This window comes from Crocodylus siamensis, chromosome 5 (genome assembly GCF_052110815.1).
Source record: "Crocodylus siamensis isolate JL-2025a chromosome 5, ASM5211081v1, whole genome shotgun sequence".
Taxonomy (NCBI): domain Eukaryota; kingdom Metazoa; phylum Chordata; order Crocodylia; family Crocodylidae; genus Crocodylus; species Crocodylus siamensis.
The window spans coordinates 5,819,992-6,108,349 of NC_143399.1; the positions used below are offsets into that span (position 1 = coordinate 5,819,992).

Here is a 288,358-nt window from a genome sequence, read left to right on the forward strand (position 1 = left end):
CTGATTTCAACAACGCCTGAAGGGAGACGTTTTTCACTAAACTTGGAGGAACAACAAAGGCAAAATCACCGCAGGCCAGGCGTTAGCATCAATAGGAAACGCTGCTGAAACCAACCTGTTGCAAGAGATCACAGTAGCTGGAATCTCGGAGTCGGAGGGGACCATGCGAGACTGTGCTTACTGAGCAAGATTTAAATACATTGGTTATTCCCTTGCTCACCACACAAAATGCCTTGCTTGTACAGTAATCCCAAAGCATACCATAGACCAACACGATAGCAGCTAGAGAATAACATGAGCATTTTTCTGGGAAATGATGAAAGCAAGAGTTTAACGCCTATAAAACAATAACATGCAGTGCTGTTTGCTTTAAAATAACACATGCATTGCAAAGAAAAGCATTAATAAGCCAAAGCCCTAAGTTAATTACTCAGTCACCGTCTTCTCATTCTTGCTGTCTTAGGCAAGTGTGGCTTCTCTTAAAACCCTTTTATTTTTTGCTGTGAATTTTTAATTTGTTCTGTTGGGAGTTTGGCTCCAAAGACTAACCCCAAAATTGGAGAGATTTCCTCCACTTCCTGCCAACATTTGGAGTTTCAATCTGGGGTTTTTTGAGGTCAGTTCTTTAAATTCAGGCCTGGATCTGAACTTGTTGGTGGTGAAGAGGTATTGGATATAGGGGAGGGGTCTGGAGTCATTGGCTGTGTCCAGACAAGCATGGATGTCAGGTATGTAGCATTGCCGACCCGTCTGCAGTGCCACACGCTGCATGTGCAGGCATTTCCTGTACTGCTACTTTTCAGTGCAGGTTTTGTTTTGTGTGGACCCTGGGAGATGCTGGGGTCAAAAAAATCTATGCCGAAAAAAAGTGGACCAGTGCATGTTGCCTAAAACCAGAGCCAGGCCTGCTGGAGCCATACTCTGGCTGCGGGCCAGGCTCCCGGCTGCAGGAACACTGTGGCTGCAGCTCCCCAAGACCCCCCAGGACCCCAGGTAAGGCCAGTTGCTGGCCCCAGCCTCCCCTACCCCACCCGAAGTAACCTGCCGCGTGCCAGAGGGTGCATGGCACGGGTGTGCCCCAGGTGTGCCACTGCTTCTTGTCCTTGGGGAAGCAAACGTCCACACTTGTGTGGTTGCAGCCATCTCGTGTTAGCCTAGAGGATGATAATTTCACCAAGTTAAAAAGGGATGAGGGAAAAATATATCGGCGGATATGGAACATGGTAATTAAGACTGTAATCTCAAAATGAGGACTCTGAATGCTGGAAACTGTAGGCAGGAGGGAGGCATGGGAGAAATCAGTCTGGGTAGGCCCTGTACAAACACTCTTCCTTTGGCACCTACTCTCTGCCCTTGTGAAAGACAGGCTATCGGGCTTGACTGACTTATTGTCTGACCAAACTTGCCATTTCTTTTGTTCATATATTCTTCTGTTCTTAGACTGAGATACTAAGCAGACAAGAGGTGATTGTCACTTCCAGGGCTGAGCCCAGGACAGGTGCACGGCTGCCAGGACAAGTGGCTCTGTCAGAGCTTTGGCCCTAGGTCCACAACCGTGTGGTATGAATTGTGTGTAAACCACCGTGGATGGTTTACACACTACTTGCTGCAAGGGAAGTTTAGGTTAGATATTAAGAAAAACTTTCTCACGAGGAGGGTAGTAAAACACTGGAACAAGCTAAACAGGAAGGTTGTGAAATCTCCATCCTTGGAGGTTTTTAAGAGACAGGTATTCAAAGCCTTGGCTGGGATGATGTACTTGGGAATGGTGCTGCTTGGAGAAGGGGATTGAACTAGATGTGACCTCTGAAGTCCCTTCCAACCCTCATTTTCTGTGATTTTATGGGCCCAAGTTGGCTCTCTGTGTTCAGCTAAGGGACAGAAATTACACATAAACTGGTTTAAGTCATCTGCTTCTGATCCCTGGTTTTCAACTCTCTGCCCTTCACTCAATATGACTTAATGACAGCCTGCAGCCATGGTGGGAAGCAGGGAAGGAAACATAAAGCATTAAGGCTGACACTGAAAAAATCTCACAGTGGTCAGCCCCCACAGGTTATGGAAATGCACGTCCTAATACAAAGCAGAGAAAAATAACCCAGCAGTGGGGCATTTCATAATGGACTATAATATACAACCTGAACCAGAGCTCTTGAGAGCTTGCATTAATAGCCTTTCATTATACCCCACAGTCTTTCTATCACAGGAGCTATCCTAGCTGCTTCTCCCATGACATCTAGATATCACTTAGCACCTGAAACATGCTTGGCTTTTTCAGCAGGTAATAAACTCCTGGATGGCGTGTGGCAAGCAGTTGCAGAGAAGCACATTTCCTCTAAATACCCATCATGGACATTTCTTCCCCAACAACCGACAATGCCTGGTTTAGATTAAACTACAGCGGAGGAGTTGCCACAGAAGGGCCAGGCTGAAAGCTGATTTTTTTCCAAGGGACTAAAAGAGACAAATGCAAGTTGAGTTGGACTAAATGCATCAGGAAGAGGGTCTCCTCTGTGCTGCCCGAGGGCAGGGGTGACTGCAGCTCCCCAGCTGGGATATTCCAAAGCACAGCAGATATTTAGTGGGTATAAAGGCGCAGTCAGTGACTACTTCCTCCTACAGCCTTCACGGGTGTACTGGGCTTGGGGACAAGGGTGATAACTAGAATGCACCAGGGTCCAGCAACCTCCGTCTTCTGGGATGTCCAGAGTGACGCTGCTTAGAGCCATTGCAAGGGTCAGGGACCATCTTTCACTGCCTATTCTGCACCCAGCAAAATGACTGTCCCATTAGATGGAGGGGAATTTGGCTTCATTTGGACCAAGGCAATGACGTTCAACTACGCTGAAGTTAAGAGGGAAAGACTGCATGAGACCTAGGCCTGGAGCCATCATTCAGCAAAGCTGAGGCACGCAAGGCCACCTGTTCTTATGTGCATTGACTTGGTAAGTCTAAAGCATGGCTGACATGAGATTAACATGCTGAATGGAAAGGAGGATGAAGAGAAGATGGAAACAGCCCTGGCAAGAGGAACAAAGTGGTGCTCGGATAGCAAGACGATGAGGCTGATGGATGGATAGTTCTGACACAAGACAAGACTCGGGCAGGGAGGACAGAAGTGTGGCTTCCCTTCCTTGCTCTGTTTGTGCTTGTGCCTCCGTGGGACTGCCTCCTTTTCATTCATGCGGGAAGTTGCGACATCAGAGCCCTTTAGATTAGCTGAAAGCTTCGACCACTTTAAAGCCGGCAAGGCCACTATAAGGTTTTAAAGTGGTTCCGGCTGTTTTAAACCACTGCAGGCCTTCAAAGCAGGTTTAATTGCTCTAAGTCTGCGGCGCATAAACTGAAACCATTGCTTGGCACATGGTGTTCTGCGTCCCATCTATCAGTCACTGAGCTCTTTTCTGAAGCAATCACAGTATTGCTGGTGGAGACAGCAGTTGCTTGCTACAGAGCCGAAGCCAACAGCATCCACTGTCTCATCATCTATGAAGCCACAGATCTTCTTGTCCATTAAAGAAAACTGCTACTAGTCACCAATGTCGACATGTAAGGGGTGCACGGGGGTGCACATGCATCCCCTGAGAGTGCCAGTATACCCGCCGACGGGCAGGGTGGGCAGGCAGAAGTGCTGGTGCTACTCTGCGAACACCAGCTGGGGAGTGGGAGTGCCATGGCCACTTCATGATCAGCCACGGGGGGGGGGCCCCCCTCCGGTCAGTGAGATTGGCTGTGGGTGGACCCCCCACCTGGTCACTGACTGGTTGCTGGGGGGGCACATGCCCCCCTGAATAAGGTGGCACCAGTCGCCCATGCTAGTGACAACCACTTTCTACTTAGATTGAGTTCCAGTTTCCTCTCTCTCGTTTAGCAAGGATCCTGTCTCCAGATAGCACACTGGGGTATCTAGAGGCAGAATCATATATGCGACAAGTTAACATGTCAGGCTCTGTCTCGCAGTCCTGTGAGCCACCTTCTCCTCAATGAATTCTTTAATAAGTTGGTTTTAGAGGAACAGAGCAGACAAGAAAAGCATGTTCCAGAAAGCTGGTCTGCCAGGCAAGTGGAAACACAGGGAGTGGCCTGCTCCACCATCTGAGTCCTGGAGAAGCATATACAATCAACGCAATTCAGTCCAGCAGGGTAACACTTGCATAAACACATTTTGACACTAGGCAAGGGCATCTCTTTCTGTGACAGATTGGGATCAAACTATAGAGAACGCTTGTGTGAGCTGAAAAGTTGCCCTTCTGGAGACCAGAGCTGGGGCTTGAGCAAACACCCTCCACCCCCAACAAAAGCAATGGGAATTTCTGATGACAGCTGCACAAACACAACTTATTTTGGCAGATCTCTCAATTAAAATCAGGCTGCCCCAATTTTAGGAGAAAATAAACACAGGCCTGATGCTATGTTCCTTGCTTTCAAAAGGAATCAGGCTGAAGAGAGACAGCAGCCGTCCTTTCACTCCATGGTGCCTGGCCTCGTGAGGCACACATCTCATTGCATCAGTGAATAGCTGCTGCCCCCTGATGCCAAGATGAGGCAGAGGCTTGTTCTGACAGCAGCATAGGAATGGCCTTCATCCCAAAGGGGCTCTGTTTGGCAAGGGGAACAGATTGGTCTAAAATAGATCTGCCAATCCAGAGCAGATCTGAAATTCAAAATTTGAGAGTGAGCCTCTCTGGTGTGCCTCACCTGGACTGGGTCTGCATCAGCTGAAGGATGTCTTCATTTGCTGGTGTCATGGCCCTGTGATAAAGAAGAGATGGAGGATGGTCACATAGTTTCATAGCTGGTAGAGTCGGAAGGGACCTAAGCAGATCTTCAACATGATGACAAGCAGGTGTCTGCATTGAGGTTGGTTTCGCTGGGAGTTTGGCAAAGTGCAATCTGTATTGCCTGTAATGTCCAGAAGGGTCAGAACTGGTCCCAAATTGAAGTGGAAAAGGCAGGTGCTAAAGTAACTACACTATCCTGACATCCAAATTTCTCAGTAAAAAAGTTTCCCCCAGGACTGAAAAGAATCTGTTATTGATTGCATTTCTTTCCACCACACCTAGCAGAGTGACCTCATTAGGAAATACTGAGTCACTGTCCACCCTTAATGGGAAGCATTTAATAAAGAAAACAGCTACAAGAAAGCAAAAGCTAGGCTTACTCATAGGTACTCAGTGTTTTGATTTTGGGTGAAGGAACGCATCACACTTCGACCACAGTAAGGACACTACACATGTGAGCATCTACATGTTAAACCTCATTAATTTATGCTAAGTGCCTGCAGAGCATTTCAAAGTTGCACCACTTCAGGGGAGGGTTAACTCAGGGCCGTGCTACCTAGCTCATGTTAGGGCAACTTCAATCTGCTCCATGGAAATCAAGCAAACAAGTTGCAGCTCTCCAACACCCCAGGATGCACCACTTCCAGCATCTCCCCTCCTCCCAGAGAAGGATAAAGCTCAGGTATCCTGACTCCTGGTCCCCAGAGCCCTAGTGGCAATTCAGAGCTGTGCAGGCAAGATATGGTATTAACCCTTATGGCATGACTGTTCACAGTGCTGTCAAATGTTAACACAGCTTAATGTTCCCCAGATTTAGTGTGGGCTGGGAAAGGTGTCACTTCACCCTTTGGCTGCCTCGCTTATTCAGGGATCACCCTGGGTGCCTGTACACGAGCCAGGAGGCTGCTCCAACATGCTGTCGTTGCAACACATCAGAGCACACTTGATTAATCAGATGTCCTTGCCTAGTGTCAAAAGGCATTTATGCAAGTGTGACCTCACTGGACTGAATTGCATGGATTGTATACTGTTCTACAGGACTCAGCTGGTTTCCATTAATTGAGTCTGCTGGAACGTAAAAATTACCACGCTCCAGCCAGCCTCTGCGTCTCGTGTACCAGCATCCCTGCACTTCAAAATCCTGGCAGGGGAGCTTTAACTACAGTTCGTTCAATAAGTTTTCGATAAAACGCCCCGGCTGCCATTTTGAAGCGCAGGGCTGCTGATGCATGAGATGCTCTGGGTGCTTTAATTAGAGCAGCTCTTAATTAAAGCACCCCCAGCCCCCAGAGCATGTGTAAAAGCACCCATAGAGTCTGGGATGCCAGGCAACACACAGCAGCATATAGTGGATGGAAAATATACAGCAAGTAAATGTGTCATTACAGTCATGAAATGCCTACGGCCATTGGGCCATACGTTGGGAACTTCTACCTTGAGACGTTGGAAGCGGGTAGGAAGCATTACAGAGATATCCATATGAGTATCACAGGACCGCAAGGCTCTGCAGCAAGCTAAAGGGGGATAATGTGTAAACATGCTGTTGCTCCATACAAGGAGTGTATCTGAATTATCAAAGAGCCCTGGCAAAAATAGCTGTTATTTTTTTCCCCCTTAAATTCCAGTGGCAAAAACTTGCAAACCTCCACAACACAAGTTTCCAAGGTCTCAGCTGTAGATTACAGAGCTCTGAAACTTCAAAGCAGTAATCACTATAAGGGGCAATTTTGAGCCAGGCTGCAGATAAGAGTAGAGATGAAAGCTGATGGAAAGCCTGGCTGGACAGCTGACACTGGAAATGTAAGAACCTGGGCTGAACTTAACGGGGACTGCTGTCTCATCCCTTCTCCGGCTCCATCACCTTGTCAGAACTGAAGCTTCTGTTTTATTTAAATGTTTCTTGTAGCCCTTGTTTTTGCCAAGAAAACTGTCTGTTGGTGCATCCTCTCCAGGCTGGCTGCATGCGCTTGCAAGGAGATAACACGGAAAGTACAGCCTTGAAGTTAAAGCACGGTGCTTGGGCTCAACAGAGCTGAGTCCAGCTCTGCAACAGATTCCCTCTGGGACCTTGGGCAACCCACTTCCCCTCTCTCCACCTCAGTACCCACTCTATAAAACTTGGAGAATTAGAATGACACCTCCTTTTTTCCCCACTTTTGTTTGTCTCCTCTACTTATATTGCAGTGTCTTCAGGTCTGGAAGGATCCCTTACTGTCTGCACAGCATCTAGCGTAGCAGGTCTCTGGTCTGGGCGATGGCTTCCCAGAATCAATTCTGATAACAGCCCCACTCCTGGACTCTATAAAACAAATGGATGGTTCAAATATCAGTGTGAAGAGACGTACGAACTGCCTCTGCATTTTGCAATGTGGTTTAATGCTGAAAGCCAATGGTGGCAACTCCCTGTTGGCATGTCAGTGAGGCTTGTGAACCTGGAGGTAAAACTTTGGGCTGTGAATAGATGCTGGCAGCAGTGGTCTTCAAGGGTTGCATACAGTAAGTAAGGAGTGGCTACGACATCCCACCATGGGGATGGGGCAGAGGGGATGCTACTCCAGCTGGCTGCTGCCAGAGGGTGCCTCTACATTGTAGGGCATAAATATTCATGCTGGTGTTAGGGTTGGCTCCCTCAGTAACTGTTTGGCATGTCTATAAAGGCTGCAGTGAATGTTGTGCACTGTTTTGGTAGTGTGAGAATGATGGTGTGGCCATGATCATCCAGAAACTATGCAAGAAGCAAGGGTTTCTTGGGATGATCTCTCTTATTGGGCCAACTATGTAGTTAGGGCAGAGTTAGGCAAACTTTCAAATGCAAGACATCACATGCAACCCTTTATACATGCCACTGAAACCAAGAGCAGGTCATGTGAGTCAAACACTTTGTGGATGACTTTTTCAGGATGTGCAGTCCTGCCCCTCCGTACCCTTGCACCTCCTCCGCAGCAGCCCTGGCACTCAGGATATCCCTGCTCCAAACAGGGACACGCTTGGGGAGGGGGAAATCTGAATCCACACTGCGTGTGCAGTCCTGCTGGAATCGGTGCAGCAGTAATGATGCATATAGCCCCCAGGGGCTGGACACATGCCACATCTACCTTGATATAGGGCATGTTGGTTTTGTACACCAGAGTGGACAGGCATGGAGCTTATTCCAGTGCAGCATACTCTAAACTGCTATTCCTCTGCCTTAGCACTGGGTAAGGAAAGGCTGTGATAAGTTTTTTGCTTTGAGCTCCAGAGTAAGCTGCAGACACATGACACCTGCTCTGGTTTACCCTATACCAGTGTAGTTTCTAGACTGTTTTGGGCAAAGAGTATGATCCACTCCTTGTTTACCCCAGTATCAAGATCAATTTTATGCTGATATGACCATGTTTTGCAGCCTCCTTTTTACAGCACCCATTTAGGGGCACGTCCCCTCTTTTCAGACTGTATATGCCATATGTTCCCATTATCCTTCCAACCTTATGGTGTTTTTCCAATGGTTAATGCCACCCATTGCTGCCACCCCCTGCTTCTGTAGCCCTGAAGGTCCTGGGCTAAGAAAAAAATGAGATGGGTGTGATGATGAGATAATAGCTTCCACTAGATCAGCTTTTTTTTCTGGAGATCTAGGAGATGAGATCTTGGGCTTCAGGTGCTTTTATCAGGGCTGAGAAAGCAGCAGTGCTGCTCAAACTCAGTACCAGCTAGAACAATGGCTGCAGTTTAACCTAATTAATGTCAATGGATTTGACCCCATGAAAAGGAAGGAAGCAATTAGCACCTAATAAGAAGTGAGCAAAAGAAGAGGAAAGTTAGAATGAAACATCAAACCAGGGTTTCCCTTGGGTTTTGGTGTCTAGTAATATTATGAGCATTCCCCGACCTGTTTTCTGAAAGTATTGTGAAAGTTTGCTGTCGTGAAGCCAGAGATGGAGCAGTTTGAAAAGAGCATTCTTCCACCGGTGATAAGATCTGGTAGGGATCCTCCTCACAGAGTTAATGGCTCTGCTGATGGACAATCAGCTTTAAGGGAAGTTTTTGTGTATCACTAAAAACAGACCTCCTGAAGTTTGATCGGGTGAGCCTTTGCACAAATTGGATGGCAATGTGGGAAGCATTCAGCGATTATGAGGTTAATGCTAGCATAAGTGTAGGGTTCTGGGGGGGCTTTTTTTTTTGTTCTGGCGGGGGGGGCAAATACAACCCATCAATCTGTCCTTTAAGGGCTGGACCTCTGGAGCTAGGACAGAAGTTCATAAACTGATTTAGCCTAAATCAGTTAATTCTGATACTACATCCATCCAAGTTTATCTTAAATGGTTTTGGCCATTGTGAAAGTTGTTTATGTGCACTGAAGGTCTGTTGTGTTACAGCAGGGGTTGTCAGCTGGGCGTACGCGGAAAGGTGGTAGGGGGCACATGCGGGTGGGTGCCACCCACCCCCCCACCTCCCAGGAGCAGGCCCGGGGGGGCGAAGGCAGTGGCTCTCCTCTGCACACTGCCTGGCCTGCCAGTGATGGGAGCCGGGGAGCTCGCATGCGAAGGCCACCACCATCCACCACCCCACGCCCCCCACCGCTGCCACGCATGCAGCTCCGTGGGCTGTTCATGAGCAGACTTGATTGGCCAGGTGCAAGGCCCGCCAGCAGCCCATGGAGCCGCACATGTGACTGGCCTTGCAACATGCAACCACCGCCGCCATCCACCACCCCGTGCCACCGTGTGCAAGCCCCACTTCCTCCATGTCTGGCCAACACTGCCATTCCTCCCTCACCCCTTCTGTCTGGCCAAAAGGGGTGCAATCCTTAAAAAAAAGCTTGAAAACTTCTGCGTTACAGATTTGAACCCATTTCCAATCACTTATACTGCTTTATCTGTAATTTGTGTCCCTAGCCCTGCAGGGGAAGTCAAAGAAGCTGAGCTCATGATAGACTCTAGCAATAAGGCTTTTGTTTTCTAGGTATGTTTGCATGTCCCGGGGTCTTATAAAAGATTGAATACAATGCTCTAATTTAGAAGAGTGCCATGACTTAACTGCGCAATACTCGGTGCCTGGTCATGACTGTCTTGGGCTCTTGAAAGCAGGGGAATGGCTCAGATCTGCCAGCTCTCTGATTTGCTTCATTTTAGGATTCACCAAAGCAACATGCAGCTGCCTTTACTGCAGATGCCACCGTTATTTGGCTGCACCTGCGCTGATTGTGCCGGGATTTGCATTTCTCCCTTCTCACCTGGTGTCATGAGCCTCATGCAAGCAGCAGGAGAAGAGGGGCCAGATCAAGTCTGCAGGTTGAACGAGAAGCTCCCATGGGAGGTAGCCACAGAGAGGTGGTGCAGAAATGGCTGAATAGAAGAGGGAGGCCTGGGAACACAAGGGCAGGGTGCAGGGCGACAGCAAAATGTTTCAGGTGCAGATGGGCAAGGGGACGGGAGAGAAGTTTTTAGGGCATGGCTGGAGGACCGAGGATAATAACTTCTAGCAAGCATTGTGCAGTGGTGCCCTTGATGGAGGGATGGTCTGCCTTGTGCAGTGCTATAGCCATGAAGCCAAGAGCCTCCCCAGTGAGCACAGCCTTTAACCCAACCAGAAAAGGGGCCTGAGCATCAGGGCTTTTGTCTGGCTGAGCTTTGAGATGCAACCTGGCATTTGCTGGGCATGGACAAGGTGTGGGAGGGGGACTCAGCTGGGGGAAATGTCCCTGTCCCCAGCTCTTGCCATTTCTTCACAACCGATATTATTGGGCTGGGGTGACAGCCAGGCTGAGGGACCCCTTCCCAGATCATCCCTCGCTAACTGGTGGTTTTCCACATACCCTCAGCCCCAGTGGCAGAGCAGCCGGCCAGGGCGGCTGCAGAAAGGAGCCTGAACTCCAGAAGCCAAGGGGAATTTGGGGGACGGAGCAGCAACACCCGGGCAGATGAATTTGCTCCGTTACACCCATTCCTGTGCACAGTGCCCTGTGCGTCTCCCCTCTTCTTCCCTGCCTTGGTAGAGGAAGGGCGGGTGGTAAAGACACCCTGGAGCTCACCCTGGCCTGGGAAAATGGGGCGCACAGCTGCAGGTGGAACAAGAGGTGAGGGCCACGCTGACGTGGGCACCTAACTGTGGAGCCAGATGAGGTGCAGATGTGGGGCTGGGGAGGGGCATTATTTGGGGCATCTGAATCTTGACTTTTTTTTAACCTTTTCATGGCTGGCTATACTGAAAGCGTTATCAGGACTCCCTCTCCGCCGCCCCCACAGGTCGGCATGCAGGGTGTGACATGATGCAGAGCCGTGGTGATATGGCCCAGGGCTGATGGATCTCCACGGAGACTGAAGAGGACTTACAGTGCACCTACCTCCCCACCAAGCCATCCCCTACCCCCTGCTCCAGGCATACAGACCCCAGGCCAAGTGTGCCGGAGGGAAAGCCCCAGACTGATGGACCCCCTTCCTAGTCCGGGCTGGGAGTGGCAGGGTCAGGGTCAGTGTTTATCCAGAAAGGAAAAAAGAGGCGGATGGATCAGTGTACAGGGCTTTTCTTCCTCCTTAAATGTACTGACAAGCAGCTGAGTGAGCCAGTACTGCCATCTCCTGGCAGATGCAAAGCCCAGGATTATTTAACGTTGTGGAGCAGGCTGCATCCCCCCACCCCCAGTCATTTCTTTACTGCTGAATTCATTCTTGGACATGAAAACCTGCAGCAGGAATCCCAATCACTCCACAGCCCATCTCTGTGGAAAACACGTGTTAAAAATGGCAACGGGACAGGCCTTCAGAAAGAAAACCGTTCCCGGTCCAGCAGAGGACTTAGGCTTGTGCTTATCTTTAAGCACCCGAGAGAGCTCATTGATTTAAAGGGGCTTAATCTCCTGCTTAAAGTTGGGCATGTGCTTAACTGCTTTGTGGACCGCAGCCAGAGAGCGAAAGGCTAGAACCCAAGAGATCCTATTAAAACCTTTCCTTTCCAGACAGCTGAGGCCTGCAGAAAAAGTTAGCATCAAGGAAAAATGGTATTACTATCACAGGACTTTCTCTAGCGTGCTCAGCTTACAGGCTACCTTGCTCTGTTCCTCCGAAAGGAGACGCTTATAAAAACGAATCCTAAAATATGCCACACAACGAGCAGCACGGTTTGCAATAGTCTTAGTCATTATGACGTCCCTATTTACTTGAAGGCTGTCATCCACGTAGGCAAGGACTGCCACCCACAAGGACTGTCCTGGTGCTCTGCTGGGTCCCAGTTTGCTCATTGGGTTTCACAAGCTGTCTGGGGTGGGAAAAGATGGCAAGGGGTTATGCTTTTCGGCACCTTGATGTGATCATCGAGAACTGCCAGGAGGGAATGAACACGGGGTCTGCAGCTCGGCGCCGTGGCCAGCAGAGGGAGGGAACGTTACACGCTCGGAGCAGGGAGCAACACTAGCACAGGGTTTCTGAAGGGAACGTGGCAAGAAGTGCCATCACCCAGACCAAACATGAAACAAAGCGCCAGCATAGCTGGCTCTCGCAGCTGTATGGCCTTATCTCAGGGGATTTGGGATTTTTTGTAATGCTCCAGCTCCTGGAGTCACGTGATTGCCTGAATGTATCAGTTCTCATTTCAAAGGAAAGCCCTTTTCTGACCTCCCTTGCTGTGAAGAAATACCCCAGTGGAAACCTAAAGGCACAAAACCTAGAAGGCAACTAAAAATGAATAAAAATAGGTTCTATGATTCTACAATCTGACCCGGAAATGTGTTGTGAGAGAAGGAAAATGTTGCAGTTTCTAAGCCATTCTCAGGCCATGACTCAAGGTTTGGGAGTGCTTAGGGATGGCAAGCTCCTCCGATACTGTTGCCAGGAGGAGGGTAGCATCCTGACCAAATCCAATGCCCAAAGCATCCATGGTGCCTTTGTGTCTCTCTTTCTGTCTTCCTGCGTCACGCCTTCAGATTTTGTGTTTCTTCTGGGGGATTGAGGCATGCAAGAAGAGCCAGAATGGATGCTTTTGTAAGCCCTTATACCATGTAACATACCATACCATACCATAATACAACATATCGTACCATACCATACCATACCATACCATACCATAATATAATATAATACAATATACCATACCATACCATAATATAATATAATATAATGTAATATAATATAATATATCATATCATATCATACCATAATATAATATAATATATCATACCATACCGTATCATATCGTATTACATTATCATTGTCTGCAATCACAAGAAACTGGATTCAGTGGCCCAGCAGATCCCTTCCAGTCCTTCATTCATCCATCCCAATTTGGATTCTCTCGTTTCTCTGCAAAACCCCCACTAAAACTTCAGCTGCATGGAGAATCCTCAATCACGTCCCGTCCTAAACTTCCTTAGGCCACTGTGAAATAGCTGCCACATCCTACCCCAGATATAGCCAGTAGCAGATGATGGATGTTCATCCAGTTTGAAAAGCTGTTTGATGGACTTCTCAAGATAAAAGGCGCCGTGCCAAGGTACAGGGTCATTATTTATTATTATTGCTATCACGGAGATGATAAGTGTTTGGGGTTATTACCAGACAGTGCCACAGCATTTCGTTTCTCAGGGTAGATAGGATTCAAGCTCCAGCGTGGAGACATTTTTCTGAAGGAATCTCACCCTGGAGGGAGGCTGTCATTTCTGGATGCTGATTAGCTCTTGCAAGTTTGCAGTGAGTAAGACTGATTACCCTGTAGCCAGCCCAACTTCTTTCTCCTAATCACGGCAGCGCAGCAGGCTCCGTGCGGGGAGCGGTGTAACCCTGTCTCCCAGGCCAACCGCTCGGTCCCTTCCTGAGTTTGCTTTCTCAGCCCCGCAAACTATAGCCAGGACAAAAATCAAACTTAATGATTTGTTGCAATCTTGGCTGCTCTTCCGTTTGCTGTTTGCTCGACTCGCATCCTCACGATAACTGCCCGCTCTTGGCTTCTGCAAGGGTCTGGCCCACTTCAAGATAGGTGGGCACCCATTTTGTGGGTTGATCCAAAAAAATGAGGCTCCCCACAAGGTTCCCACATTAGGTGCATTCAGGAGTATATAGATATATGGAGCTCCCTGCAGGGAGCTGGCTATTTCACTTAAAGCAATAGTTCCCAATCTGTGGTGTGGGTACCACCAGTGGTACACAGGCAGCCTGCCAGCGGTATGCGTTAACAGATTTATTACAATTACTTTATATGACAAAACTTTGCTGGTGGCACTGAACATTGAACTGAAAACTGTGCTGGTGGTAATTAAGGTTGTATCGTTTTAAAATGGGCGGTGCGCAAGAGTTTGGGAACCGCTGACCTAAGCATGATTTGTCACTATGGTTTAATTCAACATTGTCCTTCACACATGTCCCATCAGTGTCTTTCTCCCAGTAATCAACTCCTGATAGATGGTTACCAGTATCTAATTCAACATGATGTGTACCGCTGTTGGAGGCATGACTTAACCAGAGTTTGCTGTAATTCACTACAGTCTCTTTATTTAGATACCCACTTGAAAAGTAGGTGTTTGAGATCTTGTGCTCTAACAGAGAGAGAGAAGCTGGTCCCAGGGACCGTGCATGCTCTGTTGCAAATGTATCACCAGAAGGCATTGAAGGGTCCTGCAGAACAGGCTGTGTTTTGTGGGCCTCATCAGCAGGGAAATGTACTTTTTGACCTGCATGTATGTGCTGTGCTGAGGAAAGCTCCCTTAGCGTTCAGATCCCTCCTGCAATTCTTGCTCCCTTCTTCAGGGGCAATGCATGAAATGAAAGCAGAGCAGTCCTTCAGTAGTCCAGAGTGGTATTCCTCATGCAGGCCTAGGGCAACATGACAGGAGAGGAGATCTGGGGCCCTGAGATGCCAAGATCCCTGCTCCTGGCTATGCAGAGGGCCATCGATGAAGACTGATCAAAGGGAATGAGCCCCCAGCTCTGTTGGGATGACAGTAGTGCATGCATCCCTTCCCATTACTCAGGGGTGATCATCCTACCCCATCCAGTGAAGCCCTTTCCCTTCTCCCATTTAAATTCACATGGGTTTCTAGGTCCAAGGAGCCTCTGTTCAACTCCATGTCTGCTACAACGATATATTATGTGATGATGGGGTATTGCACCCCATGGTCCAGTTCCTTTGACTCTACAAAAGCCATCAGCAAGAAGCACCGTATGAGCTATATCACTGCCATGTGAACTATACCACGGGGACCACATGAGCTATACCACTGCCATGTGAACTATACCAGCACCATGTGAGCTATACCATGGGGACCACATGAGCTATACCAGGGGGACCATGTGAACTATACCAGCACCATGTGAGCTATACCATGGGGACCACATGAGCTATACCACTGCCATGTGAACTATACCAGCACCATGTGAACTATACCACAGCCATGTTCCTAGATAAGCGCATCCTTGACTGCATCCTTGGGCAGCATAGGGAAAGGCGGGTACCATAACCCAGCCTCCATCCCATCCCTTGAGAGAGCTCCCCCAGGGAGCAGGAGCCCTCGTGGCTACTTCTTACACAGGGAACTACGTGGATGCTTGCTTCTCCCCCATGTACCCAGCAGGGACTAGCCTTACGTGTGTAAACACCCAGGTCCTCATCTGGTATTGTTCTGTGAAGCTCTAGGGACTCCAGTAGGGAGAAACCCAGCTGGTCGAGCTGAAGATCTAGCTCTGGAGGTGGAAATAGATTCAAGCCACAAAATGTGGCTCTGGGTTTCAACCAGCTCAGGGATTGGGGTGGGGGTTGGCTCTGGGCTGCTGCTCCATGCCCACTTCCCATGCTATGAGACGACTTTAAAGTGGCCCTTTTGTTTGATCTGTGGTTGGCATTCAGAGGGTGTCATGGGCTATTTCCCATTCTCCCCGCAAGGACAAATTAATCAGATGAACTCTCCTTTCTGTCTTGTCAGGAACTCCAACTTTTTGAACAAAGAGATTTTTCTTCCTAGCTGTTTGCTGAGTGTTTCAGTTCGACTGAACACAAGAGTCCAAAAATGGGAGGGGCGGGGAGGATAAAAGTGCAGAGAAGGCATGTGCCCTTCCCAGTAGCATAACTGGTTGGGGGGGGGGGCACATAGGACACACTCCCCAGGTGCTTCCTAAGTCAGGGGATACTAGGATGCAGCCAGGAGTGCTCCACACCTTCCTGTGCCCCCGCTCCCCCATACACCCTGTACCGTCCATGCAGTGGCTCCAGATGGGCACAAGAACACGTGCAGGGAGGCAAAACTGCAGACCTGAAGTTTACTCCTTGGAAAGACACCTCTGCAAGGGGAGGTATCAGTTTTCAGCCTGGGGTTTCAGATGCTCCCAAATCCATGGCAGGCATCCTACATGCAAGTCCCAAGCCTGGAGGCCTTGAGGTTCAAATGTCCCTTGGTCTCACTTGTCCATAGCCAAAAGGTGTAAGGAGCAAGCTAGAGGGAGAGCCCAGGACCAATCCCAATTACCGTAAAACATGTAGCTGAGATGCTTCCTTTGGGAGGCTATAGTAGACTGCAGGCCAGGGGACGGGTCTCCACCCTCAGCTACCCAAAGTCTTTCAAGTTCAGGAAGAAGGGTTGGTCTCCCCTGCCAGGTACAGTAAAACCACCTGGCTCAACACTATCATCATGGGGTCTCCCTGAGCCCTTTATAATTTAATTTGAGCCTTTTATTATTCCTTTGTGATTTAAAGCTATCATAAATGAAATCCAGGTGTCCCCATGCATTGCAGCAGCCTCTGGTTTGCTGGGAGCCCCTGGCAGCGAGGAAGATTTGAATAGGTGGAGAACATTAAGGGAGGATGGTTGTTGCTATAATATCCACCTGGTTATAACTTCTCCATTAGCTGGTTTGCTGGGACTGCCCCTCCCACCCCTGACAAACTATAAGAAACCAGACCTGTTTTACTGCTTCTCTTTAGCTGCTGTACTGATACTGGCTTAGCATATAGCCAGCAGGGAGTATTGCATTGTATCACCTCCTTTTCTTATTTGTGTCTCACCTGTCCCTATCATGTTGAATCCCGCCTTTTGTTTGCTTATTATCATGTAATATTTACCCTGCTGTAGTGTCTACAAAGGCCGTGACAAGAAGACGCTGTGTTGTGGTAGGTGCTGTACAAACACATCGCAGACAACGGTCCATGTCTCAAAGAGCTCGTGCTCTGTAGTGGATGGGGGTTGATGCAAACAAGTGGGAGTCAGGCCAGATTTGCACCTTATACACTAACCAAGCTGTGGGCGTGTCTGTGTGTGTGTGTGTACACACACACGTATCTATGTATATATAGATATAGATATATAGAGAGATATCTGTATACGTATATATAGAGATATCTATATATGTATATATAGAGATATCAATAGATAGCTAGATAGATCATAAGTTTTCATGACCTGAAGCTCATCTCAGCAATATTCCTGCCCAGAGCAGGGGCGGTTGGACTCGATGATTTTTCGAGGTCCCTTCCAGCCCTCACTTTCTGTGACTTCTATGACTTCAGGTGGTCCATGGTAAGAGCAGTAGGATGTGCACAATGTCTGCCTGGTGTCTATTACTTGGATCCATATCCTGCCCTCCCCAGAAAGGCTCAGGCCATCTTATAATAAAAGACAAACAACCCACAAGATTAGAAATAACAAGACTCCTGGAACGACACCCCAGAACTTTACAACTGCATTTGCTCCTGCTTCCCCGCCTGGCACCTTTCGGGCCACCCTGGCCATGCAGGCCAAGCCCTATACATCCAGGTATATGGACACAGTCAGTACCAGTGATCAGGTCACCAACTCATGACATCCAGCTTGTCTGGACCCAGCCCTGGCTCTGCCCTGGGCTCTACTTGTGCCATGTGGAGGTCCCGGGGGGTACGGCCAAGCCAGGGCCATAGCAAGCTGCTCAGGGCAGGGACAGTCCTGCCGGTGTTTGCACAGCACCTGGGACAACGATACAGATTGAAACACCTGGCCATGACTTGAAGGCAAATAATAATGTGTCAACAAATCATAACCACTCAGACTAAAATGCTTCTCCTCCCAGCCTCTCCGTTGCTGCTCCTTTCTTGGCGTTTATGATTTCAACATCTTCATGGTTTTCTGGTCCCCCTGTAGACCCCTTCAGGAAGGGCTGATCCAAAGAGAAGTGGAAGGTTTCTTTTTTCTTTTTTAAATTGAGATCTTGTCCATAAATCCTAAAGTATCAAACTGCCAGCCCATTGTTTTTCTTTCTGAGGCGTCCCCACCCTGCCGGGTGTTGCTGCAAGGAAATTGTGAAACAGCCAGCTCTTCATCTGTCACCCACATTTGTTTTGTGACTCTTTGACAGTGCCTGATGAAGGCTATAAATAAATATATTGTCCCATCTCAGGAGCTCAGCCACTACATTATTGTATCTTCCAGGAACAACACTTGTTCTTATTGAGGTCCTTGCAGTGCTTAAACACAAGGGAATAAATTAAAAGAAAAGCAGCATCCTTCTTTTCGCAGCGTCCTTGCTTTGTCACTTAAAGTTGTCCCTTTGCTGATACTGCCTTTCAAAGTCTAGTCTGCAGTTGGAAAAGTTGCTCTGCAAATATGATGTGATGGGTCCCTATTTCCATTTTGGTTTTATCCAGACGAATACACTCAGCCCTGAAATGATTTTTTTTTTTCTAGTCAACCCCTGTTGCAGATTCAAGCTGAAATGCTCATTAGGTCCTTTCTGCCTAATTTTATCATTAGGCTTCCTCAGTGAGGGGCATGAGACAGGACAGACACTTTTCCCACCCATAGCTGTGTTTGGCTTGTAGGGTTAAGGGGCTTTCTAGGTCACACATGAGGGCATCTTTCATTTGCGGTTGCAGCACGCTCCATCTGGAGTGAATCCACAAATGGCAAGTCTTGTTTATAGAGCTCATCCCAAGTGTCTCCAATGAAGTACACTTATTTTAGCTAGGATATGTACTTGGGCTGTCCCACGCCCTGCTGCTGTAGCCCGAACGTGCCAGTCACCCGTATTAAAGCTCCCTTAGCTTCTTCCTTTCAACGCTCTCCCGAGTGTCCGCTTCCAAATCTAGCTTCCCTTTGACCCCCTCTCCCACCCCTTCATTGCCCAGGGAGTGAGCCAGCAGCTCTCTCCCAACCTCCTGGCCCTGGCTTCTGTCTCTTCCATGTCCCACTTGCCGTCACTCCTCAACACCCATCATTGCAGCTCAACACAAGAGACGACCCGTGGGCAGACAGGTCCCCAGAAGGGCTCCACTTAAAGCCTCTCCAAGCTTTCAAGGCTCAGTCTGCTTACTACTTGTCTCTCCTACTCAGCATCATGCTTGAAGCCACCATAAGGACACAGGGAGGAGGGGGGGCTTGTGCAACTCAGGTTATTCAAAAGCCAAGTTTTAGAGTTGCCGCAGAGTAAATCCCTGAAGTCAGCAGGGCCTGGTTGCGGTCTCAACCTGGGCTTGCACCTACATAAGCCCCCCGGCGTTGTTGCTCCTTGACACTGGGGTGCAAGGAAAAGCAGCAGTCAGTCTTTTGGGCATAGTCAAGATGTAGCCGGTATCCAGGGACTGAGGTTAGGATGTGGCTGACAGGCGGAAAAAGGAGATGTTCATGTGCCAGTGGCGTGATGGGCGATAACACCAGCTAAAAGTCTCATCCACAAGATCTAGACTGAGATCTATGCTGGGCTCGGGGGCCCTGGGCGCGAGCTTGCCAGTGACCACAGATGCCCCAAAAGAAACCTGCACTGGCCTGCTATGTCCTCAGACAGGGATGCTGAACTCAGTTGTGTGGCCTAACTTCGGCTGAATCGTTGCTGATTTTAACAAGCGGCAAGAATTTCTCTGGGTGATACCGTTTATGGGAGCAGCTGCATAGTGGGGACTCAGCTTGTGAAGGCAAGACCTTCTTCTTCACCTCACATCCAGGGCAGGGCAAGATTTGGCCTCCAGTTTCCACTTGAGACAACTTCTCAGGAAGTAATGGCTGAGCAGAAACTGAGGGTCAGAGCAACCTGTTTCCCTCTCGCTACCCAAAAAAATCCCCAGGAAAAGGCTAGGTAGGCGGCAAAGTCCATTGCTCTTGTAGCACTCGGCTGTTTGTGCTGCTATCGGTATATACGCCAGCCCTCAATCCATTTAGAGTTTCACTAATTATCACCGGAGCTATTTGCTGACGCTCGTGAAGCATCTCCCTAATATAGAGGAAGTCCATTTATTCGTTCCCGTTTGAAAAATAATTGCCTGTCACTTAACCGAGCATCCTTTGCCCCAGAAACACTTGCTCTTCAGCACTTTTTTGAGCTGTGCTCTTTGAAATGCCACTTCTAATTTCCAATCCCTCAAGGGTTCATTCCCCACCGCAGCGACACGAGCGGAAAGCCTTCCTTCATAAATGTCCCGGCGGCTTTGTGGCAGCTAGAGGAGAGGAAATAATACACAAGTGCAGGGGGGGGATTGGGTTAGGCAGGCAAAAATAGCTAATAGGGACAGATCTTCAGTTGGAATAAATGAGCATATATCTCTGCGGAGGTCAGCAGAGCTCTGTTGGTTTATAGGGCTTCGGTTTCGTTTCTATAGTGTTTGTATTCATTCCTTCCTAAACAATAGAGGTTACATTGCCTGGTTACATTTTTACCGCTTCCCCTCTCTGCGAGCTTCAGCCTGGCCGCCACCCCGGGAAAGGCAGAGAGTGCACATTTGCTCAGCTAATTGCCCGAGGTGTTGACTTAATGGCAAGGCGAGCCAGGGAGTAGGAGCTGAACTGCTGGCACTCTGCAGCCAGCCGGTCTGAATCTCAGGTGGAAGTTCGCTGCTGGATGCTCTCGCACAATACACTGTTTTACCGGGTAGGTGGCTTGGGAGGGGTCGGCAAGATGGACATAAGCACTCAGAGCCAAAGCAAGTGGCACAACGCTCGAGCTCAGGTCATACAGTCCACGGGGGAGGAAAAGCAGAGGAAACGGGTTGTTTCATGGGCGGGTTCGTCTTCAGGGAGGAGTGACCTGGCTGTCCCGCCTCCACATCAGGAATCAAAAGGAAGGGAGGGAGGCCATGGGAACACACAGAGTCCCAGTAAGAAAGGCACAAAGGGACAGGCTCGAGGTATTGTATGCTTGTGGGGCAAATTTACCCAGGCCCAAAGTTCATCCCTGGCGGGCACCACTTGCAGGACGACGACTGGCACCTTGCTGGCAGGGTGACATGGAGGTCCTGGGGTGTGCAGTGGATGGAGGTAGGGTCTCCTAGTCAGCATCATGCTGGATGGGGACTGGGCTGAAATGGGTGTGAACTGTTGAAGAAGAAATAACCAGAGCAGTTATCCTTCAGTGCATCTTGGAGCAAATGAACGTTACTCCACTGAACGCAGTGGATGGTGATTTGCCCCTGCTGGGGCTCTGGCACATTTATATTTACTTCCTTCATGGTGAGGGGATGGGGTGAGCGGGGTCATGGGTGTTAAGTGTGTAAATGCAAAGTGCTTGGAAGTCCTTAAAGCTGGTTGTATATTTGTTGGCATAGCTGGGGACCGTTTGGCTTTCTGGTGGACTGGTCCATGCTGCCTCCTAGTTTCGTTCTGCATTTAATGCTTTGCAATTCTGCACTTGATGCATTGCAATACTGCACTCTGGTCTGCATACCTTCATGTGCTAGGCTGTTAATAGTGAAGTTCTGTAGTGGGCAGCATGAATCAATGTAGTGCCACTGATGGTGACTGAGATATGCCAGCCGAGATAACAGAGATATGCCAGCTGGGGTCTAGCCCTATATCTTTCCTTTACAGGGATTATACTTTGGTGAGTTGGACTCTTTGGGAATAGCAAAGCTTCTCTGGGGATCTGGGGAGAGGTTTCTCCTCTCACTAAGCCTTAGACAAACAGGATTTATTTTGGAAGTGCAATTCAATAGCAAAAAATAGCAGCCTGTGTTTCCCAGAGTGCTAACCTCAGCGATCTCGGTGGTGCGGACGCTTCATGGGCTCAGCAGAAGCAGGGTGTCTGGGAGTCAGCGTGGGAGGATGGCAACCCAGATCCACAGGGCTGGAGTCCTGCAAACCCTGCTGTTTGTAGGGAAAGGGATAAGACGAGGCAATCGCAGCTTAGCTCCCCACGGCTTTAAATGCCTCCTTCAAAGGAGTGACGAATCCGTTTTTAATCAGCTTATGCTGGCTTGAAATAGCAACCTGACATTTAAAGGGATGAGTGCAGGGCCTGTGGGCGAGCGCACCCCTGGGAGAAGGGTGCTCCCCATACATAGCACAGCCTGCCCAAAACAGGCTCACCTGGCCTGGGAGCCAGCAAGCACCCACCTGCAATGCCCCGGCTTTACCGGCCTGCTGTTTCCAGCAGTTGGGTTAATGGGCTTTACAGAGGCAATAGGTAGAAGCAATGGATCAGCCTGGGCTTTAGGCCTCACTCTGACCAGTGGAGGGGGATCTATACTGGGGGATGTACTAAACCTATACTGGGCTCGATCCTGAAACCCAGAGCTGGGCTTTGCTTGAGGCAGAGCTGCAGGGTTCTGGTCAGTAGGACCTGGGCATGCTCAGCACCTTTCCAGATCAGCTCTCCTCCGGTCAGGTAATGTTATGACACCTGATGTTATTTTATCTGCCCAGCAAAAGATAAGGGAAAGGAGCTTTCATGGCCAAGAATGTAAAATAGGCGCCTGCAGGGGTCAAGAGGAGATCGTGTCCTGCTGCCCCCTTGGTGCTGGAGCAGGTCACCCAGAGAGGTGATGGACTCTCTCTCCATCCTTGGAGGTTTTTAAGACCTGGCTAGACAAAGCCTTGGCTGGGATGATTTAACTGGGGCTGGTCCCGCTTGGAGCAGGGGGTTGGACTAGATGTGACCTCCTGAGGTCCCTTCCAGCTCTCATAGCTTTGCCATCACTGGAAAGCTTTGCAATCCACAGGTCCTGGGGTGCTAGGGATGTAGGCTTTCCAGTTTTCAAAGTTTCATAGTTGTTAGGGGCTTGATGGAGCACTGCAATGTGCTTAGCTCTGCAGGCCATCCCAGCCCGGATACACTCAGGCACAACTCTGCCGAAGCCCCCCCAGTGGTGCCCACCTGTGCCTGGTCAGACTGGTACACCAATACATTATATGCTTTGCAGTTCAGCGTTGTCACGACTGGATATGGGTATTTCAGGGCCAGCGTCCATGCTGGCATGTATCAGTGCCCCCACATGTGGGCTTGAGTGGGAGCAGGCATGTGCAAAAGTGTATGTGTGCTAGTGAAAATGCAGGGCTCTTGCAATAATCCTGCTCAGGTCAAGAGCAGAGCATGGAGCAGGGCCCTTCGGCATGAACCTCTGGTGCTCTGCTGTAGCACGCTTGCAAACCCCAAGTGGCAGATGGTTTGAAATGGGGCTGGTGCCTGAGCTCACGGAAAGCGGCAGCTCGGGACCTTTGGGGTCAGGCCAGGCATGAGAGTGTGAGCTCTGGCCAGGAGCCTCCAAGCCACACCAGGTCTTACCGTCGCCTGGAAACTCTCACAAGGTAAGTTAAAAATGCTGTCCGGCCTGCCTGGCTGGAGTGGGGGAGCAATGGTCAGAGAGACAACAGCGCTTCCAGAGATCTCCCACTGCTCCCCAGCTGCCAGGGGAATTTCAAACCGCCGGCTTTAAAAAGCCTGCGGTTGACCCCTCTGCCAATCAGGCCTTCTGGCTAGGCCAGAACTGCGTGCCAGCGGCCCTGCCCCTACCGACCCTCCCACTGGGATCCCAGGGTGGCAGCAATACCACTCCAAGGGACTAGCCGGAGCTGCCCCCCTGCTTGGGGGAAAGGCTCCTGCTAGATCCCACCCCGGTATGCCTGCCCGCACGCCGCTCGGGAGCGCGGCTCCCTGTCGGGCGAGCTGAGGGCTCCGAAGGGCTTCCCTTCCAGATCCGCCTCAGCTGCGCTGTACTCCCTGCCCCGCTTACTTAGGGGGAATCAGCTGTTGCTGCCCCTGCCGCTGGATCCTCCGCAGCTGCTGCCTTTGCTGCTGAGGTAAGGGGGTACACGTGTGGCACACGTGCACCCTGCTCCCTCTGCTCCCCAACAGTGGCCTTGTCAAGGGCAAGGCCACTCTCAGCATGTTAGATGGGTCCACATCTGCTCTGTTCCCCCACATCTGTCCTCCCTGAGTTGCTGGGGGGTGGGGGTGTTGCAGGAGACATTTCAAAGCAGAGCAACTGGCTGCTCTTGGACTTTTGCTAACTTTTAGTGCCTTTCCCCCACCTCCCTGCAGAGCCCCAAGACAATGGTATCAGGGTTGTCTGACGATTTGCAGGACAGAGAGTATGGCATGCTCCTGAGCGCCAGGCTGTCCTGCAGCTGGGCAATGGCCCAGATCCTGCCACGTGGCCTGCAACACTGACAGGAGGAAGAGGTGGAACTGGAGTTTCAGGCTGGCCACACCTGAGAGCAATTACCCAGGTCCCAGATGAACCCAGAGTGGCTTCCTCCCTCTCCCGCCCATGCTAATGGCCTGAGACAGCTGCCACCCTCACTGCCACCTCATCCTCCCATCCTCCCGGGCCTACCAGTGCCTGTAATTGGGGTACCAGCAACTCAACTCCTTCAGTGCCAGCTAGTTACATGATAAAAGCAACGCACCTGTCGCTTTATCTGCCTGTGCTATCCCCTTGCTGTATTTCCTGCTGATAGGACTGGAATTTATCAGCTTCGGTTGAGGAGAGGTCACCAGGAAGGTCAGAGTTCACGGGTCCTCACCCTCTATGCAAATGAAAAGCAATTGCAAGAAGGCAATAATAATAAGGAGGTGGACTTTGCCCCCTGCATGCACTCGCGCATGCCAGGCTTCGTCCTGAAACACTTCGTCCCGCACGCTGCTCAGGCCTCACTTCAAGCATCCCGCTCCCTTCCCCGCTGCTGAGATGCAGCCAGGTCTGCAGCAGGGTTTTTTTTAATTTTTGCAGCCCACAGGAATCCCACCCAGCTGCCAGGCAGGGATGAAAGCCGTTCCCCAAACCCAGCTGGATCTGCGGCCGGGAATCAAAGAGACAGGACGTGATCATGCAAACTGCAATTTGGCCAGAACAGGGAGCTCCTCCTGCAGCGAGGGCTGCAGGATCTTTAATGCCTGCAAGCAGCCAGGCCCTTGGGCTTGCAGCTCGTGCGCTCGGGTGATTCAGCCGAGGCAGCTCTTTGCTTCCAAAGGGAGGAAGGCAAGCCATCCAGGTGCCGGGCACGTTCAGGCCCGTGTTTTCTTCCCTGATTCACCCACCAGGTGTCACTGCGCCCTGTCGGAAAAGGCGCCGCCTGAACTCCCTGCTAAGTTTTCATTCTCCCCACTTACAGTGCAAAGAAACACCACGCAAAGTTGTCCTCTTCTTTTCATTTAATCCTTCCCGCCCCCAAATCTAGGCCTGGATCCTGGGTGGCTGCTTCAAATGTGCCCTCAGGACCTGCACGGCAAAAGCTCAGAGCGATGCCAGCAGGGTTATATCAGCCCCAGGCATGCAAAAAATTGTGAGTCGTGAGGACGCGGGGCTGGAAAGGAGTTGCTCTAAATCAGGAGATTGGTTCACAGCTCAGGAGATGGCACGCTACCTCCTTGATTCGTGGCTGCAGATTCAGCTGGGTTGGGGAGATAACTGTACATGCTGAGCTCCTTTTCTTTGCCTGCTGGTTTTGCTCAGGGGGTGGCACCTGATTCAGACCTTTCCCAGTTATAAAATTCACCTTTGCTTTCACGTTATTACCACCTCAATGCAATCCACCATAGGTGACCAGATGCCTTAGGCGAAGAGGTGGGAAGGTGTCCTTCCTCTTCCTTCATGCCCATGCACAGTAGACCCTTTCTCCTCTACAGACCAGTTTAGATGATGTTGCTCAGGAAGGACTTCACATCTCCACAAGAAATTTCAGCACGGAGCAGAGAAGCTGTTTCATTTTCTTTCTCCTGGACTGAGCACGCATCTCAGCTGTTCTCATGCATGCAGCTCATACAGCTGGCTTCATAAAACAGCAGTAAAACTATATTGGGATACAGTGACGATAAACCTGGCCTTTCCCTCCATGTGCGTCATCCTTCCAGCCACATATAAGTCCCCCTTTAATCTCTTCACTACTATTAGCCACATCATTCTCTGAATTTGGCAGCAGGATTCAGCCAGGTGGGCTTAACTGCTTGTGTGCCAGATGTTTGATAGCCCATCCTAGGGACCTGAAGGATGTTGAGCATGCACTTGATTTACATGCAATCAGGGCTCTCATCCAGCTCTTCCCTAGGAGGTAACATCTTTTCTTTTAAGGTTTAAGGAACTTCAGACCACTTTTCCCCACCAATACCTTTAATTATTAAGCCTTTCCGTACTTCTTGGTTCCATCTCAGATTGAAAGTGAACCTGCTGCGGTGCTAGGAGAGAGGTCCTTTTCAAGGATATTCCCGGTCAGTTTGGGAGGGGACAGGTAGCACTGGCAATTTCAGACCAAATCCCAAGCATCCTTCATAGTTGCTGAAGCCTCCTTAAATCCTTTGGGAAGAGGCCTGTTCCCATCAGGTACCTAGGCCAAGTTTGCTAGACTCCGGGGGTCTCTTTCCCCCCCTCCCCATCAAGTACAGAGGTCTCAAGAGATGCCCCTACTGCCCCAGGGCACATTCATGAGCTTATTTCTGAGTTTGGCATGCACAAGCAGGTAGGTGGGGTGCCTGTAAGACAGCCCCCATTGTATTTGCAGTGTAGATGCCTTCTTAGCTTGTATGCAACACAGATGTTTCCTTAAACTTTGAATAGGGTAAATATCTAAGGGTCATGGCTGAGGGTCCATTAGCACCACTGGGTGCGACTGCAGGTGACGGAGATGTCCCTGAGCTGGCTTTAAAGTAAATGGTCCAAGCGCCGACGGAAATAGAGCTGCAGCAGCCCACAGCTCGGCATATTGGCTGACTGCCCACGTACTGATGCAGCTCTTCTGGCGTGCTTTTCAGCCCACGCTGCCGTCAGCCGGCATGAAGCGAGCTTGGGGCTATCTACGCAAGCTGCAGTCAGCGCAGGGACTGGGGTGCGTGCCTGCTCTAAACCCTGAGCTTCTCAGCCTCTTACTCCTCAGGTCTCACCCAGGCAAAACCTTTATTCAAGCTAAAGGCATGCTCTAGGGACCAGCCCCTAGGCTGTTCCTGTGCACAGCTGTCCAAAACAGATTTAGCAAGGGACAGCTGCTGGCTCCGGTGCTTCCAAGATTTGACACTGAGGTGGTGGCAGGGAGGAGAAATGCTTTTCTCAGCTCCTTTTATCACACCCCTGGCTGTAGTATCTTCTGGCCCTCAATCTTGGACTTGCATTTGCCCTCACAACACCCCTGTGTGCTAGCAGGAGGCACGAGTCAGACTGAATCCGAGATTCGGAGATGGATCGTGGGAGTTAGGTCCAAAATGCCCATTCACGCTCCGCTCGGGGACCCCCTGCAGCTGTTAGCTCGTCCCAAACTTTAGTATTGACCGAGCACATTGCTCCATCCCAGCTGACGCCTTCTCCAACCTGTTAATTATTAAAGGGAAGTAATGAAGGAAAACGTGCCCCAAAGTCCAGCGTGAGAGAGAGGTAATCAGCAGTGCGTTCACAGCCATGAGCCAGCCCACCCCGATTGCCACGGAGCTGCCCAGCCATCCCGAGAAGACCTTGACCATCGGGGCTATAGACATCGTGGTCGTCGTCATTTACTTCGTCTTTGTCCTTGCCGTCGGGATATGGGTGAGTTCAGGAGCTGAACGGTTGCTTCAGTCTATAAACAAAAAAAGAGAGCGAGCGAGCGCATTTAATCAGCTCTATGCCTCTCTTGTGTACAAAGGTACTTGCTTAGAAATGCCTTGTCTCTATTTGTGCATGCTGTGTATGTCAGGCCAGAAGGAGTGGGCCTTCCCCAGATCTGTGGGGGGTCGAGATGTTTCCAGGAGCTTTCCCCCACCCCATGCACCTTTCAAGGGGGTAATCCGGCTGCCATCCTTGCCAATCTCTGCACGCTAGATTTATTCAGTGGGTGGTTTGCACCCACCCGTAGGTTCATTATCACTGCCAGCCTTGATAAGGAACCTATAATGGAGTGGAGACAAGAGGCCTGACGCCGTATGGGAAATCTGGGTTACTTGGAGGGAGCGAGAAGAGAAATGGGCTGAATGGGAACTCTCTTATTTCCCTTCCCATGGCCTAGTTGGCGGAGGGGCACGGCGATCTTGCTGGGGAAGCCCCAACACGCACACTCGTCGGAAGGTCATTGCACACATGCAGAAGCCTCTTTAATCCATCCAGTGGTAGCAACTACCCAGCCGGGCCACCTGGTTATGTGTGGGGAGAAGCAGTCTGTAAAAGCCTGGGTCAAACCTTTAGGCTTCTCCATGCACGGGTGGCTGCCCTGCTGCGCATACAGCCTCGGAGCAGTGCTGGCTTTTTGAGGACTTCAGGGTCTGGTATTGTGCCAACCTGTGAGAGCGTCTGCCAGGGTTGGGTGAGACTTGAGGAGCCCTTAGCTTGTATTGACAGGAAGCACTTCTACACCCACTGCCCAGCAACGCTGGCTGAACATATGTAGGAGACACCCTGCAGCTTTCGTGGGGGTGGTGAAGAAATCATCTCACCTATGATGGGAAACCTTGAAAGAATCAACCCTCCCAAGGCCCAAACCCTGCCCTCATCCACCCTTAGGGTGGGGAGGCTCCAGTTTACCCCACTACAATCCTGTGCCCCAACCGGGGTTTTCCGAGATGGTGAGATCCCTGACATCACAGAAATGGATGCAATAGCACGTGGAGTTTCATTACGCCAGACTGGTACATCAATACATTAACTCCCCCTTTTTTTGAATCATCATCGTCGTCACCTGTGAATGGCATCTCAAAGCCACTTATTAAACCTTCCCAAAGCAGAGTCACGGCGATGTCCCGGATGGGGAGCGTCTGTCAACTCCAGCAGCACCTGGGAAGGGTAGAAGGGGGATGACTGGCACGCTGCTGGCAGGATGACTTGAAGGTCCCGGGGTCGACTAGATGGAGGTGGGGTCTATGTTTTGAATAGGGACAGGGCGGAAAGCATTTAACGCCCTTCTGTATTTCAGTCGTCTGTACGGGCAAGTCGGGGGACTGTCGGAGGCTATTTCCTGGCTGGCCGGTCCATGACGTGGGGGCCGGTGAGTCTGATGCATTATTTGTTGCTGTTGTTCTCAAAAGGTGTTTTAACTGAACCTAATCACTAGACAGAGAGGTTTGGAGACAGACCTAGCAAGGGCAGTCCCTCCACCATAGATCTGCGTAGTTGAGCTACAGCCATGTTTTGAAAAAGCTTCTTGTATATTGTACAAGTCTTGCAGATTGCATGTCTGCGCCAAACGGTCCGCAGCCCTGAGCTACTAGGTATAAAAGGACAGTTCAGTCTCCTGCCCCTTTCTTGGCTGGAGGGCTCATAGCGACGCCTGAGGAAGACCCACCTGCTCACTAGCAGCGAGATTGAAAACCTCTGCTTGCTCAGTTCACGTATGGTTGCAGCCCCGCCAGGAGAGCCGTCAAAGAGGCAGGAGCGTGCAGCACAGTCAAAAGCGCTTAGAGACTCAACCGAAAAGGATCCCACAGTACGGCCCTTCATCTCTGCGCTCTCTGTACAGGGTAAAAGTCTCCATTATGGACTAACTGGCTGAGGATTAAAACTCAGCTCCAAACCACAGAAATATAAATCTCTGGAATGATTCACTAGGAAGGAATAAACTTACTGAAGGGCACATTTTCTTGGGAAAGAAAGGCACATATAAAAATAATTTAAAGTTTTAAAGGAATAAAAGTGTCACAGGAATAAATACCCTTTTCACCCTATCACAAAATATACAGCTGTATATCTCTCCGGTGAGTCATTGGGAACGGCATACAGTTTTCAACCAAAACTTTTTTTTCTCTGGGTGTACACTGCTTATAAATCCTCTAGGCTAAAATTTCAGCCTCTTCCATCAGAGACTCATACATATATATAAAACCTGTTATTCCGTTAATGTGCTTTGTGCTCCTGTTTCTCCCGAGTGACGTTTAGGGAAGAGCTTGGGCCAATGTTTCTCTAACTAGAAGGTGGAAGATTTAAAAGAAGTTAAAAGGAAACAGGCTTTTTTTCCCCCAGCATCCTCAGTGTCTTTATTTCTCCTTGCATCTGGAGACCACATCACGCCAGGAGGTCACACAGTCAGAAAGCAGGCAAGGGGGCTAGCGAGGTTCTCCTGATTCACTGCCTGGCTTTGAGCAAGGGCCTTAAATCAAAAGCCTCTGCTTTCTCCTGCTCCTGCTTTTGGGTCCTCAGCCTGAGATGCCATGGGTGCAACCCTGCCATGGGTTTCAGTCTCAGAAGTGTTGAGCACCCATTGATTTCAGTAGTGGCATGCTCCCGTCTAAGTCAGCCCTGCAACAATCATAGACTCGTAGAAAAAGAGGGTCACATCTAGTCCAACCCCCTGATCAAAGCCAGACCATCTCCAGCTACATCATCCCAACTGTTGTTGCATCCAGCGGTGGTACAATACAGTCCTGTCCCCTCTCATGGAGCTCCTTATGAGGCTAAACAGTCCCATCTAGCTACCAGCACGGGCTGGAGGCAACGGGGCAGTTATGTTCTCTCTCCTTCAAGGTATCAATGGGCATGTCTACACATGCATTTAAGCGTGCCTAGATTGAATGTGCCTTAGCTTAAGGAGCATTAAGCAGGTTTAGGCACACGTCTACATGTGCAGGCATTAAAGTGCATTAACGCTGTGTGTGTACCAACTCGGGACTAAAGCTGGTACACACATGCACAGTTAGTCCCAAGTCAGTCTTCACACACGGTGTTAGCGTGCTGTAACGCGTCTACATTCGCTAATGCACTTTAACTATGTAAGCCTAAATTTGATACCTGTATTTTCAGGTGTCAAATTTTGGCGTGAATAGCTTAAATTCTCCATTTTTAAAGCACAGTAAGGGTGCGCATATGTAGACACGCGTCCTTAATGCACATTATTTAGGCTAATGCACATTCAGTCAGCACGTGTAAACGCGCCCAGTGTTGAGTTACAAAACTCTAACTGGTTTGGGTCTGGAGTGCCAAAGTGGGTTTTCACATCCTACCAGAGCTGCTGAGATCAGACAAAATCTTAATACCTCACCAGTTTAACGAAGGGGTAGCCCAAGCAACATTTCCAGCTGGTGACAGGTTTGGGTTTTTTTCTTCTTCAACCCAATATGAGAAACTCGAGTGCCCATTCCCAAAATTCCCATCCCACAGCCAGGTGCCTTTGACATTGGAAATGTAGCAGAGAGTTTACAGTCAGGCTCTGAAGCCTTATTCAGGACATAACTTACATGTGGCCCAAATTTTCCAGAGGCACTGAGCTTACTATCTCCCTGACTAAGGTGAGGGTTACAGGTGTCCTAAAAGTAGATGGATACCCATACCTCATTATAGATTTAGGTGCCTGACTCCAGGCAGCCAAAGTTCAAGATTTTGGCCAAAGCCTTTTGCTTTTTTATACTACTTGCAGTCCAAAGTTAAGTCCACTGAAGCCACTGGATGAATTTAGGGTGGAATCAATCTTAGTGCTTGTCTTATATGAAGCAGAGAAGTAGTCTGGGGATTTATAGCCTACTAACTACTCTATACTAACTCCCCATGGGGAGTCACTCCACTTTGAAAGCAGAGTAAGATACCTTGCTCTGAAAGTGTCCATAGGAGGAGTGAGTGTAGAGATGCCAGCATGCTGTGAATTCACACTGCTGTACAAGAATAACTTAGGTGGCCATACTGTAAGTGAAGTCAGAGTCAGGCCTATACACCGAGCCTCTCACTGACCATTTGGGTGCATCTTCCTTGAGTCTGATAATGTTGCTCCTGATTTCCATGGGTGTAATCAAGAGTATAATGCAGAAAACTCATCTTTGCTTTTACCGGGGACTGGAATAGGGTCTGAGCAGGTCTCCAACTTGCGGGGTCAAATGGACACCATGCCTTGAGCCTACTGACAAGCTGTGGCACCCACAGACCACCCTTTCCATGACTCACAGATGCTTTTTTGTAGGGAGGTAGTGTTGCTTGCAGGTTGGACATAAATGCAGTGAGAATAAATGCAAATAATAACGGGGCTGTGTCAGTGCTATGCATCTCCTGTATACATCTGATCCAGCTGGATGTACATATTAGAGAAGGCATTTGCATTTCTTGGGAGGCACTGTGTTTACCCAAGATATGAGCTCCCATTACAGCTGCCAGATTTTTAATCAGCAGTTTACTTAGAGGGAAAAGCAAAGCTTCTGGCAGTGTTCATCCGGCCAAGGCTGCTGGCTTCATGCAATATTCATATTTTAACTAGCTTGGAAGGTGAGAAGTGGGTCAAACTCCATTACTCTTTGCTCACAGCTCAGCACCACCGTATTGTCGAGATCTGCTGCTCTGGCAATCTGTGGCTGGAAAGCAAACTTTCCCTCGGAGGGAAGCCAAGGCTTTGGAGACCCAGGGCCAGAGTCCTCATTTGGGTAAATCCATGGAAGTCAACCAAAGCCCAGGTTGGATTTCAGCCTTGCTGAAGTTTTGTCCCAAATGGAAGTGGTGGTTAGCCACCTTAGTCTCAGGTCAGGCGGAAAGCAGAGCAGGGTTCACCTTGGGGACTAACTTGTTTGAAGAGGCATGAGCTTTTGTAAGCTCCAGCCTACTTCAGATGCTATGAATGGACTTCTGTTGTATCTGACAAAGCAGGCTGGAGACCAGAGAAGTGCATGGATGAGTTAGTCTACAAGGTGCTACCCTGCCTGGCCTTCTGCCAAATGACAGTGGTCATTAAAGCTGAAGGTGGTCTGTCCTGGGTGAAGAGCCCTGGACCTTGCTTTCATCCAGTTAAGAGAGCATCACGCCCTGATTTGCGTGGTGTTAAAATTAACCGGGACATTAGCATTTCCCAGACAACCACAGTTTTCTTTCCGTGGGTTTCTGGACCGGCACGTACCAAGGGTCACCTGTTTCTTTAAGCCCTGCTCCACATTCCTTGCAAATAGTCATTTCTTGAGCAGGCGAGGGGCTCACGTGGGTGACCAGGAATGTAAATATTTGCCTATAGACAAGCACTGGGTTTCTTTCAGGTTATAAATGCACCCCCAGTGGCTCTCATGGAAATTGCTGACTCTTAAACACAGCCCCTTTTGCTTTTGAGCAAAACCAAAGGTTAATGCTCTACATCATGGTTTCTCAACCTGTGGTACGTGTACCCCTGGGGGTACGCGAGACACAGGCAGGGGGTACACAGGTACCCCAACGCTCTCTCTCTCTCGCCCTCTTTTCCTCTCAAAACTATCGCAAAACATTTGGTGCAATTAAAAAATTGAATTCCCCAGTAATAATTTGGTGTTCATCCATCCTAGCTTTGGCCAGCATCACCTCAAGTTGTGCACCCCTGGTATACTAGGTTGCAACCCTACCCACACCGGAGCAGACATCTGTCATAGCACGGCCTTATATGCACAGCCCTTCTTCCAACATATGGCACCCATTAGTCTGGAAATATAAAATCTCCTGGAAAATTGAATGTTGGGGCACTTATTAACATTTTCAGAAGTTAGGGGGTACTTGCTACTTCAGAGGCTGAGAAACACGACTCTACATGGTACTTCCAGAACCAGGCAGGGAAATGGCATGTTTTGGTCCCGGTCAAGACTGAGGCTGCAAATGGCCTGGGAGGCCTGTTTGGTTTGTGCAACAGCTGCAAAATGACTCTTTGTACTCGTGCCCCTTGGGTTATCTGTCCGGAAACATGAAGGCCCGCCACTTCTCTGATGCCAGGAGATAAGGACCCCAATGAAGACGTAAGGCCACTGCCCCGTGGATGTGACGTTGGCTCATCCTAGTGCTGACCGCAGGTGCTTTGGCCCCAATTAGGGCCTGATTCTATGACTATGGTGCCTCCTGATTAGCATGGAGGTGGTGCAGAATCAGGCCCCTGGTCCCGAACGCGATGGCAATAATGATAAACAGCGCATTTGAGCCAAGTCGTGGAGCCCAAGCACTTCAGCGGCTGTCAAGCCTCCTTTCGTCTAGGCCAGACCAGACCTACCGTGTACAAAGAGACTGGATGCTTCTTTCCCGGATCCGGTAATTTGGCAGGAGTGTCAAATCTGAGTGCTCAGAGCTCAAAGAGCCAGGCCCTTGAGAGTCACAAGATTTTCTTTAAAATAACAAGATTAAAGATACAGGGCTTCTTTTCTTTTGGTCTTTGTTTCAAGGCTGAGCTTTTAGGGACCTCCTGAGCTGTTCTGCTTCCCCTTCTTCTGGCTGAGACTTTGTCCTCTCTCACAGTAGGGTGGCTCAAACACCCACGGCACCGTCCCCCAGCTATGGGGTTTCCATGGGACAGAGGAGCACGCACAGATTGGACTGGCAATGGGGTAGGGAGGGAGGGTTTAAAGGTGCAGTTTGCTCCCTCTTCCCTTCCCAAACACTGCAGAGCTGATGCTGGAACGGGAGTCGCAGGCGGGGACTATGGGATCCTTGCTGGGGCTGGAGGAATCTTAGTTTTTGCTAAATTAATTGCATCAGAGCCTCCCAAACAAGGACCCATTTGGAGGTGATAAATGGGAAAGGATTTCAAGGAGCAGAAGCAAGAGCCCACAGGATGGGTGGTGTTAGAGGTGGGCACGACAGCCTGCATCGGTACTTAGGGAGGGGGATATTCAATGCCAAAGGAGATTCATTGCTTCCCTATTAATGGAGCGCCGGCAGAGCTGAGTTAGCCATAAGCAGGGCCCACTGTGATGTATGTGCATACCTTGTGTAAAGGAAGCAGTGCTTGTTTCACATGGCCCCGATCCTGAGTTGTTCTCAGTCCTGATCACCAGGGATCCCGTTTTTCTCTGATAAAAGAAAAAAAAAAATTAAAAAACCTTCAAATTTTGGATTTTAAAAAGTAACCCTCAAACTCAGTTTTCCATGATTAAAGTGAAACCCTGCTGTGCATATATCTAGCTATTAGTGGAGTTTCATTTTAATCACCAAAAAATAAATGGATTTGGGGTTACTTGTTTTCATCTGAAAATGGGATTTTTTTTTTTGATTTTTTTTTAAATGGAGAAAACTAGGATCCCTGCACTCATCACTCTGCCTGCCTATGGAAATGCTGCTGCATCTCTCACTGTCACATCTAAGCCCCTGGTTCAGTCTCCAGGATTTCCAGAGGAATCTCCCCAGTAGCCCCCTTGCCCCGGGAAGGGCTTGGGTGTCTGCTTCTTTGAAGCTGCTTGAAGTGCCTCTTTTCTGTGCCACCCCTTGCGTTTCAGATCGGAGCATCTCTGATGTCAAGCAACGTGGGCAGCGGGCTGTTCATCGGCCTGGCAGGCACGGGGGCGGCCGGGGGTCTTGCTGTCGGGGGCTTCGAGTGGAACGTAAGTACTGAGACTGGGAAGACGTCACCGTTTACAGACACCATGCATATTTGGTTCATGAATCCGTTATTAGCCGGCACATCCATTCCCAGTGCGTAAACTCATGATTCAGGCCTGTAGCACTTCAGAGGTCACCTGAAATGCAGCCAGGCTTTGAAAAGATGACAACATTTGGATTTTCTTTTTACCTTCTGCTTGCTGAGCCTCTAAGGGACGCTTGAGTCATGCAGTTCTTTTTTTCTCCGCCACCATAAAGACAAGAGACTTTACAAATAATAATAATAAAAAAAAAAGGGGGCCCTGAGAAGCTCACATAAATCACAGGCTTCCTGGACTTGGGGCTTTATGGAAAGGAACAAATGTCATGACAAGCTTTGTAGTACAATTTCTGAGCTGTTTGCCACCCTGGTGTCAGCCTGGGCCTATTCCTCTCCAAGTAAAGCCAGCTCGAATAGTGCCATTGCACCAGCACTTGGCATTTTTAGCACAGTGCAAGGGGCTAGACATGAGTCTGCAGCAGATCCCTATAGGGTATATCAGTCTTATAATGCAAACTCTGCTATTCCATTATAGGGCCGTCCGTGAGCCGAGACGACGCGTGCTGCCCCGGGGGCGGGCACACAGTCAAGCAGCGTCTATTTTCAAGGCATCCCTTTGTTTTAAAGGAACTGAAATCACCCATAAGCCCACTCTGTGGGGCCCACGTTCAGACAGGACCCATTGATGCAGCTATATTTTAAGTGGGTCCTTTTTGGGGTGGTTATATAGGGATGTGAAGAGTGTAGTCTGAGATCCAGAGCAAATATGACTCCATGTCCACGTTGTCATGTCGGATTCAGATTAGCAACGTCATGGTCTGGGTCAGGGTGTGTTTGCTCAGCTCAGGTGGGCATATCTCACCTAATCCCGTCCCGTCCATGCCAGGAGCCTCAGGCACTGGGTCCACTTTGGTCAGGCCTGTTCTTTGTCTGTGACACATTTCAGTTTTGGGGAATGACGTTTCGTCTAAGTAGTCTTTTAGGTGGTCTTCGAATGAAGTGGGATAGGTGAGACTAGACGATCTAACAGTCACATCTGGCCTTAACATCTCCAGGTGTGAAATGATGACGTTGGCCACACTGGCTGGATTTTAAAGAAGCAGGCTGTGGGGGACCACAAGTTCTGGATTCATAGAGGTTAGGGGCTGCAAGGGACCGGGTCCAGCCCCCCTGCACTTGGGCAAAGAAGACTGCTGGGGTTAGATGACTTAGACCTCCCAAAAGACATTACAAATAATCCCTTGCATGCTGGAGCTTCGCTTCTCCTTGCTCTGCCGCAAACAGGGCAAAAAACCAGTTACCCCCGGTCTGCTGTCCTGAAAGTGAGGGTTTTGCTGTCACTTCTATTTCTGTTCCTCAGAAAGATCCTGTAGCTTCAGCATCCTTGTCTCCTAATCGGGCTGTACGGTGTGGCAAAGCAATGAGATGCTCAAAGGCACCTGTAGGTCAGTCGGCTCTATGCCACCAGCATCGGTGCCACAGGTACCAAAGCTCACCAAATGCTCCTTGTACAGAGCTGGGGCAGCGACGTGGGACTCTGCCAGGGAGGCAGGGGAGAGACACAGGAGCCGACGTGCTAGAAAACGAGAAATGTGGGGATTAGGAGAGATCTCCGAAGGCTTGTAGTTCTGCTGAGAGCGGTATTCACCATGCTGTCATTCATCTGTCCCCACTTTGTCGTCCAAGGGTAACCCTCCAAAAATGCTAGTGCATCCCAGAGCCTTCATTCCCTTTCTGCCTGAGAGAGGCTGTCTCTCCATGCTTTCTGCTGCTGTGTGTTGCAGGCAAAGGGGGTTTTCCCTTGAGTTTAATCATAAGCCTTTATTTTCTTCCCTATTGCCAGGCTACCTGGGCACTGCTGGCCCTTGGCTGGATTTTTGTGCCCGTCTACATTGCTGCCGGTGTCGTCACCATGCCCGAATACTTGAGGAAGAGATTTGGAGGACAGAGGATTCAAATCTACATGTCCGTGTTGTCCCTCATTCTCTATATATTCACCAAGATATCAGTATGTATCCCATGGGGGAGCAGCTCTTGCTGTAGCTGCTGCAGTGGGAACCGTGCAAGGATCCTGCGCTTAAATATCGTGCAAAGCTAATCTTCAGATATGGTCATTTCCATGAACTTTTTTCTCAGCTGAAATTTTTCATTGCAAAATGTAATGTTAAGGACACAGCTAGTTGCCTTTCTCTTCCCCTCTGAGATGGTTTCCACTGTTGGCACCTGTAAGAGGGACAGGAAATATCTTCTACCTTGGGGGTGAGTTGAGGAGCAGTGCTAGTTGCATGCTGTTAGCATTATAGGACCTGCAGGGAAACATCAGCTCTGAGCATTTGCTGTCATTTTACTTTGCAAAGAGAGGAGCAGATTCTCTGCCCAGGGTCTGAGTAGTTATTATCGATGCACTTGGAGGGAAGACAGTCTCAGACAACTCTCATGCACAGGAAGAGCTCATTATTCAGGGGACTAGAGAGCCCAATGCCCATCTTTTGTTCCCAAGTCACTGTTGTACTTGTAGCCCAGGGCAGTAGTAATTAAGGACCTGCTCCTCTTGAAATTTGGGGTCTGTGGGTATTTGACCACCTAGTCCCCATGGCAGCACTGGTGAAGTGGGTGAGGGTGGATCATTAGTGGGAGAAGGCGGTACAGCCAGGGTTCAAATGACACTTTCGCTCTGGGAGGGTCTGCAAAAATTAAAAAATTGAGCTGTGCACCACAATGCCTTAATAAAATCAGAGACCCCCTGCCCCAAGGTTATGATTTTCAAATCTTACAGAGGGGTTTTCATCTCAAAATCCAGCCCTGAGCTCCTCCATAATTCAAGCCCTGGGTACAGCTTCTGCCTGCACCACAAGTAGAGAAAGAGCTTCGGTCTCGCGGGCCGTTGTTCTCTAAAATCCAAAGTTTTGCTTTGTGGGATTCGGCTGGGTCGCTCCTTAGAGCCAGGAGGAGCTCACAGTCACCTCCCCCAGCAGACCTAGCACTAATAGGCTCAAAGCCACCATTATCCCCTTGTTTGACCTGTGGCAGGTTAGGGCATTATGTCCTGTAGTTAAGTCAGGGTTGACTTGGCTAATAGGTTAGATAATGGATGTGTATGGGATGGTTTGAATAGGCATGAGCCTACCATAGGCAAGGGGTCAGACTCTGGCATGACCACAGGTCATCTAGATGACCACAGTTGGCCTCGATGACTGCTGGAGGTCCCTCCAGCCCTGCTTTTCTATGAAATCCAGGTTGAGAAGGACACAAGGAACATCTGAGTTGCTGTGCGGCCTCGAGGGAAGCCAGGTTTTCAGTCCTCAGATCGGTTGTTCGGCCTTAGTCTATTTGGTTGCCTTCCCCTGCTGAAGGTAGCTCACCCGTGTCTGATGGGAGAGCCTGGTTTACTTTATAGGCCTCCGAGGTGCTCTCTGTAAAAGAAGCACCTTTGTTTGCAGAGCGCTTATGTAGCGGCTGGCCAGCCAGCGGGAGGCTCGGTTATGAGGGGAATTTTTCTCTCCGTGCTTCCTGCCCAAACATTGTTTAATAACTTTGCTGCTCAGCTCCACGCTCCTTGTGCTTGCCAAGAAGAGTGCAGATCAGGGTGATGGATGATGTCAAAGGACTGGCAGGGCACAGATACACTTATCGTTGCATTTCCTGCCGGGAAGTCAAAGCTCACAATACATTATGTAAAGGTAGTGCCGTACCACCTGGCCAGAACCACTTAGCATGACGCAGGGTGTGCAGCCCCGGAGGTCGAAAGGATGCTTGATATGAAGATGATTATTTGGGATGTAGAAAGCCCTGGGTCTTTATCATCCCGTTTGGTCTCTGCTGCATGGCAAGAGGTGAACGGTGTTCCCTGCAAAATGACTTACTGCTTTCTTTCAGATTTACTTTCTCTCGCACGTAAAACCCTTTCCCACTTGTTATGTGTCGCCTTCTGCCTTCGCGATGGCCGTGTCTGAATTAGAGCTGTATTGTTCTCCCTCTGTCCTTGTTCGCCGTCTCCTGTGATAGACCTAAATAAATCAGGTGCCGCGAGGTTGCTACGAGCAGAGGTCAGATCCTCAGCAGGCATCCTTTTTTGCAATCGGTGCAGCTGCCCTTATTTATACCCGTGTGCAGACTGAAAAGTCAAGAGCAGTAAGTCAGCCTGGGTCTTTCAGGCTGCGTCCATTGCTCTGACCTGCGAAGTCTCCCACGTGCCGATGCAAATGACCCCTTCTCCTTCCAAACTCGCCGTCTAGCAGCATGAACTCAGTCACAACCCTCAAGTCTCCAGCTCTGGAAACTGTCCCCTCTTCTCCAGGGCATCTTGCTGTTGCCTTTGCATCCTTTTGTTGCCCTTCCCAAGGCCATGAGTCTTCTCCCACTGATGCCTGCCCTATGTAGTGTTCCTGGTGGCCCCCCTAGACTTGGTAAGGGACAAGCCTGCCCTGCCCTTAGACATTTTCAATGCTTTCTCCTATTGCAGAGGGGAGAGGATTTCTTCCTGTTCCTGGGCTGGGTACAAAGAGATTCTTCAAGACTGATGCTTTTTACTGCTCCGGTCACCATTTCTGTTTCCCCCATTTCCTGTCCTTATTCCCTTCTCTTCTACCTTTCAGTCTCCCATACTCTGCTCCCTTCTCGTGGCCCATCTGGAGGATTTTTGAGCCATCAAGATGATATCAGAAGTACTAATGAGAGCAAGTAGCCCCAAGGTCAAACTCTTTTTGCTTTTACTTCCAGACAGATATTTTCTCTGGGGCATTATTCATCCAAATATCCCTGGGCTGGAACCTTTACCTGTCAACGGTGGTCTTGCTGGCAGTGACGGCTGTCTACACGATTGCTGGTAATGATGATATTTTAAAAGAAATGTCCCAATCTGAAGAATAATGGATTCCCTACGCCCAGGTGCTTGGGTCCTGTCTAGGTACTTGCTTTTGACTTGGAAGCCCACTGAAGTCAATGAAAAGACTTCATTTGACTTAACTAATGGAGCAAGCCCCTGTTGATCAGCTGAATGTTTCCAGCTTCTTAGCAAGGCAGTGTTAGGGCTCAAATATGCCTCCATGTGGCAGGACTGAAGAGAGGAGGGGTTGTGTTTCCTGGGCAGCAGCCTATGAACAAAGCAAACCCTAATGATATCTGCCTGACTTTTGCCCAGATGGCTGAGAAACCCTTTTCTTGCACAAGCTTTGAGGATGGGTTGCTTGTCAGGATCCTGGACTGTGACTCAGGAGGTGTAGGTACAACCTCCTAGGTGTTGTATCCACTCATGGTGTGTAAGTGGACAAGTGACTTAATTTGTGCATTGGTCCCACCTCTATACAACAGGGATAATACCCTGGTACTTCACAAGGGACCGGCGATTGTGAAGTGCTCAAGGGCAATACAGGCATGGAAATCACCGGTGTTGCCTTCTCCTGGCAGCTCCTTTCTGGAGTCGCAGGACTGAGGCCAAGCTCTGCGAAGCAAGGAACCCACCAGCTGGCTGGTTTTGCAAATAAAAGTGACCAGTGGACACTGTCATTTGTGATTCTCCCAACAGGCGGTTTAACAGCTGTTATGTACACGGACACCCTGCAGACTGTGATCATGGTGATAGGAGCGCTGGTGCTCACGTTCATAGGTACGAAGAACAAGAGATGGTGTTACCTGCCATCCAACTCTTAATATGAGCCTAACAGGGCACTTGTCCCACCTCTTTCACCCAGAAATGGGCCTTAAATAATAATATCAAGAAGCCCTGGTTCCTGGCTCCTTGCCGATCCACTTCCAGCCAGTTGAGTCTCATCCCTGATTTATGCCCAAATCCAGATTTTAATTGAATGAGGCACTAAGCACCTTCTACTCCTTTGGCACCCATGGTGAGCTGATGGTTTGGCACAATTTCACTCATGCCCCCTGTAGCTCCAGGATACCCCGGACATTTGCCAGCCTCCCTTGCTTTCCTTCATTGACTTTGGGGGAGTTACTGTGCATTTACATGGGCATATCGGAGAACAATCCTGAACCGCGGCACTTTGAGCGCTTTGCTCTATGCCTCTCCGGCCAACAGGAACCCAAGTGCCGTCGTCTTTGGTTTCATGTCTTTCTGCCTCGGGTATTCATGAACTTTATGATCAGAGATTTGGGTTCTCACAGCATGTTATTGCCAAGCTGGGTGCAGGTGACCACCATGAGGGAGGTCAGTAGCAATGGTGTAGCCTCTCCCCAAATGCACGGCCGGCTGCAGAAACCCAAATTCTCCGGCTGGAGGCTTACGCCCTTCCGCACAGCCCCAGGGGTGAGAGGAAGGAGGGAGGGAAGAGGTAGGAAGAGAGGAGAAAACAGAAGCAAAGTAAGGCAGAGCTAATGAAAATGCCCACAGATATAAATGACTGGCCCCTTCTTCCACAGGGTTTGAAAAAATTGGCTGGTATGAAGGACTCAAAGAGAAATACAGCACAGCGATCCCCAGTGTCACCGTCCCAAACACGACGTGCCACCTCCCGCGCCCGGATGCCTTCCACATGCTCAGGGACCCTATCACTGGGGACATCCCTTGGCCTGGCCTGATATTCGGCCTCTCGGTGCTGGCCCTTTGGTGTTGGTGCACCGACCAGGTAAAGTCCATCCCACGCACTCGCTCCTTCCCCCGGTGCTTCACTGCGATGTCATTTCCATGCCACATCATGGGTTACAGAGGCAGTGAAATGATGCTTGATGGGGTGGGGTGGCATCTTTGGGGCGGGGGGGGTCTTTAATAGGCCACCACAACACGTGCCTCAGTTTCCCCATCTGTAGCCCAGAAGTAAAAACGCCCCTTTTTGTCAAATGCTTTGAAAGCCACACATGGAAAGCACTGTAAGACATGCCGAGCTTTATGGGGCCACAAATCAGATTAACTTTGCAGTGCCTCTGCAGCTGACCTGGTCATGAGCTAGGAATCTAGCGTGACATTTATTAAGCAAATAAGCCGCCCAGGTGATGCGAAAAAGCCAGGCAAACTGGGTTCGTTCCTTCGCAGCCCCTTCTCAGTGGTAAAGGTAGGGAACGCCGCACTGTGTGCTGTATCACGCCTGACCCTAAGCTCTTGTCCAGTGCCGGTGGGTGCATGGTTAAACACCCGATGTCTTTCACCCAAGAGCTGGCTGCATTTCAGGGGATGAGGAAATGATTCCTGTGAGGGTAAAAGAGTAATTTCCCCAGCTTCGTAGTCAGTCCGCGCACCATTCAGGGATGGCAGCAATAGTAAACTGAACGACAGATCTGCTGTTCAGGAGAGCCTTGCTGTGGGGTTGCAAAGTGCCCTGGGGCTCTCCAGGACACACGACCTCTCACAATGCAAGGGGTTTTCCTCTCCTTTTTCTCTCCACAGGGTTTTCTTTTAATGCTTTCCCTTTTCCCACTGATTCAGGTGATCGTCCAAAGGTCCCTCTCCGCCAAGAGCATCTCTCATGCGAAGGGTGGATCGGTGCTGGCAGGCTATTTGAAAATACTCCCTATGTTTTTCATTGTCATGCCGGGTATGATCAGCAGAGCCCTCTACCCAGGTAAGGCTGCTTTCCCCACTTGCATACTCCACCCATGGGTTATGAATATGATTTCCTTGTGCGGGAGCCTCCGATGGATGCAAAACCATTCGACGTTAGAAGCCCAGACTCAGGGGCACCGTGCACAAAACACCCCCTGCCAACTAGCATTTCCATACATAGATGGAAACCCCCAGACCCTACCTCCCCCTCGGAGTTTGGGCCACTTCTCCTACAGCTGTGGCCCCAGCACTAAGTGCATGGGCCACAGTGCCATCTCGTGGGCACTGCTTTTACCTACCAGGAGGTAGCCGGAAATGTGTTTCGAACCACTGGTCAGAGGCTCTCTTGCTATGTGACGTCCTGGTTTTGGGTCCGTTCTGTGCAAAGTTTGCAAAAGGCTACTGTGAGGTGGAGATCTGAAATAACCCTTGCCCACCCCTCCAGCTATTGTCCTGATTTATTTGAAACACCCAAGGGATCAAGAATTAGCTCTTCCCTGTGTATGTCTTCTAGAGGAAATGGACGTGTTACAATTGGCTTGGGGTTTTTTCCCCCCTCCTGTCTGCTACAGATGACGTGGGATGTGTGGACCCGAAAATCTGTGAAAAGGTCTGCGGAGCAAAAGTGGGTTGTTCTAACATCGCCTACCCAAAGCTGGTGATGGAGCTCATGCCCATAGGTGAGGAAGCTTTGCTGCTCTGGCTGTGGCCAAATGTGCACACTCAAGTACTGTGCAACGGTAGTCTTTTCTGTTATAAATACAAGGAACGAATTTGCTACCAATATAAGCTGGGTTGTAGAAACAAATTAAAAGATAGCAATGCTTTCATTACACAGCAAAAGTATCTGTGTGGGTTTATAATATAGATATCCATTTATATCCATGTGGGTTTGATTATACAGGTATCCATTTATATGCATGTGGGTTTGATTATACAGATAGCTGGATAAATAAAACTAGATGGGTTGGTATTGAGATGGTAAGTGTTCACTGTAACCGCTCAAAAGGCACAAAATACCATCAGAGTTTAAAAAAAAAGCCACAAACATTTTTTGCAGCGAATCTTTTCAGTTTTTATATAGTAATGACATATTAAAATATCATAGAATTATTAAATGGCATTGATAACACATTAGTGCTAATAGTAATTAATAACAGAGCATTATGGAAGTCCTCTAATGTGTTTTATGAACTATTTTAATAGAATGTCAATGCATGGTTGGCATATTTGACCTATATGTGATGTGTATTGATGGGTATAATATGGTAGATCAAGTAGTGCAGGTAAAAGGAGTAGATGGAGTGAAGCAGGGATTTCTGTTAAGATTTAGGTCTCCGATTTTAAATGCAGAATCCGCAGTTATTGTTCGCCCTTCTAATTAACTCTGCTTTGTGAAGGGGATGCGCAGTATTTGCAGGTTGCCAAATTCTGAGTTTGCTATCACCAGGTGACTTAGCATTATGAGTTATTTGAAGCAGGTCTTACGAGCCGGCCTTTAAAAATGAGTGTTGCTGCTCCGCAGTCTTTCAGGGTCCCACAATGACAAGCGTTCATCTGAGCCCATTTCAGCTGGACCTGGTGGGAGAACAGCAGTGTAAAAAACACTGAATTAGAATAAATAAATGCATGGGCAGCACTGCAAACTCTGCAGTAGGAGCGTGAAGGCCGAAACTCTGTACCCGACTGTCATTCCCGGTTTTCCAGGACTCCGGGGTCTGATGATCGCTGTGATGATGGCAGCCCTCATGAGCTCCCTCACCTCCATCTTCAACAGCAGCAGCACGCTCTTCGCCATCGATATCTGGCAGAGGGTCCGCAAGAAGGCTTCAGAGCAGGAGCTCATGATTGTTGGCAGGTCCTCGCCCTTCCACGTGGCTTTGCTGAGCGCTGTTCTGGCCGAGCACATTTGTCTTGTCCTTGTCTGTTTTGATTAGCGTTTAAACTCTCTAGACCATCCTGAGCCGGACTCTCGGAGAAAGCTGAGAAACCCAGAGCATGTCAGTAAGGAGAGTAGGCTCCGAAAGAGATGGTTTTGTTTCCCAGCCTGTACCCGGTGGGGATTTGACTGCAGAGCAGGTTGAACCCATCACGGATGCAGATCATGTATTACTGTCTGGTCTCTAAGCATGACATAAAGACCTGCCTTAACTCTTGGGGGGGTTGTGGCTCTCTATAGGCAGCCTTTCACTATACAGCAGGTTGAACCCATCACGGATGCAGATCGTTTATTGTTACCTGGTCTCTAAACTTGACCTAAGGGCCTGTCTTAACTCTTGAGGGGGTCGTGGCTCTCTCTCTAGGCAGACTTTGGCATTGCGTTACGTCAGGGTAGGAGGGCAGTGCTCCAGCTAACAGCTGGAAACGGCAGCCTGTCCTCCAGTGATCAGCCTTTCATTGGAAACCACCAATATTAAGAAAGCCCCGTGGGCTAAGTGAAGGATATGGAGTGAGCATTCGCATATCCCATCCCTGCAGTGCATCGAGGTGGAAGGTATCAACTGCTTTAGAGTACTTGGCAGCACAGCCTAACAAAAAGGACAAAACGAAGGCGGATCTTGGATGCCGCTGAAGCTGCTGGAGTGATTTTAATAAGCAGACGGGAGTGACCTTAGCTGGAAATTGGCTAAGCCTCCAGGGTTACCGCCCCTGCTCTTATGCAAGCTGCATTTAATGACCACGAGTTGTCAGGTCTTCAATCTTCATCTCATCCAAGAGACAGTGTCTTTGCCAAGTACCGTGCCTGCTAAAAACACGTCCAGCTGTTGGGCCAACCAGGGCTCACCTACACACCACGTACAGACTTACCAACTCCTTGCAATTCCTGCTGTTGTCTTGGGACTGGGATTGCGACAAGACTCAGCTAGTCAGGGCGCTGCGGCGCTTCCTCTAGGGGTGGGTCATTTCTTTCCTGCCTGATGTCAGGAGGAGATTCCCCTCCGGGATTTCAGCCCCAACGAGACCCCCCTCTCTAGGTGCAATTCATTTCCTTCTCTGGTCAGACTCCAGCACTGCATTACATGAGGGGCATCTTTTCCCCTAGGGATTTCATTTTCAGGTGCATGAAAAATGAATATTTTCTGTTCCTCTCTCCAGAGTCTTCGTTCTCATCCTTGTCGTCATCAGCATCCTCTGGATTCCTCTCATTCAGACGGCCAACAGCGGCCAGCTCTTTGACTACATCCAGTCCATAACCAGTTACCTGGCCCCACCCATCACTGCCCTCTTCCTCCTGGCCATCTTCTGCAAGAGGATCAATGAGCCTGTAAGTGAGGAGCCAGGTTGATGGTGAAAAAAATGCATCCTTTTTTGCAGGAGCACATTGCTCCTACCAGGCTTTCCCTGATCAGGACCCCCAGGAGTAAAGGGAGACGTGGTTGTTTGGGCTGCAGAGTCCGAGTCAGCTAGGGCAGGGTCAAGGTGGGATGTCGGCCACTATTGAATCGTGGGGAGCATCATTTCACTCACTTCCCCAGCCCCAAGGGTCACTGCTGGGCACGGGTCTGCGCCGATACCAGGGACCAGCTTGATCTATGTATTCTCCCACCTCCAGGTCAGCCATCGCAGCTAGCTGGTGACAGTCAGACAGCCGCGGGATGGGGCGAGTTAGCGGGTTGCAGTCTGGTGTCTCGTGGTTTTACAGGCTTTGAGCACAAATACGGGCTTTGACATGAACTGCTTTCCCCTTCCTTGCTATCTGGCACCGTTATAGCCTCTGCACAGATGCCCATAACCTCATATTTCCTTTTCCCCACGTGTCCTTGGCAGGGGGCTTTCTGGGGCCTCATGTTTGGCCTGGCGGTCGGCCTCATTCGGATGATCATGGAGTTCTGCTATCAGACGCCGTCCTGCGGCGAGGAGGACCCCAGACCGGGCGTGCTGAAGGATTTGCACTACCTCTACTTCGCGCTCATCCTCTGCGGGCTCACGGCCATCGTCATCGTCTTTGTGAGTCTCCTCACCCCGCCGATCCCAGAGGAGAAGGTAAGCAGCTCCCAGCGCTCTGGAGACCGCCGGGACAAAAGCAAGTCCAGACCCACCAACCCAGAAATGAAGGGGTGAAACCACAGGGAGAGCATCCCTGCTGCTCTCTGTAGCCAGGAGGCAGCTTCACTCCCTCGTATCCAGGCTTGGCAGACGTGGGACACTTATGATAGCCGGGTTGGTGCTTCTTAGGGCTGTCTCAAGAGCAGCGTGTACCCCTTTAAATTCACACCTTATTAAAGCCCACTCTGCCCTTTGCTTTATTCCCCAAACGACTCTACAGTCGGTTCAGATCCCTCTCGCCTATAGCTGAGACATCAGCTTGTCGTGCTCATGCTCCAAAAGCAGCACCCGCTCCAAACCCTTTGGTTTCCCAGGGCTCATCGTGTTAATGCTTCTGGAGACACGCTTGCAATTGAGTGCCAGTTCCCCTGCTGTGCTCAGACACCGCCACACATCATCTCTGGGAGGGAAGGAAAAAGAAGGGGATAACAACAATCATATTATAGGGGAAGCTGAGGAGGAATTAAAGGGATCTAACTGAAGCTGCTACCATATTTCAGCAGAGCCCACATCAATCTTGCAGGCAAACAAGATTAATATCTTTGCAATGCTGGCACTTAGAAAAATAACGTTTCGTCCCAACGTGATCTCAATTACATTTAACAACTTGGAGTCACCGCGCAGAAGGGAGCAACTTGCTTTTACTTGCTGCATTCAAAGAGACCACTAAATGAAGTTTACGGTGTTATTTAGCGTTGCCTTAAAGAGACCCTGCTGAGTAGACGAGGGATGACGGTAGACAGGAGGTAGATGTGTATGCAGCAGCTGAGAATAGCAGCAGGGCAGGTTTTCTGGGTAGACCTTTTAAACAGGGTTTATTATAACACCAACCCGTTGGAGTTCAGCACTGATACAATGCCACGCAGGAGACGGTTCGTTCTTCTGGAGAGCAAAGGGATTGATATCAAGATGTTAGTGTGTGAAGAGGATGATGATGATGACAGGCCAGGAAGTAGCAAGCCAGCAGTGGAGTTCCTTTGAGAGCAATCGTGAGCGTAAGGCTATTAGTAGTTTCATTAAAGACATGGTGCCATCGGCAAATATCATCACAAGTGCCTGCTTTTGGGGCCAATGTTGTGAGGCATCGTCCTAGAAGAGTATATCACCTAGGACAAACTGGATGACCTTGAGGCCTGCCACAATGAGACTGGAATAACATGTAATAGTGGAAAATGCAAAGCTGGACACTGGATTGCCATAGTTTCTTGCAGAACACATACCCCTGCAAATAAGACATGTACCTTGTTTCGGGGAAATCAGAATGAAGAACACATTGATTTTTTTTTTTTTAACCTGGAGTTATAGCTGCACCGAGTAGGGACGGACCCAATCGTCAGCCCACTTGCCCTCCTTTTCCTGCTCAGCCAAAAGCTGAAACTGTAGGTGAAAACTGGTCAGATCTACAATTCTGAAAAGAGCTAAAAACAGTTATGTAGGACTGTGAAATAGGAGGAGAGAGACCCAGGTGTAGCTAATAGGCACCAGCATCACTGAAAGAAAGCTTAGCTTGCTTAGTGGAGTATCAAGCCCATTAAAAAAGGACATCCTCACACATATCTTTACTCCAAAAATTAGATATGTATACCTACTGTATGTATACCTACTGTGCAAGGCACTGGTGAATGCCTTTCAAGGCATCTGGCATGTTGGGTGCCATTCTTGTCACCCAGGTTTGAGAAAGATGAATTCAAGCAGGGATGGGTGCAGAGAAAAGGCTATGAATAGGACGGGGAGAGTGGAGAAACTGCGAGGAGGGAAGCCTATACGAGCCGGGCACAGTTCGCTTAGCAAACCAAACTGGGGACTCTTCAACCTTTTCATGAGTCAGTGGTGGCATCGCCAGGGCTGTGATCAAAGTGGTCCATTGGGGTGAATGGCCAGGCAAACGGTGCTCTGTGGCACTGCGTGGGCTGCCCGCGTGATCCTACTGCAGTTCCCTAGTGGAGTTTTCTCCATTGTGGAGTCAGGCCCAGGACTATGGCAAGGTGGTGACCTGAGGTGGGAAAGCAAGGGCTAAATCCTGGCTGACTTGCACATGACTTGCTTATACAGGTGGTAACTGCCCTTCCTGGTCTGGGCAGTGCTTAATTTGGGACGTGGTGGGGATACAAAGTCAAACCACACCTCGGGGTGAGGAGCTGCTAGCACCTGGGTCTCTTGCTTCCTGGGTCAGTGCCCGGCTGTTGGGCTAAAAGGGGGCAAGTGTTCCCCCCATCCTCCCTTTTCCTTCTGCCATGTGTGGACATACCTGGCAACACTTCTGCCACAGGTTGGAATAGCCTCTAAATTGTGTGAAAGTGCCAAAAATGGCCCTTTTTGTCTCTGGGAGTGTCTCCTGGGCTTGCAGAAGTGGCAGAGGATTCACCTTAAGTGCCTGTCTGTGACTCACGTACCCAGATGCCCTTGACATTGAGTCGTTCACCTGGCATGACTGAGCAGCTGAACTTGTTCTGGAAAGAAACCTGATGTCTTCTACCAAGGGCCCACTCAGGCAGTCTCGCAGGAAGGCGGGATGGATCGAGCACTGACAGGGGAGTCAGGATGCCTAAACTTGCTGCTTCCCTGCTGTGCGATTCAAGGCAGAATTTCCCACTTATGAGTCAAAATAAGGATTTCCACCCTCTACATGCTTTGAGATTTGCTCATTAAAGACATGATATAGGGGCAAGGCTTTATTATAACCATTCTGCCCAGTGAGAGGATCTGTGCCATGCTACAGGAAGGTCTACGGACCGCGCCAGCAGGTCAGATGCTTCGCCGACCCCGGGGCCCTGCGTACCTGCCGGGACCGTACCGGGCTCCTGGAGCGGGGCAGCTCTACCAAGTGCAGCTACCGAGCTCAGCTGTTCAGCCCACTTCTGCTGCTTTGCACCAGTTGAGGCTCCAGAACCTGCATCTTTAAATATTGAATCTGTGCTTTGCAGATAGCAAATGGGTAGCAGGGAAAAGAGCGATTTGTATCTGATGTTGGAGTGGTACGGTTAATGTGCTGAGCTCTGAAATGAATTACACTCCAAGAACTGCAAGCAGTAGCATTTTTTCCTGCTGTTTTGGACACTCTCACATCCCCGCGGTGATTGATGCTGTGTTGGAAAACAAATATGCAAGGAATTTGTTTGGTATGCTCCAGAGTTCATATGTCTTCATTGTAGGTAGTCCATATTGTGTCACGCTGTCCTTGAAAACCCTGCAAAAGAGCTTACAATTAAATTTGAGACTGTGAAGCTGAAACACAACTGTCAGGTGCCAGATGGCATTTTGGAACGGAAGGATTTATTTCTAGTTTGCAAAAGGGAAACTTTGCCGAGTTCTCGCAAACTCTCTTGTCCAAGGAGAAGGCAGACGGGGAAAGGGAAGGCGGCTGCGCCTCGTTGCAGCGTGTTGCCCCATCGCCCTAACGCCATGTGGTGAGGGCACCTGCCACATTGCCAGGGTCTCGTGATGGAGTAGGAGAGCGGGCTTCAGAGCATGAGACTGATGCATGAGGAGGTCTGGTCCCCACGGTGCTGAATTCCTGTATGATTGAGTCAGTGGAAGCTGGAAGCTCCTGTGAAAATCAAGCCCTAGGGAAGATACAAGGCAAGGATGAACCCACGCCGGAGCCAGGCACTCTGGGCCCGTGAAGTTGTGCAAAGTAGGTCCAGGAGCTGACTCCTTTCCTCCCCATCCTCTGCCTGCAGCTGTCTCCCAAGCAAGAGGCTGGAGGGAGGAGGGGGTGTGCCAACTCAATGTGACAACGATGCAGGGTAGATCCACCCAGAGAAATACCTGCCTCTTCCCCCCCGTCCCAGAGTGCCTTTGGTGCACACGCCTTTAGGATGGAAGGAGGGATTCATAGGGCTCCACTGCCTCCTATGAAGGGGCATGTATGCACCAGAAAGCATGCTCCTCTCCCTGAAATTGGACTTACAGCATTAGTGGGGCTGGCTGAAATGCTGGCTTCTACTCGTTGTCCCCTGGCAGGTCACTCTGTCATAGGGGGAAACATTTTCAGGCCATGTAGTTTCCTGCTGAGTTTAATCGAGCTCAGATCACGGTTTTCCCACCTCCCTGTTGAGCACGGGATTGATCTCAAAGCACTTTTCAAGGGCTGGCAACTCTTATTCTCGTTCTGGTGCTGATGGAGAAACAAAGGGGCAGAAAAAGGCCAGGCCTGGCCAGAGTCTGCTATTCTCTCTCCAGCTGAACAGTCCTTGGCAGTCATCAGCATTTAGCCCAAATGCTTCAGAGGCAGGATTCCCGCAGAGCTGGTCCTACCTAACCCCACCCCAAACTCTTCTAGCTGACAATAAACATGACCCATCAGCTTGGGCACCCGCCATCATCACCTCCCCAAACTCCTCCTGAACATCCACCTGCATGTGGGTGCTCAGCCCGCGAGTGATGGGGCTCCCCCTGCACTTGTGGCTATAACAAAAAGACGGTGTAGCAATCCTCAGTCCTTTGCTCTTGAACTGCTTCTATCCAGAGATCTTGCCTGTCTTCAGGACTGAAGCTAATTCGTTATGCAGTCCAGCTCACCCTGTTCCTCCGACCTTGTGTGTTTCTGTGTCAAATACTTTCCCGAGGTCCAAGCAAATTAAGTTAATAGTATCCCCCCTCCCCACAACCCCAGTCAGCATTTTTGTTTTTTTGCTTACTCCAAAATCTCAGCCCTGTTAGACACAATCTCCCTTTTGCAACGCCACATCGACGGCACTTAATGAGATCGCAGCCTCCTCCGTGTGCCATGGACTTGTCCTTGGCTTTCAGCGTCTGTGTCAAGCTTCAGCGCTTGTCATTTTGAGGACATTTCAGGGAGCAGATAGGGCACGCTGTGAAAGTTTTACTGGAAGGAACGTGCCAGTTCCTTAATGCAAAGGCATGAGAGGGTGCAAGAGGGAAGTGGGCACTCATGCCAGCCTGGGAAAGGTATTTCATGACACAGGGACTAAAGCTGGAAGGAAAGGTTTGTTTTTTCCTGTGGCAGTTTGGTGGGAGTTAGGTGTCCCCGCTACTATATGTGACCTTGAACATCTTTCCTCTTTGGGCCTTTAAAACTCCCTTCCCACTAGAATTGCGTTTCTGGAAATAAAGGTGGAAAGTCATTGTGGGGTGTTTTTTTTTCATGAGAGCCAGGACTTGATCCTCAGGGTGCTTTTACATGTGCTCTTGAATGTGCATTAGCCTATTTTAATGTGCATTAAAGAATCACTGAAAAAACATGCTATTTAGTGAATGCACATTAAAATAGGCTAATGCACATTAACTAACGAGCATGGTTTTTAAATGACGCTTAATGTGCATGAGACAGGCTAATGCATATTCTCCTAGTACTTCACAATGGAGGGCACTTTTACACGTGCTCCAGGGGTTGGGGGGCGGGAACAGCACTTTAATTAGAGCAGCTCCAAGAGCTAGTCTAATTAAAATGCCACTGTGTCACTTGTATCAGTATCCCTGCACTTAAAAATGGTGGCCGGGTTGCTTGAACTAAAGCTCGTTTGACAAGCTTTGGTCCAAGCACCCCTGCCACCATTTTTAAGTGCAGGGATGAGACCCGGGAACCTGCTGGAGTGCAGCAATTGCATGGTTAATAGCTTGTGTATAGGCGCCCGGAGGCACTCCATTTAATGTGCATTAACTAGTGCATGTTAATGCGCATGTAGATATGCCCAATAAGCATTTAACAGCCAAAATGCCTTGGAACATCTGGCCCCCACAGCATGCAAAACATTCAGATTTCCCCCAGTTTTGATGCCTAAAATTAGACCTGGCCTCTTCCAAATATTGATCTAAGATCAGATCTCATAGCAAAATTCTGGTCTGAATCCCATGCTTTGGGGACCCTGACCTAGAAGACAACCATTTATGTCAGGGTTAAGGAGGAAAGAGAAAGTTTTGCACCTCCTTCTCTGCCCTGAAACTTTACAGTGACATTTCCTAAATGATGAAAAAAAAAAAAAATTGAATCCTCAAGAAAGATGAGGATCATCAAATCAAAGTAATTTAGCACAACGTGACAAGAAAGATTAGCCCTGCCCGATGCTCATCTTGGTTGAAAATGATTTAAATAAAGCTATAAATCTTCTGGAGATTATGCAACATTTCGTGTCAGCTGAAAACTGCTACCGAGATGTACGTGTGTGTGTGTGTGTGTGTGTGTGTGTGTGTGTGTGTGTAAAATTCAAAAATTAAACTCACGTTCCTTTTAAGTGACCCATTTGAGAGCTGAATTTCCATTCAGGGAGGGGGAGGAATCTGCTCCATTGACTTTGCCAGATGCATACACTCCTCTGTGGCTCCAGTTCCTCCTGGTCCCAGTTGTCTGCAGAGAGGTAGGAGAGGGATGGGATGAAAAAACATTGTCCCCACTGCTGTGCTGTGTAGGAGCATGGAGCAGCAGGGTCATTGCTAAGACTTGCATCCTCACGCGGCGTCAGCGGCTCCAGTGCCCTGGAAATCAGTGACAGTGAATCCCCTTTAGCTTCAAGGGGCCTGGCCATGGAGGTTTGTTAGTGATGACCCACAAACCAGTGAGCCCCATGGTGTTAAGTCCTTAAGTGCTTTCTTGGATGTATCTCCATGGGCAGAGAAGCTGGAAGGCAGTGCTCCCTTGCATGCAAGTGGCTGGGGCCTGGCACTTTTCTTAGTTAACTGCTCACAACCTAGTGATTAGGTTTTCAGACTCTTTAGCCTGGAAAAGCACAGGCTCAGGGGTGATCTGATGGCCACCTATAAGTTTATCAGGGGTGACCACCAGGATCTGGGGGAACGTCTGTTCACCAGAGCGCCCCAAGGGATGACGAGGTCGAACGGTCACAAACTCCTGCAAGACCGTTTCAGGCTGGACATAAGGAAGAATTTCTTTACTGTCCGAGCCCCCAAGGTCTGGAGCAGTCTGCCAGCGGAGGTGGTTCAAGCGCCTACATTGAACACCTTCAAGAGTAAATTGGATGCTTATCTTGCTGGGATCCTATGACCCCAGCTGACTTCCTGCCCTTTGGGCAGGGGGCTGGACTCGATGAGCTCCCGAGGTCCCTTCCAGCCCTAATGTCTATGAAATCTATTAGGGCTCTTTCCTGGGAATCAAGTGATGCAAAGTAAACCACCACCACTCCCCACAGCCCACAGGGCTCCTGCTCCCTGAAAAAGTGTTAGGGTAGGCTCTTAGGGTAAAAGATAGGTAGGTCTTCTCAACTTTCATCTCCTCCCACCACCCTTGTCCTGCTTGCTCCGTGACTAATGCATCAATACTTACCGAGGCCCAAGGAGGCAATGGGTAGGGTAGGAAGGGGACCCTCATCCCTAAAACGGTTTACGTATTTGGCCCTTTAATGCCAGATGCATCCTGGGCACGGCTGTGTGTGTGGCATCCTGGCACCACTGAAGAGACCGCAGTGAACCAAGCACTGCCTTTGTGGACATGGGGGGGCACCAAAGCAGCCAGGACCATCACAATGCCTGATTGCAGTGCTGTAGTCAGAGCCGGCACTCCCCATAGACATGCTATTGTGGGGGACACTTGCTTCCTTCAGCTTGCTCAGGTCTGTGCTGAAGCTAGGGATTTGGCAGATGAAAGACAAACAATCAGTTAATTATCCCCTCCTTGTGTCTTCTACTTGCTTTGGACAATAACCTTCCAGATTAGGGGAACATCACCCTTTCATCCCACCCAAACCCACAACTGACCCCTGGTTTCAGCCCCAAACCAGATCAACATGAGCACAGAGGGTGTACTTTCCAAAAAAAAAAGTAGCCTTGCTCCATGCCAGGAAGGTCATTTCCAAAGCGTTAAAATGCTAGAAGCCAGGGACAAGGGCGAATGGCCTAAATGCGAACCACACAGCTGGGTCACACTTTAAGGCTACCCCGTGCTCCTGCTCCCAGCCAAAGTGCATGCTCTGCTCTTACCCTGGGAACTGTCAGGTGATAAACACCTTTGCTCTTGTGCTCGCCCTCCATCCAGCTCGTGCGGCTGACCTGGTGGACTAGATACCACAATGCGACCGTGGTTGACCTGGAGACCCACAAACACGAGTCCACGGAGATCAATCCTTCCACAGCCGAGAATGATTTGGGGGCCATGGACCCAGAGCGTGGACATAAACCAGGAGGTAGGTCAACCGGCTCTGCCGGCTGTGTGCGCTCCCCGCGTGGAGCCCCGCATTGGGGCTGTACCCCTGGGTGGTGCCATGGTAGTTATGAATGGCGGTCTAGCTCATAATTGGAAATGGGGCCCTGGGTCTGGAGTTGAGGTCCCCATTGAGAGGCGCTGGGTCAGATGGCTCAGTGGTTTCCAAATCCAATGGATATCCTCCCCTTGATGTCTAGGGGCTCAGGAAGGGACATTAGAAAGAACCATGCAGTCAGTGATGGGGTTTTTTTTGCATTTTGTCCATTAAGCTTGGGCTTACCCTCATGTGCCAACCCTCTGAATGGAGCCAAAGAGCATCTATTTCTTTTTTAACTCCTTCCAAAGGCTGGCAAGCCAGCTAGGCAGAAACCTCCCTGTCTGGTGTGACAGAACAGCGGTCGGGGTCCCTTCGAGCCTGGACCAACCCAGCGCCTGCTGTAAATGCCAAAGCAAGTGGCCCTCTGGGTATACCCCTTCACAGACACCTCCCCTAAGAGTAGAGCTATCATGGACTTCAGTGGTGCCTTTGCTTCCAGCTGTACACATTAGGGCAGTGTGGGTAGGGCCTGAATGCACTGCACAGCTTCTCTCTGCTGCTTGCTGGGACCTCTCATGAGGCTAGGGGTGAGCTGAACCCCCCACCATTGTGATGGCAGAGGGGTAGATCCAGGCTTCTTTAGGCCCCGGAAAAAAATATCCATAAAAATATGGGCTACAAACCTGAGGGGTAAATAGCAACCTCAGCACCTAGACAGAGATGCTGGGGAGTGCCAGAGTGGGCTGAGGGGTGCTTCTGGTGCCCCCTCTTAAATCAGCACCCAGGACCCTTGCCTTGCTTGCTTGCCCCACTTCTTTCCTCTTTAGCTCAACTTGTTGAGTTTTTTGATCTCTATGCAAGAGAAAGTTCCCGCTGCCGAGCACTGCTCCATTCCAGCAACAACACTATAATCTAGCAAACCAGAAGCTACCAAGATGGTACTATGAGCCAATGAGTAGATGACTGGATCCTCCACCTGGCTCCATGCCTCAGTTTCCCCAATATATGACATGGCCATGCTTCCCGCCTCCCTGTAGATTGGACTTTAACCTTTAAGGATAAAAAGCGCTGCCCAAAATGTAGAGAGGAAATGCCTGGGAAGGGGATAGCAAATATTTGGTAATGCAGACGATGGAAAGTTGAGCTAAAGAGGAAAGAAGGAGATGATGAAAGCTGAAGCATTTCCATATTCAGAGGTTTCCTTTAGAAAAGTATCTGGCATTTGGGGTGCATATTTTGAATTTAATCTACTCAAGTCCACAAAAGAGTTATCTGTCTCTGAATAAATAAATACAAGAAGTGCCCTTTTGCATTGCTGGCTAGGCCAAGACCAGCCTTTTCTATGCACATTGGTCCTGTTCACATTACAGAGAGGCAAGAGATTAAAAAGTTATTTGCCAGTTTTTGGAGGAAGTTTGGGTGGCAGTTTAGCATAGCTGTTGAAGCGCATGATGTTATTTGTTTCTTATCAAGTCTTACTTTACCGGAACCAGCTCATCTGTTTGTAGACGGACGTCTTGGTAATTTGGTAATTAGCACTGATGGGAAAGGAAATACAGAACACACTAGACGACAGTTTAATGAGGTTTTTGGTAACACGTTTTTCAAGTTTTTATGACATTGTGCCTTTCACAGGAGGCTATATTTGGAAAGTGGAATATATACAATGCAAAGATGACAATTAAAAGGCATAATGCAGGCAGCGCTTTATTCATGATAAACAGGATATGAGCCCCATGACTGAGACCGTGACAGACTAGAGCTGTCATGGAGGCTGGTGAAGACCGATATGAGGAGAAATAAGAACAATATTTTTTTTCCCCTTTTTAACTTTTGCATTTAATGAGTTCCCCCCCCTTTATTAAGGTTAAATCTCGCAGGGCACCCTCTGCCTGAGCCTAGATGGGCAGATGAAAGCTGAGAGCTGATAGGAGCATCTCCTGAAAAATGCGAGCCAGGTTGTTGTTTCATGCCAGCTTTTTGCCAACATGGCCATCGACTTGGGTCACTCACCTGGAGATACTCAATGTCTGACAAAGAGGCTGAGCCCTCTCTTCAAGCGCTGGGCACGCAGAAGTTCAACAATGCAGTCTTTCCTGCCCAAGTGCAGGGGGGCTGGACCTGATGAGCTGTAAGGTCCCTTCCAGCCCCAACAACCATGAAACATGAAGTTCAACAACTTACATAGCCTTTCTGCCTCTGTTTCTATATTGCTGTTTCTATAGCCAAGCAGGGGGCAAAAGCAACACGAAGAACAGACCAAGCACTATTGAAAGGTCCTCACAGCCAGGGTCAATTATTCCCTGCGTGTAAAATGGCCATTGCTGTTTCAAAAGAGCTTGCCCGGTACACCAAATCCCATTCTTAGAAGAACTAGCAGGGAGGCTTATTCATAGCAATATGCTCTTTAAGGAAGAAAATGTTTGAGCCACACAGCCACCATGGTGCTCAGACTGTCCATTTTGCTTGTAAAGGCGTTATAGAAAAAGCCTTTCCTGAGCTTCAAGCCAGAGCAATCAGAGGAGAGGGGGAATAACTCTTGGCCATGGAGAATGTGGTGGAGTATGATGGCAGACCCTCTCCAGCGGCCGTGTTTGCACCTGGGTTGCATGGTCTATGTGTTGGGTATCAGGCCATGGGGAGGAGAGCAGGATAATCCATGGTATGGATGCCCTCTCTCTGCATTTCTTCCCTGCAGCAGCAGAGATGCCATGTTGGAAGAAGACGTACTTTTGGTTCTGTGGGATGTCTACCAACTCAACGGCCACCTTGACCAAGGAAGAGAGAGCAGCCCAAGAGCAGAAACTCACCAGCATCGTAGAGAAGCCCCTGTGGAAGACAGTTTGTAATGTAAATGCTTTGCTCTTGCTGGTTATCAATGTGTTTCTCTGGGGATATTTCGGTTGAGGTGGGAGCCAGGGCTTCAGGCAGTCCTCAACCTACTTGGCTTTGATTCAGAACCACTACAGATGCTAATTGAAAAGAACAAATTAATCTCCTCCTCCTCCTTTTCACCCCAGCCTGGAGCCAGCAGGTGATGGAGACAACCGACTGGCCTTTAGGCTCCAGCACGCTTCTTGTGCAACTTCCAGGAATACACTGGTGGCAGGAAAAGGTTTTAGCCCGATGGATTTCCCATGGGGAACAATAAAGCCCGGTGTGACCCGGATTCAGAACCAAACCAGCCTCAGCATTCGCGGGTTTTCAGGGCAGGGTTTGACTCGACTCAAAAAGCAGGAGTCAACAATGAGTCTTAGAGCCAAGCTCGGGTCTAAGGAAAGATCGGGGGTTATTCAATTCTGGAGGCGTTGGCTCAGGCCAATATCTGGTGCCTTGGCCTGTTCTCTTCTTTGTGCTGGTTTTACCTTTGACCTTAGTGAATTTATTTCTGATTTCCAGTGATAGGCAGGGCAAGAGGCTCGGACCAGGGTCATTACTATAGCAGACAAACAAATTCCCATTACAACCTCCATGACCACTTTGCTGCCCCAGATCAGCGTTATGGGCCATCCCCATATGGACCAACAAAAAGACCTACGTCTGCCCATCAAGCCACCAGCACAGTCCCTATAAGCAAGCCCTGAATGGTGGCCCAGACGTGGATTTCACCCCTTGTCTTCAGACTGCTCCGATGCGCATTGTAGCTATCGGACCCTTCCACAACTGAACATCCAGGCTAAGCCTTAGCTCAGCGTTGTGAGCGGGACAGCCTTTTAACCAACCAGAGACACCTCCAGGTTAGCCTACCAAAACAACAATAGATTATGTGTTAGCCTATCAAAAACAACCCTAAGGTATGCGTCAGCCAACCACAAAGAATAGCTGGATCAGCCAAGCAGAGAGAACCCAAAGGTCCAAGTGTTGCCTGCAAATATCATTTTCAAAATCTATAGGGTACAACTGAGTCATATCTTTCCACTCCTGAGGGACCATACCGCCTCGATAGTTGAGCCTGGACCACTATTTATGCATTGAACCGATGTTGCCTTTTAACAGTGTTACCAGCAATAAAAGACCTTTAAAAATAGTGAAGTATGATTTATGGTTATTTTTATAAGGGGTCATTTATGTCTCAGTAACGCCTGAAGACCCCCCCCACAGCCCAGGTCCCCACTGTGCACTATGCTCGACAGTAAATGACAAGCTTTGACCCTACCCTCCATAGAGCATGTCCAGATGTTCTCCAGTCTTGACAGGGATGAATTGAGCACCATGTATCACAGGTCTGAGCCTGATCATGCTCTACCAACAAGGTGTTGCTCTGCTCAGATGCCTTAACATGCTCAATCCCGTAGGCTCTCTCAGCCCATGTCTACTTTGTGCCAGCAGGATGAGGCTACCATGCTCCTTGCTAATACCGCCATAGCTTCCTCTGGGACTGTTTCCTTTCAAACCACAGCCTTGTGATTGCGGCACTTGCTTGTGGAAGTGAGAGACTTTGACTTTTCTCCCTTCTGTGCCTATAGGGATTTGTGACTATGGCTTCCTAGACATTGCTTTAACCACCAGCCTGTAGGCTGTTTTGTTTTTTTGGGTTTGTTTTTGTTTTGTTTTTTTGGGGGGGGGGGGGGGCATTGGCCAGATGAGTACCCTAACCATGAGGTTTTAGTCGAGCTCACTTTCCGTCCCTCCTTCTCTTTGACCTAGTGTATGCTTTGCTGCACAATGGGCCCAACGTCAACCAAAGAAGGCCTACAGTAACCTCTAACATGGTGGTCAGGGTCCTCTCTTGAGATGTGAGCGGCTTGGATTTAAACCCTATCAGGCAGAGGAAGGGAAAAACACCCAACAAACATGAGTCTCTCACTTGGGAGGAGGGTTGGGTAGGCACCTCGCTTCAGGTCTTTTATTGGATCTAGAACTTGTAGACTTAAGCATCTTGGTGATGAGAGCTGAGAGATGGATGAAACTTGGCCAGCTGGGGGGAGGTGGGCAGAAAGGGTGAGAAATAACAACAGAGGGTGAAATTTTGGCCGCAGCAAAGTCAGCAGCAAAACTTCCCTTGTCTTCCACGGGGTCCGGGTTGCAACAGGACGGCTAAGAACTGGGCACATGCCCGATTAGGAACAGCACCAGCTGCTTCTCACCTGGCTGGCCACTACCAGACAGCCTATCCCACCTACAAGCCCATCCTCTCCTCTGAGCCTGGGCCATTCCTCCTCGGTACCAAGACCCTGAGGTGGAAAGCATACGGTCCCTGGCTTTTTAAAAACTTGCGGGTTTTTAAGGCTTCCCTCCCAAAAGAGGAGGCTTACCCTGCCTTTCCTTAAAGCATCCTGTGCAACTGTGGCCACTTCTACAGCCAGGTGGCCTCCTGGGCTGCCCTGCTTTGTGCAGGAAGGAAGGCTTGGGCTTTTGCCTTTCATTTTGAAATGAGCCGGGGGGGTGGCTTCATCTGGCCATGCCGTGCAGGCCGCCCAGCCTGCCTTCCCCACCCCATGGAGCCGAGTGCAGTGCTCTGTATTTTCCTTTGCACAGACAAGCGTGCAATGCTTGCTCTATGGAATTGGCCAGCTTTAATAAGCAGCTGCGTGGCCAGCTGTCTCCCGCTAGGGAATCTGGAACATCAGCCCTGGGCTTCATCTAGCATTGTGATGGCCTCTTGCTGAGTGCCAGTGCCTCATCCGATCCAAATCACTTTACATTGCAGTAGCACAGGGAGGGGGAGTCTGTTGTTGCTGCCATGAAATAATACTATCCTTTACCTTCTGAAGAGGAGAATGATGCAAAAGTACTTTCCAAGTACTTTTGGTGTTGGTATGCGACCAGCACATGCATATATGCGCTATGCCTAAGGCAATGAAGATCGTGGATACAGCATGTCTATCTATAGCTTCCCAGTTTATCCGTCCACCTAATGGACCAGGCTACTTTCAGCTTCATGGTCCTGCCAAGACATACTACATAATTTGGAGGAAAGTACTTTTGCAAGTGATAAAAGAGCTTGGTCTTACTAAAAACTGGATGGAAGACTGCACCCTCCCCTTGTAGTAGAACTGAGTGCCACGTTTCCTACTATAACTGTGTTACACTGGCTGGTGTGTGCTGTGCAGTGCCTGGTACTTAGCATAAACTGAGATGAAGGCAAGTTAAGCAAAGCTGTCATTCAGATGTCGCCACATAAAGAGAGAAACGTAAGAGTGGGGAAAAGCCAAGGGATTCTCTGAGGCTACGCTGGCCAAGGTGGCGTGCACGTGCTTATAAGACATCACACACTGCCCAGAATTTGCACAGGATAATTAGGGCTATACCTCCCAAGACATCATCTGCACCTCAGTTCAGGGCCAGCACCTCTGGGGAAGGGAAGGAGTGATTAGGCAACTTCTTTGGACAGGGTCAGGAATTTGCCACACATGTGAACATGTACACAGGAAAATTTCTGATTCTCCAGAAGGGACTCAGAAAATTTCTCTTTGCCCCTGACACTTCTTTCAGGTCCAATTGATCCAAATTGGACTGTTTCACTTGGATGAATGGACCCAAGGGTTTGATTGGGTTGACCTGATCTGAGACCAGCTGCATTTCTCTATCTACGCATTGAAGCTAGGAACTGCTGCTCTCACGTGACATGGTCTCTTCTGCAGACCAGATTTCATTTCCCATAAGGAAATGTGGTTTCCCTTCTGGCTACACTGTGTGATGCATCATGGGATATGAGTATGGCCCCACACCCATCAGGCTCCCAGATGACACCAGGTCATTTACCCCAAAGGGAAGTGCCATCTTAAGACCACATGTGCTGAGTCGGTTCAAACCACTTCATTTTTGGACGTCACCAGGAACTGACGTGAGTCTACTTTTGGAAAGCACCGTGTTAAATATGTCCCTCCTACGTGAATGCTGTTTTTGATCATTCTGCTTCCTCTCCTTCTTCCACTTACATTATTCTCCTTCTCACCTTCCCTCTTTCCATCTCAACCTTTCCCCCATCACTCAACTGTCTCTCTCTTTCCATCATTGTTTGTCTCCACGTTTTTGGCTCCAGTAATCCCCAGTGCTGGTCTGTCCTGGTTGCTCCCTTGAAGCCTGCTCTTACACTCTCCAGCTCCTCCTCTCTGTGATTTGCGATCCTCAACAATTCAGTATGCAACCAACACATGCATCTATGCATTATGCCTAATGCAATGAGGTTCTTGCTTACATCGTGTCTATCCATAGTTTCCCACAGTTTATCCATCCACCCAACGGACCAGGATACCTTCAGCTTCATGGTCCTGCCAAAACGTAGTAAATAATTTGGAGGAAAGTACTTTTGCAAACACCAATACTGCTATGCAAGTCCAGAGCCCTCCTCATAGATTTGAGAAAGGCAAGACTCCCAAGAGCACCTTAAAGGTGGCACAACAGTTAAGACTGGAAAATGCTATTTAGCAAAGTGAGAGAATTGAATTTACCATGAGCACTAGTGACCTTCGTACACCGTAACTGTGCAGAGATTGGTCTGCCAAGGTGCCATCCATCCGACAACGCCAAGATGCTTTCACATTGTGACAAACGAAGCAGATACTAGCAGGTAAAACTCTGGCAGACTTTGGAGGAGACTTCTGGGGATACAGGCTCTCACATGGGCTCACTAAAAAGGAGATCATGTAGTGTGATGGCAAATACTAAAGTTGGGACTATTTTTTTACACCTGAGGCCAGAATTTCAGCTGATGTGAGTGTATTACCAAAGGAGCAATGTGGATTTAAACCAGCTCCAGCTCAGGCCCATGCAGTTATGGTCTCGTAGACTGGCCTTGTGAAGGTGTATTTAGATGTTTCAAAAAAAACACCTTCCTTGGTATCCCAGGAAAATGCAACAGCAAGGTAAGGGAATGGGGTCTTCAAAATACAGCAGGCTCAAGTAAGATTTAAGCAGAAAAAAGGGATGAATAAAGGAGGAGAGGCATGAAACCACACAGGGATCCACCCTGCATTAAGTTTTTATCTTCTGCGCCAGCATTTCTCAGGGAATAGTTTGTCAGCACTGCAGGACTCATACATCCTCGCTCTTCACAGCTTGTGATAAATAGCAATATCCTAACAAGAACACATCGCTTTCAGAATTGTAATTGATATACAAGTCCATTGGCAGCAGGCATTATTAATGATGCCAATACATATTTTCTTATTAATCTTCCATACTAGGCTTGTGTCTATCTGCAAATGATTATCATTCATTTTCCTGACAAATCTATCAAGATCATTCATTATTGTTCAGCAAAGGATCTTCTTTTAAACAAAGATTAATAACTTTGTGTTTTATCGGGATGGCTGAGCAAAAGGAAATGAAATTAACAATGAACCCAACAAACATGTCACCACTTTAATTTACCGGAAAATATTTTAAAATGTTATTTAAAAATATATGCAATGGTAGGCACATTTTATTACTAAAAAAGAAAAGAAACTCCATATATTTTAGTGTGACAGATAGCAAGCTAGCAAACAAGGCGCCATTTTTTCCCCTTATAGCTCTCGGCTTAGCTTTCCTAAAGAGGAAGAAAGATATGATTATACAGGTTGCTTATTGTTTTGATTCTCATAGGATCATAAGAAAGTGCAACTCTATGGGAAGCACAATGAATTAAGGAAAATAAATGTCTTCCCGTCCACTAGGACTTCAACAATGCCCCTCACCATCATCCAAAGTCATGCAAGGCCTTCTGGATCCACACCCTTAACTTTCAAAAATGTGACTTCCACCCTGATGAAGCTTGGAAAACCAAATGGAGTTCACAAGAAGTCCCAAATAAACAACTTGTGATAGATCCAATGCAGAAGGGTCCCTGGCTTTGATCTCCCGTGATGTTCATGGGCAACTCTAAATTGCATCCTCACAAACAAATTGCAGATACTTGATGCACAAATGGAAAATTAAAAACTCTCCAGTGTGAGATGTGGTCACCCAGAACAGAACAGATAACGACTCAATGTCCGATCCACAAATAGGAAGATTTCACAGAGATGCACTCTGATGTTCCTCATGCAATTGTCTGGCTCGACCATCTAAATACAAAATTAAAGTTGCTGTTCTATATCAGCCATATGAAAGAAGAAAATAGGGAAGGACAGCCAGAAAAAGACCTCACGAGGTCATCTAGTCCAGCCCTCTGCTCAAAGCAGGATCAATCCTGATTGAATCATCCCAGCCAAAGCTGGAAGGCGCACATCTCTAAGTCCACATCGTCCATCCAAGGCCGGAAGGTCCTCGTCCCTATTCCACTCTTAGCACACGCATAATCAGAAAGTGCCTCCTAATCTGCAACTGAAATCTCCCCTGCTGCAGCTTGAGGCCATTTCTCCTAGCCCTGTCCCACATGGCCATAGAGAAAAGCCCATCTCCATCCTCTCTGCAATCACCTGTCAGGTATTTGAAGACTGGGATCAAATCCCTCACCAGTCTTCTCTTCTCCAGACTAAACAACCCTAGTTCAGAAATGCTGATGTTCAGCAGCTGACTTGGTCACAAACGCTGGTCGGGTACTGTGGCAGAGGGCTGCCCCCAGCAGTGGTGGTGCCAGCTAGTGGAACAGGGCAGCTACCACCAAGGTGCCTCGGCCCCTCTCTTATTCCCATACCCAGCATTTCCCTCCTGGTTGGCCCCAGTAGATCCTGAAATCCCTCCTTCAGGTGCCAGCCTCCCCCTTCACACCTTTTGCAGGGAGCATGGGCACTTAAAGTGGCTGGAAACCCCAGGTAGCTGCAAGTCACCTCTCTGTTTGGCATCATGATGCTGCAGAGAACGTGCCTTGAGGTCTTCAATGGTCTGGGCCCAAGTGCAAACACAAAGGCAGGGCTCAAATGCCGTTCCCCTGGGGTTTGGGCTACAACTCTAACCTCCTGACCATCCTCACACACTAGCCATTAGTTTTCATTGCAGCAAAACTGCCTCCACTTCCAGGAGGGCTGTCTGGTTGGCGGAAAGACTCCGCACGGGAGGTGGCTTGTCCAACATCACCCAGAAGGTCAATGCGAGAACTGGGAGCAAGACCTGGGCTTCCCCAACTCCAAACCAAGCATCCCTGGTACTAGACCATGCTTCAGCCTCTGCAAACCTGCCTGCAAGAGGAAGGCAAAGGCAAAACTCCAGCAGCCCCAGAGCCAGTGGGCATATATGGTGCAGGAGATGCTCCTCGTGCATGGCAATATGCTGATCGTGAGGCCAGCAGAACTCTCCCCTTGGGGGCTGCTGAAGTGAACAGGAAAACAACCATGGACGTTAGTGCAGGAAGGATGGGCGTGCTGCCTCCTTTTTGCAAGGCCCTTCCTGTCTTTCTCATGTCTATTCCTTTTATTTTTTTGGATATGGTTGGGGAAGGAAGTTGATGGGATCTGGTTGACTTTGGAAGAAAGGGATGATTTTGACAGTGGGTTGGTAGCAGGCTCTTAACTGGCAGGGTTAGAGGAGTACCGAATGCCTCTGCTCTTCCCACCTTCCCTGGATGCGATGAGCAGGGCATTCCCAGCAGAACAGGGCGTGAAAACATGGTGGCCGCAGAGCTTATAGGCTGGTCCAAAGACGGTCTTTGAAGGAGACCTGTGGAGCATTGAAGTTGACAAGCCGAACATCCTCTATCTTCAAGGGACATGGTGATGCTGGGTGCAATTGGCCCATGGCCCTGTCAGTGCAATTGGTCCGGTACCATCAGTGCAGAATCGTGCCCATATGCATTCCCATTTCTTTTGATCTTCCCATCCTCTAGCAGATCTCCAAGTCCGGAGGCTTTCCCCGACATCAGAGCTCCGACCTCCCTTCTCATGGTGTCTTGACCTGTTGGGATCATTAGATCCAGAAACGGTTACTGTTTTCAAGTGGGACCATGAACCCCACGGGAATTCAATTATAGTCAGACCAGAAGTAGGGAGACTAACTCTGTCCATAAGGAAAACATGGGATTTTTTTTTTTTCAGTAGCATGATTGGGGGGGGGGGGGGGCGGGCAACTAGGGCAGCAGCCTCAGGTGCCTTTTGGGGTGGGAGAGAAGGTGCAAAAATACCGGCTGTAGCTGCTAGTGCACCAGTCACGCTGCCCAGGATGAAAAGCTGCCCATTATGTCTCTGGATTTTGTGTGTGTGTGCTCTCGGTAGAAATCAAAGCACTTGCCACCAGTCCAGTGTTTTCCCTTCCCTTCTTCCTGGGAGGGGAGGGGCAGTTAAAACAGTTCTGAATTATGTATTCAAAGAGTTTCTCCTACAGATAATAAGATTGCTTTTTACCTTCTGTGTATTCACCGTATTGCACCAAGATGCCACATGGCAACTGCAGCAGGTAAAGGTTAGAAGGGTTATTTTTTGTCTTGGGTTTAGATCATTGCTTTAAAGTGCTGACATATTAGCAAGAGACTTTCAGAGTGTGTTTCTGCCCATCTCAGAGGAACAACAAAACACACACCACTTAAATTGGCTGATGTTTAACTATACACTTCATTTCTACATAACTAAGCCTACACTTTCATCTTTAGGAGATTTTTAAAAAGTATGGGGGGGGGAGCTACAAAACTGCTCACGCCGAAAGAGCTTGGCCCTTTTCAATCTATAAAACAAACAAGAGAAGTGGAACAGGAGTGGATGCAGAGTCGAATTCAGGTAGCTGGGAGGGGAAAAGAAAAAGACAAAGGAAAAAAAAAAAGCAAGCACCTACTTTTGTTAATTGGGGCAATATTTTAATTCGGTCGATGAAAACTATGCAGCATGGCCCAGGAATCAGAGTTCAAATGAGTTGTCTCCATTGACTGTTGTGTGAGATTCTTGAATGATTAGTCTTAATTAGCATGGATCGTTAATAACCGCTTTGGTTGTTAGGATTGCAATGATCTCGTGGCTTCCTTGAGTTGCTTATGTGGTTTCCCAGCCTTAACTCCAATGTCTGAAGCTGTTTCTAGGAAGACTATACAGCTATTGCACAGGGCTTTTTACTCGTGCATGCCCAGATTTTAAGTTAATAGGCCATTATGACGAGCTACTCTCATCTCTTGTCTAACACAGGTCATAGCACCTCTTCCAGTAATACATCCACAGAGCCTGTACCGTCAGCCCATATCGTCTTCTAGTCTTGGAATAAAGCAGGTGATGAGACGAACAACCCACAAAGTGCCTGGGCAAGCTGTTCCTTGCTTTTAACAATTTGGGTCCAATCTCTGGTCTGAATTTGTCCAGCTTCAGCTGCCAAGAACTGGGTTTCATGCTCCCTTCCTGCTATGTGAAAAGGCTATAAAAATACCCCAAATAATTACATAAGGATGCCATACAACGGGAACGTACAGATGCAAAATGAAGTGAGGTTGCTTAGCACCAAGTGAGTCAGTAGCAGAACCACACAAAAACGTAGTCTCTCTGCCCTGGTTACTCTCCATTTTGGACCACATTGAGGAAAGTGTCATGCAGCACCGGGTAACCAACAGATTAGCCAGGTCAGAATGAGTTTTAGTGAATCCTCATAAAATATTTTATGAGGCTAAGATACCAGACTTCTGCCCTTTGATTCTTACATATCACTCGGAAACGTAATAGGTGAAATAGGATCTGGACTACTGCTAAAATAAAAGCTATATAAGAGAGCTGTGCAATGAAACAAAGTGACAGAGCAAGGATTAATTTTTAAAGTGGCAGTTTTTTCTTTCAGCATCTTCGCGGGTGAAAGGTGATGTCTTGCTGATCTGGGATTTCAGATAATCAGCTTTGAAATGTCTATACCCAAGGGAAGAGGTTAGCCTGACAAGTTGTGTAACTAATAAGAGAGGATGACAATTCACTGCCCCCCAAAAAACTTTTCTTCGTGCAAAGTTCAGGCTGAGGGGCAGTGACTCAAGATCGTGAAACGCAACACATACGTTTCTGAAAACCGGGACATGCGGAGGTCAGGTCCGAGTCAGCCCTATTAGACAACCTTGACTTTCTCCACCTGAAGCTGGCAAAAGCCATTGGGAATGGTTCGGTGCGGATGGCATCATCTTAAGGAGCAGTGAGGAATGACTAAGAACGTGCTGTCCTTTGTGTTGGGTTGCACAGCTTGGAATTGCAGCTTTTACCACTTTGCACTCCCGATGCGTTTGGGAAAATCACGTCAGAGGCCGCACGAAAGTCAGGATCCAAAGAGGAAATACAAACCACGGTAGACAGTGACTCGAGGCAAAATTCACCCTCGCCTAGCGAAGCAGAGAACATCTCTACGCGGTGCTGAGAAGTTGAACCCACTTAACTCAAGTCACACTAAGCAATATCCAGACGGTTTGTGTCAGCTGTCAGGCCCGGATGTCTTCTGCCAGAGGGGAGACGAAGCATATGCTGGTGGTACCATTCATGGGTCCTTGATCACAGTGATGCAGAGACATTATCCAACCTAAGCAAGGGAAAATAATTAAAGTTGTGTTCCCTGGCGAATCAACACTAAGCATGGCTTGAAAGCTCCCTCGAACCAAACCCTCCATTTACACAACGAGTTCTTTCATCCGTGCACAGGTTGACTGGTGCAGGTCGAGTAAACCCATCTTTTCCGCAGCTCACAACCACCTGAGGAGTGGACACAAACGCCAAGGTCCTGCGTTCCTCTAGCTGCCTTCCCACATCTCCAAAATGCCTCACTCTGTCGCCTTCTTCTGCCTTTGATGCGTTTCCCACCTCTCGACCAGAAATTTTCTACTACTGCATATAAGTCAGCAAGGCACTCCTATCGCATACTTGCAACTGCGTTCATCCATCGCTTGTAGAAACTGCCGCATTTTGGACACGGACAAAATGATGTCCTCTCTTAGCAGGCTGCCAGTTAGCCACAATATGACATCAAGGTACAGGAGGCTCCCAAGCGAAACACGACCAGGGCCCAACATGTCTGGAGCAAGAACCAAAATGCCAAGCAACATGATGTTGCCAGTCAAGGTGTCCAAGCATGGGACACAACAAATGGGACCCTCAATGCCAGAAAAGAGCAGAGGGGGGAGGGAGGGGGGTAGCAGATGGATTAAGATGGCAGGAGGTCAAAAATCTGGAACTCTTTTTACTTAAGAGATGCTGGGTTTGTGCCATTCCTGCCCAATATCCCCAGAAGGGACAGACGCGTTCTCCCACAATACACTGTGAAAGCATTTGTAGAACAGCAAAGTTTACGAGAGTGTTTTGAACTATTTGATCTGTCCCCAGAAGTCATAACGCAACAGTGAGTGAGCGAGCAGAGCACCAGAGCTGACAGAGGGCATTGGAGTGATTCCCCTTCTAGCACAGTCTGCTATTACTCTGGCCATCCTCCCTTGTGACAGACCAACACACGGGACATAATACGAGGCAACATAGGCTAAGTGCAGATGTCTTCTTGCTCTCAGAGGAAGATTCTTCTGGCCATCCTCTGGATTAGGGACAAGGGAAGCTGGTTTTTACTTGCCTTGTAAGCATTTTAGGAAAAGTCATTTTTCTTGCATCCATTAAAAAAAAAAAAAAAAAAAGGGTTGCTCAAAATGTTCGTATGTGGTTTGCAATTGGAACTTCAACAACAGCTGCATTCAATTTAATATGTGAGACTCATAAATGTCTCATGCAGTGCGATAGTTCACATCGGTTTGAAGGAGAAAATTCTGCTCGAAGCACCGGCAAGTAACAGTGTCAATTTTTCATTAACCTACTGCCACTGTCTCTGTAGAGTTACAGCCATAAGTAAGATTACTGTTATAATTTCTTCTGATCCCCAAGGCAGAAAGTTTTGAGAACTTTTTAAGGTTATTAAAAAGAAAAGAGAGAGAGAAAGAGACTTAAATGGGAGGTAGTTTCAGTTTACTCTCATATTTCAAAAATCAAATCTTTGCTTTAGACACATCAAAGCAGAAGCATCAGTTGCTTTGTTCCTGGCTAGTAGAAATCCTACATCCTCTGTGAAGGAGACTTCTTCATATACAACAGCTGAATACCAAGTAAATATCTATCTATCTATCTATAGTGTGTGTGTGGGTACATACGTGTGTACACCCCCCCCAATATTTATATTTACATATACATACATACACACACATTTATACATACACACATATATACACACACATACATATATAGATATTTATATACACACATACACACACATACAGATATTTATACACACATATATACACACCTATACACATACACATGCATATCTATATGTAGATATCTATATCAATATAGGTATGTCTAGATAGATAGAGTATCTATATATACCTATACACACACATATATACATATATGTACACATATATAGCAAACACATTCTTAGAAGCCAATTCTCCTGTGCCATAGATTTTAAATTGGTGTAAGTCCACGGACTCACACTGTTGTGATCAGCGCAGTGTGCTTCCCAGCCTCTCCTCCAAATAAATGCCCTGGAGAGCTGCTGTCAACCATCTGAAATGAAGGAAATAGTGTAAAAGCTATTCCTGCCCCTGCTGCTGGCTTTTCCCCTTTTCTGGTCACTGACACCAAAGAATACAGGGGATAGGGGGGTTGATATTGGCTCTTCTTGGTAGACAGTGGTTATAAGGGACTGAACAGCCACAAGACCTGACAAGAGAAAAAAAAAAAAGAAAGATGCTGGCTCAGTTTTTAGGAACCAGGATTAAATACAATAGTGGATATAACCTGAGGGTCCACAGCCTTTGAGAGCAGAACGGCAATCTTAAATCGCGGGCGTGGATTAATGTGGAAGACGGATGTCTTTTTACAGGAGAAGACAATCGAGTTCACAGTGAGGAAGGACCTGTCTTCCATGGGGGGCATTTAACAAAAGAAATTTAGCTTTTGTGAAGATGGAACATACCAATCCAAATCCCACTCCTTTACCCGTGCTCCCCATGATGCCAATCTTGTGCTTTTAAATCGCTTATCAATGCAAATGCAAGACCTGTATAATATATGGTTTCCAAACGGTACAAGTTGTGTCTTAATCTCCAGCATTAATTTCTAGCTCAATGCTGGGTAGCGGCGCACTACTCATTCATTTTGTGCGCTGTGCCCAAGCCACAATTAAGAAAAATCCTCATGCTCCCAAGAAGGCGCTGTTTTGATTGGCCAGGTTACCATACATTATTCATAATTCAAGTCACTAGAGGATTATTCAGTGTTTTCTTCCCCCTGCCTTTTTTTTATCTTCTGACAAGTTTTACAAAGGAGAAGAATGGGGTATAGCTTAGTTGCATTACATCCAAGATGCTGCCTACACAAATGCCGGAGAGAGAAGCTAAATGAACCCCAGAACATATGGCACTCTGCTGACAGAGCTCGGAAACCGGTTCTGCATGAGCAACAAGGAACATCTTGAAACGTACAAGACATATGTGTTTTAGGAAGAAGATTGAAGTGTTTCGTAATAAAACAGGACAAAGTGAAATACAAGTGCTGTATAAAATTTTAATTAAAAACTGGTTTTACCCGTCAACGTGAATATACAATATGTTTCACAGATGGATTTCATATTTAAGTATTATCCAAACCAAAAACGTAAATGAGACAAATAAAACCTTCAAAAATGGCACGGAGGCTAAAATGTATGTAAACACTAGATGATTGTGGTGGAAACAAGACAGGCAGGGAAGGAACCTCCTATGGAGTCCTTACTACCAGAGTGCTCAGTGAATCCGTGTATACAAACTATAGTCTTGGTAAAGACACACATAGTCCAAAGCTCAAAAGAAAAGGCCAAGTCAGTATTATTCGATAAACATATGCATCAAGTTATCAAAATGGATACAGCCCATATTATCTTTTTAAATGTTTAAACTGGTTTTTACGCAGCCATCGTCCACAGAATCTGGGTGTAGGACACACAGAAAGCAACACATTAAATTACCTGCAACAGATGGAACAGATGATTTATATTCTCCCAACCCACTGTAAAAAATAAAAATAATAACAATAATAAAAAAAAAAAAAGCCTTCCCATCAATTTTACAGTATTAAATGCATGTCTGACCCAAGCATAGTATTTAACCGCATGCTCTGGAGGACCAGAAGGAACGAGTCCTATCACGTTAAAGGCTCTTCACCAAATCCTCTCGGCCTCCAGTCCTCAAAGCTTTCAAAGCTAAGGGCTCTCAGCAAAAATAGCTTACCTGACAGCAATCATCAGGCAGTATTAAGGCGAGAACTTGCCTCAGATCATCCAGGCTTCTCTATCTGATCGAATATTCCCTGAAGTTGACACAGGAAAGTTGAAGATTAAAGATTTCCACCAGGTTATCTGGGAGAATTACCCTGGATTTCACAGAAATTTTCCCTTTCAAAGCAAGCGAATCTATGAATCCCAATCAGTCTATGAATCTAAGTACAAGAAACTCAGAAATACAAAAAAAGGCATGTCTTTTTTTCCCCCCAAATGAGTGGTATCAACAGTCAATACACTGTTAACAGTAACTCTGACACTCTCTCCCCTTTTAAAAGACTGATGTCAAGATAATTAAACCCCAATGGAAGCACAGCTATTGACTAGTGTGAGAGATTTTACATTTGACATCTCTCACGTAATAGGAACAGGACTTATTGGAAGTTCATAACGATCATCTCCTCGGAAAGTGGTTCAATTGTCACGATATATAATACTCGATCTTCCGACTTGCTCTTTATTGGCTAGTATGTACCACCACATGCTTCTGCCACAAGACTGGGCATCAACCCCATCAATGAGGTAGTTAATGAAGATCCGCTGCCGAAGGCCGGTTTCCATCAATTCTGTCACTGGAGAACAGCTTGGAGTATCGATCGCTTAAGTTCAAGGGCCAAAACGTCATGGAGAAAGAACTCTTCAAAAGTCCCTGTGCCTCTGTGCAAATAATTTCCATTTGAAAAAAATCAACATTTTGACACTTTTTGTCATTCTATAGATTAAGTAGTGTATCTCATTTCCCATCATTATGACGTTAGATTTCACATTATCCAAAGACACCGTCATGTGATTGTTCTTATACATTGAGCGGCTCCTGGGAAAAACATTCGCCTTGCACAGTTCAGTGTTTCTGAAAACACCATAAAGTTCAGGTATCAGGATTACACCGTAACAGATTGTGGCCTGCACGTAGAGCAAAAGGGGGCAAGTCACCCTGATCACTGCTATCGCACAACACAGCATGCATATACAGTTAACACCAATATGCAGCAACACCTAAGTAAGAGCAACACTGCTTACCATTCTGCATGCATTCAGCAGCCCCCACCCCCTCCAAAATAGCACAAGCTGCTTAAGAACCACATAGCACCAAGGTACTGCTGCCAACATGTTGCTACTATAAGGCATCAACTGTAATATTTTTTTGAATTGTCAAAATAAGCCACTGTATGGCGTGAACAATTACCCACACAAGAAAAGGCCGAAAGGAAGAATAAGCCATGTGTGACAGAGAGGTCTGTTGCATTGGTTAATGCGCCAGTAGAAGGAACTGAAGTGGAGGAGCTTGTGGGAGCAAATAGTATATAGGATAAGGAAGACCAGGACCCACATGAGCTCATTTAAATGAAGATTAGGCCAACAGCAATTGTAAAAGCAACGTATTATTCTTTGTTTCCAGTGAAGTCTGCCAGCTCTAACAGACTCTCTTCTCAGCAAGACCAGGGCTTGGTATAAGAATTGCAAACTTTGTGCCTGAACAGGGGATTGAGGCTCCTTCCAAACTATGATTCTGTGATTTCTGACCGTGACATGATAAAAAAAAAACAACTCAGTAGCGCGCTGGGAAAAATCTATATCAAAGTTGTGTTAATGATTGGAGATGGAATCAAAAAAAATAAAAATCTGGGACAAAAATGAAAATCATTTTATAATTGCATCCATCCCAGACTGCAAAGCATTTTGTAAACATTCAATGAAGCCTCGCCTCATTTCCCCCATTTTATAGAAGGATACAGGCAAAGAGGTGCAATGATTTGCTAAGGTCTTCTGTGAGACTATGAGCACAGCCAGAAGTAAATCTTTGGATTCTCAGGTTTGTTATTTACTTGAAAAGTCATCTCCCTATACCATGTGTCTTTTTTTTTTTTTCCTGCTGCCCCACTGAAAACTTACAGGCAGCTAGTATTAAGACTCTAGTGATTTGCCCTCATTACATTTTAAGCTGCTCAAAATGTTTAGCCTAAAAGTTTCGAGTTGCTCCAAAGAGTTTTCTCTCCATTGGCCTTTCCATTCCTACACCTTCAACGGACCAGATTCCCTTAGCTTGAAAATTAGACAAAGCTGATGCTTAAAAAGCTTGACATTTCAACCCCTTAATTCACCATAGGGCAATGCTGAACAGTTTTTAAATGCTACTACCGTTAAGCAAAGAACCCAGATTTCCACTGAGGACCACTGTTTTGTTTTTGCAAAAAAGAAAAAAACAATCATATGAAATTGCTGCAGTACTGGGAATGAGGACAAAAATAGCTTCAGTTTGACTTATTAAAATGGAAGTGATTAAAAAATATTATACCAATTACACTTTTGTGTCATCAACAATACCAGAAGGCAAATAATGGCTTGTTAGAAATACTCCTGAGCTGTGACAGTATGGAGGGAGGAAAAAAAAAGAAAAGAAAAGAAAAGACTTACCCGATAAAGTCTAATTCTCTCCTAATCTAGCCCATTATTTCTAGATTTGAGTAGGCAGTTTTCCTTTAGGAGGTAAAATGATGGTAGTGGAATTATGCCTTCTTACTGTCACTAACACACCACTTTGTGGATGGCAAAAGATAAGGAAGGAGCACAGAAAATGCTATTTAAAGCTCTACTCAGAAACCTAGAAATTTGCATTTGATAGAAGGGATTTAAATTGTATTAAAAGGCAAGGTGCACTAAACAATTACAGTTTATTACTATGTTGGTTCACTGCCTGAGACTACACTTATCACTCGCTGCAGTCGCTGAGAAGCAGCAGTCTTCTCTGCACTTGAGCTGTATGCATATTAATGGAAGGTTACCTAAGCACACAAATGGCAGAGAGGCCAAGAAGCTTTTAAAACAAGTGGTTTGCAGACTTTGCTTGGCAGACCTGAGCAATTTGGGCCTGGAGTCGCATTCTGGGTACAAATTTTCCATTAACTCGTAAGAAAGGGATTCCAGCGTGCTGCTTGGAAGGGAACTTTTGGCTGTGCTCAGTGTACATGGTGTAGGTTGCTCCCCGACTTGAACAAAATGGGCGTGCCCTCTAGTGCAAGGTAATTGTTCCACTAACATGACTCATTGGCTCTTTCCTTAAAAATCGGTGATGTTACAGTAGCACTGAAGGATGAGCCAAGAGTCAGCCAACCTTTGATTTATTCCAGGGGTGGCCAACGCACGTGTCCCGCAAGTACCATGAGCAGCCTCTGTGTGACAGACCAGGGAAGGGACAGGCAACACAGCAGCAGAGGATAGGGCACGGAGCAGTATACAGAGCAGCAGATGAGGCAGGGAGCAGAAAGGAGAACGGTCCATCGGGAAGGGGATCAGCGTGGCACTTGGGATGGTGGGGGGAAGTATTACTTTGTGGCATGCCTGCCAAAAAGGATGCTCCCCACTGGTTTATTCCATGCGTATTGGCAGATTATAGTCATATATTTTGCTGCCTGTATTGCTGGTTTTATCTGTCTAAATAAGCAGACAAAATGATGCTAGTGTAACCAAATCTGCTCCCCCCCACCTACTTATTCAGTGAACGAACCAGGACGCACATTTGTTTCCCTCCTCTGTTTTAAACAAAGCGGGAGAAGGACACTCTTGCCCTTTTCAGTCATTCAGCTTATTCAATAGATGGGCAATTTGCCCTGGCCTGTTTATGTGAGATCTGTTCAATTGGAGGCTGAGAAGGTTACCTCTCCGGGGAAAGCATCGAACTGCTGAAGAACATTTGGTGGCCTTTAACAAAAAAATGACATTCCTGCCAATAGAGCCCCAGCAGGCTTGTAAGGACAGACTCCAAATTTGGTGGGATTGTGATGCAGGGACTTCGAAATGTTTGCACTGGGCATACAAGCTCATTGCCTAGCTCTGGGCATCTGCGACCCCCTTCCCACCTCTTAAGCATGTCAGCAAAAGCAACTGTTGCTTTCAACAAGGAATCTGGACCCTGTTCAAGGCAGTGAACTGAGCTGCGGGAAGAAGGGAGATCCTTCCACTCCAAGGATGGTGGTTTTGTTTCATTTTTGTTTTTAAAAGAGTCTGACATTAATAGTAACGTCATGCTTAGAAATGTTAGGAAGCGTTTGTTTTGGGGTGGGGGCAGGAAATCCTTCTCCATTTCCACACCCTGTATAACCAGGCATTTACCTTCAAGATGCAGCTTTTGACCAGACAAGGATATATTCTGACTTGTTCTTTCTCCCTCCTGCTGCCATCACCCATTACCAAACTTGGAAACAAATTTTGTGCCAGTTTTAATAATTTAAGTAAAACGGGGCTCACTGAAAGCCTGCCTGATGATGAACTAGAGCAGTGGGGCCAACCTTTTTAACAGGAGTGCCACAAATAAGCCCCACACCCTCTTTAAGTGCCACTCTGGTCTCCTTCCTCTGCCTGATTTCCTGCTTTGCTTTCTACTCTGTACTCTCTGCCCAATCCTCTGCTCTTTCTTCTGCCCTGTGCTCCCTGCCTGATCTCCTGCTCTGCCTTCTGCTTCCTTCCCTATCTGCTGCTGTGTTGCCTATCCCCTTCCTGCTGTTGTGTGCTGCACGCAGGGGCTAACCATGCCCCTTGTGGCACTCATGCCACAGATTGGCCACCCCTGATCCAAAGACTTAGTACTGGCTTCAGATTTGAGCAGTCAGAAAAGAGAAGTGGTGGTGAAAAAGCACCACATTGGCTTTCTAAGAGGATAATGCACCGCATTCAAGTGTTCAATAGCTTGGGAATCTGTTTTCAATCTCAATGCTTTTCCTTTAGGGGTTCCTGTTCAAAGGCCCCACTAGCCCATAACAGGTCTTCCCAGTGAACATTACACAGTAAAAAATGGGAGTACAAATATTTGTTATGCAAAAATAATTTTCATTAAAAATATTAATCTTCTGTACTATGCACTTCCAGTAGGATTGCTATCAGGAGTGTAATTTTCTTTCCAAAATAGTGCTGGAAGCTTTTTTGTACATGTTTCTGTATATTTTCTCCAGGCTGTCTTCAAAGATAGCTCTGTGAGGTTTTCCTTTATAGTCAGCTGCTCGACTGGACCAATATTCACCATCATCTAACTGAACGGTGGTGTTCTGCTGCACAGATGAACTGTCGACATAAGCAAAGCCACAACGATCAAATCAAGGAAAGTAAGAGGAAACATAAGCCTACAAATACAGTGTAAATCCAGATATACTGCTGATAGAGATAATTTTCCGAGATAGAAATAAAGTTATACTACAATTACTCCTGTGAAATGGAAGCTCATGTTATTAATCCACAAAAGTCCTACTTAAAGGTAACCAAGGGTTCTTTAGGAAAGCCTCCTTAATAGAGAGAGGATTCACTTTGGAACAGCATGCAGTCATTTTGCTGTGTTTTGACTGGCAGAGTGAATAGGTATTGAGCTGCTTGCAACAGCAACCTAGTAGGATTTGTATGTCCTTTGAAGGTCAAAATGTAACTACAAGCCGCTATTGCAATAAGAAGGCAACCTATTCAAGTTATATTAAATGGCTTTGGTGACAGCTGTAAACTGTTCTACCCTAGCATCTTACATTACAAAAATATTTTCCCAAACACATCATGATATAATGGCAATAGGCTGTTACTTGTGCTCCCCAGCAGGTGCCCCTGTTTTAAGAACTGTTTCTCACATAACTATAGCTTCCAAAAGTCATTCTTGCCTAAAACCATCCGGTGGAAATTATTTCTTGAAAGCCATTATCAAACAGTGACAGATTTTAATATATTCATATCTAAATTTCATGGACTGTTTGCCTTCTCTTAGAAGCCTGAAAGAAAGGTTTAAATATATTATAAACATAATGGAATGAGCCAGAACCATTTTGTGTTATATGCAGGACATGAACAGATCATCCCAAATTTTAAAAAGCCAGCGTGGCTATAGTAAAATTTTCAAATATATGCAAGCATTGCAGGAGTCTCAGTCACTTCAGAAATGAGATTTTGGTACTTTTGAGATGCTTACCTATTTTCTCAAGACTCAGATTCCTATTCGAGAGCCTTCAGAGTGGCCTATACTGCAACCTTTACAGTGGGAAACTAAATGGGACATATGAGATTGGTGAGGATTATTTTCTTCTCTAGGAAATAAAAGATTTGATTCCAGAGGTACATTGTCAATGTTTTGTTTTTGCAATACCTGGCTGGGTCAACAAAGTCTTAACATTTTTTCCTGAAGCTAGTACTTGTAATATGGTAGGATAAAATGAGAGAAGCCACATAAGTAAAATTATTCACAAGGGTTTACTTTGCTGGCCATAGCAAAATAAACACAACAACATGACCAGACTCCTCAGGTGAATAAACTATATCAATTGTGCTTACATGCAATGTGGGCACAAGGCTGAAATATGCTAAAAGGCCATATGGCTCTAAAACTTAATCTTCAAAATTTGAACCTTATTGGACTACCTGGAAATTAAAAATTGCTTTTCCTGACCGACAAACCAAACTGCACTTTATGGATGCAATACAAAGGAAATAAACCTGCAGATAATTTCAAACCAACAAAAAAGGCCTAACAACTGCATATTAAATTTTGAGAGGCCTGTGTAATTGGACGGACCTTGCATGGGCTGAGCTAGGTATAAATATTAGATTTGTTTTTTCTCCTTTTCACAGCTGATAATATAACCCATCTTCCACAAAAGAAGCCACAGTCTAGCCGACGGGTTGGCAATGTTTTTAGGAAGAGTGCCAAAACCCCCCCTATCCTCAACTTGTAAGATGCTGGCATGCCAAGGGTGGATGACAAGGGAGCCACAAGGGGCCCAATTCTTGTAGTGACAGAGCAGCCCCAGCCCCTTTCCCCCCATCCACCGAGGCATGCATGCCAAGCAAAATGCCTCTGCCTGCCATGCTCTGGCACCTGCACCCCAGGTTGCCTACCAGTGGTTTAGCCCATATATTACTTGAATATTCATCCTTTATTTTCCTGGATTACATTTCTAGCAGTTCTACTTCCTTATTTACAGAGTCCAGTTCCAGCAGTTCCAGCTACCAAGAAAAGCCTGGGCCAAAGAAACCCCAGCTCCTTATGCACCCACATCAAAAGATTGTTACGGACATGTTGCTGCATTATGCGATGATTATGCATACATCCGCTGAGCTGCTAATTTGCAGCACAGAGGGGTTTTTTTACAAAAAACCGCAGTAGAAAGAAAGCCGGGTGGTGCATGTAGCTGCAATATGTGCTGCCCAAATCTGGAGCCTGACCATGCTCCACATGCCCAGATTGCTGCTGCTGCTGGAGCCACGGGAGGCCCCCCCAGGACCCCGGGTAAAGCTGCTGGGGTTAACCGAGGTCCGGGCCCCGGCCTCCCCTACCCCACCCAGGGTAACTTGCCTCGTATCAGAGAGCATGTGCAGGTTTGTTCCCCAGGGACAAGCAGCAGTGGCAAAACTACGTGCTGCTGCTGCCATTTGTCCCGAGGGAAACTCACGTGCACGCTCGTCTACACGTGCCCTAGGAGAGGACGCAGAGAGACTCCGAAAGAACAACAGTAATGCCTGCAAACTCCACATTACAGTGAAGATAAAGGATGTAAACCTTGATCAGTTTACTATTTCTGGTGTGTTTCCATTAGTCATTCCTTGCTCATGAGATATTCAGCACTGGTCTGGACAAAAAGACAGTCATGTTAGAGAAAAGTCAGTTGCTTGTCTTAACTGGAAACCATCCTGACAATCTGAGCTAAGTGATCTGGGAATTACACACACAAATCATATTAACAGCAGAATTTTTGCACGCAACTCCCCACTCTGAAATACCTGTCATATGCCTTTGTTCCCTCATACATCTCCTTTAGGAGTCCCAGACGTTCTTCTTAGAGTGAGTCATATGCTAAATATTTCACAAAACACGGACCTTTTCCATACTCCCAGTGGTTTTCAATCATCTACTTTACTGCCAACATTTGGTCGACAGGACTATGTCCCTCCTTGAACTCTGTCTCTGTCCTTGTACCCTGCTTTTGTACACTGTGGCAAAAACTGAGCAGTCAGGCTGGCCCTGACGTCTTACGCATCTCACCAATTTGCGGAGTGGGATTAGCGCTGCCAACATCTAACCCTGAGGTACAGTACTTTCCCCAACCCAGTGCCACATTTCATATCCCATCATTTCTTGCTGCTGTAGTATTAGGATATGTTGCTTCTTTTATTCATGTTCTGAAGGTTCAGCATCAATCTCAAAGTCCCAAAGCTCCCTCAAAACAAACTCATACACAACACACTTTGTTTGCTGCAGCTATAAGGACAAAAAGTGAAGGAGCAAACAGGACACTCACAGAATAAAGGAGAGGACAATAGGTATAGGGGTATTACCAGCAACTTAACTAGCTCTGAAACCCGGACAAATCAGTGCTTTGTGTCACAAGAAGGTAAGATTTTTTACTGGCTTCCTTGGATATAGCTGTACCTCAATTTCCAGGACTAAAAATGGCTTTTAAAATTATACTCATAGTTTTAAAGCCAGTAAACTACACAATATGAGGAACTTCCTTTTTAGCGTATGCAAAGGTTATTCTTGTCATTATGAAAGCTTCTGCTGCATTTCGCTACGTTTTGACAATTCTTTTAGGTCAAATCCAGCTAAGGGTCACAATGCATTTCCAGTATACTTCCAAACAAAAAGGAAAAGCATATACGCTTAATGTTTTACATGTATGCAATGCCTTTCATTCTTTTTAGAGAATGTTTTATGAACTGCTAAATATAGACACACAGAGTGCCACTGAAATGTAATCACCTCTACAATTTTGCAGTTGCAATCAGCCAGTGCACTTAGAGTAAGAATACGGGAGCCTGATTCTATGTACATGAACAGAGCTAGAGAATACTTGGACAGCCAGAAGAGACCTAAAGTTCAGGGCATCATCTGTAACACAAACTAAACAGTGGGCTACTCTGTTTATCTACACTACCATCAATGAATGAAACATGGAATACAACACTTGATCATTAAGGAAAAAGGTTTTTCAGGAACGTGCCTGAAAAAAAATTCCAAGCTACTAAGTAAACCACAATTCATTTTTATATTTCTACAATCTATCATAGACACATATTACTTAAAAATAAAAAATTACACTTACTCTCTGAGATTACAAAATTTAAGGTAGTGCCCCAGGTTTATTTTTTTTTATGACCAATAAAAATCCTGAAATTGGGGATTTACGAAAGCTGCATTGACACTGTCTCAATCACAGCGGTATGAAAGACACAATGATAATTAGCTGTATTTTGCTTTTAGGTGCAAAGCTTTGTAGAACTAACTTGCACAGAAGCATGGCCATTTTACAAAGTATCGCACAGTTTAATATAGAAGGTGAATTTAGGTAGGCATAAATTTTGCAGGTAGATTTCATGGTAGTGAGATACGTATACTAGTTCCATGCCTTTCATCAGACAGATTTCATACCTGCTCTGGAGACTGCTGCCCAATGAGGAGTCTTTACATGAGTCCCTAGATGAGCTTCCTTTCATCTTATCCAAGCCTTCTTTTGATGAGTTACTCTCATCCTAAAGAAAAAATTAAACCAAACAAGACAGAAATCAAACTCCCATTACCCTGATTAAAGATCTCATTACATATGGCACATGTGTGAATGCGTGCACACACACACCCACACTCACTCAACTCTTTCCATTTAGCAGACTGTTAAAATACTTGCATTTCTTGGGGGAGGAAAAGGTGTAATGTACCAAATACCACTCATAATCACTTTAATTAAATCCACTAGAACTCATCTAATTATTTTCAGATAATACACTCATCTAATCATTTTTAGATAATACACTGAAACTAATTTCGAGACGTTGGACATGCAACGGCCTGTGCAGACAATACCAGCCACTAATGCTTGCTTACATAGGTGCATGGGGTGAGTGTTACAAAACACCGATAGCAGCATTATATCCATATCTTGCATAAGAGAAACACCAATTAATATTCATGATCTCATTATAATATGCCTGTGTTATTCATGGAATACATTTTATCAGTAAGTCGTATTTTTAGAGGTCAAAGGTTTTTCATTCTGGTACGCAAGGTAAGGAAAAAGGGTACATGGTTAGTTCACCTGACTTTATGGCAAAGAGGATGGACACAGTCACTTCAGTGATGATTTTAAGAATAATTATATAGGTGTCTTCACTCCTAAGTACCTTACAGATATCAACCACTGTTCAGCTCCCCCCTGTCATAGGTACATAGCCATTTTGAATAAGTCAGTGGCACAACAAGGACAAGTATGTAGGAATCCCATCCCTTATTTAACCATGCATACTCTATGGGTATGGTGTAGACACAGTGTTAAAAGAAGAAGATAGAAGACTGCTTGGAATCAAAGCCAATTGCTGCAATGACTGGTAAACAAAAACCCTTCTATTATCTCCAAAAAAAATCAGGCAGTAAAAATAACCAAGTTTGTTGATGATACAAAACTAGGAGATAGGACAATGAATATACACATTAAAAAAGAAGGCAATAAAAAAAATGGAACAAGTTGAGCCTAAGACTCTAGCTAGAATAAAAACGCAATTTATAGTGGTGAATTATAAGGTAATAAGGGTGCGTTTGTAAACAGGAAAGCAAACTCTGCAAAGAGCAGTCACATACTATAAAGCACAAAGCAGGCGAAAAGGGGCACAGTAGTAAATAAATGCTGAAATGATTGTTGGAGGCAAATTAAATTCTGAAAAGCAGAAGAACGTGACTCAGATGCACACAGGAAAACACTGATGCACATTACAAGGAAGAGCTTGAGTGACTACCTTTGGCACACTCTTCACAGTGCTGGTTGCTGCAGAGAAGAAACAGCAAACGTGCAATGGAGCTATTCTGCATATGGTCTCAGAGGTGATGGCTATTCAGGAAGGCAGATAGGTGCATGCTCTCTAGAATAAAAGGCATTACTGTAGACAAAAAGCCATCATCTGCTTCCTTAAATGAAGCAAACTTTGAAAGGGAATGCCAACTTGAGCAATGGCATCTTTTTTACAGCATACTGATTAGGGCTGTGCGAAATGGCACCTTTCTATTTCGTCTTGAGTTTCAACAGAACAGCATTCCATTCTGAATTTCATTTTGATCCAAAACAGCTGTTCTGTTCCGTGAAAACAGAAAGGTAGTTTCAACATTGTTTTGATGTTTTGCTGGGGACAGGGAGTCAGCTGGATTGACTCTCCATTCCCAGTGCTAGATCGTGCTGCGGCGGGAGTCAGCCCAGCTGGGTTGACTTTCATCCCTGGTGCTAGATCAAGCCAAGGGTGGGAAGTCAGCTCAGCTGGGCTGACTCTCTTTCCCCAGCACAAACTAGCGCAGGGGATACGGAGTCAACCCAACTGGGCCGACTTCCCGCCCTCTGCCGGATCTTGTGCAGGGGATGGGAAGTCACGCCAGCTGGACTGCCTCCCCATCCCCAATGCTATGGTCGAAACATTCAACTAGCCTTGTTTTGGTTTGAGGCTATTTGGACAGCATTTTTTTCGCTTCCATTTTGCTGTTTCAACCTCGAAATAAGTCGAAACAGTGTTGAAACGAAACAGCTGGCAAAATTTCGCACAGCCCTAATACTGATCAGTCACTTTACTATTTCCTTCTCTCTGCTCTTCTCTACCCTGTTCACTTTATATACCTGTTGTATCATATCATATCCTGGATTCTGAGCCACCTGGGGAAATATGAATAATTCCTGTGCCTTTTACCGCACCAAATACAACAGGGGTCCTGATGCTTGACTGGTGCTTCAGATGCTAATCAAATACTTGCTACCTACTACAAACCTTCTTTATTTCAAAGTTGATTAAAGGTACTGGGTCTACAAACAAAAGAGGATACAAACCCAAATATTTTATCTGAAAGCCAGTCAGTAAATTATGCTACAACATCTGGACATCATGCCCTGCTTGATATCCAGCTGCTTGTTTCCAGTGGATCCCATGATCATCTTGACGGAAGTCTTTTTCAGAAGGAGAGGAGTCAGACAAATAAGTCTTTCAATAGCTAACCCTGTCCTGTACTAGCCCATCCATTCAACAGAACTGGTCACATTTGCTCCAGCCAATACAGTACAAATCTGGATGAGTTTGTAAGTAGAGATTGTTCCAGCTGATAGTAAGAGACAGTATCCAGTTTGAGAGGCATATGGCTTTGGTTTTAAGTGACAACTTTTATAGGAAATGCAGGTGGAAAACCCGAGCATGCAGGATCTGCACATCCCCAATTCCATCTTTAACAGTTAAAAGCCATTTATGGCTGTACGGGATGACAATATAGCCAACCATCAGGCTCTCTTAATGAACTAGTAAATCCTTTTATCTTAGAGTTGTGGTCTGGTGTTCAGGTGAAGTAGACAGGGACCATTGAAGCTTATTCAGGCTGTGCAAACTTTCATTACATGCAGGTGCTGAACCATCATCAAATTCAATTTGCCATCCCAAGTTCATTGAAACATCAAAGGAGTCTCTGATAGGAGTTGAACCTACTTTGGAGCATTTACAACACAGAAAAAACATGATGAGTGCCTTGTATTTAACAGGCTGCAGTTCAGATAAGGTCATAAAGTTTGTGTACCAATCTGGGGAAGGAACAGTATGTACAGATCCAATCATCTTAACAGGCACAAGAGCACTGATAATTAAAACAATATAACCAAGGATGGAAAAAATAAAATAATATTTCACATGTGAATAGATTGGAACAAACGTGAGTATAACCTGTAACACACAGATTTGAACTAAAAATGTATAAATCTGATGAGGTTCCAGACTGTACATCTTTTATTTGGAAAGAAACAAACACTTACTTCTGTGAATTAGCTTTTAAATTAGTAATTTTATAAGTCAATCTTTTTGTTCTCGTTCCACAAGTCACAGGACTTCAGAGATATGGTAGAAAGCTGATCAGTGACAATTTCATCTCATCCCTTTGTGTACACAAGTTATATACAGCACTAATAATTCTTTACAGTAAGGCACAACACACATAACAATCCAGGAGACTAAAGTCATAGCGGGTGCTATACAGTGCAACATACAAAAGAGCGGGTAGAGGGCACCAAGACAAAATACTTCACATAGCAGACACTGATTTCGGGTGGACTGTAGAGGGCTTGAAATACCAGATGTAAAGCACATGGACAGCAGGAAAGGAGGTACAAATTTAGACTTGGCAACAGGAAACAAAATTAGATAGAAGTTGCAGTAGAACATAGTGAGAGGGTATGTTCAAAGACAGGAGATCTCCAAAACAAAAATATCTGCATCCTCAGCATCAAGTCATGCAAGTGTGGATAATAAAAAGGGGAATTACCAGAATAAATAGATTATAGTGAAAATATTTAGTGATTGTAGCACATTAACTTTGTTTTGTATAAGTACAGTAGTCCCTAGTCATGGTTAAGGACATGACTATGCTAGAAACTGCATAACTACAGAACAAAAAGATTAGTCCTTCCCATAAAGGATGTAATATCTAAATAAAGACAAGATATAAGGCACAAAATTTGCTGTGCTCTGGGTAACTTATTTTGGCTTTTAGAAGGTATCAAATTGAGCTGAGATGAAAAGTGCTTTAAAAAGACCAGTTGGCTGATAAAGTGTGGTTCTCCAAAAAGTGCTAAGCAGAAATGGCCCTTTCCTGTCTTTGAATAAGGCAGCTGTATGAGTCAGGAGACTGTTTCTATCCTTATCTCTCCCACTGACCTACTGGATGACCCAAAGAAACTCAGTTCGCTACCGCGTGCCTCAATTTCTCCATCTCTAATAGGGCTAAACATCATTTTATCATAAGCTCTTTTGTTAAGTCCTTTGAGTTCTATGGATTTAAACAGTATGCACATGTACACGCACACACGCGCGCGTGCGCACACACACACACACTTACTATAGGCAAATAAGCATCATCACAATTCATGAATATACTCATTTCTCCAATTAAAGTGTTTGACTACATTTTACTCCTAATCGTTCTAAAAAGATAACATAACCATGGACTCTAATTTGATTTAACTGATTTGTTAATCGAATTTCAACAACAGAATTTGTGTTGAGGAAGCACATTCCAGGTGAGCCCAGACTGACGCTCAGATTCTGGGTTGAGTTAGAATAAATTTGTTACTTGTAAATGTACCAACTCCTGGAGACAGTGACACACAAGTATGGAACCTCTTGATGCCAATTTTACAAAGTCACTCTCCAGAGCAGAATCACTTTAATGGACTTGGAAGCTTAACTTTTAAAAAAGAATTATTGGCCTACATTTCAAGGACTCGGACACACAGGAAGAGAATGAGTCATTTATCTGACTGCAAACACTCTGAAGTTCAAACAGGCAGAAGGATGTAACAGTCTGATCCAGGGCATGATTTAATTTGATAGAGTTCTTTCTTCTGCCACTATTCACAGAAGCCAGGTAATTAACAAAAAAGTGTGCATTTGAGAAATAATATTAGCAGCTGGACAGAACCAGCTGCTGAGATAAAGCTACTCAGAAGTTAAGCCTTTAACTTTCTGTAGCCACATAACACTTTTCTGTGAGGCTTTTTTTTCTTAAATTGGAGACAGGAGACAAATGTAAAGATTAACCACCCCTTGATGCTCCACGAGAATACTACCCATACCACCTGTCCACCAAAGATGCATACAGCACTTAATTCATTACAGGTGACATTGCTCAACTGTGTGCAGAATCAAGTTTCAGAGTCCACATAAAAGAAATAGATACGTTTTGTGGGACATGGGGAAAGGGGAGGTTTTTAGTTTGGGATATTAACAAACTTACAAAAGTCAGCTTTTGCCTAGCACTGTGTGTTCTTAAAATATTTTTCACTCTTTTATGGATCTCTTCTCCATTTGCAGGTGTAGACCAATCAGAGTTAAATCTGTAGAGGAAGGGAAAAGAAAGAAACAAACAAAAATATTTCTTTATTAAAAAGGAGCAGACTTTTTGTTCTGAAGTTTTTTAAGACAGGAAATCCACTTTATTTCCCTTTTATTTAGGGCCCATAAAAGGTCAAGATATCTAGGTCTCTTTTTCCTTTGTGACTTGGCCAAGGAAACTTTTCAAAGGGGCATATGATGAACAGATATGCATAACTGAAATGGTGCACACACAAGTTATCAGTGTTTGCTCTGTGTTGCTCTGTTACTGTACCATTTTATACGCAATGCTTGTATTACCCCTGTGGAATATGAATCCTGTGCAATTATTCCATTCTCAAAAATGGCATTTCATTTTGTCTTTTTAAATGAGGCACTGCACACATGAAATCTTCTCCACAGGAAGGGCTCAACAGGTGAATAAACCCCAATTTATGCAAATTAAAATAATCTATGGAGGTTACAAAATAGTTTATGAAACTGCAAGATCACATACTCCACTGTACAGCAGTGTTTATTCTCCGATTTGTTTTTTAAGTTGCCCATTTGTTAACACAAATGCAACTGTTGGGATTGCATTCTTTCATGACATGCAGCACATTTGCTCCAGTTTACTCAAAAAGGTAATTAAAAATGAGACTACAATTTTATCTTTTCGCCATGCATTCAGAAGTTGGCAGTTAACTCTTCATATTAATAGTTATGCTCAGATCATGAAGGGAGGCAAATAAGATTTTGAGATTTTACTCATTTATTCTCTGTTGCTTACCTACTCATTTTACCATGTTCAAAATTGCATTAAAGAATGTATTAAAGTTGCAGGCAGCAATAGTATTGTAGGACAAGGGGCCACGTTAAGATTACACAGATAACCTTCCTTCTCCCATAGCCTGGCTTTGATACTTATCTTGCAAAACGTAATGTGTTTGTAATATAGTTCTAACACCCCCTGTTTGAGAGAGGTAGCCATGTTAATTTGAAGTCACTAGGGCAGGATGATACCTTAGGGCCTTGTTACACCTTACGCTGTGAGCCACACAAATACTGGTGTTAGTGTTAGCTTGGAGTCTGGAGCAGTCACACCCAGAGTCTAGAAACCTTTTGACTGTCCCCCATTTACACAGATGAGTTGGCACTAGAGGCCTGGTGAGCTGGGGAAGGACTAGGAGGCGTAGTTATGAGTTGCCGCTAGGGTGTTGGCGAGCCAGAACGGTCTTCTATCCCTGCTCTACAGGTGGTGGCATAAGAGATCCTGGGATACCGGAGGACTTCAGTTTGGGTGGCACATCTGGGGAGTGGCCATATCTTAAATGAACAGGAACTGGCTTGTGCGCAAGATAAATCTGCCCTGGAGTGGCGTAACTTTAAGCCGCATAATAAGTGCTTAAAACTATTTTAAGGTGGTAATGTGCAGACAATCCAGGGGTTAAGAGGTCCACGAGCCACCCAAAATTACCATGCAACTAGGCCCTTTGAGACTAACCAGTTCAGAGAGGCATAAGCCATTTGAGAGTGGTAACTCAGGCTTTTAAAAAAGCATCCAACGCTGACACCTCATCCAATCTGTCTCCATCATTCTTGATCCTTTGTCCCAGTCTCTCTGCCTAGCCACTCTCAGTTCTCTCCCTGTAACCCTCACTCTTGTCAGAAATGAAGCTTCTCCACCCTGCAAACACCAATTCCTAGTCCCAATCCGTTTACCAGGCCCTTCTCAATCCACCTTCCCCTGGGACATCATTTAATCTCAATGATCCTTACCTATGGCCACCTGGTTCTCAGCTCCAACTACATTTCCAGCCACAGTCTTCCCGCCCACTCAGCCCTAGTCTCTTCTCTCACCTCCAGCCCCAGTCTCACTCATCTTAACCTACTTCTTTCCTTCTCCTAGCTTTTGTCCTCTGCATTTCAATCGGACAGTTTTTTCTTCTAGGCTCCATGGCTCCCAGAGGATGGATTAGGAGGAAGAGTGTCACAGAGGATCGGCTCCCTGCTCTCAGATCCTATGCATGGTTTTACCTCCAGCCTAGAGAAACTGGGGGACTACCATGATGGGGAGTCTGGAAGTGTTGTTTTTCTCCCCATAAATGGTAAATGAGTGGTCTGATCAGCACTAAAATCTGTGAGGGAAAGGTGCATTCTCACTGGGGATATACATCTTCAGATTTTAGCTGCTGCAAATATTAGACATTGCTGAGCATGTGCAGTGTCATTAAAAAAAAAAAAAAGATTAAATATGGCCAAATTTGGCAGGTGATCTTAGGGACAGCACATGTCACACTCCTGATATGCCCTGCCAAAATTCAAAACCCTGCTCCAAAGAATGGAGGCACTGGAGCTTTTCAAGGAAAACAAAACTTGCCATCATTTTTTATAGGGGCAGGAAACAAACAACTGTTACCACCCCATATTTTTCATTTTTTCTAAAGAGCTGAATTAGCTGGGCTGAAATTTCAGTCAGTCGGAAGCAGACATTCATCATGAAAAATTTCATCCCAAAATGAGTAGCTTGTGAAATTACAAGCAACTAAAAAAAAAAACGAATGTTATAAAGGAAAGTATCAGATACCCCTGATAATTGTAGGCACAGCTGGTAGAACCGCCTATTATTTTGGATTGACTAGTCTTAGTTGCAAGACAGTTAAAAGGAAAAATGACTACTCTTTTGTTCCTCGCAAAGCTTTTGCAAGTAGGTGAACTAGAATTGATGATGGGTAGATAGGATTTTTGGAATACGTAAAGCCTCAGGCATGAAATACATTCATGTCTCAGGGAACAACAAACTTCTAATTAAGAAACTTCAACAACAGGTATGGTTATCCCGTTATTTCTCCAGGCAGGGTTACTGTCCTTTCCTCCTATCCCTGAATGTAATTTACCTGTTCTAAAATTATTTGCTTTGTTATATCATCATAAACTTTCTTTTCTGAACTGTCCCAATCCTTTCAGTCTATCCTTCTACAGAATATTTTGGCCTATCTAATCACTGATTTTGTTATCCAGTTCTGACACCCTCCACCTACCTTTGCATTGCAAGAGGGGGGCTCAAGACTCACAGTATTTCAACTGAAGATCATTACTGATTTTTTTTTTATAGTGGCATATTTTCAGTAGCTCAACTTTCACATAGTTTAACTTTTTTTTTTTTTTTTTGCTTTTGCTTTTTGACCATCCTGACGCGTCCAACTGTGGTTTTCATTATGCTGGATACAACAGCACCAGTGTCACTTTCCTGAATTGTTATAGTTAATTTAGAACCCAGCAGTGGGTAGTAGCAGCTCATTTTATTCCATTCTTCTGCAGGTTTGAACATAGAAAACTTAGGTAGCAAAATAGTTTACTCTTTCTTACAAGAAAAGTCAGCAAACCATTGTAATAATGGATAGAGGTCTACAAAAATTGAGTGAGCCAGTGGAGGCTCTATTTCCTTTATAGAGTAAGTGATGTACTGTGCTACAATTTATTGTTATCAAACAAATTGCTAGACACCTGTAGCTCCACTGAAATGGTCAATGTAAAGTGAACCAGATGAGGCAGAAGTGAAACAATACAGAAGGGCAGTGTGGGTATGGTGATCTTTAAGCTTCCTCTTATCATTTACAAAGCCTTGCATTAAGGGAACAACTGCTGAATTGTGTGCATGTAAATTGTGTATTTTGCTAGCAATTCAAGTGTGCCATTTCCCATTTGCACAAATGAAATGTAAACTCTCAGAAGAGTAGCCCTTTGTCTCATTTATACAGCTCCTGCAATTCTTCGTATTTGCATGTTATTGATGCTAGAAAGAGGTTGGAACACGTTGCCATCATCTACAATGTCTGCTTTTTTGAAACAGGAAATAGCTTCTGAAAAGCATGTGTTGGCTTTCAAAGCCCTATTGCTGATCTTATGTTTATAAATACACTTTGGGATTCAGCTGCTCTGTCATGGAAAAAGATGTAATCAAACTTGCTATTGTACTCATTCATCTGAGATGTGCCTGTGTATCGCAGCAGAAAATTTAAGTACTTAGTTCAAAAATTATATACATTTCTTCAGTGATTTTACTGAAGGAACCACTAGTGTGCACTGTGGTATAAGAAATATTTGCCAATCACATAAGCTGTGAACTTAATTTACAAAAATCAAAACCTTAAATATGATTAAAAACAGCATCAGCTCCTTTTTAATTAGTTTTGCTTGTATCTTTACTAATTTTAATAATAACTATAAAGTCTAATCCACATTTTAAGTCATAATGTTAATATTTACACCCACCAAAATTCATCCTAAAATAAAACGATGCCTGAAATGCAACACTCATCATCTAAATTGAAACCATTTTATGATGTGCTAAGTCCTATTAAAGATTTTGTTTAATAAAATAGGTTTTAGAGCACAGTTGCTTAAACTATAAATAAAAGGAACTGCATTTGCCTAAACCCACTAATAATGCACTTTAAAGCCACCGGCTACTTATTTATGCGATTAAGGTGTCAGTATTTTATTACACCATCGGAGGAAAAAGTCATTTCATTTCAGTGACTGTTTGCCCTAGTAAATGAAATAAACTTCTGCCGCTGTATTCTTTGTCATACTTCCAATTTTCCTTGGGACTTGCAAACGTTCTGCAGTTACATCAGTTTAAATTGTTTATTGATTCCAATAGATTGTATAAACACTTTGGAAGTATAGCTCAGTGACCTAGAAAAAGCCAGATCAATCAGAGAACTTCTTGTGATTAATTTTACAGAGACGATGCCAAGTACCATCAACAAAAACAAAACTGTTTTCCCTTGTAATGTGACTAAAGGCATTCATTCCCCTTTATGAGATACAGATTTTTTTTAAGTCATGTAAACAGATGACATCTACCTTTGTGCGAAATAGGAATCAAGTGCAGTCTTGATCTTATACTACAAATGAATGTAATTTTCATATACCCATCAGGATAAAACAGTCCATTAGAAATTCAAAGAGAAGCAAGCGCTCTCTCTCTCTCTCCATGTACTCTATTTAAGCAGCAGCTTACAGAGTTTGAGAGTTGTAATAAATAGATATTTTCAAATGTCAGACAACCCAATCACTCACTTGCACGTAGCAAAAAATGCTAATATAACATATCAGCATGAAATCCTAATACATCTTCTATCAGCAGAGCTAACGCAAAAGCTTACTGCTGAACGTTTGCAACTACTCGTATGACCACTTCCCCTCCCATCACGCCTCACACAACTGTGGGCATCTGTGTGCATGTAGCGTCCACGAAGAATTTATCAGCTTCAAAAGACAGAGCCTTCATGCTGAGCAAAAACTACATACAAGGACAGACTATCACAGGACAAAAATCAATAGAGTCCTGTAGTACCAGATTCACAATTGGAAAGCATGCTACTGTTGCAAGACAAGAAGAAGGAAAAAAAAAAAGAAATGTATTTTTAGATGAATATAGCCAGAGAAGCAGCTAAAAGAATCTTTGAGAACTTTCCCACATAACAGGAGAGATCTTCAAGAAAACACGGATTCTAAAACGGAAAGAACTTGGAGGCTTTGCAGGCATCTGTGCAGGCATCTGTGCAAGGCTTATGATAGTTAAGGGAAGTAATGTTATTCCCATTTAAAGGATGTGAAGTGATGACTTGCCAAGAATAAGTTGTCGTCATTCTCTATTGCCTACAAAGAAGCATGTTGGAAAGGCTAGTCTATTCTTAAGAGTTTCACTAAACAGCACGCAAGTGGCATGGATTTTTTTGACAACAGTGATGCTAATGGAAGCCTTATTGTTCATACGGCCATGCCACCATAAGGGTGCTTTATAAGATATAGTAGTATTTCAGTCCCGTATTCAAATCAAGCATGTTTGTATAAACCCAGTTTAACTGGTATAATTACATCCATACCTGGTATGGTGACCTTTTAATTATGTTTGAATGGTTTAAAGCAGCAAAACTAAAGTAGAGACAGGGCCTAAGGGTTATAGCATGATAGTCAAAAAAATAAAGCAGAATTGGGCCAGTAGGAGCGCCCCAAATTCCCACACTCCCAAATGCCTAATTCCATAATTAAAAGATAACGATTCTTTGTTCTTTCTAAACACCCTCGGTTCCTCTCCGTCACCAGTAACGACTTCTAGAGCAGGGCTATGGAGCACGGGCTGGTTCCAAAGCAGCACCTGTTCAGAGAGACTGAACTCCAGATTACAAGTAGGGGTTCACCGTACATGTATACGGTAGAAAATAGATAATGAGGACAGCTTATTCTTGGCAAGTCATTACTTCCCATCCCCCTGCTTAAATGAACCCCGAATATGCTGGCACAGAAACATCCCGTTGTTTATAACCTACCCTATCCATTTTGACAGCCTCTGAGCTAAGGCAGCTGATGTTGGGGCATTTCTCTCCAAAGGGCGCACGCTGTCTGAACTCAGCAGATTTCGTTTAATTTGAGTGGAAACCAATGGCTTCAGACATCCAACATGTTCATGTTCACCTTCCCAGCGCACATGTGGCGCTTTCAGAAAAGGGTGATTAGAGATAGCAGCTTACTGAGATGAAGAATCATATATACATTTATTATGAATTTGGGGAGAGGCTTATGTACCCGCTGGTCTGTGTGAAATGCAGTAAAAGATGGCTGATGATCAAACCCAGTGACTCTCTTGGCCAAAGGATATGATGCAAAAAAGTGTGAAATTCACTGGGAAGTGATGCAGACAGCACAATCTCAAACATCCTTCTACCACAACCAGCTCAAGTCCCCAAAATCAGGAAGATCCTAAATGGGAGGACACAAGTTTGCAAAGCCTTTTACAAATGATTTCACCTGGGAACAGACAAAGACAGAACTCCTTTTTACAGGGACACAGTAAGAAGACACAGCAGAAAGGTAAACCTCTGCAGTTGCCAAGGACAATTTTGATAAAATCAGAGACAGGAAAATGCCCTTCCCCAAAGCATAAAAGACACTTATCTATATAAAGCAGATGCTTTTGCTTCACAAAACTAGCATTTCAAAGTCATAGTCTAAAATTGGTCCATCTTCTTGGACAAAGTCCAAAGTGTTCTAAACTACTGAAAATAACTGGAATTGCACATGAAACTGCCTCCCACGGGAAAAAAAATAAATACAAAACAAACAAAAAAATCAGAGCAAAGCCCACACAGCTTCATGTATTGGCATTTCACTTCTGAGTGGAAGTCTCTCTGCGTTTCACCTTTTTTAGATTACAGGACTACCAAACTGCAAGTTTTACCATATGATTGGAAAATAGCAAATGCAATGCCACAATTTAAGAAATAAGAGGGGTGCGGGGGATGGAGAAAAGAGATCCAGACACCTAGCCTGGTCTCAATGGTATGTAAGGCTTTCAAAAATATTTCTAATGGAAGTATAACTAAAGAGATGGAGGTATTGTATATGCAGAACAGGATAAAATGCAACATGGGAGTTACCAAGGGTAGATGATTGTGCCAGACTCACACGATAGCTGATTTTCTACACAAATGAAATGCAATCTCTCTCAGCCACCTGCACTTCAGCAAATCAGCTGATACAAGCTGATACTAATATAGGAAGTTATTAGTTAAACTGGAAAAAGTTGGGAACCAGTAGAGAAAGTGTAAGGCAGGTAAGAAAGTGACTAAAGGAGAGATAGCATCAGATGGTTTTGAAAAGGGAAGTATTGAGATGGAGGGAACTTCACTAGTAGACTTCTACAGGGGCCAGTCTTGGAGCCAATCTTAAATAAGTTTGTTAATCACCCTGGTACAAGTAGTAGGAATTAATGACATTTGATGGTGATAAAAAAGTTATGTAGAAGACTAGGACAGCAGACAGAAAATGCAAGATGATCTTGGGAACTGGAGAAATGCAACTGGCATGAAATTCAATTATACAACATAACAGACCACACACCTTGTGTCCTAAGAAGCTTCTGCTACAAGGTAGGAGGTTACCAGTTGGAAACTACTGAAGGAGAAGAGTTGGGTTCACCAGCAGATTGAAAGAAGGGCTATGACACCAATAGGATACAGCAAAGAAAAAGGCAAATGTAATCTTAGGATACATCAAACAAGGTGTTTTGAATAGCAATTAGGAAGTATTAACACCACTGTAAAAACCACTGATGAGACCTTATCTGAGCACTGTATACAGTTCTGATTCCCCCATGTTCAAGGGAGATGAACTCAACCTGGAACAGGTGCACAAAAGGTCTACTAGCTAGGGTGCTCAAAGGAATGGGGGGCGTCTCAAGAAGGAGTTGGTTTGGTTAGTGCTAGGGAGCTGCATTTGTTTAATCTAGAAAATGGAAAGTTGAGAGAGGATATGATTCCTGCCATCAACTACAGGGAATACAACTAAAATATAACTAAGGGGAAAAAAACAAACAAACTATTCAAGCTAAGAGAAGGCTGGCACCAGGACCAATGGGTATAAACTGGCAATGAGTAAGTTTAGGCTGGGAATATGAAGCAGGTTCCTAACAATTAGAGCAGTGAGGTTCTGGAAGAGCCTTCTGATAAATATTTAGGAGAAACTACACACCTGGCTACTTTTAAAGATGGAGTGCAAAGAGTTTATGAAAGGGATAACATGACACGAGGCTTGCCACAGGAGGCAACCGGACTCCGTTACCCAGGAGGATCCCTGCAGCTCTGTATTCCCCAAAACTCTTGCCCTAGAAACCTAGCAGCATCAAATGAAAGGCCATAAGATCCCAATGTATTCTTCTACTGGGACAAGATATCTCAACTCAAGCAGAACCAGACTAGCTTTCAACAACCTCGAAATCTAAAACCTGGGGAAAATACATGAAGCCAAGAGTAAAACTTGCATTAATACAAGTGGGACCAGGATTGGACCCTCACCTGACAGTGGTGAACCAGGTTTAACTGAACACCCAGCTCTAGGCAGACAAACTTCTCATAGTTTGAGGATGAGAGCCAACAGAAGGAAGGAGAAAGACCAATCTAAATCTCCCCTACACTCTTAGACTTGAATAATCAACTAATCTGTTAAGTGCAGAAGAGAAACATCTACCTGATCTCTTGGTTACACTCCTCCTCATCCCCAAAGACAGATTAGTCTTCCTATACAGGTTTCCCTCACTTTATGCGAGTTCTGTATGTATTAATTTGCTTTTATGCCATGACCTTTTTCATACCAAAAATTCGTTATATGCAAGGTAAATTCACACTTATGCGATCGGTGTGGTGGAAACTCAGTCAGCTGCTTTGTGCAGTACGTTGTGGGAGTGACAGGCACTGAAATACAGTCTCCTGTGTGGATCTGTTCTCCTTGCTCGTTTTCTGCAACACGTGTTTCTGTAGTTGCCATCCCCATTATGATAGTGCCCTGTGCTTGTGTGTACTGTCTGCTGTTGGAGAGTACCAAAATTGCCTTGTAAAAGTGGTAGAAATGGGTCTGGGGGTCAGTACAGTGGTGGTCTTGGAACATATCCCTGCTTGTTACATTGTAAAGTGGATTTCCTTTATGCAAATTTGAGTTATGTGCCATTTTTCAGGCACATATGTACGCATGTACAGCATAAAGCAAGGGAAACCTATACAACAGAAGAGGCCAGTATTTATCAGCTTTGCAGACTTTTGAACCTGCAGAGAAAGTAGTTTCCTGGGTTCCACCCAGAGAACTTTTTTCTTTAGATGGTGGAACCCATTTCAGTGTTTTAGTATTGGGTGCCTTTAAAAGATGGTGATTTCAGCTTGATATTTTGCATCAAGGTTGATTTATATGATGCCCTTCCTAACACAGGCTCAGGGAAGCTTTATAGCAAGAAAAACAAAACAATTTTAAAGGGCAACTATAATAAATAAAACTGAATAAAGCAGAGAACTCAGCCTAATTTTGGTTGCTAGATGCCTGTCTAAACAGAAAGGGCCTGCAGTGCTTCTGAAAGATGCCCAGACTTGGGCCCTGGCAGGCATTAAGAAGGATCTGAGAAAGGCTTAAGATGGCAAATAACTCACGATTCAGGATAGCTTTTTAGGAGATCATCCACGTTTGTGTGCTGTGGGAGACTCCTGCAGAAGCAAATTCTAACAAAGCACTTTGACCTTTTAGAGAGTGCTCTGTAGGCAAACAACCTTCCCCTAAAACAGAAAAGGAAATTAGCTACAAACACTGACAACTTTTGAAACTGGGTCTTGTCCAGGAAAGCAGACCAGTCTGTGTCTTGGAGATTCCCCTAAGTGAATTAAGTGCTAAAAACACACACACACCAAAAGTAAAACACTTAATAAAAATAATGAAGCAAACTCTTTTATTGGGCTTAATGACACGACTCACTTATGCCAACACAATAGTAAAAGGCTGTAAACACAACAGTAAATGGGTTGGTCTATGACCTCTCTGGTGAGCAGGCAGAGAAGACCAGAGACTATTAAAAAGGGCCAAGAAGGTCACAAAGGGAATTCTGCAACAACCCATAACTTCCATATAATGTTGAACAGCCCTGCAGTTGAAGAGCTAAGCATGCAACTCCTATGGTATGGCTCTGGGGAAACAAAACTGTGAAGATAGACACTCACTTCACAACTATAAAGAAAAAAAATTCTTGTTGCTCTAAGTCGATGAGCACTGGGAGAGTCTGGAAACTCCTTACAGTTGATGTGATGCAAAACAGACTGGAGACCAGGACAATCAAACCCCCATGATTAAGCCCTACTTACTCATCTATACATACAAATGTCTTGATGTGCTTTCAGCAGTACCGACTTCAGATCAAACAGAAAGCCCCTCTGCTTTCTTTTTTGAGACTTATGCTTTTTGCAAAAGGTTGCGTTTTTAAAATGTGAACATTAAAAAAAAAACCTTGATTCTCAAAATAGAACAATTGGGTTTAATGACAGCATTATGGATACCCTTTTCGATGAGGAGAAAACACACCATTTGACAAGACTGCAAAAAACTGCTTGGATTATGGCTTGGTAAAATGAAACACAAATTTTACAAAGAACAGGTAGAGATGAGTAATACATCACTCCATATCACTTGTTGACATGGCATATGAAACCCTAGCAGCAGCACTATTCTACACTCCACACAGTTAAAATATACTTAAAAAATGCCAGTTTCTTGTGTTTATTGTTTTTCTCTGTCCCAGTAAGAAGACCAGCACAAAAGAAAGAGGGTTAAATAGTAGTTCTCCTTAAATCACATGCATGATTTAATCTAATACACAAACAAGGTGCAAAGATAGAGAAAAATCCTTTCCCTCTGCAACACATGCTAATCTTTGTTAGTTAAATCGTAAATATTATATGTCCAAAAAGTGAGTAAAAAATTTTCCAGGACAGGGTGATCATATAGGAATATTAACTTGAATATTCACAGGTATTGAAAATTCAGTACTTATTTGATCCACCTCAAAAAAATTTTTTAAAAGAAAACTAAAAAAAATACAATTTCTGATGCTAAAAAAAGTTCTAATTTGCATCAGTTCATGTCTACAGTGCAAATGGAAGTTCATTTACAGCACAAATACCAGTAGATATATCTGTGCCAGTTTTTACCTACCTCACTTGGGTATGACTAGCTTTCAAGATGTAGTAGATTCATAGATGTTAGGGTCAGAAGGGACCTCAATAGATCATCGAGTCCGACCCCCTGCATAGGCAGGAAAGAGCGCTGGGTTCAGGTGACCCCAGCCAGATGCCTATCTAACCTCCTCTTGAAGACCCCCAGGGCAGGGGAGAGCACCACCTCCCTTGGGAGCCCATTTCAGATTTTGGCCACTCTAACTGTGCAGAAGTTCTTCCTAATGTCCAGTCTAAATCTGCTCTCTGCTAGCTTATGCCATTATTTCTAGTAACCCCCAGGGGCACCTTGGTGAGTAGAGCCTCACCAATTCCCTTCTGCACCCCCATGATGAATTTATAGGCAGCCACAAGGTCGCCTCTCAACCTTCTCTTCCAGAGGCTGAAGAGGTCCAGATGCCTTAGTATCTCCTCGTAGGTCTTGGCTTGCAAGCCCTTAATCATACGAGTGGCCCTACTCTGGACCCGCTCCAGGTTATCCACATCCGTCTTGAAGTGTGGTGCCCAAAACTGGACACAGTACTCCAACTGCAGTCTGACCAGTGCCCGATAGAGGGAAAGTATCACCTCCTTGGTTCTTTTTGTCATGCTGATACACGATAAAGTGGCATTAGCTTTACTGACGAGTAAAGTGGTGTTAGCGGTATAACTTTTTTTATAGGCAAGGCACCTGAAGAAATACATAGTATTATTTGTGGGCGTGAACAGTCCATGCTGAAGTCTGGGACATACCATCACTTTTCTTACTGGTGCCCAAGCTACTTGGATGAAAGGCCATATGCACTGCAATTACACCTCTAGCTGCACCGCAGGCATAGTTAAATTGACAGATATTTTAGTCTTTAGTGGATGACCATATCCCAAGACACTAGCCAACTCACTGAAGTATTGTCACAGGTATTCAGCACCAAAACCATTGGACTAAATAATGTCAATTATCTGAAATATTCACATCACTAGAAGTTTTGTATTGCAATGAGCTGGAACTCCAATCACTTGGGTTGCTACTCATGAACTCAAAAGGAGATGGACAGCACAAGTTTAAAAACTGTAGCCCTCCATGACAGTTTAAATGGCCATGCAACATGACAGGGAATCCATTTCAGGCTCCAACCAATCAACCTTTACTGCTATTTTTAACGATCAGTTATTCTAAAATATTCTAAATTCTAAAGCAAGAGTGAAAGTGAACCATTACCTTTCCGTAAGAGAAGACCGATTTAGCACAGAACTTAAGGAATGTTTCTGCAATGAGGAGGGTGCGGAACGGATTAAGGAACTACTAAAACGAAATTGCCTAGCTGTACCCGATGTCAGGTGCTCATCACAGCTGTCAGAAAAGCCATCAAGGTCTTTCCCATGAGAAGACCTTACCTGTCAATGAGGAAAAAAAAGGAGAATTATTCTGAATGGTATATAGGAAGCCAACTATTTTGGCTACATCTTTACATAAACTACTAGGGGACTATTTCTACTTTTTCTGAATGCAGAAAAAATTAAAGGCTGTTATTTTTTGGAAGAATACAAAGTTGCTGGTTCTGTCACCCATATGCAATATACAAGACACTTAGAACCAGATGTTTCTGTATCATATTTACCTGAATCCAAGACCACTTCAAATTTAAGGGGCTCCCCAATAATTACATTCTAGACATGGAATATTTATGATTTTCCAAGCACAAAATCTAATTTTTGGAGGGTTGTCTTATATTCATCCTCTCTACCACTGCAACAGGACAAGCAGCAGCAGGGGGCAGGCAGTGTGGGAGTCAAATGGCCTGATTTTGCTCTTGCCATCTGTGCCTACCCCCCAACCCACCTCTTGCCCCCTTTGCTGCCTGCCCTTCTCTACCCAATGCCTGCACACCCTCTACCTACCCCCCATGGTACCCTGCACCAGGCCCCACTACCACTTGCTCCACTATGTACCCACACCCTGCTCCACTTGCCCCACTACCATGTGTCCCCTGCATGTGTGCACCTGTTCCACCACCTGCCCCTTCCCATTTCCTCTCTTCCTGTTCCTCTCCCCTCACCACCTCTGACTTGGCTATGGCTGCAGCCTTGCTCCAGGCCAGGGTATGGAGCACAAGCTGCCTCTGGCTCTACGTGACCATGTGGCAGCAGCTGCAGTGGCAACAACTCCAGCTCCAGCCCTGGTCCCGGTCCCGGTCCCACCCTATAGACAGGGCGAGAGCTGCAACTGCAGCTGGACAAGGCTGGAAGGCAGCATGTGCTCTGTGCCCAAAAGTGGAGTGGGGCTCCAGCTGGAGCCAGAGGTGAGATAGAAAGGTAAGAGGCGGCAGCTGGGGTGCACGCAGAGGGAGTAGAGGCTGCCAAATTTTGGGGTAACAGCTGCAGTTCTAACTTCAATCCTAAGCCTGGGGTTGGAGCCACAGCTGTAACAACCCCCCTCAACTTTTGCTCAAGTCCAAGAGAAGGGAGGGGTTTCTTCCCTTCCCATATTGGACTGGGGGGCTAGGAGAGAGAACCTAATTTTGGATTCAAGTAAATATGCTACGTGACAATGGAAGCAGCAGCATCCATCATGACTAAAGGTTGCCAGGTATTTTCCACGCTAACCCCAGTCTTCAGTCACAACTTCAACATTTTCACCTTTCCTAGAGTTGGTGTCTGAAGGCGATGCTTTACCTTTTAGTCTCAACAAACAAACCCCAGCCAAAACACGAGGATGTGTGGGAGGTGACAAGCAAGTGACAATCTTCCCAATGTTACAAACATTTCCATGCATTTTTTGGAACAGCTGTGGGGCTTAAACTAATTAAAGGCAGATATATGAAACAGTTCTCGCAGAAAGACATGACTTGGAGGTTTCTGATGAAAACGCAACCTTGGAGATTTCTGGGAAGACAGTGTTCTTTAGTTGAGCTGTGACCCTTCAAGATAAAAAATCCTGAACACATGCAGAGTATTTTGCATGTGGTCCCTTCCCCTGACCGGGCCTGCCTCTCAGCTTCTAAGGAAATCTACACCTGCATAGCTGAGTGACCAGCTACGCTGCCAACTGAAAAAAACCCACACATACATCTACATCTACATTTCCAAAAGGGGTTAGGAAAGTGGCTGTGTCCATTAAGGCTCTGGAAGGGAACCCCTTTTGATGAACTGTTGGTGTTCCTCTATCTCTAACCAGCATCAGACAACTTCTTTTCTCATTAGACCAAATTTTAGACCGCACTATGATGTCTACATACTTCTCTGGTGCTGTGTGGGGAAACCTCCAGCTAAGCAAACCTTTCAGAACAGGTCTAGGCCAAATATGCAGAGAAAGATAACGATAGGCAATTTCTAACTTAGCTTCTTTGCTCAGGAAATGGGTCTCAGCATCATCTTACATTTGGTATATCCGCTTCTACCATCACAGATCAAGACTGGATCTGTTTTTACACATTCCAGCAAAGCAAACAAAACCAGGATAGCCTTACTCATGTATAACCCTCATTAAAACATCACACAGCTGGTCTTTTAAGACTGTATCTAACCTTTAGCAGCAACATGTTTGTTTTTCATTTACCAGTACCCACATACAGGAACTATTTCAAAGAATTCCCCAAGCTAGACAAGAAATTCCCTAGGATTACCTTTTATCCCATCACGTAGGAGAATGGTTTTAGATCAACTGCTGCTTAAGTGGAATGTTCCTATCATACTACACAGGGTGGGATCCTAAGGAGCTGAGCAGCGAACTGCCTGGAGTTAGCCAGTAGAAAACACTAAGGAGAGGGCTGTGTCTTAAATCCCACCCCACTCTGGGACTTGGGCACCTCACTCAAGGTTGCATGATGGAGCTGCTATCCACTGAGACCCACGGTTATCTCCGGAGGTCAGGCACCCACTCGTTCTTTCAAAGAACTGAGTAAGGCCCACTTTTCATGGAGGAAGAACCTACCTTTTATGCAGTAGCCCAGTGATGAGAGCACATACTTAGGAGGTGAAAGAATTTTTCCAGCTATTTGAGCTGGTTTAATAAAAGATATCAGACTTGCCCAAAGAACCTTGCCTATACCCAGGAATTGAGTGACTATAGTTCAATGGCCTCCTCAGCCTGACCCCATCTCTCACTACCCAGAAGAGAGCCCTCCCTACCAACCTATATGCCAGGTGTTCTCTTCCTTTCCCAGTAACACCGAGCCACTGTAAAAAATAATTTAACATTTACTGGATTGAAAAGGAAAATGACTCTATTGCTTTGTGACTAATGCACTCCAGCCCCTAGGTTCCCAACTGTGCTTCAAGGATTGCACCTGGCACCATGAGCTAATCCAAATACAATTTTGAAGGGCTCCAGCAATGTGCCTGGTACCCCTTTATGACTGAGTCTAAAAAAGCAGTCCTTACGTTCCCCATAACATTTTCTATCTGCATAACTCAGAGACTCACCCATCTTAAGGGTAGCAAAGTTCCAACTCATACTCCAAAGCCCAGAGATTCATGTGCCCACTCTTGGCCCTCTGCCCAGTGCAGACCTCCATAGCCCAAGTCTCTTTACCTCTAGGATTGTTCCTACTTCTTCTACAAGGCCAGCCCTCACTTCTACATTCCAGCCTAGGGATCCTGTGCTGGGCCGTGCGTAGATGAAACGAGGGGTGGGTGTGCCCAATACTTTGAAGTGGGCTAAATACTTTTCCACCACTTTAATGGTGTCAGTGTTTGCACACCCCGGCGGCGTATTGCACATTAATTCCAGCCACTGTAGGAAATTCTTCGATGTAACACGCCTTAAATGACTGTATAAAACTCCAGGAAGTTTTAGTTTGCTGCCCCTACAGCCATAGAGCAAAGTACCAGGCTCCGTGCAGCTCCACAGCTTTGCAGAAGGCAGACTGCCTAAGAAAAGCAGCGAGCCTGATCCCTGCCTCCCCATACCTGGAGCCTGCCTGCATGCATGAGCTGCATGGGGGCCCAGTGCTTCCCTCTACACCTGCAGTGCCCCCCGGGACTGCCCGAGCTGGGTGCCTGTGGACTGCTGCTGCCAAGGGGGGACCCATTGGTGCCACAGAAGGAAGTACCAACCTGTCCCCTCCCTCCCCTGCAGCTCAGGGACTGATCCACCTGCTGGCAGCGCACCACCCACTCCCTACTGCCGGAGAGGCAGGTAAGTGCAGGGTGTGTGCACGATAAGGGGGTTTTAAAAACGCCCTTATTGATTTAAAAACCCACTGCTTCAATTTAGGGCCCCCATTTTGTCTACACACCCTTAACCAGCAGAGGACTATTCCCTCAATGTCCATCCCTTGCTACTTCTGCCTTACCTGCTTCACTGTCTTTCTCCCTACATTAGCCTTTCCACAGCTTCTCTCAACCTGTATCTAAGTCTCTCCAAGGCAGCCTCCTCACCTGCTGCCCCTTGCTGCCTGAGCTGCAGTCTTTTATAGCAGCTATTTATAATTGGCTGCTTGGTCAAAGCTGGGGGAGGTAATTAGGCTCTTCAGTATCTCTTTCTGGTCTGCTGCTGCGTGGGGTGTAAATATCCCATCACAACAAATCTAAAAGATGTATTTGATGTTTGTTACAAAATTAGAGTCTTAGTCAGTAGAGTCTGCTGATTAAACACACTTGGACAAAACAGCATCTTATTAAATTCAGTACCAATTTCCACATAACAGCTACATTTCACCATTAATAATTCTCAGGTTCTCTTAGTCCACACAATACTAATTACATCTAGTTTAAAGCTGTACAATATTTTTGGCAACAGAGAGGGTATATTCCCTTCTGCCTTTATTTTGTTGGAACCAGAAATGCTTTGGGGCATCAGGAGAGTGATGAATTAATCTGTAGCTGTGTTATCTGTGTGCTCCAAACAATGACTGCTGCTAATATCTTCTTCCTCATTTGAGGAAAATGGTTTTTAATTAAAATGTCCATTATAAAAACATATTTAGTAGAAGTTCTCTTTCCAGTTTTTCATTTATGACTATGAAGTAATCCAGAGGCAGCACAATATATTATATTAGCCTTACATGGTACCTAACACTGCAATCCTACACAGTAAAAGTTGAAAAACAGACACAAGTGTGTGTTTAGCCTATATCAAAAGATTATCCTTTTAATTCACTTTACTTCCTCCTTTCTACATCATTACTCTTGACAACCATTACGGAACCTAACAGGGCGCGCACACACACAAATTAATGACTGCCTACAGCTGCTGGCAAAGTTTCCAGAGTGCTTCAGGAAAGAGAAAAACTTACAAAGTGTAGAGAAAATAAGTGTTATAGTTAGAAATGTGAAAGGAGAACTGTCAGGTAGGTGTGATAGAGAAGCTTTTCCACCCCAATTAAGAACACAGGACAAGCAGCTAACTGAAGGGTGGGGGGGAAGAACCCAAGAACCCTCTTCTGTATACAGAGCAGCTAGGATTTTAAAAGAACATGTGAAGTAACTAGCAGTAACTTTAAAAAAAAAATAAAGCATTGCTGGCTTATCTGTGCGTTACACCAGTGTCACTTTACAGTGCTCTGAGGCTGCAAGGAGTTCTCTCAAAGTGATTGTAAATGTAATTTTATACCCATTTTAAGGTGCCTTTCCACAGCTCTGTTGTTGTAAAGCAGCCTTAATATAAATGAAAAGTAGTCCTTCTAACTGCAGATCATGAATACTCAGCAACAGTTTATTTTCATAGTCTCACCAGTCTTGTACAGAACGTTGAGAACACTTTTCATAGTAAAAAAAAATGCAAAAGACCTTAACCGTGCAAAACAATGTCCTATATAGCATCAAAACCCTAGACACAAGCTATATTTTCGATTTCATCACCTTCAAAACAGGATAATACGCAATCTTTCTGTTCTCAGCTCCCCTAAAGCACAAGGCAATTTACATGCAATATTATTTGCAGTACTTACTTTAGTTTTCTTAGGTCTGTAGCTGCCAAGAAGAGAAGGATCTGGGAAAAAAAAAGTGCAGAGACAGAAATTGAACAATTTCTCAGACCACCAAGAGAGTATTTTTTTAATTTAGGGAAATTAAAAAAGGTCTTTAGCAAAACCTTTCAAATAGTATCCAAACCAATTTATTCTTGTCATATATTGTGCAATTCAAGACAGTAGCAAAGCCATTAACACCTTAAGGTTTAGCTTTCTTCAGCTGAATTTTTTTACAACTGTTTCCAGCTTTTTGCTTTACAGCAGTGCTATGTTATTGACACATAGCATCCTAGAAAATTAGGGTTGGAAGGGACCTCAGTAGGTCACATCTAATCCAACCTCCTGCTCAAAGCAGGACCAGCCCCAAGTAGATCATCCTGCCCCATGATCTTAGTGGAAATGCTGACAGCACACAGCCTTATCTTGAGGGGCTGATTTTAGAAGGAAAGGTATGTGTGGTATGTACGTTAATTGTGTGCGCTGTACACACTGCCTGAGCTAGAATGCTTCCAGGACCCAAGCTGACAAGGTTAAAACTAGTTCAGGTGTCTCTGTGCTACACAGAACTTGGCAAAGTAGATTCATCATCCCTGCACTAAGTGAGACCCAGCAAGCAGGAGATGGGAAGCTCAACAAGCAAGGAGGCAGCTATACCCTCTTCTGGAAGGGTAAACAGGAAGGAGAATGCCAACTTCATGGAGTTGGCGTTGCCATTCAGAATGCACTCAAACCAACTCAATGAGTTCCCTATCCAAATTAATGAGCACCTCATGACTCTCCATCTTAAATTGGCAGAGAGCCAATATGCTGTCATCAGCAAGTACGCCCCAACTTTTGACACCCCTGACAAAACCAAGGAGGGATTTTATATCAACCTTGACCGAGTCCCTTCTGACATTCCAGAGGGAGACAGACTTATTGTGCTCAGTGATTTCAATGCCAGAGTTGGAAGGGACTTGAACCTCTGAAACAGACCCACGGGCAAGGAAGGAGTGGGAAAGGTCAACTCCAATGACATCCTCTTCTTGGCCAAATGAATGGAACATGAACTCACCATCACCAATGCCCTGCTCCACCAGAAAAACAGCAGGCACGAGACATCAACACCCACAATCTAAGCATTGGCACTGGATTGGCACTACGCCCTTGTTCGTGCCCAGGATTGCAAAGATGTCCACATCATCCAAGCTATGCTAGGAGCTGATGATTGCTGGACCAAACACTGACTCATCTTTTGGTTATGTCACTCAAACAGGCTCCCAAACGAATGCTGCAGCAGAAGCAATGCCAATGAAATATCCATGTCGAAGGACTCAAGTGACCAATCAAGCAAGACCTCTTTCACCAGTGCCTCAATGAAAGACTGGCAAATTCCAGTCAACAGCAATGGGAGAATGCTGGCAGTGCTTGGGGTGCTTTCAGATACACCCTCATCAGCGCTTGTGGAAAGATGCTTGGATTCTCTACAAGGAACCATCAAGACTGGTTTGATGAGAATGACTGGGAGATCCAAGGAGTTGATTGACTGCAACTGCAAGATCTTTTGTGCTTGGCAGAGTGACATCAACTCCAAAAGAAACTGAAGCACCAAGCCAAAGCAGAGGCCCTGCAATATGAAGAAGAGATGGTGGGAAGCCTAGATGAAGATGATTCAACATCTTGCTAGAGCCGGCTCCAGTACCTGGGGCTTCCCTCCTTTGCCCGATGTGTGCAGGGACTAAATGTGAGTGGCAGGGAGCGCTGGCAACATAGACTGCCCGGGGGAGGCTTCGCCCCTCACTGCGATGTGCAGTGCTGGGCAGAGCCACGTCCTGATGGCACCTGTACCAGGCATGAGTGCCCTAAACGTCCCCACCTGCTGCTACTGCCACCGTCTGCCAGGGCTGTGCACTATGGGGGGGGGGGGTCCCCACACCCATACGCTGCCCACCCAAGATCCACACTGTCACCACCCCCAAGGTGCAGGCTTTGCACTGCTGCCAGCCCCAGCCCCACGCTCTGGCCCAGCTGCAGCCCCACCCCCCTGCTTTCCTACCTGCTGCCTGGAGCCAGCAGCAGAGCAGGGAAATGAAGCAGGTCCCAGGGGCCTGCTGCAGCAGCAACAGCAGCAGCAGCAACACTGCCCGGAAGCTGCATACTAGCCAAGTCAAGCCCTTCCACCCACAAGGGTGGGAGCGAGGTGCAACTGGGTATGTTTGGGGTGTATGTACACATAGGTACCTTGCTCCCGCCCTCATAGGTGGAAGGGCTGGGTGGGGTACAATTTGTTGGTAGGTGCTGAGGGCTGAATGAAAGCGATTGTTGGACTGGATTTGGCCCACAGGCCGTATTTTGCTTGCCCCTGGTTTAGGGCATCAAGAGGCACGACTGACATAACCTTCACAGCTTGCCAGCTGCAGGAAAAATGCCAGGAACAACACAAACCTCTCTACATGGCCTTCTTTGACCCCACAAAAGCCTTCAACTCTGTCAACCAAGAAGCACTGAGGAGGATCCTTCTGAAGCACGGATGTCCGCTATACGGACTTCCCGAATGGTGGAAATTCATCTTCATTCTTTGCCTGTGCCATGACAGTATGCAAGCGGTGGTTCTCAGTAACAGCTCTATCATAGATCCCTTTGAGGTCAGATAGGGTTAAGCAAGGCTGAGTCATCACTCCAACACTTTTCTCAGTATTCCTGGCTGCTGTGCTACATCTGACCACCACCAAGCTTTCAGTCGGACTGGAGCTAAATTACCAAAGGGATGGTAAGCTGTTTAATCTCAGCTGACTCTGAGCCAAAATCAAGACTACCCTGACTTCAATCATCAATCACCAATACACCGATGATGCTGCAGTGTGCGCTTACTTGGAAGCAAACCTTCAGGCAATCGCTGACATCTTTACCGAGGCATACAAGAAAATGGGACTGACGCTTAAAATTTAGAAGATCAAGGTCCTCCATGAACAAGCTCTTGATGTACAGTCCCCAGGTCCGGTAATTCAGATTTATGGTGTGACTTTGGAGAATGTTGAGTATTTCCCGTACCTTAGAAAGCTGGCATCCAGAATCCAGGAAATTCAACACTGTCTTAAAAGTGCAAGTGCAGCCTTTGGATGCCTGAGGAAATGGATGCTCAAATATCACACCATGAGATCTGAAACCAAGTTCATGGTTTATGAAGCAGCTGTGATCCCTACCTTACAGTACAAGCAAACACTACAAGCATCAAGGTGACAATCATCCAACATCAACTTTGCATGTCATCTGGACATCCAACTCCAGACTCCAGAAGTAAGTTTTATTCTCCCAGCTCAATTAAGGTGTACACGCAAGAGGAGGGCAGAGAAAGTGCTTCAAGGACGTCCTCAAGACCGACTTGAAAAAAATGTAACATCAACATCAACTCATGGAGAAGTATTGCCCAGAACCATTTCCATTCCTCCATTCGCTAAATGGAGGAAGAGTCTGCTGCAAGGATCTCAGTACTTTGAAACCTTATGATGACAACAGGGGACCGAAAAGCGGGAGTGACAGAAAAAGCATGTTGCAGACCGAATCAAAATCCAGAGCCCAGAAACATGTGCCTGAGTTGCAAAAGTCTGTTGATCCTTGATCAACCTCATCAGTCATCTTTGGATGCATAGATAAAACAGTCAAAGGGGACAATCATCCTCGACTGCAAGGGACTGCTGCCGATGATAGACATACCGTCAGTTAGCTTACTTTAGAAATAAAAGAGGGCCGAGCTATCTTTGCCAAGATTAGACTTTCTGATTCTAGAAATCTGAAGGTTACAACTGCTAAGCCCCAGGCCATGGACAGGAGAATGGCTTTCTACTAGGAAATCCTCTGATCTGTTGCAAGTGAAGTATATTTTAGACACGTAGCTACTGGCCTGAGACCACCAACTCGTTTCATGTAAGTGCTTAATGGTCATTAGGTGATATGTCTTTGACATTACCCATCTGCGACAGTCAAGTTTATGGCCCTGAAAGGAATGTGAGACCTTTAAATATACTTATATCCTAAGCCATCCAGTCCCATCACTTTGGGTAAATTTTGAACTAATTCATGGTAAACTGCACTTTATTTCTTTAAAGTGAGGAGTCACAACAAGGCTCAACAGAAGGACACCTGCTGTATATAAATACTAATTAGTGCTCGTTATACTACCATATTTTCTGAATAATACTACAAAGAAATAAAAAAATATCACCACAAAGATCGTTGCCCCTTGCAGAAGGATAGCTAAGCATTTAAAACCAGTGCCTTCCCTAATTTTAACAAAGGCAGACAGTGACTCTTCAGGTCTGTGAAAATACAGTATATTAAAGTAGGGCTGTTTCAAACAAAGCTCTCCACTAAGAGATTCTAACTTTAATCCATGGATTACTGGAAGCAATGGAGCAGATAATCCTGGCATAAATGGGAAATAAAAGACGATAAGATACATGAAGTATCTAAAACACCAACCTACATTATAGGTAGGCATAACAGGACTAGATTCTGTATTTTTCAGCTCAAATAAAGACATCAACAACCAATTTCTAGATCACAAGACACTGGATGGAGGCAGTTAAGGAAAACGCCTCTAAACTCTGGTTACAGAAGTAAATGGGTATATTTTAGTATTGAGCATAAAAGGTATGACAGCAGTACTGGGAGTTCTCTTGCAGAAACTGTGAAACAAGGAGAATGACTATGTTGCCATAAATAGCAGTTATGCTCATCCTGGCTACTTACCCATCGAGTCATTCTATCATTAAATGGTGCTTATAAGTATTAGTTCATCATTTCAGGTGAAATTCTTAGTTTTGTATATTTAAGCATGATGTTTTGTGATTTGAACCAATGTATGATGTAGCTATGCTAACAGCTTTGGTTAAGTGCTAAATTTGGACCATCTTCCATGTAAGCATTATTTACATGAAAAGCGTCAGCCACAGTTATTAAGAACCATGTGAATTTATGGACACTGGTTCAAAACCAGCTGCAACACTCTCTACCTGTGCTGCAAGTCTTGCTGTCACCATTTTTTATTGTAGTAAAACTGTGTTGGGTGCCAGAGCAATTAGACCGTCCTCTGCTGTTTATGCCAATGCACATGATTGAGGAGATATACGAGCACATGTTTCTTGGTGAGCAAACATCCAGAATAATGATATTCGCCCATCAACTACTCACTCATATGGCTGTAGGAGAGCTACTATCAGTTTCTGCAGCACTGGAATCTGGAAGGGGACTCAGAGTATTTCATCTCCACCTCCCACAAACACTCTACCCTCATTGTCCAAGTCCGGAAAACATATGTGCACTGTCCCAAACCAACGTAATAGCTTAGCAATCGTACTACTTTGCTGCTTTGAGATGATAAGCAACTAAATAACCAAACATCTAGAGAAGCAAAAGAACTCAAACTATTCTTTGGAGTGTCTTGGCTAAATCCTCAGAAGAAAGAATAGTGTTTCCACATTAAGGGGTTAAAAATATGAACCTCCTATATGGAATATCTATATGGAAGGCAGTACTCACCACAGGTTACTCGGGACCAGGCTTCTCTTGCACTCTCTCTGGGGGTACACCAGGTAGGAAGATCGCCAGAGGGACTTGGATGTTCAACCTGGAGCCAAAACACTGTTAAAATGCTTAGTATATAATAGCTTGTCTGTCTACACCCCCCCCCATTATTTACAATTACATACATTCACTCAAAATGTATTAAAAGCTGTAAATTAGGCATTATGAAGCAAATAAGGGACACAAGACATGCGGGAGAAAGGGTGCAACTTACTGTCTTTTGCATTTAAGCAGTACCACTATAGCCTTCTTAACAGAACTCAAAGTAATCAAGTTTAGCTCCTTATTTTTAACTTCCCCAACACATGCAACCTTTTTTTAGTTGGCTTGTACAATTTATTTTTTGGCAGATTTTGATAAGTAGTATTCGCCAGAAATAGTTCTGATCTCACCACGATACTTAGAAGTGCTGATCTTTTCCCCGAGTAAAATATTACCTTCCAACAAAAAGGTAATTTTGATCTTAATGATACAGAGAAAATTTCCACATCTGTACAAATCTCAGCATTAAGTATACACATAAGGTGTGTTATCAAAACAGGAAGGCAATCATAGTCTATATATGGCATATTAAAATAATGCAGCAGAGCTACAAAAAGAAAGTGCATGAGAGGCACAAATGTAATCAGAATCAGCAACTGGGACCAAAAAAATGCAGCAATTACACTATAAAACAGAAAAAAATAATTAAGCTAAAAAGGAAAATTATCCATATGAGTGATAAACAGTAGGGTGAAGAGCAAGTAATGGTCAGTTAAGACTGATTTGAATTTCTAAAAGATATCTAGGAATAAAAAAACTTTTTAAGTGAATTCTAGAATTAGACAATATATGGAAAGGAAAATCAATTATTAATAACTAGAAAATGATATGGATAAGCAAGTTAATCACATATTGTGGCAGACACGTGAAACTGTATGTACTTATAGCACAAAGTGAAAAACAAAACAGTCTTATTTGCATCTCCAGTCTGTCTCTCCAGTCTTTCAAGGTTGGGTTCTTAAAATAGGTACTTATAGTTACCATGGAAAATACATAAAGAAAAATAAAGCAAATCAGATTATGATCTTCCAAGATCCTAAAATGTTGTCCCAAACTAGGAAAGTACTTAAAATACGAGTAGTTTTAAATAGCCCTACTGAAGGCAGGGACTCAACATGGATATACATGCATGCATGACTGCCTTCTTGGGCCAAGGTCAGTGTGACCAGGAACCTGAATGATCAAACTCTTGAAGATTTAGATGTTAGTAAAAAGATTGTTTCAAAAGAGTATGGGAGAAGATAAAGAAAGTTAAGAAAGCAGCCTGGTTTTTTAAAGTTACTATGTGCCCTGTTTTAAATCCTAGTGTCCCACTTTTATTATTAATACCTATTACTTCCCAGTTGAATTTACACACACATTATCCTGCCCAGTGTGTTAGAAAAAAAAGGATAGAGGTGCTCAAAGCATTTAACCATGGTATTCATGAAAGAACTTGATTTTTGTCTATTAGCAGTGCTGACAAAAGAACTTTTATTCTAGTTAATTTTACATTTAAATCACTAAGTGGCAGGCTATTTTGGAGAGAAAAATTATTCATATACACTGGGAACTGAATGATTTTTTTTGCAGTAGCGTTCAGAGAAAGAACAATATTTGATCTGAGCTTAAATTGGAAACATTTTGTAGAGAACACATACACGTCTAACTACAAATGGTGGTTTATCAGTTTCTCTTCTGAATTCAAAAGGCCCGAGGTTTAAATGGGCCAGGCGTTGTCTGGCTTCTTCTGATAGCTCACACATTCGTCTTTTTGTGTATGGAGATGGAGATCGTGATTTAGAAGCTATTGTGGGTTGCTCGTAGTTCTTTGTTGCTGGGCTATGCCTGCCTTTCTCAGGTGAAAGGGTGTTTTTCTTTGGTAACCTTGTTTGCAATTTTCCATTTGGTGTTGAATGATGCACCCGATCCAAATGATCCTAAAGTGAAAAGAGAAATTATCTGCTTTGACAGCACGTAGAGCAAAGATCACTGGTGATAATGCAACATTCAAAACATGTCCAAAAGGGAACAAATACCTTTGACAGAAATGGATGCGTGTCAGTTTAAGTTAACCTACCAAAACTATAATCAAACAGCAATTTAAACAAAAATGCATTTTTAGATTTGTTTAAAACCAGAAGGAGGTTAAAATGCACATTGTTAAATGTCAGACTTTAAGGTTAAGTGCCTGTTACTTATCTAATTAGCTTGCTCACACAGTTGGTGGGAAAAATGTTCTGTAAAATTAAGTTGAATTATGTCACTTTAGTTCATTTAATGACTCTATCTAAAACATGACTGGAAGTTTACAGAGTTAAAATATTTGTTCACCTTCCTATAAATGTTTTGTAAATCTTTCAGCTTACCTTACACTTAGGTAACACTAAATCTATTAAAAACCTTTTTATGGTATATAGAAAATGGCAGTATGCTTGTTTAATTCTTAAATTATGTGCAGTTTACAAGCTGCCTAAAATTAGCTCATTTAAAAGCTGCATTTAATTGAAAGATAGAATTATTAATTCTTTAAGAAGAAAAAGCTTCTACTAAAACAGCTTCTCTAATATATGTGCCCATGTATGCTATACTAACAACGCAATTCTTTTTCAAGATCCAAAACCTATCTAAGAGTTAGTTGAGGGAACAGTCAGCCTTAATTATTAGCATCTTCAATTACCAGTTTAAGATGCAATCGTAAGATTAATATTTTTGGCACTAAAGTTTCATTTACAAAGGAGTTCCAATGTATCCAGTTTCCATTTGCTCTCTGGGCTTTATGGATTGTAGCACTAGATGTCTTTGAACACTTGCTCAAGACACATTTGAGTTTGAATTTCACAGCATGGTGACCCAGAATTCCCAAACTCTGCCCAAACTTTATATTTTGCAAAAGCTTAATGTCAAAAATTATTTTCTTTTAAAAAAATAAAAGAAACGAGGCAATGCTCTAAAACCTATTCAGTGCCTGAAATGCTAAAATGGTGCTGTAGTAAAGAACCTGGGAATGTGACTGACTAGAAGCTGCTCTTTGGCTTTCCATGTGCACACACAATGATGAATAGACGTTTAAGACTATACATCCTTACAAACCTGTAATGCTGTTTTGTAACTTGTTAGGTACATTTGAGAGACTGCAACGCTATGGTCTCTCTTTAAAAGGACACAACCTGATTTTTTATTGGTTTCAGAGAACTCTTTTCAGCATCACATGCCAATCTTTACTTTTTTCTTTAATAATCTGGATAAGCATGGGAATAAAAACAGCCTTAAGTTTAGAGGGGACTTTTAGGCAATCCAACAGCAGCTATCCTTAGACATATCCAGGACTCCAACTTCTTCCCCTGTGCATGTTCCTGCCTATCGCCCATCCGCTTTCCAAGGTGCATTTTGCTATTAGTAGTAAGCACCATTTTGGACAGGCTGGGGAAAAAAAGGCATAAAACTGATGTCCTCACATGAGTGCATATGACAGGTCAAACTGATGTTCAAGGCAGTGAAATGCTAAATAAAGCACTATCAACTGTGCAAAAAGAAATTGAAGAAAAAGATGTTTTTCAAGGCTCTTCAGTAAGCTCATCTAATAAGTCAACTGTAATAGGTATATGATTTCCACACTGATATTTGATCAGCAAGTTTATGATAACTTTTTTAATTAAAATCTTCTTAATTACAATTAAGACTTTCTTTTTTTTTCCTCCTAGCTATTTATCATCTTATTTTTAAAATACATCTTCTTCTGGTTCATTGAATAACCTTGATTTTAGCAGTATCAGTAGAAATGATGAGAAGGTATCTTTCCAGGCACTGACAGGTCAGCTGATTATACGACATGGCAGCTGCTAATTGTTTTGGAATCAAGGAACTCTCAGCATTTCCTGTCATGCACCAAGTCTACTCTTTACTCACTCTTGAGTAAAAATGTAATCAAGTTGTCAAGCATCCATGACAACTGCTTTACCCCCAACAAAAGAATGAGAAGTCTGAAGTGAGCAGTACACAGAAAAAAATGGGCATCACAGCTATCAATGTTAAATCAAGAAATGAAATTGCAAGCAATTAAATTATGCTAACCTGCGTGTGAATCCTTCCTGAACTTAACACACTTTCTGTAATAAGGGAGCTTGTAGAAAATCTCAATTTTGGTGCAATTCCCTAGAAGAGAGACAATAATTGAACATCAAGCTCCAGTTGGAGATAAAGGGTATCAAAGAAGTAAATGTCACCTAATGTAACAAACCATTCCTAATTTTAAACCATTTCCTTTGTTAATTTCAGCCTTTAATACAGATAATTAGAAAAGACAGAACAGCAATGGTAAATGTCAAGAAGATAACATTTGCATTTCTGACAATTCAATTACAGATGATTATATTGCTTTTGTACAACAATTAAGGTCTGACTTTTATTTCAGTACATTTCTTTGTCAAAAGCAGCTTCAAAGATTTTGATGCCATATTAAACAGCATCCATAAAAATTCAAGCTATGCTTTACAGGCTTTGTTCACACTTGACTTTGCAAACTTATTTATAAATGCTATATGGACTTTGCTATCTTTATTTATAACAGAGAAAGTCATAGAATTATAGAAAAGTAGGGTCAGAGGGGCCTTCAGGAGGAGAGCCAATACAGCCCCTGCTCAAGGCAACATTATCCTTGTCTGACGCACTCTACAACAACTTTTAAAAATCTATTCATGTAAAACTTTTGTATTTTGCCACTTGTGCATAATTTTCACATGGAAAAAATGTATACAGAATTAAGGGCCACATGTTCCATCGCTCAATGGATAGAGGTCATCGTATCTACACATGCATCTTACCCAGATAGACTGATGGAAAGAACCTCATATGCTCTGCCATTGGGACAAACGTTAGAGAGGATTCTCTGAGCACAGAAATCTGCACATGGAAGAGTGGGGCACCCCACAAGGCAGCATGGGTCAACCACACAAAACACAGTAAAGGTAAAAGGAACCAGACCAGGGACAGCTACAGAGTCTTCGAATTCAGTGTGGAAACACAAGACGGGGTTAAAAAGTTACCATGGTTGTGATATATTTGTGCTTCTATAGGAGCATACTGATGTGACTATCATATCTATATACCAGGGCCCCTGGTACAACCACTATAGCTGTCTACACTCTTAGATGAAAGGCATAAAAGAACGCCCCCCTGTGAACCCTAATGCCCTCTTAAGAAATTGGGGGAAATGTCACAGGGTGGTAAGATCACTCTCTAACCCACCTCGCTTCCCCTCCTCACACAACCCACACACATTTTCCCCATAAGAAGTAATGATTTGGCCCCAATTTAGAATATTGAAGTCAAAAGCACAAGCAACAAAAATGCCAAATGTGTTTCGCTGTGACAATTAACAGAGCCCTGAAAGATGGCATATTCAACCTAGTGGTTAATTTTACTGAAAAAGTCAAACCATGGGGTATAAACACATCTTAAAGCTGACCTTCTTTAATCAGCACTCATTTTTATTATCAAATGAATTATCAACTGTCATCTGCAGTTTAAAAAGGAACAAATTAGAACTACTATATCCACTATGAAAAGGAACAGCAGAGCACCTACTGTTCATACGAGACCAACAATTATGACAGAACCTTTAGAAGTTTGTAGATAATATGATATAAAACTGTTCCTCAATTAACAGGGAAACAGTTACTGGGGAGGAACTAGAATGTACATGCTTCAGAAACATTTGAGAGAGACAAAAATCCACAACTCCATTGCTCTACTTGCACTACTCCATCACTGATTTGATGGTGCTAGTTATTACGCCTCTCTGTGCCAATCAATAACCCAGCTGTAAAACATTAACCACGCTACAGAGCGCAGGAACAAATATACGCTTGGACCAGCTTCAAAAGGGGAGGGGGAGCTGGTTCTTGGGAGTATGCAGCAACTTGTCATACTTTAATTGCTAGATGTGTACTAGCCTGTAGGAACAAATGAACTTAATCGCCTCAGTTTTAACCCTGGATGGAGCAGAGTTAAAGCTGCAGAGAATATGCTACATTTATATAGCTACAAGCTCCTGCCCACCTGACTGTTCTTGCGCTGCTTATGCTGATGTATGGTCTGGAGCATCAGCTCCCCATCCCCTTTTAAAACCTCTCTAACCATAGGTTTGTCCATGCCCAAATGTGATTAAAGCTCGTGAATACTGTGAAAGATGAAAGATGGACAAAGCATCAAGTAGTATATACAGAAACTGTCAGCAGAAAATTAAAAATTAAAGATAAGAATTTTTTTTAAAAAAGGAGAAGGAAATCAGGGGGAGCAAAAGGTCCCAAGATCCCATAATGATGCTCTCATGAAAGATATTGGAACTGGGGCAGGAAGAGGAGATACGATGCGCACAACCTATTAATGTCACACAAGTACTGCACAACCAGGGAGGAAAGCAAGGTACACAGCAAGTCACCACCAGCCTAGATTAAACATACTATGAGGGAGAAGAATTGCACAGAAATATTTTGAAGAGCCAGCAAAAGCCTCAGCAGGGAAACACTAGACCAGCAGAGTTAACTCTAGGAAGGCCTTGTAGGCTTACTGGGTCTGTAAGCTGCATCAAATAGCCAGGAACAGTGCCCGGTTTCTGGAGGAGTTCTGATCCTCTCGATTTCGGATGCTTTCCAACTGGCAGATAGCAGTGCTAATCAGACACTGCCTGTCACTGCCAATCTGAACCCCAGAACTGCAGCCTTACTTCTCCTACTTTTAGTTTTAATGAAAAGAAAAAAAAATTGGAAATCAAAATGCTGTCATAGCACAGCTGTCAGTCACCTTAGCTGGCTGTAGAAATTGCTTTTTTATGGGAAAGACAATTGACTAAAATGGAAACAACATGGGTGGCTTGGGTTCTTAAGGCTTTGTTTTACATTTTATCTCTTGTGATAGTATTTGTGTGCAGTGCTTGCTGTCCATTATATAATCTGTGCATTGAATTGTTACTTAAACACACTCTTGGTCCAGTTGTGGGTTGGTTACAGAGAGACTTCCACAACAGCACCGAGTGATGTTCTTTGGTACAAGAGAAACATGAGAAAGAGACGTACTTTCTTGGATTTTAACTAACCCAAATAAAAGGCTCATTTAAACCAAGCTCATTCAAATACAACTAATTATCTAACTAACCCCATCTCTGCAACTCAGTTCATTCAAAAGAAGGTACTGAATTAAGACCTCTAATTGCAACTGACAGGACAATTTCCAGGTTGCCCTTATGTGAGGCCTAGTGTACCAGCTGCAAGCCATGCATGACCTTTAATCATCATTTAATGACAAAATCCAGTGGTGACTGACAGGGAACAACTGAGCCCACATCATTTTGACCCCAGCGTTCTGTCCACCCATCCTGGAAAAAACACAAGTCCCTAAGACTTTGTTTTTTGAAGCTGCTTCCAGGATTTTCCAACTCCCTTCTGAAAATCATTTCCCTCAAACATTTACCAAGATATAAGCCAAGACCAAATTCATTTTAATTTAGCGTACATTTAAGCTCACATTTCCAAAAGATCAATGCTAATTCATTCTGTTAATGTTATCAGTTAACCCTCAATTGCTTTTGTGAAAGCTCAAACAAGGCAAAGTTTCTAAGACAGCGTGCCCAGGTGATGGGAGAACCAAATCTATAACAAAGCGCACGGAAAAGTACGGTAAGTGGGGAGGAGAGCTATGGACTGAGATCGGACAGTTACTTAGTTTACCAGGAGTAATGCTGAGTGATGTAGCTGTGATGCTTCCAGGAAATATGCAAGAGGCAAAGACTCTTGTGGGTAATATCTTTTAGACCAACTGCATGGTTAGGATAGACAGGTTTTTCAATGCAATGCATTCTTCTTCAGGTCCAAGGAAGCAGCATCTTGTCTAAGTTTATCCCAGCCATGCAGTTAGTTCAATAAAAGGCACTACCAAGAAAAATCTTTAGTTCACTTGTACACCTTTTTGGTACCAAATCTATCCCTCCCCTCAGTGAGTGGGGGAGACAGATACATGGGTTATAGTAACCTAACATGAAACCAACCTAGATACTATCTTGTTTGCATTATACAAGTATAGTTTGCATGTTCAGTTAAAAATAACACTCCCAGCAGATAGGGTACATCTTCACCAAAGTTCAGCCTGGGATTACAACTTGCCATTTCAGGGGTGAATGATTTGTCAAAAGCAATCATTTTTGGTTTGATGCTGTTCCTGTGTAGCACAGTGTATTGTAAATACAATATACAGATGCACTCACTGTAAAGCTAAAGGACCTCTTCATTAAAATCTCACGATCTGAACCATGGTGTCCACGAGTAACCTTAGGATCAGGAAACAGGAAATCTCTTGTATTTTCTTCATAAGTTGCTAGAATTTCTCCAACTAAAAAAAGGAAAATATACATATATTTAATTGGAAAGCAGAGCAGGTTGTGCTAAACAGACACACATGATTTACCAACATCAGTGAATTTCATACATAAACATAAGTAGCTATATATTACAGAAGATTTGTGCCTATGGATCAGAAATGTGTGCAGCTGCTAGAAAAGAATTTAGGTAGGATCTAAAGCTGTACTTAAAGATGCTCAAAAGATCCTCTCCTGTAACTTTTTTTTTTTGAAGGAAGAAAAATTCCACAAGGAATATCATGAGAACTTTCACAATGTTGTGGATGGATGAAAGCTTTTAGGTGAAGTGATTTCATTCCAGGGGTTCTGAGATACTTTGCCAGAGGTTATACATCTCAGCACAAACTGACTGCAGTAAAACAAAAATCCACACTCAGTTTATTTCTTTGTGTAAATATCCTGGTGAATCATTCGAGAGAAGCAAATATTTCCTTGGAACTACTAAGGACCTGTAACTGTGGGTACTTTTAATACCAGAGTTCCCAAATGAGTCCTCCTTCAAACTTGACTTTATTTCCAATAAAATGCAGATTTACATTATTCATGGGAACACTTGAATTTCATTAAGATAGATTTTTTATAATCGCACAAACCAATAACAGAAGTATGACAAATCACTATTTATTATCTTCACATCTCCCTAGAGACCTGTAATATTTATAGCGAGCATAAGAGTTTTCCCAGTGGTCACCATTAAAATAAAAGAAGAAAGTGTCATTCTGAGAACAGGATTATGCACTTTGAAACTTCACAGGCAGACACTTTGCAAGTGAATGTTGATGCCTTTAATAAGTGCACATTGATGGTTTAAAGTTTATTTTCAATTTCTAAAGTATTATCACTTTTGTAAGCCTGAGTACAGTACATTTCAATATTCAGCTTTAATTCTCTTCCAGAGATGAGATCCTCTTGATCTATTAACATTTTATTTTCAGAGGACTATTTATTGAAGAGCTTTTTACATTGTTTGTATGCTGAAAAAAATGATTCTGCTGTAATGGGCTACATCCTCATGGAAATTCACCTATTAAACTGCATAATTTATGAAGGGACTAATACAATACCTGGAGGAACAAGCTGTATTAGTTCAAGTACTGCAGTGTCAACTGGAAAAGAGGGAAAACAGTTTTTTCATAAGTTAAAAAAATAAATGATAATTAGAGGTCACTTTCATATGCAAAATACAAGAGACGTCATCCCCTGATTTAACTACCTCAACACTGTACATACTTACAAAGAAAAGAGCAGTTTTGATGTACCTATAATAACAACAGCAGGATTATAACCACTCTGTACAAATATATAAATCTAGATTAACATAGTTGTATGACCAAAGTACAAGTTATTATTAGGCCAGGCTTACAATAAACAAACTAGAATTGCATAAAAAAGATCATTAAATCTGCTAGAAGTTTTTCCTAGGCTCACATGTGAATTATCATTTTGAATAAGTACTAACTTAATAATCACACATGTAGGTAGTGAGAACATTTTTCCTCTTCTCTGTCTAGCACAACTTTAGATCTTTAGGCTCCATATGACTGGTATTGGCCACTAAAAGCTGAAATACAGCATAAAAAACAAAGCAAAACTTACGTTCAAGTAGCTCAACAAGGTCTCCAGGATCAACAACATCAGTAAATACCTGAAACAGACATGGAAAGAGAAAAAAAAAAAATTCTCATCAAACACTTTCATTACCAAATGAACACCTCTTTCCCAACAAAAAAACCTGTTTAGTTTACTTTCCCCTGGATTGTTGCACAGTTCTGTTCCCCACGGGAAGGTAGGGAGGGGAAGGAAATGAAATTATAACCTGCCACCAAGGCAAATAATTCATTTCTTGGAAAGACAGCGCCTGGATCATCTGATATTTAGCCATTTCAGCTAGGGACAGCCATTACATATAAACCGGTTTAAGAGATCAGAAACTGGTTTCAACCAGTAACAGACGTAAGTTCGGTGTATATCAACCAGCTTCAGAATGACTGAAACTGGTTTAAGATAAACCTGACTGAATGTAGTACCAGACTTAACTGATTTGGGTCAAACCGGTTTATGCAATGTCTGTCCCAGACCTCTTCCTGGTTAAAGTTAAACACAGTCACCCAGCATCCTAGATGCTTTGCAGCTCTGAGCTGAGCTCTCTGTTAAAGAGCAGGGCTGGCCCTGCCCTCTGCTCCCTAGCCCAAGCTCCAGCATAGACTGAAGGCTGAGCAGGGTCTGCCTGGATTCCCCCTACCCCACCCTTCCCATGCTGCTTGCTGCTCAAGCAGGGAATCCCAGCTGCCTCCCTCCCATCTCCTACAGCATGGACCCCAACCCCACCTACCCTAGGCATGTGGTATGCTAATTTTGTGTGTGTGTGTGTGTGTGTGTGCGTGTGTGTGTGTCCGTCCAATTTCTCTGGAACAGGACAAAGGCAGACAGGACAGTGTCAACTTAGGGCTTTTTGGAACTAATCAACTGGTAATGTCCCTAGTCAGCTGGTAATGTTCCTCCATCCTTCCTTGGAAAAAGCTGTTTAAAAGGAATTTGAATTTATGAAAGAGGCTTTTGTTTTGTCGATGGGCTGATAAATGCTGCATTATCAGCTCTCTGCTGGCTCCCTCGCCTGTCAGGTTTGCAGACAGTATGAAAAAAGCAGGGAGAGGGAGATTGAAAAGCTCAGTATCATCAACAAATGCATGCATTGAACACGCTCCACCTTTGCCTCAGCGTGCTAGTTGGGGGCTGGGGGCTGGCAACACTCTACCAATCAGCAGTGGGGGCTGAAGCAGTAGTGATGTAGATGAAGTAAAGGCACCCTCCACCAATCAGCGGTGAGGGGCGGAGCCACCATGAAATGCCTGAGAAATGGGCTCTGAGCACTGTAAGTGGACTGCAAAAAACCTGTTATCGTGCCACAACTCAGGCAGGTCCCTATAAACCTGCCCTGAGTTGGTCTAACTTTAAGCCACCTAACATGTGCTTAAAACTAGTTTCAGGTAATGGACAATCTAGGGGTTAACAGCTCCAGAAGCTGCCTAAAATGAATGCGTTACAAGGCCATTAGATGCTTGAAAATTATGTTCTCTATTGTCGTTTTCTTCTTTCCATTTGGATAATGTTGATATTTTTCTGGCACTGAACTGAAAATAACAAGGCACGTTTCCATTACATTCATGTTTGTGCACAATTATTACTGATCTGGTTAGCACTGCTCTGAGAACAGTAGTCATTTATCATCTACCACTGCAAAGCCAAAAAAGAGAGGTTCTTTACATCATGTTCATAGGTCCTGCAAAAAACAATGATTTTGGGATTATCACAGGGAGATCCAGAGGGGAGGAAGTGGTACAGTGGCATCCTCAGCTTCTGGACCACCTTGCAGGAAGAGTAGCCAGGGACCATTTTTTTAAGTCCCCAAAGGTAAGAATCTCCCTCCCACTTCCCTCCACCTTCATGCTTAATGGCATGTCCCCTCCCCAGCTGTCCCTGTCTGAGTCAGAAGCAGTGGGAGCTCCAGAGCCACTCCTGCCCCATTCCAGCTGGGCTGGACTGGAAGCTAAGTTCAGGCTGGAACAAGGGCAGCAGCAGGTGTCCAGTCCCCCAAGCACTCCTTGCCAGCCTAGGAGCAGGCTCAGGCTGGGGGAAACACACCCATTGCTACTGCTGTTATTCGCTGAGCCTGGCTCCCTGCACAGCTGATCTGGAATGGGACAGGACTGGCTCAAGAGCTCCCACAGCCTCGGGCTCAGCCAGGGAACGTGGCAACAGGTGGGCACTGGGGGAGTGTGGGAGATGCTGCTGAGTACAGTCGAGTGGTGGGAGGTGCTGGGATACTTACACAATTCACCTGATTCAGGAACTTAAAAATAGTCTCTGGCTGCTGCTCCAACAGTGTGGCTGCCCACCCCAGTGAGGGAAGGGATAGCTGAGAATAGGAGTGATGCCACAGCCACCGCTGAAGCATCAATTGCTACTCCCACATCCGCATTTACAAAATCCTGGATCCCAGGGAGATTGTAGAGGACAGATTCCAAAGGAACAACTCCACTAAAGTGTGACCATTGTCAAATGTGTCACACTTAAACTACAGACAGTGCTCAGTTTCAGAATCCTGAGCACAAAAGGTACAAAATCTTGCAGTGAGATTTTTTTTTAAACCCACACCACGTAATCAGAGAGAAAACCATTTTTTTCCCCCCACAAAAAGTGGCATTAGAGACACAACAGGTACCACTCTTTCCTCTGATTCAGTAGAGAATCAAGGGCCTCTGTATGATGTTAAGTGCGTTATACTGCTGGTAGTACCAAACTTTTGACAAATAGAGTATTCAGCACTTCCTGCCCTAAATTGTCTTGTTGTGTGTTTGTGCACTGTTAAGTAGCTGCTCTGTTGCACTCAGCTATTCATTGGTGGGTGAAATTATCCTTCTAGATGCCTTACCTACATCACAAGGGTGTTGTTGAGGCTTAGTCAGTCAGTCTTTGAAAGTGCTTTGGGATACTTGGATGAAAAGCACTACAGAGTGCAAAGTATTGTTATTCATAAGTAGTCAAGAAACTGAATCATATTTGTAAAACACAGCATTTCATTATTCCTCTGGTACTAACAATGAAGCTAGTTGGGACACAGAATAAGTAATAGGCAACTGTAAATTACAAGGTTATAGTGCCATCAAAAGGACTCTAGGTACAAACCATGAAAAACCAGCTCAAATGGAGAAAGATGTCACTGCAAAGCCTGAGCTGAACAATATGTTGTCGCTGAAGATTATTTTAAAACTCAACCCACGCTATTTTTTTAATGTAATTCTCCCTATTTCTTACTATTCTTTTCTATCCTTGACCTAATTTTTAGAAAAAGTCACAGTTCTTTCCAAATAATGTGAAAGGCTATTCATAAAAGGACAAAAACCTCCAAAAAAAAAAAAAAATCACATGTTCTAACTGGGTGCTCACAAATTTATTTTTAAATGACTGCATTTAAAATGCAGACATGAATGCCTATTATGTTGAAAAGAGACAGGAATTAGAGATGGACCCGGTCATTTTCAGTGTGATCATCTGCGCTTGGGGATACTGTGGGTTTTTTTGTTTTGTTTTTTTTTGTTTTTGTTTTTTTACACACACACACATGCACGCGCGCACACATGTGCCTATAATGGTATCATCTCACCTTTTCGAATTCTAGTTTCTCTTCAAAGAAGAGCGGAAATGCTGCAGGGACACATTGAGTCTTTTTGTACTGGCCAAATACACAGATACTGAGATAGAGTCGTCCTTTGTCTTTCAGCAACACTCCAGGGCAAGTTATCTGAAAGAACATATTCATTAAACAAACTGAGCTTCCGCAATAGAATTAATGGTTACACATCAGACAAAAATGGAACGGACTAAAGTGAATGTAACTGTTTGCCAGAAACCAAATGTTAACAAATTTAAGTGAAAAAAGCACTCCTTTTCTAAAGCTTTTCTAGTTGTACTTAATAGTGAGAGGCAGATATTTACAAGTTTAAGTATTCAGGGCGACAGTCCCCCCTGGGTTTAGCAGATAGCACCATTAACATCAGCGGGAGTGGAATATGACATCTCAGTACCTGGGACTCATTTTAGAATGTCTATTTGTGTTCACAGTCCACATCATTTAACCACTATAAGGTCACAATGGGGGCGGACGGTGGGAAGAAACAGACTATTCCAACTTTTCTCTGAGCCTAATCTGCATAAAATGAACTGTTCCAAACAGGAGATTTTACCACACTTTCGACTCCCCTATGAAATAAGAACTTTCATTTCTACCTAGGAGAACTTTTACAATCTTTTCTCCTATGCCTGAAGAAGGGTGTCTGTGCCCAAAAGCTTGCAAATAAAGAAGTTATTTTGCAGATATCTAGTTGGTCTAATAAAAATATCACCTCTACCACAAATTCTGATTCCTCCAGACTACATGCAAGGCCACTGAAGCTTATATCAAGAGCCAAAAGCTGCCCAAGGACTCCTAAAATGTGGCTTCTCTGCAGAGGGGATGGAGCTGATGAACTGGATGTGTTTATTGCTTATGAGCATTTATTCTGCACAACAAGAAAGCTGCATTTTAGCATGGGTGTACATCTATGTAAAAGTATACAGAAATAAGGTGTAACTTTAGAACTCCTGGTCAGCTGCCAATACATTTCCCGGTGTTGCAAAGTTTGGATATTGAAGGGGGACTGGACTTCTCGGTATGGCGCTGTCCTTGGATGTTCCCGATAAGTGAGCCCGCAGCCCGGCATTCTCACATTTTCTCTCTAGGGTTAGTTCTCTGCTTTGCAGCTACCTGGTAACTTTTTCAGGCTTTACTATACCCCTCTAACCTCAGCCGTTCTTTTGCCGCAAGGACGCATGCAGACCTCCCCACTGCCATATGCTATTTTAGCAAGTTGCATGGTCCTGCTCTGTGACCAGCTGGAGAATTCCCAGTCACCTTTCACTTAGGTTTATGCTGCTCTTATATTATCACAGTATTATAAATATAAGGTTCCCTCTTCTAACATATGCTTGCAAGAGGAGCAGTGTTCAGGCTGTCAATTGGCAGTTACAGGGGAGTAGGAGCACAATGATGGGAATTGAGAGAGGTCGGTTTGCTAAATTCCTGTTCTCAGCTGAACATTTTGCATGAGAAATCCCTGCTGAACCTGAGGCAAGAGCCCATACATATCACAGAAATAACGTTTTTCACTGGAGCTGTCTGTTTCTTTATGGAAGCGAAATCTGAAAGCTTTGTGGAATCTACTGGGGACAAATGACCTAACCAAGGTCCATTCGCAAACATTATACACAGAAAAGGTTTCCTTCACCAAATGAACTGCGGCTTCAGTTCCGGATTAAAGGCATCAGATTAGCAGCTCCCTGAATTAAAGCAGACCAACCGAATGCTAAACATCCCTCATGATATTAATTTCTGAGCCTAAATATGAGCACTAGAGAGAATTCACCCTTTATAACTGCTTGGAACCTGAGGCTGCGTCCAGACAAGTGTGGACATGCATTTTCCCAGGGACAAGTAGCAGCAGCACGCTTTGTACTGCTGCTATGTCTCCCACGGGAATGCCCATGCCACGCACTCTGGCACCCAGCACCTTGCCCCAGGTGGGATAGGGAAGGTGCCCCAGGTGGGGTAGGGAAGCAGCCTTACCTGGGGCCCTGGAAGCATCAAGGAGCTGCAGCCACAGCACTCTTGCAGCTGGGAGCCTGGCTTTGGGTGGCATGCACTGCTGCCGCATGCACCACTCTGCTTTTTTCTCACATGGGATTTTTTTAACGTTGGGATCTTCTGGGATCAAGAAAATCCCCCATGCTGCAAGGTAGCAGCGTGGAAAACACCTGCGTGTGCAATGTGTGGCACCACCCCATACTACACATCGGCACTCATCTAGACATAACCTAATGGTACATTATCTGAACTACAAGCCAAAAACCCATGATGTCTACTCTCAAAGCTTTGATGGGCTATTCTTTACATTTTGGGGCACTTCACAAATGCTATTAAATAAGGTCTTTATCTCAAGGGGAAGCAACTAACACTTACACAATTTATGGATAAATAAATGAGAGGTCAGACTAATATTGCTGAGGGCAAAACTGGGAATAGGATCCAAGCCTCACCTACTTTACCTGACTCCTTGCAGAAGAAGCAACGTTCTCCTGAAAGGAGGGTTCTGGTTTGGCAGCAGGCAGCATATGGTGTAAGTTTGTGCTGTTGCTGCCTTGGAGATGAACTGAGAGCTTTGTTTACCAGCACTGCATGGATCTTAAAGCCACATCTTTATGCCAATTTGGTTACATTCAAGAAAGCTTCAATTATGCCTATCATCTTATTTAATAATTTCCATAGAGTATCAAGCATAGAATTTAGCAGCTACATTCAAGCCCCTCTTTGATGGCAAACAGTTCAGGCCGGGGAATTAGTTACTCTTAAATTTTAAATGCAATGTACATGACTGTTAATGCTGCCTGAAAACACATAAAGTAAGGGTGGTGACTGTACTCTCCTTACACTGATCTGACAACTGACCTGAAAGGTACTGCAGTTAAGGTATTAAGCTAGTTCACTCTCGGGAGCCACTCTTAATCTTTACAGACATTACTAAAAAGGTAGAAATTTATGGTAGCGCTGGACTTGTGATGCAACTAAAGTTCAATCAAAAATTGCGGCCTACCAACTTTGCTTCATTTAAGGAAACAATTTTTAGATGAATACTTCCATCATCAAGGGGCTTCAATCCTTAAGGATAACACCTTTAAGGTTGCAGCAGGTTTACTCAAATAATTCCACATGTGAGAGTCTGAAAATGTCAAGTACCTACTCACCACTAAAACTGGAAGATAGCTGTGTCAAGAATGACCAATACTATTCCCTGCACAGAAACTGAATATTCATTTCCGATATGGTCCAGTCCTTATAGCTGCAAAACTAGGCTCCCAAGTTTGGATGGAATACAGACACATGCAGTGTTACTTTCCCTAACCAGTAGTTACCACTGCTCCAGCAATTCAAATGTGCTGCTCTTGCTTCACTGCTACCTAGAGCAATGGTGTCCAGTCTTTTCATCCCATGGACCAGATCCAACTGCACAGGGCGAGCCAAGTCCAGGCCCAATTTGGCCACATGGGGCTTAGAAATTTGGCAATGGGGCAGATGCATCAGTGTTAACAGCCACTGCTCCCCCACTACCAAGTTTCCTGACCTGTCGGGAGACTTGTGGGCCAGATGACATGGCTCTGCAGGCTGGATTTGGCCTACAGGCCAGGGGGTTGAATTGTCAGCTGCAGCAGTGAAATGCAGACTAGTGTGAACTGCAGTCTGATGCATGTTGAGAAAGCTAAAAGCAGAAGCAGTAAAGACAAGCACTAAAAATACACAGAAAACAGCCTTGAATTAAATGCTCAGAGTTCATTCAGTTTAAATTAAAAAGAAGGATAAACAAAAAATAGATCTGCAATTAAGGACAAGGACAAAGGAACAAATCACAGCAAGTTAAAACAGGGTGGGGACTTAAGCCTGGTCTGTACTTAAGCCAGGAGCGTCAAACTCACCTTGTGCTGAGCTAAATCCAGATCTGGATCTGGCATGGGGTGGCAACAAGGGGTCACAGGTCAGGCAGGTGCTCACCATGGTGGAAGTGGTGGTAAGCAAAGTGGCCACATAGCAATTGAGGGCTGCCCTTACTCACCCCCAACCCTGATGATGGCCGTGTTCACTAGTGCACCCCAGATTCAATGGCAGGCTAGGTCCATCACTAGCCATGTCCTCCAAATTCCCTGGTCCACCAGTAGCCCAGTAGTGGCACAACAACAAGATACAAACTGGTCATGAATACATTAAGGTTGGACCTTTACAGATCTCTGAACTCAGAGGAATGAAGTCCTAAAACAACCTTCCAAAAGAAATAACAGAGGGAAGAAACCAAACTGCTCTCAAGAGGGAGATAGATACAATTATGAAAGGGATCATACAGGCATACAGCTGGAGGGGGCATCCTAGGCCAGCATATCCAGGTCTTTGCATGCACAGGCAACCATAAATCCAAGAGTTCCCCCAAGTCACCACTCTAAATGCTCTCACACAACTACAGGGCAATACCAGGAACACCAAGAACCCTTCAGCATGCCATAGGTAAAAGGAGGGAGTGTAAAGGCCACTGCAAAGACAGAGAAGCAATTGGTTAATATACTTGCAGAAGATGCGAGTATGATGACCATCCTCCATACTACAGAGAAAGTCAAAAACACCTCAGTGGTCTTTTCCAACCTGACCGAAGGGAGGAAATTCCTTCCTGCACCACATTTGGCCACTGACAAATGACCTGGCTGCCTCCATTAGCTGGGGATGGGACGCAACGACGCAAGTCCCACATTCTTAGAAGGTGCATTCAGAGCTGAAACCAAGGAAGAAAATAAAATAATTCCTCTGCACTGTGATATGAACAGCGGGTAGAGTAGTAAATGCCCCACATTTTTAGCAATTCAAGATCAGTTGAGTGCACAAGACCTTCCTCTTGCAGCAGCAGCCAAGAAAACCTGGCATAGGAACAGGAACAGAGAATACTTTCCATCAGCTGAAGAGGACGGGGGGGGGGGAGGTGGGGCTCCATATTTGTCAGACGTACTAGGTGGCCAGGTGGCTGTCCTTGGACAGAAAAGAGACACTGATAGACCTGCCAGTACTTTCCCTGTCCTTCAAATCATACCAGGTGCATGCTCACAGGATGGCTTCAGAGCAAACATGCAAACTTTGGCTTTACGAATAACGGGGAATACCAGCTTAGTTTCACAAGTTCAAGCTGTCATATAACTGCATCTTCTCCTCTTACGAGGCACCTGCGGTTCTGATTTGTGCAAGGAACATTTTGGCCCCGTTTGCTCAATATAACCTAAAGTTCAAAAGGGTTACAGAGTCAGGTAACAGCTCCATGGCCACTTTGCCACCAGGCACAGCATCTGAAAAGAACTAAACATTAAGGGTGTGGGCAGCAGAAAGACTGCTCCTAAAATAAACCTGAATGCTATCCTTGGTCTTTACAGGTGGGATCCTATGATTCCTCCATAATATCTCAGTTAATTCAGAGTAGTCACTGGGAAAATAATGTTAAATCTAATCTCATGTACCCCTCCATCCTTGCAGCTTAAAAACACAAAGCCTCACGTTGCACATAATCATCTGTGTCATGGCCCCTTCAGTTGATTAAGTAGGAACATTTCTACTCGCAGGGCAGCTGAGAGCCATCCCTACCGGACCTAGGGTATAGAAAAGGTGGTGCCATCTCAGCTCCTTCAACCTGCTTAAAACCCATCCTCTAACCCCCAGAAAAATGTCCCTGCAAAGGGGAGGATAAGAAACATGGTGCAAAAGTTACCATGCTGGAGGAACATAAGAATTGCCACCGACTGGGTCAGACCATAGGTCCGCACTGCCCAGTCTCCGGTCGCACAAGGGCAGGCAGGAAGGGCCAGGATCTGCGCACCATGTTGCGCCTCTTGCACCTGCAGCCTCCGGCACTTCACGGCCAGAACTGCAGCACCCACATTTTTCACTCCATGTGCCTGACGGGTGCTGCCAGGTCCCTGCAGGGACAGCATCCAGCCAATGGGCCCGATCCGGCTGCGGGAGGTTGCGCGGCCCAATCCTGCGGCATCTGCTGGGGGCCGGGGCAGGGCAGAGGGGCCCCAAGCTGGACGGGCGCAGCACCATCCTGGTCCCAGGGCAGATACCCAAGGCGGGGCAGGGCAGCCACAATCTGGACGTGGGAACAGCTGTTCCCCAATCCCAATTCCGGGGGGGGGGGGGGGGAGGAGCAAAGCATCATGGAAGAGGTAGAGCATCCCAATGGGGGGGGTGAGGGGAGGGGCAGAGCACCCCGCCCTTGGGGCCTCCCGCTTCCCGCCTCGCCGCAGGGGCCCGGGGAGGATGCAGCGAGTGGCGGCGGGGGCCGAGCCGCGCCCGCACACACGCACCTTGCGCGGCTCCACTCGCACGCCGCAGCTCAGCGCCTTCCGCGGCATCGGGCCCGGCCCGGCCTCAGGCCTCGGCGCGTTGCCGCGGCAACCGGGACGCTTCCGGGCGCGGGGGCGGGCCTACGGGAGGCCGTGCATGCGCAGTGCCCAGAGCCCACCCCGGAGACGGTGGGGCGCATGCGCAGTACCCAGCCCCGCGCTGGAGACCGTGGGGGCGCGTGCGCTGTGTCCAGTTCCGCCACGCTGGAAACCGTGGGGCGCGTGCGCAGAGGGGAGGGCTGGGTTGTAGCGGACTAAACTCCGGTCCCCAGCACAGCCTCAAAGGGCGGGTTGTGTCTGCAGTGCAAAGCTGAGCCGAGCCATGCTAGGCTGGGGATGCTGCACCACACGCGTGTGGGCTAAATCCAGACCAGGGAGCCATGCCACCTGCCCCATGGGTCAGGACATTTGGTAGTGGGTGGTTCACAAGGACGCCTCGGCCCCATCGCTAAATTTCCACGCCACAGGTGGCCGAATCGGGGCAGGGAGCATACCCGGCAGGTCCCAGGGCCTTCGACGCCTTCCTGACCCTGTCTGCGCCCGCCTGCCTCTTGCCGGCGATCACGGCCACCCCCCAAGCAGCCCTCACTCAGGTTCCTGCCCGGCTCTGCCACCGATGGCCGTCACCCGCATTGACTTCCCCGGGCGTCTTGTTCAACAAATTCCTCGGGAAAGGTCGAGGCGATATCATCTTGCTGCAAACTAGCGTCAGGGTGCGGCCTCGTCGTGTTTCAGCAGTTGTTTCAGGCAGACATCCTTTGGGTGAATGTGATGTCTTTTATTAGCCTACATCCTTAGACCAACACGGCTGCAAACAATACCCTTAGTCACACTGCAGCAATTATTTAAGCCAGACAAGGTTCTTCGGTTCAGTCTGGTATCTTTTATTAGCCTATATCCTTCGACTAACACAGCTACAAACTAAACCCCTGGAGCAGTTGTTTAAAGCATTTCTTTTTGTTACTTTCTGCTGAAGCAACCAGGGATTTTCCCTGTTGTCATCGTCCTGCTACAGCACGCGGTAACTTCCAAGCATCAGACAGTGGCGTCCATCTCCAAACTCACTCGCTATAAATCTATGAATTACATATTCATGGGTGACTGGTGCCTCGCAAGTCTGGGGGCACACCAGATCACTGATTGCAGGGGGCCCTCAACTGCTAATTGCCAACCAGGGGGGTCCCCCCATGGCCAATCACTGACAGGGGGAGGGAGTCGTCCAGTGGCAAAACCAGAAGTGCATTTTCATCGGCACTTCCAATTTTGCGGCTGGCGCTTCCAGGAGGTGCAAGGCCGATCTCGGGGTGCATGTGCATGCGTCGCCAATGTCCGTAGTATTAGAGCAAAATAGGGATCTCAATTAAATTTCAGATGGATAGCATCTAGGGTGACCATCACAGAAGACATTCTGGTTTTCTGCTACTCCGTCCTCTATTGAGAAACTCGACGCCTTTATGTCCTCTGTTTTTCTCTTCAAGAGGGAGAGGGGCTGCTTGAAGAGAAAAATAGAGGACATAAAGGTGCTGGGTTTCATATGAATAGAGAACGGAGGACAACTGGACTGTCCTGTATGATGGCCACTCTAAGAGCACCTAAGGCACCACTGAGCAGTTTTGACTCAATCGGACAGAGTGCATTGGGTGCCTCTACAAACCACTTAATTACTTTAACTTAACAGTTCTGAACACTGAATGTCTCTATTATTTTTTAACTCTGGGAAGCTGCAAGTGGGTGCAATGGATTCTCAAGTGTTGTGGGTCTGCAATCCAAAATTAATGTAATCATTTTTTAAGACACCAGAATGTTGAACATTACTTGCCAATATATTTTTAAAAAACATAAAGATATTCAGCCAGTTCTTGCTATCTTTCATGCTTTATGATTAAGAAATTACTGAAAACATAATAAAATGGTCAGTATCATTTTTAGTAAAGTGACATAAAGGCTGCTTTCACTGGTTTTCTCCACTACAGACACTGTATTATTGTGCCTAGGTATAAACACAGACAAGAGAGGGGTTTTTTTTTTCAGTTGGTAGAGTTGCATCATCTTCCTGAACAATATATGCTACGTTAGCAGAATCCTTATTTCATCTGTATCTCTGTGTTCACGCCAGGGTTTTTTTTTCCAGTATAGTTATATTGCCTATGGGGTATAATGTTTGCACCACTGGATGATATACCTATCCCAGCAAAACGTTATAGCGTAGTTCTGGCCTTAGCCAACAAACCAGAGAGTGAATGAGGCACCTGCATCCCTGTAAAGCAAAATCCCTAATATCTGAGCTGAAGAGCTAAGTGCTGTAACAGATGTTAATCCCCTAAATCATAGACAAACCAAGAGCTTACATTTGGATAACCATTCATTAATATGCTTGCAATGTCTAGGGTTCAGATTCAGAAAGAAAGAATCTTCTCAAGATACACAGATTCACATGGCACCAGTACCTGTAATAATTAGTTGCCTATATGCAGGTACCCTTCAAAAACACACCTGTTTCATAGTTTCTAGGGTCGGAAGCGACCTGAGTAGATTATCTAGTCCAACCCCCTGCCATGGCAGGAAAGATTAGTGGGGTCAAACAACCCCAGCAAGATGTTCATCCAACCTCCTCTTAAACACCCCCAAGGTAGGAGCCTGCACCACTTCTCTTGGAAGTTGGTTCCAGATCCTAGCCACCCTGACTGTGAAGTCGCACCTCCTGATATCCAACCTAAACCTACCCTCTGCCAGCTTGTGACCGTTATTCCTGGTCACTCCTGGCAGTGCTCGGGGGAACAGGGACTTCCCCAGTGCCTGCTGGTCCGCCCTGACTAGTTTATAACAGGCCACAAGATCCCCCCTCGGCCTTCTCTTTTGGAGGCTGAACAGGTTCAGGTCCCATAGCCTCTCCTCATAGGGCCTGCCCTGTTGTCCCCTGATCATATGAGTGGCCTCCTCAGGACCCTCTCCATGTTGTCCACATCCCTCCTGAAGTGCGGCACCCAGAACTGGACGCAGTACTCCCTCTGCGGCCTGACCAGTGCCGGATAGAGGGGGAGGATCACCTCCCTGGACCTGCTTGAGATGCATCTGTGGATGCACGACAAGGTGCGGTTGGCCTTCCTGACCGCGTCCCCACACTGCCGGCCCATGTTCATCTTGGAGTCAGTGATGACCCCCAGATCCTTTTCCACCTCCGTGCTGACAAGAGGGGAGTTCCCCAACCTGTAGGTATGGTGCCAGTAGTTCCTCCCCAGGTGCAGCACCTTGCACTTGTCTGGGTTCAAACCCATCCTATTCTTGTCTGCCCACCTTTGTAACCTGCCTGGGTCTGATTGTAGCCTGTTGCATCCGTCCAACGTGCCCACGTCCCCCCACATCTTAGTGTCATCAGCAAATTTGAACAGGGTGCTTTGTACCCCCTCGTCCAAATCACTGATGAAGATGTTGAACAGTGCGGGCCCGAGGACCGAGCCCTGGGGGACCCCACTGCCCACGTCCTTCCAGGTTGAGAAGGACCCATCCACTACCACCCTCTGGGTGCGGCCCTCCAGCCAGTTGGCGACCCGTTTGACTCTGTGGGTGTCTACACCACAGCCCCCCAGTTTCTTAATGAGAACAGGGTGAGAGACTGTGTCAAAAGCCTTCCGGAAGTCCAGGAAGACGATGTCCACTGCTCCCCCTGCGTCTAATGATCTGGTGATCTGATCGTAAAAAGCCACCAGGTTGGTCTGACAGGACCTGCCACTGATGAACCCGTGTTGGCTGCCCCTAAGCATGCAGTCCCCTGCTGGCCCCTCCTGGGTGTGTGCCAGCATAATTTTCTCGAACAGCTTGCCTAGGATCGAGGTAAGACTAACCGGCCTATAGTTTCCCCGGTCCTCCTTCCTGCCTTTTTTGAAGATGGGGACCACGTTGGCCCTCTGCCAGTCCTCCGGTACCTCTCCAGAGCACCACGAGTGCTTGTACAGCCGTGCCAGGGGACTTGCAATGACCTCGGCCAGTTCCTCTAGAACTCTAGGGTGGAGATCATCCGGGCCGGCTGACTTGAATACGTCCAACCCCTCCAGAAGCTCCCTAACTAAATCCTCGCTAACCCGTGGCCCAGGTGTGCCTGCCCCGGGGCCCGAGGGGGGCCCAGCAGGGAGGTGGCTGTTCTGGTCCCTACTTAGGAAGACGGAGGCAAAGAAATCATTAAACATGTTAGCTTTGCCGTCTGGTGTGACGACCAAGTTTCCCATCATGTCCTGCAAGGGCCCCAAATTACCTGGGACCTTCTTTTTACCCCCCTATGTATTTAAAAAAGGACTTCTTATTGTCCTTAATCTGGGAAGCCAGTCCCAGTTCCATCTCTGCCTTGGCCTTCCTGACTACCCCCCTACATCCCCGAGCAACTACAGAATCGTCCTCCCTGGTGATGACCCCTTCTTTCCATTGGGTGTAAGCCTCCTTTTTAGCAAGGAGGCTTGTTGTCTTAGGTGGACTAAATACATGAAGGCAAGTAAGAGACTCAGATCCCATGATAGTTACAGTTGTATAAACACCCAAGAGTAAGAAATGCCACGCAATGACGTCACAGAAATGGCATTATATTTGTGATGAAAATGTGATTTCCATGTGTAGTGCTCTGAAACAGAAGAACTTAACCCTTAAAAAGGGTTTAAGCTGCAGGGTAGATCGATAACCAGATATTATAGCTATGGGCTTAATTTATTTAACCCAGGGAGGGCCTGTGGGCTAAGGAAGGGTTATGCACTAACCCATAATCACTCAGTAGAAGACCAGCCAGTCCCAGACCCACTGGAAAGTCCACCCTCGAGCAAATCTGAACTTCACAGGACCCTGTGAGGCAATGCTTCTGCAGAAGCAATTTTCTTTTTCATTCACCTAGGCTGGAGAGGTGACAGCCCTTTGGATCTTGTCATGATCTAGATCATAATTTAGTCCTGGACCCTTATGCAAACTCAAGCAACTATGATAGATGGATTTTAAGCAAGAGAGGAGAAATTCCCAATTTCAGCACTAATACAGGAGCAATTTGCAAAACTGGTGACCAAAGCTTTGAGAAATACAATGTATTTTAATGCATTCAGATTATAACATGATATAAAGTTTCCCTGCTGTGAAAGTGCCCCTTCAGTTCTGAATTCCTTTGCTTCTGCAGACGTAAATCTTTCCTTGGCATTACTTACATGCTGTTTTATGTAGCTGAATAAAAATGTATGGGTGGTTGCCTTGCATAATATTAATTATTTGCAATCGGCTCCATCTAAAAGACCAAAAAAGTCAATATACCTCCTCGTACCATTTTCCATATACATAAAATGTAAAGAGAAAGGGAAAGTCCTACTAGCCATGAAGTAAGTGGAAGAACTCCAGTTCCCACTGGTGTACGTCAGAAGTTACGACGAAAAGGAGAGACGTTGCATGAGTGTGAGAAAACCTGAGGAGACTCATGACCACCATATTCTCTTCAAGAGAAGCAGAGTCAGGTCCCAAGCCTCTGATGTGCTCACATTTGCTACAGGATGCTCACTTGGACTCGCTGTCAAGAGTTTAGAGGCTCCAGAAACAGCAGATGAGAAGAGCAGGGGACCAGAAAAATCACATACATAAAGGAGCAAATGATCATATGATCAGATTTGTGTGAATACCCCAGATTAGAAAGAAGCAGAGTAGATGGCATCAAAAACCAAAGCTCCCTTCATCCAGTTATTTTGCATTTCCTTTGTAGATTCTTCACTTTGATAAGAAGAAGCAAAGGAACAGACTCAATTCTCCATTAGTTGCCAACCGCTGGAGTTACGTACTCCTGAGCACAGTGATTGCAAAGCTGGTATAGAAACCCATGTTGGTAGTATGTTATATGCACTTGGGGTAATAACAGCATTTAAGGGAATGGAGAAACCAGCTCATTTTTTTCTGTTTCTCCACGATAGGGTTTATGCGGGGGAGGAGGGAGGAGAGGGGTGTATATAGGGAGAGGCAGGGATGAAGAATCTCAGAAGCCATTTCTACCCATGTTAGGGCTTTTTCAAATGACAAAGTAGAACAGAAGTACCAGTGCCCCTTAAACTACTTAAGCTACAGCTTAAGGCATTACAATATAAGGGGCCTCTAAATAAGAAAAAAACCCAACCTGACTCAATATCAAGCTTTATAATAATTAGTTGGTAAATAAAGGAGATATGGGAAAATGACTCTCTAAATATGGACATTTTCATTTTAATATGATAAAAATATATATGACTCGACAGTTATTATTCATATTGAGTTCATAAATTTGTTTTATGTTAGATTGTATTTTTTCTTTGTGCCTTCGCCTTTGTATATATGCAAATGTAAAGCTTTCATTTTTATATTTTCAGTGTCCTTTCTGTGAAAATAATAAAGTATTATTTTTATCGTATGGGGCCTCTTAAGCTGGACATGGTTCAGGGCCTCAGCATATCATAATCCGGCACTGAGAAGCACCTCAGCAACACTGCAAACCAGACCTCTTGCCTGTGGATATTATCACTGAGAGTAGTTGTTTTAGCTAATAATCATGAAGAATTCATTGAAGGCTTCCAGCGAGATAAGGACCACAAAAATTATTAGGTGTGGAAACGCGTCCACCTGACGACAAAACGAAAAAAATGTTGTACTGTTTTACTTGCGAGAGGGAAAGAAGATGAGGTCATATAAATCAGGTATAAAAGATACTCAGTGCAATATCGATAATCAGATGCTTCTATTGATGGGTTCAACAGATGCCTCCGATGAAATTCAAAAGGCAACACATTTAGAACTGATGGAAGAAAGCACTTTATGTAGACAGAGCTTGTGAAATTTACTGCCACAAGTTGTTATTAAGGCAGAGGATTAAGGTCTAAATGCATATGCAAGAATACATGTACTTACTATAAAAAAGTGTTCCCAGGCTGCAAGATGAGTCCTTGAGCTAGTAAGAAAATTCTCCATAATCATCTTAATGCATGATTGCTAAGGATTAGCATCAGACGTTTCTGGAACTGGCAACAGTAAGAAGAGTTAATTCAGCTGTTCTGACTATCTATGCCCATGACAGACTTCTTCTATCTCCTAATTCATCTTCATATCAGCTATCTATCTATCAATACTCCATATCCCATATGTACAAGATTGTTTAGTTCAGGAGAGCACTGAGGGGAAAAAAGCTAAAACTAAACTATTCCAGCATTTTTTTGGAACAAAGCAGAGAGAAACACGAGAGAGTCTAAGTAAGAGCAAGTGAACTGCATTATCCAAGACAGCAGTATAACCAGAAAGGTAGAACAACAGATTATTGATGAGGTTCGAGGACAGAGATTACCTAGCAATGTTAGAGGAAGCTTCACAAAATGTATTTTCATATAATCTTTCTCCTTTAAAGCAGGTGGAAAAAGCTGTTCACAAGTTAGTGTTCATTAATATCCATTGCTTCCCATGGAGGCCACAGTCATTTTATCAATTCCATCTCCATGCTGTATATTACATTTATCTTGCACCTCCTCTACGTACAGAGATGCAGCTGGGCAAAGCTATTAGGTTTCAAAATTGACTTACTGTACCTTATAATTGTTGTGGGCAAAAGTCTGCATGGACCTTATCTCTCAATTCTACATAAGCACTATCCTCATCTCTCATTCCCTTCAACGGTCATGCTATCGCTAGGTAGAGAGCCTTCTCCTGGGCACCTGCTGCCTCCTGGAGCAATCTAGCTTTTTTAGGTCATAGCTGCTAGGGAGTATAGATAATATTTAATTATTCCTCTCACATTATCTTATGCTTATTTCCTTCACCTGAAAAGGCATGTAAACCTGGCAAGGTGAGACAATAAGCCCCAGATGTTTGGAAAAGCACGTAAGATTTAAAAACATTTTTTTTTGGTTATTTTGCTAGTTCTACATCACCAGTCCATTAATAAACATTATTCTCAATGGTGCTGATCCTACAAATACTGATAGCAATGTTTACTACTGACTGCCACGGTTGGTGTTTGCCAAAATAGAGTTTAGTAGGATAAACAGGTTACAGTTGTGATTTTAAAAAAGAAAAAAAGTCACTTCCCGGGTCTCTCGGTTTTTTTTTCTTGGTTTGGTCCTATTAAGCTATTGTTCAGATCAGAAAGGAAAAACAACACTGCCGGCAGAACGCTGGAGGAAAAGGTCTGGTGCTGAGCGGTTTTACTAATCAGTATTGTGACGTGCAATTGCAGTCATACTAATCAATCCACATTCATCCTGCATGTAATTTTGGTGAAGTCAACCATAAACATTTGCAAACAGGACATATATTACATTGTCATAAAAATGAACATATGCATGATTAGTTTTATTCCTCTGAAAAGTTGCATCAGTGTCCTTTAATCAATTTAAAACAGGTGACACTTTTCTGTATGCGTTCCCTTAAAAAATTTCTCCTAGGCATTGAAGTGACACAAGCAAAGTTTAAGGCTGAAACAATTCTTGAAACCAAGTTTTAAACCCCTGAAAATAGGGGTTTATAATGGAAATGCTGATAGACCCTCAACAATAGCGTTGTGAATGGTGCTGCTATAATTAATGATACTTCAGAAAGATTTATGGTCCTTAGACAGAGATAAAACAGAAATATCATTGCTTCTTTGCCTCCCATCATTTTATCCTCTATGAAATTTTATGTGAAATAAGTCAAATGAAAAATGTAAGCTCTTAATCTTTTCCCAGAGTCCTGTCTCTCACTTGATGAACACTTCTGTAGAATAAATTAGACCGTTTTATTTCTTATGTATGTACCACTTGAAAAGCAAAGAAAAGAACATTGTCGGGCCTGCAAAGTAACTCCAGATGATGGTGGTGGAAGAACTAGAAAGTAACATCCTCTGTTGTCAAGTAGAATTTCATTTTTATTTCATCCCAAAGCCAATGATCCTGACGGTGCAATAATTCAATGCAATTGTCTGCAGAGAGTATAAAAGGGTGTTATTCTTTTAGCACGTAAAGTGCTGGACTGTGAAGTACAGTATTTAAGAGTCTTAACTAAAGAAAAGTTTGCAGTGATATCTCTGGCCATACAAAACAGTAGCTCAGTGGCCAGACAGGCAAACTAGGAGAAGTGACTTGATTATGATGTGCAAGCACCTTCATGGAGAGAAAAATACTAGGTACTAATGCTTTCCTTAATCTAACACTGAAAGGTACAATAATAATCAGTGGTTGGAAACTGAAGCCAGACGAATTTAACTTAGAAACTCGGAGCAAAATTTTAACAGTCAGGGTGTTTAACCAATGGAGGAAACAACCAAGGGTAAGAGTGGATCCTCCAACTGTTAAATACTTTAGATCAAGACTGGATTGTTTTCTAGGATTATGCTTTAGCCGACCACAAACTATTTTTTAGTCCAACACAAGTTACTAGGTTTGCTACAAAGGTGGCCATGTAAAATCTAATGACTTGTGATATCCAAACAGTCAGAGTACCCTAGTTACAGGGGAGTCCACAGTCCTGAGTTAGATTCCCTACATGCCCTGTAGGATGCAAGGGGAAATTAGGTGCCTAAGAAAAAAAGCTAATACCCTAAACCGCCTGTACTGGCCAGCAGAAAAATGCTGAAGATAAGCTTATATCTCCAGGATGCCACCTGTCTCCAGAACCTGAATACTTCACAGCCCAGAATAGCCCCTTCTACTTACAGTGCTTTCTTTAAATAACTGAAGAGAGCACATTTGAATGATACTATTTCCTACTGAATATCCCATGGGGTAAGGACTGTAATCAGGTGTCCCCACTCCCAGGTGAGTGCTCATACCACTAGGTTATATTGCTATGCTCAATTTCTCTCTCTGGACCAACACAGATGTAATTAGTCCATGCAAAGTAAAACTGCTTCAGGAGCATAGAATAAAAGCACACCTTATCATCAGCACAAAATATAGCCAATAGCTTGGTCATTAGGGCCCTTTTCTGGGAGGTGATGTGGTTTCAGGTCTCTATAGGTGGAGAAAGGAGGGGATGGATAAACAAGAGCACTCCCACCTCCTCAGGTGCTTTGTGTGGAGCCCGGTATATGTGATGTGCTCTAAAAATGCCTAGCAGATTGAACCCCATCAGCATGATGGAGGAACACCTGGTTTGTGAACCCCAGTGGGAATAGGTGTGAAAAATACCAAGATGCATAACACTGCCAGGACTGACTGGAATTTAGGCAAATCCAGAAATAGAAACGTAGTGGCAAAAACATAAGCCACAATAGATTGTCAAGTTTAGGCAACACCTGCCTAAGGCTTTGAGGGTCTACATTTTGGAGGTAGGCACCTAAAGTGGCAGTTCAGTACTTAAATACAAACTCAGCCCGCGACACGTGTGTATATACTCCGCAGTAACTGAAATTACTGTGCAGGACGGATGCAGGTCTACACATGCATGCCTGTACTGCACAGCAAATGTGGTGACTTACCTTGACCTGCATTATGCAGGTATCAAATTTATGCCTGATTAGTTACTGTGCAGTAATGCATGTGTGGATGCCTTACTGCACAGCAGCACTGTGTATGTGGACTGACTTGGGACTAACTTTAGTCCCAAGTCTGTCCACACACAGCATTAATGTGCTTTGACTCTTGCACATGTAGATGCCAGCCTATTCCCACTTACTACGCAGTAAATTTAAGCCAGTATAAATGTATGTGTAGGCGTGCCCCTAATTTGAAGTGACATTCGCTTATTTTAAAAATGCGGGCGTTCCTCTGCCCTTTTAGAGCGTTTTCGATGTCGATTTAAATGGATTAGCAAAGTCACTAGCAAACTGCATGAAATTGCTGGTTCTTTTTTCATATTGTATGCTGCAGTGTGTTGGACTATTACTGCAACTTACATAGTAGTATGTATCGTACAAAATAGTATAATATTCTCTTTAAGGAAGGGTGAAGCTACGTCACCTAATGCTGAATTATGAAAACTGTGCTTGAAAACCCTTAGATAAAAGAAAGTTACAATTGCATCCTGCTCCTTTAAACTTCCTCCTCTGCAGCAGAAATATACATTCTTTTTTTCCCCAGGAATTCATGGTTTCCAGTGGAATTCACTGAGCAGGGCAGGACATTCCCTTATAGAAAGGAAGATGTTTAAAGGGCCATGACTGTCCTGTGAGTATGATTAGGTTTCTTCCCAGTGGGTACATCTACGCGAGACGCTAACTGCACAATAGCCTGATAATACTGTATATTAACGAAGTAGTAGCAAAACCTGCGCTACTACACTACTGTGCAGTGGTATTAGGCTACTGTGCAGTTTGTGTCTGTATGTAGCGTGTCACGATGTCACCACAGGTCGATGTGTAGACACGCCCAGTATCTATCTAATGATAGTGTGCCAAACCACTGAAGTGAGTGACTTTTAGACACAAAGGTCCAAGTTAATCCCCACCAATATTAAGAGACTCAGACCAGAGAAGAGTCTGACCCAGTATTGTGCAATGTTTGTATACACTGGTTGCATTGAGCCAATATCCAGTGATTAGGGACCAGTTCCAATGTCCAATGACAAGACTCCCATTGATCTCAATAGTCGTTTGGACAAGAGTGAAGATCTGTGGTCTCTTCTCAGCTTTAGTGCGGAGTCTCTGTAGAACAATTTGGAAAGTCACTTAACAGCTCAGTGCTCCCAATTAGGCCACATATAAAATGGGGATAATAATGTTTACCCACCTTTAAAAAAAATTGCATAATACCTACTCATCCTTGCAACTCTGCACATGAAAGGTGTTATTTAAGTGCAAAGTATTATTATGCTCACTAATAAAACCTGTTTCTAGTTCCTGACATAATTACAGCATAAGAAGGAATGTTCCTAGCACAGTGCTTGACATTCTTATGGGGACTGCTTATTAAATGTTTAAATACCAAAAAAACAAAAATCTTAATGAGAAGTATTTACTTTCCCCTGTTTAATATCTCACCAACTGAACATTTTGTTTAATATGAAAATGCTTAATTCTTGCTAGAATAAATTCTGAACTAATCACTCGCCAAATATATCTTTAATCAACTCTTTCCCCCTCCACCCTGCCCTATTTATATGAAATTATTTTAGCCCAATAAAAATCTTCTGAACCAAGTTCTGCTTTCAGTTACAGCAGAATAAATAAGGAATACTCCAAAAATATAAATGGCATTAATTCTGGACTCATATTGGTATCGTTGGGTATGTGCAGGGCTTAAATGGAACTTAAATGATGCCTCGTCTTGTCTCTTTGAAATGGAGTGAATTTTGACCCTCAAAAGCTGAGTGTGACTCAGTATGTCTTGCCTTCTTATAATTTGACTTGAAGCCAGAGCAAACAAACTGACCTGTTTTGTTGGGGGAGAACGAGTTAGCAAGGAAGATGGAAAGTCTGATAATTGACATGCTCTACGCTGAGTTCCCCCATGCCAACTTTCAGTCTGACGTGAATATTTTTTAATGACCAAAGTTACATAAAACCTCCTGAACACGGGGCTTTATGATGGAAACGCCTACACAGCTGTAACAGCTACTTCACAAATGGGCTGCTGCTTATGAACCACAAGAATAATATGGCTAAATGTGCCGACTTTTGCAGTTTTCCCCTCTTTTGTTGAAACTAATGAGTCACGATTAGAGTAATGCTTTTCTGTGACTCCAAAACCATTTTGCTTAATGAGGTACTAAGTCTTTATAATTAGGCCCAGAAGGAAACTGGGACGTGGCCCCTTAAGAGCAATAATTATTTAGGTTATTTATGGTAATAAAAAATTGAAAATAGGAATTCTTCCTTAGAATGTGACTATTTATTCTTTTACATATTGCCTAACAGGCAATTACCCTATTAAGGCAACGTTTTGTTGCTAAAGACATTAATTGAAATGTAAATTAAATGTAAATCGGCTAATTAAATTGATATGTAATGAACTTGTCATGCAGGCCTTTGAGATCAGATGCATTCTGCTAATAAACAAGTGTTACAGAAGCACAATTGCCCACTAGAGTTAAGGTTGTTTAAGCACTGCCTTTATAAACCCCACTATATCCGGGGGTTTGGAAAGTGTTATTATGTCTGCAGTGATACAAATGGCATTATGAGCTCCCAGATTTATTCTCGCTCAATTACATCCAGACCAAGTTCATCCCATTGCAAGGTAGTGTTTTTTTTCTAATTGATGGTGTCACAAATTCAAACTGGGCTCTGATACTCTCCTGTCCTGCGTTGTTTCCTTTTTCTCCACGTTCACCAGCGGTCACAGAGCTTCCCATAAAAATTCTCCCAGCCACCACCTATCATCCTTCAAGTCCTACTGAACATCTCTGCTGTGATCCTAACCAAACACATGCCAAAGTGTAGGCACCGAGTTCACTGTGGCTCCTGCTTTGTGTACTATGAAGGTTGCATTATTACCTTCCCCAGCCCATCTACTGTACCCATTTGTTGTCTCTCATAATGAAGCTCCTTGGGGTAGGAAATGACTTCTTGCAATGTATGAAGTGCCTCATCCAAGGGGCCTTTGATCCCTGACTGGGTATCGGTACATTCCTGCAATACAAAAAAATAATAAAAAGAATAATTTAGCTGGCAATGATGTTGGTGATCCACCAGGAAGAGCAGATTCCTGTTAGCATCGCTGAGTGAATATGATATTGGGAAAATTAACTGGAATAACTTCTTGCTCTTCTCCTTATAGGAAGCAGACCAGACTTAAAGACACATAGGTGAACTGATACAATCAACCTTTTTTTTTCCCTAGGAGGGCAAAATGATACCATTCCATGAATAAAGGAGAAAATATATGCAATGAGGAAGCTCAGCTTGCATTTGATTACATTTTTATTTCGTGACCTACGTACTAATGTGTCTATCCTTGTAAGGAACATACTTCCAAGGATAGAAGCTGTCCCCCTAATACTTACGGAGCCCAAACCCACTCATGCTGATGTGTGCAGAAAAGCAAATAAAAAGGGATGTGGATGCGGCATAAAGCACAACGGGGCTTAGCATTTGGGATACGTTGGCAAATATGTTTTCCCAGTATGCACAGCTCATCGCATCAGGCCTGGAAATTCAAAGAATTATTTTGTATTGAATAAATCTGATGATCCATGTACAACTTACTCTATACGTAGAACCTTCTACCTCGGTGTCCGTTGAGGGATTAAAGGTATTTAATAAATGCGTCAACTACAGTTTCTTTTTAACTTTCATACAGCATCTTGACTCTTCCTATTGAAGAATACACCAGTTTGAAGTTTACAGAGCAATTAAAGACCCTCCCGGGGCCCCCCGATATGTAGAGATTGTCAGGGTATGTAGATGAGTAATTGTGAAGTTTCTCCCTCAGGCCAAAAAGCTCCTAGTCAAATTCCAGAGATCATCAAGTATTCATATTTCAGTGGGCTTTGTGTCATACACAACATAGCAGTGTAATTAAACTACAACGCTCTTTGCCTAATAAACTTTTGGATCTAGCTATGTTCTATTAATTTCTTTTAATTAGCTACTATCAAGAAATAAAATGAACATCAGTCTGAAGCTGTAACGTTGCTGATTCAAAACAATTGCTCTGGGAGGAGATTTCTAGTCTAATCTATCTAGGTTTGTGCATCACAGTCATCACCGCAGTATGAAAAGACTTTGTCTGAGTAAAACAAAAAACAAAAAAAACTGGCAACAGGAAGAAGCCCCATCTCATTTCTCTCCCAGTAGCTTGCAGGCCAGGGGACAGAGATGGATTCATATCATTGTCTTGCTCACCCATATGGAAGAGACAACTAAAGTGGTGGAGTGCACTGTTGTTTAACTAAAGGCAAAGGATTAATAGTAGAGATGATATCTTTTATTAGACCAACAAGATTTTTGGTGAAAAAAAGTCTTTAATTGTAATTTTTGTGCAAAAATCTTGTTGGTCTAATAAAAGATATCATCTCTACTACGAGTCCTGATTTCCTTTCCCCCTAGACCAGTAGAGCTACACCCTGAATACAGGCAGTCCTTGGACTTACGACACAACTGGTTCCCGAAAACCGCTTCTTAAGTCGAAACGTTGCAACTCAGAACCAATTTTCTCACAAGAAACACTGTTATAAATGGGGGATTGGTTCCTGAACCAAGGCCCGATACCCTATTTTCACCAAAAAAACCCCAGAATTTTGTACTTGATCAATTATAGATTAGTAATATAGCTACATTAATGTATTCATATTGTAAATAGCAATCATTAATTTGGAAGCACTTCTTTGAGGTGACTTTCCTGGACTTTTTGAAGGGCTCTTGGTTGGACTTTTTGAAGGGTTCTTGGCTGGAGTCTTCTCAGCAGTTTTGGCTGCAGGTTTTTCTGGAGTCTTGTCTGCTTTCTTAAAGAAAGCATCCAAGGAAATTTGGACACATGTTCTCCAGGGAGATGAGCAATGCAGGAAACCTGTTCGCTGGCGTGGTGTCACATCAGATCAAGCGTTGTAAAGTCAAAACTGACGTCATAAAGTTGAAACAGGGTGTCAATTGAGAAACGTTGTTAGTGTAAAACACTGTAACTCGAAACGTTGAAAGTTGAGGACTGCCTATATTTGTTATTTAACTTGAGCTTTTATTCAGACATTCACAAAAACTCTCTAGCATCCAAACAAGAGAATCTCCAACCTCTTCTGGAGATGCGGGAAGCCGGGCTTAGCTGAAGCTGGAGATGTGGGTTAGACCTCTAGCTAAAGCCACTTTAACTTGGACTGGAAAATGCCTTCTTTACAGTGAAGATGGAAGCCAAATCACTGAAATACTGTTCATCCTCCAATGCCCTGCTCATGGTCCCACTTAGAAGACAACTGAGCTCTCCCCTATGGACACAGCTGACTCAGGAAAGACTCCTAAGGCATCTCAGTGAAATGAATCAATTTGTGTGCCCCCAGACACATGTGGGCTGAAGCAGAAAGTCAAGACAGAGTAATGCAGGTAAGGTGAAGCCAATCTGCGTGCTCAGACCTAATCACCCAGGTTAACCTTTAAATCCGAAGGGAGGGGTTGATCCCCTTTCTGGGAAAGCTGGTGAAAGATCTGTGACCTGTTTTCTGTCCCCAGCTCTTACTTTGCATGCCCTGTAACACATGAGCAACACATAGTAATTTAACCTAGAGCAGCTGATTTAACCTGGGATAGCACAACACAGGCTTGAGTTATACCAAAAGAGGGCTATATGCTGTATATCTTGCCCCTTTTCTTCACTGATATACATTAAGGTAAAGATGTCATGTGTCCAGGGCCTCAAGCACCTTCAGAAGTAGACAGATCTGGTAGGATTTTCAAGAACTCATAGTACTTAATTACCATTGATTTCATGGAGAGTTAGCTGAATTGGGAAAATGCTGATAAGGGCCGATGTGTATCTTTAGGTACATAAATACCATTACTAATCTGACTCAGAGCAGCTTGTCCAGTCTCATACAGTGCAGGATAGACACCAGATTTCCCCAGACCCAAGCTTGTGTCTTAACCTTTGACCTATCTATCCATCATTACCAAGTCCAGTCTAGCAAAACACTTACACACATAACTTACATAGGCTGCTCATAAGCTTAAATGCTTTGCTGAACCAAATTAGATCACTCAGCACCTTGCTTGATTAAATCCTTGAAGATCACAAAGGCAATGACCTTGATTCAATATGCTGGGGACACCAGTATAATGACAACAACACGGGGACAACGTACTCACATCATCTGAGATTGCCCAGCAGATGGGCTGTGGCATGTGGTGCCAGATGGATCTTTTTTCTGCACACTTGCTGCTGCTGTATGTTGTATTACAATCATCAAACCTACAACACAGGAAGCATAGACAGATGACTGTGTTTAAATCCATATCCAGCCTTTGGTTTCTTTGCATCTCACATTCCTTATCTACTTTACTGGAGACAAGGTCCATTACGAGAAATATGTAGTAATGGTTTACAGGATGCTTCTAATGCCTAAGCTGAGATTTTCAAAGCCAAACAGGCCCTAAATGCTCAATTCTTAATAAAATTCTTGAGGACAGAAAATCCAAATCACCAGGCAGTTTGAGAAGCAAATCTTTCAGGTGCTACCTAAACGCTAAGAGCTAATAACACAAACCCTGTTCTTCACTTCAGATATATAGCAGTCATTTAGTAGAGGAAAGATCATTAGCATTCTTGGATACTGACCAAATAGACCCTTGATTTTGGTTATGCAGCTTACACATGTGTACGTATTTATGTACACACTCATACAAACCAAGTAACTCTATTTTTCATTCTTCTAATACAAATCCATTACAAAGAACATTGCTTCTCGAACTGAGGTGGACCTATATACTCCCTGTTGTTCTTCTGGAAGCAGAATCCTTACCGTCTCTTAACTGCACCTTATAACCACCATTCTGCTTACCTGGCCATTTTTATATCCCCCCTCTCTTTCTTGCATCATACCTGTTTTCTAATCTACTAACCCTCTGGGTGGCGAAGCTCATATATCAACCAAAGCCTTTAGTGCTGGATGCGGACAGCTCAAAAAATGAAAGTCTTCGCTTAATCACCAGATAAGGCAATGCAAGCTTTTCTATGTTGGTCCAGTCCCCATGCAAAAGGAAGGCCTCTCCATTGTCAAGATGCTTTGACTCTTCTGGGAGCAGATCTGTGTGATACGTCTTCATCCACTGGGAAACAAAGCAGGAAAAACACATGGCAGGGACTAGATCTTGAATTTTAGACCACGTTTTAGACAGCTAATGAACTATTACCAGTGGTGATGCCCTCAAATATGCTTCACTGCAAGCTGAAGGTTTCTGACCTGGAAATAGTATAGTTACGTTTATGAAATATTTTGGGTGGCCAAAGCAGCATGACTAAAAGACAGTGTCAATTGGTCTGCTGTATGTTAATTAGCTTGCCTGAATGAATGCAGATATACTGCTCCCCATTCAGCAGGGAGTCCACACAGAGCAAAGCCGTGGGCTGAGGGTCCTCCAGCAAGATAGATAAAATCTGCATTATAGACATGCCAAGGTTGGATTGCAAGCCAAGATCTAAAAGAGCAGCTTATAATTTAAATTGCCTGACTCTGAGACCTCCAGACCCCAACATCTCTGTCAGGGTCAAGTCTTGGTTCCCCTAAAGTCACTGGAAGTTTTGTCATTAATGTTAACTGCCTGCAGATTTAGCTGGGTCCACTCTGTTCAATATATGGTGTTAGAAGAACATGGGACTTTAGTCTTTGCTATGGACTAGTTCAGGGCTCTCCAACCATGCTGTGGCTGGGAGTCACATGTGGTACCTGGAGCAGCCCCCCTGGGCCACACACTGACTGGACTGCATGTTGCTTGGGCAGCACCCCCAGGACCTTCCCTGCCCACTGCATGGGCTATGTCAGCTGCATGCAACCCCACTGACCATCACCCTGCAGTGGCCTGCAGCAACCCCCAACTCCCTGCAAAGGAGAAACACAGACCCCTGGGTCCTTGCCTGCCACGCGGCAGTAGGACAGCCTGATGCCAGGGCCCACAAGCCATGTGCAGACCTCCAGTTGGACCCACAGACTTCCAGTTGGACAGCCCTGGATGAGTTTATTCCTCATGCAGACTTTAAGCCCTGGATCTGAACAGAAGACTACATTCTATTTTAAAATAGTAGCCCCAGAAGAGTATCTCAAAGTAAAAGAGCCATAATAAAAAATTTAAAAAAATCCATCTGACTGCACCTCTGATGATAGGCCTAAAAATTATTCATCCTAGTAATTTTGCTTGTCCTATATCATATCTTAGGGCAAGCTACTTTTCCTGACTGAATTGCGATGCAGAGTTTGCTTCAGCGGGTTTAACTGAAGCGTGGCTATCTGGAAATGGCAGCATTATCTGTAATAAAGTAACTCCTTCCATTTACTTTCTTGATCTTGTCCTTTAGGTTGGTCTGTCAGAGCCTTAATGCTTGGAAAAGTACCCATCACCCAGGGGCCCAAGTTTTAAAGGACTCCAGGTCATGAGGTGCTGGGTAGCGTCACCTCCCTGCATCAATTTTGTAAATGTATTTCTGAGAGAAAACCACCCTGAGGGTTTTGTTAATTTAACATCTCTTCTTACAGTGATGATCAGTCCCAGCCCCGAAATACGTCAGGTGTGGGAGGCAGATTCTCCACTCCCTGTCGCTTGAGCAAAGGGCACAAGCTACTTTCTGGAGGCACCGATTTTTGCAAGTAAAGATGAAATTCACCAATTAAGGGGCAAAGATGTTTTACCTGTTTCTGTTCTTCCCAACACTCACTGGATTCAATGGGAGTTAGGTACCTAAATAGCTTTAAAAATCTGGCCCACAGACAAGTCCCAAATAATGATGGTAAAAGGTTAATTAGCTTTTCCAAACTGTTTCAAGTTTTAATACCTTAAAGTGTTGTTAGCAACAGAAGTAACCATTACTTCTGTTAGTAAATAGTAACAGAAGTTGTTAGTAACAAATAACAATTCTTGTGAGGCATGCAAGTGTATAGACACACAGATACCGATTTAAGCTGGTGTAATTGTCACTACCTCCAATCTGATGCTATCAGAGATCAGTTAGATCTGTCAGTCCAGATTCATTCTAATGACTTCAAAGGAGTGAATTCACTTTGTTGTTTACAGCAGCTGAGGTCAGAATCTAGCCCAGGAATCTCTTATTTTATTCATGCCTTTATTTATTTATTTATTTTTAGTGTTGTAGGGATCAAATTGAACAGAAGGGCTGTGTGTAGATAAAACAAGAGCTGAGTCTGCATGACACTTTAAAGTGGGCTAAATGCTTTTGCACTGCTTTAATGGTGTCCGTGTTTGTACACCCCAGCGGCATGTTGCACATTCATTCCAGCCACTGTAGGAAATTCGGCAGCGTAATGCACCTTAAATGACCCTGAGGAGTTTTAGTTTGCTGCCCCTACAACCATGGAGCGAAGCACCAGGCTCTGTACATCTCTGCAGGAAGCCCTGCAGGCAGCCTGGCAGCAGCCTGGGAAGGCAAACTCTTCCCAAGAAAAGTGGCAAGCCTGATCTTTTATTTTTTTTCCTCTGGAGCCTGCTTGCATGCGCAAAGACCCAGTGCTTCCCTCCTTGGCTGTGGTGCCCATCGGGACCACCTGTGCCAGGTGCCTGCGGGCAGGTGCCACCGGGGGGGCGGGAGGGAGGGAGCCACTGCCGTGGAGGGAAGCACCAGCCACCTCCTCAGCTCAGGGACTGCTCCACCCACCAGCAGCTCGCCCTCCCCTCCCCGCTGGAGAGGCAGGTAAGTGCAGGGTGTGTGTACAACACGGGGGTTTAATCAGCCCTAAATTGAGGCAGTGTTTTTTAAAACCTGCTGGTTCAATTTAGCGCCCCCGTTTTGTCTACACACACCCAACACATAATTGCTGTATGAATTGTTCATCTTCCCATCCCCCTGGCAGTGGAACAGCCATTTTGAGTATCTTGTGACTGGGTATTTGTTGCTAAAATGTTTCAAATGAAGGCCTAGATCTTGTGATGGACTCTGGCTAGGCAGTCCACGGTGTCTGGATGGAGCACCACTGAATTCAAAACGACTCCAAACCAGCTATGGGACAACAGATGTGCATACGCAACCCCTGGCAGGAGCCCTGACACAGAGGCAATTACATCATTCAGAAAGAGGGCAAATCTTCGTCCAGTTCCTGGTTCTGCCCACTAACCAGCCTCTAAATACTAATGGGTTGTGACCAACTGAAGCAAATAGCAATCAAGAAAGTATGCTATTAAACCTTCAGCATAGTCTTCCAAAACTCATGATTTCAAAGTTGTTATTTGCACAATGTGACACAGACTTATAAGCATCATTTGCCAGGGCCTAATACTGGCTGTTTTCTCTTGGGCAAAGGGACCATAAAATATTGTCAAACGAAAATACTCCCCCCATGTGAGAAGTAGTGTCTGCACATCTTCTGTGCAGAAGTGTAAATGATTTACCCATGAACAAGGCCTAGCAAATCTAGCTAGGAAATGTGTGTTCCCCATAGTCTAGAGCCCATGCTGCGTCTTGACTTATCATTTATTACATATATTCCAACAGCTTCCTTTCCTATCGTCTTGCACTGCGAAATATTTGCATAGTCCACCTCCTCGTAGGCATTAAGCAAATTAGTCAGTGAAAGCCGAAACGGATTCTTGTACAATATTACTTGAGCGGCTCTCTTTTCCCTGCAACTCCCTAAAGAGTTAACTTCTGAGATTTCAAAGCTGGGAACATGACAAACACAGCAAAGCAATGGAGAACTGATTAAAATTCATCCTACTGTATTACACATAAATAAGAAATAAGGAATACACGGCTGTGATTAATCGACCATAAATGGTTATCGCTTGCTTCCTGTATGCCACACAATTGCAACACGGGCCCCTACTCATCTCACCCAAAGGGTTACAAGCAGATCATTCTTATTTGTTGGGACTTTGAATTGAAACAAATACTCAGTGGTGAGGTCCATTGTGTGTTTGTGCTTCAGTATTTATGAGAAAATTAGCACATTTGTTTTCTGCATCATCGGGGGATGGGGAGGGGGAGAAAGAGGCAGAGCATATATGTATGCACCCATTGCCAATAGATCATAACTGAATCACCCAAACCACAGCCATCTAGTCCTTAATTAAGGAGCATTGGTGGCCATGGAGAAAACTAGCATCTCCTGGTTAACAGTAATAAAAATAGAGCCTGCTTTAATTTTAAGCGCTGTTCCCCAGCTGATACTGAGTTTGGCAGTATAAAATCCAAAGAAGAAGAATTCAATATATAGTAACCATCATGTAGGCGAAGCATTGGTGCAGCTCAGACGGGGTTACCTGTCACAAATATGCCTTCATTGAAACATCAGCCTGTGTTTCAGCTCAGCCTCTGGCTGTGGGACCGACCGCTCGTGTCTCTCCTTGGGCACTTATTGTGAGAGGCTTGTTCCCTGCTCGGCTGTCATTGTTGCAGCAGGGCCCAATGGCGAGGCCCATGGGCATCAAGAGACCCGAGGTCTCCTGCCGGTGCCTTGCTGTGGTGTTAGTCACTTAAACTTCGTGGTCCTCAGTTCCCTTCGGCAAAATGAGGATTAGGATCCTACAGAGCTCCTCCTAGAGAGCTCTCAAATGTACAAGCAAAAAGTGTTAGGTAACCTCTGATTTCACCACTGTATGCAAGGCCCTTTAAGAATGTTTGCTCCAGTTTTTCTGGCTGAAACCTCCCAACTTCAGTACAACTTGGTCTTTTCTACCTGGACCAAATTGTACCCCCACTTCTTTCCACACTGCCATCTTTAAATGCCTCACTGCCTAATTATAAAATACAGAGATTCAGAGATTTGAAAATTTATATATATATATATATATATATATATATAAAAAATACAGAGATTTGAAAATACATACATATATATATGTATATGTATACATACACACATACACACACACATACAGATTCAGAGATCTGAAATGTCATTTATGCATAACATACACATACGCACCCCCTATATATGTATGTATACAGATGTGTGTGTGTATATATATAACTATATATATACACACAAACACACATGTATGTATACATATGTGTGTGTGTGTGTATACACACTAAAACTATATATATGCACATACACAAAAAACTATAAACTAGATATATATCTATATCTATATAGAGATTAATCGATCTATCTATATGTATTGGTTTTTTTCCCACAAATTGCTGAATCTCTGCATTTTACAATTAGGCAGTGAAGCACCAGAAAAACTAGTTATTATTCATAATCTCTACCAAGCACCTGCAAGTCCTAAGCCAGGGGCGGGCAATTATTTCGGGCAGAGGGCCGCTTACTGAGTTCTGGCAAGCGATCGAGGGCTGCGTAACACACAACCAGGGGCAGATAAATATTAATTTTCTAAATTCTGGGGGGCCCCATGGGCCTGGTGGGCTGCATCCAGTCTGGGGGCTGCATTTTTCCCACCCCTGTTCTAATCCCAAGGACAAAATTGGGAGCATTTAAGGGGTGGCAGTGTGGAGAGAAGTGGGGTACAGTTTGGTCCATTTATCATAGAAGTGGGGTTGAAGGGACCTTGCAGATCTTCAAGTCCGACCCCCCGCCTGGGCAGAAGAAAAACTGGGCTCAAATGACTCCAGCCAGGTAGGCATCAAGCCTCCTCTTAAAGCCCCCCAGGGCAGGAGCCAGCACCACTTCCCTTGGAAGTTGGTCCCAGATCCTAGCCGCCCTGACTGTGAAGTAGTTCTTACGGATGTCTAACCTAAACCTCCTCTCCAACAACTTGTGGCTGTTATTCCTTGTTATGCCAGGGGTGCTTGGGGAAACAAGGTCTCCCCCAAACCCTTCTGGTCCCCCCTAGTGAGTTTATAGATGGTCACCAGGTCCCCCCTCAGCCTTCTCTTGTGAAGGCTGAACAGATTCAGGTCCCGCGGTCTCTCATTGTAGGGTCTGCCCTGTCCATAGAATCACAGAAGTGGGGTCGAAGGGACCTTGTAGATCTTCAGGTCCAACCCCCCACCTGGGCGGGAGAAAAAACTGGACTCAAACGATCCCAGCCAGGTAGGCATCAAGCCTCTCCTTAAAGACCCCCAGGGCAGGAGCCAGCACCACTTCCCTTGCAAGTTGGTTCCAGCTCCTAGCCGCCCTAACTGTGAAGTAATTCTTGCGGATGTCTAATCTAAACCTACTTTCCAATAATTTGTGTCCAATATTCCTTGTTATGTGTGTGGGGGAGGGGGGGGAGGGGCACTCAAGGAAACAGTGTCTCTCCCAAATCCTTCTGGTCCCCCCTAGTGAGTTTATAGACAGTCAGCAGGTCCCTCTCAGCCTTCTCTTGTGAAGGCTGAACAGGTTTATGTCCCGCAGTCTCTCATTGTAGGGTCTGCCCTGTTGTCCCCGGATCGTGTGGGTGGCCTTCTTTGGACCCATTCAATGTTGTCCACATCCCTCCTGAAGTGCAGCGCACAGAACTGGACGCAGTCCTCCCGCTGCGGCCTGACCAGTGCCGCACAGAGGGGGAGGATCACCTCCCTGGCCCTGCTCGAGATGCACCTGTGGATGCACGACAAGACGCGGTTAGCCCTGCCAGCCGTGACCTCGCATTGTCGGCCTATGTTCATCTTGGAGTCAGTAATGACTCCAAGATCCCTTTCTGCCTCCGTGCTCTCAAGAAGGGAGTTTCCCAGTCTATAAGTGTGCTGCTGGTTACTACTGCCCACGTGCAGCACCCTGCACTTGTCAGTATTGAAGCGCATCTTCTTTATGTCAGCCCACCCCTGTAACCTATCCAGATCTTGCTGCAGTCTTTCCCTCCCTACTAGCGTGCTCACCTCACCCCAAATTTTGGTATCATCAGCAAATTTAAACAGGGTGCTTTTCACCCTGCCGTCCAAATCGCTGATAAAGAAATTGAACAGCGCAGGCCCAAGGACCGAGCCCTGGGGGACTCTGCTGCCCACTTTCCCCCAGGTCGAATATGACCTGTCCACCACCGCCCTCTGTGTGCGACCCTTGAGCCAATCTGCAATCCCTCTGACTGTAGGCATCAATGCCACAGTCACCCAATTTTTTAATGAGGATGGGGTGGGAGACGGTGTCAAAGGCCTTGCTGAAGTCCAGAAAGACTACGTCCACGGCAACACCTGCATCCATTGCCTTTGTGACCTGATCATAAAAGGCAATCAGGTTGGTCTGACATGACCTGCCCCTAATGAAACGGTGCCGGTTGCCCTTGAGCATCATCCCTGAAGCCGGCCCATCACAGATGTGCTCCTTGAGGATCTTCTCAAAGAGTTTCCCTAGGATTGAGGTAAGACTGATGGGCCTATAGTTGCCTGGGTCCTCCCTCCTCCCTTTTTTAAAGATGGGGACCACGTTGGCTATCTTCCAGTCATCTGGCACCTGGCCTGAGCACCACGAGCGCTCATAAAGCCATGCCAAGGGCCCTGCAATAACCCCTGCTAGCACCCTGGGGTGGAGAGCATCTGGACCCGCTGCTTTGAACACGTCCAGCCCCTCCAGAAGCTCTCTAACCCGGTCCTCCCCAACCTGAGGTCTGGAGGCGTTCCCCTCGAGTCCATCTTGCATCACGGTGGGGAAGTCCCGGTCCCTGCACAAGCAAACGGACATGAAAAATTGGTTAAAGGGGTCTGCTTTCTCCTCTGGCGCAACCACCAGATTGCCCGGAGTATCTTGCAGGGGCCCCACGTTTCCTGGTGCCTTTTTCATCCTCCCTATATATTTGAAAAATGACTTTTTATTATCTTTGATCTTGGATGCTAGTCCTAGCTCTATGTCTGCCTTAGCTTTCCTGACAGCCCCCCTACAGGCCCGAGCAGAGGAGGTATACTCCTCTTTGGAGATAGCACCCCCCTTCCACCGGGTGTACGCCGCCTTTTTGGCAATCAGGCATTCCCAGATGCCCTCGGTGAGCCGGGGGGGCTTTTGGGCACTCTTGCCCCCCTTGCTTCTTGTTGGGATGGTCACCCCTTGGGCCCTGAGTATCATCTCCTTAAGGAACGACCACCCATCTTGGGCACTGAGTTCCTCTGCTCTCGGGAACCCCAGCACCTCTCCCGCTAATCTCCTCACCTCGTTGAAGTTGGCCCTCTTGAAGTCTAGGGCTACCGCCTTGCTGCAGGCCCTCGACACCCTGCGCTGGATGGTGAACTCCAGCAAGCGATGATCGCTGTCACTCCGGTGGTCGAGGACCTGGAGGCCCCTGACCAGGTCGTCGCCTGTGGCCAGGACAGGGTCCAACAGGGCATTTCCTCCGGGGGGGACTGTGCACCTCCTGAATTAAATGGGGGTCCTGTATCTCGGCCAGGAGCCTCCTGGGACGGCCCGACCTGGCTGACTGCTCCTCCTAGCAGATGTCCGGGTAATTAAAATCACCCATACAACTACATCCCTTGCCTTAAGTGCCTCTGCAAGCTGGCCCGAAAATTCCCAGTCCAGCTCCTTCCCTTGGCTGGGGGGTCTGTAGTAGACCCCCACCGTTAGATCCTTCTCCCCACAAATAACCAAATTGTACTCATGTAGGGAGGTTTCAGCCAGAAGAACTGGAGCAAACATTTGATATATACGGCTCTAGCAGCAAGCAAAAGACACTTTTGTAAAATGATACAGTACTTAATTCAGAGGAAGAAATCCATACTGCATTTAAAAAATTGCACCTTACCATCTCATCTACTTAGTAGCTGGATATTTGAACAGTGCATGGGGGCGAAGGCACTGAAGTCAATGCACTTTTAGCTAGAAAAGGATAGACCTGCAGGGTGGTTTGTAGCAGAGCCACTTTTGCCAATGCCAGCACTGCCTGCTTCAAGAGCAATGGGACAACGCACAGCCCAGTCCGGCTCCAGAAATGATGGTGAGTTGTTAGACTACTTTATGAGTAGACAAGCAGCTGCTCTCAGACCCTGGGTTCATGATACGCACGCTTTATCCCAGTGAGGATGGCTGGGAACAAGGGTTAGTAGGGCAAAGCCCCATCAGTTTAATGTCCTCTTGGTTATTGCCTTAAACATGATTTGTGCCCTTGTCTCCAACAGCACAAGAAAGCGCGTCCAGTACAGTACAAAGAAGAGTGCTGTCCTGAGGCAGTGTCTAGCTCCTTCAGTACGGCAGCAACCGGCTCTTCTAGGTGTCTACTGCTACTGTGCATCTGATTATCATCAAGATAGCATCTCATTATCCTCATCTTAACTGCTCATATAATGCTTCCCCTATGTAGTTTCCCAGCGAAAACGTTTGAAATGAGTTAGCAAACACGTTTTAAGAAACATGCTTTTCCACATCACTTGGCAACTTGTAAAGGTGGGGAAAGGAGTTTTAAAAAAAGGCTTACCTGGTTGTGGTTTCCCCGGAGATCAGGACATTTAGGCGTGACAAAAACGACAAAAACTCATTAGCTCTTCCTTGCTGCTTAATGTCATTTTTATTTTTATGTTTAAACAAACTACAGGTATACGGACAGTGAGAAAGTAAAGAGAGAAAAGCAAACCAGCTGCAAATTCAGCCAGGCCATCCACAGCACTCTGGCTTTCGTCATACCAGCTTCCTCCCCCAGATCCTACACACCTCCAAAACATTGTTGCTCACAGTACAAGGTCATTGTGCCTGATGCTTCACGCAGCGTGACACTGAATTCCAGACCCTGCTCCATATTTTGCAGAGGTCACTCACTCACCATAAGGAGCCAAGCGTCCCAGACCCATCTTTCCATCCAAATGGGGGTTGTCCCAAACCTAGTTCCAGATCTGAATGCTGCTGTGTACGTCGTTTGACAGTGGTCTCCAACGCAGGACAAGCAGAAAGTAGCAGTATCAGAGAAACAGCTTTAACCAGGACAACTTTTCCTGCTGTGCCAGTGTCCTCATTGAATCAAGCTCCAAGCTTATCTTTCAAGAGCAATGCAAAGAGTGATTCTGCACCAAGGACTCGTAACAGTGGTATCCCAGCTGCCCATCTCCCTGCCAGCAGCCTGGAGTTTTGGTCTCTGTACAAAATAAACCTATTTGCTATTTTCTTCTATGCTTCATAAATGTTTTAAGCATGCGCTAGCAAGCAAGCTGAGCAAAGAAATGTAAGAACTTAACATTCACTAAAGCACACCGGGCTTTCTGCTTTACCTTTCCAGAAGCTGTGTATACAAAGGGTTAGAGCAAACCTGTAGAGGCCAGGTTTCCTGGTTCTTTTAACAGTGGTCTTTGTCTTACCATGTGATTTTCAACAACCACCTCAACTCCCCCGAGCCTCAGTTTCTCCATCTGCATAATGGGAATGATAATAGCTATTAATTTGGGTTCTATGAGATTTGTATTGATTTTACACTTATCATATTGCAATCCTAGATGAATATAGTATGCTTGATGCCAAAATATTATTACTCTGTAATTTATCTGGCATGGATAGAGAAGGAAAAAAATATTTTTTTTGTAACCTCCCCACCACCACCACCACCACAAAAAAAATCCCATTTATTTTTGATGCAGCTATTTTACCACTATAAATAAGAATAATACTTCAGTCTTCCATAATAGCTTCTGTGTGAGCATTTCCCAAGCTAGTGAGTTACTTGCAATGTGATCATCAGCATTATCCAATAGCAGTGCAAGACTCAGTGTTAAATGATCTAAGTTTTATTCCCAGCTCTACTACAGACTTCCTATATGACCTTAAACAGACCACATCAACTCCGTCTGTGTTAGTGGCCCATATATATGCACAGACATATACACACACACACATATATTATACATATACACACATATATATATATAATATATATATATAGAATGGGGATTATGACACTCATTGACACCATTGATTCTGTCATGCTTATAAATATAAATATACATATATAGTATATATATATTTCTCTCTATATATATATTTCTCTCTCTATATATATTTTTTTCTCTATAGAGAGAATGGGTAGTATCACACTCATTGAGACTATTGATTCTGTTGTGCATATGTGTATGTGTGTGTATATATATATATTTCTCTATGTATAGAGAGAGAATGGGGATTATAGCACTCATTGAGACTATTGATTCTGTCGTGCTTATAAAGTTCTATGAGATTTCTCATGCCTATCATGCTACAGAAAGACAATATTGCTATTGTATGATAATGATACTATACAACAGTAAGCACAGAAGAAGCACAGAGATGTGTTGCTTGACTTCATAAGTGTCAAAATGTTGGTGAGCCTGGGAACAGAACTCAAGTCTCCAAGGGTGAAATTCTGGCCCCTTTAAAGTTAACATCAAACCTGCCATTGAGTCCCCAGAAGTCAGACTAGTACTCTGGCTTCTAGATCTACCCCAATACCAGTCACCCCCTTTGGAAAAGCATGTTTTAAGCTAAACCCTGAAAGCTTGCATTAAGTTGCATGTACGTCTGTTCCCTTCCCCATCCCCTTCTGCCAAATTAGGTGTAGCGACCCCCAAATACTAAATCCGAACATAGACAAAGCCCTACTTATTGCTCACTAATAAGTGATTAGAGTTCTTTACTACATATGCATGTAAAGCATTATTAGTCTGAAAGACAAACAATAGGCTCCCTAAGTGTTGCTGATCACATTAAATGAGCTTGGTAGGCTCTAATACAAAAGGAAATGGAAAGCTCTGCTTATAAGGCCTTTGCTATCCACTACTGTCCTTCAAGCAGTTAAGAAAAATGATCTAATTTACACACACACATACACATATATGCACATGGAGGCAATGACAAAGCCCAGCAGTCTATGTGTTTGCGATATCTCCTAATGCCAGGTAAGGAAAGCATCTTTTTCCTTTTAACTTGCTGCTGTATATATATTGTTTCCTTCCAGTCTATCTTTAGGTTATAACAGTTCACAGCATTTTTTTTTCTCTAGCAGATGTGTTATTCAATTACTTCAGGGCTTTTCCATTTGTAATATTATGAAGCAATGATAGCCAGCAGACTTCACCTGTCTTTTAGAGATAGCCAGCCTGGTAATTTTACCTCTGCCCATTTTATCCACACCAGTAAATCTCATAACATGGTTATAGAGAGATTCCAATTTTTGTAGAACCTTCTCCCGGGAATTCCTGTATACAATATTGCCATAGTCTGTAATGGACATAACCTGTGATTGGATTAATGTTTCCCTAGTGAAGAAGTCAAAGCATTTCATGTTCCTATAACTGGTTTGCAGCTCTGCAGTAAAGGTCTTTGGTGTGGCAGAGAAAATAATTGCAAATGCAGCCCCAATCAGAATATATAATCCCTTCACAGTGAGGGTCCAATTCAACAGAGTTAGACTGCCTGCGTGGAGGTTTGTGGCAGGATTTTCTTGACGGGAGAGCAGAATGCTCAGAAAACAAGTGAATTTCAGCATTTTAATATTCATGAAGTCGCTTCCAGGTAGGGTGAGATAATTCACTGGTCGTCTTCCGAGAGCTGTGTTGACCCCCAGATGCGAGAGAAAATATTGGGGGTGAATGAAACTGCATCTCCTCTCCCCCAGAAGGGAGGAACCTCAGAACATCCCAGAATAAAAGGTGTATTTATTTGTTATAGTAATATATGGTTCAAAATCTGCTATGCTGTCCTTTGTTGGGAATTTAAAGCCTTAAAAGAAAAGCAGCTTACCTGCTGTGAGCCTGGTATGACCCAAGAACGTTGTTGTATAGGCATGCGGGATAAATATTCTTTCTAGGTATCATGCTTCTTTTATTGTCCTATTTCTGAGCCTGATTTGAAGCTAACTGCAGTCAACATGGGTCTTTCGTTGGGCTTTAAAGGCCCAGTGTGCCCAGATGGTGATCATGGCAGGGCAACAGGACTCAAGAAGTGGAAGGGTCTATATGACTCCAGCTCCTATATTAACCCTGTTTTCCCCAATGGGCTGTGAAGGGTTCAGTTCCTTCTGGACCTCATAGTAGAGATGGTTGCCATGGAAGGGAATATATACACTGTCTCAGCTTTAACACGGGCAAATCCCTCTGGATGCGACATTGCGACATTCCTGATGGGGCACCATGTCTCCCAGGCCCGCCAATTGATGCATTTTGGCACAACCCTCATGCAGGGTTGAGCCTTGCAGGTGAGATTACCGTACCAAAGCCATCCATTCACCCGCTCTTGCTTCCCTCAGTTTCTCTACTTATAAATACATTTATATATTTGTGTATTTTACATGCCCAATTCCCCTGGCTTTTATCCCTAAGGAGGTAGACCTTAGTTTTATAACAGGGCACTTGCTTTCCTCCACTGTGCAGCTCCTCTTCTCTCTAAGCATCCAAAGACAAAATCTCTGGCCCTTGAGAAACTTTGATTTCTTTGCAAAAGCATAGTAAAATCAAGATGTTGTATTTAAGAGTGGCCTCCATTAGTCAAATCAATGAGGTGCAAAGAGGTATTTCTGCCTATCTGTTTTACATACACTTTGTAGACACCACTTAGGATACCACAAAACGGGTTGGAAAACTTGTTCTTTGCAAGCTTTTGGGCACACACACACCCTTCTTCAGGCATTGGAGAGAGCCTGCTGCTGGTTTGGGTGATCTCCCGGGTAGATTGGCTTCTGATCAACCCAGAAGAGCACCCAAACCAACAGCAGATTCTCTCTAATGCCCAAAGAAGGGTATCTGTACCCGAAAGCTTACAAAAAACAATTTTTCCAACTACTTAGTTGCTCAAATAAAAGATATTGCATTTACTCAAAGAACATTGTCTGCCCATGTCCTTAGATCAACACAGCTACAACCAAAAACCTTGACAAAATGGGTTTGATTAGTTTTCCTTGCCAGGGGGAGTTGTTTGCTTAGACCTGAGTTTGCAGATTTTTTAAACTCACCATTTCTGTCTTTATTCCTCTTGTTATTAAAAAAGAAATGAAAAAAAAGGGGGGGGGGGAGACATTTCTCCCATCCCTTAGTCTGAGCCTTGACCAATTAGTCAAACGATAACCACTTTGCTTATATTAACTGCAGAAACATGCCAGACTGCGACAGAAGATATTATAAATATTTGATGCCTGCTATAATAGGCACTACCTGAAAGCTCATTCCCATCTTTTTCTGTCACTGTAAATAACCTCTTCACATATTCTGTGTTGCATTGTCCTCTATGGATATTGCCCCTTACTAGTATATGTCTCCTTAATTCATATACTTTTTAAGAGACATTCTCTTAAAAACTCACCCTTTCCTGCATAATTAACATGTTTTAAACTCTTTTCCCTTCCAACAAAGCTGACCATATAGAACAGGACAAGGAAAGAGGTATGTAATCACTGCCTGCTGTGACTACATAGATTGAAGGGGGATTTCTTCCACGTATTCCTACATCCATCTCCATCCCATCACAGACATGCTCGACCACAGACACGAAATAACCGGACGTACTTTAGCTGAAAGACCTTCCAAACCAGTTGACCCCGCAGGACTCCAGGACCAATTTGATTTAATACAATATTATTATTTAGCACTTTACATTGCACAAAGATTAACTGTCCAACTGTTCCACCCTTAGTCATGTTGTACCATACTCCAGATGGGAACGCAGGCAGACTTAATTATGACTGAAGCGGAGAGTTGTAGAGCTGAGTCCTAAGTAATTATTACTATCCCCAGGTTACAGCGACGGCCACAAGAGGTGGCAGGACTCACCTACATTGGAGGTCGAAGCAGAATTAGTAACTGGGAAGCCATCACTCCCAAGTGCAGTCATTATTTAGCATTTACAATGTACTGCCCAGACCTTCAAGTAGGAGGAAGCCCCGCTGTACTGTAAAAATGAGCATGAAGTCACGCTCCTCATCATGAAGGTGTTGCAATTAAACACAGTGGCAGCACATACGAAAAGGGAAGGGTGAGGGGAATTGATCTGGTCAATTATACATACTACAGGCTGTGGATGGATGAAAAAAATTATAGCAGTATTCAATTATACCAATTTACCATGGGTCACAAGGAGCTGTTGTAACCATTTCCTTCTGTCCACTCCTATGCCAGCTATTACTAGCCTAACCTACATGAAACACATGTACGGTGTAATGCTTTAGCTTTACTGGTATAAATACAGGCGGACACAACAGACACAGCTGTGGTTCAGTCTGAAGGACTTTAAAATGGGATATGAACAGCCATATATCTATCTAGGTAGATAGGTAGGTAGGTAGATAGATAGATAGATAGATAGATAGATAGATAGATAGATAGATAGAGAGATAGATAGCTGTTCATATCCCATTTTAAATCTAGATTTTTAATCCCATCTATTTAGATAGATAGATAGATAGATAGATAGATAGATAGATAGATAGATAGATGGCTGTTCATGTCCCATTTTAAAGTGCCTCAGACTGAACCACAGCTGTGTCTGTTGTGTCTGCCCATATCTAGCTACCTATGTCTATACACACGCACACATTTTTTCACTTCTGATGAATATGAAGCAGAAAGTGTCCGTTATCCCCGTCAGCCCTGAAACCTGAACTTGGTGTGATGGAGCAAGGGAGACCTCCAGAGTGAGGCTGAAGTGCTCTGAGTGATAGAAAAAGAAGGTGATTTTATGCAGTGGCTGTATTTGTATGGACTGCATAGGACTGCAAGGAGGTTCGAGGAGATGGGAAGGAGATTGCAGGGATGGATGATTACTAACGGCCTGTTATCACCCCCACTCCTGGTCATGTCCTGCTCCTTGTCCTCTCTAACCCACCAAGAGTTTTAGCCACCTGCAAAACAAAAAAAGAGTCTGGACCTTGGAAGCACGATGGAGAAAGCAGCATCAGGATTTGGGTGCAGCCTGGACAGAGGGAAGAGTCCAGAAGGAGCTGGAGGTTGTCACCAGCTTGCTGGTCTGCAAGGGAAGTGGGCAACTATTCCATTTCATTGCAATGCCTCAGGTCTTGACAGCTGGGTTTTTTGTCCCTGCATTGGAAAAAAAGCAAGCACCTTTCAAATGTTCCAGCAAAACCAGAATTGTTTGAAAATATCCCTTTTTAGTGACAAAAATCTGAGTTTTAACAAGAATATGTATCTGTCTGTCCTTTAATGACTACAGCTTTGGTCTGGGGCTTGGAAGACTCAAGTTCAAGTCTGATCTACCGGATTCAAAGCAGTTTGCCATCCCAGGCTGACTATGACTCAATATGAGCAGAGACTTGAACCTGAAACACCCAACAACCTCATGTCAAGGCAGTGCCTTAATCAGCAGGCTACAGATCGTGAGTGTCTCTGCCCTGAAAGCTGCATCAGAACCACCGTGTCTTGGTAAAATGATTTGGCTTGAATGAAGCACCTTATTTCAGTGAGAGTTCATATCACCCCAGGTGTCCTGACCAGGGGCCAGAGCTCATGGGAAAGTGAAGAGGATTTAGGAGAAATACACGAATAGTCCAGCTAGGTTTAAGATCACATTGATATGTCCAGGAGGAGATGTTGTGAGGACAGGCTGAGCTGCAAGTTTGTATGAAGGGAGGCAAGCCAGGAATGGAGAGGTTCACCTTCATGGCAATGCCATTTCAAAGTAAATCCAACACATCCAAATACAGAGGCCAAGTCAAGGGAACCTCAGAGAACTGCCCGCAAAACAGTGAGACAGCCTTGCAGAGCCTCCCATTTCCAGCTAACACCAAGGATCATGATCAATACTGCAAGATAGACAATGAAAATGAGGAGAAACACACTACTTCCACACATTGAATCACTTTATTCAGTCTTCCTACAGTAGACAGATCCTCTAGGGAGTAGAAGACGACCTGCAACTTTACAATTATAAGAAACCATTTGCAAAGAAATAACAGAGTTCTGCAAGTGTTTTCTTTCAATCAATATGCAAAAGGAACATTTTCTCCCCCCCAAATAAACCAACTTTGAAAATCTTCCACTAAAACCTTATAAAACCCAACTACAGTCATAAATTAACATTAGATTAATTCAAAGGACAAGCTATCCCCCTTCTGCATGCCTTCTAATCCATATCTCCAAGAGGTCATTTTAATTATCATGCTGTCACCGCTATTCATTACTCTGCTTATAGAGACAGGAAGCCAGCACTGTGCCTTTTCGGTGCATTGGTATTCATCATATTAAGGCACTTTTCTCTTCTTAAAAATGCACACAGTTTAACCCCATAACCTTGAAATGCTGACAATATTGAGTTTGTTTTTATCGTTTTCCTTCCCCTGGGTCACCCTTTCCTGTTTTCAGCTTGTTTCTTCTTCTCCCATCTCACCCCTTCCCAGAGATTAAAAAAGAAAGAAAGAAAGGAAGAATCAGGCTGATCGACTGTAAACACACAGATGTTGTCAAAGAGTATTTGTTGCTTTTTTGGCATTTGGTCCATTGCAAGAGACAGGCAGGGCCAAGTTCTGCCCCTTGCTTGTTCCCACAGACTCCTATTGCTTTGGGAGGCTGCCTGGCTTTACGCGATGGCACAACAGGTTCACAGTCAATCCCTCTGCATCTCCAGACACAGCAAAATACACGTCGGTGCGCACTGAACTGGAGCCGTGGGATTGCAAGGCAGATCCTCAGCTGCCACTGTGTTTGCTCATCAGTGCAAAGCAAGTGGAAAGCTGCTCTCAGGGGGCAGCCAAGGCCTCTCCCTCCACGATGCAAATCCTCAGGTTGCATAGAGCTGTCTACACTACCTCTATGCCTCCCAGTGTGCTGGAGGGCAAGCACAGAAGCAAAGCACAGGGTCCACTTCTAGATTTCTGGTTGCTACCTGTGTAAACCAAGGTCTCTTTAAATTTTGCCTACGGCCACGTCTGACAATTGGCCTGGCCCAGATCAGCAGCTGCAAATCGGGCCCCATCCTCTCCGGTGCTGGAGAGGTTGGGTGGTTTTGGTCAAGCAAGAAGCAATCACACAAGGGAACAGTAAAGTTAAGCAGCCTGGTAGATCAGGTCTTTACCTAGTGTTTGAACTCCAGTTTCACTAGAAACGTGGGTGCCTGGGAAGCCTGGGTTGACCTTTGTATTGGTCCTGTAAGCCAGGGAGGAGGCTGCCCTGGCAGAGAGCATCCCCGGTGAAACCTGCCCCAGAAGCCGAGTCTCATCTGGCTTTGCCAAGGGAGCATTAAGAGGAGGAGGCAGGGGTTTAAGGAGACACAAGTGGGAGACCCTTGTGGGAAGCCTTTAAGGAGACACAAGTGGGAAGCCAACCAATGCTGCCTACTGCCTTGCAGGCAGGGCAGGCGAGAGCCCGGCCTTGCTGGGCACTGGCCTGGAGGGGTCTATGCCTGGCATCCAGGTCTTGCATGAACTGCAAGCGAGGACACACTTTCTGCAGTCTTGTGGAGGCACAAAAACAAGAGCTTGTAACAGCTACGCTAGCTGTATGGGCGACGGCAGTCACACAGGCATGCATCTGTCTCTCTGAATGATGATCTGTATAACAGCTCCTTAAGGGAGCTCATGGAAAGCTCCAAACCAGGCAAGAAATGAACACAGACCCATGGAGGAGCACATAAGCCCATCCCTGTCCTCTGCCCATAAGTCCTAACCCGCAAACACAAAAAGCGAGATAACTGGAACAACACATGCAACCGGCATAAAGACGTGAGAATTTGCCACTAACCCGGGAGGAAGCGCACAGCACATCAAGGAACTTTGAACTGTTTGCTGTCGACGGATGGCCCCTTTAAGCAGACCAAAAGGGTTTTTATGGACCCCCCCCCCGCCTTTTTTTTTCTGTTAACTAACGGCTTTTTTGGCCGCAAAAAAAACCGATTTCTTTTTTAATCTATCCATTCTCTTTTTTCCAGAGATGAGCAAAAAAGGGCTGGAATTGATTTGCCATCAGTAAAAAGAAAATCAATAGTAAAATTTCTAGCTAATTTCCCCCTCCCCTCCAGACTATTTGTTATTTTAGAAATACTTGTCTGGGGAGAAACAAAGAGAAATCTTATCAGCTCAAACCCCAGGGGAGCTGAGCCAACTCCTTTTCCTCGGCCGGCAGAACAGTCTTCCCCTCTCAGCTTTTATGAGGAGTGGGAATCATCCTTGAGACTCGTCTGGCTTCTCTTCTCCAGCTTGCTGCCTGCGTGGTTATTCCCTGGGCCCCGCTGGGCAGCACCTCTGAACGGGGGCAGTTTTTCTTTCCTGCAGATGGGAGAAAGAGAGAGAAGGCACCCATTGAATCACCATATAGAGGCTCAGCACTATGGAAGCCCAATATTCTGGTTTTTCCTTTAAAAAAAAAAAATCTTTGTGCAGAATCAGATGGGGAAGTGAATTTACAAGCTAGCCATGTGATTTACTCCAGACATTAGCAATGTCACCTATTTTATTGCTCCCATGGCCAGGGTAGAAGGACTCCCCCCTGAGCCTCCAGTGTCTTGTCCAGTCTAGGCTCATACACTAGATCCACCACTTTATTAGTTAGTCCACATGCAGATAATCTCACAAGAGTTTTTACTCATGTTCTGCTTAATTTTTCATAGGCTTCATTTTTGCCTGTTTCTCTGAGCTGTAACATTGTGGGTGTGCTGGTGCATACACCCTTCCAGTACCCAGATCCGCACACTTCTTCTCAGGCAATGCCCACCCCAGTCCAACCAGTGACATTCAACCCTCCCTAGGCCTGAAGAAGGGTGTTTATGCCCGAAAGCTTGCAAAGAACAACTTTTCCAACTCTTCAGTTGGTCTAATAAAAGAGATCACATCTACCCAAAGAACCTCGTCTGCCTAATAAGTACATGTGGATGCACATGTTTAATGCGGTATAAATGTTTCCTTAAAAATCAGTCTCTCCCACCTCACTCACCTTTATTCCTCTTCTCTGGGTTTTCTCCAATCTGATGTGCACATGGAAAATGGTTTGGGGACAATATATGGCATAGGGGTAGAAGGCAAAGGGACTTCTCTTCTTGCTATGCTGTAGGAATCGAGACCGCTCCAGTTCTTGGTCTGAACTGCATTGCTTTTGTGTGTCATCCCACCAACTACGGGCGGAAGAAAAAATCCTGGCTCTTCAGCTGTCTTTTTTCTATGTTGGTGGCTGGACTCTCAAAAGGGACCGTATTGGCTTAGCTCTGCTTGCACTGAAGGCAGTGTGGATTTTACCCCTGGCTTCAATGTGAGCAGAGGGCAGCCAGTCAAGTACTTTGAAAATCTGTCCCTGAGCAGCCAGCAACAATGAGGATTATGAAGACACGAAGCCTGGTTTCCTTCTCTTAGATTTTGCTCCATTGCCTTTTCTGCACCTCACCCTCAGCTTGTGAACAGACTTGGTCAGTGTTGGTCTCACGCTGCTCACTTTTGCTTCTGGTTTGCAAACACTAGTAAAGTGCTGCTGTGCCTGTGTGTACAGCACCCTGCAGGAAGTTTTGATGCTTTTTAATAAAACTTTTTTTTTTTTTAAATGGGATCCATTTTTAAACAGTGGCTGTGGCACCCTTTGGTGGACCCTGCTAATCCTGGTCTTTACTCCAGCTCCTGCCAGGGTACCAACCTGTCTTCGCCCACCACATCTCTGATGGAAAATAAGATGCAAGTTTTGGAAGCTGCCATCAGAAGACCTGAGCGAGTCTGTAGGTCCTTCACTCTGGCCCAGATCTTTTGACTCTGAGTCTGATCCGGGGATCTCTCCTCAGTGTGCTCACTCTCACCCTACCAGTGGGCTCTGCCTTTGTGAAAGTTCACAGCTTTTAAGCTCGAGCCCCGTCTTTCAGCAAGGGCTCCCTCACTACCTCATTTCATCACACACACGGTGCTTTCCCTGGGCACCCATTCCCCTGCAGCCATCCCTGTGGCTCACCGCTAAAACAGACTCAAAACCAAAATGGAAACACATAACTTATCTCCACATGAGACTCTTCCTGCTGAGCAGCTTCTTCTTTGAGACTCTTCTTTTCTTTCCAGGCTCTGACCCAGTCTGAGGCTCTCTTTTAAGAGCCAGGCTGATATGGGTCCAGGCTCCATCCCCTTCCAGTTGCCTGACCTAGCATGCAACTAGGTGCAGGGTTTTTTCTTTCACAAACTAGCAAGCTTATTACTTTGGAGCTTGCCTCTCTATAGCTAGTACCTGCAGCCTGCTGATTTACAAGCAGACTTAGGGCTCTGCAGCCAGCTTCTGTCTCTCCAGTAACAGGGATTAGGGGCCCAGTTAGATACGACAGAGGGAGAGATTGTAAACCCCCCTGCCCCCTCCCTTTTTTTTTGCAATATATAATACACACCCACACATATATATGTGTGTGTGTGTGTATATATATAGGAGCCCAGTTATATACGACAGAGAGAAAGATTGCAAATTCCTCCCCCCCCCATTTTTTTTGCAATATATATACATTGCAAAAAAAAAGTGGGGGGGTTTACAATATATATATATTGCAAAAAAAAAAAAAAGTGAGGGGGGTTACAATCTCTCTCTCTGTCATATCTAACTGGGCCCCTAACCCCTGTGTGTGTGTATATATATATTCCCAAAAAAGGGTGGGGGGTTACAATCTCTCTGTCATATCTAACTGGGCCCCTAATTTGTGTGTGTGTGTGTGTGTGTGTGTATTGCAAAAAAAAGGGAGTGGGGTTACAATCTCTTGCTCTGTCATTAAATATATATATTTATAAATATATCTATAACTCCACCTCCAACACTGCCAAGTGGCTCCTACGGTTCACTTGGCAGCTCAAAGCACACTAAAAACCCATTGCACATTTTGCACCGTGTAACCGCACCCATCTCCATACCCGTACCCCGACCCACTGCCCTCCTCAGAGGGTCTGCTCCTGAAAGTCCATGCCAGACCCCTCTCCACCAGATGAGGTCTGCCATTTCTTTCCTGTTGTCCTCTTCTGCCTTCCTGTAACATCAGCAGTCGTGTGCCTACATCCCCCTGCAGAATCAAGCCTGGAAAGCCCCGGCTGTCCCAAAGAATGAGACAATCTAGGCTGAGCTCTGTCTTCCCAAATGTTCAGCTGAGCTGGCTCTAGTGAGAAGAGGCAGAGCCCGCAGTGTGGCATGCAGAGGCACTCTCCTGTTGAAAAGGCAGTGATGTCCCGCAGACGCTGGAAAGTACCTGGCACAAGGGGGCTTCTTATAGCTGTCCCAGTCCCTCCATCTCCTTTGGGACTGTAAGTGCTGAAAACCGTGCTGGCCAAACCCGCCCCCTCCCGAGCTTGCAGGCAAACCATGGCTGCCCTCTGTACAATGCATAGAAGGAAACCTTTTCCTCCCAAGACACAGCACACCAGCCCTACCGTAGCCAAAAAATTTCTTCCTCCGCCACCCCACAAACACACCCCTTTCTATTTCCTCTCCTCCTTTATCTTGGCACCGTGCATAATTATCTCTCTCCAGCCCAGCCATTGCACGGCTCGGAAAACAGATACAACTTCTGATTTCTTCTCCATTAGAAAGAGGCAAAACCAGGCTATCAGTTTTCAGCCTGACTAGAGAAAACACAACACACTGGCAGCCCGCTTCACAATGACGGATAGGCTTAGATCAACTGTCAGCACTGCCTGCACTGACTCAGGCGTCTCATCCTACGCGGCATGTACTTCGTGATGCTCTCCCTGCTGCACCACTCCATTTACCTGTCAGGCTCCGCGTCTTGCCAATTTTCTTTATTCACCCAGCGTTGCTATGGGAAGACACACATTTAAGTAGCCCCAGACGCCTGATCTAATCTTTAAGTGCTCACATATATATTGCCTGCTTCTCATGTAGTCCTTTATTTGCATTACCGTAGCATCCGCGGGTGCCAACCAAAATTGCCCCGGGCACCGTACAAACACACGCTGGAAATCCCAGTGGGGCAGGTACCATTTCCTCCTATGTAAATAAGTGAAGGGGGTGTAAATAAGTGAAATGACTTGCCCAAATTAGATGTTGCGCGCGGAGCTGGAGATACCCACGGCTGTCGCTGTACTATGATCACAGCTGCACATTTCTAACTCCCTCTGTTTCCTACTACTGGAAAGACCTTTTCAAAGCACAAACAATCAATGGCTTTGCTTTTGCTTAATCGGATGACACATCGGCATTTTGGAATGGGAACATCGAGATGAAAAGAAAGCCTAGTACCGCATGTCCTAGCTCCTGGGTTTTGCTCTCGCTGCTTCTGCATTTCACATCGAATATCCTGTGGGTTGAGAGCAGTGGGGGCACAATCAGGGGCTCTTTCCCTTCCAGGCCAGTGCCCAGCTTGCTGAGCCACAGAGCAAGGCTCTCTCTGGCCAGCTCACTTTCTAGCACCGGCATCGCATGGGGTGAGTGAGCAGGGCACCAGTCCTAGCCACCAGACTGGTGTCCCCCAGGGGGTCTTTGCCCAGGGAGAAGCTGTAGCAACCAGGTACAAGACACCACAAAAGCAGCAGCTGGGGTCTTTGAGTCCCCTGGGAAGGTAAGATGGACCATCCCCACCCTCCTCCATCACCCTGCCAGGGCACAGCGGGTTTTGTCCAGGGTGCAAGACATGTTTGCTATGACTCTGTGATCTACCCTCATCTGCCTAGTGAGCCGGCTTCAGCAGGAGCGGTAGGGAATACTCTTGGCCCTGTCTACCCTGTGACCTGGTGGTCAGAGCCCATTGCTGGAAAACAGAAGATGGACAGGGCTGGCATTGCTGGGTCTCCTGTTCTCTAGGCGATTGGCTCTACCAAGCCTGGGGAGCCTCATATGGTCTGTCCCCCCCTGGCATCCTGCCCCAGGCCGCTTGCCTCTCTGGTTACCTGATGCACCCTCCCAGTTCATCTGCCATGCCTTGATATTATGAATTATAAGTGCAGGAGCCTGCCCTTGACTAACCAGGGTTGCCAGTCTGAATTCCCTTTGCTGCAGTGAAGATCTTTGTGTATCCTTCTCTTTCTTTTCAAGTCCAGGAGGGGAAAGCCCGCTGTGGGTTGCAGACATCCATTCAACCCTCCTACAACACCCACCACCTCCCTCACCAAGCAACAGCTAGAGCTGTGCCTCTGCTCTTATAGCATCCTTGGGCTTCACCACAACCCCCAGAGTTTGCAGGCTCCTTTGGGCCCTTCAGATGAGCCTCGGACTGCTTGGTCCCCTTCCCAGCCCTTTCTGAAAGCCCTCTGGGCTTCTGCGCCCCTCTGCACAGTCCTCAGATGGGTTATGGCCCTGCAGAGTTCAGACCACTCCCCCTCACTTTTGGTAGTCTTCAGCGGTCCGCTTGACAAAGACACAGCACCTTCCCGAGGCGCTCGCCGTGGCCTCCTTCCATCCCTTCAGCCGCCCCCATGCCTTGCAGCTTTTCCAGCAGCCACTTAAATAGAGCATGCAACATAAAGCACTCATCTTCGGTGTCAAACTCTCTGCTGTTTTGATTGCATTGCAGGTTCTGGGGAACTCCTCTTTTGGAGTCAGTCTGCGGCCCGCTCTGTGGGTTTGGACTTACAAAGTGGCTCCTATAGTGTCCAGGGGCCTAATAAGAGATCTTGAAGTTAGGCAAGGCCTCTTATGGGCCTCTGGAGCCCAGCAGCAACTTCCATAGAGCCCTGGACTGCCCCCCCGCCATACCCTTGATATGCACCCAGAGTCCTCATAAAGGGGCTGGGTCTGTCTCTCTCGAGTTTTCCTCTCCTGAGTAACAGGGTATGGGGCATGCTACAAGGCCCAAACAGCTAGGCTAAAGAATAGGATGGGCCTTTTCAGATTTCCTTTGGCTTCCCTGGGGACCAGGGTCCACCCATCTGCCCAGTAGCCTAAATGCTGCATAAGAAAGCAGTGCAAGTACCACTCACCCATCTGATGGCGAAAATAAAGAGCAAACATGAAACTGGCTAGAAGCAAAGGGACTGATTCTTTACGCCTGCTTGATGCTGGTCCAAACCTGTTGATTTATACTCGGTTGCAAAAAGCTGATCCAAACCCATTGATTTATACTTGGTTGCCATCTCTGAGACTCATCCCAGAAAGCCAGCCTGATCAGCCCCATATCTGACTGTACGTGGAGGGACATGAGGAAGGCAACAGATGTGATCAGTGGCAGGAAGGTAAAGTCAATCTTTAACAGAGTGTCCTGACACTCATCTTGCTGGGGTCATCTGATCCCAGCAGTTTTTCCTGCCCAAGTGCAGTGGGGGCTGGCCCTCATGATATGTAAGGTCCCTTCCCCAGGTGGCCAGTAATATAAACTTCATCATCATCATCATCACCATCTAGTTTGGGTAGTAGTCGCACAGACAAGGAAAACCCTGCTTAACCATCCAAGAAGCAAGAACAGCTCTGAGAAGTGGGATTTGCAGATAAACTGGTGTTTCTCAAAGGTCAAGGAAGGGCCAGATCCAGACTAGTAAACTACCAGCCTTCACAGGACTTAGGCAGAGTTGAGACTCCTAAGCCACAAAAAAGTGACCCAGAATACGCTGGATCTGTTATTACTATTTACTCTAGCGCTCGCAGCCGGCTGGTAAAGACAAGAGCACATACCACCTAATCCCAAGGAATTGCACGTGGTTAACGAACACAAAACTACCTGGCTTTCTTTTCAGGAACCTGGAAATCTTAGAGCTCTGGAAATACCGTCATAAGCCTGGGCTATGTTAAAGCACAGGCATTTGAAAAAGCCATTGGACAACAAAAGGCAAAGCAAAACCCTTGGGAATCACCAGGCTAATGACATCCAATTTTTTGGTTTTGAGCTGTTTTTGACAACAGAGCCATAGAGAAGTGGGGCTGGAAGGGACCTTGCGATGTCATGTAGTCCTGCCTTGCCTACTGATAAGACCCAAGTCAGGTGCTCTGTTAACTAATGGCTTCATGGCCTGCTAATAAAAGAGACAATTTAAATAAATTGTGCGTTTAAATTGCAAAAATTGTGCGTTTAAATTGCAAAGGAGCAGGAAGGGAGGGGAAGTTGCACATATCACATGTCTGGGATCAGATAGGAGCATTGGGGAATGAGGGCTCCTCTGATCTACAGGACTAAGGAATCTTGCCATACTGATATACATCTGAGCTGGGCTTTTTTCTTGGTTTTTTTTTTTAATACAAGTTCACAAATTGTGCATTTCCATTGGAGAGAAACCCAACCGAATCCATAATCGATGCCTGGTCACTTCAAACACTTCGCCCTCAGGGATGCACTATTCAGCTGCACCATCTTTGACATTGCCAAGATATCCCTGTATTTCCTGGGAATGCCTGCTGGCTTGAGAGCACAAAGACACGCCGGTCAAATGACTAGGGGGCTATTCAATTTGCAATTTTGCAAAAACCACAAAATACGAGGCTGTCTGCAAAATTAATTTTAAAAACTTAATAAAAAAAAAAGCTCTCTCACCAGTGGCAGCCAGTGGTCCTCAGTGCCACTGCTTGGCCTCAGAGCACACGCTGGGGGGGGCTACATGAAGGGCAGCATGTGTAAGATGGTGGCTACCCCCTCATCCCTCCTCCCCGCACTGGGGCCCCTCTGCCAATCAGTGCTCAGGGGCAGGGCCAGCAAAGCACATCCGGGAAATATCTGCAAAATTTGCTGTTTATGCCAAAAATTGTTGTGTCTCACCATGACTTAAGTAGGTCCCTGCAAATGACGCAACAGATAATGCCAGTGAGTGGGCCAGAATGCACGTGCCCCAAGACCAATTACAAAGCACTGAAAACTAATCTGCAACGTGGGAGCAAATGTCAGAAATCCTCAGATATTTTCTGCCGTCGCATTGATTTTTCCACTAGATACAAATGCCTGCTTCAGGAGAGCAGGTGCATCTCCCAGGGCTCTGTGCAGCTGTGCGTGCACCTTTCATGCGGTCTCATGCTGTCAGGGTACAGAGGCCGAGTGACAGCCTCCTGCCCTGCAGCAAGGGCTTTGTGGGAGGCAGCACCTTACACGTGAGACCATACAAGAGCCCACCCCCTACTACAGGCAGGGCTGGACGCAGGCATGGGTCCGGACAGAAAGGGGGTCCAAAAATAGCAATTTCTTTTTTCCCACTATCTGATTATCATTATCATTATCTCTGGCGAAGGACGGGGCCCAATACTAGAAGTTTGCCCGGGACTGCCAGGTACGGTGCTGACTACAGGCACTGACGTGTCCCCATCGCACTTCAGCACTACCTGAGTCTTATGAGTGTGTGGGACTACAGTACTGAGCCATGGTCCTGTACGAGGCTAAGAGCCCACAATTACAATCAGTAAGGTCCTGCCGGCATATAGTTAAACTCAACCACAAGAAGACCGCTTTAATACGGAATACGTGTGTCCATACAAAGGGGTTTATTAGAGAACGCCTAATCCTAGACGATTCGGATTCATTCTCCTGAGCGTCCCAGTGGAGACAACCCTTTGGTCATGGAAACGGAGCTCCATCTGCTCAGCAGCCTGCCACAGCCACAGTCTAACACACGTGTGCTGTGTGCACTAGCGTGTGCCGCTGCAGCCAGGGCGGATGCATTTAGCCGGCATGCTGCTTTTGAAACCCGTGATGGGGTAATTGTTATATTTTGGCGAGCCCTCTGCTGGAGGCAATCCAAGCAATGAAAATCTCCTAGCACGCCGTAAATGGATCCTTTTCAGCGAACCCACGCGTGTATGTCACCGTTTAAAACCTGAAAGGTTTTTTTGGTTTTTTTGTTCCTTTTAACGACAGCTACAAGTACTGAGAGCTGCATAAAACGTGCAGACGCATGTAGGAGTGAGCTGACAGATTATAATTATCAATAGAGCAGGGGGGGAAAACAAAAATTAATTTTTGAGGCAAAACATATCATTTGCCTTTAAACTCTAGTGGCGCTTCCATTAGTAATGCAATTCTCTGCCCTGGAAATCAGGTTTCAGTTGTTTGAATTTGCAGCACTTTTTTTTAAAAGGATGTTGGCCTACCTGGGAACACAGAAAGGATTTTTAGCAACAAATACAGCTTTGCACTGTTTGAATGCAAAAAAAGGTAGAGGGTAAAAGCACATCCACATGCTACCGCTGTGAGGCTTAATTTCTATGTCAGCCCATAATAGAGCAACGGACCATGATACCAGCCTCAGTGGCTATATAATCTGACATGCCCGGAGTATGCAACAGTATTTGAAATTCACTCTGGTGCCATCTCTTGATAGATAATGAAAACTGCATCCAAGAGCATTTCCATCTGGTGGAGGTAAAAGTAACAAAAAAGAGTCGTGATGTGATAATGAGTTTTGAGGTAGCCTTTTTTTTTTTTCTTATTCACTTTGTTTTCTCCTTTACATATACATTATTGATGCAACTCTTTTTTTTTTTTTTTTTAAGAGCAGTACGCAGAAGAGGAAGAAGGCAATGTGCTGTTTATTGAGCGGTGCCTGCAAGATGCAGGATGTGCCGCCAGTAGCACTCGCTTTCTGGTTGCTTTTCAGCACCTCGGCTCCTTTCTTCCACTCTGTTCCCTACCTTTTTTTTGCTGGAGTGACGTGAGCTGTTGGCATGACAAGGAGCCCTGAGTGGTGAAGAGCCTGCGTGTGTCCTCTGCGAGCAAGAGAGTCAGCTCCACCTGCCCGTGTCTTGAAGCCCTCCCTTGAAGCCACAAAGCAGACACATTTCCTATGAACCAGGCACCAAAGGGAAAAGAAAGGGGAGATACAAGGGCACTCCCGGTATCTGCAGCGGTTGGTGAGCACTGCTAAGATGCGAAACTGAAATCTGAATTGCTTCCCCACTAGCAGCTATTGAAGAATGTGTATTTTATTAACGGGTTTCTGGCCTTTGGAGACATTTAATTAAGCTGCATTTACTAAGTGGCTCAGACGCCTGCCTTCTAATACCGGGAAACCTTCGGTGTGCATGTCAGGCTGGCAGCACAAATGGGGTAGCAGGGCTTGAAGATGACCTGCCTGTTTCCCCCAGCAGCAACTCCACCGGAGCATTTCAAATCTATCTCTGGGTTGGCGAGACAAAAAAAATGGGATCTAGAAGATAGCTTCTTCGATGCCCATTTCTACACTGTGTCTATGGACTGGCTTCCAGTTTGATCGTACAATTTATTACTGATGCTGTGAGCCGCCGGCATGGAGTCTAGTCCATGGCCTTCCTCCAGCTTCTGGATGCCAAGTTTGGTGGGCGAATGGGCATTTGCTTTGGTTATCCCACTAATTAGGTTCTCCCAGAGGTTTTCTGTATCAGTCACTCCCTACCGGTCTTTAAAAAGGCATTTGAAATTGCCTAATTGCACGCATGCTCTGGTGCTCAAGGAGCCCTCTGCAATGGCTTAGGCCTTACAGCATTCTCGGTGTGTGCCACTCCATAACCTACTGTATTTTCGAAACTTTGCAGGACACCCCACATGCCGGCATCAGCATCTGGCAATCAGATGGCTCATTCTTCCTTGTGGCGAGGGTCTGGCCTCCCTACGAGCCCTGCGTGTTGCGCAGTAGGTAGTAGCACTGCTCTAGGAGCAGCACGGAGAAGAACAATTGCCCGGGGGAGGGCTGCCTTGCTGCTGGCCTAGATCAGGAATAAAGTAAAAGACCCGGTATACCCACTTGTGGATGATGCCTGGAGGAAGGAAGCAGAGACTCCATCCGCTTCTCACCTGTCCCTGCCCACCTGTCCCATAGGGGACTACTAGGCACAAAATGTGCTCTTTATTCTTACTCCTATACATGCAGCTCCACAGCCCGGCTACCCCATGTGCAAGCTCTTGCTTCTGGCTAGATAAGCCAAAGGACCACTGAGCCCTTAGCATTTTTCCCTGACAACCATTTTACCGAGAGTGAGCAGAGAGGAAGAAGATTGCCCAGAGCTGAAGATGGCAGTCCTTGGGCCTAGCCAAAAACAACGCAGAAGGAAGTTGGAAAAGCAAACGGCGGTCTGGGAAAGAAGCTGGGCACCTCAATCCCAATTCCCACTGGACTGGGACCCCAAACACAGACAGCATCAGTACCACACGTGTAAAAACTGCTCTCGGCTCTTTCCGTGGAGCCCCTGAAATGTAAGGAGTGGGGGGATTTGGAAAGACACTAGGGCGTGGGAAGTTTTTTGGTCAGCGCAAAAAGGCATCAATAAGGGCTTCAATAGCGGCAGGGTTAAAGCAAGGAAGAATTCTGGCGCCCTCGGGACATTGACTGACAGACCATACAAGTCTGGGCTCAGGAGTGTCTCTAAGGTTCATGCCCAGACCTACCTGGGGAGAGCCACCCTTTCTTCTCCAGAACAGGATCGCGCACCATCGCTAGGAGGATCAAAGGGGCAGGAAGAAAATCTAGGTGTCTTTGGGTCCACGTTAGGATTGCCCGATCAGTGACGCACATTTTTATTTTAAGGTAATAAGGAACCCCATTGAAGGGGCAATATTATGCTGCAACCTCAAACACTTAGGAAATAGGAAATCCCAGACTCAAGGTTGCCTGGGTCATCTTAATTCATCCCATTGTGCATATGTATAGTGACACAGTGTTTAATCATGTGGCCACACACTATTTTTTTTAACACAGCCCTGGCCTTATTCAGAGAAGAAAACAGGCAGTGCACAGAGCAGAGCAGCTCTTTGGTATTGCGTTTCGTGCTCGTGTTCAATGCAGGGTACCGCCTGCCTTATTGACTGCAAGCGCACTATTCAAACCCTGCTCTGAAGATGAAACGATTCCTTCTTGCCTGGGCTTTCGATGGTTTTCAGTACGGTAGCTGAGTTCTTCACAGATGGTAATAGATCTATTTTCACAACTTTCTCATGACATTGTCCCCATTTCACAGGTGGAGAGATGAGGCACGGAGACTGGTGAATGTGGGTGCCCCATTTGAGAGGGCCCAATCTCTCAGAGTACCTAAACCAAAAGAGCATTTTCTGCCCTCGGCACACAGCCCCCATTAACTTCAGTTGTAGTCGCGTGGGAATCATCGGTTTGACAAAACAGCCCCCGGGGCTGGGTGGCCGAGAACAAGGAGCGCCCCGGCCACGGCTACCTGTAAAGCCTGGAGTCAGTGGCTTGCCCAGCATCTGTGGCCACATCCCTGCACTCGGTAGTGGAAGTGGAGATAGACCTCACATCTCGACTCGGACACCGTATCCCTTCTCGTCCTTGTGGTCCCCTGCCCCACTATCGCAGCCCTTCCAACGTCTGCGAGCAACGAAGCGGGCGATGTCCCCCTTCACTGCACACCCCCAGCACAGCCCCGGAGCAGGTCCACTCTTTTCCTTGAGGGAAGCAGGTGGAGAAATACGGTAGGTGAGAACAACAGTAAGAAGAGGGGATGGAGGCAATTGCACAGGTAGACTAGGTCTGGCTTTTCCTTACCTGTCAGCACTCCCCTTTGTGAACTTAGCAGCCTTTAATCTTTGGGTGGGCGCATGGATTTTCCTGGGTTTTGTTTAAATAAGCAAGCTTCCCCATCCCTGCCCCCCAGCTTTCCATCAGGTGACCCACATGGCTTACGGGCCAGGTTTAAACCGTCCACTTCCATGGATGGTTTGCCCCAGTGATCAGTTTGGCAAAGCCAGAAGCAGCTGAACACCGGGTCTTATGGGAAGTGTCAGGCAGGCTTAATCGTAAGCACTGCTACCTGCCCTGCATATAATAACACCGGGGATGCAGCTGGAGCCCCGCCACGGAGCTCAGCTGTGGCTGAATTTGCTGCTTATTGCAGGGCTGAGAGGAGAGTCGTCACATAATGAAAGGCAGATGCGTGCGCTGCCCTTCATTAACAGCCAGGTCCCTGGAAGCCTTTCTGGACTGCGCTCTCCGGGTCTGGGCTCACTTTGCTGGATCTGAAGGAGGACATTTGGGCTGCAGGGCAGGCTTTGCCTTGGCCCGCGTCTCTGCGTCGCTCACCTGCGACGCTGTCTCCTCGCACGGCCCGATCAGAAAAATGACTTCTATGGCTGAGGTCTCGGTGGCTTCATTAGAGAGTCCCAGGACTCATCTATTCTGCCTCCGTAATGTGCCCGGTGGTTCTAGCAATGCTTTTAATTCATTAGCACGCTTATGAGGATGTTATAACCTCTTCCCTCTCTTGGATCATCTAAAGGCGTGCTTGCAGATCTCACCAGGGGAGCGCTGCCCTTGGGAAAACAACCACTTGTCATGCAAACGATCTTGCGGGTTGGCTGCTGTTTAAGGCTTTTTTGGGGAGCGTTTGCTTAGAGATCACAGGGTGGCCGTGGGGGAGGGGTGCCAGAGAGGAGGATGGCAGATCGAGTCCAGAGCTGGGAGGATCAGCTGAGACTGAAGGACACGTTTCTAGGGAGCAGGGAGAAGAAGTAGGGTGGTGGGTGGGGAGCAAGGCAATGTTGTATGGAGTTTGTGGTGGCCAGGGGTGCAAAGAAATGAACTCCCCCCCACCCTCTCCTTCCACACCCACCCCGCTGGAGAGGAGGTGGGTTTCCATAGTTCACTGAGAGGGTCAGAAGGGAACTAAACCGATCATCAGGTCCGACTCCCCTGCCCCGGGCAGGAACGAGTGCCGGGGTCATAACACCCCAGCCAAATATCTGTCCAGCCTAGGGGCACCCCTGAAACTGCAACATCCCAGAACCTGCCTGCTTCAGAAATATCCTCGGACATGCATCATCCCACGTCGGATAGCTGGGCCAAACATCCTATTCGTTTTCTATAGCACGTTTAACAACTCTGCACCCTCCTTGTCGTGAGTCTGGAGAATCCGTCCATGTTTTACTGTTCTTTCATCATCTGTAAGCAAAACTTGCCCTGCTTCATGCTGATAACTGTGCTATATAATTAGCCCTGATCAGACAAATGGCTGATACTGTTTTACATATTTAAATCCATTTCTGTTGTCATTTCTTTTCCAACCCAGAAATGAAGCTTCAGAACTGCTTTTCAGGTAATTCAGGGGCCTGGTATTCATATAGGTTCACAGTTAACAAGAAAGCATCAAAGAAATATATAATATAATATAATATAATATAATATAATATAATAGTGATGTCCTACATTATGTTACATTAAGTTACACTAAATTACATTATGTATATAGGGTATGATCAACTGCATATTATATTATATTATATTATATTATATGTGTTGTCCTACGTTATGTTACATTATGTTACACCAAGATGTGTGTAGGGTGTGATCAACTGCAATACAAATAATAAAGCCTTTTTTTTATTTTGTCTGCCTACTGGAAGACTCTGACATTTACTGAGACATCAGGAATTAACAGCATGAATCATTTAAAATCTGTTCCCTAAGCATATATTGTCTTTGGGGTGAAAATTAACCATCTTGCAATTGCCCAAACAAACATATACCCCTCCCCAATTTTGGGGGAACAAAAAAGTCAACGCTGTGCAAAATTATTGCATGTGTGTTTATATCTCCCTTCTGGCGAACCTGTCTCTATAGAGAGGGACAGGGATAGTTGGTGAGATTATAATGCTTCTCTTATCACCAACAATAACATTATTATTATTACCATGGAAAAAATATCCGTATGTTGAAGTACCCAAGCGCGGCTACTGTAAAAGACTCTGCTGCCAGGTGGTAATTAGGTTCGGTAATAGTCTTGGGCACCCAGACCCCAAGGCAGTGGCCACTGGGAGTCTGGAAGAAATCATACATTCATTTTCAAGAGAAGAGAGGAGGAGGGTACTCGCTGCTTTTCATCTCTGCCTCTTTGCAGAGCCACAGCACTAAGAGCGGCATAGCTGATGATGATCTGCCTTCTGCCTGACCAAAACTGTCGTGTCAAGGTCGTCAGCAGGGAAAGGCAGAGGGACCCAAAGGAAGATGTTTAAACGGTTACTGCAACAGACCTGGTCACTTCTGATTGTGTACATAAGCATCTGCCACAATGCTAGCATATCTGAGAGCCCGTGTTTGCAAAAGCAGCAATGAAAACCGGCCCTGGCCTAGACTGAAATCTGCTACGCTAATACTTTGCCATTAGAGCGGGTCAAAAATGTTCTGCTGGAATGTCCTTTTGCTGCCAGAAAATGTCAATTTGCTGAAAACCCGTGCTTCCACACATATTTTGTGCAGGGAATGGGGAGGGAAAAAAATCAAAACTAAATGTTTCAAGAAGGTCAAACTCTTCTGTATCGGAAGGGAATGCGCTTGATTTTCTCGTCTGAAATGGCTTCTCCTTTCAAAATGTGTTTGTGCCACGACATCAGATATTACGGCTGACCCCAAGACTTGTCTTTTTTTCAGTGCTTTGTTCCAGAGAAGATTTTGTCATTCGCTGTTCTGAATCGGAGCAAAACCCACGCTGAAATCATGGAGCCTCCCGCAAAATGGGAATTGCGTTTCCTCTACAGCTCCACGTAGGCCCATAGGGACACAAGCCTGGAAGGGACCTTTTGGGCTGTGAGTCCGGTCTCTTGTGTTCGCAGGCAGTCGGTGACCGCAGGAATCCCACAAATCCCCACTTCAAACCCTCATCCATAACTATGAGAAAAAAATATCCCCAAACATCCTATAATGTGTCACAGTGAAGAGCAGAGCACTGCCAATGCCCTGTCATTGCAACAGAGAAGGAGTTGGTTCATATGCGCTCAGAAGATCCTAGGAAAACTGCCATGCCCCTCACCACAGAAGAAAGCAAAGACCCTCCTGCCGCCCCCAAAGTACTTGATTTCATAGACTTTCATAGACGTCAGGGCTGGAAGGGACCTCGAAAGAGCATCGAGTCCAGCCCCCCGCCCCAAGAATTGCCAATTCGGCTACTTGCCAATTTGACCCATTTGTCTCTGTATACATTGCTTTTGCAGGTTCACAGCACTTTATCCACTGTCGTTTTAGCATGAATCGGGGCCGTGTAAGGTTGAAAGTCTCTGATCTAGGCTACACAGCCACAACGATGCAACTGGGATGAAAATCTGAGGACTCTGGGCTCTCTGCTCCTCCCCTCCCCAGCCCGTACTGCCTTTGTGGTCATACTTCATTTCTGGACAGACATGCTTCTGTGCCCCAAGGACAGGTGCTGCAACCGGACTCAGGCCCACACACGCTTACCCACGTGTTCAACTCCACACGCACGACTAACCCATTGGACTGTGCATGGCCGTGCCGCTAGACTCGTGCGTCAGCAAAGAGGCTAAGGACCAAGTGGGCCTGGTGTCTGAGTTGCTCTCACACTGAGTAACATTTCCTTTACCCAGGCTGAGACTTTCCATGGGCTGGTGTGTGCAATTTGTTCCCTGGCTGCTAGTGACTTCCCTGGTTCCAGCATAAATGGAGGACTCCAATCTCCAAGGCTGCCAAGCCAACATTTTTGCTAAGCTCTTCACCTTCCAAATAAAAAGCTTTTTCTAAAAGAAAAAAAGTGAGTGGATCTGATCCTTTTTTCATTTACACTAGCACAAGTTAGGAGTAAGCCCGCTGAAGACAATGGAGTTAGACTGTATATACTTATCAGGAAAGAAGCAGCAGATATCCTCTCTCCAGATCCCCTTGAATTATTTTTAGGCATAAACCAGGTTATTTTTCTGATTATGAGTGATTTTCTTAAAATGGAGGTGCAGTGCAATAAGAAACAGTTAGCCTAACGCTCTTCCTAGAGTCACAAAGAACAATACCGACAAAAAAAGCAAGAAAAATTGTGTTGTGACCTACCGTGTGTTGGGAATGGGTGCCAGCGGTCTCTCCACTATGCTGCTCAGCCTGTAGTAATCCAAAAAGGTCCGGGCCACATTTCTCCCTAGCTTCATATCTGTGAGTTTTTAATTAAGGAGCATCTTTGAAGAGGATTAAAAAAGAACCCCCCCAAAAACCCCAAACTAAAACAACAAGCGGAGTGTAAAGGTAAATTACTGCTATTTGATGCTTGAGCAAGTTTTACATTAACCATCCCACAGTGCTGAAAGCTTCAGGGCAGGCTCAATGAAATAACTTATGTCAGCAGCTAAAGCAAGTGTCATCTGGTTTGCTTCTTGTTTTCATAGGCAGAAAATATGCTACATGAAATCGTAGAGGGGAAGGAACAACCCATCTTCATCAGGGAGCTCGTGAATGCTGGGAGCTCAACCCACTGGACAAAAGGGGGCTTCTGTTTTACGTGGGAGAAGAATAAATCCCCTGTGAGTACGATGCTCACAATGCACAATAGCCTTCTTCACCTGAGACGACTCTTGCATGCAAATAGGTAGCATCTTAGCACTGGTGTGCTGGTCTCCAGAGACAGAGGCCTGGACCATCCCAGTACAAGCTCCAGACGGTTCAGCATCCAACATGAAAGTTGGGTCTACAGCCCACAACCCTCTGAACCCTTGGCTTAGATGCAGGGGTGGGCAAAATGCAGCCCGGGGGCCGGATGCGGCCCTCCAGGCCATTCAATCTGGCCCGCGGGGCCCCTAAAAAATTTAGAAAATTAATATTAATCTGTCCTGGGCTGCCTGGCATGTGGCTCTCAATGGCTTGCCGAAACTCAGTAAGCGGCCCTCTGCCCAAAATAATTGCCCGCCCCTGGTTAGAGTAATACTGCATTGGTTCTGCGTTGTGATTTGTGTCCTGAGACTTGGATTTTAGAACTGAATTGGAATATACACTGTAGAAGAGCCAGATTTGACCCGGCTGAGGGGGAAGGGCAGGGACAACACAAGCCACTGTCCCTGCTACATCTTTTCTTTAACCAAATGCCAGCCCTGTTACTCAGTAGTAGGAAGGTGCTGCACTAAAAGTGTGAGAATACACGTGACAGAAGAATCACCGTAAAATTAAAGTTGGTGGAACACTTGGCCACGGTAAAACTAAAACATATCAGAGATGGTCTGACTTGCCACAATAAATCGAAACCTACCACAATAAAAAAGGTCAACAGGTATTTGCACGCACAATTAAACCAGCGAAACGGTGAAACATCGTGTACAAGCGCCCTAAGAAGCGCTGCCTTCTTGCTGAGATGTTGATGCAAGGCCACTTCATAGTGACGACCTAGCAATACATTAAATAATCCACAGTCATTCTCACAAGAGACTGGGAACCACCCTAGTGGCCTGGACAACACAGCCACTGGAAGAAAATCACTCCTTTGGCAGACAAGGTCCCTTGGGTGAATCTGATATCTTTTATTAGACCAACTTAAATAGTTGGAAAACAATGTTTAAGCAAGCTTTCAGGTTCAAAAACTGATGTCCTTAGACCAATGTGGCTACAACCTACACCCCTGTAATTACTCCTTTGTGCACTGGCTCACCCTCTATACAGGGATGAATTTTACCTGGAAGAAATAAAAGAGTTTCGATCACCTTTGGCCAAAGTGGGGCAATGTTTTCTTTTCTTTTTCTTTTTTTCGGAGGATGCAACGATTGCTATGTTTGTCTACACGCTTTCTGTTCTGCTGGTATCAAACAACCACTTGGGGATACCTGGATAATCAAAACCAAATAAAGATCAAAATTCTACTCTGTCGCATTTCCAGGATGTTCAAGGACAATAACTATTATGTCTGTGGCAGTTTGCCAGTACATGAGTCAGGTCCCAGGTATATCACCTGGTAACTCTAAATTGACCACAGCTTTCTACCACATTCCCTGCCCTGTGCCGTTTCCCCCATCAATTTAGAAGATGAATCTATTTATGTTTTATTTGTAACAGCAATATCAATAATTATCTGCTGATGCTTCCATTAGAGGGAAATTCCAGAATTGCAACATGTCAGGGGTTTCCAGGCAGTTTGTATAAAGATGCCAGCTTCTAAATGAAGCTTTTATTATCCACCTACTCACATTAGACACATCAAAACAAATGAGTTTTCGACATCAGGTTCAGGCGGCACCATGGAGAGAACTCTCTTCATTATTTTTTGTTTCTTTTAAAAAAAAAAGGGAACAGGCAAGCATGAAGTAGTCATTTTTTTTTATTTTATTTTATTTTTGTAGCTCTGTGCGTGCAAGCTGGAAAATGTTGTGAAAAGAGATGAGTCCAACAGGCTTTGTAAATAAGCTAAGGTCTAGCTGTGGAGGAGGATCCTTGATGACTGCTCAGAATTGCAATTCATTCAGTGCTGAACTGGTCCCTTTGGTACAGCTTTGCCTAGTCAAGAGTTAAGAGGCTCCACCAGTTCTACTGAAAGCCTATTTCATGGGTCTCCCTGGTTGAATACTAATGCTCATCCTACCATTACATGTGCTGTTGACATCTCGACTATATTTTATGCATGGTTTGTACAGTTCAGAACAGTCAGAACCATTGGTACAGACAATATAATTAGAGGAGTGTCTATAGCAAGGGGGTGCTATCCTAATGGGTAATAATCAGTCTATGAAAAAAAAAATTAGCACTGGGTTTAAGGCAGTTGCTGCACTACAAGATAAGTTTCCCTGCAATCTGGCAGGATGTGAGGACTGTGCCCATTGTATGTACATGGAAGATGGGAGTATACCAAGTCAGAGGCTGCTTAAAGTTCACCATTCCACTGAGGTTACATCTCTTTGAAAGCCTTTTGTGATTGCTACTGGAGTTTGGGGATGACCGGGGGTATTTAGGATTCTGCAAATGCCGAACGCAAAGTGGCAGCAAAGGTTACGAGTTCAGAGTGCTCTGAGAGAGAGAGAGAGAAAAGGGATGGGGGCTGTCAAACATTTAACAGAGTGAGAAAACGAACGTGGCTTGATCTTGTAGTTTCTTTCATTTACTCAGCACTTTAAAAAAACACAGGGTGATAATTGGATGTCAAGGACATTTTGTCAGTGCCAATATTTTAAGTCTCTTCTGCTAGCATTGGCCCCATTGCCCCTTCTCTTTTTGTTCTTCATGTTGTGTGTATTGTGGTGGAGGAAGCCTTTGGTACAGAACAGGGGCAGCCTGAGTACCAGTGATGAAGCTCCCCCAGGATGTCCTACCACTGTCCAACCCCGAACTGGAGCATCCCACTAATGTAGCTGGGTTATGTCAGGCTCCATGGGCCATGCAGGCCTCAGTGTTTGCTATGACAGCAGCACAGATTCCCCAAAATTGCAGCAAGGGAAATTTAGGTTGGCGATTATGAAGAACTTTCTCATGATGAGAGTAGTTAAGTATTGGAACGGGCCACCTGAAGAGGTTGCAGAGTCTCTATCCTGGGAGGTTTCTAAGAGCAGGTTGGACAGACATTTGTCTAGGATGGTTGAGACTGGGATGATCCCATCTTGAGCAGCATGTTGGACTAGATCAGTAGTGCTCAACCCCTGGCCCATGGAGCTGGGCCACCTGCTCCGAGAAGCTCTCCTGGGTCCAGAAATTTGGTGATGAAGGAGAGGTGGCAGCAATTGCCACTCCCATGCTGCCAAATTTCCAGATCCTGGTGAGTCCCACAGGCTGGATGATAGAAGGACCCTGCATGTTATATCAGGTAGGCAGGGCCCAGCAGAGGCAATGCAGGATCCAATCCCAGCATGCTGGGCTGGATGGAGTCAGGGGGGCTGACCCCAGTGTGCAGGGCAAGGCAGACATGGCATAGGGCTGAACAGGGAGTGCTGGGCCCAATCCAGGTGAGCAGAGACAGGCAGAGATCACTCAGGGCCTAACCCAACTCATGGACTGGCCCTGCACCACTCACCGGGCCCCACTGGACTAGATGATCTCCCGAGGTCCCTTCCAGCTCAACTTTTCTATGATTCTAGGAGTTCACTGGGAACTGAAGGAAAACTGAGAAAAAAGGTTTGATATAGACCATAAGATGGGGACAACATACGGTCAGTACCAAACTGTGTATATCCAAACCGGAGGATGAGAAATCTATGTATGCTACTGCCAACACACAGAGGAACCCGGTCCCCTATTCTGACTGCCTGTCGGAGCACCGAGGGACTGCCGTTCCTACCCACGTGCGGCGAGCCTGCCGACAGCAGCCCGGCTGCTGGCTCGAAAAGCACTTCGAGTGATTGGCGGGGTATTCCCACCAATCTGGTAAGGCTGGAGAGGGGCTTGCCCCTACCCAGGGCGAGGAGAAGAGCCTGGACCTAGGTGAGGACTATGCCCCCCCCCCATCACCCTGATTGGTGCTTCTACAATCCGAGGGTGGAGCCTCCAGAGGGTATAAAAGAGCAATATGCGAAGCACACGGGAGGCTGTGACATGGGATGGAGAGGAGCGTGGGTGAAGAAGAGCTGGTAAGAGCTGGCCAGTGTGGTGGATAGTTGCCCCAAAGAGCCCAAAGACCTCTTCGCTGGACACGAGTGGCAACTGGCTGCATCCCCAGCCTCGCCGCTGAGGAGTGCGGCATCGGTGCACAGCTCGGTGCATGGGGCAGGACCCTGGGAGCTGCATGAGGCAGCTCGGGACTCCAACCCCTGGTACAGGGCCAGGCACTCGGTGCACAGGTGGTGCACGGAGCGAGACCCTGGGAGTCGCACGAGGTAGCTCAGGTCTCCAGCTCAGTTGGTGCATGAGCAGTGCATGGACCAGGACCCTGGGAGCTGGTCAGAGGCAGCTTGGGTCTCCAACCCCTGTCATGAGGCCAGGTAGCAGTGCATGGTGGGTGAATGGGGTCTGAGTGGGACCCAGACCATGGGAGCCACTCGGAGGCAGCTTGGCTCTCCAACCCCCGGCACGCGGCCAGGAACCTGGTGCGCCCTACAATAGTGTCATTGGCGGGGTGGCAAGCGCGGACCAGCAATTGGTGACCACCTGTAGATGCTGCCACCAGTGGCAGCCAGTGGTGACCGGCGACTGCCTACAGCCGCCACCGGCGGTGCCAGCTGTGGCCAACTGCAGGAGGTGCACTGCTAATCTCAGGGGTGCACATGCAATGGGGCAAGGAAGGCCAGAAGGGCACTGGAGAGCTTCGCCCCTCCTCCTTGTTACTGGGGCAGAGCCACTGCTCCAGGACAGCCTGGACCTTGGCGCCCCTTAAAGAGTTCATTTGCACCTTCATGCACCTTATATTTTGTAAGTTAGTGCCTCATATTTTGTGTATTTGCATGTTATGGGTGGGAGTTGGTATTTTGATAGAGTTTCATATTGCCTGATCTTTATACTTTGTTCTGGTTTACTTAATCCTGAGTAGCGGGGAAGGTAAAGGAGTGTACATATATTGCATATAGTTCCACGTTTTGTATATATTTATACATCTATTCTTTCCTATGGTTTATCTTATTAATAAATGTGTATATAGTTAAGTTCACAGGGTGTCCTGGTTTGGCTCTGTAGGGGAAGGAGGGAAACTGCATGCAGTCAACAGTTTCACCCCGCGGCGCACCTGCCCTGCTAACCCCTCCCTTTGGTTGGAGAGGGGAGTACATAACCAGGTACTACCCGGGTTACACAAGCAGGATCCAACTACCTGACAAGTATGCAGAAATAGCAACTGCAATGACCAACTCGTAATCCTTCTGCCTGCCCAGCCCATGAGAAAAACAGCTTGATTGGTTTTGTCTGCCTATGTGTCTTTGTGTGTGCACGTGCGAGTGAATATGCATGCGTGTGCCTGCATGTGCATGTGTATGTGAACATCTGAGCAAGCAAGGGAAATCAGAACAATGACACTTGTGCTTAGCTCAAAATCTACAGAAGTACTGATTCAAGTCGCAACCCGCTGTATACCTGGAGCATGCTGGCTTCGGCTGCTGTACTAGAGCGCCGATCAACGTCTTGCTCTTCACGGAGAGGTGGGCAATACCGACTGCATAGGGTGAGGACTGGACTGAGCACGCCCAAGCCGGCAGCCCTTGGCAGATGCTTACAAACATCTGGATGAATCTCTACCCCATCGCTATTTTGTTGGCTCCTCCAGAGCTTCCTAGTACTGGCTGAGACTGGAAGCCAATGTGCAAAAACGGCCTGAGAAAGGCTCTTCTCATCACATGTCCGGCCTGGATAGAAGCAGGACAGCTGGAGACATTCACAGCGAGGTCTGCTTATTTCTGATCATCTGCCAAATGTTGGAGATCCAATAGGTTCAGAGAAGGAGCCAAACTTCACGTCCTCCCCCAAACCAGAATGAATCCCCAGGGCGCTCCTGTGTATCATCATTCACATTCCTAAGGCATACGGACTGCCGAAGCACTGGGAGGGACTGGGGGGCGGTGTGTGTCCACTACTGGTTTTCAGTGAAGAAGATTTTCTGCTCCTATTGCGCGCTGGCCTGCTTAAAACAATTCACTGCAATCACAGCCCTGAGAATCACATACCCAGCCTGGTTCTGTCTCTGTGCAGATGCAATAAAAATCTCAATTTGGAAACCAGTTAGCAGTACAAGTCGTTAGGGGAGATACTAAGTGTGGCTGCTTTAATAGCTCACTGATCATTTAATAATGTCACTACTGCAGAGTGCAGCGGCACCATCCGTCAGCTTTTGTTTTGCTTTTTGAAATTCAGGGTCATTCCACTTGCAGGCGGGTGGATTATCTCTCTTCCCCCGCTCGCAAAGCACTGCAAACTGCTTTAAATAATTAGAAACAGGATGGCTCCTTCAAGTTCGCAATCTCATTTTCATAAGGTCCAGTGTCATTTTTGCTGGAACAGGAAGTGAAGCTTTGGTGGTGACGAGGATTTGACAAGGGCAAAACAGTTAGCAGCCCCTGTTCATCTTTGATAAGTCCTGTGGGGTCTCTGCCAAGCAGATTGGATCTCTGTTTTTATGTCTCATCTAGAGGACAGCACCTCCATCAATTTGAAACACTGCACCGGGTTATTAGTTTGTGGAATTCATCCAGTTTCAGTCCTAAGCAGGATTTAAAACAATGACCTTCCAGTCCAGAGGCACCACTTCCCAACTCTTTTGTTGCAGGCAAACAGATTTAAGTTCCCCTAAAGACCGAGGGGGAAAGAAAAACGAGACATGCAGAGCAAGAAAGATTAATCTTTTTAACAGCTCAAAATTAAAAATCAGAAGATGCTCTCTGTCTGACAACACTGCCTGCTACAGCAAGTCTTCATCTACTGCAACAAAAATCATGTTATTTATGAAAAAAGGAGCATTTCTTTTGCGTGTCCCAGGTGACTGTGGCCAGGAAGCGTATTGTCATTCCCCGATCGTCTCAGGAGAAATATAGATTACATTCCCTAATGCATTTATAAGAGCTCCCATCAGTGGATAAAAGCCATTCCTAAACTGTGGGTTCAAATGAGAATGCTAATGGAAAATGGCATTAACTGGCTTTCAACCGCAGCACTACATCGTGCCAGGCTGGATCAAAACTGGTTTACTAATTTATTAGAGCTCTGTTTTCCCCTCTGCTCAGTTGGTCCTGTCATTTCCATGGGGCCGGATTTCATCTTTGCATTAACCAATGCCTCCCTGGCCCGGTTCGACGGCAGGTGAGATGGGCAGTTTAAACGAAGTGACAAAGCACCTGGGGGGTTTGAGAAGAAAGTATCATGTGGACTTTTCCTTTCAAACGGTCAACCTGTAACACGTGTACTTGTGCAAACCTGACTAGATGAGTGCCGGCTAAATAGTGCACCCTTCCCACAGAAAAGCTGTCTGATAAGCTGGGTTAGCTTCCAGTGGAAGATATGTTCATAGATATTCTTGTGTGTGTGCGTGTATACATACACACATACACACACATATATATATACACACACACACACACATATATATGATAAGCAGTTAGAAATGGCTAGCAAAGAGGGAATTTGCAAACAGGCTAGAGACTTGGAAGCTCGTCCAGTTCCCACTGAAGCATACAGCAAAACTGCCTGTTGACTTTGGTGGTACCAAGCCTGGAGCCCTACAGTTGCCCAAGTACCCTGACAGTGATGGATCTGGGGCTTCTCAGCCTAAAAATTCCCCCTTGCAATAATCCTGGCTTTTTGAATCCCGGCCAGATGTCTTTCTAACAGGCCCAGCCTAACTTAGCCATAAGATGGGGGAATGGCAGGGTCACATTTTCTGGTCTTGTTCTGCAGGCAGTCCGATGAAAGGATCGCAACAGTTGTTTCTGACCTTGGGAGTTTGAACCTTTTTGTGTAATCTGGGAATACCAATAGGACAGGCTTTTTCCTGGCATCCCAGTGCATGATATTATAGTCTTTACTGCCCCATCTCACAGAATCATAGAAAAGTAGGGCTGGAAGGGACCTCTGGAGGTCTCATCTAACCCCCACCTGGTGCAAGATCACCACAATCCAAACCATCCCATACAAATCCATAATACAACCTCCTAATAAAACTACCACCGACCCTGACATAAGACACAACATAACACCCTAACCTGCCGCAGGTTAAGCAGGGGGACCCTGGTAGCCAACATCCTGCTGCTGTAAAAAGTTGTTAATATATCCCAAGTAGAGGACCATGCCTACCCCACGACAAAGAAAGGCAAAACCCCCCAAAGTCCATACCCATCTGACCATCGCATCTGTTCTTGGTTCCTAACCAGACCCAAAAAGAGTCTCGTGGAAGCAAAGCATAAGTGCAATGCTGTTATCTCCGTTTTTGGGGTTTTTTCCATGTTTTTTTACAGAAGGAACCAGTTGCAAGATGAGGGTTGACTCCATTTCTGGTTTCCCCTCTCCTTCCTGACCCAACTGATGGTGGTGAAAAATGACAGAAATGAAAGTGGGCCTGGACAACCAGAGGCCTGCAATTTTGCCAGGCTCCCGACATTTCTATCTTTTCATGCCTAGGTTGCTGGAATCAGTCCCCAGAGTGTAGTCTTATCAATGTCACCGGTGTTGCAAGGTGCATGCTGTATTATCATTTAAATACAGATCATATCCTCTACTTTCATTAAGGGCAAAACCGAAAGAGCTAGATCATGGCCAAGATTAGCAACGGGAGTGCAGAGGGGCCTCCAAGCCGTGAGAACGCACTGTCCCCCGGGAGGGTAGGAAATCCAGCGTGCTAAAAGACCCAACTTATGTCCTCTCCTCCAGAGTGGTCCCATGCTACAAGCAACATTGGACACCCCAGGTCTTGTGTGCTAAAAGCAAAACAAAGATGATTAGGGCTGATGTTTGAATGGGCAAATGTAGGCAGGTGGCTCCTGTTGCTTCTGCATTTCCCTAGAGCGGCCGCCCAAAGCTAGCCCAAACTTTGACACGTCAGTGTGAAGACAGAAGTTATGCAAGAGCCAACCAAAGGAGCTGTTCCACTAAGGGCCCTCTCCCCTCTGCTTACGAACTGCAGAATCATTATCATACGCATGAAGAATAAAGCTTCTCCATAGAAGTAAAACCTAATATCATGGTACCAAAACCACGAGGAAAAGAAAGGCTCACATGCAGTCACAACCATACAGAAACACATTAAAGGGTAGCTGGTACATCCAGCAAATGGGAAATGCATCTGCAGGAATCCTCTGCACACCGGTGCCCGATACCCACCAAATGATAGTGTCTGTGGGTATCTCAGTGGTCTTCAGGCACAGAGGTTGGAGTCCCCTGCCATTTTGGGTAGATGTCTATCCATACCTTCTTGAAAACTCCAGTGAAGGAGAATCCCCAACTTCCCTGGGATGCCTGTCCCACTGTCCTGCTGCTCTTACTGATGGTTTTCCAGAGATTTAATCTAAACCTGCTTTACGGCAGTTGAATCCCGCTGCCTCCTGGCCGATACTGTGGCAAGCAAGAACAATCATCCTCTTCTTTGTGGAAGGCTTTCAAATGTTTGAAAATTATATTTTAACTCACGTTAAGGTGTATGTCATTCCAATCCCCCCTCGATACTAGCATGTATTACAATTTTCAAGAATTTAGCTAAAATCCGAATATTATGGCTTCACTGGGGCTACGTTAAGAATAAACCCAGTCCATTATTCACATGTAGGCTGCAACAGAGGATCCCACATTAAGCCCTGGGATATGTTTAGTTGCACTACCAGAGTGTCAATATGGTAAGTCTTGTCCAGTTATTTTAACGCTTCTGATCTTTTTTACTTTTTTCCAAATCTGGAAAGAAGCCCTTGTAAGAGACCTGACCTCAGCCGTTCACTCAGTCAATGAAAAATCACAGAGCTGGTTTTGTGTGATATACTGAAAGAAAGAGAGAGGGAGGAAAAAGTAATTTTCAAGTGAAAAATCCAACATTGGCAATTTTCTTCTGTCTGCCCAATGTTCTGAAATACACGAGGGAAGGAGTAGCAGGAAAACTAGAGACTTAATCGTTGTTTTAATTCCAGCTTCCAGCGAGCCTGGAAATGCAAGAACAGCTGCACCATTTCCAACTCCAACTGGAAACCCAAAGTAGCGAGTAGCAAATAAAGTACAAGCAGAAGTTTTTCAAGACCCTGTTGATCCATACCAGAGCACACCTTATGCACTTTGAAATACACCCCTCAATTTCTAGCGGCTCTTATTGCACGTGCTAAGCTTTGGTTTTACAACTAATGCTCACGGTGCTCCAGATGAAATCAGCTCCATGCTTGACAGCAAAAGTTGACTGACGCTGTCTAATAGTTCAATCGCTGGGAGTTCAGAGAGCGCAAAGGTCATAATTTAGGGGCCGGTTGAATGCTTCCTAAATGTTACGCCTCCCTTCCCTTCCCCCCTCCTTGCAAATTGTTTTAAGAGAGGACATAATTATAAGCACTGATGAAAGGGAAGCCAAAAGGGATAACAAATGTGGGAAACAGGACAGGACTTTTCAAGGCTTCCTAGATACATCACTTGTCAAGCTAAAAGGAGGGCAGACACAGGGCACAATCGACACGGTGACTGCAGAATTTGTGTTATTCGGAGAAAAAGGTGAGTTGGTTTGGGGAAGAAAAATTTCACCTGAATCTCAGGCTGCATTCTGGGTATGCCCTGAGTAAACAGAGCATCAGGAAGAGAAGATCCTGGCTCTATGGGCTCCAGGCTGTGGCGATAAGCAACTTGGAGGGCCACAAATAGAGGACTGGGACAAGACGTATTAAAGGGACTAACAAAGGGGACCAATGTCAATGAGAACTGTCACAGGATCACAGGAAAGCAGGGCTGGAAGGTCATCTAGTCCATCCCTGACTAAACCATCCCAGCCAAGGGTCTAAGCTGCTGGTGGAAACTCCCAGGGATGGGGATTCCTTAATTTATGCAGGTAGCCTATCCCAATGCCTGACCACCCTCACAGTTAGAAAATTCATGCTAATTTTTACCCAAAATTTCCCTTGCTGAAGCTCCTAGTCCCACCCCCTCCAGCCACAGAGAAAAGCCCATCTCCATCCTCTCTGTAATCACCCTTCAGGTATTTTAAGACTGCAATCTGCTCTTCTCCAGACTAAATAACTCTAGTTCTTTCAGCCCTTCCCCATCAGCCTTGCCTCCCAGGCCCCTACTCATTTGGGTAGCTCTGTGCTGGACTCTTTCCCAGATGCACACTTCCATTTTGAAGCGTGGGGACCAAAACTGGCCATGGTACTCCACATGAGGTCTCACGGGTGCTGAAGAGAGCAGGAGAATCACGTCCCTTGATTTGCAAGTGAAACTCCCCTCTCTGCGCAACCCTGCTGCTGACATTTTGCAACAAGAGCGCTCTGTTGGCTGTAGCCCTCCGCAAGCCCTTAGTTGTGTGGTTAGCACATATCCAGGAAGAACCGATGGATATCTTGAAACCATCACTGGATAGACCCAGTCCATTTGTTTAAGCCGTAAGTGTGGAGACAGGGGCTGGTGGAGGCCAAGGCTGGGGATGCAAAGATGCACGGCATCAGTGGCAATGGCCAAACACAACTTCCTTTGATATGCCGAGGTGGACTGAACATCTCTTGGGACCAGGGTAATACATGACCCTGAAGGGAAGGGCGGCAAGATTAAGTGCGATTATCCTTGGACCATTTTGAGGTGACCCCTCCTGTTACGCACCCAGTGCCCCAAAGTACCTGATGTACCTCATCTACAGACCCGAAAAGGTTACAGAGAAAGGGTTATGGACAATTTAAGATTACTTAAAGATTACTATTTCAAAAGTGGACCTAAAGTTCCCTGAAGTCAATGGAAAGACGTCTGCTGACTGCAGTAAACTTCAGATCTGATCCTTCGGTGCCAAGGCCGTCAGCCTCCACGTTGGACAGAACATCTGGGCAGATGATTTGCCCTCAAAAATGAGGAACCGCTGACAGCCAAAGGCTTCCTCAGAGGAAAACAGATGATCGTCCCTGACACTGTACCTTTAAAAACACTTGCAGTCTCCAAGTAATAGTCATGCTTCAGTGTGTTCAACATTTCGGCTGAGCTCGGTACAAAACGCAGTGATTTAAAGCTGGGAGATCAGACGGGATTCAGCAAATTCAGAATTATTTATTTCTTTAGTGCAGAAAGCCTGGCTACAGATTATTTACTGCAAATGGGTCTGTTTGGGGGAGGAGGGGGGGAAGATTGATTGAACATTTTCAATTAAAACAAGCAGTCTTTTAAAAAGATTTAAGGTTTTATCAAGACACGGGGAATAATTCAAGGGGCTGGAGTCCTGCTAACTCCATGGCCATGGATTTGGGGGGGCAGGGTGGGGGGGAAGGAAAGGGAATTTTATATTTTGGGAGAAGGGTTGGAGGAGGAAAAATAGGAGGGGGTGGGAGGCAATCTCCTCATCATTGTCTCTTCTGCAGCATTAATGTATTTGTCTCACTGAGTTACCTCCACATCTGCAACTATTGATTTGGAAAGAGGCACTGGCGGGCAGGCTGAAGAGGATGGGAAGGGCTGGTTGGGAGCCATGTGATCTCTCCTGGCAGTGCATATTAAAATGAGATGTGGGGGTGGACCCCAAAAGGGACCGGTGCCGTGCACTACAGGCAAAGCACCCCTGCCCTCTACAAAGGGTGGGCCTGATTGGAAAATCCCGGGGCCCCCCAGCAGCCCAGTAGCAGGGCCGACTCCTTGATCAAGGTGACTTCTAGCACCTGGGTTAAGTCGGGATGGTGCGAAACTGGGACTGCTTGCAATACCAGCCTACACAATGTCGGTACGTCATTAAGTGGCTGAATGTCTCCCCCAGGGCTTCCCACGCCCGCAGAGTGGTGAGAAGTTCGATATGGGCTGTAACAGCATGGTAGAGCCATTGCAGCAGATTTTGACTCTGGACCTCCCTGTGACGTCTGGGCTAAGATTGAGTGCATTTGCCATTATACATCTTTAAACACTGATACACCATGTGCCTCCTGGGGCACCATGTTTGCTTTCAGTTTTGGCTCCCGTTCGCAGCAATAAAGGTACCAGCGATGCAAACGACGTGGTGTTCTCTCTCTCCTGGCCTAGCCTCATCTTTCCACCACTGTGAAGCTACAAGAGACATCACTCCCCGTTTCCGTAGGCCTGACATAACTCTCATGAAGGTCAGCAGGAGTAACAACAGGCTCATAATGGGTGAAATCAAACCAGGAGGGGTGTTTAGGACTGGAGTCAGGCTTTGCAGTCTAGGAAAGCTTTCTGCACTAAAGCCCCGTCCAGTCCAAAGCAGCTTGTGCAGCACTCGTTGGATAGGACGTCGCTGCGTGACAAGGGAAGCTGTAATAAAATGCATTGTTTATACACAATAGGATGCGACTATGCTGAAACGTCCCTAGCAGGCCTACTGCTAAACTGCCTTGTCTTTGTCCTTTTAAAGACGGCATCTCTCCTTAGCTTTCTACAGCAATCCAGCTGGGGGGTTGAGTGCGCTATCACAGGAACTGCGATGCAGGCATGTGCCACGCTGTTATCCACTGCGTGCTTTGGAGCAATGACACCACTATCTTGCAACAACGTCCCTCTCCCCGGCTGTATGGGGAACCACGGGATCTGTCCATTGCTCCCTTTCTCCAGTCTCTAGACCTCAGTTCTGGCTAATCTCATTCACAAAGACATTCAACTACCCTCTCTACGCAGATGACTCGTGGGTCTGCCTTTGACCCATCACCTTCTAAATAGAGTAAAATACGGGCCCGGATCTGCCATCTCCATGCCAATGCCAGAATAAGGCTCCCACTCTTCCCCCACAAACTCTGCTGACTATTTCCTTTCTGGATCCCTATAAACAAAATCATCATCCTACCTGTGCCTCAGGCCTGTCACCTGGGCATCAGCTCCACCTCAGACTTCCCTCTGGGACCCCACATCTGGGCAAGAGCGAAGTCTGGCAAGTGCTTTCTGTATTGCACCTCAGAGATATGAGCTTGCCCATGCATCCACACCAACTCTCAGTATCTCATGGTTTGCTTAATGCTACATTTTTTTTCCCTCAATGCAGTCTGGTCCCACTGAGATCTATCCAAAAGCTGGTGGCATGGTTTAGTTTCCTGCCCAGTTGCTTTGCCCCCTTCACTGGTTCCACCTTTTCTAATGCATCAAGTATAAGCCCCAGTCGCCAGAGACTCCATTACCCACTTGTTACACGGTACGGTGGTACCTTCTCCCATGCTTCCTCTCACTCGTGGGATGATGTCCTTGTTCTGCTTCAAGGTCCCCCTTAAAACTGCCTTAGTCTGTCATGTCTATCATAGCCATAAGTTAGCTTGCAAACCTCTTTGCCTCAGTCTTCTTTTCTGTAACAATCCTATACCCAAATCTGTAATAATCCTCCTTTTCTGTAACAAGCCTGCATCCAGGCAAGCCCATACACACAGACAGATACAACCACAATATCCAGACACACAAACAATCCAGCTACAACCTCCTTCTTTAGCTCTCACACACATTCTTCCAGCAACGCGTGCAAACACACACACGTGTGCACACACACACCTACCCAGACCTCCTCCCATCCCTCCATTTATACACGTCTAGCTCTGCACTTATTCACCCGACTTCTCCCCCCACATCCAAGTGCACAGAAGAATGCAAGCAAATTCAGCGTAATAAAATACACAATAAAACATTATTCACTTAAAATACCAGCATAAAAGCTAATGAGACTGGCCAATTTGTAAAAAAAAAAAAAAAAAAAAGGGGGGGGACATAATCGTGCAGCTGTCATTGTGAAAGTGTCTTTGGAAAATGAAGCTTGCAGGCGTTCTCTTAAAAGTTAGATGCAAAGAGATGGATGCCAGGGAGAAATGACATCTGCACCCTACAGCCAACCACCATTGCCACATTGCAGCCCCAAGCTGGCTGCATTTCAGGGTGGATGAAATGGCTCTTTGTGAGTTGGCTGTTAGCCTGGGAAGAGCCTTTGGCATGACAGGGGGTGCGCACAAAGACACCCATTGCAAAGTGAGAGCAAAAGGCTGCCCTGCTGACTCGGTGGGATGAGGCTGAGAGGCATGACCCCTTGTCCTGCCCCACCAAGCACCGCTTCTAATGACTATGTCAGATCATGTAAGGCAGCAGGGAGAGCTCCTCCAAGCGAATGCAGATCCCCCTCCCCAAAAACATTTACACCAGTGTGACTCCCTTCATTTCAGAGGCCTCCAGTTTTATGCTGGGGAGGAAGGGAAGAGAAAGCAGGCTGTTACTGTTCCTGAACTGAGTGGGAGTTTGCCTGTGACAGGAAGGGCTAAAATATTTTATAAATCCCTTTTTTTTCCACCCACATCCTATTGCCTCCCTTTATAATTCCCATTTCTGGATACGCTTAGCTTTTTTCTAAAACCTTTGATTTTCCTTTCCTTTTTTTGTTTTGTGTTTTTTTTGTTTTGTTTTACGTACAAGCTGCGAGGCAGCGATAAGGTGCTATATATAAACATATGTACATATGTATATTTATCCTCCTCTGCAAATAGTACCGCTTTGCCTCCTCCGATCGCAATCACAAAGCCCTCGCTAAAAGCCGAGGGAAGGCTGCTTGCCAGGGCCGGCCTGCATTTTTTATGGCCCGCTCCCTGGGGACGTGCGTCGGCGGCTGTGGGACGATGCCCTTCCTCCTCCAAGGTTAGGATGCTGATGACTGTTCTTCTCCTTGCAGCATCCGACCGGAGATGCAACACGGTGGGTTGGGATTTTTGAGGCTTGAGCCACCTCTCCTTGAGAAGAGCATCAACTGAGCCTAGGGAAGGGGGTGTACAACAGGTGGAAGGGAGAGGGGAGTCAGGCTCCTTCTGCTCAAGCAAGCAGCTCCTCGGGGCATTAACAGACAGACATCTGCATTCACTGGTGAGCTGGCTTTAAAGACAAGGTGTATCCTTATGAAAAGGGTGTTCATACCACCTATCTGTGACTCCCCACCCCATACCGAATCTGTAGCCTTAGGGATTTTTTTTCCAGAGGCCTATCTGGCAGTATGGCATATTTTCATCAGCCGGCATCTCATTTATGAAAGTCGCTTGCCCTTACCATTTTCCTTTCGGACGATGAATCTTCTTCATTAATTCTTGCTCTGGCAGACCCCTAATGCAGTTGGATGGGGATGTGGACTTAAGGAAGAGACCCTGCGAGTGGGAACATAAATATTTGTTTCTTTTAAAAGCAAAACCAGTGACACTTTTAGGTGTGACCTAATAATGCAGGGACGTTGGCCACTGGTGGGCTGATGTGACCCCTGGCTCATTGCTCCCCTGCCTCCTGTCTGTCTGGGTTGCATAGGATCTACCCAATGGGGTCTGGCTGGGTCTCCAGGGTATGCGAGTAATAAAAACAACTGCCTTTCCTCTTCTATTAGGAAGTCCAGGAGTCATCTGTGTCTCAGTTTCCAGAACGAGTCCCACACGAGGAGTGTACATGCAATGTGGGGCTCAAGCCTTAAATTGGTGTTGCCATTTTCACCAGGTGAGATGACGGCTCCATCCCCGTGGGCTGTTCAGCCGTTGGTCTTGCTCCAAGAACATGCTCGGTAGTCGATGTCTGGTGTGGCTTTGTGACGTGGCCCCTGGGAACGGGACCAATACTAGCAAACTCCTTTTACTCAATAGCCCTCAGGCAGGATCCATTTTCAGTCATGCTAAGCTGCGATAGAGGCACACTGGCAGCTTGGCCCAAGCCGTCAGCTGCGTTGAGTATCTGTGGGGTGAACTGCTAGAGCAGTGGTCTTCCAAACCAGTCTAAAGGCTGTGGGTTCAAAGCCTGCTCCCAGTAGGCTTTACTTTGATTTTTTTTTTGCTTTTCCAAAGGAGACTTTTCTTGTCATGTCTTGTGCCCTCTTTACCATTCAATCTCACGCCCTGGGTCCTATTCAAGCAGGTAGAAAGAGCCACCTTTTGGCACGTAGGAGAGTATGACTTGCCTCAACATCATTCCTCAGGAGGTCCATCATGGTTCCTGACTCTGGAGCTGGCTTAATTTGGCACAGATGCGAGGCCTTCCCCAAATGCCACCCCCCACGAACAATTGAGGGTCCTACATTGCTGTCCCATTGCCCTCTAGGGAGGGCATAAGGAGTAGTGGTAGAAGTTGGCTTGTTGGCTTTCTGCTCATTAGTGTATATTGGAAGCATCCCTAGCAAAAGAGATGTAACCCATTACCTTCCCAGGAAGAAGGCTGAGGGCTCAGGATCTTGCTGTCCCTCTCTATTACCAATTCCACAAGCCCCAAAATGCCTCTCCACCTCCCAAGACATCTTCCGACGTGAAATGCTACCTCTCCCTTGAGACGCCGTTTCCCGTCACGTCTCGATAGGCCAGGCGCCCGCCCCACAACGACTTGCTTCTCCTCTTCTCGTCGCTTGGCTGTTGTTTAAACTTTTTGCTGCCTTTTCCTTCTAATTAAAATATCGGTTGCCCTCTGGCTTGCTTTTCAAAGCGGGGTGGACATCATCGCCGGCAGTTCAAACAAACAAACAAACAAACCGAACGAAGGAACAGAATCCATTAGGAGCTGCCACTGCTGACTGTCGCCCTTTCAAATGCATCACGTTGAAAAGGTTAATGATTCTGAAAGGGGTGGAAGAAGCAGGGGAGAGAAAAAGGGAGAGGGGGAAGGGTCTCATCTGGTAAGGTGCTGGCATGGGAATCCAGGCAGCTCAGCACCACGCAGGACTGGACCCCGGAGCCAGACAGCCCTGTTTCCTTGGCAAAGCCTCCCTGGAAGGTATCTATAATTTATTAGAAGGGGTGGCATGCTGAATAAACAGTGCATGGAGACAAAGCAGCGACGGTCGCTAACTAAAATCCCCGGGGGCCTGACATTTTCAATCTTTAGCTCCCATTCGAGTCCCTGGTCTCCACTAAGTGAGCAAGCCAGAGAGCTGAATATCGACAAAACATAATGAGCTCATTGAGATCTAAGCATTGCAATTAGCAGGGAAGAAAGGAACAGAGGGGCTGGGAGGCAGACCGTAATTATTTATAATGTTGATAATAACTTACGTTTAGTTAAAAATATAAATCTATCCCGATGCTTGATGGCATTTTCTACCCCTCAATTAGCTCAACACTCAATGAGTAAGTGATACCCAAATAGATAAAGGACAATGGCTGAGAGAGCCTGCAGGCTGTGTTCATACTGGCATACCATTGTGAGAAGGCCAGTGGGCTGCAGATCCAGATAGAAGGGAGCAAAGGAGCATCCTCTCCTTGCTGGCTCTTACAGACCCCTGGAATCAAGGGGCAGATAACAAAGTTTGGGCCAAAGGCAGGCACATTTTAAACCTTCCTAATACCCAAGAGGCAGAGAGAACAGCTGATAGAAAAGGAGTACTTCCATGCTCAAGGAAGATCCCATAGTTTGGATCTCACCTCCAGTGAAACAATAAGCAGAGGCAGGGCCGAATTACCCCTAAGGTGAAGTAGGCACGTGCCAGGGGCGGCGGCGGCGGCGGCGTTTTGGCATTGTGATTTTTTTTTATTGAAGTTAAAAAATTGTTGTTATTATTATTATTATGACATTATGTATGACACGTATGTGATTATTACGATTATTATTAATAATAAAATATGTATCATATATAGCATTATAGATAGGGACAGCAAACAGTGCATCGATTCCCATACACTGCAATACACCCTAGAAACCTTTCTGTTGTTCTACCTGCAGTACAGGTGAATCTAGATGTTGATATATCATTGGCTCAGAAAAAAGGGAAGTCAAAGTAGATACGCGGCGTGGAAGACCGTGCGCCTAGGGGTGTGTGAGGTGCAAATCTGGCCCTGAGCAGGGGTGACCCTTAACAAAGGCTTTTGGCTCCTCCATTCTCTGGGCCAACAAAGACCAAATAATGTTCTCTCTCAGGGACACAGAGAGCATAATTCCCAATGGAAAAAGAGATCACAAGGAAAACAAAATGGAGAGCAAAACCAATACATGACACAGAAAGGAGAAATTGCCATGCCCGTAGCCTGGTAGTTCCCAAATGGGTAGCCTTGATAGGAAATTGTTTCCTTTCATATGCCAAGGAATATCCAGATACATTGGGGTTAAACTCAAGCTTCCTCCCTGCACACGTACGGAAATGGCGAGAGACCAAAATTTAGTGAGGCTGCTTAATTAAAACTCAAGTGAGATGTTAAAATAAAATAAGAGAGAGAGCGGGGTGCGACAAAAGATTTGGGGGGGGGGGGAGAATGGATGGAAAGAGAAGACGACCGTATTTCAGTCAAACATGCTTTAAGAGAATGCAGGAGGTGCTGGGTGAAATTGAACGGGAGAAAAGCAAAAACAGAGTAAATGGAAATTGTTCAAAGATAATTGAATGTATGTCCGAGTGCTTGCGTGTGCCAGCTAGCAATAAATACGCTGCCTGGGAAAGCAAGGCAGTATGGGCAAATAGAGGAAGTGCAAAAAAAGCAATCAAGGGGAAGAAAGAAGCGTATGAAAGCAGAGCTGCAGTGCTGGAGGGTACGGGAACAGAAGACGAGGGAGGACAGGTTAAACAACGAGGCTGAGTGGCTGGAAATGATGCAGAACTAGAGATCTGGAATTGCATCCCAATAGGGCCCTTCAGCCTGCATGCGATGAGCCGGGAGTTTGGAGGACTGGGCTGAGATCTGCATTGTAGATGATGGCAGTTCTCAGGGGTGCTTGAACTGGAGGGATTACCTCTCCCTGGTTCGGGTTGCCACCCCAGTGCAGCAGGCCTTGAAATCAGGCCTGGTTGTAGAGACAGTTCCATTGCATCTGAGACAAATACATTGCAGCAAGTACAGTAATAATGTACCGTGGCTCTTCTGCTCGGTGAACAGCGTAGGCTGCCAGAAAGTCCCCAGGGCAGGCAGTGCACACCTCACATCCTTTGCTAGGACCTCAGTATAGATGGCTATACCCTGTAGAGGAGGGATCGTGTAGATAAAAGGGGCGGGGGTGTAGCTCTCTATGTTAAGGAAAGCTACGTGTCCCTGCAAGCTGATATTGGTGACCAGCATGGATGACTGGAGACCCTCTGGGTTAAAATCCATGGGGAACATGGCACAATGGTGGCAGTCTACTACAGATGTCCCACCCGAAGTCCTGAGCTTGACCAGGAATTCACCCGGGAACTGACTGAGGCTCCAGGACCATGGTTGTCATGGGTGACTTCAATTACCCAGGCATCTCGTGGGAGGATCACTCAGCAAAATCTGAGTGGTTGCAAAGCTTCCTCTTGTGTGTGGCTGAGCTCTACCTGCCTCAAGACGTCTATGGGCCAACAAGAGGTGAAGCACTGCTCGACCTGGTACTGGCTACAGGGGACAACCTAATCGGCGACCTAGTGATCGATGGGAAGCTGGGTGACAGCGACCACGAGCTGATCACCTTCACCATCTGCCATAAAGCTGGCAAGTCAGTCAGCAACATGGAAGTCCTTGACTTCAGGAAAGCCAACTTTGACAAGCTCAGGAGGCTTGTCAGTGAGGCCCTTAGGGACCGTGACCCCAGGGAGATGGGAGTTCAAGAAGAGTGGTTGCTCCTCAAGGGGGCAATCCTCAATGTACACGCTAAGTCTATTCCATCTGGGAGGAAAGGCAGCAAGAGGGCACAGCAGCCCTCCTGGCTCTCCAGGGACCTAGCAGACCTCCTGAGGCTAAAAAGAAAGGCCTACAAAGGACAGAGGATGGGATTCACTTCCAAGGAGGATTATTCTGCACTGGTCCGGTCCTGCAGGGAGCAAACCAGGAACGCCAAGGGTGCAACTGAACTCCAACCAGCTTCGAGCATCAAGGACAACAAAAAGTCCTTTTTCAGATATGTGGGAGCCGGAGGAAAAGCAAGGGCAACAGTGGACCCCTGCTGAACCAGATGGGGCAACTGACAACTGACGTCCAGGAAAAAGTCAACCTATTAAATGGGTACTTTGCGTCAGTCTTTCATCAGTCCCATGGGATGCCCATGCCTGCTATGGGACAGGGAGGTCTGGGTGGGGGATATTCCCTGCCATCCATTAATGCTGACCGCATGAAGGAACACCTTGAGAAACCGGATACCTTCAAGTCAGCCGGCCCTGACAGTCTGCACCCCAGGGTACTCAAGGAGCTGGCGAGCGTCATAGCCCAGCCCCTGGCACGGGTCTTCGAGAGCTCCTGGCGCTCTGGTGTAGTGCCCGAAGACTGGAAGAAGGCCAATGTGGTGCCGATCTTCAAGAAAGGGAGGAGAGTGGATCCAGCTAACTACAGGCCCATTAGCCTGACTTCTATCCTGGGGAAGATCTTAGAAAAGTTTATTAAAGAGGCCATCCTTAATGGACTGGCCGACGCCAACATCCTGAGGGATAGCCAGCATGGGTTTGTTGCGGGTAGGTCTTGTTTGACCAATCTCATTTCCATCTATGACCAGGTGACCTATCACCTGGGCAAGGGAGAAGAGATTGATGTCATATATCTTGACTTCAAAAAATCCTTTGATCTGGTATCCCACGATCAAATCTTGATGAAACTGGACAATTGTGGCCTTGGGTCCACCATGATCTGCTGGCTGGGAAATTGGCTCTGTGGTCGGACCCAGAGGGTAGTAATTGATAGAAGTCATTCATCATGGTGCCTTGTGGGGTCCCCCAAGGCTCTGTCCTTGGACCCATATTGTTCAACATCTTCATTAATGATGTGGACATTGGAGTCAGGAGTGGACTGGCCAAGTTCGCCGATGACACCAAACTTTGGGGCAAAGCATCCACACCTGAGGAGAGGCGGGTGATCCAGGCTGACCTGGACAAGCTCAGCAAATGGGCGGACGAGAACCTCATGGTGTTTAACACTGAAAAATGCAAGGTTCTCCACCTTGGGAGGAAAAACCTGCAGCACCCTTATAGGCTCGGCAGTGCTACGTTGGACAGCACGACAGAAGAAAGAGACTTGGGGGTCATCACTGACCACAAAATGAACATGAGCCTCCAATGCGATGCTGTGGCTAGTAAAGCGACCAAAATGCTGGCGTGCATCCATAGATGCTTCTCGAGCAAATCCCGGGACGTCATTCTCCCCTTGTACTCGGCCTTGGTGAGGCCGCAGCTGGAGTACTGCGCCCAGTTTTGGGCTCCACAATTCAAAAAGGATGTGGAGAAGCTTGAGAGAGTCCAGAGGAGAGCCACGCGCATGATCAGAGGTCAGGAAAACAGATCTTACGATGACAGGCTGAGAGCCATGGGACTCCTTAGCCTGGAAAAGCGCAGGCTCAGGGGTGATCTGATGGTCACCTATAAGTTTATCAGGGGTGACCACCAGGATCTGGGGGAACGTCTGTTCACCAGAGCGCCCCAAGGGATGACGAGGTCGAACGGTCACAAACTCCTGCGAGACCGTTTCAGGCTGGACATAAGGAAGAATTTCTTTACTGTCCGAGCCCCCGAGGTCTGGAGCAGCCTGCCAGCGGAGGTGGTTCAAGCACCTACACTGAACACCTTCAAGAGTAAATTGGATGCTTATCTTGCTGGGATCCTATGACCCCAGCTGACTTCCTGCCCTTTGGGCGGGGGGCTGGACTCGATGATCTCCCGAGGTCCCTTCCAGCCCTAATGTCTATGAAATCTATGAAATCTATGGAACATGGGGCTGACAGTCAAAGTTTGCTTTGGGGTCTGTCATATAAACGATATTTCCAAAAGCCTACATGAATTAATACAAGACTGTGTGCAGAATAAGCTGTGGAAAACAACACCGTGTATTAAAGAAAGAGAGCTTCACTTCAGTCTGGTGGTCTGAAAGAGCGGTATCAAGGCCAGTAAGGAATGGTCACTCCCATTTTACGGATGAAATAACAGAGGCTCAGAGAAGTTGAATCGCTTGCTCCCCTGCATAAAACAATTCAGCGACTGCCAGGCCGTTGTTTCAGCCATAAGAACTGCTGTCCTTTAGGTACTCAGACAATACAGTGATGGCTGGACATACAACAGCACTGAGCTAAGCACATTATAGATTCATAGATGTTAGGGGCTGGAAGAGATCATCTTATAAGATCATCATGTGGGACGGCTGCGACCCGCAGAAGCTGTACACGCTGGTGCTGACCGACCCCGACGCGCCCAGCAGGAAGGACCCGAAGTTCAGGGAATGGCATCACTTCCTCGTGATCAACGTGAAAGGAAATGACATCAAAAGTGGGCAAATTCTGTCTGACTACGTTGGCTCTGGACCTCCCAAAGGAACAGGTCTTCACCGGTACGTGTGGCTGGTTTATGAGCAGACGCAGCAGCTCAGCTGCAATGAGCCCATCCTCTCTAACCGATGTGGTGACCATCGTGGAAAATTCAAAGTAGCTTCATTTCGCAACAAGTATAAGCTGGGAGCTCCAGTGGCAGGCACATGCTACCAGGCAGAATGGGATGACTACGTGCCCAAGCTCTATGAGCAACTGTCTGGGAAATAGAGGCAGTGGCTTCCCCTGCCCCCCCTCGGTACCCCTCCTTCCCAAACTTTATCCCTAGAATAGGTGTCTAGAGGGATGCACTGTCCCTTTAGGGAGACAAGTTTTGCTCACAAAGTCTCAGTAGCTTAGTGTTTTAATTAGAGCAACTTCTTCCACCTGTTCCAGCTGCTCTTGTGAGACCTGCTTTGCTTTCTTTCCTTGCTCTACACAGAGTGGAATCAGAGCCTTGTAACATCTGTATCCCCTCCCCCTCTGCCCTGCATGAACTCAGGCACCTAAATGCCTTTTAAAGAGCTGGGCCCAAATCCCACAGATTGCTGTCGTGTTACATGTCTTTTTAGCTCTTTAAAACCTGGACCTTATTGGCTTGCAGCAAGGGATCCCCATTCAGACTGATTTAAAAAGGTAAAGGAGAAATTCTATACCCTGTGTGGATATACTTTTGTTCACTGTTGCCCAAGGGTGCTAGTACACCAACACAAATTGGCTAAGTGAAAAGTTTAGAACTGCTGATGCCTTGTGAAAGTCTATAGCTCAGAAGCCCAGTGAGAAGGAAACTGGCATTTCTTACCCCTTGACAAAAATAATCTGAGATTTTTTGGTAAGAGCTCATCTGAACTTGCATCCTACTACATTCATGATCCAATACCTAATTTCATAAGCTGATATTTGATTTGGCAAATAGCAGAAAAACAAAAACTCAATCTCTTTCTGTGTCAACATGCTACCTACAATACCAGGAGAAAGTGATGTTTAGTTGCTAGCAAAAATTTCTGCATTAACCTGTTGACAGTGAAAGAGCAATGACTTTAGTAAAGTTGGTATAATTGGGCTTGATCTTTTAAGAAGATTGTTCCTGTGTTTCATAAGCAGTATTAATTTGGCCCTATTATCTGGTTTGATCTCCCTGCACTGAGCACAAGGTGGGAACAAAACTAATACTGGAAGGTTTCTTTAAACTTGACTGTTCCTGTTGCTGGCCTTTCTGAGGGGTTACAAACTCTACTTTTGTTCTGTATAAGTTGTATTGTGACACAATGTTAATTTTGTTGCTTTTTGCTTAGAGGTCAATTAAAAAGAACTTGGAATTTTCTTTTTTAAAAATAAAAAACAAAACAAAAAAAAAAACTGCCTATAAGTTCATCAGGGGGGCACAGAAGGGAATTGGTGAGTATTTATTCACCAAGGCCCCCCCGGGGGTTACAAGAAATAATGGCCACAAGCTAGAAGAGAGCAGATTTAGATTGGATATTAGGAGGAACTTCTTCACAGTTCGAGTGGCCGAGGTCTGGAACGGGCTCCCAAGGGAGGTGGTGCTCTCCCCTACCCTGGGGGTCTTCAAGCGAAGGTTAGATGTGTATCTAGCTGGGGTAATGTAGGCCCAGCACTCTTTCCTGCTTATGCAGGGGGTCGGACTCGATGATCTGTTGAGGTCCCTTCCGACCCTAGCATCTATGAATCTATGAATCTATGTCCAGATCCCTTGCACTTGGGCAGGAAAGACTGCTGGGGTCAGATGATCTAGGAAGTGGCTGAGTGGCTCATTATATAGCGAGTGGCTGTTGATAGACATTACATTTCTCCAGGTTTAATCTGGACTACAGCTGTCACTATATACACTATATACTAAATCCTGTTTGTGGATGTCTGTAGTCCAAAATAAAATTGGCTCCAATTCAAATAAAGTAGTCCTCATTGAATTAGGATTAAAGTTGCTACAAACTAAGGTAGGCCAAAATAGGCAATTTAAGCTGTATTAATTAACATGTATATTTGGCATTGCTTTTAGGAAAAACAGTACTTAGGAATGCGGGTAAGCATTGCAAATATCCCCTCAAGGGAAACTCAGCTGGGTTTTTGCAACACAACAGAAGCTATCAGGCACAAAGCAACACCTTTACAAAATCAAATGGGCCAACAACACCCCACAGTGAGTAAGCAGCAGCATTAGCGACGTGAAGGGGGTGTGCGCGGATGCATGTGCACCCCCAAGTTTGGCCGTGCACCCCTGGTGCACTTCCAGTTTTGCTGCGGGTGGTTTGGGCTCTGCGAGCAGCCGTAGAGGGATCCCTCCCCCAGTCAGCAATCTGCTGCTAGGGGACCCCTCCCCTCCGGTTGGTGATCTGGTGCCCCCCGAGACTTGGGAGGCACCAGTCGCCCATGAGGAGCAGTATCCTGACTAAGCCTCCAGCCCTGCCCAAGCATACAGGTTACTGGTCTGTGAAGAAACCCCCTTGATCATCTATTAACCCTTCATTCAAACTGAAATTTGATTCAAACTGTGTGATGCAAATCAGTTAACACAGGGCACATCTACATGAGATGCTACGTCGCTGTAGTGACAAACTGTGGTGATGTGCAATGTGTGCAGCGCTGGCGAGCACAAAGCATGAAGTTAATGCCACTCGTTGCGAACGCGCAGTAGGGTTGGAAATGACCCATGCTCCACAGGGACTGCGCAGTAATAACTGCACAGTCAAGGGCACAAGACGAATCCACTGTTTAGAAAGCGGTGAGCACATCTACTAATGGCCAGTAGGGCTAGGGAAAGCACAGAAGTATGGCCACAAATCATCGCTTGACTTGCAAAAAGGCGCTGCTTTGTTTGCATTTGCCCCTTGGGCATGTTCACATTTTTAAAGGAATGAATTTGTCGGCGGGGATGCTCACTGCAGTGGGAAGTGCTGGAGAGTATGCAGGGAAACCAGGGAGAAGTTACACGTTACGCTTCTGGGGAATGTTCGACAGTCTTAAAGTTAGCATGTGCTGTGAGCAGCCACACGTTAAGGATTAATATCATGCCTTGCCTGCATAGCTCTGATTTGCCACTAGAGAGCTGGAAAGGACATCTGAGCTCTATTCCTGTGGGATGTCGGGGGATAGAAGCAGTGCATCCTGGGATGCTGGAGGACTGCAGATTGCTCATTTCATCTCCACGGAGAAAACTGAAGATACCCTACCATGAGCCAGGTATAATAGCCCTAAGGTAACCCTCACCTGAAGGTGGGTAAGTTTGAGATCGTCAGAGGGCACGTAGCATGAATTAACCAGCTTTAATATGTGGATGCTCATATTGTAAGTGCCTTATTGTATGGGCTAAGTGTAATGTGTAACTTCACCCTAAGGTTGAACCTGAAAGCAACCTGCCTAGAATCCAGGAGCACAGAAACAAGGGGATGTGGCCTCTGTGTCCAGCCAAGGCAGCTCAAATTTCATATATTCAGGTTTCACAATGAGAGACTCCTGATTGGGCAATAGGCCGGGAATTATTGGACAATCATTTTGAACAAATACTGTCAAGAAATACACAGATTTTTAGCTATTGTTGGATAGGATCAGCAACATTTATTGATGAAAGCTGAGCCCTTCGCAGGTCAAAGCAAGTTATACATTTTGTTTACCTATGATGGGAATGAGACATCACCTGTGTCGACAATCTCGCCCCGCATTGCTTTTCATTTGCCAAAACTGCTGGATTTTTCAAAACTTTTCATTCTTTACAACATTTTAGTAAACGCATAGTTGGAGAAGTTTTTCATTTACAGAACCTGGGTTTTTCAAAGAAGATGTGATAGTGAATTCAATTGAAATGAACTGAAAAAATACCAACAAAAAAAGAATGGGCCTTCCCCACCCAACCTTGCTTCATGGAAAGAACTTTAAAAAACAAACAAACCAATGTTGTGATTTTCCCATTATTCAATCAGAGCAGCTCTATCTAATTTATGGCTCATTCAATCAGCTCTAATGACTCCTGATCGGAAGCCCTGTGAAATCAATGGAAAGATTCCCATCGATTTCAGAGCCCTTGGGATCGATTTCACAGTGAAAAAACCACTGAATTTAGCTGGTAAGCAAGAGCAAGGAAGGAAGGAAGGAAGAGATTAGGCAAAGAGGAAAGAGGCATTTGCAAATAAGTCTTGAAAAGAAGTCGGCACTCATGGAAAGGTGTCTTACCCAATGTCTTGATGCAGTCACCTGTAATTCTCCTATTTGCTTACGAGGAGGAGGCCAACACAACCTAACCCACCATGGTGCCCATTGCCCTTCCATGAGAGATGCTATGGTGATCATGGAAGTCCGACCCACTTCTCTCACTGATTATTATGCAAACCAAACTCCCTTCGTGCTTCTTTGTGCCCCCGTGGCCTAACGGTATGGAAGGGATTTCTAAATGCTTATATGCTGCGGCCTCCCTAATTCTGGGAGACAGACAAACCAGTTCATTTTGACGAAGAGGATTCATCGTTTTGACTGCTCGCATAGACCCCGGGCATCAATAAATTAAAGCTTCTAGGGATTAATTGATCGGCGCAAGGTTGGTTAACTTTACGACTAAATGGGAACTAATCTACCAGCAGACAGAATGGAGCTGTGGTGCCTTTACACTTGGCGAGTCTGAGCAGGGAAAGTGAATAATAATAATAATAATAATAATAATAAAAATAGGGATGCCAAACACGGAAGGAAAAAGGAGTTTTTCTCCCTAAAGAAAATGTACACAGGCTTTCTTAGATCTGAAATGATATCTCCCTCAACCTCTTTTCTTTGTGAAAATCGCTACTTCTGAAGCAGAAATTCTACTGAAGGGAAGATCCTATTATCAGCAGCAGTCACATTTCACAGCAATGTGATTAACTGCCGGTCACATGGTATTCTAGCTCACCACTTGTAGACAGCTCAATAATTTTAACAAGGAAAGAAGAGCGTCTTTCTTTCTTTCCTTTTTTTCCCACCCCCCTTCTTGCTTTTTGCCTTCAGACTTCTCTTACAAGGCAGGCAGTAAATTTGACCCTTAAGGAAGACCCCGCTGAGACCTGGATATCACTTATCAAGTCTAAATATGCAGTCCTGATCCAGGTTGATGTGAAGTGTAGCATCCTCATCTTGAGAGCTCCCCCCCCAGAGCAAAACCAGTCACCTTGGCCAGGAAATGTACTACCTCAATCACAGTCACACTTCAATCACCAGGCTGTCTCTTGTCTCAGCTCCTGTCCTTGGTTTGTAGTATTTACAGCCCATCTGTCTGTCTCAAACACACTTCTTACTCAAGAGGGAAATTAATCTCTCTCTCCCTTCTCCCCTCCACATCTCACTCTCTATCCTCTCCCCCACCGCCTTCCCCTAACACTTGCAATTTGCCATCAACAGCTTCCTTCTTCTCATCTAAAATTCTCTATGACTTTGAAAATTGACTGCACGCACTCACATGTGCATGGTGATAGATAATTGATTGCATTTTTATTTTGCTTCTTCCCTAAACTGTTTTCCCTGCTAATGGCCTGATCCCCACTGGGTTGGTTTTTTGTTTTTGGTTTTTATTTTAAAACAGACGTTCAGTTTAGAGGGGGGAGAAATAAACCTGTGAATATTCCTCCTTTGGCACATTCAGGGAATTAAACACTAAGGATCCCAGCTGGAGATAGACCAAGTCTCCATCCCCCTGCTTCTGAGCCATGTAAAGGTTACTTTGACTTCCTCTTTCTTAGGCAGCTTTGCTGTGTCTCTGCAACCTGGCATCACCTGTGGGCAGAGTTGCAGGGCTGTGTCACAGGGAAATACCAGGTGTCTGTAAAGCATTCATCATGCCAGACATTTCTACAGTCATTCTCAAAGTGATTCACCAAATTGGATGTTATTCCCATTTTCTGGGTAAAGGTGGTGGGGAGAGATAGGTAAACTGAGGCACAACAGGGATACCATGCTCTCACTTCCACTGGACTAAGTCAACTGCCCAGGGCACAGACTATTAACTTTGCTCTAGGAGTCTCTTAGCTGGGGTAGCACGATCAAATTAGGAGGACATTTCTATGAGCAATATGTTTTTAATTATACACTGAGACAAATAAATGTGGGTCACTTCTTAAAGGAGGGGCACTGTCTAGCTGGTGGTACAGGGGGATGGGAAACAGGACTCCTGGGTTCAAGTCCTAGTCACATCAGTCACTGTGTCCACTTGCATCACAGCGACAGAAATGTTCATTTGTGGATACTCAACTTAGGCTTCAAAGCTGAGATGCAGGCGCTTAAACTGATGGCCTGGTCTTTAGAGATGATAAACCCACACTGCTCCCTTTGAAGTCAGCAGGAGTGGGTGACTCCTACTTCTGAACATCCCCTAGCTGGTTGCCTAAATATAGATTTAGGACCCTAACCCTCAGATGCTCAAAAGTAAAGATACTTGCCCTAACTGTGGTGACTCGGTTTCCCTATTTATTAAATAGCAATAATGCTGACATGACAAGAGGGTTGTGAATCCGACACCCAAATTGGCAATATACCCTTTGTGATGCTCAGGGTCTCATGCTGAACAGGAACCACGGGTTGGTATACGAGACATAACCAGACCCTATGGCTGTTCCTATCTTTCTGACATAGAGGAAAGGGTGCCAAGAGTGAGGATATGGTCCAGGGAGCTCAGTTGGGAAACTTGAATGGAAACAGGAGAATTTGCCTTTCAAATGAAACGTGGCCATTTGCCCTTTGCAACCACCTGGTTGTCCAGAAAAACATCAGGCCCCATCGTTCTGATCGCCTGAAGCACATTCGCAATGGAGGCACCTCAAAATCAACTCGTATTTTTATACCGTAATTTTGAAAACAGCTAAAAAAACCGGTGCAGTCCACAGCAGGGGCAAGATCATGAGCACCACAGAAAGCATTTCCTGCTGGAAGTCCCTGCCTGCCCCATACAATCATTAGAAAATATTTTGAGGGTGGAAAGGAGGGCATTTCATGAAGCACATCTGTTCGTGGACTTGTGGTCCCCATCTTTGGGGAGATAAGAAGAAATGAATATAAAAAGAAAATAACTCCATTGTGAGGTATGGGCTTGTCACTGCTGTGTGTCTAGAAAACCTCAACTAAATCATTATGTCTCTGCGGATAGATGTGTAACAATAAGGGTGTACCAAAATCAATTCATGCATGAATAGCTAAGGAGCGCACTGAAATACACAGTTAACAAGACATTTTGGAGGTGTATATACCACTGCAGACATGCAGCCAAACCACAGATCCACAATAGAGGAGTTTTAGGTTTAAATCCCTAAGTCTTGCTCTATAACATGGGACCCCAGAAGAAGCCTGGTAGCCAAATCTGGTTTGCAAGTTGTGATGGATGATGGATAGCTCACAAGAGCTGCCACTCTTGTGAAATTTCGACTCAAGAATGAGGACATTTTGAGAGACCTGCTGGATTTCTACAGTTCAAAATCATAGAAATCCCAGGTAGTTTTCAGATCTGGCATGATTTCTATCATTCTGGCCTAAATCGAATGAGATTTGGGCACCATCCCATTAAAAGTCAATCTCTGCCCCAATTTGTATTTAAAAGGCTCATTCAGAGTTAAATGCCATCTCTTATCCACACAAATAGACCCAGATGAGTCACCTTGTCTTACCAACCATTGAGGGTTTGCAGAAAGTGAAACATGTATCTACCTTGCTTTACATCTTATAAAACCAAAGCCACCTCTCGATTTTGCCCATTTCTAGTAGACTAAAGCATCCGCCACTTCTCCTGAGTCTAGAAAAGTTCAATAGGCTAGTTATGTCAAAGATAGAAGAAAGATGGGAATATTCAGTTCATACCGACATGTCTTCATTTATTTTTCCAAAGCCAATGTGTTTTACAAACTGAGGTCTGGTTGCTCTGACCTACTGTGCTGGATAAGATAGGGCACGGGGAAGCCTGGGAAAGGCAGGGATCATAAGAGGGACCTCTCCTTTTGGGAGCTGTATGGGAGAACAGAGACGTTCAAGCTGCACTTTCTACAAAGAGTCCAAAGAGAAATTCAGAAGGAGTTTCTTGAGTGGGCTGAGGTTAGATGCGGATGAGGGCTATCTCATGGATACTGCAAGGTTTGTGTAAATGATGCAGCCTTTATATCTAAATTTGCTTTACTTCTGTTTCAGTGAACTCATCTTTATTAACCCAATTTTTGCATAACCTTCTGTCAAGGTTTAGGAGTTAAGCATAACTTAAGTTTATTCCTTTCCTTAACCTAGTGCCTTGGGAGGGGTGTTTATTTGCTTTGTTATACTGTAAGAAACAGTTATTTGAGAAAAGAGGGAAGCTGGGTGCCATATAGCGGCAATGCTATGGCACCGTGCTTTAGTACTTCCTTATAGAAGTACAAAAGCATGGCGTACAACACCTGCGCTCTGCAAGTGGCACACGCTTAGATTTTGCAGCTAGAGTGGTGCACTATAGGCAAGGAACACGCCGCTATGGCAACACAGCTGGCTATCACGTGTAGACACATATGATCGCTACATCGCTATAGTGCACCGCACCGTGACATAGCGCGTCACTACGTCGCCATACGGTGAAGTGTAGAATAGCCCAGGTTTATTTCAGGCTTCATAAGACATCCAAGAAAAAGGCACTGCCACTTTAGGGCCATCACAAATTACAACCCTTACACCTAAAAGCTTATACCAACATGATATTAATATCTGCGGAGCAGCCCAGTTCATGTTTAACATACCCATTACAAGTCAAACACCAAATCCCCAGGCTTTTGCATCTGCAGGAGCAAGACATAATAAAGACAAAACTGCCAAGGAGCATTTCCACCTTACATGCCTGCCAAGACCTGGGTTTACTGTTCTGAGCTAGCCCTTGCATCGGCAGATGATAGACCTATACCCTGTGCTGGTCGTTGCACTTCCATGTAGACTCTCCAGCCCTCAAAACCTCTGTTGTTAAAGACTGATATAAAAAAATGGCCAAAAGCAGCTGCTTGCAGGGTACAACACAGAGTTTTATTGGACCTAAAAACCCCAGAGCAATGGTTCACATTTTGGGATGCCAACTCATCTATTAACTATACCCAGAGACATGTCTCTCCTAGGAGATTCCTCTAATAGGCACCACTTGTACTAAGAGAGTAAAAGTGCAATCTAAGTCTCTGTGAACTTGATGGGAAGACTTCCTGGGAGTTCAGCCGGAGTCAGAGCAGGCATTAAATCTATTAATGTTTAGCTGAATGGTAGGCTGTAATGGTCACGGGGGACAGCCACTAGAAGCAGGCACGTTCCCAAACACTGAGCCAGCATCGCATGCTAGCAACTGAGCAATCTTCCCATATTAAGGTATTCATAGGGTCAAAGGAAAGTAGGGCTGGAAAGGATCTCACAAGGTCATCTAATACATCCCAAAGGCAGAATCAGACCTATCCATCCCAGCCAAGCATCTGTCTAACCTGCTCTAAAAAACTTCCCATCATTTCTCTAGGTAGCTTGTTCCAATGCTTGACCACCCTCAGAGTCAGAAAAGTCATCCTAATCTCCAGCCTAGATTTCCCTATTGAATCTTGAGGCCTTTGCTCCTGGCCCTGTTCCCTACGATCATCGAGACAAACCCATCTCCATCCTCCCTCTAATCACTTTTCACCTATTTGAAGACTGTGATCAAATCCCACCTCAGTCTTCACTTTGTCAGACTAAATAACCCCAGTTCTTTCAGTCCTTCCTCTGAGTCTTGCCTCTGAAGCCCCTAATAATTTTTGCTGCTCTGTGGTAGACTCAGCCCAATCTGTCCACATCCCTCTCAAAGTGCGGGGCCCAAAGCTGGACACAATACTCCAAGTGAGGCCTCACCAGTGCTGAATGGAGTGGAAGAATCACCTTCCTTGATTTACAAGTGACACTTCTGTTACTACACTGTATGCCAGCACTGACTGTGTAATAACAGACATAAAATGTTAAACCGCATCTACACGAGACACTGACTGCGCAGTAGCTCGTTACTACTGCACAGTAGCATTGCATGGTACAAAGCATGATGTGATGCTACTGCACACTCGTAATGAGCTACTGCACAGTCAGCATTGCCAAGAAGCCATTCGGGGACGCTACTGGGCAGTAACACCGATTACTGCGCAGTCATTTAGGACTTGTGTATGCAGGTCCTAAATGACTGAACAGTAACAACTGCGCAGTCAGCATCTCATGTAGACACGGCCACTGAGGCCATAACAGATTAAAACCATTTTAGCTCATGCATAAACCAACAACTTGAAACCCAGTCCATTTAATTCAACATTTCAAATAGGATGCTTGCCTCTGAATTCACGGGCTACGTTTTGTGATTTTGCAGTTGGGTTTTCCCATTTTAAACCTCTGTTCCATGACAAAGTGAAAATATAATAAATAGTTAAACTCACCGGCATTGCAGAATGCAGCAATATAATGAAGCAGAGAAAGGAAAGAGATTAAAGGAGAACAAGGTTTGGAGTTGTGCTGTAATAAAAGTAGGTAATGAAAATCTTCCCAAAGTAGCGTGGTTTTTCAGCTGCCAGTGGCCCTTTCAGTGGAACAGTACAGAGGAAGAGGATGGCTCTGTGCACAAATTGCAGCAAGATAAGCTAGGGGAAGAGTATACAGCTTGTCAGCTACTTCGGGGTAATTTCCAATGTACTTGCTCTTACCCGTGGTAAGTGTAAGAGCTCACTTCTCAACGAGAGTGAGGCAAACTACACTGCATTAGCACAGGGAAGGAGCATGCACACTGGCAATGACCACAGAGCAGCTAACAGGCTTTAAATTCATGCTCTGGCACTGGTCTGGCCACCTTCTGTGATATCGTGAATCAGTCTAAGCTTCCAGGATCGCACCGAGGATGCCCATAGGTAAAGCCTGCTCCTGTTAATAAGCATTCCCTGTATCATTCTCAGTACACTAGCTCCCAGGGTGTGTGGACTCACCCTGAGCGTGACTCTCTCTCACTTGAAGCAACATAAGTCACCCCCACACGTCAACAGCCTGTTTGGCTTTCTTACCGCTGAATCCCATTCAACCATGCTACCCATTCCTGTGGCACAGACTACGTGGCTTTGACCTTCAATATGCTGAAGACTGTGTCACCCTTGCACACACCGAGCAAAACCTGCAGACCATGCTGGATCTCTTCAGATAAGCTTACCGAGCTCTGGCCCTCTCTCTCAACTTTAAGAAGACTAAAGTGCTCTATCAGCCTGCTCTGGACCATGAATGCAAACCCTTCCTCCCTCCAAATTACCATTTAGGGAAAAGACCCTAGAGGTAGTTGAGCACTTCCTTTACCTCGATAGCCTCAGAGAGTGAACACTCATGACATCTAGCACAGGAACTGATGTGCAAGTGCCTCCTTTGGAAAATTGCTTCAGTGTGTCTTTATTCATTGTAATCTCCAGAAAGACACCAAGATCTGGGTCTACAATGCAGTTGTCAACCCCGCTGTCTTATACAGATGGGAAACATTGGTGACCTACTGTTGTCATCTTAAGAGCATAGAGAGGTATCACCAATGATGCCTCTGGAAAATCCTCCACATCAAATGGGAAGATTCATACATAAATGCCAGCATCCTTGCTGAAGCCAATGTCACCAGCAATGAGTTGGGGTGATCCTCAAGCACCAACTTTGCTGGACCAGACACTGTGTGCAGACGCCTGACTCTTGACTTCCAAGACAGGTGCTCTACTCCCAGCTTAGAAACAGCCTGAGATCTCGCAGTGGCCAGAAGAAATGCTACAAGGACACACTGAAGACATATCTCAAGAAAACGGATGCCAATATCAAGAGTTGGGAGGAGCTGGATGTCAAGCGACCCCCAATGGTGATGCAACCTCAACCAAGTGGCAGCCCATTTCAAGGTAAAGTGTCTTACTCATGAAGCAAAGAGGAGGTAAATCTCCCCTTTGGAAAGACCTGCAACATTTGTAGATGGATCTGTAGCTGGAGGATTGAGCTCTTAAGTCACCTCAAGACCCAACAATGAGCTGTAGTACAGTTCCTCAAATTGAGGGATTGCCACCATGACTAACTACATTCCTGCCCCCTGGGATGCTTAGAAAATATCTTAGATATCTGTATATTACATATGAGAAACAGCTTTTCCATTCTGAAGGTAATAGGCTCCCACCGAGGTGTGGATATCTCCATCCTTGAACATTTTTAAGGAGCAGGCATGGTTTAGTCAGAGATAATCCTCCCTTGAGCTAGGGTTGAACTAGATAATCTCCCAAGGTCCCTTACAGCCCTACTATTCTATTATTATACAATATGACTATGTCCTGGGAATTAAGTATTATGCAGTCTAGACGCGTTGACATTTTAAAACCCACAACTCTTCTAAGATTCATCGTAGTAAGTTCAATGTGCCTTTCCAAGTAACTATGAGCTATCTCAGGTACAAGCAGTGGGACAGGTGTGACGTTGTGAAGCTCTCTGCATGCCAACTGCCTCAGGATCAGGCCAATACATTGCATGAGCCACATAACCTGCACTGACCTCCTGGATGTTGCAGTGACAATGATTTTGGCACCCAACTGGTCTAGTTTAAAGCTGGCTTGGGTCTGCTTACGCTAGACTGCAGTTACAAGAGGAAGTCCTCTTCTGAGTCCATCAGTATCTGGAACTGATGAGGACAGATCTGTAATGACAGCGTTTGCCAATGTAGCCAAGACGGGGCTCTTGTGTGAACATGTGAGGTCTTAGCTACCCAGAAGTGCACTGAGTGCCAAGGAAGAAAAGCTCATTGAGAAGGAGGTTATGGGATAACACACACTGTTCAGTTATTTAAAGTACAGCAGTTAGCTGGTATATAAGACGGAAAGAGCATAAAGAAAGCAGCTAGAGTCCAAAGCTTAAGGCGCTCACACAAACAGAATTGCCTCTGAATGACCAAACCCTATGAATGAAGAAAGACAGGACACCCAGGTGGTAGAGTGCTTCAGTCTACTTGCCTGCTGCTACATGAACCATGGGTTTAAATCCCCCTCTCAGTCAGGAGCAGAAAATGGGTTGGTGATGATGACCCATCCCAGGTGGGGATTGATCCACATCAAAAGCCCCTTCCTTCCACAGCCGATATTTGATGCGATAGACAAACCTTATTCACCGTCAGCTAAAGAGCACATTGTGGCTGGGGTGAGTGGTCTGATACAAGACTGCTAATGGCACCTCTGCTGACAGCAGCCAGTGTTGGGTTTTCATCTGTACATTCAACCACCCCTCAACAGGGGCCTGGTGGTATAACTATGTAGCCAAGATGGAGCCTAAAGTTTCTGGTTGCTCATTCAAATCCATCTCATGCTGGTTAACTTCCAATGGTTGCATGTGTACTAGATTTGGTGGTCTCCATCCAACTGTAAGTGGGAATGTGTTCACATCACAGAGCATGCTGCCATGGTTAGCACCCTTAGTCATTTCGACAGACAACCTGAGTGCTGAATGGACCATTAAGGCCTTTACTCACTTCTCACCTCTAAAGCTGGTCCCTTCAGATCAGCATTAAGATACATCAGTGGGGGTGAGCTCTTCAACAGATAAAGGGTTTTATTTTTTCAGGGTGTTGAATCCGCACATTTTAGTGCACATCACGCTACATTTACACACATGCACAACGCTCCAGTCAGAAGATATAAAAGCAATTCCTTGTATGTGTCATGCCATTCGCTAGTGTCTTTCAAAAACCCTCTTGGGCATTCAAAACCAACACAGTAAACTCCACAGAGATTTACAGGCATTGGTTTTCTTTGACTATAGGATTACAAGTTCTTCCCCACACTGCTGTGGTTGGTAAGTAATGGATGTTTTAAGAAAGAGCTCAGGAGCACAGAACCTGTTTTTCTGATACAAGGCCCTGAAAAAGTTGAAGCAATCTCTGAGCTGAACAAAGCTAGGGCAGTTTGGGGTGTGTCTACATGTGCATTAATGTGCTTTAGTTAATGTACATTAAATTTAGTGCCTCTGGACATATCTATGTGTGCACTTACATGCTTTAGTTAATGCACATTATATCTCCATTGTGAACTAATTAAAAGCACCTGAGCATCACATACATTAGCAGTGCAATGTGTCCCCATGCTGAGAACATGGCGGCAGGGCACTTTGAACTAAAGCACATCAAACGTGTTTTATTTCAAAGTGCACCGCCACCATTATCTCACTGCGGAGATTTTTTACATGCTTCAGAGTTGAGTCTGCTCTGATGCACTGGACTTCCAGCCAGTTGGAGCAGCCTCCCCACCCCACATGTGTGTAAGTGCCCACAGTTTCTAAGTGTTGCTTAATTTGCATTAAAATAGGCTAATGCGCATTAAAGTGCATGTGTAGACATGCCCCAAAGAGAATCTAGATCCGTGTCTCCTTTGTAGTAAAGGAACTCCCTGTTGAAACAGGCAAGCCGTGCTGTATTGCACGGCAGTCTGTTCCTGTATGCTACGTTTGCATCTGACAGGTCAGGAAACATGTATCCTATATCACATGCTTTGGCCTTGCATGCCTGTGAACTGCCTTGATTCCATGACTACACTGATCCCTGCACCCATCTACCAACTCTGGTTGAAATCGCTGTACTTACTATGAAGAAATAAGAGTTAGTTCCGTGCTGAGGTTCCACTCTCCCTTCCCCATCTTTTGTGTTTAAATCACTGCCTCTACTTGATAGACTACTCTGTGCATGTCCTTTCACAGCATCTGATGAAGTGTGCTCAGGCTCATGAAAGCTCATGCTATACATCTCTGATTTAGTTAGTCTATAAGGTGGAAATCTACCCTGACTTTTGCTGGGCTGCCTTGCCATTTAATAGGGTTTATATTATTTATAAGGACTGCATTTTCTTCTCTCTCTCCCCATAATTATGACTTCTTTAAGACAGAGGTTGCCAATATCATCACTGAGACTGACAAGACGTCTTCAGGAGAGACACTTTAGACTTGAGTGGGCAGTGTCTGTAAGAGCAGGGATGAGCCCCGGGCAGGGAGTACCCAAGTTTGTATGTGCACATGCACTCTCATGTGAGCATTATGCATGCATGCAGTGCATAAGTGACTTCACATGTATGCACATGCTAACAGGCAGACCCATGTGAGCATGACTGTCTTCCTAGTGTACCAGCCAAACATACTATTACTGGAAAATAGAAAGTGGTGAGCCTGTGCTGTGGTTTGCGTATGTGACTTTATGCCTGGGCTTTGAACACAGTGCCCGTAAGCTTCATGACAGCCATCACTTACCCTTTTCAAAACCCTAACAGTCCCTACAAGGAGGAGGTGGGGAAGAAAGAAAAACAATTTACCTTAATGACACGGTTTGGTTAAGAATTAAGTGTTGATGAAAATTTGAAAGCTAAAGCCCACTTTTTAATTCACAGACCAGCTGCAGCACAGCATGGAGGAAGTGAGGTTGGCTGTTTCATTTGCTAAAACACCTCTTTCCTAGCATGGTGATGACTATACTCTTCTGTAATTCAGTTTAATTGAAATTCTATGCTTGTTAAATTCTGAGTCCTATATTGATCAACATATGTCAACTGTGGAAAATTGTACTAAATTGTGTTGTGTTACTGTGAAGCAGTCAACTGTCCTTTGGTATCTGAAGTTAGTTTATTTCACCTGCTAGAGATTGGACCTGGACTGATATTACATCTCGAATTGGATTTTCTTTTCTTGATTTTTAATAAAAAGAATTTGTACTCATGGTCAGACATAAACAGAGCCAGCCATTTGGGTTGGGACTCTGTCAGCTCATATAAACCAAGCGGAGTCTTGCCTGGTTAGGGGTTGGGCGGATGACCTTGCACCCACAGCCGGTGGCTATACAAAGAGGTGCTGGTGATCTGACCCACTGGCAGGTCCCCTTGCTAGTCGGTGCAGCACCGATACCCTGGCATGGGCAGGGCGTAGCAGCAGACCTCCACAACAAGGTCCAGCTCGTTAACAAGCTGATATTCACAGCAACAACCCCTGTGCCTTCCCTTCTGAAGGATCCTACCGGGCCTTGTAGAGAAATCACTTCACCCACCGCTGGAACGCCGCCCCATTTGGAGTCAAACATGGGAAGCGTTAATCCTCACAGCACTACACAATAATGGAAACCAGGAAGAAGAGGATACCAAATGTGATTGAATCTGCATATAAATTGACTAATTTGGAACAAAAGAATAAATGACTACAAAGAGGCTTGTCAGTACTTCACCTGCAATTAAAATAAACAAACCACCCTAGAAGGGACAAGTAGGGCCAGCCTCTGATATGTTCGATTTATTAGTTTCATAAGCCGTAGCTCCATCGTTACTAGGGAAGGCAACCAAAATTTGAGAGCATCCTTAATCCAGGCAGGTTATGCAATACTCACCTCTTACATGATGCCCAAGGGAACTGTTATTTACGGAGTCTCCAATGGGAGTGGAGACAGGGAAAGGAAGAAAGGCATGAACCTGACATGTATCTTAATCTATGGGTCTAAGATACACAAACCTGACACGTATCTTAATTCCCAGTTGAAGCCCATTGTCCCCTGGTGGTCCACAAGGCTATGGAAAGTGGTCTGCAGTTGGTCCCCAGATTGTACCTCTTCCCCACTGTCAATCAAATGTTTGATGAGAAGATGACGTGGTGGTCCACAATCATATTGAAGCTTGGCAGCCAGGCGTTGGTCCAAAGGAACTATTGGTCTACAAAATAAGGCTACAAGCTAGGATGGCTATATTCTCACTGACACATGAACAAGTTGCACTCTGTGCCTCAGGTTGCCCAGTTGTAAAATAACTGAGAAATGGAATTTGTTTTAAACGGCTTTGATGTCTGATGTCTCTCAAATGGCGGAAGTACAATAATAAATGCATGAAATTATTACTAGTGAGTATGAAATTCTGGGTTCTACCCACTGATGCCTTGCAAACCTCATTTTCTTTCAAAGTTTCCTTTCTCTGAGCCCTTCTGCAAGCCTCTGGAGTCCTTTTCCTATTAGCTGTCACTAGACCCCAATACCAGGACTTCTGGCAAATGTGTAGATTGGACAGGTAATTCATCCTTTACATTTCCTTTGGAACATGCAGGTCCTGGGTCTTCTAAGCTCTATCATCAATGATAAATACAAAAAAATGGAAAGACAGAAGTTGCACAAATGGTTAAATCAGTGAAATGGGAGAGGGATAGTGAATCTGCCACAACTTCAGGTTACTAGTTGAAATTTAGACTAGCCCATCAGTGCCCAAGGGTCATCTTCATCTGATGACTTGTTAGCAGCCTCTGGAGCAGGTGATCTCACCTTAATTTCTCTTGGACAGCTGGCACCATCAGCTGATACTTCTGAAATTACAAAAATGCTGGTTTACATGAAAGAAAATCAGCAAAAAGATGTTCTCAGAACAGCAAAGGGTCCTTTGAGCCTAGAATTGACCCATTCTGTCTTTGTCTGATATATTGCAACACAAACAGTCTTCAGGGAACGTTACCAGTGCTTTTCTTTGAGAACCAGGTATGGAAGGAGAGAGAGAAATTAGATTTACGGTGGGTTTTGAAAAGTGTAGAAACTGACTGGCAAAGAAGTCAATGAAGCTACCCCAAATCACACCATGATTATCTAGCCTACTGGCCATTGACTGGCAGTCTAGCAGAGGGGCCAGAGACTACATCATCCTATTAAAATACCATTTGCACACTTCTGATCTTCTCAAGTAGAAACTTGTGCAGTGAGGCACCTCAACAGATGCACAATGTTGTTTAAATCCCCAAGTGTTAAAATATATGTTTGGCTATAAAACACTTTCTAGACTTTTTATATGGAAATAGCAGCTCGCTGGGACTGGAGCTATGCTGCTTACAGAGGCATCCCACAAAAAAAGCCATTACGGATGATAAATAAATAAATAAATAAACCCAATGGGATTGAATTTACAAGCAACATATCAAAAAACTTCCTAGGCATAGAAATTTACTTTCCATGCAAATGCACTTCCCTTGTCTGCTTTTATCTAGCTCACTCTCTGCATACGCTGGGGATTGACAAGTTGATATGCCATTGATTTTTTTTATTTTTTTTTTTAACAGTATGGAATTGTCAAATATTTCTTCAGTAGGTAGCTGGACTCTTCAGTCACTTCTACCACCCCCTCCCCAAACCAGTCTCTTCCCTTCATTTCCAGCTTTCCTGGTTGGGGTTTTTTCGAGCACTGTCGACAGCTGTCTTCAGCTTCTCTCCTTCCAAGCTGTGCAGTGTAACCAGAAGTAATTAATTCTAATCATAGGGAAGAAAAGCACAGTTGTAGCGTGCATTGTGTGTTGCCCAGAAGAATGCAGTCAGAACTGACCCTTTCCTTAACTTCCACAGCCCTTCTTACCCTCCAGTGCAGCACAGTGGAAACCCTTCCAGAGATGGAGGACCCATCTGTGATTTTCCTGTCTTTACTTCTGCAGAACACAGGGCAGGGTGGCGCCTTAAAGACCAACTTGTTTTCATGAGCAATGACATAATTAACCTTGGTGAGCTTTCAATGGAATCCTAGTATATAGCACCTGAACACCAGAAAAGACCAATGGCCTATCCGTGTTCCTTTCTGACAGCACTCAGTTCTGGATGTCTCAAAGGGCATTTGTACATGCCACATTTTTTGCCCTTTCTTGCACTGCAATGGCATGGCTGCATGCACAAGTGGGATTTCCAGACACTTTAAAAGTCTTTCTGGTGCATTAAACTAAAACCCCTTGGATGTAGTTTACTTTGGCTCATTGGTAATTAAAGCATCGTGTCCATGGATTCTTGGTGTGCAAACCTAAAGGCACCCAAAGACGTGTAATGAGCCTCTTCGTCCACCAGAAAACCTACTACGTGCAAACACTGATGCAATGCTGCAAAAAAACCCAAGTTTAAATTTTATAAGCCTATTTAATTTAATGAGGATTAAACCCTGTGACGTGTACAGGCACCCACAGGGAGGCAAACCTAATGTATCCTGACATGCCTCACACTGTAGCACTGCATCCCATGGGTAAGAGTAAGGAATTTCACCTACTACCTGTCGGCGAGTAGATAATGCCTTAACACAGATTAAAGATATCCTCTCACTGACCTTGGCTAGTTTAATAGCAGGTGCTACTCTTATTCACATCTTACCACATAACTCCATTTATTAACTCCAGTCCTAGTTCACCCCGTACCAACATAGTTCACAAGGCCATTCTCCTTTTTCATGTTCCTCTTCAAAACAACTTCTGAGAAGGCCATTACTGAGTTGAAATTTCCCAAACCTCCAAGTTTACCCTAGCTGAGGGTATATCTTTCAGGCTGTACTTTTAGAGGCATAGAAAACTTTTATTTTTCTGTAATGTATGGGCCAGGAACACTGTCTGCATTTATCAGATAATGCCTCTAGTTCTTCGATGGATACTGACTGAGATACCTGCTGAAACAATCTCCTGTGACAGTGAGTTCCACAAGTTAACTGTACCTGCTCCTTTAGATAGCACTGGCTTTATGGCAGACCCAAAGATGATCTCCCACTACCCTATGGTTAGGAGTTTCAAAGCTGTCTAAGAAATTTAGGCACATCCTTTCCTTAAATGCAGCTAAATCCCATAGGCTAATTTGCAAACCTATGCCTGTTTTTATACCACTTCTCTGCTATTAAAATCATGCAAATTAGCATCAAATAATGATAACATGACGAATGATACATTCCTTCTTTTCCAAGCAGATGCTGATCTACCTACATCTCTGCTCCCCACTGAAATGGAAGGGAGCGGGTACTTAAAAACACACAACAGCCCAAAAAAGAAAGAAAAGAAGGTGAAGGATGCCATGCCCAACTGAAAGTACAGCAGGAATTCAGGGAAATAGAAGATGATTACCCACATTAAAATCTGGCAAAGGCAGCCCTACCACACGGACTCTTGCAGCTGCCATTGTGACCACTAATGACCACCCTTGTCATGGCCTTGTCATTACCTCTCATCCAAAAATAAATGACAGATGGGAAAGAATGAATGCATCAGATTATGAGCTGATGGCAGCCAGGCACCGAGATATTCCAGGTTTCTCATGGCTATAACTAATAATGTAACTAAGGGTAGGCAATGGGGCACTGGGGGAAACAGCAGCACTGCAACTGCTGGCTGTGCGCCACTGTCACTCGGGGTGCACAGCTGTCCCACCACTGGCTGTGACATGCCTTCCCGCCCTCTGAAAAGCCAGCTCTTTGCATTCACAGTAGTTTCACAGAAGGATTCGGACAGATTAAGAGGTGGCCTTCAGCTGACATCCTAGGTCGACAAAACAGAGACTGAAATCTCCCCAGATCCATCCTCTCATGAGCTGATCAATTAGTTTTGCACATAGGCTATAGATCTTTTTTTCCTTTTTTTTGCCAGGTTTGGCTGCTCTTACCTCAGCAGCCTTCTGCTTCCAAACATTTTGGAGCCTCCAAAAACCTTATTGGAGCCATTCTGCCAACCCCTGTGCAATCTAAATGCCACCCACTATCTTTGGCGGGTGTTTTCCTTGCTCATTGTTGGCAGGCAGGAAGCATTTCTTGAGTTATTCCATTAGTCTTCCCCTCGACACAGCACAACGCCAAGAAAACTGCCTGTCCCCTTCTCTCTAACATATCACCATAAGTAGAGTGAGCCAGGAACTGAGCCTAGCAAATACAGTGCGTTGCCTAGCTAGAGGCATGCATACAAGGAAGCAAAGAAGATGTAATTTCAGGTATTTTATTATATTCCAATTTTCACTCAATCTGATTGTAACAAGGCAATTTCAGAGCCAATACTTTCTTCTTTCCTTTCAGATAAGCCTCAGAAGCGGGGAATTTTTTTTTAAATTTTTTTTTGGCATTATGAGAATAACTTATTGCGATGCTGACTTAGACGAAGAACCAGATGGAATAACTCGAGGCCAGCTGGAAGCTTTACCATCTAACAAGCAAAGGACAAATGCAACTCATGTCTTTATGGGCACCAGTAAAAGTGCTGCTCGCCATCACGGTCTTTACAGCAGAGTCAATGTGTGTTTTTAAAAACAAATAATTTGGTGTCATCCTACAGGTGAGAGCAACTGAAGAAATCTAGAGGGCTGGATCTGTTCAGAGAAGCATCCCCAAAGGTTGGAGCTCAGGCCTTCAGAACTGGGTGAATATTATACATAATAACAGCGACAATCATCACCATCCTCCACAGATCTCTGGTATTTTGTGATCCTGTAACAAGTGTTGAGCCTCTACTGTAGCATTCAAGGGCTTTTTTTTTTCCTTCCCAGAGATGCAGTAAAAAAAAGGAGAGATAAGGGAAGGATTGGGCTCCCTGTGAGTTATGTGCAGTGGTTCTTGGTGATGGTGGTGGTTCTAAAAGAGGGCAAGAAATGGGTGTTTCTTATCTTTTTTAAACTCTCCCGCTCCTGACATATGTTGAATGGCTAGAGCTGGCTGAAAGGAAAAAAAAAACTGATTTTAGCCAATTTTTCTTCTTGGTTTGCATTTAGTTTAGTTTAATTCTGTCCAGCAGTGATATTATTCCCCAGTTACTTGGAAAGCCATTACTGAGGAGGCTCAGAGTTGGACAAAGCATCTTCTCTTGGGAAGTATCAGAGAAGTAGCGAGTCAGGATCCTGCCCCTCCCTTCCCATGGGCTTTGGGAGAAGTCTCATTCCTCTCCCAGACTATGTCCCACGCGTCTATTTGAAAGCCACGCTATTCATACCAGGGACCATCTCTTCCTCCAAGACTGCAAAGGGCTGCACTTAAAAGGGGCTCCAATCTTAGTTGGGATTTGAAGTATCACTGAAATGGCCTCAATAATGATGTCAAGTGGTGAAGAAAGTGATTCCTCATCAAAAACCCCATTATGGGAACAGAGCAATCAGAACAGGTACAGCGTCGTCTAACCTTGGTGGCCCACGAAACCAAGAGGCAGTTGTGAACAGTTTGCCAGCACCCTGTTGGTTAACAACTACTTAATTCATTGCTAATGGCACATGCAAAGGCATTTGTGAACGATTCACTAACCAAAGGGGCTAAATTATACCAAACACTCTTTCCAAGGAGTAGCTGGCCATGCTTTTGACAAAGAGAGGGTGGCACCAGCAGTCATAAGTGAGATTTGGGGTATGTCCCCACTGCCTCCAGCACAGGCCTGGGGGTGATGCTGAGATACGTGCCACATCCTGCAAACCTAAATAGGCCACACTGCCAGCACACGTGCCCACACCAGCTCCCAGGCCCTCTGTCCCAGGTGTGCTTCTTGCTGTGTGCTTAGGGTCACCCTGAATCTCTGGGTTTTGGTGCCGAGCAGGAGCACAGGGCAAGCAGGAGCATGTTTTCAGCAGTATAAAGTTGCCCTTTTAGCAATGATTGTCCAACCCCACAAGCCACATTGGTGGTGCCAGGCTGGCGCACGGGCCAGATACTGTGGTGGGGTTCAGCCCAGGGGTTGGATCCAGCGCATGGGTCTGGCCCCTCTTCACGGCCTGCAGAGATACCCCGCAGGTCTGGCGGCAGGGGAGCGTTAATTCCCGCAGCTCTGGAACAGTAACCGCTGCCACTGCTTTCCTGCTGCCAAACTTTTGGACCCGTGGGAAACTCCACCAGCCAGATGACATGGTGCCACGAGCCGTATCCAGCCCGGGGACCGGATTGAGCACCGCTGCCTTAGAACGTAAATTGTCCGGGGCAGGGACTTTTGTTCTGCATTTGCCTCACGAAGGGAAATCATGGGCTTTGGCAAGGGCTCAGGACCACCGTGGCCACATAATTAAATCATAAAGAAGAGAGCAGGCATATTGGGTACAGTCAAATTATCGTAGTGTTTGAATGATGACATCCAAACACATTTCCTGTCCAGAAGGCAAGTACTGGCCCCACTCGTTTCCTAGGGCTCTGTCATGTACCACGGACAGAATTAAACTAAACTAAATGCAAACCAAGAAGAAAAATTGACTAAAATCAGGGGGGTTTTTTCCTTTCACCCACCTGGTGGCGGTTTGGAAATGCTGTTACTACACGGCTGGAGGACAGATTTTGTTTGGTGGGGGGGTTGCAAACTGCTGCACATTAAGATATAAGCTCTCCAGAAACCCAAGCAATATCTGACAGAGGCCTTAATATGGCATAAATTCAGCCATCGACATCTGTAGAGCGGGGCACTGTTTTAGATAAGATTTATGGAAAGGCAATTGATAGAACTGCAGCCTTCTCTCGGTCTCTTTTACCACTACTACATGTGCATGCACACACGTGCACACACACGCACGCACGCACACACAATTAAACACATGAAAGAGCCTGGTAACATTTTAAATGATAGGAGTTTCCACTTCCAAAAGCATTTAGAAATCCCATCTAAACACACACGCGCATATTTGTACTGCTTAATTGACATTGTTTTCCCAGCTCCTTCAAGTCACCTGTAATATCAAGTCAATTAAGTGTTATTTTCACAACCTATTTACTGAGCTACCTGGCAATCAATCCACCTACACGCACACACACACACACAGTTTCAGGGACGGGAGAGCTGCCTGCTGCAAGACTGTCAGGCTGTGCCAATAGCAGAGAGCCTCATAGCTTTGCAGGATTACACAGCCTGACATCTTGCTGGAAATAAGTTTACAGGATAAAAGCTCCATATTCTGACAGCCCCATTCTTCCTGTGCAAATCAATACCATCCTGCGCGGAAGACAACGCACATTTCAGGCTGCAGGCACACTAAATATATTTTCGATTACACAGGTATAAATAAAGAGACACGCTCGTTGTCCTCTCTCTCTCACTTTGGTGGGCTATCGCAGAAGGGGAACGCGGACCTCGGACACCTGCGTTCTGTTTCTTGCTCCACCGCAGCCTTCCTGCGTGCCATGTACAGCACATTTATAAGTATCCAGGTGCTTCGTATCATATCCAAAAAGATGTCGGCTCCTGGCTCACCTTGCATATCCCACTAGATAAATATGTAATTCAACATCACCCTGGGGGGAAAGGGCCTTCTGTCAGCCAGAACAAAAGGATTTGTGCAGCTAGATTTTCTCAAAAGGATTTAATGATAAAGCTGGGGGAATCATGAGAGCAACTGCCTGCAAATATTTACTTGTTTTAATCGAGAAAGAATTTACTTTGCACAGTTTCACATGGCTCGTGCATTCACTTTCGGTAGAGATCCAAGCAGTTCAGACACATGATATAAATAGTCCCAGAAAGTGAATTTCTCTGTTCACTGCAGACAGACCTCTCAATCTCATCCGATCTGGGAACACAAGCAATACCCTGGGACTCATTTAACCGAATGCAGCCGAACACCAGAGCTCCAATGAGGGATTTACTGTACTCAGGCTGTAGTATCACTTTAATATCGGAAACTTCTTCCCTTTGCGGGACCACCTTTTGCCACGGGGTTTAGTGGAAAATGCTGAGATTTTCAACCTTTGGTGATAATCAACGGTCATTTCAGCTACGACTGTATCTCAGACTCAAAAGAGCTTCCCATCGCCCAGGTTTCCCATTTTGTCAGACTCCTGGATCAGTCCATCTCTTCCACTTGTTTCTGCTACGTTTCCTAATGCTCGTCCTCCTCCACTGGCCATTGCATGTGCTTATGCATCCCATCACAGCAATATACGTGAGTATCTACCAAAGCCCCGCTGCACCTATTGTGTTGTGCGGTGCGTGCGTATTTTTTCCTTAGCACTTTTATCTTGTCTTTTCATGAAATTCAATACCAATGTACCAGAGGGATAGGAAAGAATATAATCTGAGTGGGTTATACATGGACAATATTCTTGGAATAGACATTTTATCCATTATTGCTCTCTTTGTAAGAAACACGCTTTGCCTTCTGTAATCCATTCTGGCAAGTCCACAGGGTCATTTATTTGTCAAAAGAATGATTATCGATTATTCCCATTCTGCAGCTCCCATGACTGTTCCCCAAAGTGTGTGTAAATTCTGATCAGGGCCAGGGTTAAGACAAGGCTATGTCCACCCTTGCCCCACAAGCCAGAAATATCCCAATAAACAGAGAAAATCCGTAACCAGAGGACATAAAATGCAATGGTGTGAAGCACCAGAAATAATGGGTTCTGAGTGAATTCTCCCCAGTTAGTAGACTCTCATATTTTAAAAAGGATGATGCACTGCATATGAATCAAAAGGGCTGTAGGTACAGTTTATCCTTTCACCTGCTTTAACAGGAACTTACCCAACTTTCCCTACCACATTAAAGCTTAATCGTGGGAAAATAATGTTCCAAAATATAAATTAGGCAAAATAATTAGCAAAGCATTTAGAGTTTTGATCGATAGCTTGAAATTTCAGTTCTAGGTGTCCTGATCTGTCTTGCTTCCCAAATATTGGCTGCGTGCTCGGAGAATCAAATTACATGACCCAAGTGGCAGTTGATGATGCAAATTTAATGCATGGTATTTAGAGGTTTAATATCCAAACCCCAACAGAAGTGTGGTCAGGCTAGGTCTAAAGACAGAATCAGGCACAGGATGTCCCATCACCTGATCCTCAGTTCATGTCAATTATTTTCATTTGATGATAGCCTGACAGCCAACGTGATATACTTGTTAATAATTATTATAGCGTCTGCAGGGATACGTAGCACTTTGCAATTGGGAGAAATTACCTAATGACAGAACTTGAGCTGAGGTGTTCAGAAACTAACGGTGCAAATGTGTTTAGTTTGATACAAGCCATCACCATGCATTACAGACAAATGCCATCTAGCAATAACAGAAGGATGTGTGGTCATCGAATTTGGCGTGCCCTATAGAATAAAAAAGGGCGAAAGGATGGAGGGGTTTGGTACACATTACAATTGCTCACCTTTGCTGGGTCAGTTTAACAAATAAATGGGACTACCTTCTCTCATCGCTGTGATGGTGTGGAGATCTTTTCTTTTTTGGAGAAGTGTGGGGAAAGACTGCAGAGCACATGACCATATAGCGTACTCTGTGGAGTCTGGATCTGTAATGTGGCCTGGTTTGCCGGAACAAGATCCAATGGAAAATGAGCCTTGTCAAGGTACCACGCAGAATTCCTCTACTTTTCAAATAGCTCCTCACATTATGGTAAGACTTTTCTGGCAGGGATGAATGCGATTGCGGGCACTGCTTTGAACATGCAGCTTGCTCACACTCTTAAGAGTCTAAACACATTGGGCTACAATGGGCTTCTAGGATAAAACAAATAACCTTTGGTTGTAGACTGCATGGAGCGTGAGGTTCAGATCATGCCATGTCCTCCTGTACAGCCAAAGAACTCTGTGGAGGTGCTTTCATCCATCAGTCCCAAGAGTTTAACACACTTTACAAACTAGGGTCAACATTTCAGAAGGGACTGGCATTCACCAGTGAATTTTCAAATGAGCTCTCCTCCCGCTAAAGTACCTTCATCAGTGGTTGGATTTGTATGGTCGTGGGCATGGATAAGAATGGAACAGAACTCACTGGAAGCTCCTTAGAGCAGCGTTTCTCAACCTTTGGGTCATGACCCAAAAGCGGGTTGCAAGACTATGTGAAAGGGTCGCGGACAAACTTAAAAATGGATTCTCCTTTAAAGGAGAATAACACGGGAAACCATGGCTTTTTTTGCAGGCTATCAGAGCTCCACCCTGCAAGGGGCGGCTTGGGGCTTTCCCCGCCTCATACGTGGGGACCTGGAGGTGAGGGTCAGTGGGTCAGGAGTGAGGGGCACTGGGTCGGGATTAGCCATTGATGTTTACAAATGGGCCCCAATACAAAAACGGCTGAGAACCACTGTTTTAGAGAACCAAGCACTTTCCATATGTCCCTGGGGTAGGACACCAGACAAGAACTAGTGGCACGTCAGCATGATTTGGGGCACACAATCAAAGCTCTCACCATACCTAAAGCTTCACGTTTTCAGTGCTTCTATGATCCCAGAATTTAGCACAGTGCCAAAGGAATAAGCCATCTGCTAGGCATCAGGAATCCAGCCTGAAGTGAGAGACTAGCTATATAAGGCAAACAGTTTGCAGGGAAGTGTATATTCGTTACTAGGCACAGCAGGTCTATGAGTAACATGAGTGGCTGTTGTGGGTGAGAAAGGCATTTTGTTCCTTGGGTAATTTTTTCTATGAGCTAAGCATTTTAACAACCGTTACCTGGCCTTGCAGGGGCAAGACACTGACCGTGCCCTCGCTTTATCTTGGGCACATAGGGGTGTGTTGGGATGTTTTGGACAATGTGCCTGCTAGTTTTGCAAGAAAATAACTCGTGAAGTTTCAAGATTAGGTGAAGCAAGCGCTTGTAAAGGCTAGTTCAGATAGGGATGATCCTGCCTTGAGCAGGGGGTTGGACTAGATAACCTCCCGAGGTCCCTTCCAGCCCGACTTTTCTATCACTGTAAGTGTTTTTTTCTCCTGTATTCTTCTTTTTTCTCCTCACATCTTGAGACCTCGCATTAAAATCATCATCCTCCTCACTGATAAGGACTGGATGGACTTCCCTTTGAATCTGATTAATTAAACTTCCCAAGAGTGGTGGGTTTGTGCTGAGTGATATCTGCTCTAATTCTGCAGACCTATAGGCTGGGGCTATGCACAACTTGTTATTGGCTTAACTAAAAGTCCAGGTTTTCTGCACTCTTTGAGGTGCGCATTATTTTGTAGTAGATTCAATTTGGTTTATATAAGAGGTTTTCCTTCACTGGTAAATATAGAACCACAAACTGGTATTATAAACCTACTTTTTGGAGACTTGTCCAGAGTTGGGAACAGACAGATGCTTTGGGGTAGCAGCACACACTGGGTGCGTGTATACATGTGCTTTAATGAACATTAGCCTATTTTAATGTGCTTGGAAGCATCACAACCCCTCCCCCCCCCGTGCTCTTTAGCTAATGTGCATTAAAATAGGCTAATGAGCATTTTTCTAGTACCTCACAACGGAGGTACTTGATTTAATGCACATTACCTAAAGCACATTAATAAGCATATAGATGTGCCCACTGTGTCCAAAAACTAGCTTCTAGGTAAACAAGTAATAGCCTGTTTGCACTTTCTAAATGGTTACCAGGATGAAGAGGGACAGACAAGAATTAAATAAATATACCTTTCCACTGGTATAAAGGTTTGGTGGACTTTTATCTCTGGTTGTGTTTTTTTCCCTGGAACTAATTCTCCACTGGATTGAGGAAATCATCTTGTTTTAGGTAAACACCTGCTAGTTTTTATACTCACATAAACACATTGTCTGTTCATGCACTGAAATAAAACTTGTAGAGTGCCTGAGCACACTAGGCCTGGCCCTAATTAGTGCTATCAATTCCCCATTTCCAAGGGAAATCAAACATCATACCCACGTATGAGCTGAGCTCACCTCCTAACAAGTAGGTACAACTCAGAGGATTCCCCTTTAGGTATATTCTAGTACAGATGGCAAGCAGGAGCAGATAAGGGATGCACATTTCCACCTCATGCCTAGAAACCTACTGCCAAAACACCAGCTTGAAAAGTTGCCCTAACTGATTGACCCACACTTTCACAGGAAACTAAGGGCAGAGCCAAGAAGGATCTCAAAAGTCTAAAAGGATTTCAGCAAACCCATGCCCTGCTGTATCTGCTACTTGATACTACCCAAGCTGTATTTAATTTCAGGCCCACTGATCTAATTAATATGCATTAGGCTTCTGAATATCTCAAATCATTGAGGGTACCGAGAGGGTTGCCGATGTGATTGCAGAGCCACTGACCATTATCTTTGAAAACTTGTAGTAACTGGGAGAGGTCCTAGAAGGCTGGAAAAGGGGAAATCTAGTGCCCATCTTAAAGAAAGGGAAGAAGGAGGATCCAGGAAACTACAGACCAGTCAGTCTCATCTCATCCCCTGGAAAAATCATGGAGCAGGTCCTCAAGGAATCCATTTCTAAGCACTTGGAGGAGAAGAAGGTGATTAGGAGCAGTCAGCATGGGTTCACCAGAAGCAAGTCATGCCTGACTAGCCTGATTGCCTTCTATGATGCTACTGGCTCTGTGGATGCAGGAAGAGACCTGGACGTGCTATACCTTGGCTTAAGCAAAGCTTTTGATCTAGTCTCTCACAACATTCTCACTAGCAAGCTAAGCAAGTACAGGTTGGATGAACAAATGATAGAAAACTGGCTGGATTTTCAGGTTCAAAGGGTAGTAATCAATGGCTCAATGTCTACTTGGCAGATGGTATCAAGTGGAGTGCCCCAAGGATTGGTTCAGGGGCCAGTGATATTCAATATCAATGATCTGGCAGATGGGATGCAGTGCACCCTCAGCAAATTTGCAGATAACACCAAGCTGTGGCCAGTAGTAGATGCACGGGAGGGCAGGGCTAGGATTCAGAGAGACCTCTACAGATTGGAGTATTGGATCAAAAGAAAATGTCATGAGGTTCAACAAGGACAAGTGCAAAGTCCTGCACCTAGGACAGAACAATCCCATGCACCGGTGCAGGCTGGGGGCTGACTGGCTGGGCAGCAACTCTGCAGAAAAGGACCCGGGGGTGACAGTGGAAATAAGATGGATATGTGCCAGCAGTGTGTCCTTGTTGCCAACAAGGCTAATAGTATCCTGGGCTGCATTGGTAGGTGTGTTGCTAGTAGGCTAAAGGAAGTGATTCATCCCCTCTATTCAGCACTGGTGAGGTCATATCTGGAGCCCTGTGTCCAGTTTTGGGACTCCACCACAGAAAGGATGTGGACACATTGGAGAGAGTCCAGTGGAGTTCAACAGAAATAGTTAGAGGGCTGGGGCACATGACTTGTGAAGAGAGGCCGAGGGAACTGGGCTTACAGAGTCTGGAGAAGAGAAAACTGAGGGGGGACTGAATAGCAACCTTCAAGTACCTGAAGCGGGGTTCGAAAGAGGATGGAGCTGGACTGTTCTCAGTGGGGGCAGATGACAGGACAAGGAGCAATGGGCTCAAATTCCAGCACGGGAAGTTGAGGTTAGATATTAGAAAAAAAACAAAAAACTCTCTCACTAGGAAGGCAGTAAAGTAATGGAACAGTTTACCCAGAGAGGTTGTGGGATCTCCATGCTTGGTGGGAGTTTAAGGCTCAGGTAGACAAAGCCTTGGCTGGGATGATGTAGTTGGGGCTGGTCCTGCTTGGAGCAGGGGGTTGGACTAGTTGTGACCTCTCGAGGTCCTTCTCAACCCTAACTTTATAAGATCCTATGATCTCTTTAGACTACTACAGTGAGAGACAACCAAGACTGGTCAACCAACAAGTACAATTGTAGTAAGCTAGGCCCAAAGGTAGGGACCTAGGCTGGGATTTGGATGACTGTTCTCTGTCAGATGTCTTCTCTCTGTCCTTGGACAAGTCAGATCATTTGCACTTCAGTTCTCCCTCAAAAAATGGGACACCCAGCCTGTCCCCATCTGCCAGCAAGCTGGTCAATAGGAATGAATTAAAAGCTGAGAAAGGGAATGATACTGCAGTAATGAGATTGGATGGCTAGAGAGTCCAAAAAAACCCAGAATAATTATGCTGCTTCACACTTGGCCCTTCTGACTGGTGATACGTCTCCAGCTGACACTTGATTTGTGACCAGAATGATCCATGGAAGAAAATGTGTTACACTTAAAGCAACTTAGAGGGTACAAGCTGCTTATCTTCTTAAAAAGAAGGTCAATCGGTAACTTGATTACACAGCCAGTCCCCTTACCAGAAGAAAACAGCAGGCACAATTAAAAGGGCAATTTATCAGTAAAAAGCAAAACCACAGCCAGTGGTTGGAAGGTGAAGCCAGACAAATCAAGTCAGAAGCCAGGCAGTGTGAGTAATTAACCACTGGAACAAAGGCCTAAAGGAAGTCCTGGATTCTCCATCTCTTTATGTCCTTAAAGCAAGGCTGTACGCCTTTCCAGAAGATATTGCTTGCTCAATGACACATTACTGGATTAAATGCTGGGTCAACTGGTGGCAACTGTTGATCCTCCTGGATCATGGTGTATGCATGACCGACCACCCAGACCTTTGAAGCACATGCCTAGGCAGGAATTTTTTTGTTTTGGAGGAGAAGTGGAGGCTGCTGGGTCAACTGGTTGAAACATAATGGCCTGGGATATACAAGAGGTCAGGCCAGGTGATCTCAATGTCCCACATATCCATTAGCCTCTACATTACTCCGTAGGTACCTTGATAACTTGCCTTCACTGATGCTAAAGACAACAGTAGACACGTGTTGATAATAGAAACCCAACACAGGGAAAGGACAGGGGATTCCTCTTGTAAGCTCAGAATTTGTGGAGCAATTTTGACACCCCTTTGCTTTTGTTTTTAGACAACTCTTTGCCAATAAAAAAAACCTGATCATTGGTCTTTATGAAAAGCTGATTCTCGTTCCTTCTGCTTTTGGAAGCAGACGACTGAGCCTGGCTCCATTTTGCCTGGTTTCAGTCTCCCCTAGACACAAGTGTACTCCTCTCTCCTCTACCCTCCTTCCAGCAGGCTGCCAGGAGGTGCCGCTTTGGCTAAAGTAGTCATCGATGTCAGCACATGAATCAGCCAACAGATGGAGACTGGAAAGTCAGGCGGCCGGCAGCGACTTCAAAGCCATCAGCTTCACACCATATCCTGGCCCCCCACGGGCTTCAAAACCAACCCTCCTTGGAAATACGATCTCCTCCAGGGTCAAGGCAGGGAGCTACCACCACGCCAGCTTAAGCTGGGAGTTGATTGTTTCACGCCATAATTATACATGAAGATTTGTGTGTGATTTAATATGCAGTATGAGAATCTCCTGCCAGGATGAAGTTCCAACTAGACATGGTTTGTTAAGCAATGCCTTTTGCACTTGATTTTTTCCCCCCATAGAGTCGAGCTTGCAAGGCTGGAAGGGACCTCGGAAGATCATCGGGTCCAGCCCCGAATCAAAAAGAAGAGTTCTGGAGTTGTCCAAGGACCGGGACTAGAAGGCACCAGGGATTACGGTCCTATAACGCATCTGAATCAGATACAGAAAGAGGAGCATTGGTGCGAGTTTACGTAGATGGCCTTCCCAGTCACAGCCTCAATCCTGAGCAAGGCAGACTTCTTCAAGGGTGCACTTTTCACGGCCCCCAGTCTGCTGCTGGCATTTCTTCAGACAATGGCAACCAGGAGGCCACTTAATACCAATGGCTGATGTATAATGGGGACTTTCATGCCTTGGGCCCGAAGTGAAATGTAGGATGGGTTTGTCTGACATCCAACCCCTCTTTACTTCCAACCCACTCTCTGAAGGGCAACTATTGAGATCAAGCTGTTGGAAGTCAACTGAGACCACCAACCTCTTTTCACCAGATAAGAACAACTCTCTGGGTAACGAGTGACCTAGACTGGGACCCACAATCACCGATGCCTGTTCAACATTATTTCCTCCTGCCTCTTTGGATGGATCCACGGCCTGACACAGGGACCATGAGCTGGCGCATGGTGGCCAGAAGTAACCGAAATGTGGGATCATTTCCAATCACTTGCCATGCAGTTATAAAGGCAGCCCCTTCCATCAAAATGGTTTGGAGTTAATTTTCTTCATCTGTTTCATCCCCCCGCTACCCTCAACACTGCAAACATTGTTGGCACAGAAACATTTTCTCTCCAGCAGTTCAATAATTTGGAGACTGCAATGCATCACCGCTCTCTGTTGGAAAGCACATTCAAACATTTACCATTCACTCCTACACTGATTACTCACACAGAGAGCTTTAAAAAATAATAATAATAACAACGTAAGAAGGAAAAAAAAAAAAACCACCAGGAATATGGAAGCATGCGGCATTAAAATAAACTCCAACTCTCTTGCCAAACTCATTAATAATTTTGGCTTTCAAAAAAAAAAAAGTTGGATTGCTGTGCTCTTCAAGTATCAAAACATCCAATTAACACAGCTAATTAGCGTCACAAACAGCAGTCAAAAGAATGGTAATTTAGATTCAGGATTTCAAAGGTTTCCTAATCGTGGGCCAATGCAACTAATCTCTCAGAGGCTGAAAGTGTTTTGTTATTGCAATGCAATTGTATAGCATCCCATCAATTAGCAGCCTTGCAGGGAACACTCACTTGTATGATTCATTTGTCTAATCAGAACAAAAAGGGGATGAAAGAAAGAGAGAGAAATCAAGCTCCTTCAAATATGCAGTATCAATTTTTCCAAATAATTTATGCCATGACTGGAAAGGGTGGTGAATAACACAATGTCCTTCCCAACACCGAGCTAGCAAAGCAAGAGGTTTTAGCTAGGTTTGGGGAGATTAATAGGACGGTAAAACCAGCCACCCAAGAGATAACTGCTGGCATCTGATTAGATACATTGGCTGATATGAGCATTTTCTGATGGAGGGAGGATGGGACGTGATTAAATGTGAAGTCCCCTTCTCAGTTGCCCGCATTTATTCCTGCCCTCGTCAGCATCTCAAACAGTCACCAAGGCACAAAGAGAGTCACGATGCTCAGCTGATGTGCATTAACACCTCTCCCAAAGTCAAGAGAGTGCTGCCTCTTTACACCAACTGAGGAGCATCACCAAGCACAGAATGGTTTTTGCAAATCTTGCAATCTGAGCTGCATTTCCTCAAGCCGGATAGTTGTGGGAAGTCTTAGCTTCCACTTAACATGAAAAAAAGCCCGTCTGGTGCCAGAGAAAAGGGAGAAGAAATGAATCTCAAAGCCTCTCAAACCAGAGGCAAAGAAAAAGACTCAGGAGACCACCCCCAATTTACCACTTTCAAAAATCTCGTGATTTCTAAGCCAATCTCATGGTTTTTTAAAGCCCATTCATGATTCAAGCTGGCAATATGCCCTTCTCACAATGCATATACAGAGGCAGGCATACTCACATATGTCCTTGCAGACTCAGAGGCCTATATACAAAAACCCAGTGGTCTGAAGGTAAGCACAAATGCTAAAGAAAGTCTAACTGAATGAGCACGTTGTGTAAAACTTAACTCTAAAATCCCATCAGTCGCATACTGCAATGAGACAAGGCAAAGGAAATATATCTTCCATTTATATGTGGGTTTTTTAAAATATATCTGTTGTCTAAAACAACAGGAATAACAATGCAAGTGAATAGCAAAGCAATTTGTATGGGAACCAGTTTGTCAAATGTTATGAGTGGGTCTTGAGAGTGATGGGATTAGCCAAGGTAAAATGTATACAGAAGAAATTCCCATCCGTGTGGCTGCTTGGTGGGAAGATTTCACTGTGATTCCCCTCCCCAGACTACAAAAAGGGTGAGGACTTGTCTACGTGGGGAAGTCATTCTGGAATAAGGCAGGGTGTGATTTTAAAGAGGAACGGGTATTCAGAACAGGTCCCCATGTGAACACATTTATTCCAGAATAAGACCAAAAGAGCCATCTCCAAGAGTCATCCTGGCCAATTTTTCTTTTTTAGATAGGCTGTAAGTACATCTCATTATCAAGCATAAGGCAGTACCAAATTAGTACTAGAAAGGTGTGGCCAGATCCTCAAATGCTGTCAACTGATCTGACCCCATTGACTCTGGAGAGCGATGTGACTGGACCGCAGTTAATGGCTCTGCTAGGAGAGATGCGCTGGCCCGCCGACCTCTCTCTTTTCCTTCCCTTGCGGTTGCACCTGGCTCTGGGGAACCCCTGAGTACACCAGCACAATGAAATCTGGGCCTGGCTCTGAAGAAGTCGGACGGCTCTGCTCTAAGGGATTATGTGAATTCCTACTGAGCCCATCCCCATCTGCCGATATGCCCCACGGTAGCGGTGCACGGCCTAGGCACTGTACACATGCACAACCAAAAAGGTGGCGCTAGCTCTCTGCAGCTTTCGGCCTCATCGCAAAAGGCCATTTGGATGCTAGAGGCATTCTTCACTGAGCACAGATATACGGGGTAGCCCAGCACCCTGCTGCCCCACAGCACAGCACTGGGTGCCAGCTATCGCTATCAACCCTATGCATTCAATGACGAGAGGGGGAACCTACTAGTTGCTCCAAGGTAATCCTTCAGAGGGGGGGCCCACCTGCAGCAGGTGTGCCACAAGTGGCACAGGCAGATTGGAGAAGGTGCAGAAAGTATGGTGGCAGATAGGGCAGGAAGCAGAAAGCAAAGCAGCAGCCCAGGCGGGGAGCACAAGGCAGGCAGGGGAAGAGATTGAGAATGGCACCCAGTGAGGGGCATGGGGCTAATTTGTGGCACAGCTGCCAAAAAGGTCGAGTCCCCTCCACCACGGCTTCATATCCTATTTTGCACGTCCCCGTCTCAGACGTTGGACCTAGCGCAGACCTGTTCTTAATTCGACTGCCGCCTGTGTTAAACAGCAGAGCTCTTGGCTTCCGGAGGCCGGATCTCTCATTTCAGAATAACACTCTTTTAAAGCACAAAGATGGGAAATGCATGAAATCCTGGCATATTTACAGTTTGCGACCAAGCCGTCCAACTAGCCTGCTGGCCCACACCCGACGCTGTACTGCAGGTATTCAGGGGTGAAAAAGTTAACGCGCTAATTCAGTGTTCACTCTTGGAACCATTACCCATTTTAAGGCATAAAACACTAATGAAGATCTATAGACTCAATCTCATGGACTCATGGACTGAATCTTTGCCTCATTTTTATTAAGCTCTAGCCGCTCTTGCCCACTCAATCATCCTTAACATGCTCATTGGCATCAGCCACTTCTTTTGTCCTATATAGAAAGAGATTCTCATATAACGTTGCAGGTTTTGATACGATGTCGAAAGAATGGATGACTCTAAAGAGGGTCGTGCGATGCACAGAGTCCGCTCCAGTTGGGTCCGGTTGTTACCATTTACTTGTGAAAAATTAGAAGAGAAAAGACCTTTAGGAAACCCATACAAAGCAAAAATTCTCTCTCAAGAGTATCCTTGATTAATGGTCGCTATTAGAGGTAGCCCAGACTGAAGCCTTGAATCTGAATTCCTTCGCACTATTAGGATGAAGGAGTCTTTGGGTCCAAATTGCCCTGGTTTCTTTTCATTTTACACTGGATTAAAAAGAAGTGGTGGGGAAGGGGGAGGATTCATCTCCTGCGCAAATACAACCAAAGCCTGGTATTTTCACAAGATTCTGACTTAAAAGGGAAGGACCCTCAGGAAACCAGCCGATATCCCCGGAGTTTCACATCTCGTTGGACCTCACTGCCATCTACCAGACCCTGATCCCTAATGTGGTTGCAGACCCAAATCCTGAAATCCAGGTGAAGCCTATTTTAGATCTCACTGCCGTCCTCGTTGATGCATACAGCACACTGAAGATGGATGAACAGCACCAAGGTTTCATTCGGCAAAAAGGCCAACTTTCTGGGTCCGGTACCAAACCTTCCCCATTCAAATGCCGAGGCACTGGAGCATTTGTCTGGAGTGGGAACGAGTTTTCTAGTAACATTGGATGATGCCTTCTGTTTCTGTTTCAGATAGAAATTTGCTCAGAGTGATTTGCACGCCCAGGCCCAACTGGAAATCAAAGTACAGAGTCGAGAGAAAATGAAAAAAAAGAGAAAAGTGATCCCAAACCACTTTAAGCTGCGACGCTTGTTTAAATTCTTTGTTTAAATTCTGCCTTAGCCCTGCTAAGACATGATTCGTGGGCCAACCCTGGCCTGAAAGCCCAGCTCTTATTGGGCAAATAAGTGTCTTTATTTTAAAGACCTTAATACACTTGTCTTCCATTTTCCTAAATCCTGGGAGAAATAAGTATTTCCTGGGCATTTATGAATGAGCGTGTAGCCACAGTGCAGCAGGCTGAGACCTGAGGTCCATCCCTAGCTGTGCTGGGAGACACAGATATGTCATTTTGCCTCAGTTTCCTGGTCTGTAACATGGACAGACTATTTCCCTTTGTGTGTAATGCAGAAGAAAACCTGCAAATGCAAGGGGCTGGATAACAGCTGGTATTGATAGTCACATAAGACATCTTTTAATTTGTTCTGCACCTTTTGTGTATAGAGAGCTAGTTAGCTGTGCTAGTCTGACGGCAGGGTACAGTTGCACCTTACAGACTAAGTGAATCAGAGGTGCACAAGCTTTGCTAGTGAACAGCAGCTGCACCATGTCTTTGTGGGATCGCCTGACTCAAGAACTAAGTTTTATCCTGAGCTCTGAAATCCCTGGCATCAGCAAGTCTAGGTCGGGTACGGAAACATTATATTAGCTTCATTTCCATGCATGTTAACTGTTAATAGACAGGTAGGCAGGTATACATTACAATTAATAAGCCGAGCCGGGGAAAAAGCAAGTCCCGTAACGCACCTTATAGATGCAAGCCGTTATTAATCAGCATTTTAACGAAGCGTAATTACAACAGCTTATGGCTCCCACCAGGTAAAGCAATAATTATAGGTGCAACCAAATAAACAGGGAAAATAATTACCCGTTTCTCAGAGCTAATATTAATTTAACAGCGCTCATAGTGATGGCGAGACAGACAACTTGGCGCTCCTGTTCTGTAAGCCAGCGAGAAACGAGAGCTCTGATTAATAAACCACGGCGACGGTTGTCAAGTCTAGAGCGGGAGGGGGTGCGCGGGTTACCTCCTTGCATCCCAAGATGCAACCGCCGGATTTTGGCAGGCAGGGGAAGGCGTCACCAGAGCTCCCCTCCACCCACTGTGCAAAAGCAGGTTTCCAGACGGGGCGAGCATCGCACAACTCCCAGCTCCCCTGCCTGAACGTCACATCTCCTCAGCCACTCTCTGGCCCACGACGCTCGCTGCAGCCAACGGGCAGAGCACGCATTTGACCGTGCGGTGCAAAGTGGTGCGATCTCTTCCCCCCACGCTCCCCGAGACGCGCAAAACTAGACAGGACAAACAACTGGGAAATTTAATGTCCCGGCAGGACACAGTCCTATGCAAGCTGCAATGAGAGCATGCTTTATCTTCCGTGGGCCTGATGATCCTTGCGAGTGTAGGTGCTGCTAACTGCATAAAGCTCCTCTAATGTCCTGCCACCCCGTGTGACATCGGTCCATAAAGGCACATGGTATTTTCCACCGCCAACCGGCAGAGACAATACAATGACTTTCCGTCCTGTTACAGCCTGCCATAAATTCGACCCGTACATAGCAGCAACATTACCCAGCGCTGCGAAAGTACCGGGAGTCCCCCAGGCTATTTCTCTCCGGGATCCAATTGTTTGTAAGTGCCCCTCCTCCGGGACCCAATGAGGCATTTTGATTGCATAGTCTTCTGGATATTATCTTGTGTGGACTCCAAATTTCATAGACCGAGTCCCTTGAATATAGAAGAAAAAAAAAGAAAAATGCTGTTTGCTACATGGAAGTTGCTTCATGATATCCCCCCCCCCCGCCCGCCCGCAGTGGAAACAGAAACAAGAGGTTGATGATGATTTATTACTCATGGAAAAAAAATGCTGATGTTTTTGTTCACAGCTCTAATGCTGCTAACTATTAATAGCTTAATGATTCGAACGTGAGCTGCTTGTGAGAGACGATGCAAAGGCAGGGGCTGAAGGTCAGCAGCCGTCGAAAGAAACGCTCGGCACGTCACGTCCCTCTTGCACATGCTTGAAACAGAGTTTCTGGAGTGTCGGTCGTACAGGATTAATAAAAAACCAGCGATGTCCTAAACACCATGAACAACAAGGGGCTGGGTCACGAGCGAAAGGTGATGTTCCTGCTATTGCCGCCAACGGGAGTCAGGCGGCCACAATTCGGCCCCCGCGGTACTGCGCTGCATGGTCAGCAAGTCAGTGCAACATCCCGGTTTCAAGGCACGTTTCCTTCCTCCTGGCCCTTGGTACTTTCTCCGGGCCGCCGGTCTGACGCCATCCCACTGGTAGCTGGTGTCTAGGAAGCTCTTTCTACCGAACCGATTCGACTGGGCCAGGCTTTCTCCTGATGTAAATCAGCAGAGCTTTGCTGACTTCAACAGAGCCACAGCAAACTTTCCAGCAGCTGAGGATGGGGATCGTTTTCACCTGGGATGTGAGGACAAGATGGGGGGAGTTCACAAAACCAGTTCGGTTCACGGGCAAGCTCCCGCTGCCCCACAGCAGCAGCTCACCGAGGAGCGGTCCCGTGGCAGGGAGGGAGCGTCCCTGGGCAGACTGGGGCAAGAGGATGCTCCCAGTTCAACCAACACCCATTAGACCAGTGGCTCTGAACCTTTTTAGACTCAAGGCATGCCTCAGAAAACGCCAGCTGTCAGCTTTTACTCATCTTTTTTCTGACCACAGGATCACAATTAAAGCATTTGCAAAGAACTCAAAAAGCCCACAGCAGGACAGAACATGTTAAGGCCATGCTTTCTTATTTGGACTGTCTGGGTTTATCTTGTGAATCATGTTTCCACCCCTAACAGTGCAGCAGCCCATGGCACCCCTGCAAAAAACCTCAAGACACCTAAGGGTGCTGTGGCACCCGGGTTGAGAATCACTGTGCAAGACTTTTTCACTCTTCCTCATCTCTCCTCCATTTTTCATGTTCTCAGAAGACCCCAAATTCAGTGGATTCAATTATGAGCTGGACTTTAGCCAAGCATGAATTTATGCATAGGGGAAGTGGAGGCAGAGAAGAGAAGGAACTTGCCCAAAGCCACAACACACGAAACACCTTATTTTTTTCTTTTAGTATTTTTGACATAGGTAAAGCTAGGAAGCATTGGCCTTGCTAGAAAGAGCAACTTTGTCATGAAGGCTCCCAAACTGACTGATCCGGAGAAGGTTTGAATGCACAGCTGAACTCAGGCCCATGTCAGCTAGATGAAACCAAATCCCATGTATGGGTTCACTCAACACTAAACAAAGGTTTATAATATAATTTATAATTTATAATGATAATATTCGTTATAATTTGGGCACTTCAATGTAACCTGTGTATACCAATGGAGTAAAGGGGAACTGAACGAAGGAGAGGGTGAGGAACATCTCCCCGAAGAGATTCCCCATAAAAAAATCCCCCCTAAGAGATCACTAGGAGGGGGGATATTACTAAACCCCTCAGGCAGTTTCTTGGTAATTTTATTATTCTTTTAATTACATTTTTAATACTGTCCTCCTCCAAAGAGCAACCATGAAAATAGCCATTGAATGAGCCACTGAACAAGAAAGATTCATGCCTGGTGTAATCGTCAATCGGAGCTGGCGGTGAAAGACTCCCTATCCAATACTAAGAACTTGCAAAGCAATCTTTTTCTTGCTGGTGAGTGTATTAAGATTTGCAGTCTATGGCAGAGAAGAAGCTTAAACTAAAAAAAACAAAACAAAAACCAAAAAAACCGAGGGAGGGGCATCTACTAATTTTTCTAGCCCTTTCTCTTGCCTGAGCTACAGGTGCCATGGCTCCCACTCAAAAACTGAATCAGGATCTAGGAACTATTGAACTGAACAGGCCAAGAAAGAATTTTTTTTTACAAAAAACAATGTCAGGACTCCTGGGTTTCACGACTTCTGCAGCTACGTATTTGCTTCTTGACCATGAGGCACGTTCATCAGTCACTTAGGCCCAGATTTGTAAAGGCATTTAGGCACTTGTGGCTCTAGAGAGATGCTTTTGAACAGGCCAAAGGACTCCTAGGCACCTACCACCCATTGAAAGCAACGGCAAGATTTCTGAAAGTCTCAATGCGTGCCTGTCTGTATTTTTAATACCAGTAGAAATCTGACTCCTTAGCTCAGGTTCCCCATTGGTAACATACATAGTAATCATGGTTCCCATGTCATAGAGATATGGGGATGTTTCTTTAAATATATATTAAGCAAAGCATTTGAGATCAATGAGCCGGATACTTCTCTACACAGAGCTCCCATTGGGAGGGATAGCACAGCCCTCGCCTGAGAGCTGCTGCATTGTGAAAGTACAAAGCATCATACCGATACTACGGAGCTGATGTTCCCTGTCTTATAAAAGGGGCCCCTCAACTGAATCATCCTGAGTTTTTCTTCTTCAGGGTTTATATGGTGCAGTGCTGGTTGCATACAGAAAAACTGGGCTGTTCTGTACTTGTTGCGGTCATTCCTCTTTCAGATTCTCACTGCTGACTCTTCCTTTCACTTCCACAAAGGCTTCTCTTGTAAAAGAAAGGCATGCCCATCTTTTTTATATAAGGATGCTAGCCAAACTTGAAATGCTGAGGAGGCCGTGGAAGAACATGCAGAGTGCCACTGCGCCCGGTTCTCAAACAGGCCAGCACAACCGGAACGGAAACCCGGTATTTTTACAACATGGTATGGGAGTGATGCTTCAGCTTGCACTGGGATGTGTCTACACTAGAGGTTTCAGGGGTATAGGTGGTAGTCGTGTTGGTCTATGGACATAGGCAGACAAGGTTCTTTGGGTAAATCTGATGTCTTGTATTAGACCAACTCAGACAGTTGGAAAAATGCTTCTTTGCCAGCTTTTGGGTACAAAATTTGTACCCAAAAGCTGGCAAAGAAGCATTTTTCCAACTATCTGAGTTGGTCTAATACAAGATATTAGATTCATAAGTAGAAGATTTGTACAGATTTGTACAGATTTGCAAATAGGGTATTTGTACTCAAAAGCTTGCAAAGAAGCATTTTTCCAACTAGCTGAGTTGGTCTAATACAAGATATCAGATTTACAAATAGTGTATTTGTACCCGAAAGCTTGCAAAGAAGCCTTTTTCCAACTAATTGAGCTGGTCTAATAAAAGATATCAGATTTACGCAAAGAATTTTGTCTACACTGGAGGTTTGCCCTCATGCAAATATCTACAAGCTAGGAAAGCCCTAGAAATGATGCCAGGGTGCCAAGCAAGGAGAGCATGCACTCAATGCGGTAGACAGAAGAGGTCAAGAAAGACATGAGCCCAGGGGCTACATCTACTCCTCTCCTCTCTCAGCACTAGATGGAAAACCTTCCAGCCTACTTGGCTGGTGAGGTGTAGACACAGCCAATGGAGTCACGGCTTGTATTTTTATTACAAGCCACATAGTTATGGTATTCACCTCGAAGCCCCAGCTTCTGGAGTCATGTCGTTCTATGAGACCCCCCCAGAATTCATTTAAAAAGAAACCTAAGTTCCTAGTTCTCACAGCAATGAGGAAAAACTAGGAAATGCCACACATTAAGGCACAGAAGACAGACAAGAAATGAAAAGAACCCCAGATTTATTATGTTTTTCCTGCCTTGTGATTTCCGAATGCTTGGGCTGACAATCAGAACTGGGAATTTATCAGTTTGCTCCCTGGGTCCTGTGGGTGTTTCAGAAGGCAACATGAGAAAAATGAACTGAGAAAAGGCTCTTGTGAAAACCTAGCAAGTGGAAAGGGGATCAAAGGGGAAGATGTGCTACCTGAAACTACATTTCGAGAATTCAGGTTGATGGTATTCCTTTAACTGCATGCCGTTTAGCACTAGGAATGAAGAGCACTGTATCCAATGAAAAATCTGATGAACGTCATCACCATGCAATCTCTTTAAAATTGATTTGTGGGAGCTGGTGGGGGAGAAGGAGAGGGGGGGTTGCTTTACCTTCCCTGATGCAGAAGCTGGGCACAGCTTTAAGCTTTATTGACTCTGGCATTATAAGCACAGTTTCCGGTCTTTCAGCCTATTCCAGAATTGGAGAGAGGTTTCTTTTCTGTACGACTATATAGTGTAGCATGGTCAATTCTGCGCTGAATTGAAATTCATCAGAGCCTTCTTTGTCTCAACAGAGTAATAAAAGGCCTAAAACGTTATTATGCATGAAAAGGTTACAAGAGCTGGTAGAAGGGTTATTTTTTTCCCTGCACTAGAAGGGGGATAAAAACGTGTATGACCTGAAAACAGAAAGAGGATGAAAAAAAATATGAAGCCCTTTATACAAAGGGGCTGTGTCTGCAGAATGCAAAAGGCAGCAAACCCACTGAGCAGGCCTTAAAACCTGAAGGGTCAGATCGCAACTTCATCAAATGCTGAGTTTGTCGAGGCCGGGGTTACAAAACTACCTGGCATTTAAATTTCATTGTTCCGAATTGCTTGGGCCTTTGCCTCTTTGCCACATCAAATGGGAAGCACTACCAAATGACACTAGACCTGATGCTGCAAAGTGTTGAGCGCTGACTCCCATCCTGCCAATGACTCCCTTCCTGCCAAAGAGGTAAGCCCACACTGGGCACGTGTACACGTGCATTTACACCAGCTTAAATTTACTGTGCAGTAAGTTACTGTGGGAATAAGCCAGCATCAACATGCGCAGGCATTTAAGCGCATTAACACTGTGTGTGGACTGACTTAGAATTAAAGTGGGTCCCAAGTCAGCCCATACACACGGTGCTACTGCTCAGTAATGTTTCTACACGTGCGTTTGTGCGCAGTAACTAGTCAGGCATAAATCTGGTGCATGAGGCAGGCATCAAATTTATGTTCAAGTAGGTGTAAATTGCCATATATACTACACAGCACAGGTGTGCACGTGTAGTATGCGCCCTTCCTGCGCAGTAATTTCAGTTATTGCATAGTAAATACGTACACATAGATGCGCTCACTGAGGTTTAAAGAGACCGTGCAGGTTAAGCATATCCTACAGTGCTTTGTAGGACCGGGGTCAATGCCTGGCAAGACCATACCTCCTCAAGCAGCGTGCTACCAAAGGAGATGTACTGATGGACTTTTCAGGGACTTGCACAGCATGGCATAGAGTTGCTCATAGACACTTCATTCAATGATGGGTGGAACAGAATCTGGCCCAATGCCTTTGGGCTTAGAGGAAAACATGCAACGGTGGGGAAGGGGGCGGTTGACTTTGCACCTGAAAAGACGTGGGGCTGGGTAGTTGTAAGGAAGGCAGAATGCTTCCTGGAAAGAAGAGTCACAAGCGTCTTAGCAGCACAGCACTAAGTCCAAGCCAGTCGTGTGACACCCAGGGCAGTCTGGCTCCTGCTGTGCCCCCTTCTAGACCCCTGTGGAGACGGCTGCCTCAGTCGCCTTGCCCCTTAGTTGTGTTACAGGTGGCCGATAGACCTTAAAAGGTGCAGGTTCTGCTCCTGTCAGCTTCTATTAGTAGTGAGGCCAGTTAGCTCCCCCTGGGACCCAGGGAGAAAATGCTGCAGCTGTTGGCTTCTGACATGGGTGTTTACTGCCTGAGAGACTCCCTGCCTCCTTTCCTCCATCAGCAGCCATAGAAGGAGGAACATAACTTGGCCCTGTGAGAGTCATGTGAATATACACTCCTACTGGGCCCTTGGATGGATGGTGCTGGACACAGAGAACAGGCAAAATCCCGATTCCTTTGGAGTTGCTGGGAAGTTTCCGGTTGGATTCCGCAAGGCCAGGATTTCACCCATTTTCTGGGGGTACAGAGTATAGACACACACTGGGTTTGGCAGCTTCAGTTTAATTCTGGGCCTTGCATCCATTAGTTGCAATGGGATCAGAATGGGGCCTAAAATGTGTGCTTCAGGATAACCCAGTGTGCACGTGTACATGCGCTTGTGTGCATCCATGTGCGAGAAAGACATGTGCACCTTTTCCTTTCCCCCCAGCAGAGAGGTTCTCATGAAGGTGCCTGGCTTTCAGACCCCTCCGGCCCAGGAGAGCCTTTGGAAGCAATAACTTAAAATGTTACTGCCATTTATCTAATGCGATGCCATTCTCCACATCCATCTTTGGAGAGCGGACTTTCATTAACACTTCAAAAATAATTTAAGGTTTTTTGCTGTGAAGGTTGGAAACTTTTCACAGCTCAGAGCTAATAGCTCTGCTGTTTACATGCTATAATGTCTCAATAACCTTTTCAAACACTCTGTGGTCAGCAGCTGGGACCTGTCCCTGCTATTTTTGCTCCCAGAATGTAACAGCAGAAAATCTCTGACTTTGTGCCGCAGAGTGGTCAAATATCTTCTCCTTAGGCTTTTCTTCCATTAGTGCAGGAAGAGAAAGGACCTCACCTTTTCAAGCAGCTCCTGATGTACTGAAATACAACCCTGGCTGTCTTCCCTCAGGAGAAACAAAACAATCTGACTGTTTCACCGGGATCCAAGCTCCGGAGGCTTTGGGGTGGAAGAGAAGGCAGTCAAGGGAGCTGTGGAGAGGACAAGACCTGGGGTAGGGGGGGGCTTTGCCCACAAAAGGAGGGGAAGAATTTTGGTTTCAAGTGCTGGACAAAACAAGATCACGATTCCAAAGTGTTTGCTGTAAAACAGAAGCCAATGAAGCTCATTTATTTAATTTATGCCCTTGCAGATTATACACACTTAACAGAGAAGTGTTACGTGGGATACAAGCACCATTTACAAACTGATGATTGGGGGCGTGGAGGGTTGACAGCAAGAACCCAGAGGGTTAAGATATAGTGGGCGCGTGTACACATGACGCTTACTGCGCATTAGTTACACGACACAATAACTCAGCAGTTGAAAACCATGCTAATAGCCTGCTGTGCAGCCTTATTAACTTAATTCACAGTAAGCATCACAAAATAACTGTGTGCCAGCACTTCTGCGCTTACTGCACATTTAGTTTCGTACTTCATTCAGCAAGTACTAAACTAAATGCACAGTAACTAAGGCGCATTAATGAACATGTAAACGTGCCCAGGATATGCAAGGATCTATCTATCTATTCCCTGTAGCTCTCACAACCCAGGGATCTTGTATGTGCGAGGCCCTGTTTGCTCACACAAATGGAACATGCAGCTGAGTCAAAGTACAGTCATCCACAGCTGACGGGTCTAATTTTAGCCTATTATCCCTAAAGCAATCTTTTTAATATTCCTGGACCAAACCATGCCCTCGGCTGGGAGTAGTGTAATAGCATTTGATGCCATGGGAAGCTGGAGGAGGGATCTCCTTCACAAACCCAGTGATGAAACAAGCTGAAAGTACCAGCTGGGACCATGCTTGCTCAGTTAAATCACAAGAAGCTGTAATACAGAAAAGCAATGCTTTCAACCCACATCACCCCACAACATTAGAATGGACCCAGAGGTATATCCATGATGTTCTGTTTCCTGAAAACTATATTAGCTTTGTGTACTCAAACACAGTTGCAGAATATTTTCTGCGTCAAAGGAAATTTCAGTTAAAGGCCAAGGTGGATAGTCCCTAAAAAAGTCATATATGGGAAGATTTCATATTTTCATAGTTGTTAGGGACTGGAAGGGACCTTACAGATCATTGGATCCATCCCCACCGCACTTAGGCAGGAAAGACTGCTGGGATCAGGTGACTCCGGCAAGATGGGCATCAAGAAGGTTTCCTCCTCTGGTTTTTATTCATGAATCCCCCATAAGCATATTGTAGCTTTTTCCATTGGCTCCACGATTGTCCCATTTGAGGCTGGCCGGTGTGCCAGACTCTCCATCCATATGGACTCTCCATCAATTTCCTAGCAAACAGGATCTGAAATAGGTTTGGTAGCTTCAGTTCAATTCTGGGGAATGGGCAACCTCATAAGAAAACCCACCAAATGAGTCAACGCCGACTTAGTCAACAGGATCTGATGAAGTGACTTTCGGCTCATGAAAGCTTCTGCTGTCTCTATATACCTTATTTAGTTAGTCTATAATAGTGCATATCTACCCCGCATTTTGACTGACTCCAGAATAACAGCTAACTACCTCTTTTTAGTCAACAGCCACAGAAGCCAAGGACTGCAAGGACAGGGACGGCAAAGCTAGCTTGAAAGTTGATTAATTCTGGTAAGTATAAGGCATATTAGCTAGATGATGTAGAAGAATACTCATTGCTACCACATCTATCATGCTTGGATTAGGGACATATCAAGGACTTGAGCCTCCAAGCCAGACAGGTCTTGCCCCTTCTACATGAATCAAGTTTTGTTTGGTTTTTTTTCAATTTGAAGCCAAATTAGCCAAAACTAATATCAAATCCAAGAGTCCAGAACCATAAGTAGCCCTACTACTAGCAAACATCCTCCACCCACACCTGGGGATTCAGATGTTTCCAAAACCTTTGGCAGGCATCCTGCTTGCAGGTCCAAGCCCAGAGGTTTGGGTTTCGAATGCCTCTGACTTTTGCTTGCCCTCAGCCATAAGGCCCTCAGAGCAAGCAAGGAAAGAGACTCCCATTTCCATAAACTGGGCTTAAAGCCGCTACACCTCAGCAGATATTAAACCATGCCAGAAGTGCAGTTCTCCTGTGGAGAGGTCCAGGAAAGCTGCCGTCATGGCTACAGATATTTCCCCTGCCAGGTTAAGAAGCCTCTATGCTTGATCTGAGCCTTCAAGAGGCTGAGAAGCAAAAGAAAGAAGGATCCTAAAAGATCACAAAGTTTTTGGGACCTTCTCTGTTAGATCGATGGGCCGTTGCAAGGAGAGAAGGAGAAGATACAGTCAGCATAGTTGACCATGGGCGACTGGTGCCTCCCGGATCGGGGGCGGTGCACTTCCAGCAGCATTTCCAGTTTCGTGGCTGGCATTTCCAGGTGGTGCATGGCCGATCTCAGGGGGTGCGCGGGCACCCGTGTGCACCCCCTGCACCTCGCCAATGCAGGCGACTGTGGCTCATCTATGTTTTGCATGCAGCTAAATTCTCCATGGAAAGCTGCAAATTCAGCAGAAAGTGGTGAGGAGTTAGCACAGCAAATGAGAAGGGGGGCAGATCAGGCTAAAGAACAGAAAACAGAGTCGTCGTTAATTAAGGGACCTACATGATGGGACCTGCTGAATTAGGTCAGTGAATATGCCCTTCCCGCTCTAGTTGTAGGTTATGCAAATGACTCAGAGAGAGGTGGTTTGCAAACTTCTTCCCCTTGCCAGCGGGGCCATATAAGGGAAGTGGGAAAAGCAGTCAAGAAATATCCAGCGATTTAGATCTACTCTAGAACTGGGTCAACATACGGCACGAGAAAATTAAAGTCAACAAATGCAAAGTAATGTTCATCGCTACACGATCCTTGGAACCCCTGCTAAGCCTAATTTATATAAATGGCTTAGAGAAGCTGGCTGCAGACTGGTTAAAGCATGCTGACAATACAAAACTGGGCAGAGTGGACACAGAGGGAAGAGGAAAGGAAAAAAAAAGGCAAGCAAGGAAATTCTAAGGAGTTCTCAGCACAGCCAGGTAATTTAGCCAATATTCAGCAAATAGCGCTTAATCTTGACAAATGCAAAAGCAATACCATTTCTTTGCAAAACCAAAATGGGGGCTGCTTTGGGTTTCAACATCTCGAATGGCCACAGGAGTAGAGTGCAGCGTTTTCTGGGCACGCTGGGCTGGAATAGCAGCATAATTCATTTCGAAAATGAAAAATAGAAGGAGGGGACACAGGAATAAAAAGGGAACACAAATGGACTCACCTTTTTTTTTTTTTTTTACTTCTTTATAGACATGTCAACACAAGGGGGAAAAGATAGGTTTGTGCTACACGTTGCAAAGTGTGAGCGTAAGCAGGGCAGGCCGTCTGAGGTAATCCTGGTGCAGACATACCCACAGATGAATAAAAGCAAGGGGTTTCTTTTAAGGGCTTTCGTGGCTCTGAATTTGGAAAAGGCTTGGAAACCCAGGTCCGGTGTAAGGCCGGTAGATGACTGGCGGACTAGGGAGCTGGCGGCCTTACATGAATAAGAACTGAGAAATGGAGAGAGGAAGGGATTTGCAATCGGCTCTTTGGCCCCGTGAGCTGACCTCTCTGGCTTTGTGGCTCTGTTTTCCCTCCCCATCATTTTCTTATCATACACTGCTATTATTTTAATGAGGTGCGAGTGCTAACATTAAACATCCCCGGAGACACCCGACAGCGTTCGTCCTCACAACCCGGCAGCCTCGAGTTGCCAGTCCTGGTATTTCACAGCTTAAGGGAAGCACGATCAAGCCATTTTAAAAACTGAACAAGCTTCTGGGAGATCTTGATGCCTGAGGAAGGGGCAATAGAGGGCAAAACCTCAGGAGGCCTCATTTCAGCCTGGGTATTAAACCCAGGTTTTCCCGTGCTCTGACAAGCTCCCATGTCACTAGTGCCCTTGGGCTGTCAGATGCGATTGACCTCAACACCACATCACAGCAGGCAAAAAAGGCATTGGGAAGAGCAGTTGGGCTAATGCAGGGCTCAAAGGAAGGTATGGTGGGCAGAGGTTCAAAAGGAAACCTGACCGGGAAGGGAGCTACGGCACGTCGAGGGCATTGCAAATGAGCCGGTCCAGCAGACAAGAGTTTCAGGGTCTTTTTTTTTTTCAACCCAGTGCAAATCATACAATGGACAAGCGGAGGGATTTAAAATGTAAAAAGCAACCTATAGAGACGATGGGATGCAAATTTAGGTCCAGGGCCGCATCCTAAAAGAGGGCTTGATCTCGCTCATGGAAGCCAATGAAAGCTTTGCCGCTGAATTCAAGGGCCAGATGATACAAGTCAGGGAGCACTGAGCAAAGCTGCTATAAAGCTGATCCTGGCATGCCCCTGGAGCCGGTTCTGCGTCTGCGTGTCCCCCGCCACGTGCTGCGTGGTACGGCAGACACGGGCTAGTCTAAGTTGCAACAGCCACGTGGTGCCGAACAGCTTTGTTTAGGCTTCATCATGACTGCCTTCCCTTTTATCAGCCCCACTCCCCTTCCCTGAAAGCACGGTAAGAGCAGTGCACAACCCCCTGCTGTCAGTAATGGCCATATCTATGCAGTAAACTTTCCACCCTAGCACAGCGTGCTGCTCTAAGCAAGCTGCCTCCTACACCAAAAAGTGTGGCACGGGGTACTTCTGGAGGGCTAGCAGCACTGCTGAGACTCAGACCCAAGTAATCTACCCCTGCCCTCGTGGTGGGAGAAAGGAGAGGCATCGTACTAAGCACCAACTTATCACTGGCTCAGGAACAGACCCATGCTAGCAAATGGGCATTTGGGGTTAAGTGCCAAACACAGATCATCGATGGCTCCTAACGATCCCTGACGCCAGAGGGATCTGTCTCGCAGTACCCTCTGGCAGATCACCAGTGCGACTGAACTGGTGGAAGTTACACTGGTGTAGGGGGTCCGCAGCTTAGTCGTGTGCTTAAAGCAAATAGCCTAATACGCTCCTCTCCGAGGTAGTGGAGAGGCATTGCAACAGCACCTGCTGTACACAGCTACCTCCGGCCGGCCGTAAGCCAGCTCTCAGGGTGATTTACTCTGGTGGACCAAAAAATGATGCAAGTTAGACTGGTATAAACATGTCTTCTGTTCAGACTCTGAAAAATTGCAAGATGTCTCTCTAAAGCCCCCAGATTTCGTTAAAATGGTATGCTGAGACATTCCCACTACCTTTGTGTTTAATGACATCAATGAGAAGATTGGGGGGAGGGGGTGGAGGTTGGAAGGAGATGGAAGTGGGACATTTGAATGTTTTCTCCCAATATTAAAAGCCGAACAGAACAGCCTATTCTTCTGGTGCAGAAAATTCAGACAATGAACTGAGCAACCTAGGGGCGATGGCCAGTTTGAATGAAATGCAAAGAAATTAAGCATGCTAAAGACCCAAGAGATAATCAGATAAAATCTTTCTTGCAGATGTAATTAGCAGCACAGTTTTGAAAAGGTTGTGGGTGAAGCTATGTCAAAATCCATGTTATTTTGAGACTGTCTGGTTTATTAAGAGACTGGAAATGGTAAAGCTAGAGATTTTCTTGGGGCCAAGCTCTCACAAAAGGATGACTTATGTCATGCTCCCTCGTAATGTGAAAAAAATTGATCCATGTAAGTGGACATCTGGGAAGAGCATGAGGATTGACAGCCCTGCTCTGTTTTTTTCCTCACCTGATCAATATGTTTGCATTTGGAGAGTAAAGTTTCTTTTCATTTTCCTGAAATGGTGCACTAAGAACACAGTGACGGGGGGAAAAAAAAGTCTGATTAGGTTTAGAGGGAAGAAAAATATAGGAGACAAGATAGATAGATGTGAAAGAGTAATGCACCTTTGCTCATAATATCAGAACTACTCAACACCCAAAAAAAGCAAAGGCTACTCGTCTGAAACCGGATAAAAGGAAAAAAAAAATTTCGTATGATGTACACTTGACCCGTGGTACTCCTTGCCACCAGATGGAAACGGGGCTGAATAATTAGTAGGACTCAAATAGGGATTGGATGAATGTAGACATGGGCAGCATTTGGCTTGTCCTCTCTGTTGTCTATCTGTGGACCCCTTTGGGACATGCAGGGCAGGAAGAAAATGAAGTCCTGGGAGGCCAAATGGTGCATGGAGGACAGAAGATGGCACTGTCCATCCAAGATGATACAAACTTGGTCCGTCGCCCTCTGAAAGCAGTCAACTGGGGAAGGATTGTGTGGCAGTGTCTCTGTCTCAGACTTTGGTCATGCAAATGGATGACTTCCAATAGATCTCCAATAGATTTCCAATGGATGACTTCCATTATAGATCTATAATATGAATTTAATCCAGTTCAGTCCTCGAGCTTATCTGTGTCTCCCCACTTTCTGGTCACCTCTTACATGTGTTTCTGATCTGTGTTGTTTGCCGATACAACTCTCCAGTGCTAGGGCAGTGTCTTCCTCCATAGGTTAAACCCTCCATACCCTCAGCTCAGCTGCCTTGGGTCAGCTCGTTTTGCCAAAGACCGAAGGCACTAGCACCTTTGCAAATGCTTTTGCAGTGGCTGGTGTTCAGGCTTCGTGAATTGCAAGAGAAAAAAATACACTGGTCTGGGGGAGAGCTGGAAAGTCTCAGACCTGACAAATCGAAGGATTTCTCTACAGCACAAGGGATGCTCCTAGGAAACCTGCCAGCAGATTGAGTTTAATGCTACCAGGTCAGGCACAGGGTGGGGAGAAAGGGAAGAATCCCAGCTGAGAACAGAGTGCTAGGTGCAAGAACGAATTGTTTAAAAATAATGTATTTATCCCCCTAATACAAATCCAGGTTCCCTCCACATGCTCATCAGACACCATTTTACATTTATATATGCAGGTGCATGTATACGGGCACACCTCCTGCAAGTGTACATGGCCATTGCCATAGCAATTGAACCCCTGAGAATCTGTAATATATTTGTCCTCATGAGCTTCCTGCGAGCAACGGGGAAGCTGGACCTCTTTGAAGAGGCTGGCTTGTGCGCCACTCCTGCAGACAGCATTTTTTTGTGCCTATAAAAGCCAAACACAACCTCCCCCAGCCATCTACTAGGACTCGGCCTACCTGCTATTGTGGTTCAGCGATAGACTTCTTGTCTGCCGTACAGGAGACCAGGGTGTGACTCCCAGACATGCACAAACACCAACCCTCAGGGCAGTAAATGCCTGGATTCAGTCTGGTCTTTGGATACTGTCTCAGTGGTCCAAAGTGGGGGTGAAAGGTCTGGGCAGCCTTCACTCCTCCATACTCCTGCCTAGGCTTCTGCATTGACCTCTCATGCATATAGCCTGATCCAGATGGATTGCCAGTTGCCTACTAGTCCTCTGCCCTGGCTCCCCTTTTGACCACCTTGGGGGAAAAGGCACAAACTTGCTGGTTTGCAGCTGCAAACCAGCAACTTCCCTGCATGCCTCGCCAAAGGTCAGTGAGATGAAGCAGAGGGGAATATGACTGGACAAGCAGGGGTGAGGGGAAGGCATTGCACTTGGCCCAGCTCTCCCCCTACCAAGCAGGGAAGCAAGGTGCTTCCTGTGATGGCTCCTGGGCACTGAAGGCAAAGTGATGGTTTTTCCCCTGTATTTAGAGCAGGCACCGGGCAAACACTGAGTTTTTCCCCCTAAGGATGCCTGCAGGGGAGAGTGATGACACCGGGCCTGGCAAAGCAATAAGCCTTGCAAGGAGAGGTGAAGGGGTGTTCCTATGAAAGTGCCGGTGGATGTCAGGGCTGCGGCTCACTCCCTTGCAGATACGTGCCATGCCCAAATAAATGTGCATGACCCTTTTTTCCAGGGAAGACTCATTCCTGGGTGGTGACGAGGCACATTGGCACTGTACAGCTTCCTTTCAATTGAGCCTGCCTTGTGCATTTGCTCTGCTCTTTTGAACTGAGGTCTGCCTACTTCTGCCTTCTGTGCAGCACTGCAGGAGCCGCCGACCACGAGCAAACAGCGATGCGTTGGGTGCGGGACATGCCATGCCATGCCGGCAGCAACGGATCCAGAGTGCGGGGCCGGATATTAGACCATGCAAGGACCACGAGGGAGGAGGGGCGTGAAAGGTCATTGCTGGAGAAAAGGTGGAAGGAAGATAGAAGGAGGAGGAGAGGAGTGGGGAGGGAAGCTAATTAAACAGTGCCCCTACCTCTGGGATGATATGGCCTGATCTAAAGATTGCGGATCTGAATTTTTCTATTCAGTGGGACAAATGCATCTGCAGGAGAACCCGGATGGATTCCAGTGGAGCTGTCGTAGGGATGAAGTTGGACCACAGAGCGGTTATGTCCCATGTATGTGTGCGCACACACATGCACACTGAGACAAGCAGTTAGGCAAACCCTTTGACCAAGCTGGCAACCCCATGGCAAAGTGCAACGGGGCAGCAGGGTGGGATCCAATACAAATGAACTTCCACCACATCAAAAAATCAGTGTTCAAGAGAGGGGAAAAAAAAGAAAAGCAGGTGCCCCTCCAACTTGGGAAGCAAGAGATACAGATGCTGCGAATCCCATTTTTCTGCTCTGCTTGGAAGAGTCTTTTTGTCCCTGCCCCCTGCCTGGACCCTTGAAAACAACATAGGTTTGAATTGCTCTTATATACAGCTGTGAATGTAGTGCCGGTAAATAATACAGGCGGGCAAAGGAAATCCAGGCTTTCTGAACGCAGCCTGGCTGCAGACATCCGACGGGAGCTGCTTTGTTTGCCCCGCGGCGGTTGCCGAAGTGCGGAGGTGTTTGCAGGTCCCTGCACTGTAGCTGGGCTTTGCCAGCCAGAAGAGGAGCTGATTACACTGGCTGGGGGGCTGCGCTGGCTGCCTCCAGCACTTGTCCTCCGGGCTCATTTTCTGTCGACACTTCTGGTGTGGTTTCCTAGCCCCCGACAGGGTTAATTGGCAGGCGCAGCAGGGGAAAGAAAAGGCCTCAGCTCCCCAGTTGCTTGCCTTTTGTCCTTGCTTGCTGTCTGGTCGGCGGGGGGGCTTTGGCTCCTAAAGGGCAGCAGAGAGCCAATTGCCCCGGACCCCGGAGCTGCTCTTCGAGCCCCTGGGTCCACGATGGAGGCATGGAAAGGCCGTCACAGCACGGGGTGAGTACTCGTGATAGAGGAACAGTGTAGGACTGCTGCGACCCCAGTGCAAGGGCCATGACGGGGCCTGGAGGCTGTGGACGAGGGGCAGGAAGGGCTACAAGCTTTGCCCCTAACCCTGGGGGGATTTGAGGCTGAAAAGCAGCCCAACAACAGGTGGCACAAGTTAGAGCAGCCTCTGAGCTGCTCTAGGCTGAATGTCCCTTTGGCCCCTGCAGCAGCCGACGTCAAAAAGCCACCTTTGATCCCTGCACCTTCTGGCCTGAGCCCCTCAAGGGATACAACACAGAGGCGAGCCCTTAAAAAGCTCCTAGCCTCAAAGCACTTTTACCTCCCATTTTAGCTTAGGCTTCCAAGGGAGAGTTATCACTTCAAATTATGCATCTCAGCCAAGCCAGTAGCCAGAACAAGGAAGCCTGAAAATACCCTTTCCTCTTGCATTTGCAACCCCATATTCTTCCACCGCTCCTTCAGGCTTCCAGCGACAAGATGCACGGACCACGTCGGTCGGCCAGTACTATTCACTGTGTTGTGACACTCCTCCTGGATCCCCAGCCAAGGACCCTGTGGTGTGAGGTACCATATAGATAATTATTTTTAAGGCCAAGAGGACCAATGGATGCTCTGAGTCTGACTTCCCTCGTCACAAAAGGGCATAGCATTTCCTATGAACTGTGAAAAAGCCTGCCTCAAAGGCCTTACGCCCAGGTATCAGACATGACATAGCTGGTGGATGAAACCAGGCTTGTTCGAAGATTTATCATGCCGAGCCGAGGGCTTGGGAGAGGGAGAGGAGCAGCAAAGCATAGTTCAAATCAGAAGAGTTTGCCAACTTTTCAGGCGCAAGATCTGATTTTTTACATCAAATCCCCATCGCCAAGGAGACGGAGCGTGCAAGCGAGCGCATGCCCACGGATTTTCCCCAGGACCGGCTGGGAATCGGATTGTTTTCATGCTTTTTTATTTTCTAATGAATTGAAAATGTTCCTATTTGCTTTGCTGCTCTGTGAGAAGGGCAGAGACCACCACGGGTTGTAACGATGGATGAGAAAGTGAAACTGCCTCTTAATAAGCAAAACTAACCCACGTAATTTCAACTTCCAAACCCAGAAAGGTGAGAGGTGGCATAACGGGTGGGCAAGGACATCAGATGACAGTGTGTTTGCCATTTTAATGCAGTGGTTATCAGTCAAACAAGGCCCTCCCAGACAGACAGGGCTAGAGCTTCCTCCCCAGTGATCAGCTGGTCTGGGAGGCAGGGGACCTTGCTGTGTGAATCATTTCACCTCTCTGTGCCTCTGTTTCCCCTTCACTCCTTTTGCCCATCTTAGAGTCCCAATCTCTGCTCCTTCGCTCAGTCTCCTGCTCCAGCCAGTCTCTGTCTCTCCTCCCTAGGCCCTCATTCAAGACAGGTCTGATAGGTAGATCAGGCTTGGAGGACGAGACAGAAGGAGCTGTGATCATTAGAGTGCAATCCCATCCTGGACCGGTAATTAAACCCAAGACTCGCCAATCTCGTCATTTCTCCGCTGTCAGCGAACAGGTCTGAAATGCTCACGTGCCCCTTTCCCCTCCTGCTGCTGGACCACGGGGACGATTATAACCTACTCCTAGCAGTTCGGCTGCTCATTCAAACCTGCGCCACGCATCCAAAGGTCCCTGCCCTGCTGACGTGGGTCAGTAAGAAGAAATTTCCATTTACACTTTGGCTCTAAGAAAAGGAAACGCGTTGGACTTCTACCTTCAGCAGCAGAAGAAGCAATCTCTGAACCGCCCCTTATCGAAAGGGAGCTGCCGTACTGTGCCGCTGTGCTTCATGATTAGTTTAATGAGGTTTCGAAGTTCTTCACTTTCTTCCAATCGAGTCCCCATCCCAGGGTTGCAGAAAGCAGAAGGGCAGCGTTGTAGAGGTTACTACTCAGATAAATATAGTGTACATAAACTACCCCCTTTCGGGTCTGTCTCTCTCTCTCTACATATTACGGAGATGCCATGCATGTCACTCCGGAGCACTCTGCTATTTATCATTCCTGAGCCCCTAGACTGGCCCTGTTAGAGGAAAATCAAGGATAGTGATAGGGGTTGTGGTCTGATGGGAAGAAAACCTATTCCTCCGCACCCCACTCCATCCCCATGTATGTGCACACCCACTTGCAAGCTATTCTTGCAACCAGCCGGCGGGTCGGCCCAACCATTTACTCCCTTCAGCATGACAAATTTCCACCCACGTCCCCTTTCCCTTCCTCTCGTCAGCTCAGTGCACGGTCTGCTGTGGATTTTTGTATCAATTACCTGCAGGACACGGTTTGCCAAGGTGGGCTCTTTTCGGGGACGGGTATTGTTTTGGATCCAGGTGGTGCTATTATGCTCCTACAAAAGCCAAACACTCCTGTGCTAGCAGGGGCTCTGGAAACAAGCTTCTCCACTCCGCTTTTCCGCGCCGGCTCCCCCCGTCCCCGCTCTCAGGTTGTTCCTTTGGGAGGCGCAGACTCCGCAGCGGTGTTTGACTGACGGGCCTTTTTGTTTCCAGGGCCAGCGTTTCGGAGCCAGCCGGCACAGAAAGGCAGTGCCTCGGTTTCCTTCCCCGTTTTAATTAATTTCCTTTGTTAATAGGGAAAACAGAGCAAGTGCTCGTAAAAAATGAAGGCCTCGCCTTAGCCTGAGAAGGGGCTTCTCCGGGCTCGTCTCAGCCCGCTGCTATTATTAGCGGTGGCAATGCTGGATGCTCCAAGGGCTCAAATGTACAACAGCAGGTGGTCTCTGTCCCAAAGAGCTCACCTGTCTAAATAGATGAGACGGACAAGTGCTGCAGGAAAGAGCGTTGCAGGACGTATCCCGCAGCAGTTTGGAAAAGGGAACAGCACTTGGATCCGCTGAGCCCCATACAGCACCCTCAGGCACCGTTTGCAAATCTAGCAATGAAATTAGGAAGTCAGTGCAACAGCTCCAATCCTGGGCAGCAGCTACGACATAAAGGCACCCTAAAGAGGCCGAAACAGGCCATCTTGTCATGATCAATTTTGTGGGGTAGAAGCAATGCAGTCTCGCGCGCCGCCACCAGCGCAGGGGATGCGCCTAAGGGAGAAGGCGCCTTCTTGCCCCCTGCCGCACACGTGAAAGTGTAGCAGCAGACTTTCGTCCTAGTGCTTTTTACTGCTCCCTACCCCAGAGGAGGGCAGCATGATACCAGGCTGCGTGCGCTTCCTAAATGCCTGATGCCAGCAGGTATTTGAGGGATTTGGTTTCCAAGAGCTGATGGGAAGTACAGAATTATTAATACGGCGTCGCATTCCTGTTTGTTACTAGGAAAAATAAAAACCCAACAAGAAAACCCTCCAAAACACCTCTTTTGTAATAAAGGATCTATATGGGAATCCAGCTCGGCCTCATCTCAGAGAGGAAATGCTCTGACCCACTGCTCCCTACTTTGTAACTCAAATTCAGCTATAATCAATGATGCCTTGAAATGCTCCTTAAAATAGAGAGAGAAACCTGAAGTGCACGCAAAGGCCTCTGGTGTGATAAAGCAGCACAAAAAAACTCCTTTTTCTTATTAAAGGCTGATTTCCAAACCCTGTGCAGACCGACGCAGTCGCTGCACGGTGTACTGCTAACCTTGAATTCACATTAGCCAGTGTATCCAAACTTTGCTTTCCCAACTGAGTACTTAGCAAGGCAACCTCCCCCAGCCCCGGCATCCTCGTCCACCAAACCTTTCTTCCCAATCGATAGGGGTCAAATCCCAGCCCTGCCGGAGTCAAAGGCAAAACAATTGACGTCAGCAGGGTCAGGCTTAGCCCGCGTGTGCCAGGAGATGATTATAAAGCAGAGAGACAGAGATGCTCTGTCAAGGAGAACTGGATCCTACCTGCTGTAACTGCCTGCTTATACCAGCTGGGAGAGAAACAGGGGGACGTGCATTATTTTGGGGTGTGACGCTCATCTCGTTCGGTGCTTAAACAGTCCTGCTTGTCTATGGGGAAGGGAGGAAATGCTGCAAATTCACGAAGGGAAGGGCAGGACAGCAGGGAGGGCTCTGTTGTGTCCCTGCCTGGTGGCCACTGCACTCCCGGCCCCGCATGGGGGGTGGGGGGGATTTGAAAAGCCGAACCCGATCCCTGCTTTGCCCCAAGCTTTGCAGCCAGGGGGAAAAGAAACCTTGGTGGTTTTCATCCGAGTGCCACTGAAGGCAAACCTGCCTCATGCCAGAAGAGGGCACTTTAACTTCAGGCATCCACGAGCTCTGCCGCTTGGTGCTGGCCCAGGGAAGGCAGGCAAGGGGGAAGGGGAGCCTGCTTAATTATACACAGAATTGCTTTGAGAAAAAAAAAAAAAGAAAAGACTAATGGGAGGTCAGAAATTGCCCCAAGCCAGTGGGCCTCAAAATCTCCTTCCGGGCATCGATGCCGAGTGCTTACACTCGGTAATATATATTTTTTGTCCTTACGTCCCTGAAGCATCTAATCACCAGAGCGAGAGATTTTCACCCATACATGGCACAGGTCTGGTACCAAAGTGCTGGGTTTGAGAAATCATGAATTGCACCGACTCGGTCTGATGGAGAGAGATGGGGGCAGTCAAACGCAATGATGCCGTCGCAGCTAAGAAGTCAGGTGTGGCCGGAGCAGTTCTCGTCACACACTCCCCCAGGGGCCAAATCCCTGGCTCCCGAGATGGAAAGCTGTCTGAAGAAGGATCCCCTGCCCATACTGGTCCGTGTGCTGCTGCTGCAGGAAAAGGCCTGCCCAACCCCATTTTCCATAGTTTGCTAAAACTGGTGAGTCCGTTTTAGTCTTCGCAGATTCCAGACACGCGAACGCGCCAAGCACGGATACACTGGGGCGGAAGGTCCCTTTCTCAGACATAGCTGGCAGCTGCCTCGGTTTATTGGCAGTTCATTTATCATCTCGAGAAAAATATCGATGGCTCATAAGACTCAGATTCCCCCTCCCCTTTTGCCCCATTTGAAGGAGCACTGTCCTTCCGGGCTGGAAACGCAGCCAAACTCAGGAGCTCTGCAAATGCAAAGGACAGCTGGCAAGGAGAAGGCACTGAATGGGGAAGGCGTGATATGCACTGGTAGGTAGACCATGAAGAAGTGCTATACTAGCCTAAGATGGGCCCAGACCAAGACCAGCAAGGACATTTGTGACATCCAGAAACACGTTGGTGAAACGAGAATTGCCGGGTATTCGACTGCTTTGTTGCAGCAGCCAACGCCAACAACCGGTTCCTGAAGGTCAGTTGTCCTGCAGGATAAGTGAGCTCGCAGGCTGCTTCCCACCCTCCCCAAAGGGATTTGTTCGGCCTCTCGCAAACTGGCGATCAGATGCCGTTGCAATGGAGACTCCCAGAAACAAGCAGCCAAATTATGCGACGATGGGAGCAAAACACAGACTCCTGCATGCCCTGCTCGGGGCCAGGGAGGGCCAGGTAAGAGAGCTATGCCACTGCCCCTTGGGGAGCACTGCAAGGCCGGGTGCGTCTCTCCGCACTCGGCACCTATGCAAACACTGGCCCATAATCCCCGCCGAGAACAGACTTCCACGGCATTAGCCAGTCTTGTGCCAGGCCCCATAAATTGCGTAGAGCTGCTTTACATAAGCGGACCCGGCTGGTTTGGGATTGATGAAGGGGAAGCCTCCGACGTGGTGTGTATTGAGATAAATGCAGGGAGGGAAGAGGAAAAAGAGCCCTCCTCCCTCCCCACCTCCACTGCCAGATAAATGTCTGGCCAGGCCAGACTGATGGATGGGGTTGCTACACATCACTCTGAGCTGTCCTGCGGATGCATCTCACTTAGCATTCGGCCCCAGGGGGTCAGTACAAGTGACCTACAAACCAGGGGCGAGGGGGGGTGGACAGAGAGTGATTATGGCCTCTCAACGGCGACTGTGCAGTGCCTCCCCGCGGGAGCTGTTCTTCGGGGGGGCTGCGTCACTTGAAAGCAGCACGGCAATAGGGATGAAACCTCGGGAACACGATGCCAGGGAGGGGGCAGGGGTGGAAGGAGGCTTGAGTTTGCCGATGCACGGTTGGGGAGTGGTTTGCATTACTTTCACCGGGCATTGGCAGGGCTGCTTCAATGCGGCGATGCACAAAGGAGCCCAAAGCAGCTCAGCACCAGAGTCCCATTGACTTCCAGCGGCAGGTGGGTGCCTGGCTCCTTTAGCCCCTTAGAAAACAGCAGTCTCGCGACTGACCCGACTCTCATCGGCTTTAGTAGGCTTTGTATCAGGCTGGGACATAAATAGCAGGGTGGATTTTGTAGGTCCCTGGGTGATGACAATGTCGCTGTCCTAGGACAAAGCAGTCAAACCCAGTCCACTGTAGGCGCCAGAAATGTCCCACGTATCCTGACGGGAGCTGATGTTGAGTGCCCAGGGCAGGAGTTCTCCCGGGCGTTTGCACACATCGTTAGATGCAGTGCACAGCAGATTCGCATGAGGTGCAATTATAGATGCAGGGCTGGATTCCCCCTGCCTGGCAACTGGGCCAGCTGCTTGCACCTGGCTGGGGTGGGTGTATGACTGAACCTCTGCTCTTCCTGGAGACGAACAGGACGTACTGATTTGGGAGCATTTACATAGAACAACTCCGGGCCCAAGAGGCAAGACGATGAGGCATCGGACTCATTCCACCGTCCTATTACATACAGTACAAGGATGACGTTGCTGAACCAGATCAAAGTTTCACGACTTCCCACTTGCTGTTGCTCTGCTTGCCTCCTTTTCTCACACAAGGCCTGGGCTGGAGGAGAGGTGTGCAGGCATCGGATGCAAGCACTAAGAGAAGGCATCCTTAAGGGTTTATGAGTAACGCCCTCTGTCTGGATGGGTGTTGGCCTGAAGTGAGGCGTTACAAGGAGGATGTGACCTCCTTCGTGAGATGTCCAGGGAGAAGGCCTGTCCGATGCCTGATGTAGAGTGTTTGTGCCTGAAAGCTTGCAATTGAAGATTTTTTTTTTTTTGGAAATATCTACTTGGTCTAATAAAAGTTATCACCTCTACCACGAGGCGCAGGTGCTTTGTCCTCTAGACCAATATGGCTACCACCTGGATACCTGAAGGCCTGTAGGGGCCTTTAAGACAAAAGCTGCTGTCAAAGTGTAACTAGAATGCACTTATTTTTGACAAGTTTAAAAAAAAAAAAAGCTCCGAATTCTTTCAGGAACTTTGGAGTTTAGGACTATATAATACCGCCAAGGAACAGATGCACATCTCCATCACATGATTTTCCTCCACAAAATGCCCTGCTAGGCCTTCAGCATAAAAGAGGGATGAATAGAAGGGGCAGCTGGCATGTCTTTGGGGTGAAGAGAAGATATAGGGCAACATGGAGAAACCACAGCTCTACAAAAGAGACACAGGCGGGAAGATGAGTCTGAAGCTCAGAAGAAACCAAAGCTGAAAGAGGAAAAAAAAAATGGACTGAAGATGAGATGCAAGATAAGCAGAAGAAAAGACAGGGCCTGAGATAAAACCAGAGAAGCAGGTATGCAGGCACCAGAGGGCATTTATACACATGCTCTGGGGTGGGGGGGAAGGGAGGAGCACTTTAATTATTGCTGCTCCAAGATGTGCTGTAATTAAAGTGGCCAGAGCATCACGTGTATCAGCATCTCGGTGCTGAAAAATGGCAGCAGGGGTGGTTTAACTAAAGCTTGTCAAACGAGCTGTAGCTAAAGCGCCCCCACTGCCATCTGTCGGCGCGTGACACCGGAGCCTGCTGGAGTGCAGTAATTACAGCGCGTCGGAGCAGCCTCGCTGCACGTGTCTAGGTGCCCAGAGTGCCGAGGCCTGCAGAAAGGCAGTCGGGGTACTCTACAAGGGGCAAAGAAACCCAAAAGCCCCCACCCTAATTTCCAAAAGCCTTTTCCCTTCCCTTGTGATCGGCGCGTGGGATTGCTCTCTCGTGTGGCACCATCTCAAGACCGCTCCCATCCAACCCTTCCCCTCTGGGGAGGTTATCCTTGCGCTCGCATTAACCTGGTTCCCCTCAGACATTTCCAGCAAATTGTTAATATCTTCTAAGTCCTGCTCTGCATTGCTTTTCAGATTAGCCTTGCCCTTTCCTTTGCACTTAAGTTTAGCAAGTGTTACTAATAGGAATTTAACATTTACCCAAGAATTATTTTAACTATAGATCTAATAGCATTTTTACGGTGCTCTGATCACCCGAGAGTTTAGCCATCGGTTCCATGTGCTCAGTCTCCTCCAAAGTTGCTTATGAAAAAACCAGAAAATTGCAAGTTTATGGGCACTCATGATAGAAGTGTGCAAGGGTTGAAAAACCAGCTCCCAAGTGGGGAACAGGGCCTGCAAGAGAGCTTTTTTGCTCCATTTGTTCGTATTGCAGTCGCCATGCCACAAACCCTTCGACACTAACTTTATCTTTGCTGCCTCCTCCAGTTGTTCATAAAAAGAGATTGCTCAGCCTAAGCTCTGAGTTATAGGGTATTTTATCTCAGGTTTCAACGGACACTTAAAAGCAACTTTTGCTTCTTTTAATTCTGGTTATTTTTTTTTTTTAATTTAATCGTTCAATTAAATGGAAAATTTTTCCATCAGAACCTACGAGTTACTGAACCTAAGTGTCCTGGCCTGACTGGTAGCAATCAAAAGTCTTGCTTGATGGCTTATGTAGACTAAGCCCATGTAATCTTAATCAGTTCTACAAGGCAGCAAGACTGTTAACATAATATGGTGCCAATTAGCACACTTGGACAGGCAGTCTCAACAGAAGAAAACGAGGATACAGGGCTTGTGAGCTTGCCCCATGCTGAGATTGCGTGGATTTGGTTATTCAGGGTTGAAGACGCTCATTATTTCATGGGGCTTGAGCCTAACTCAGCCTGGTAAACCTGCCCCTTCCCCACCCACAGGGATGCAGCCTGAGTCAGGGAAGATAGCGCAGCCGTTACTCCTCTGCTGCTGCTTTGGTGACAACGATGCAGGGTATTCAGGGTTACTGGGCAGCCCCTGGGAACCACCACCCCTAAAATGAGCAAATCATAGATAACCTAAAACAATCAGGGCTCCTTCCTGCGTGGTGCTGAGAGAATCCAAGAGTATGAGAGACCATCCCAGGAGCTGCTCAATCCCCTGTCGATCAGGTCCTTAACTTGCAAGCTCCTTTTTCCTTTTCATTCAAAACAGAAACACGGTGCATTTGCTGCCATGCGACACAGTTACCACCTCTGCAGTCTTTAACACGCTTTTAACGTACAGATAAACGATGCATGAATTACCCAGGGCTAACTCTGACTAAAGCATTTGTCATGTGAAAGCCACCGTGGCATTAATTTTCCAAGTCCACACTACAGCGCTAGGCTCCTGCTTCCCATTAAAGGGTTAAGGCTCCAGGAATCGCTTTGCAAATGCCCTCCTGGATTAATATTCCACAATTCAGCAAAACCCAGATTTCTCCCTTCTCTTGAACATATATATAACACCACGTTGCACTTCTCGAGCATCTTTCATCTGAGGATATCAAAGCACTTTGCAATGCAGATGCCAAGAGATACACTACAGAAATTACAGACCTTCCTAACGTGATTGTAATACCCAACTTGAATTTGCATCTCCTCCCTCATGCTACTAGCCACTGCGTGCCTAGACTCACGCAGTCCATGATATGAGGAGTGAAGGCCGTCGAGCCACATGCAAACCCACGCATGGAGTGAAAAGCCTGCTACGGGGAAGTAAGGTTTTCCGACAACACATTTGCTCTATGCCAGGGATCCCTCTGCGGGGAAGTGGAGTGCGTGCATTGCAATACCACCGTCTACTCCGCACCTTCTTTCTGCTGCACTTCATTAAATAGAGTTTCACTGGTTTTTAATTTCCTTTGAGCGGGTCCCCCTGTATACATCCGATATGAACAAACACATAGATTCCTTGTGGGTATGAGCCAACAGCTGCAACCCTGAAAAATATCAGCTTCTTATATCATTAACCGAGTTTCCATGGTGCCCCGAGGCAGAGATATTGAGGCTTGACAGCATTATCACTATAAAGTAACTTTACAACTCTATAATTTAACTCTATGCTTTCAGTAATATTAAGCACATTGGAAATTATGGCTGCAAACTTGCCACCCTTGCTCAGAGGTGGGGGATGGGGCTGGGCTGGGGTTTTGTCTGCTTTATCTCAGACCGAGTCCAAAAGAAAAAAGGGAGGGAAGAGACAGCCTTTGGAAAGGCGGCATGTGAAACAGCCACTTTCCTCTACCAGCTAGACTTCAACATTGGCTTTAATTTTTATGGAAGCCTTCAGAGGTTTCTGATCATTTTAACTATGCCTATTATGGGTATGCGCTGCCCATGGGATGAGAAAACACATGGAAGAAGTGTCTCTGAAGGTGCAAGTGGAAACATAGCACCCTATATGGTAAAGCAGGGTCCAACATACGGCCCGATGGCCAAATCTGGTCCTTGGAACTGCTCTATTGGGGAGGTCAGGGGAAAATGGGGGTGTGGACAGGAGGGTGGCCTGCTACACGATCCTCGGGCCCTGGCAGGCAGGGTGATCAGTGGCAGGAGGCGAGTGCGAGCTGATACAGACCCTTCTGAGGTGGTAGGGGCAGCAGAAGTACTTCTCCGGGGGATGCTCAGCACCCCAAGCTGCGTGGTCATTGGCAGATCTAAACAACCTCTTTATCCTGCTTTGCAGTGGTCCACCGTGGGTTCACGTGGCACAAATGCAGCAAGCAAAGCCCCATGGCGAGGCACTGGGCACGCTCTGCTTGCGCTGAAGCGCAGCAATAGCGATGCACGCACGTGATGCAACCAGCGACACGCACACCATCACGCCGTGGTGGCTCGGACACCTGCATAACCGAATACTTCCCATGCAGAACCCCTGCTTGATTTCTTTGACTGTTATAAGAGTATCATCCAGTCCCATCCTGCAAACGCTTGAACCTGTCACTTCAGCACTGGTTGCCCTGAAGGAGCTCTCAAGTTTAAGGTCTCCTTTTTTCCTTTGTTACCACTCACCTATGGGCGGCCCATTGCACAGCCCCGGATCCATGCTGACGATGTCTCACGAGAGAAGCCCGCCGTGCTTCGAATTGGCAACACGAGGTGGAGAACCTGGCACAGCTCCTTGCCAGCCATTCACAGGTCACGTCGGCAACGCATGCTGCCTGCGTCCCAGGTTGCGCTGTAACAGAAAGGGGCTCTGGATGCCCTGCGCGCTCGCCCACCAAGGACTCATCTTCTTCCCGATCCCTAGTGCCTGTGCAAAGCAGATGCCAAAGCCGGAGCATCTTTACTCCGCTCGCCTGCAGAGCCTTTGGGGAAAGTCACACAGCACTTTACATGCCCGGTGCTGCTAGCTCTGCAGACGCCTAGTAAAATGTGGTATTTGTTTAATGGGAGCATATCGGCTCACTTGAAATCTTCTTTACCTGGTGCTGTGCTGCTTTTTTTTTTAATCAGCTACCACCAAATGTGTGCATGTGTGAGAGGGGTTTTAAACAAGGTTTTTCTCTGTCCACTTATCCAGGCAATAAACCCACAAGTCTACAATCCTCTTATTATTAACAGAGTCCATTCACTCTTATCATACGGTATGCTGCAGAGCTGGGCCTAAAGAACGTATCCCTTGTGCCTGTAGTAAACCAGGTACATATCAGTTAGACACAGACCCTACCAGCCAAACATGCATTTCTTAAGGAAGAAAATAACGGACTGCATGGCATTAAAGGGAGGGAGTTATGCCTATGCAGCATCATGCCTGCAGTGAAAATAAGAAAATCCCAAACTGCAAAAATCAGCATTCCTGCAGCAACATTGAATTCAAGCCTGGCACCTGTATGTAATGCTGATTATTCTTCAGGTTATAAGATGCTAACAGTCACACTTATTCTGTTCTGTGTGTCACCGTCCTGAACCACGCACACCAAAACACAGGGCACTGTGTTCTGTGATACCGATGCAAAATCCTTCAATTATACATTTCCTTTTCATTCAAATGCACGGTTTGGGGGGCTAAGTTCTACTTAGTTTTAAAATGTGTAAATCAGGAGTAACCCTATAAATGGCTAGAAAAGAGGGTATTTTTAACAGGAGCCCATTCACTCAAGTTAATGGAAGTAACTGAGAACCGAACTGTACTGCTAATGATAGGTCCCTTTTTTTTTTTGGCATTTAATCGCCTTTGTTTTTAAGCAAAACTATTGAAACTAAAATACTGTCCATGTTTTTGGATCCTAGAACGTACACAATTCAACCTTGGCTTGAAGTTCACACCTATACGGTAAACAAGGCGTCCTTTTATCTTGATAGCAACCCATCCTGGTAAACTTAGAAGTCGGAGGCAAATAAACCACTTTATACAACTAGTAAAGTGTAAATATTCATCTGCTAGACATGGCTGAAGAAAACATAACCTATTTGAATGACTGCATCGATGCCTTGTAACTAATGTAAAAGAAACAGTTGCCTAACGAGATCTGTCATCTAGTAGTGAAATGGTGGGATGAGCAGATATGTAGCGTGATGTAATGATGGGAACCACTTTTTCATGCATACTGGCTGATGTGCAAGATTTTGCGCGCCAGCCTCACAAATCAGAAACTGTATCTACAGTTTGTTAAGTTTAGCAAGCTGTGAAATGGGCTTAAGTACACTTGGCAACCTTAGATGGGTAGCCCATGGCTTGAATTTACATTTACTGGTAAATAACCATTTGCAGAGAATTCAAAGATCCTCAGCTGACTGCTCCTAACAATTAATAATATGAATATCCCTAGTTGAGTTCACCTGGGTCCACCTTTGAACTCTGCAATAGGAGGCCCTTTTCGTGATGCTCCTGCGCAGTAACTCCAGTTATGGAGTAGTCGTTTAGTACTTGGGCATGCACGTGTCTCATGTAGATGCGGCTGGGGTCTGTGCCTGAGAGGTGGCTTATGTCAGCGGGCAAGGAGAGCTGACTGCCAAGGAGAAAAATAAGTCAGATCCATCTCTTAGATCCAGCCCTCCTGAATGTGCACCTCCACTTCCATAAGTCAAACCAAAAAGAGAAACAAGGATTTGGTGTATTCATAGATAAGGGGCTCACTGGATCATTGCCTCAACTGCAGCCAAAGAGTCCTCAAGACAAAATGGGACAGTTATCTACTGCATGTGGTTTCTGTATAAAGCCTTGAACCCGTTCCTTTTCAACAGAGACCAAGAGACTTCAATTTAGGTGCTGGATCAAGGCCTAAGAGACGGATCTTTGAAGCAATTACAGCACTGGCTACTACTCTGCCCGAAGTAGCACTGGCTACTACTCATTTGGATTTGCTGGGCACTTGCACCGTCAGCTCACAGAGTTCGACTGGTTATATTTTCTTGGTCTGTTTGCTCCCCGCCCCCCCCCCCCGCAACATAACTAGGTAGTTAACAGCAGAACTCATCTCCTTGGGAGTTAGTATCATAGTATCATAGTAGCTAGAGCCGGAAGGGACCTAGGTAGATCATCTAGTCCGACCCCCTGCCTTGGCAGGAAAGAGCACCGGGGTCAGATGACCCCGGCAAGGTGCTCATCTAACTTCCTTTTAAAAATCCCCAGGCTAGGAGCCTGCACCACTTCCCCTGGAAGCCGGTTCCAGGCCCTAGCCACCCTGACTGTGAAGTAGCGCCTCCTAATATCTAATCTAAACCTACCCTCCGCCAGCTTGTGACCGTTATTCCTGGTCACTCCTGGCAGCGCACGGGGGAACAGGGACTCCCCCAATACCCGCTGATCCCCCCTGACCAGTTTGTAGCAGGCCACAAGGTCCCCCCTTAACCTTCTCTTGTGGAGGCTAAACAGGTTCAGGTCCCGTAGCCTGTCCTCGTAAGGCCTGCCCTGCTGACCCCTGATCATACGAGTGGCCTCCTCTGGACTCTTTCCATATCGTCCACGTCCCTCTTGAAGTGCGGCGCCCAGAACTGGACGCAGTACTCCAGCTGCGGCCTGACCAGTGCCGCATAGAGGGGGAGGATCACCTCCCTGGACCTGCTCGAGATGCATCTGTGGATGCATGACAGGGTACGGTTGGCCTTCTTGACTGCCTCCCCACACTGCCGGCCCATGTTCATCGTGGAGTCAATGACGACTCCAAGATCCTTTTCCGTCTCCGTGCTGGCAAGAGGGGAGTTCCCCAACCTGTAAGTGTGGTGCCGGTTCTTCCTCCCCGTGTGCAACACCTTGCACTTATCAGTTAGTGCAAAGCAACTAGCTGTGTCTTTGGTTTAGGGCGGAGTGTTAATTAATTACCAATTTGGAAAAAAAAAAAGTCAGAAGAGCAATTTTGGTCTTTCTGGGATGTTCCCTTATTATTTTAGTTTTGGTGACAAGCACCTTTAGGAAAAGGAGAAACATGAACAGACATTGCTCCACAGGTTCCCTTCACCAGCGGCATTTGCCTCAGGGAAAAATGAAACTGTCCCCTTTACTCTCATAAAATACTACCATCCAAAGGTTTCTTCTCCCTCTAGCTTTCACAATTAACCAGTTAAACAAGACTCTACTACTTTTTTTTTTTTTTTTAAAGTAAGCTCAGCTAGGTCAGCGCAAGATTGGGAAAACCAAGCTGCAGTCTATACTTTCCATACATCATCATCACCAATAATCATAACCATCTGAACCTTGTTTTCTGCTCTCTGGCTGTTGATGGCAATGATGTATGAAGCAAGGGTGATACAGCTCCATCTGCATAAGACAGGTTGATCAAGTAGATAAAAAAAAATAAAAAAGCAGCCAACAAACTCACAAAATAAAATAAAAGGTGGCTTTGAATAGCAAACGGAGCAAGCATGACATGTAAATCACTGAGGGGATGTGTATATTCAAGAGAAGCAAGATCTTATTTGTATAGGGGCTGGCTTCCTCCCTCTACAAAAAAAATTGTTCTTGATAAATTGGACCTTTAACAAGAGGATAAATAAGCAGCTGTCAACACAATGAGTGCGAAGCAAGGAGGACAATTTAGAGGCGAAGCTAAAAACCACATCCTTAAAAGGCCAACGAGCCAAAAGAATAAAGCAAGCGGTCAAAAGGGAATCGGCGTGACAATTCTGCTCTTCGCTCCCCGACAGGAAGCTGCATTGCTCGGATCAGTAGCTGAGTTAGGAAACGGGGGTTGGCGTCTACATGAGATGCTGGCTGCAAGCAGCTCATTAGTACTGCGCGGTAGCGTGGCGCGGCACAAAGCGTGACGCAACGCTACGGTGCAGTAGCAACGAGCAACTGCGCAGTCAGCATCACCTGCAAGCCATCTGGCGACGCTCCCGCGCAGTAACTCCAGTTACGGAGTAGTCATTTAGTACTTGTGCACGCAAGCGTCTCGCGTAGACGTGGCCGGGGTCTGTGCCTGAGAGGTGGCTTATGTCAGCGGGCGAGCAGAGCTGCACAAATAAGTCAGCTGCATCTCTTAGATCCAGCCCTCCCGAATGCGCACCTCCACTCCCATCAGTCAAACCAAAAAGAGAAACAAGGATTTGAGAATCTGTGTTTTGCCTTTGTCTCTCTCCTGTCTCAGCTACTCTCCCATTCTTCTGTTGAACCCTAGCGAATGAATTACACAGGAGAGCCTTGTTCCGTTTGCTTTTTCATACAGGTTTTTTTCAATTGGAAAAAAAGGAAAACCCGAAGTAATGGCCACACTTCAAAACTGGCCATCATTTACTGTAGAAGGGGGGAGGGGAAGGACAAAAGGAACAGAGACGGTAAATCTTCAAAACTGCAATTTTGTTTTAAAGTATAAAATATTTTAAAAGAATTAAAATTCATTCTACTTTGGATCATGGAAAATGCAAAAAAAAGTTGACCTTTTTTTGCAAAATTGTTTTTCTTTTCTTTTCTTTTTTTTGAATACAGTATAATTAGTGTTAGTAAAGTCTGAGACCTGGGGGTGTGCGAAGCTTTTAAAGTCCTCTTGCTACACAGTGGAGACAGTTAAGTCATCTCAGATGGTAGAGAAGATTGTGCAATTCATTGCTAGCGATGGCTGGGGGAGGGTCGAGACCATAAGGCAAGCAAAGGGCTAACGGCAGAATAAAGAGCAAGCTGAAACAAAGAACTAGAAGGTAAGTACTGTGGTGAATGATCTTGTACTTGAAAGTGAACGGTCTTCCGATCTAATGGGTCTTTTCCTCCTTGAATTCATGCAGTATCAGTATTAGGAAATTCAAGTCCGAGAACAAAGGCACATTTTCAAACTTGTATTTCCCAGTCAGCGCATTTTTCATAGTATGGAGGTTTTACCTTAGCTGTCCAGTACCGGGGCCCTCAAAGGCAGAGGAAGGCTGGATTTCAAAAGGATACATGCTTCCTCCGTATACGGGACGGTAGATGTTGCCCCGCCAACGATGTAACTGTAGAACGAGACTTCCAGAGTGTAGCAGTAAGAAGTGTCATCCAATAACCCGCCAAGAAAGCGCCGTCCTGTCCCTGCCTTCACGGCATCTCGGTTGAAGGAGGTGCTAGACTGCAAGAAGAGAGAAGACAGAAGAAGTGAACAGGAGAGTTCAAGGGAATGAATGGGACTGGATGGGACTGATGGGTAGCAAAACTCCCGGACCCTGATTCTGATTTATAGCAACCCCTGCAAAGCTCCTTGCAGAGTGGAAGTGCGTCCGGGTGGATGAGACTTGGGCGTGGGCAGCTTAAGGATCTCCTGGCCACGTGCATTCACAATGCTAGCTTCAGATCGCGAACCTTTATGGATGGTCACCTGAGCTCTTTTCCCATGGAAAAAATAATGCAAAATGAAAAGTTTTCTAACAGGAAGCTGTCCTCTGTGTTAGGCAGGGAAAGGCCCTTCTCGCCTCAAGGCTAAACTGGAACAGGTGGTGGTTTCTACAGCGCACCTGCGTCACTTCTGTTTCTTCCCTTGTCTGCCCCCCTGCATGCACCCCGACTCTTCAAAGCAAAGTACAAACCCAAGTGTGTGTGAGCTGAAGTCAGCCTTTCTAACCCAGGGTACTGGAGTGGCTCTGAAATTAGGTCACAGAAGTTTTACCCTTTAAATTGCATTTTGGCTAAGGACAACAACCAAAAATAACTGCATGGTCCTGCAGCTCCGAGCGCATGGAGTGCAGTGCGGCGGTTCATGTGATCACTGGAGGTCGGGCTGTAAACCCCAGAGATCTCTGAAGAAAGCTTGGATGTTTTTAGTGAAGTGGCTGATGAAAGAGTTTAAATCCTATGTTGGATGAACCACATTTAAGGGCCAAAGAAGAATTCAGTCTCCAACTCCAGTTCTTGCCTCTTCTCTTATTACTGCTAGTCTGGCAATTTATTGTGGTTGCCCGTGTTTTAGGAACTGGAGCAAAAATGGTATTTCATGTCCTTTAGGTCAGTTCACACCATCCAAAGGTGATAACCATTTGCCAGTCCCAATCTGGGATGAACATTAGCCCTGTGACGTGTAAACAGATAATTGAGTAGGCCTGATTCTGATCTGCTCCCCTTTGGAGCAAACCTCGAAATGCACCAGGGAAGATGCTCTGTGATATCCCATTAGGGTCTCCAGCATGCTTGAAAGCAGCCACTGGAGGTGACTGCCAGAAACCCATCCCCAGGGTGTCCCCAGAGCTCCAAGTTTCTCCGCACTGTCCCAGGGCTTCTCCCAAAAAGCAGACTGCCCTGGGACAACTCCTTATCCCCACAAGCCTTAGCTGCGCTGCATTTGCACTGGCCCTCACAGCTGGAGGATTTTGGCCCACTCCAGGTGGCTTCCCCTTGGGCCGTGAAAGAAACTGTAGGTCGTTCTCTCCATAGCATGAGTAAACCTAGACTATCACTTGCCCAGAAATCACTCTTTGCCGCAGGCAATGAGCAAAGAGAGAAAACCACAAAAGAATGAATTATGTAGGAGAAGAGAATTGTACAAGCAAGTCTGAAGACAGAAAACTAAGACAAGTACAGTTTCTAACTCTCTGGCTACACCCTTGCCCTCCCGAGACACCCGCCAGTGCTTCCAGCGTTCAGCCTTCCTGCTGATTCTGCCAGCCCTGGCTGCCAGGGCCTTGCACCCTCCTCCAGCCTGGGTGGTGGGTGGAGGGGAAATCCCAAAACCTTGAGAGACTCTAAAATACCTCCAAGTATTTTGCAAAATACCCGCTTCCAATGCTCACCATTATTCAAATTGCTCAGGAGTCACCAGAACCCGTCACAAAAGCATCTCTCCCTCGGGCACCTGGCAGTCATCTAGCCCAACGGACCATTTCTCTTGGATGCCTTTGCTTTTGTGCAGTTGTTTTCCCCCCCTATTATCGGCAGACAACAACCTAGGTGCGTATCCCAGCAGTGGCCCTTTCTGCCCACCAATTTTCCTTTCCCGAGTATGAAGAGACGCCTAGCAGTTCCTCCTACTCTACTCTCTCTTTTTCCTTCGACTAACCCAAGTCCCAAGTCACAACGGTATACATAGACAGCACAACATAATCTATACAGTGATAAAAGTGACATAAATAGATATAGCATAAAATTGGCTTTCCAATGACACTACACATGCTACATGAGTACAACAAACACAGTGCAATCTGCACGACACCCCCAAACCAGAGCGGGGGGTCGTGACAATGACCTCCCGGGTTTGGAGCATGCACGCGGGAGCAGATGAGTAGGGCATGGCCCAGACTGTGGCCACTACTAATTCCCTGAACTCTCCGGGTCTTTTTGCCACACTGGATCTGAAAGCTCACATATTTTTTTTTTTTTTTTTTTTGCTTAACATGGTAGCAGGCATTGAGCCCATCTGTTATCTAAAACATAGAAAATAAGGAATTTTGATTTATTAAAAAAAATTAAAAAATCTAGCAGCTCAAACTATTTGGCTTCCTGTGACTAAAACTGAGAAGATAACAGTAACATTCAAATGCACAACAATTCTTGATAAGTAGCATACATGGGCAGATATAACGCACAGAAATACCTGCTGCTTTATTAGCATTCTGCATGTTTTAAAGTCTACTGTGGTATATAAAGGTAGGTTTTCTAGGTTAATTGGAATAAGATGGAATTCTGCTTCCTATTAACATTATATGTAGAGGCTTCTGAATGAGACTGGTAATCTTAACGATGATAAGTGTCTTTTGTGGCAGCGGATGAACAAAATGCATCTAGCTTCCAGGACTGTGGGTGCAAGACTTGAAGATACTCTGGGTATTTGGAGAGGAAAGGAGCAGAAAAGCAAATGGAGGCGTAAGGACAGAGCAGAATTAATTCTGAAGTTAAAATGGGTCTAAGAAGCTGACAATTCCCCATAAAAGAAAGCTCAGAGCAATGGAGCCCACTGGCTTCTGGGATACTAATACAAACCACTGCAGGGCTTTCAGTGTGGGTGGAGGCAGAGAAATAGGGAGGGTCATCAGTTGATGACCAAAGAGCGAGTACCTCTCTACCTTCCTACAAACTGAACCAAGATTTGGCCTAAGTAAATTATGCTTCCTATTGAGACCAGTGCCCAGGGTCAGACTCTAATAGCTGAGAACAGCAAATGATGCACCTAAATTCCAGAAGAGAAAAAAAAAATTGTAATTTGTACAAATGCAAACTTATTCATCTGCCCTCCATTGCATATTAAGCTTTAAAACAAATTTGGAACGAAAAGGGTCATTAAAACATGGAGGGCAAATGATACCACATAAGAAACTATTATTTCAGGCAAAGAAGATGGAGCGTAGCTATTTAGGAATTATAGAGTAAAAAAAAAGAACTGGGTAAAGAGGAAATGACAATAGGCAGCACTGAGTGGAGAACTGGAAGAAAGTTATTAGTGGAGATCCCCGAAGATGAGTCTTGGGACTGATTCCTCTTTTCATTATGTCCTTGGCACAAACAGCAAAAACCCAATAACGAGCTCCGCTGACAATGCAAAGTTTGAATGCATCCTCAAAATAGAGGAGGATCAGATTATCGTAGAAAAAGATGTGGATGACCTCGACGACCAGAGTATCAGAAACGAGGTGAAATTTTGGTGATTCAAAATGCAGGGGACTAATAGCAGGAATGACTGCTATCAGTCCAGAGCTCGTCAGTTGGAAACAAGAGAGGAGAAAGACTGGATGTATTCGTTGAGCATCGGATGACTATGACTGATCAATGTGACGCTGCCATGAAAGAGACAAATGAGAACGTCGGATGTAGGTACAGGAAAGATATTAACCGGGGAGAGATGAGAATAGTAATGACACTGCACAAGGGCACTAGAGAGACCTTGGCTACAAGTATGAGCACATTGGTGTACAATCTGTACACAGCTCAGATGGGAACAAGTACAAAGAAGGGCAGCTATGACAGCCAGGAGAACGGAAAGCCTCTCTTGAAAGGACACCAGGGGCACAGGTCTGTACCAATTCTATATCGTGGCAGCGTCCTGTCCTGGCACAGATGTCCCCAGACACACCAATGCATGTTCCCTGACCTTCAATGCTCATCCCTCCAGGGGGGGAGGTTCTGGGGAGCTGTGGCCTTCAGAGACCCATCTGCTCCCTTTCGCATGCTCCAAACACAGAAAGGATGCCACTCCAGGGCACCCCTCCAAGGCCACACAAGAGCTTGGTCCCCAGCATGCTGGAGGGAGAGCACTGCGGATGGCCCTGAAACGGTCCCATGGCCACATTGGGAACAGAACATATCCAGAGGGCTCTATGTTGGGACATGCTGCTGCTTCCACGTAGGCAGACCCTACAGGAGTGTGTGTAGATGAAACGGGGGCCCTGAACTGAAGAGGTGGGTTTTAAAAAATGCCATTTATTAAACCCCCGTGTTGGGCCCACAGGCACCCAGCTCAGGTGGTCCCAGGGGGCACTGGTGCTGCAGAGGAAAGCACGGGGCACCCGCACAGCTCAGGCAGGCAGGCTCCAGAAGGGGGGTGGAAAACAAGATCAGGCTTGCCCTTTTCTTGGGTGGAGGTGCCTTCCCGGGCTGCTGCCAGGCTGCCTGCAGAGCCCGAGCTGCACAGAGCCCGGTGCTTTGCTCCGCAGCTGTAGGGGCAGCAAACTAAAACTCTTCAAAGGAGTTTTAGTTTGCTGCGCCCCAAGTCATTACACCACTGAATTTCCGACAACGGCTGGAATTAATGTGCAATACGCTGCCAAGGCATCCAAACACCGACACCATTAAAGCAGTGGAAAAGCATTTAGCCCGCTTTAAAGTGCCATGTACACACGCCCCTTGCTTTGTCTGCACAAGGCCTCAGTGGTTAGGTACAAACATTCAAAAAGCTTGAGGCAGAATCGATCTAAGTTCGTGGTTTCTGGAAGCGATGTAGGTCAGATCGGTAGCAAACAGGACACATATTCACTCTTTGGTGAGGGGGAGGAAAATCTTAGACTGGGTTCTGCCATTTTTAAACCAGTCTGTGTGTACCGAACTTCTGTTCTGTTATGGATGCAGACCCGTTTCCAATCACTTATACCAGTAAAAGTGTAATGTCTGTACCTGGCCAGTTTGGTTAACCTAGAACAGGGCAGTCCAACGTTTGAGTGGCTGGGGGGGTGCACGCTCTGCAAGTTGTATATGTGAGCAAAAGCAAACAATGTGGTGAGTGTTTGACGTGGTAGCAAAACCAAGATGGATTGGGCAGAAAAAGGGGTGTGAAAGAATGGAAATTTGAAGATAAATATAAAATCCACTCCAGACACCGATTGTTTAAGTCCTTCAGATGCAAACAACAGAGTTTTTTCCTGTCCCGGTCAGGACAGGGTAGGCAGGAGAGCAGTGTGAGGCTGCAGGGCACTTGGCTCTTCTGCAAAAGAAGGGGGCTAACAGTCTCTGACATGGCCAGACTAACGTGCGGACAGATGGCTGGTCCCACGAAAGGGGCTTTTGACTGCTGCTAGAGTTCATCAAGCTTTTTTCTTTTTTTTTGGTGATGGGGGAGGGACAATGCAGGTAAGGCTCATCCCTGGTTTCCCTGGGAGAATCTATTACCCTGAAGCCTTTGCAAAGCTGAATCGAAGCCATCATTAAGCAAATGCACTGAGCCCGCACAGCAGGAAAACAGCTAAACAAATATTTATTTCTCCAAGGCTGAACTGCAGAAAAGTGTCAACAACAACAACAAAAGTACAGAATCAGGGAAAAGAAAGCGCCAGGGACTTTGAAGTTCTTGAACGCCGGGATTCGTCTAAAATCAACAGCAATTCATTATCAAAACACAGAGATCCACTACAGCTCGCGGAGCGACTGAGCTCCCCAGCTCCCAAGCGTTCCTGGAGTAGAACAGAAAAACTTTTCTGAGCAAAAAAAGGGCATCCCAAGGGTTGGGAGAAGCTAAGCGACAGGAATTAAGGGTGATACAACAGTGAAGTGGATGGCCAGTTCATGGGACAAAGCACGGGCACTGCAAACTGGCACAAGGCAATTCCCAAACCAATCACACCTGAGGCTCAATATTGCCCTTTGGTATTAACATGACATATTATATATATCTGCTAGGTTATGCCATGCTCCTTTTGTAAAATATAAACTCTGTTTCCAACGTCCCCTGGACGGTAACAATCCCTGTATGAGATTCCCATGTTCAGCTTGTTCGGTGGCGCACCAATACTGGGGCAAACTGGGATCCTGGACGTGAATGCTCTTGCTCTCGACACAACACTGCCTGTAACGGTCAGGCAGAATCGATCGGTACCTCTCTGAAGGTCGTGGGTTAAGAGGATGCTTACGTTTCCGAGGCTGGGCTGCCCTCCCTGAGCCCCCTGCCCATGGCGCCTGAATGGTCGGTGTAACAAGAAATAATTTTTAAAAATACAGCAGTTAGTGCACTAGGGAAAAAAAAGAAGAATGACACACTTATCATCAAGGAAAAACAGATGTGCCATTGGGAGGAGGACAGGAGCCCAGAGTATGTCAGATCCACTGCAGTGAAGTGTCCTGTACTAAGCGCTGTAACACTTTCCCTCTCCCCAGGAGCACAGAAATTCGCTGCCTTTGAAATCGCGGCCGTGGAAGATGGTAAACAGCGATAGCACAAATTGTTACTCTTTTGTTATCTTCCCAGCAGCGTGCTCCAAGAGGGGTGCAACCAGCAGCTCGCTTGCCCCTTATGGATCCAACTAATTACTTCCATGGTATGCCCAGCATCCCCTGCCCTGACCCTGCCACTCTCTCATTTGGTAGCCCATCAAGCAGCTACCGCGCCAGCAAAACTCTTATCGCCTTACTTTTCGGGAGGCACCGAGGAGGCGTCTTACTTCTAAAGCCAACTTAACTCTCTCCTCACACCCACCTCCCACCAGCTCCATTAACTCTCTTAATAGGCTGGAAAGTATATACTTTATTGTTCCCCATGGTAGGCGATGGACTCTGTACCAACAGGGTCTGGGGATGTGCCGGCGATGGGATTCAAGCAGCTTCCCTCCGGCATCCCGTTTGCTTTAAATGATAGCTAGGTGCAGCCAGCGTCTGCAACACCTGGACTTGCTGGAAACAAAAGGTGAGAGAGTAGAAGTGGGAGGCTGGTTTGAAGGAGGGAAGCAGGTAAAGAGGAAAGCGCGTGGCAGCAGAGATGTAACGAACTGCAAAGACGATTCAAATGACCTGCAGCTCTCGGGATGCTTCTGATGAACAGAGGGAGGCGCAGCTAATCTCAGCAAATAATTAGCAACTGCTGGGGTGGAGAGGGAGGAAGGGCCCGGTTCAACTCAAGGCAACATGCCACGTTTGGGGGGTTTCCGAGCTTCTCTCGGCTCGCCTGGCATGTCCTAGAAAAACGACTCCGGTCCTTCCACACAACTGCTGGATGGACGGCACGTCTCTCAATATTTTGGGACTGCTGCTCCCAGCCGCAAGCAAGAAGTGCCTAGGCAGGCACTATAATGAGGGAGCATCCTCTGAACCCTTCCGAACCGAGGAAATAACTGAATGTGTGGTCCCAAGTCTGAGCGAACGCTTGTGGGGAGAGCTGACCCGCTCGCCCATCCATCTCATTCTCCTCCCGACCACGCCACGGGCAGTGCCTGACAAGAGCATCTCGGGAGCACCGCTGTCGCACCCCAACCAGGCTACCAATGCTCCTCGCTCAGCACAAGTCTCTCTGTCTTTAAAGGGAGCTTCTACTTGGAGAAATGACAGTTAAAAAGGCACTTTGTTACTGCACACATCTATGCTCCCTAAGGGGGTCCATTATCCCTTCGATATGCCAGAGCAACCCCCATTAGCATTAATGGGAGATATGCACATGCACTGAGGGGATACCAGACCCTTCCCCCTCTTAAGTGTCTCTTGGAGTCATGCCTGCTTAAATTTGCTGACAAAAACATATATTTGTCTGGCCATCAGCATAAGGGCGGAGAGAGAGAGAGGGAGCTGAAGCCCTTCGTGCAAACTGCCAAGCAAGTTCTGCCTCCAGGACCTCTGCAATTATAAGAGCAGTCAAAATGCATACTGCAAGGTGTCAGGGGTTCACCCGCAAGGATGGCTCCTCTCCCTTCCTCACTGCTCTGTAGAGGCATTTGCTATGGGTTTTGCTTGGGTTTGGATCCACAGAGGGCACGCAGAGAGGCATCTGCATGGCCCTCCATTTATGCACTTCTGTTTGCCGACTTTGAGGATGTAACCCTGCATTGCACCAGCTTGGCACCTGGACCTGCATGCTTTGGCGTTCCTGCACATCCTTAAACCAGGGTTGATGCAAACCCCATTGGAGAGTCCGGGGCTTCAGGAATGAAAGCCCCCCACCGGGCAATAAACAATAAACACGTGGTTTCATGCTGGCAAATGGAAGGTGAGTGACATGGAAAGGCACAGGAGAGTGCCGGATGGTGAAGCATGGCCAGAGCTCAGCCTGGCAGGAAAGGTTTGCAGGGCGGTGTCCGGGCATTACAAATTACAGACACGGACACAATTTTCAGTAATAACCGCTCCGATTTTGTCAGGAGCTGTAACAGCTTCTCACCTCCCCAGGCTCTGGGTCCTGCCAGTGCTGCGGTTCCCATGCTTTCAAAAACTCGCCCAGACACTTGTGAAGTTGACTGAATACCTCTTCTAGGAGAAGGCTTTTTAAAAATAATGCAGCTCAGCAAGCCTGCAGCAACCTCACCTGAGGGCTAGCCCACACTGTGTCCTGCTGAAGTCCCATTTGGAGCCCTGAACTAGTCAACTCCCTTTGGCAACCGTGACGCTATCACAAACCACTGCTATCAAGAAAACACCATGCCTCGGGGCTTCCTCCTTCAGTCTGAAGTGTGCTTACTCCAGCCTGGCCAGCAGGTAGCTCCAGTGGCACCTCTTCCTATGTGGTGAGGTCCTTCTGACTTTGCATTTCCAACCAAATCCTCCCTGCAGGTCTCCTACCTACGTGTGTCACTCCTACATGAGCACTTTTCTTCTCATCAGCAGCACCGCTCCAGTAGGTACAATTTCAGCATGACTGGACACCTGACACAACCGCAGGGGCTCACGCACCTCATCATCCAGACGGCTGGTAACTAGGTGTACGTAAGGCTGGGCCTAATTTGCTTTAAAGGACCAGCCCAGCCTTTGACTGATACCATATGCCTACATATGATCAGCAAATGATTCACTGCGATAATATGGAAAAGAAGAACTGCCCTGTGAAGAGACCACTGCCACTTCACGACACATGTCCTACCCCCAAAGAAGTCAAAAGCAGCAAGTTACAGTCTCTTGGTGGCCAACCTTTTTGGCAGATGTGCCAAAAATTAGCCCTGTGCCCTCCTTGAGTGCCACTATAATCCCCTTCTCCTAGGCAATCTGCTGCTCTGCTTTCTGCTTCTTGTCCTGTGCTTTCTGCCCAATCAGCTGCTCTGCTTTCTGCTTCTTGTCCTGTGCTCTCTGCCCAATCAATTGCTCTGCTTTCTGCTTCCTGCCAGATCTGCCGCTGTGCTGCCTGTCCCCTCCCCAATCTGCCATGTGCCACCCACAGGGGCTGCCCATGCCATAGACTGGCCACCCGCATCATAGTCTCAGCTCCGAAGAAGAGTCAGCATATTCAGAAAACTCCTTGCATCTTTCAACTCCTCTCTTCTCCCTGATTGCTAATGGAAAATTAAGCATTTTCTTTAAACTACACACTGAAATATCCTCTAGCACTAGTCTTGAACATTACGGTTTACAGCAGTGTTATCAGTGTTGGGAGAGAGAGCTCCTGGGAGCACTTTTACTGTCATTTATACAAACCGCAAGTTCAAGACAGTGAGAGAGAAAGAGCGAAGGCATAGCTTTCAACAAGTAGCAGCTAGGAATAATCAGCTAAGAAAGCCTGCTAATCCTACAGTGAAGTGGGAAATCCACGCTCAATTCCCAGGTCTATATTGTGAGGGTACAGATTTGACAGCAAGGAGCAGCATGTTGGGACAAAGCGACTCAAAACGTCACCTCCCTCTGGCTGGATCTCTGCTGGGAGCAGTGTATGCTTAATATACACATATATATATATATATAGCTGAGATATAACATCCATTGGTGGGGGAGAGGGTTAGGTAAAGGACCAAGTCTCTTTCCATTTTTCATCCTCTCTATTTCCCCCATGCTAAAAGAGACTGCAACATTTATAGCTCCGTGGAGGACCCTTCCTTTGCCATGTAGCCATTCAGGATGCAAGTAGCCTGTGCTTTTACCTTAAGGCCGCAACCTGGTCCCAAATGGTTGGCGTTAGATAACAGAAACATGACTTTCCCAAGCTAAGTGCATTTTTTTAGGCTAATAATAGCCAAGACAAGTAGTTGGATCCTCAGTTATTCATCATGTCTGCTGTGGTGTTGGGACTTTAATATTTTAAAGTGTGCACGCAAACAACATGGCGAGAAAACAACACGGAGAAAAAAATCCAAGTCTACGTGCGTGTGTCTGTGTGTTTTATTTTTCACTACAAAATTAATTTGAAGACAACCCTCTGGGCCATATGGGACTGGCCTGGCTTGCCGCCACGGTACAGATCAGTCTCATTTAGCAGAGAATCTCCAGCGGGCAACATTCCTGGAAGATGGACACGCGCACACTCAGAAACATGCAATTTACAGGCTGTTGCCTCTGTCGCTGTACCCACTGACCCACAAAAACATACAGAGCGGCATGTCCGAGAAGCAGCAGCAAACAGAAATGCATCCCAGAGGGCTGATAAAACAAATAATAGCTATATCTGTCTTC

General features: G+C 46.0%; 4 protein-coding genes across 11 annotated transcripts in view; 2 read left to right on the forward strand and 2 right to left on the reverse strand.

The window, feature by feature from the left end:
• Window positions 1-20,822: 20,822 nt before the first annotated feature.
• Window positions 20,823-58,832, forward strand: SLC5A9 (solute carrier family 5 member 9). Of its 4 annotated transcripts, XM_090048735.1 has the most exons (15): window positions 20,823-20,955; window positions 27,226-27,422; window positions 28,780-28,851; window positions 34,988-35,092; window positions 36,974-37,138; window positions 39,850-39,955; window positions 40,655-40,735; window positions 41,506-41,711; window positions 42,506-42,641; window positions 43,195-43,302; window positions 44,330-44,480; window positions 45,719-45,887; window positions 46,391-46,606; window positions 54,618-54,765; window positions 57,521-58,832. In XM_090048735.1, the coding sequence occupies exons 2-15, from the start codon at window positions 27,297-27,299 to the stop codon at window positions 57,727-57,729; spliced, it is 1,998 nt and encodes a 665-aa protein (XP_089904861.1). In that variant the 5' UTR covers window positions 20,823-20,955; window positions 27,226-27,296; the 3' UTR covers window positions 57,730-58,832. The 4 variants fall into 4 exon arrangements, with proteins under 4 accessions (XP_089904861.1, XP_089904862.1, XP_089904863.1 ...); XM_090048736.1 differs by lacking the exon at window positions 20,823-20,955 and having other exon boundaries at window positions 27,210-27,422; XM_090048737.1 differs by lacking the exons at window positions 20,823-20,955; window positions 39,850-39,955 and having other exon boundaries at window positions 27,291-27,422.
• Window positions 58,833-71,154: 12,322 nt separating this feature from the next.
• On the reverse strand, window positions 71,155-130,811 carry SPATA6 (spermatogenesis associated 6). Of its 5 annotated transcripts, XR_016442477.1 has the most exons (14): window positions 130,671-130,811; window positions 124,354-124,491; window positions 120,786-120,834; window positions 120,254-120,295; window positions 119,037-119,161; window positions 114,851-114,931; window positions 112,438-112,716; window positions 110,711-110,798; window positions 105,173-105,213; window positions 99,502-99,677; window positions 86,675-86,774; window positions 81,311-81,411; window positions 77,858-77,931; window positions 76,899-76,974 (listed from the first exon to the last, which is right to left on the reverse strand). XR_016442477.1 is itself a non-coding variant. In XM_090048341.1 (13 exons), exons 1-13 carry the CDS (start codon window positions 130,716-130,718, stop codon window positions 72,489-72,491), a joined length of 1,356 nt encoding a protein of 451 aa, XP_089904467.1. In that variant the 5' UTR covers window positions 130,719-130,811; the 3' UTR covers window positions 71,155-72,488. The 5 variants fall into 5 exon arrangements, 4 of the variants coding, with proteins under 4 accessions (XP_089904467.1, XP_089904465.1, XP_089904466.1 ...); XM_090048341.1 differs by lacking the exons at window positions 76,899-76,974; window positions 77,858-77,931 and adding an exon at window positions 71,155-72,576; XM_090048339.1 differs by lacking the exon at window positions 77,858-77,931 and having other exon boundaries at window positions 73,436-76,974.
• Window positions 130,812-164,854: 34,043 nt separating this feature from the next.
• LOC149863422 (cytosolic carboxypeptidase 6-like) overlaps window positions 164,855-288,358 on the reverse strand; it is a 1,473,463-nt gene continuing 1,349,959 nt past the window's right edge. Inside the window, exons 11-13 of the mRNA XM_090050142.1 lie at window positions 277,562-277,724; window positions 183,613-183,709; window positions 164,855-167,265 (exon numbers count right to left, since the gene is read on the reverse strand). Coding sequence (XP_089906268.1) covers window positions 167,145-167,265; window positions 183,613-183,709; window positions 277,562-277,724 — 381 coding nt within the window. The 3' untranslated portion in view covers window positions 164,855-167,144. The remainder of the gene's footprint in view (window positions 167,266-183,612; window positions 183,710-277,561; window positions 277,725-288,358) is intronic.
• Window positions 207,052-208,155, forward strand: LOC149863423 (phosphatidylethanolamine-binding protein 1). The gene has a single exon (XM_090048279.1). The coding sequence runs from the start codon at window positions 207,052-207,054 to the stop codon at window positions 207,454-207,456; it is 405 nt and encodes a 134-aa protein (XP_089904405.1). The 3' UTR covers window positions 207,457-208,155.

Bases quoted from the DNA above. Each gene is read 5' to 3' on its own strand.
- SPATA6 (XM_090048339.1), bottom strand. From the start codon at position 130,718: ATGCCGCGGAAGGCGCTGAGCTGCGGCGTGCGAGTGGAGCCGCGCAAG. The intron at 124,492-130,670 runs GTGCGTGTGTGC...ATGTTCTTTCAG, and splicing joins TGCGAGTGGAGCCGCGCAAG to ATAACTTGCCCTGGAGTGTT. The intron at 114,932-119,036 runs GTGAGTGCATCT...TCTCTCTTCTAG, and splicing joins AGAGGTCCTTTAGCTTTACA to GGAATTGCACCAAAATTGAG.
- SLC5A9 (XM_090048735.1), top strand. From the start codon at position 27,297: ATGAGCCAGCCCACCCCGATTGCCACGGAGCTGCCCAGCCATCCCGAG. The intron at 39,956-40,654 runs GTAATGATGATA...TTCTCCCAACAG, and splicing joins GGCTGTCTACACGATTGCTG to GCGGTTTAACAGCTGTTATG. The intron at 41,712-42,505 runs GTAAAGTCCATC...CCACTGATTCAG, and splicing joins GGTGTTGGTGCACCGACCAG to GTGATCGTCCAAAGGTCCCT.
- LOC149863423 (XM_090048279.1), top strand. From the start codon at position 207,052: ATGTGGGACGGCTGCGACCCGCAGAAGCTGTACACGCTGGTGCTGACC.